The sequence below is a fragment of the Alosa alosa genome, chromosome 9 (assembly GCF_017589495.1).
Source record: "Alosa alosa isolate M-15738 ecotype Scorff River chromosome 9, AALO_Geno_1.1, whole genome shotgun sequence".
NCBI classification, from domain to species: domain Eukaryota; kingdom Metazoa; phylum Chordata; class Actinopteri; order Clupeiformes; family Clupeidae; genus Alosa; species Alosa alosa.
In genome coordinates, this window is record NC_063197.1 from 25,327,222 (window position 1) to 25,611,915 (window position 284,694).

The window sequence follows — 284,694 nt, forward strand, 5'->3', positions numbered from 1 at the left end:
TGCTTAATACCACCTAAGCACAAACTGTGTTTTTTTTTTTTTTTTTTTTAAATACCGGTATCTTCAATAAAAAGGTTTAACTTCTGTTCATTTCGGTCTCTGCAACGTAGTGCTAGGCATGGTACATATTCTGTTAAATCTCGAGAATAATCATAGAAATAGCCCACAATTCTTCTAGTGCCAACATTAGGCTAATTGCTCCTGATACCATTTTCTTTAATATTGAAGTCTGGTTCCCGTTCAGCTTATATTGTAGGCGACAGTATATCGTCCTTGAACATTTTCAACGAAAAGTCCTGCACCGAGTCTTGCTTCATTATGGAATTCCAAGTCCATCCGTGAAAATTACCGTCATGTCACACACTTTACCTTGATTAACAGCACTACAGACCTCCATCTGGATATATCACTACCATCTCTTGCTCCTTCACATATCTGATTAGCAACTCTGTCACACAAGGTTACCTCAGTAGACAGTGAAAAACCATCACAAACCATGCCGAGCTGGAAGTCAAAGAGTACCCATGGACAGCTGAATAAAGGGAGCAGTGTGTGTGTGTGTGTGTGTGTGGAAGGGAGTAAAGAGACCGAATTTTCTGGGGTTTATCGGCACGAGTTATTGGGCACCTAAGAGTGTGGGAAAGCCAACAGAGAAATATTATTCCTGGTAAATCTCAAAACTGTGAATAACACAAGCCAAGCAATTTACGCCAGAAGGTCATAGCAAAGTAAAGCGCAGGAAATTGGCAGGAAAAACGGGCTTTCTGGGAGAGTGAAATAGATGAGAGATGAAGGGTGATGAAAAGTTGACGGGCTACCCAGGCGGGTCTACAAAAAGTAATGAATATCCCTTGGTGTGCAGCGATTTTGAAAAACTGTCATTCTGAATGAAGTGAGATAAAAATTATATTTCACCCCGATAAAAAACCCACGAATACAGGAGCAGAAAGGACACATGTCTGCCAGATGCAGTCCTTAATCCCAGACAAGGCCTGACAATTTCCACCGACACTCAAAGCATACAAACAACGCTATCGCAGCATTTGCCAGCCTACGCACTGGTTAAATAACATAACTCACAGTAGCAGCCAATGCTCAATAACTCCCATATTATCAAAAGAAGATTGGACAGTTGCTTTAGTTCATCCACTGTATGAAAAATATTCTCCTCTTCAAAACTTTTCATTTTTCTTTCCAATATCTATGTAATTTCTTCGCAACATAAAAGCAGCAGCAGCAGAAGAATAAAACAGGAAAGGACAGAACATATTCAAATGACGACAGAATCTGCTCCTGTTAGGAAACAAAAAAAAAACAAGATTGTGTCCTTCAGAACAGAGTGGCACAGTGCTTCTCATACTAAAGTCTGATGGTTTTCTTCCTAAATAAATCGTCCACATCCATTGAATCCCTTTCATTTGATGACACAGGCCCTCCATTCAAGATTGAGAAAAGAGTCTAAATTACTTTGAGTTGGAGACTTTCTGTAAACAGAAAGGAATTACGGACCAGTAGCCAACACTGTGGATCAACTATATACTTGGAATAAAAGCGGCATTCTTGGTTTACCTGGCGAGGGAACAAAGACCACAATGGACTTCAAACAAGAAGTGATGCACAATTTGCGGATTGATTTTTTACTTCAGGGAGTCTCGACTTTTTTCACAACAGACAATATCCCGAGAAGACACACATAAAGCCCTGAATGCTGTGAATAGGCATTGTGAATACTCTTGTGCCCTTTGTCAAGGTAATATAGGTGCTGTAGAGAAGACCTCAATGAGTGACCTCAATCTCATGCGTCTCCTATTGTTGCATGTGAAAGCAAAAAGCTTCTTTTCAGCTCTGTTGTTGCACATTGCTAGGCTTGTTTCTTCATGTAGATGGCTACTTTTGAAAGTTTTCTGTCAATATTCATGTAGTTTTTGAAATTTTTCTTGACCAACACACTTCAATCATAAAGATATGATGGTCACACTTCCATCATAAAGATATGATGGTCAACATAATTTTGTATGAAAATATATCTATAGGCAAAGTCTGTACAGGCATTATACCGATATAGTTAATGGTGTGTTGCATTTCTTCCCTAAAACCGTTTTTGCTCTTTTACACCCCACCCCCACTCTCCCTCTGGATCTGCAGAGCTCCATCTCCCAATCCCTGCGATAGCATTTCTAGGCATCATGTAGACTAAATAGATGCAAAAGGTATTGACTTACATTACCAACTCGGAACAGCATTCAAATTCAAGTTCACAGTTATCACTAAATAATAAATCTAAATATAGTCAAGTCAAGTCAGATTTATTTGTATAGCGCATTTAACATGCACAGAGTGCAACCCAAAGCGCTCCACATATAAGACATTGTCATTGACACAGACTAACAAATACAATAGATGCCGGACGGAGCGACGTAGTCGCCAGCGTACCCGTGACACCAAGACATACATTTAAGAAATAACAAACACAAAAGATGCCGGACGGAGCGGCGTAGTCGCCAGCGTACCCGTGACACCAAGACATACAAGACATACAACAAACAAATTAATAAATAAAATAAATAAAAATGATTTTTAGTCCAATTTCCAACCGGCTGAAAATGTCCAAGGGCAAAGATGACCCACGTGAAAACTGCGCACAGCTGTGTCTTCACGATGCAACACCAACAAAGTTCTTTATAACTGACCAACCCGGAGAATTCACTGGCAGTCTGGAGGGCACTGGAAGGACTAGACAGTCCGAATTTGTGATGGGCGACCCTGCTGATTATCAGCTCGGTGGTCCTAGACAGTGACCGTTTGTTGTTTGTTGTTTGTTGTTCATGGTTGACGCGGTCATCAGAGTTTCTTAGCACTCAATCCAGACTCCAGGCACCGGTAGATGCTAGTATGGCAGCTCGCATGTCAGCCGCAGCTCGGTGGTCGTGGCAGCTGCAGATCTCTTGCAGATTGAAGTTAGCACTAGGCACCCTTGCTGAGCAATCTCTCCGTCCAGACATTGGATGAGGGACCTCAGAGACATAAGGCAGGCTAGCCAAGGCGCTCATCAGCCCAATGGAAGCTGGTTAACGTTAACTTGACGTTGATGGTGTCAGCCGAGTTTGTTAATCAGAAAAAAGGACTAAGAATAACACAAAAACGATCGAAAATAACATAAATAAAGAGTGATTACATTTAACTAGAAAAATAAATACAAAAAATTAACAGAACATTACATAAAATTACGAACATTACATAAATATAAACAAAAAAATTATGCCAGACGGAGCGGCGTGTCTCGCCAGCGTCCCCGTAACCTAAAATATAGCTGCAAGCAGCAATGTGGGGGCCAAGCGGAAGGTTCAGCAGGCCAGATTTGCCATGTAACTCAATGCCGTTGCATCAGACATATAGCATTAAGCAGTCACAGCAAGTTCCATGCCAAACAACCCAAGATTGTCTGAGTTACAAGGTCAAGTTTCACATCAAAACATAACTGATTTTGTGTGGCTGAACCAGGGCTGAGTGTCACTGCCCCCTCACCCAGCCAGCCCACCGCCGCAATCGCCCCTGCCCGTCCCACCCCGCCCCATCCTTGCAGGCACACTTTAGAATGAACTGGATGGAACCTGCTGTCATCAGTTTCACATCAAAAATAAAAGATCTACTGAGATATGATCACACTTGCTGTGATTTAAACATAGAGGTCAAAAATTGATGTCATAGGGTGTGTTGAACTCGGCTTGGCCCAAGGATTCCAATGATACCTCATTTTGACAATCGGGTCAACCAGGCAAAAGTTACGTCCGTGAACACACGTCCAACTTTGGCCTGTTGGTGGCGCTAGAGCGCTTGAGGTGCCGGCATGAAACTTGGTGAAATTAGTTATTGGACTGTCCCCAAACAGTGTGCAAAATTGTATAACTTTTTACCAGACGGTTCTATGGGCTGCCATTGACTTCCATTGCAGAATAATGCAACTACTGTCAAAATGCATGCAATCAGCAACTACTGGCCAAAATGCATCTGTGTCAATTACAGAGCCCCCTAGAGGTCAAAGGTCACCGAATTTCTTGAGCGTCCTCCCGATGGGGTCTGAGGTACATGTTCTAAGTTTGGTTTTGATACATGAAAGCGTTACTAAGATATGAGCTCACTTCCTGTTTTGCGGCTTCTCCGCAAATTTCGTTTGGCTGTTACAGGCCAATGCTTCTGTCAATTGTTCCAGAATTCAAAGCACTCATCAGGCATGGTCTGAAGATGGTCTCTACCAATTTTGGTGAGGATCAGCTGAAATTTGTGACCTACGAAAAACTAATGCGATGTTTTTGATTTAATCCAACATGGTGGCGAATCAATTTTGATGACTTCACAAGTTGACCTGGAGTGGAAGCAGGAACTCCAACAGTATTACCAGAAACCACTAGTGCGTTGTAATTCTAAGCACAACAGCAGCTACAGGACAAAAGGCATGTTTCTTAATTGCAGTGCCCTCTAGAGGCCAAAGGTCACACAATTTCTTGAGCATCCCCCTGATTGGGTCCTGAGTCCATACAACAAGTTTGGCTTTGATACATGCAAGGGTTGCTGAGATATGATCTCACTTCCTGTTTGGTGGCTTCGCCGCAAATTTTGATTGGATATTATGGGTGAACGGTTATAGTTCCGAAAACAAAACACCACAACTTTTGTGAGGCTTGGTCTGAAAATCATGTGTGTCAAGTTTGGTGACGATCGGACAAAATTTGTGACCTGTGAAGTTTTAGTTTCACTTTCACTAAAATCCAATATGGCGGAAAATCCATCATGGCGGAAAATGACGCCATAGGGTGCGTTGAACCTGGCTTGGTCCAAGGATTCCAAAGATACCTCGTTTTTTTAAATCGGGCCAACTGGTCAGAAGTTACGTGCGTGAACGCACGTCCAACTTTGGCCTGTTGGTGGCGCTGGAGCGCTCGAGGTGCCGACTTGACACTTGGTGAAATTAATCATGGGACTGTGCCTAATTACTGTGCCAAATGTCATGTCTTTTTACCAGACGGTTCTATGGGCTGCCATTGACTTCAATGACAGAAGCGTAATAATAATAGGGAAGAAAACATAGAAACACAATGGGTGCCTTCGCAGCTTCGCTGCTTGGCCCCCAATTAGCAAACATAAAACACACAAATAACAAATACATCATTTTCTCCCACCAAACCATTTTTTTGTAGATAAAAATCCCATATTAGTAACATACATTATCCAAAATGGTTTCACCCTGCGAAACCCCTCTATTTACCCATAGTTGTACAGTCCCTCGGTTTCCCCACGATACACTAAGAAATTCACAATTTGAACGGTGGTAAAAAGTATACTAAGTTGTACGTTTTAACTAATAAATTAAGTTTTTAACAGCCAGTGTGAACATTTGCATTTCTTGATCAGGAAAAGTATACAGATACGAGATGAAAATGACAATGTGTTTAGTTTGAGTATTTTGTGTTGACCGTCACGCATTAAACATGTTGCCTAAAAATATAACAAAAACGCATTAGATCATATTTAATCAATGCGAAATGGTGGTTAATAAAATAATGAAAAGTAAACCAGAAATATAAAGCCAGGCAGACTGTAAAGACAATGACGTAATGACAAAACACCAGAAGAAATGTCTGTTAGTGGCAAACGGCTGGTTGCGCCTCATGGCTCAGTCTTTGAAGTTGAAGTAAATTCGGATCGGCCCATGGATCTGCTAATTTCTCCGATCCCCAATCCAGCTATTTTGTGAATATCCGATCCTAATATTGGATCGGTGCTCCCATAGTAGACACTGAATATGTACCCCATATAGTTTTTTAATCTGCTTAATGTTAACCCAGACAAACAATGCATGACAGTGCATAACAAACAATGCTGGTGGCAGACCCAAACCCGTCGCATGTTGTACCTAGGATCAGTAAAGGCTCTCCTTCACTGTACCGTATGGGCTGCTGGTAGCCTAAATGCCCAATCAAAGACATCTGTGAATATCTCGAGAACCGTAGGGTTTAGGAGGACCATTTTTTTTTTGTATGTTGATCTCAAAGGGCCAGGTCAACCCATTCCATAACCACTCATTTCATGTATAGCGCCACCTAGTTAAACACAAAAAAGTAAAAATGAGGTGTTGTAATCGCAGGTATCTGTGACCTAACAGTCAAAACTGCACAACATTGGAAGTGTAGGATCATTATGACACCCTCTGAATGCACGCCAAGTTTCGTGGAATTCCGTTCATGGGGGGCCACACAATAAATTAATTTATGTTACTATACACCAACTGGCCTGTAGGTGGCCGGAGACAGTTTTCTGTGAATATCTCGAGAACCGTAGGGCCTAGGACAGGGATGTCAAAGTCAAATACATTAGAGGGCCAAAAAAACTAATTTGCTACAAGCCGAGGGCCGGACTGGTTCAATGTTTATTAAAACATATTAAAATGACTGCACGTAACCCATTGAACCAAGACGTGTACTGTATTTTATTTAATGATTAAATGAATAATGACTGTGACTTAAGTGCGGGCAAAGTTTGCACAAATGTACGATTTTTTCCATCCTCACCGACCTCGTCATAAAACTTGTTTAAATGATCATATGATGCCTCCTTGCTGCTTTGTCGTCTACGTGAGCCTTTCTCAAACTTCTTTGACCTGAGGCCCAGTCAAGGCATACTTTGGGGTCATAGGGCCCACCTACATGAACCCACACCCTCCTCCCACCCCCCATTAAATTATCATAATGATATCACAATTATTATTATTTTTATACTATATTGCTATACATGCACTTCAAAACAGTCAATGTATAAAGTGCTAAGATTGTTCACAAAAGTTTGTGAAAACATGCACATCAGAGTACTGTTTTACTAATGTAAAATATAATTAGGCCTACAATAGTTTCATTGTTTTTGCATTGTTGCATGATGCTTGCATGAGAAATACTTCTCAAAACAACTGCAGTTATATGCCGTTGTTTTGGGATGTTTCCCTCATGCAAGCATCATACACTGATTGAATATTTATATGTTATTTTATTACATTTAATTTGAATGCCTGAATGTAAGGATTCAGGAGACACAATACCAGCATGTGTGAATGGTAAATGGCGGGTCAATACATAAATCACTGATCTTGAGATCTTTAACTATCTTTAACTAAGACTAATTAATAGTTTTTGGCTGACTTTAATACTTAATGCCAAACAGTGTTTTATATAGTCTGTGCTCTGTTTTTTATGGAAGTTGCATAAATCCATGTCGCTCTATTAAATGTCGTTTCATAATTAGCCTTCCAATAGGTTGAAGCTTAGCTTTGCTACTAACGTGCACACGCATGCATTGAATAAACGCTCATACCACGACTTAATTCTATGCCTCTATGTTTGATGACACCGAATTAACAAGTATTTCCTACTAAATGCAGAAATGTTTGTTTTCTTTTTCTGTCCGAGGCTCCTTGACCAATTGTGCAGCAAATTATCAGACGATGGCCCGGGAATAATTTCACTCTGCAGACCATTGTCCACATTGTGGACCGCGGCCCATAGTTTGACAAATGGTGACCTGCATGCTGCCATATTAAGGCCTTTTTACGGTGTGTTTTAGCCGGGTTTTCGCGTGGAAGGCTCTGTAGAAATCAGGTACACGAAACTTGGTGGGCATGTAACCCCACATGGATAGCATGGAACCATCGCTTTTCGTTTCGATCTGTAGCCCCCCCGCTGGACTGGACCCCCCGAAAGGAGGGTAGGGCAGACACAGTTTTCTGTGAATATCTTGAGAACTGTAGGGCCTAGTATGACCAATTTTTTGCGTATGTTTGCCTCCAGGGGTCATGTAAACCCATTCCATATGCACACATGTGCATAAACAGATACACACGCACACACATACATTCACACTAATCCTACGTATGACACATACTCACACAGTAGACATATATACGCATGCATGCACATGCACACACACAGGCACATAAACAGGCAAACACACAAGCACATGCACATGCACGCACACACACCCACCCACCCACACACATAAACATGTACATGCACACAATTCAAGAATTTCTCAGAATTATGAACAGGCAAGATGGGGGTGGGGTTGTATAAAATGTATATTACATGTGAAATCTATGAACTAATCATGTTTTGGTACTTGTTGTCTAGCAGATACCAGTGAGAATTGAGTGTGCAAAATACAATTCAGTGAGACAGTTAGAATCATATATGCCTTTCAGCGTGACTTATTTTTGTGGAAAACATGTGCTGGACTGGGCGGCGGTCATATTTTGTACCGCTCTGCGGTACATCTAGTTCTCTCTCACTCTTCTATGCACACTACACCTATTAGGCTCAGGTCTCTGAGCTACTCCACACTGGGGGGAGGGGCATGTACACAGACACTAGGCCCACCTGAGTGACACTTGCTGGGGCTCTGCACTTCCTGGCTCTCCCCTCCGACGCTCAGATAAGACCAGGGTCTTATCACCTCTATGAGAAGGGGGGAAGATTTGGCCTCTGTCCAAGGAAGCCAACGGAGCAAGAAAACCACTGTCTAGACACTTAAGGTGAAGTAAAGGGGGAAAAATGCTCCGTTTGACAGGAAATACTAAGAGGGCTTTCACCAGAGCCAAGGAGAGTTGAGGAGATGTAGCGCAGACAATGTCATTGTGCAGGGCTGGCTCACCAAATCCCTCTTTCTCCTGCCATTTCTGAACCTTTTACCATGGATCTTAGAGCAGCGCAACAGAACAGCACACCTCACAGTACGCTATCAGGGAGAAAGAGCACAATCATTGGACAACATTGCAACACCCAACCACAGCCTCTCGCTGGAACATGAAGGACATGACATTGGGACAAAAATTGAGTATTGATTTCCCCCCTCCCTCAGCTTTTTTTTTTGTTACTTGAAGGTCTTGAGTTAACTGGCTGTCATTGCAGTGGCACTTCAGAAGCCATCAGATGTGTTAATAAATAGCAGAAATACTGCACGATGTGAAAACAATCGTATCACAAAAATTGAATCATAACAAATATAAAAAACATGTCTTTGTGTGGTTGTTTCCTCATTCCCCACACATACTTCACTGCATTTCATAAGTCTGTGCAATGTTGTTTAAAGTTTTTTCTTCAGACTGTGACTCTTCAGCGTGTAAGACAGCACAATCACAAAAGGAAGCACTGTGTTTACATTCCCATACGATGCTTTGGAGCATGCTTTGCATGTTAAAGCTCACTGTAACCCAAACATGAAGTGGAAAACAAGAGGGCCAAAAAAATTTAAAACTCAAACAAAAACAAAGACACATAAAAGTCACAGAGATTTATAGACACGTGCCTGCTATGGAAGTGGCCACTCCTCTAAACCCAATCATTTCCTATGATTCATCTTATGGAAAAAAAGATTATTTGTATGACATCCAAAAGTATAGCCTGCACTCAACACTGTGACTGACAACTTAGATATCACACTAACCATATCAGTTACCATTCCATAAACATTGACTTTACCAATTTTACCAAGCCGTAGTTCTATACCCACTCAAAAGGTATTTGGGCAGCTATAACAAACAAAATCAATGTTGTAACTGTTAGCTTTATAGGAAAGTGGAAGACAAAGAGATGTCAAAACATAAAATGATGAGCAAAAGTATGTGGTACAAATGAGTGGTGCTTACATACTATATATGGATGTTCCCGCCATGGGCACATCAAGCATGCCATCTGAAAACACCTGCTTTTAAAATGTGGAAAGATGTGCACTGCCCAGAGCCTTTTCACACAGAATACATAATTAAAGTGCCGTTTTAGCCATGTGTGGTCTATTTGTAGAGACCACACTATATTTTTTAGCAATTATGAAATAAAATGTTAGTATATCCACCCCTGAGTATCATGAACCACCATAGACTGATCTTACCCATGGCATGCCCAATTTGCCTCATGAACTACTGAAAAAAGCTGTAGTCAGCAGAGATGCTGGCCAAGTCTGGCATATCAGTCACCCCATGTGAGGTCTCTTACCACATTAGTCATTAATCCTTTTCTTAGAGACTCGAGCTGATTGCGTTCAGATCTCAGATCTCTCTGTTGTGGCCCCGTCTCTTCATCTTGTCTCTTAGGACAAAGAACATATTTCCATCAAGTAAACAAACAAAAATGTTCACATGGCTTTGCACTAACATACATTCAATGATGGATTGCTAATACAAAAAAAGCACATAGCAAATTCTATGTTTGACCGCCATAGCACATATACACACATAAAAATAAACTACACACAAGCTAATAAATAAATACACCTATTTGGGTACCATGACTAATAGAGTAAATGAAGTATCACATGCCAAGCTGTACTGTCAACCAAGGTTAGTTGGAGATGCGTGGTATTCATTTCCTGTGTATGTCTGTTCCTTGTTTTTGTGTTCGACTAAAACTTAATATTCCACAGAGCCCATCACAAGGCCTAAATGCTCTGGGCATCACTGTAAAGGAATCTCGGGTTGGATTGGCAGAGTTAGGGCACACATCAAAAGTCTGCTCCCCTCTCAAAAGGTAAGATATAAATAATTAAATAGGACTAGCACTGGAGGCTTCAGGTTGAGACATGCCAAAACGTGTTGGTCTACCTCTCTCACACCTCTGTAGATATCAAAGGGAACCAGGCCGATTACAGCTAAAGAGATAGAGGCCAATGGCCAATTACCATACACCTGACACGTGACTTGTTTCTTCAGACTAGAGGCCAACAATGGGAAAACTGAGGGAGGAAAATTACAGGTTAACAGGCAGTGCCTTCAATTGAAATGTCACTGTCAAGTTTTGCTTTTAGAAAGGTTACACCCACAGGACCTCTCTAAAAGGTAGTCAGAATATCAATTAAAGAAATGAGTTGAAACATGGATATAAGAGAGACGGACAGGAAATTGTGTGTGTATACACACATACACACACACACACACGTCCTATCAAACTGAGGTGAAGTCACAGATTGAGTAGGTGAACCACAGAAACCAGAGTAATTATTGTTAGGGGCCTTTTAATTTCAGTGGCATTTGAAATAATTAATTTTTCAATGTGGTCAACCCAAAGTATTCTGTATTCTGTACCCAACACCCTACAAACCATCCTCAGGAAGGGAGAAACTAACATGGCATTTCAAGAGAGAAAGAGCCGTACTGGTATATGACAGCAGTACATTATTGTGTACAGTACTGCTCATAAGTGATATAATCAAACAACACTCTGATACCCATGCAGAAAAATGATAATGACCATGACAATAACGGCCCCCCACTAGGTCTCATTCCAACAAATCTGGCCCATTACCTAATATGAGTTTGACACCCCTGGTCTAGAGTCAACAAGGCTATAACAATACACTATATTGCCAAGTGCATAGGTTAGAAAATAATATAACTACTTTTTGTTAATGTCAACTATGTTATTGTAGGTGATGATAAAGCAAGTCCTATGTTACTGATTTTAGTCAAATGAATTAATACCTTGCCCTGCATACTATCATAAAAGGCAAAAACATGATAGGTCTACAAAAGAAAGTTTCACAGAACACAGCATAAAAAAATATTAGGAAAATATGAATTTACACCGTCACACTCTGTCCGTTAAAAGGAGAATCACTACTATAATTCAGACATACATAGATAGACAAGCAATGTGTCTATGGCCATTTTGTGTTTTGCAAAAAACAATAACACAACAATGTCAACTAAATAACCATGTAGGTTATTCATATAACTTAATGCTAACTAAAAATGCTTGACTGAAAGATGTATATGTTTCCATATGCCATTTATTGCTAATTTTCAACTTTAACATGATAGTTCTATGTGCTAGAGGAAAAAAAATCCTTGAACACCCAACTCTGTAGGGACTCCAGATACTGCCATCTATAGTGCTATAAAGAGAGATGAAGAATTTGAGAAGTTCAAGTTCAAGTAGTTTATAGTCATGTACTCATAAAATTAATTATAAGTAATGACATTATTGTGCTCAAGAGCCAGCTCAACTTTAAAGAATAAATGTAAACTAGTAATTGAAAAGGTATATTTGTGTGTGTGTGTGTGGGAGGCTATGGTGCGTGCGTGTGTGTGTGTGTGTGTGTGTGTGTGGGGGTAATGGAGTGTGTGGGAAGGCAAATCAGTGATGCTGATGGTGTTCAAAATCAATGGGAATGTGCCTGAACAACAATGACAAACATTGCCCTAAAAAAATTCTCAAAAATCTGCTAGTCATTAGCTTGATGCTAAATTGGTTATGAAGACTGGAGACTATGATGCCAACATGATCTGGGAAGTATCTATTTAAATGGAAACATTTACATTTTTTTTTTATTAGGTATATATTCATCATGAAATGAAAATTCAGAAATAATAAACACAGGAATCATTTCATAAGGGAAAAAATTAAATCAACAACAGCAAAACTGCCTTTTAATGGAGGGTAAAGCTGTCTGACAAACAAATCATGTAAACAAATATGTGAGACAGAAATAGGATAAACCTGTCAAGTAGGCCTACAATGGTAAACCTCAAATGCTAGTGTTTGGGCGCCCTCCTGTGGTCATGTAAGATCTTGCTCATCAGTACATTCGTGTTTATTGTGTACAAAATCTGTACAAGATCAGTATCTGTTCAAAAGGTTAATTTCTTGCTCCATTTTTAACTTGTGATGTAGGCCAATTCTACTATAGTTTACTTGCAATATCAAAATATCCAGAGAAGAGACCTTTGAACAGTGAAACAGCCCCTTCAGATGAGCAATACTGAGAAAGAAGAGAAATCAAACTCTTAACAGTGGTCAGGAGCAAAAGTGGCATAAGCAAAAGAAACCTGTTAGCCATAAATTGATTAAAAAATTCATGACCCTCACACACACACACACACACACACACACAAGTTAATGTTGCTGATGTCTGAGCTCTCCAGTCATCTCTATGGTGTGGCAAATCAGAACCAAATTTCCCCCTGGGTTGCGGCACACACACAGGCAAAGGAGATACCTGGGGCCACCTGGGACTCACTCCAAAGAGTAGGCCAAGACAATTTCCCCTCAAATCACCTCTCTATCTTAATCTGACAGCCTGGCTCGATTAGGAAGCATGGAAATTACTTCTCTCCCCACCAGCTGTCATCCTGGAATTATCTTAATTGTAGCATGATTATGCCTCTGAGCTGCTGAGAGAGGCCTTCACTGCTTCTTGCATTTTATAGGGAGGAAGTAAATAAATAATTGAAATGATATGATGCTTGGGGTATAGCGGTTGGCTTAGGATTTGTTTAAACACTGTAAACACGAACAGGCATACATGGTCTCTTCCACTTACTTACCCATTAATTCACTCAATCTCTCTCTCTCCCTCACACACACACACAGCTTTATTGCTAAGCATGAATCATCAAGACATGTCTTTTCTGACATATGGACTGGCATAGCCCAAACCAACATATCTGATTACCACTGGATAAACACAATAGGCAGTCAGAGGATTTTTGGACTTACAAGGCCTGGGTGTGGTGTGCTAGTGGAAGCGTGTGTGTTATGAGGCAGAGAGAGTGAACAGGAAAACTGGTGGAATAAGCAACTTTCCGTGCTCATTCTAATAGTTGCAGAGACTATATAGGGAGACCTTTGTTAGTAGCTCATTCTTAATTAAATCTAGGCCTATAAGAAGTAGTTAGGACGGTATTACTTCGGAAAAAGAAGATTGCGTTGGCCGGGAATCGAACCCGGGTCAACTGCTTGGAAGGCAGCTATGCTAACCACTATACCACCAACGCATGCACATCAGGGTAAAATGTGTCGTTAAAGAACGTGATTATCACTGTTTGTCTATCCTTGTACTTTATTCTTCTCTGTAGGCTAATTCATTTCAGCACCACAAGGAGGGTAAAGATGTGTTATCAGATACGTAATCAAAATAATTTCAAAAGATGTTCAGGCTTCACAGCTTTATCGCCGCTTCTCGTTGGTTCGAAATTCTTTTTCAACACAAGCCGATCCAACACTGGTGACAACAGTTGGAACACCTTCCTAAAAGCTCTAGCCTACATTGTGTATGTACATGAGATGTAATACAATGGGCTCGTGGCAAAAATCTGGGCTCGTCCGGGATTTGAACCCGGGACCTCTCGCACCCAAAGCGAGAATCATACCCCTAGACCAACGAGCCACACTTTCAAATTTCTTTTATAAGGTTTAAAACATACTGAAATATTATAGTTATGTGTTAAACGCGTAGTTCGTGGTAGCCTGTGTAGCGCACATAATTAGCATACGCTCTGCAACAAATTGCAACGTCATCACCCTCTTTCACATCACCATGCTACATTTCGCTACATGTTATTTTTTACGATTTTGAAAATAATGTATACGTCGCACGATCGTGGCCGGTTAGCTCAGTTGGTTAGAGCGTGGTGCTAATAACGCCAAGGTCGCGGGTTCGATCCCCGTACGGGCCAAACAATATTTATGACAATCATAATTGCAAGAACATAGTCCCACGGAAGCATACCTGCCAACACTCCTCACTTGCATGACCATCAAACTTAATTTTAAAATCCTTGATCTATTCGTTTTTTTAGTCTAACATGTTCCAGGTTACCAGATTGTGTATGAAATACACCATACACATGTATACACAATCACTTACTTTCAATTTAAATCTTTTTGTCATAAAACCTGGCAACCCAAAACCCAAATAAGGAAGCGGGTGCATACCGAGTCTCGCAAGCAAGCGGGCTAGCTAGTTGCCTGACTAGTTGAATAGCCTACTCCACAACTAGCTGTTGTCAAATTGTTAAGGGAAGTAACACATCACATAAACGGTTAGAGTGTTGTTGATACACAAAAGAAAGTGTCCTCAGAACATAATTTGACAGCAGCTCTGGAGTTTTTTGTAGAGGTAGGATGCATACATAACTGACATGCGTATCTGTTTCAGTAAGGTAAAAGCAACGGCCGAAATGCAGTGTTGCAATGAGTGTATGAAACATGTCAATGTCAAATATGTCAACATGTCATGTCAAACATGTCAAACACCGATTCTGTGCAAACGCGCAGGTATGATCGGAAGAGCAATGAAACATGCGCATTTAAAAGCTGTGTGTGCAGATTCCTCTATTTAAAATTACTACTATAACAACAATTTTATGCATGTGAATATAAAGCCCTTAAAAAGAATCATTAGCCTACTCTTTTTCGATGCTTCCACAAGGTGGCGCGCCAAACCCCATCGTCACAGAGCCATACATACATGTGCATTACATAGCTAGCCTTCATTTCCAAAACCAAGCTAAATTCATCTTAAACATATGCCATGTTACATGGGATGCATTCACTGTCATAACACACACGGACGTTTGCTCTAATTAAACACAATTTAACCAAATTTACATAACTAGCCTACAGGAACCTGCTTTTTCAGCGATGGAAGGTTAACATTAGACGGTTAGCGACATAGAGGTTAGCGATCTCGCTAGATTCAAACATTTTTGCTAACTTCTGAAATAAACAAAATGTCGTTGAAAACAACCCTTTCAATAGATAACATAATGATGCAATTTACTTACTTTAAACGAACTGTAAGGTGTATTCGGTAAGATTCCATAGAGCTGTTTAATTAATTATTATTTTCCACAGAAGAACTTGAAGCTTATGTCCTGTCCACCATGCGCCAGAGAATTTTCCACGAGGCACCTTGGTTTGGACATGCGCATTTTGCCGTTGTGCCAGAAGACAGCGAGTAACAGTGGAGTAACCAAAGAGCAGGGTATACAAAGTAGCATATTTAAGCAGACCTGATACATTGAATGCCAATACCGTTCAACATGTAAGGGTTAAATGTTCAAGGTTTCAGAGAATAAAATCAGCAACCAGCATATTTAATGGAATAATGTAAACCAGGTAACCTTTGTATTGTTTTAGGGTACAGTAAGTGCAGCATTACAGCATAATTGTAACCTACAAATGACATCACATTTACATTCATTAATTTGGCAGACGTGTTTATACAAATAAAGACAATCCTTCATGATACATAGAATAATTACTAATATAAACACAAAAAAGAATATCTAAAAAAAACAATTATTTATTAATTTCAATGAAGTAGTAGGCCTACCGGAGTTATTTGGGCTATGTTTCGTAAGGCCTACTCAATTAGGCCTAATCAATTCACTGCGTGTTTACCCACTAACATGGGTGTGTGTGTAGGCATGGGTATTGGCATCTATTCTCTCTGTCTCCAGGCCCACTGCCACAGAGCAGTAGAGCAGCCACAAGTCCTTTAGGGTAAATTAAATACATACATAAAAAATACATGTAAATAGGGTAGTACAAAACATATCAAACACAACAAATAATGCTGAAGAATCTAACTGTACTCACTGCTCCTCTTCATCATGGCCAGCCTCCTGCTTTGTGTCTACTTCATCCTTCTGTTCTGTGTTCAGCTCGTCTTCCTCCCTTCCTATTGATTCCTCCTCCAGGATAACATCTCCTAGCCTGTGGTTTCTGTTCCTCTCCTGCATTGCCTGCTCGCCCTCCTTTCTCTGCTCCAGTGTGCAGTGATGGCTTTCTAGAGAGACCTGAAACTGGTTCGGAATAATGAGATCCAAGCTCATGATACCTCTGGACCAAAGATAAATCTTGCTGTATAATAACTCCTTACTGGAATACCATCAACCCCTGGACCGTCTTGTGTTACTTTCTCTCAAAACCATCAACCAAATTACCCGCATCCCCTCGAGAGCAATTTTCAGTTGTTCCTTCAGTTCATCAGTCTGAGAAATTACCTGTCAGAAGTATGTATTTATCAGCGAACTACCAGTCATTTATGCCTATGTGTGACTGTGTACACAAGATAAATACTCACATTGGTTAACAGGCAAGTAGTTTCACCCAGTTCTTTCTCCTTCAGAAGAATAATATTCTAGTAAGAGGACAACACAAATGTTATGCCATTACCAATTCTACTTAAACATGCAATGGCAGAGTAATATCGGTATGAGTTAATGATAGCATACTTCTAGTTGGGGAAGCCGAGCTTCATTCGCCGCTACCCAGAGTTGAGCTGCTCTAACTGCTCTCTCCTCCAGAAACAACTGACACACACACAAACACACACATTTCTACAACAGATCTGAAAAAGTGATGACACTCAGTTGTAATCATTTGAGTGCCATTTCCACCTCTTTATCCAGTTGGGAACTCCTTTTATACAACCTGGCATTTTCTTCCTCCTGAAGGACACAAAACATAACATTGCACAAATAATTAACCAATCAGTATGGCTTTTAGTAGCTCTAATCTGATATCGTTTACTCTTCGGTCATTCGTATCAAATCAGACAGAATCCGAGAAAGGTTACTGCACCCCATCTGACGTGACACGGAATAAGTGTCCTCTTCTTACCAGAGCGCAGATCTCCATGTGCATGTTGTGAATCGTCTGGAAAAAGGCCTGGGCAGCTGCGCACTGATTTGGCTTTCTTGAGCGGAGTGGCATTACTGCCGATCAAGGTAGGACAATTAGACTGTATGATGGTTAAAGTAAACAACCTACAACCACATGATAGGCATGTCAAAAGGTGAGGTCCACTCTGAAGTCTTAGGTGCTGTCTATGGATTCTTGCCGCCCGGGAATATAAATCCCACCTGGCCTCCGCATCATTGTAGCCTACTTTAACTAAATCACTAGGCTACTTACGTAGTTGGATACGAGAAGTTCAAGATTCCAGTCTTTTAATTATGTGGCAGCATCAGCGAACTTGCACTGCGGACCGTTTTGGTTGCTAAGTTTTAAAAAATCCTCTAAGATGCAACGCTGGAATGTTTGTTTTGAAATATTCAGTGCTGCCAAAGTAAAAAGGTAAATAATTCTATTCTGAGCAATTTTCCATGCTATCACGTAGACGTATGCCTAGAGTCCACTCCTTTGTTGAAACAGTGGGCCAGAAGAAAGCGAAGTGAATGCTGTGGGGCCTATGGCTATGCCTTTTTGCACAGTTTCTGGTAGGCTAGGCTACAAGGCAAATGTTTCAGGCAAGTGTGCCTAATGTCTGAGTGGAAGCAGTGGTTTGGAGATATCACGGAGTGCAGTCAGCGAAATAGTGACTGTTATTTTCTTTTAGTAGGTTACAAGGTAGATATATTCAGCCTGACTTTTCAGTCGTAAGTAGACTATGAATGTACAAGTCTAGTAACTCGCCGTGTGGCCGGTTAGCTCAGTTGGTTAGAGCGTGGTGCTAATAACGCCAAGGTCGCGGGTTCGATCCCCGTACGGGCCATCTGTTTTGTATCGCCTAGGTCGGAGTACGGCACATTTGGCTAGAATTACGTCGGAACGTGGAAATATAAATCTCTCCATTTAGGTGCGCAGATCTAACTGAAGGAGTTTACACATTGCACGTGACATGCACCGCGCTCGCCGCTAGTTTGCGCTTGATATCCCTTGAGCGTGATGCATCCTAGACTCATCCTGCGTTCATGAGGTGTGGGAGTAATGGGAAGGTTCTCAGTGATGGGATGATGTCGTTTCTTCCACTGCAAGTGTTCATGTGCTTAGGCTAACTGGTCTAACCCATTTACACTGAATTATGCTAAGATGGGTGAACTGTGTCAGAGAGGGCAATTGCACGCACAGAGAAGAGACTGGTTTAATCTTATCTAACTCTGGGGGAAGCCGGCAAATAAGTTTATTTCTCGAAATTGTCCTTTTTACACCATATCACAGTCTCTGCTCATTGACGACGTTTAAACGGCAGACTTTTACAAAATGTGGTTGTGCCTAAAGGCATCAAGAAAGAGACCCCTGCAATGCATTCTACAGGGCAGTCACGCGCACACACCCATTCATTAGCCTACTCCCTCTCACGCCCCCCACACTCACGCAATCCCAGTTACTTGCTCACCCACACTCATATTTTCCTGATTTTTGGTCGAACTTTTCAGCTGTTTTGGAATTTCTGATGTGTGGTATTCTCTATCTAGCCTTTTTTAGTTTTAATAGACGGAATGTTTTGAGTTTCGTGAGTGTTTTTTTTTTTTGAAGCTGATACAAGGGTTTGTAAAGTGATTCCATGTTCCCTTGAAAAAAGTATTCAAAGTATTTTCAAATTACTAAAAAACATATATTTTTATATTGATACTAGTAGGCCTAAGTTTAGTTCTATAAACAGGAAGAAAATGAAATTTAATTAATACATATAGCCTTCACATTAAACAAGGAACAGCAGGACACAGAAAGCAAGCATAGTGGGCAGATGTTAGAGGGCAGAGAAGGCCAGAGAGTACAGGTGGATTTTGAGCCTGGATTTAAAACCCATATATGTTGCGTGTGTTGTACATTGTGCGTTGTGTTTTAATTTTGTAGGTGATGTGTTTTGTATGTCTTTTTTTTTTTTTTTTTAGCTAAGTGCCAAGTGCTTTTTGCCTTAGCTGAAAGCAGGGGATGTGGAGGTCTTTGTTCCCAGGTCTAAGAGACCTGGGGCCTGTACTACGAAGACTGGCTTATCTGGGTAACTTCGAGAGTAACTTGATCACGTGGCAAACTTCCCGATTAACTCGTACTACGAAAGGTGGATATGTTTTAACCTAGGAATGCTGCCATGGCAATTTACCCTGCATCTCAAACCTGCTCCGACCAGGTTATGTTCTTGGTTAACCCGAGGTTTCCGTTAACCACACCCTTTATAAGTACCACCCCTCTACTACAATTCGAGACAATGTCGGAGTACCTGGATGGTCCATACGACATTGGAGCGCAAACATGAGGGGCTCTCTTCGCAGGGCGGGGGGTTTTAGAGACCGCCATATAGACTATAGCATATATATATATATATATGCTATAGTGTATGTGTATATATATATATATATATATATATATATATATATATATATATATATATGAACATATAATTCGTTATCTTTGTCAGATGATAGGCAGAAGTCTCTAATGTCACCCATCATACCCTTACGTGGACATTCATGTATTCCATCTAATCGGTGATGCTGAACATCTGAGCAAGTATGTCCGAAAATAAATCGGACATAGGCCTAGCCAACAGTATGCTGAACATTTGAGCAAGAATACTGTATGTCCGAAAATAAGTCGGACATAGGCCTAACCTGCTGAACATCTGAGCAAGAATAGCCTAAAATAAATCGGACATAGCCTAGCCTACAGTAGGCCTAATAAATGAAAATCACAATTTTAACAGAGGCCAAGTGAAGGCTATAAGTATACTAGGCCTACCTGTTTTCATAATTAAGAAATATTAATGCAAGCTATAACTATATAAACCTACTATTCTGAATAATGTGTTTGTTACAAATTCTCACCTGCTGCCATGTGCGTTTGGCAATGGTGTTGCATCTGAAATGTTCACAGGATTAGGCATACACTAAATCAGTCAATGGGGGCTACTTAAACATTCAATTATCCTATTACTGTAATCTATATGCCCACTTCTAAATTGTGTTGCATCTGTAGGCATTTCTATGAACTCAAAATAGGCAATTTAATTATTTCAACTCATTTCAGACATTCCGCAAGCGAATCCTCCGTAACACATATTTGAAGAACATGTGGAAATAAAACTTTACTTTTAGGCATTAAGGCTACCCGATCTGCAATACGTTGCCAACAACCTTGCTTTGTTCACTGCCGACGTATTTGATTTTTGTCGTAGAATGGGTTTTAATTCCTCATAACTTGGCATAATAATTGTGCGTTCCTCATCCGTAAAAGGTGATCGCGTCATCATTGAAAGTGGTGACTTGCGCTGCAACACGCCCCTTTTATGCGAACGCGCACAAACTCCAATAGGTTAACCCCGGCTCAACAAATCAACTTCATAAGTGGTGTTAATTGGTACTACGACGCTGATTAAGATAAACCGGGGTTGACAAAACCTGGTTAACAAAGTAACCCTGGGTTACATCTGGGTAGGTTAAGCTCCCTTCGTAGTACAGGCCCCCTGGGGGCTGAACAGTAGTGTATGAGGTCAGATTGTATTTGTATTGTAGTTTGATACATTTAAAATGATTAGGTATTTTACTTTAAAAATACATTTTGGTGTTTTTTTGCCCATGCCTGCTGCTGACCCCTAACAACAATTTAACACCGCAAGATGTACTGTAGTCTGTGCAGAATACTGTCTGTGATGGAGAAACTAACCTGTAGATCAAGTAGCAAGCATTTTGAAAGGCTAAAGGTTCAAACAGCAAGATAAGAGATTGTTGTTGACCAATGAGTAAATCTTTGTGACCAATAATAACAAATTACCATCTAAGGTTTGCACACAGAGCTCAGGCTACAAAAAAGGTTTTGATATAATGTTACTGTCTGACAACCATATAGATTGAGTTTGGTTTTAAACCAAGCTATTTCTGACCAGTCCATTGTGTTCCAGCTTGCTAATCTTCCCCATCTATAGACCTCTGAAGTTTGCCTACAAAAAGGACCCAAAGCTGCCATCTTTACCCATATAAGGAGATCCAGATCCTCTTTTATGGCCAAAGATTGTACCCGGATCTCCTTATATTAGGAATCACCTTTTATGCCTTAGCGGGTGTGCAAACCAATGGAAGACCTTGAAAGTCAAACACTTCTTATTCTCCAGTGAAGACTGGTGTTGATGTGTGCAGGAACATTTTCAAAACCAATGAAAGAAAAACAGCACGACAGTGAAAGGCTTTTCAGTTTTCCTTTTTTATTGACTTTTTTTTTGGACAATTTCATTTCCAGTGTTATCCATGATAGTCTCACTTTTTCTGGTATGGTTTTTGCATAATTCTTATTATAAGGCTATTAAAGAGGGCCGTTGCTATGGTTCCAGAACGATCTGCATAGCAACTGGAAGACAAAAAAGGGACTGGACACTGACCCAGTAGCGAGGATGAGAACACGACAATACTTAACAATTCATTGGCACTAAATGGTTTATTTCTTTTTAGCTTCTTTACCAGAAGTTTTCATTTTCTTTCCATCAACATGATTCAGCAATGTAAATACAAAAGTAAATGGATATAGGAAAAACTTCCAACAGTTTAGTGTGGGACAGGGAAAACTTTGGGGTCACAGGGTCTAGTGTCTAGCGGCAGGGTCTACAGATCCCAATGGCCTTCCAAAGTATGTGGCAGTTTCAACATGTAGCACTCTGTAGTGAACGACCGTTCTTGTAAAAAGTTTGAGTTAGATTCTCCCCTACCCCTCCCCCCCCCTAAGGCTGCATGAATACGGCCAACGATCATATTGACAAAAGCACCGGGACACGTAAAATGGGAGCACAAGAGGGGAAGGAAGACCACAGAAACGTGTGTAACATCAGAGCACGATCACACACACACACACACGACTACAACTGGGAAGGGGTGGAGGGAAGCGGCGCGCAGGGGTAAGAGTCGATCAAAGGAAGGATGGCCATTCTACCGAAGGCTACCCAACTTCTGATCAGAGGTGTCTTCCACTAGAGGTAATTAAGTTTGTCTCCTCCCCAAACACCCACTACAAAGGCAACTAAGAACAGAGCAGCTTAGTCAGCCCAACAACCCTTTCATAATCTTTTCACAGGCTAACTGGCCAACAGTTTTATATATAAAAGGCCCAAAATAGTATGCAAGTGTCATCAATGTCTTATTTAGGGTCTTTTTCAGTTTGTTTGCTTTTTGTCCATTTCCCACCAATTTATGTTTCCTTCCTAAAATGTGCTCAGCCGAGGTAAAGAAAATGTTCAGAGCAGCTTCAAGCAATGTGGGGAGTTAACTGCAGACCAAGTTGAGAGGACCAAATAAAAAGTATGAACCATTTATCAAGTTTCAAAGAGACATTCTGTTCACACTAGTTTTGGGCCATTCCCCTCCACTTCTCACGCTACTGCATCACACAATGTTAAAACCACTGAAAGTTTGTTGGGTTGTAAAGGCGATGATGGACAAAAAAGCCCATCAAACTGTAGTTTGTTTACAGCATAAACCAAAGGGAGGATGAGGGGTATCTGGGTGGGTTGGTTGGTTGGTTGGTTGGTTGGGGTGGGGAGTCAGTGTCAAGGATCAGTCTTCATCAGAGCAAGGGGTAGGGAGGAAAGGGGGGGAGGGGCCATCAAGAGGAGTTTGAAAAGCCAGTCCGCAGTCATTGTGTTCAGAATCGTTTGGGTCCCCATGGAGAGGGCTTGGGAGGTCCTGTAGGAGCCCCGAAACTTGGGAAGTCCTCAGAACTGCTCATGTCTGGGGCCTGAGAGGAGATAAAAAGGGGGGGGGGGTGAAGGGGTTTACATTTATATCAGGAAACTAAGCTAGCTGAGGAGTCAAGAACAGTGAGTAACATCCGTCATTTTGAAATTAAGGCTCGGCTTTAAGAAGCCCTTCATGAAGATGATGGAAAAGCTTTACCTTATCGCTGGAGCTTGTCCAAGGAGCCTCCCTCACCACGAAGCCCTTAGAAGAGCCACCTCCTCCTCTGGGCTCCTCTGAAGAGGAGGCTCCGCCAGGAGGCTTCATGTACGCCATCCTGGACTCGTTCTCCACCACATCAGCCAACTATAAGGAGAAATATACGGTCAGACCAGCTACAGCCAGAAATTACTTCCTTCATGCTGAAGATACAGGATCAAAAAAAGGTCTAGCATAACCTTTTGGTCAGGCCCGAAAGAAACATCCATTCTGCATTTTGGCATACAGCACCAAGATTAAATTTGCCCAATGACTACATGTGCTGGTGAAAACATCAAGTGTCAATACAGATTCTGGCATTGGTGTGGTTTTAATCCTTGAGGGCCTGTATCCACATTTTTGCGCCGACAGCGGCTATTTTCTATACAAATCCTATGAAGTTCAGTTTTTTTTCTGCAGCACTCAGAGCGCTGAAAGATTAAATCTGTTCAACTTTTAGAACAGCGCTGGTCTCGTCAATGTCACTTCTCTCTTGCTAGCCAGTTGAAATCAATCAAGGAAGGGGCGGGACCTACACTGTCAACAATGTTGGTAGTGGCAGAGGAAAAATCAGCCAAGTCTTATGTGACTAAATATTAAACTGCTGCTGCAAACTGAACACAAATTACAAAGCCTAGAGGGATGACCTATTCTATTGTAATGCCAAATTAACTCCTTTTGTCAGTCAGTCACATTTAGTGAGCTGAGTCTTGAACGATTGCTGCCATTTCAGTTAGCTAGCATTAGGCAAGGTTCCAAAAAGACGTGCTGGCAGACTGTTTTGGTAACATAGCAACAATAAACACTTGACCGAAGCACTCTGAAAATTAGGTTGAGGGCGCCGTCACCACAGAAAACGTGAATGGTGGATACAGGCCCTAAAGATGTGGGTTTTTGAACATTCTAACATAAGATTCCATTCTGCAACAATTCAAAGTTCTAAAATTCTATGTTGAATTCAATGAACCCAGATATTCTTTAGAACGTTAATTTTCTAACATTCCGTACACCTATAGTCGCAATGAGATGTGCTTACGTATTCTTCTTCCAGGTTCAGAAGGTGGTCAATTGCTTCATCCACCATCTCAGGGCGACCGGTTACAGTCACAAGGTTCGGGTCTGCAGCTCCACTCTGGGGGAACCTCAGATCAACCTGAAACAGGGACAAGTCAAGGGTAAAAATGTCAGGTTAAAAGACCAGTATGTAGGAAATAATGGAAAATAAACTGTAACCATTCCAAAAATGATCACCATATGTTGTCAGAGAGTAAGGAAACACGACAAATTGAAGTAATGGCTTATTTGACAACATTACTCTAACCCGTAAAACCAATGAAAAAAAATGAGTTACGGGGCGGAATCTTCGTTTGTTTTGAACGATTAATTCTAGAATAGCGTATTAATAATGGGCTAGCGAGTCCTCCTATTTGGGTTGCCAAATTAGCAAAGGCCAACTGTCAACAGCTGTCAGCTGTAGGCTAGTCATGAACGCCTACGAGAGGCAGGCAAATTTCCAAAATTAAAACGAGAAACAAATGAAGTGGACATCGGAGGAGCTTCCATCCTGAGATGGTGACGTCTTCATATCAAGTCTGACGCTGAGCTGGCCATATTTCTCCACAACAGGTAGGCTAGCCTATGCTGAACTTCATATGCATCGCTAACTTCAGCTAAATATGTTACGTTGGTTAGAGAGGTATTTTTTTTGTTTTCACTGTTTCCGTAATGTGTAGCTGGGTCATGGTTGGAGAAACGTTAAAGCAGCTGCAGGTCAACTAACGTTAGCCAAGTCTTCATTACATCTGGCAACATAGAAGAGGCTCGCGTCTGGTAGTCTTGAGAACGTTCACCAGTGTTTTGATTTTGGCCTACAGAACGTTCAGTAACAATCCTACAAATCGCACCTTCGCATTTCTAAAGAATGCCTTTTGCATTCAATTTACATGTGTGGATACCTGTGTTTGATATGTATCGTCTTAGCTGGCCATGGCCAAAGATTCCCAACACCCGCTCATGCATAAAGTGACCATTTGCTCCCTGTTCTGGCCCCATCTTGGCTCTTCTTTTCCATCTTCACTCTCCTCTTGAGCTAGGCCCTTGTCGCTCTCTCTCTCTCATTCATAACTTGTTAACTGGTTAAAGGAACCGTATGTAGGATTTTGGCCAAAACTGGTACTACAATCACTTTCAAAATACTGTAGAGCGGTGTACACCGCAGATGTGGTAACTAGAGCAGAGCTGGCAACCCAGATGCCGAAACACTACTGACTTTGTGATTACTAGATAGGTGGAGGGTGACAGACTACTGTTGTCAGTGATATAAATATTTGAAATTAGCATGATTTCCAAATGTCTAGTGACAAATCAGGGCCATTTTATGATTAATTGAATTACATTTTTTACATATGGTTCCTTTAAGTTTATCTCTGTTTTGATAAGCTTCCTTTGTTTCTTTGGTTGTTACTTTGTTACTCTATTTTATTACAGTAGAACATACAAGTTTACTTTTACCTTCAACTGAAGTGATATTGGTTACATTTACCTTTAAGGCTTAATGTCTAATAAATTTTTAATTTGCCTACCAATCTATATCTTCAGTTCTCGTAGTGTGCCATGCCATTCTCCTCCATAGCTGATAAACTAGTTACTTGGTAATTAATTGGTGATACAAATTATTAATCAAATGGAGTCAGATTAACGAGTGTGTAATATCATTGCCATTTAAGTCTTCACCCTATTTGTCCACACAAGCTCTTTCAAGCGAGGATAGCCTATAGCTCGACCTCTCTATGTTTCCGAGGCTATATATAATTTCTCGCGTCTTACACAGTCACCATCTGGTCTCAGATGGTTACTGTGAATATCATTGTTTGTACCACTACCCTTTCATGAACCATGGGCCCCCACCTATAAGCTTTTCTAGCTTCTTTGGGGGACCCATTCACTCTACCCGTCTGTCTTTGTACCCATACTGGTTTACTGTAATGTTTGAAATGGTAAAAAAAAAAAAAAAAAAAAACCCTCACTCAAACTCTGCTGCCATGTTCGGTCAGAAAAACGTCTTGCCGACAAAGAAAAACATGATTTACCCATATGATGCACTTAAATCAAGTATGGCAACCTAAACACTTGGGGGAGATTGGGGGAAGCCTTTGTTTTACCCATCCTCTTCATGCACAGCAGATATGGATCAACTGATATATGGCTTCTCTAGCTTAGTCTGTACCTTGAATTCATCCATGATCTTGCGAATGCCTTTGCCACGGGCCCCAATGATGCGGGCATGGACTCTGCTGTCAAGAGTTATGTCCTCAGAGATCATCTCCTCTAGCTCATCCACAATGCCTTGGATGGCATCACGTGCGGCAATGGCATTCTGCTCATACCCAGTGATGGTGATTTGATCCTGAAGACAAAACAGCAGAGGATGTGTTGCCACCAAGTTATGCACAGAAATGAAAAGCACCATCCAATGTCAAAATTAAAAGTTAAATTCAAATCAGAGTAGTTAGCTGTCCTTTGGAAGACAGCATGTCACTTCATACCTGGTTCTCATCATTCTTCTCAGGGAATTGGATGTTGACATCATGCTCGGTGCGGATCTGGGTAATGATGGCACCCTTGCGTCCAATAATCTTGGGGTGATACTTGGGTTCCACAGTGATGGTCAACTTAAAGCTCCTTAGAGCCTGTACAGAAAAATATTATTGATCAACTGGAAGATAGTGGTAAAACACATGCAGTGTATCAGCCATAGACACAGTGATATCCCTTTCTATCATTTCATAGGAGACTTAGAAACGAGAGCTGTGCTGCACAACAGACTGTGGAAGACAGAGTTTTGTGAGACTTGCGTTTAACTATCCATTAGGCAAGAAGTCTGTTAAGCTTTAAATCAGCTTCTTGCACTGGAAACATGTAAAAAAATAAACTATGATAAAGACTACAAAATAAACTATACTGTAAATAGATATAGAAACCCTGTCTATTGGAAGCTTCAGGCCTAAACCTTCTAACAAATGACATTCTTAATTTACCTGAACTGAAAGCCATGTTAAATATTTAAAACAGGTTCAACATGCTGGACAGACTCACCCGGTCCTCCTGCTCGGCCTGCAATTCCTTGACACGCTCCAGCAGGCCTTCTTTGGCGCGGTCAAGGTGATTGGCCAGACCAGTGATGGAGATAATGTCAGACTGCAGCTCAGGAGCAGGCACTTGGATATTGACCTTCAGAAGGGGAAGTGCAATTTATTTATTTATTATTGTACATTATGTATGTATAGTACACACAAATGGACTGTTTTTGAATGATTTTGAAAGAAAAATTGTATAAAGAGGTCAAGTCATTTTTATTTATAAAGCGCATTTAACATGTACTTAGTACAATCCAAAGCGCTCCACACACAAGATATTTACACATAAAGACAAACGATGCTGGACAGAGCGGCATAATCGCCAGCGTACCTGTGGCATCACACAAACACAGACAAATAGACAGTGACGGTAAAGCAAGCCTGTCTTTACAAAGACAGTAGGCTTACAGACCAGACCAGACATAAAACAAACGGACTCTGCGCTCACGCAGACAAAGACAAACAAAAAAAGGTGCCAACCTCAAATTCATCCATCATCTTGCGAATTCCACTTCCTTTCTGCCCAATGATGTAACGGTGAAGCTCAAAAGGCACTTCCACCTCAATGGTCACAGGAACCAAAGCCTGAGAGAAAAATAGAAGAAATCACATCACAAGTTTATTAACAGAAACTAAACGGCAACCTCACATCCTCCATCGAGAAAATGGATCTTTTGCAGAACTGGTCAAACACGATTTGTTTTCATTACCTTCAGAGCCTCCACGGCAGCTTCACACCTTTCCTTACGGCCAGAGAGGACAATGACATCGCACTTCTTAGGGGCTGCGGGGTCGACGGGTTCCTTCACCTCCTCATTGGCCTCTCCGTTCTCTTGCACAGGAGCCTCAGCAGGAGGGGCAGCTGAGAGGAGCAGAATATCAGAGAATATTAACCAATGCTATGTTGGATATGCTACCTATGCGTAGTTACACAATGCTAACTATGCTTAGTTTGAGGAACGACTGCTTTGTAACATCTCAAAAGGATTTGTGACTAAACAGATTAAAGACAGTATTACAGTTAAATGTATAGTATATTAGGAGATATTTCTTTACCAACACAATAAGAAATCATTACATCTTTACATCCATCTACTATATTCAGTAGACATTTCACCATAGCAGGACACTACAGTGATGACCATGTCTACATCTTAAAGCAAATGGAGAAAGCCTTTACCTTGTTGCTGCTGCTGCTGTTGTTGTTGGTCCTCTCTCTCAGGGAACTTGATCTGCACATTGTGCTCTCTGGTGATTGCCTGGATCCGAGAGCCCTTTGGACCCATGATGGAGCGGTGGAACTTCTGGGCAATCACACACTCCATTGTCACCTGAGCATCCTGGAAAGGGGAGCAGAAAGACGGGCCTTTAGTTCCTTCATACAAGACTACATCACCCCCCAGACAGCCAAAAAGCAACCACAAGCCCTTGATGTCTTACCAGGTCCTCAACAATCTCCAGCATGCGTTTCTTTGCAGCCTCCACGCAGTCTTTGGCTCCCTTCAAGGTGACCTTGTCGCTTTGCGTAGCGGTGCGAGGGAAGCTCACCATCACACCGCCGTACTCCTCAGCGATGTCCCTCAGGACCTGACCACGCCGGGTCACGAAGTAGCGGTGGTGCTTGGGGTCAACAAGCATGTGGTCCTCCACCACGTTATCCTAAGAGAGAAAACCAGCATACACATTCATGTCAGTATCAAATTAGGTGCCAAAATAACTAGGCATGTAAAACAAGCATTTAAAAATGTTACTTTGTGGGCTGCACCTGAATGGGAACAAGTAATGAAAAACAGCCCAAATGGTAACTATGTTTACTGCTGTATCCTGTTTACTTCATGGAGTGACTACTTCTACATCCTCCGGTTTTTTTTTTTTGTAAGTCATCTTGAACTGATAAAAGCCTGGAACAGCAGGAATGCAGAGATGGAGAACACTCCACGAGAAAGCCCATTTTCGATTAGGCTCTTTACCATTTGTATCTATCAGTACTTACCATCTTTACTTTGGCTCTTTACACATAGCCCCAAACACATTAAAATTAAAATTCTAAAATAATGAGACAGTACTGTTAAAACATATATCCTACAATAAGATGTGTGTTAAAACACACATGACAGAGAAGGCATTAGATATATTTTCAGAGTTCCCACTCTAAGTGAAATGTAAAATCCCATGACTTCCCTGACTTTCCCTGACAAAAAACCTGAATTTCCATGACTTACTATTTAATGAATAGTACAATATACTGACCAATGAGCACCCACGTAGTGTTCAAGAATTGAATAAACACAGTTGGCACACTCAAGCATGCAGTAAAGCTAATAAACAGATATACACCAATTCTGCAGGAAAATATATTTGTATTAATAAAATTCTGCATAAAGATTATTAAGCCAGTTATTAAGAAGCTCACCAGGCTCTTGATGAGGGCCTCCAACTCCTTCTGGGCCTCGCGCACGGCCTCCTCAGTGCCCACCACAGTGATCAGCTCTTGGTCTTTATCATCGGCGGTGGGGAAGATGATCCTGGCCCCAGTGCTGTCACGCACCTTCCTGATGTTTGCGCCGCCCTTTCCAATGAGGAACTTGTGGTACTCAGGCTTGGCCCGCAGCTCAGCGGTGTGGCTTTTTATTTGCTGGGTAGTTGAGAAAGAAATGTATGTTACTCTCCGAAACCTCATACTTTTTTTCGAAGAAGTCAAGATATTGGAGCAGACTAATTTACCAAGTTTATTACACTCTTATAGATATAACTTCATCGCTCTTGGACTTGCATACACATCCTAGCTGTATGGACAGACAGTCTGCAAAACATGTTAACACATTTGACCTTCCATTTGATGCTTTCTGGAGTGTTATGTTACAAGCACCCAGGACAGGCTTTGCACCATCAATACCCTATAGAATTTTAGAATCAACTTTTAAGCATACAAGGGAGGCTCTGGAACCAACCTTCTCCTCAGCCAGGGAGAGCAGCTGGCGTTTGGCCTTGTCCACCTCCTCTGCAGGGCCCCTGATTGTCACCGCGTCGATGCCAGAGCCCTCGGTGGGGAAGTGGATGTGCACGCCACCGCACTCCTCCATGATGGAACGCACAAAGCGTCCCTTGGAGCCAATCAGGGAGTTGTGCAGCTTGGATGGGATGGACACCTCCACCTCTGTGATGTTTGCCTGAGTGGAACAAGGTTGAGATTCAGAACTAATGTGAACAACCAAGGTAAGGTTGTCATCTCCCAGCAAGAGGGAAGTTAACCTATTGTTTCCACCTTATTTAGTTTCTACTGTTCATTTTTAAGCCATATGCATGTTGTGCCCCTGCCCATCAAGACCAAGAAAACACATCTCACCAGTTCCTTCTGAATAGCCAAAATTCTAGTCCTTGCTGCCTCGCAGTTCGCCTTCTTGCCTGTAATGATGATCATTTCAGAGTTGCTGTTCTCTGCAGGCAGGTCGATTTTCGTGTTAGTTTCCTCACGAATCTGTGGATTAAGAAAACACAAATAAGTAGCCACTCTAAACGATTGCTTTGGCAGTGTGTACACAGGGATTATTCAGTTTGTTCAAACACTACACCCCAAACTCACCTTCTTGATATTTGCTCCTCCTTTTCCAATAATGTTCTTGTGGAATTGCTTGAAGATTGGGACTGAGACAGAGAAGCTGTTCTCCACCTGATGAACAAGAGTTTCAGAGAGGTTTAATATAAAAAAAAAAAAAAAAAAAAAAAAAAAACTGGTGTTTGGCCTCATTAAAAATTTTACACACACACACACACACACACACACACACACACACACACACACACACACACACACACACATACATACACACACACACACACACATACACATATATATATATATATACATATATACACACACACACACACACACACACACACACACATATATATATATACACACACATACATATATACACACACATACACATATATATATATATATATATATATATATATATATATATATATATATATATATATATATATATATATATATATACACACACACACACACACACACACACATATATATATATATATATATATATATATATACATATACACACACACACACACACACACACACACACATATATATTCAGAAACATAACTTAGCTAATATTTTCAGTAACAGTGTATTACATGATGGACACAACATGCCAGTCATCAAAATGACTGTCCAACCCTATCTGCGTCAAAAGGTTTTGATTAACAATTCATCAAAGTACAGAATACACCAACAAAGATTTACCATTAACAGTGGCCATAAATGCTTCACTGAAATCACTTGCTGGGTAAAAATTATACAGCACAAGCGAAGAACTTAGAACTTCAAATGTGTCATTTGCTGCCCGTACCATTTCAGCCACCATCTTCTGCATGAATTTGGTGCATTTCTCCACTTCAGTGCGAGGGCCGCGCAGCTGTACGATGTCACTTTTCTGCGCTGGGTCAGGGAAGTTGATGATGACCTGGAAAAGGACCAAGGGACAGTCAAAGGGTTACCAACTTCTCATTTTGCAAGCATCAGGAAGTTGACGTCCCATGACGTCCTGAAGATGATTGCACTTTTCAATTAGCTCATTCCCTAATAATCAACTTGTTTTGTACCAATTTGTTTATAACCCTTCCAAGTTCTCATGTCACACATCAGTTCTCACCTCGGGGAACTTGTCCCTCACTTCCTTGATATTCTCCCCTTTCTGCCCAATGATGGCTCGGTGAAAACGCTGTTCGATGATCATGTCCTTTGTACGCTCGTTCTCCTGTGAAAATCAAGTGCACCAAGACTGTAGATGAAGCAACATGTCTAGTACACACAAACCTAAGTAAGCAAGGATGGCTGCAGTATGTTAATGCTGGCATTATGATAAGTTGGAAGACATGACTAATGATATCGGTTCATGGCGGTTTATGCCGGTCAAATGCACTCGCGTGCTGCAATTGTAACAACACCCAGCTGAGTTTGCAAAGTTTGAAGAAGCTAGCAACCAAGCCAACACTCAGGGCTGGAATTAGGGCTACACAGAAAGCGCTAATAGGCTATTTTTCTATGCAGCGATTGCTGTGCTTTGCCATATTGCGTGGAATTTACTAAGCGGTCACTTCATAGGCTACGTAAACATCGCTTATCACCACCGCCCATCCCTGCCGCTAATTGCGTGCCCACAGCTGAACCACAAGCACAGAGGAACGGAGATAACCGATTGCGTTTAGTGATCATAGGCTACATGATCGTAAGATGTCAACAAGCAGCGACATACAGTAGCCCTAGTAGTTCTACTCCACTAAAAAAAAAAAAAAAAAAAAAAAAAAAACAAATTCGAACTATTTACTGCACGTAGACTAGGACTATGCCTAGCAGATTGAGAAGTGGATGTCGTGAAAGTGAACAAACAATAGCCTATTAGAAAGGCAAACAAAAGTTAAGGTTGCTTTTGACATTGTAGCCTACAATGAAGAAAACTGATGCTCTGAATGAATCAGCCGTCTCTGAAAGTTTCTATAGCCTAATTGATGTATTTAACCGGAATTTGGATTTAAGTTTTTCACCGCAAAACAGACGTGCGCTATTTTCATATATGGTGGAGCACCTAATCGCTATTAGCACTTCTCCTCCCCTGTGTTTGTGTGATGGCCTACTCCCACTTTTCCCTCATCCTCCCATAAATTCATCAATGCATATGAAAATATGTTCCATGGTAGCATGTTCAAATGAATCATGAAAATTGTTCTTATATCTTTAGTTGGATATTGGATGTGAGAAGAAAAAAAATGGATGTTCCATAACAGTGCATTTATATTAGTAGTCTGTGAAATGAATGTCCCACACTGTAGTTGGCATTATAGCATTATAATTACACTGGCATTATAGATTGATACGGTAGCTGAAGTTAGACTTGAAGAAGAATTTGTCTAATCACCGATTCCATTTTTTTAACAGACATTTCATTATTGATAAGTTGATTACATTTCTATATTAACATGTTCTATTAAAGAAAAGATAGAAAATAATTATTTGTGTGTATTGTAAAATGGTTAGAAATTAAATCGGAATCGGCTAAAATCGGTATCGGCAGGTGAAACTCTGCAATTTTTTGGGCCGGTTCCGATTTTTCAATCGGTGCATCTCTAATCAAAATGTTAAAAAGACAAGACCAAGGCAACACTGATGGCCCTTGTTTATTCTTCATGATTACGATATTTGCTAGAACATCATACTGTGGGGCATTCTGGGGCGCCTGGCTGCTTACCATGCGCGACGCAAGCTCAAGCAACTCCTTCTTGGCTTCCTGCACACCCTGAGGATCGCCTTCAATGCGGATCAGGTTGCTCTTCTCATTATCCGGGGGAATGCGGACAGACACCTTGTGCAGTTCCTTAATGCGGTTGACTGGGTGGGGAAGGCCATACAGAAAAAGGGAACAGATGGAGAAGAGGAGGGAGGGAGGGAGGGGGTGGGGGGTTGGGGCAAAGGATTAGCAGGCGCTAGCAATATTTTAGCAAGGTATCAACTTGATATCAACATGACGACCATGCAAAAAAAAAAAGGAGATCTTTGCTCCTCAGAGACTGGACACCACTACTTACTGTTTGCACCTCCCTTCCCGATAAGGTGTCTGTGGAACTTGGGGTCCACACTGATCTCGGTGTAATCCATTCTGCTAACCTGATGGGGCAAACAGGGTAAGTTCTCAGGCAAGGCCATAATTCATCATAGTGACTAGAGACAACACAACACAAATGTGGCCTCGGGTAAAGAGAATTCTTTGAACATGTGTTCATTAATCTGGCCACTGTTGTGACAGCCGCCTCCCTCCTCACCAGATCTGAAACAATGGCCTCAATCTGGCTGTGCACCATCTGCATGTCTTTGGTGGGGCCCTCCAGGGTGATCTTGTCCTCCCCCTCGGTGAACTCGATGTGCACCTACACCCAAAAACAAAACCAACAAGAGTCAGTGGGAGGAGGGAATCCAGACCAGCTTGTTTAATGGACTTTGAAACAAAATAATAGTAGAGACGTTAAAATACCAAAGTAGGTATGTGTGCAAGTTAAACAGGATTTTTGCTTTCTGAAAAACCAACCTTGGGCCATTGCTGAGTGATCTTGGCCAGATTCTGCCCCTTCTTGCCAATGATGAAGCGATGAAGCCAAGAGGGAGCTGAGACTGAGGACACAGTGTAGCTGTTGGCCTGAGAAGAGAGGTGCCACACAAATCAGCGTTAAATCCAGCTAAACATTACTGTATTTTCAAGTCATCATTTCCTTTAATTTCAATCCAGCTTTACATAAGCCATAGAATACACAATTTATTTGATTGTTATGCACCACAGATAGGTATCCTATTTATCCTCTTCATCGAGAGTTAGTCCTGTGCTTGAAGTCCAAATATGGCTATTCTTAATAACCTCGGCATGGGGGCTTGCCAAAAAGCGGTATTCAAACTCCAGGACTCAAATCCTGTTTCCATACCACACTCTAGTGAAAGAGTCCAAGAGCGGCAGATCAACCTTTAATCTTATTTACCTTAATGCAAAGCCAAGACTTAAAACTTAAGTCATTAGTCATGGTGTTTGTTCTGGGTAATGCTTACACTATTAACTCGGATACAATGCTGGCTTTTGTACAAGCTTGAACATACATTTACAGATACACAAACATTGTTGAGTTGTGAAGCTGCTGAATCAACAGAAATTTGGTACCGAGACTAAGGACGCAAATCTCAACAGCCCTAAGACCCCAAACAACAGTTATTGGGCGCGTCTGCACATCATGGAACAATGGAAGTCTATATGTTGGGACAGACGTGGATTTAATGAGCATACGCCTCTGGTGTGGTGTGTGTGTGTGTGTGTGTGTGTGTTACCTTGGCGTAAACCTCAGTGAGGGCCTGGCCCAGGCGGTCCGGCTCCCCGCGCAGGATCACAGTCTCTGAGCTGCTGTCGGTGGGTGGGATCTCGACCGAGACGCCAGTCTTCTCCAGGATCTCCTGCAGGGTGTTGCCTTTGGGCCCGATCACATACTTGTGCTGAGATTTCTTCACCTCCACCGCGATAGTGGTGGCATTCTTCTTCTACAGACGCATTCAGAGGAAAGAAGGAAAAATGGTTTATTTTACATTCAACTGTGAGGCAAGCATGCCACTCGATACAACTGGTAAGTAAGAGTTTGTGTGTGTGGAAGGGTGAATGTGGGTGGAAGGGTGTGTGTGTGGGCGGGTGTGTGTGTGTGGGGGTGTGTGTGTGTGTGGGGGTGTGACTGAGTGAGTGTAGGTGCACACGCCTGCATTTGTGGTAAAAATAGCAGTAATGAGAACATGAGAACTGTTCCAAGACCTCACTGAAAAGATGAAAACATTCAGTTTGAAATCAATGTCACCCAAAATAGCTTGTTACGTCATTTCAAACGCACAAGAAATCCAATGAACAGAACTGAGATGCCCTCACAGCAAATTCTGCTAAATATAGCTCTTACAAAATATTGCAAATTTCAGATTGGCATCACATGGACTCTCAATCAGCTAGTCTACGACAGAAGGCATGGAACACCACACACACACCCTCTCTCTCTCTCTCTCTCTCAACGTACCTTCTCCTCATAAACCTTCTTGATCATGGCCACAGCAAGGGCCACCTGCTCCTTCTCCCCGGTGATGACAATCTCTGTTTTGTTGACACTAGGAGGTGGGACATTGATGCGGGCTCCTGTCTCTTGCATCATGTCACCCACCAACTTGTTGTAGGCCCCTGTGATGAAGGGGTGGTACACCTTGTCGATGTTCACCCTTTCAACAGCACGCTTATCCTACACACAGACACACAATTTGGACAGAAATAACAGTTAATCAGAGGGAAACTGAGGAATGCATTCAACAACTCAGTGAATCGCATTAAAGAACAAATTCAGCACGTGTGTTCAATGTCTATGTAGCCATAACAATGATGGCTGCCATTGCCAAATTCTATGATTGCCACTGATGTGAATGATCTCACAAAACCAAATCAAATGTTAAAAAAATCCCAAAAGTATAAAAATTGAGATTCTTCACTTACTATTGGTAGCCTACTGAAACAATAATGTTGGTATCGTGTCAACAGGAGTTGGGGATGTGTCCCCACCAAAGCTGAGACCAAACCTACGCCCTTGCCTAAATCACTGAAACATTGTGTGAAATAGGCTTCCAGAGACACTAGGAAAATATCTAGGACTAGTGCTATGCAGTTGGTAGCACCACGCATAGGTTAGGCTATTACAGGGCTTAAAGCAAGGACATTTTCTGTGCCTGAAGTTAGACATTCAGACATTTTTGATGATCTAATATTATATAGGCTAATTGCCTACTTTCAAATATCGCCCTGTATTCAGGCACAGTGTTATAGCCTTGATATCTAATGTGCTTTGATACAAGCTTTAAGGTCATTGGGCAGAAAAGAGCAATAGTATTGTGCCACCGGCCATCAATTTGTAAAGGCAACGTCATTTTTAAAGGAATGTTATTAACCTGTTCTTCTATAACGTTCTAAACGGTTACCATTTAGAGGAGAGGCCTTGGAACACTGGAACGGGAACGAAAAAAATATATATTTTGCTCAGAACAAACCGAAATCATTCTATTTTCAGTCCCTGATCATTTGTAGCATTTGCGGTTATATAATTGCGTTGGTCCATATTGCAATTGGGGATGCGATAATTGTGCAGTCATAATTGGAACTAATTTTTACTGACAACCATTTTATACTTCACTGTTTACATCACAACAGGTACAGCTGCAATCAGAACACATGTATGAGTGGCTAACCTGCTCAGCAGAGATGAGCAGGATCTCATGCTTGGCCTTCTCCAGGCCTTCCTTGGTTCCGGAGATCTTGATGTGGTTGCTGGGGTCGTCGGGTCTTGGGATCTGGATCTTAGTGGCAGTCTTCAGCTCAAGCTCCTGCAGCTTCTCCCCGTTCTTGCCGATGACAAAGCGATGATGTTCCTTGGGGATGGCCACAGTAGCTGAAGCCTTTGAGAAACAAAATGGAAGAGATGCCGACAGTAAGCCAACTGAAGATGTGTAACTTTTTACTTGGTCTTGAAAGCTTTGGCATTATGTATGACTGTAGCAGCAACTGAAACAGATGATGGTAACACAAGAAAACAGGGAACTCACCTGAGTCTGCAGTCGGGACACAATCTCCTTGCGGGCCTTCATGACGGCGTCTGGCTTCCCAGACACCATGATGGAGAGACCCTGGTCCTTAGCCATGGAGAGTTCCAGGTGGGCTCCGGTCTTGTGCATGATGTCAACGCACACCTTGGCCTGGTCCCCTTCACCAAACTGATTGATGTCCTTGTACTTTCGCTCTTCCAAAGGCACATGGAAAACCTTCCCAACAAAAGGATAATAAAAGAATGAGTCAACTGAATGAATAGTTGAATGAATCAACAATTTCACACAATGACTTAACAACAAACTATCCTACCATACAAAAGTGGGTTTTGACCCACAAATATTTCCATTATCTCCCCAATACATCTCAGCAAATCAGACAGATGCCGTCGGAGTTTCTTCTGCTCAACAAAAAATAAAACGGTCTTCATGGATCTGGCATGGCCAAATCGCAGAAGTACTAAACATGCAACATTGTCCCGTACCTGGGTGATGACTGAGGACTTGAGAGGCCGGATCTTAGATGTCCAGGCATTGCCAGCCTCCTGGGTCCCCTCGGGAGATGAGGCCTTCTCAGGCAGAGGGGGAAAGGCATCCTTGTAGGTGGGGAGGTCCTCATCTCCAGCACCGCTTGGCCCTGCAAGAACAGCTATTAAAATAGGGACGACGGGGCGCTCAACAGAGAAACAGCAGCCTATGATATGAATATGGGAACTGGGCCAACAGTTATCAGGGTTTCCATTTTTTCAGCCAACAGCCGGCATGGTGAACCATGTGAGGCTTCGTCACCCCACAGTCCAAGCACCTCACCCTTGAGCGTACCCATACTAAGCTAGCCCCTACTTGTCTATACATGGTAGTTTTCCCCAACTAAGCATGATTGTATTTTACATTCTACAATATGTTCAGGACCTGATATAATCTTTTATTTTAAATGCAACTTCTTTTAATTTGCCTGTACTCTAGGAGCAATTGTGATGACCTATGATGGCATGAATTCAAGTCACTTTGGAAAAAAAACTTGCCGGTAAATAACCAAATTATAAGTTTCAGTTCCCTTTCAAAGTGTTATCCTAAATGTTATAATGCCTTTTACAGCTGACAATTCTACTTCAAACTGAGTGGCTTGAGAACTAACATCCAGCTCAGTTTACTGAGCCAAAGACTGCAAGTGAGACAGCTTGGAAGTGTGGAGCCAATTAAAAAGTTCAGAAATTGCCCTTGGGTGCTAGCACTCACTGCAGTCCCCTGAATGCTTAGAATTATCCAAACATTTTTCTAACGTCTATTATTCTGAACAGGACACAAGAATGTATCCATTTTAGGTGGACAACGAAGGAGAATGAGTAAATACTCCCTCAGGTCCAAATGGCAGACTACAGTTCTCCAGTTCCATAACCATAGCAACTGCTGGCTGAAGGCCCAACCCATGCCTTTCTTATTAAAATGTTTCAGCGTCCATTTTGTCCGAACTTCTAGTCTGGTACTGGTGAACTACTTGGGGAGGGGGGCTGGGCGTGACCGGGGAGTACAACTGGCAATAACGTGTACTTTGTGCTTACCTGCAACCTGCTCTGGCAGGAGACCACTGCGGTGCTCATTAAAGCTTTCCTGCGTAAGTACAGCGACTGAGCTCATGGTCGAAATCCCACGTTTACACGGAGTCCGAGTGTGCCACTGTGGAAGGGGAGGGAGAAAACCGAAGGAAGCAGAAGAGGGAAGGAAAAACAGAGTGGGTGGGGTTGAAAAAAAAAGAGCAAAAGTTCCATTGAATCATAAAGCTCAACCCACATGCACATTGTCTGTCCCTTCCAAACAAAAACAAACACAGATTATTGCGAAATGGTTATTATCAGTCGTTTCAGACCTTGACTTTTCGCCAGCAATTATCTAATCTGGGTTTAGCACTATATGCTACACCTATTCATGAAAAGTTGCTGAGCCAACACTTCCTTCATCAGAGGAGTCAGTTGCAGTTAACAAGGACATATCTTCTTGCATTTAAGTTGACTAGATTTGGTTACACCCCAGCTCCACTACTAGAGTATGAGAAGATTTCTGAAGCCTTTTAATCAAGAACACCCCTTTAAGTTTACAGTCCCAGCCCTGGTCTAATTATAAACCTGGAAGCTCCACGGATGAGATTCTAGGTTAAGAGGATTTCCCCCACTAACCCCTATTCGGTGAAACCGCAGTGTGGGTGGAATGGAAGTGTACAGGGAATCTTTTCCAGGACTCCAACGAGTCGTACTAAAATCTCAAAACATGAAATCAAACTCAAACACTGATGCTGTATCATTTTCAGTACATTGCGTCCTCTTCAGCCTCACATTATAGTCGACAACCATTCACATATAAAAATATAATCCAAAATCCAAAAGCAAAGCATAAACATATCATCATAGTAAAGACAATCTATGTACAGCCCACGTGCTGATACACCAAAAACCCCAACGTCAACAAATGATGGGGGAGTAACAGCGCCATAAAGAAATCTCCACGCAGTTAATGACACCCATGACTATCATGATTGCAGTCTTCCATGTCAACGGCACATGCAGGAGGTGTTCAGCACGTGACTTTCCCATTGGTTAGTTGTAGTGTGTGTGTGTGTGTGTGTGTGTGTGTGTGTGTGTGTGTGTGTGTGTGTGTGTGTGTGTGTGTGTGTGTGTGTGCATGTTCACAGCCAAATAGGCAGTGGGATCCTGTAACAGGGAGAAAGGAGCCAGTCTGCATTAGCATGCTTGTTCTACGCTCCCTTACTGGGGCCTCTTCCTCTGTAGGTCTCCTGAAGTCTCGAGGCACAGCGGCATAGCACACACACACACCCCCTCACACATACAGCACTCTCCACCTCACACACACCAGCACACATACAGCACTCTCCGTCTCAAACACACCAGCAAACATACAGCTCTCTCTCTCTCACACACACACGCGCTCTCTCTAGAAAGGCCTCCTGAGCCAGATTGAGCACTCAACAGGCTTTTCATAAAAACGTAACATGGGAGGAGGTGGGCTGGACTTGAGACACAAAATGGCCAGGTCTGCACTCCCTACATGCCATTTACAAGATTTTGTACATTATACAAATAAATAAATATATATTATATATATATATATATATATTTTAAATCACCACCAGTATAACATTTTTCATTTCAATCACTTGGTCAGTCATTGAAACACAAATTTTTAGGGATTGGCAAACACTCAAATTTCAGTAAACAAGTGTTCTGCGTACACAAACTACACAGAGGGTGCAGCTATGGGATATGTGACTCCTTGCAGCCCTGCAACTTCCAAATGGAGCAGATTAGGAGACTGGCTGTGGAAAGGGTGGGGAGATTAAAACGTTGCCGGGTTGGGGCGTAGGACCTTACCAGCTAAATGGTCAGTTACCAGATAATCCGTCCTGTAAAGCTGTCCGATCGTGTCAGCCTGCCAGCTTTTGCCTGAAAAGCAAAAACGAGCCAATTAGCACCAAAACATTCCTCAAGGGAAACCAATCCTTTTGAAATGTGGCATCATCTACTGATAGAATGAGATGGATGATTTTGTTTGTTTAGAGGACTAAAGCTGTATAAAAAGCTGATCACACCGCCACTGTGCAAACAGCTAAATGTCACGCACTACACACCACCCAAGCAGAAATAATAGAGGGCCAGAATATCCGATAGTCACTCAAACTGCCGTCAGACTGATACATTTTGGCAACTCTGATATTGTCCATTTATTATGAAATTAAGAAAACACTACAAAACATGAACCCATCTGATTGTGGCTGCAACCTATGGAATTGAATCTGAGCAACTCCTTACTCCAAATGACCACCAAACTGCATTGTTTTGATTGAATATCTTGATTTAAATACATATCAGTTTAATTGATTAGTTTTGATGAAACCAACGTTATCATATTATTGCAAGAAAGGTTCTTGCATAATTACCATTATAACAAAACGTAGAAGGTCAAATAGTGACACAATGTATTGTTCCACCACGTATTTCGACTTAAATATGCATTAATGTTAGAGTAATTTAGTCAATACACTAACCAATACATTATGTAATGTCCCACATGAAACCTTGACCTATTAATCATTAGGAAATATGCGCCTAAATATGTAGAATACGAGCTCAAGGGCTGTCAATCACGCTCAGAAAATGTACATTTTTTTGTTGTTTCTACGACGATGGAACTGATACAATTGAAGGAGCGGCGACTTAGCTGACTTGGCTAAGTCGAGACCAACTGGCCTAGCAGCACCTCTCCCCTTTTAACGTGGCCATATGAAATACTGCGTAGAATTGTGGGAATGAATAGGGACCGTCAATGACATCTGTCGATGTTATACTGGTTTGCATAATAGGGGTCTCAGTGTTGGGCAAGTTTGGCAATCAACCCGTGTTAAAACACGGACGGATGATCATGCTAATAAGCCAATACACTTCACTCCTACCACTGGAAGTATGCTACGTCAACTATTTGGCTAGAAGGTTAGCCAAGTTTGCTAACCAGCTAACAGGCTAGGGCGAAATGTGACGATGGCCATTTCGCAAGAGAATCGACAAAACGGGCAAAAGTAGTCTCGCTCTCTGAAGTTAACCTTAGTTAAACAGCAAAGAATTATCAAAGCGACCCACGAAGCCTCGATCCACAGTATCTGCGAAACTTTAGGCAGTTCTGCCATATGTAGCTAGTAAGCTAATAAAACTCGTATAAACTTTAACTTGCGCGTGCGCGGTGGTGACACGTCGCTGGCTGCTAGCTGGCTAGTTAGGCGGCTAGCAATGTACTCAGATTGACTCCATTTGTAAACTTATGCTAGCTAGATTAGCTATCCATACTGAGAGAAAGAAAAGGTCTATCGAATAAAATCAAAACAGAGCAGTGTCAACGTCTACACTTGTGATCTCTATATAACGCAGCCACGTAACGTTAATGACAGCGGTGCCGTATTTCACTGTGGTAATGTACCCAACTGTCTTACTTAAAAGTCCACGTAGGCATTAAGACAGGGCGAAACAGTAACGTTACACTGTGAAGAGATTAACATGGAGTCAAAACCGGAGTAATTCAGTGAAGAAAGTGTAACCGTACTTGGTTATCATTCAAACAGAACATAATGTTCCTCTCTTGTGAATAAGACGCTAAATGGGTCTTCTCATATACAACCTACGTGGCTAGATTGCGAAATATTTAGACTAGCTACTTACTTGTGTTTGTATTCCCGTCTGCCCTGTGTGGTGCAGAAGCTGGTAATGAAACTCAACTGGCGAAAGGGTGGAACTGAAGTCTGTCAGCTATATAGGAGAACCAACCTCCAATCGTATCCAGTCACGTCAGTCTCTGATTACTAACATAGTGTTCTACCTAAAGCAGACTGGTAACTGAAGGGCTGCTGATCAGTTAAAACTTAGCCAATTTGATAACATATTGGAAATAAAACCTATTGTAAAAATTAGATTAGATTTGGGGGTTAATCTCATCTCTTGCTTTGGGGGGCGATAATCGCGATACAATAGTCAAATTGGCTGGTAGGCTATTGATTTTTGTTCAAAAGAAATTATGATGACAGGCTTTTTTTCGGAAAGTGACATAAATTGGGCTTCATTTAAACTACTTTATGGTAGGCACTATTGCTACAATTTTACTTAGGACTAGGCCCACATGCTCTTCTTGAGACACATTACATTTGGATAAGGACCAGCATGGACTTGGTCATCCTCGGACTTATCACATATTCAATTCAATTTAACTGTATTAACCAGATGAAACTGTAAACATTTGTTATGCCTTAAATCTCAAATAAAAATGTTCTCTATCTGAAAGTTAAATGGCACATCAGAGTCAGAGTCTAATGGCCCTTGGTTTACTAACACTTCTTTCTGTAGGCCTAGGCTACTCTGGGATTTAAGCATGAAAGATTAGACAAGGAAAGCAATGTCCTTGAAACATGTGCAAACCTGTGTCACCAGACCAAAGACCAAAGCGCAGCACAGATAGGCCTATGCTCATTCAGTTCAAAGACAGAGTGAATCTCATTCAGCTAGGCCAGTGGTTTTCAAAGTGGGGGCCGGGGCCGTGAGGGGGTGCCAGGGGGGCCTCAGCAAGTTGGAAGGAAAAATAAAAGGAACAAATAAACACATTTGAAAATAATAAAAAATAATTAAAAAACCTATTACTATGAGGGTTGTTATACAATGTCATTATAATATTGTGTCGCATATCTGGACATTATATTTTCCATGATAATGACTGTGAATAATAGTAGAGTGATAGCTCTCATATAGCAGAAAGCCCCAAATACAATTTTTACACACTGTATGCTCTATCGCATAGTGCTTGTGGCTAAAATAACTATTAAGATTAGCTTAATGTATTTTTACATTTGCCGTAGTATTGTCGATGGGTTTAATAACACATCAAGGGGGTCCTTGGCCAGAACTTAGTGGTATTTGGGGGGCCTTGTCGTGGAAAAGTTTGGGAACCCCTGAGCTAAGCTACCCTACTTGATGTAGGCTACTCCAAATAGCTTGTGTCATTCAATGATGACACATTGATCAGGTCCCAAATAGTTTTTGTGGAGAGATTTTTGGACATAGGCCTACCTAGTGTAAATGGTTTTTGAGCGACACATTTTTAAGAAGACAAAAAATGTGAAGCATGTGTGAATGCCACAGCACTGGCTCCAGTAGCCTACATTTTGTGTTGCCTTATTAGTGGTTAATGACGTTTTTCCACTTCTATCTCCTCTCAAAGCCTAAACAAATCAGTTACAGACGAGTGAGTAGTTGAGGTGTCACTGACAGCCAACAGTTTATTTAATCTTCTGGCTTTCCAGAGTTGAAGGTACATTGGTTTTGGCCCACGGTTTCTGTTTAATCATAGGGTTAAAATCACTTTTGCAGCAGATTTTCAAAGTGAAGTAAAGGGAGTGGTGTTTGGAGATTAGAAGTCCTAGTCACTGAAGTCCTAGTGATTGAATCTAACAATATAATTTAGTGTGATCGGTAATGCCATCAGTGGCTAAATGACTGACTGTATTTGATTAGAGGAGATTAGGCCTACTGTTCCTCACACATGACTATCCTTTTTGTGATTGGTCTGCAGTTTAACCCTAGCGAATGTATTTCACTCCATAGCACTCCATCATTAAGATATTATGGTGCTGAAACAGTGTTTAAATATTTTACAATACCCTTTAAGCCAGACTATTCCTGTTTTTGATGGATGAATGGATGGATAATCTTAAATATAAAGATATTATTACATATCATCTATGTCATTGCGAACACTTTTATGTACATTTGTAGTTGATAGTTATGCCCCGCAGAGCAGCTATGTCAGCCTCAGAAGCCAGGTGGCTCTATGAGAGCCTTTTTCCTCATTTCTGAAACCATCAGTGGTGCATGACTCATTGCCTTTCAGTTTTACATCTATATCTGTGGTCACACATGCATACCCACACACATGAAAGGGGCTCAAGACTCTCCAACATCCTTCAGCTCTTTGTCTGACCACATAAACCTCTCTCAGATGCAGCTGTCACAGAATTCCACAAACGAAAGGGAGATTTGCCCAAAGCCAACAGATGATTAAAATGGTTTAGTGTTGTGCAACTTAGTTTGGTTTACACTCACATTAAAGTATGTGTTGGTGATCACACAGGCACGAAGAATATTGATGCAAATCATGAAAAATGCATTAACTGATCTGCTATTTGTATGGCCAGATGGAGTCATTAGTGTCATTAGTTTTTACTTTTGACCTAAGCTCCTACTGTGGACCTTCACCACAGAATGATGAGGTTGCAGTCTTTCCTGATACTTGAAGAAACTGTTTGCTTACAGCTGCCCAATCCCACCAAAACTTTCATGCTAAATTCTATCCTCATTATACGTCTACTTACTCGTGGGGGCTGAACTGGAGTGCATCACTTCAATATCAGATAAAAGAACCCTGAGCAAACTGATCAACATCTTGGACAATGAATGTCATCCACTCCACAGCACTATTATAAAGCAAAAGAGCTTGATCAGCTGGAGACTTTGCTTACTGCCATGCAGAATTGAAAGGCTAAGGAAGTCATTTGTCCCCAGGGCCATTGAACATGTTCAATGCTTCACTTAAGGGAAGAGGAGAGATAGACTTCTCTGCATAGTCTGTCTGCCTCTCCACCCTCTCCATGTTTGAGTACCAACTGCCCACTACTGTTTTACTACTGTCCACAGCCTAATGTCTTACTACTGTTCTACTGCTACACTGTTTTCATGCTATATTAGCACACATGACCAAGGGCTTCTGCTTCAATACTGAATGGCTGTAACCCTATTACCTCAACCTATTCTTGCACTGACATAGTTCTTATATTACCTTGTCTACACTATACATTACTCTCTTATCTGTCCATATTATTTATGCTGGTCTCTAGACCTTACTCTTGCACTGTTGCACTGTTGGACTACTGTTGGACTGCTTTTTGCACCTACACCATGACACTCACTCTCTTGAGCACCTTACCGTGCACACAGAACTACAGGCCAGTCCCGGCCCTGTCACTGCAAGCGTCTCGTGCTTGATCATCCTCAAGCACACTGTGGATTTATATAGTATATTTAGTATTTAGTTTTGTTAGTTTTTCTTATCTTCTACTGTCTCTATTGTACAGTGGAGTTTTGTTATATACTTATTTTTACCCTTTCTGCTGTAAGTGCATGTTGTGTGAGATGTCTGTAGGCTACTGAGACCTTGAATTTCCCCTTGGGGATCAATAAAGTATCTATCTATCTATCTATCTATCTATCTATCTATCTACTGTGTGCAGCCTATTTATAGCCTAGACGCACCCTAGCGGCTAGTCTAGCAACTCTCCGTTTGCTTGTGAGCTCGAAAAATTAAACTTCTATCAGGCCAATCAAATCGTGTATAGAGTCGTTAGGCGGGCTGAACATAATGATTGATGGCAGAGTTGGCTTGAATTCCCTGCTACTTGAAAACAAATAAGATAATGTTGCTGTTGGCGAACAGTGTGACACGAGTTAAGCTTTTATTAAGTTGGCAAAAGTTTGAACTAGCCAACTAGCTCCGCTGGTGGGAAACGCATGGGACTCACAGCGCTGTCCTATTGCGTGCAGAGGGAATTTGAAAGACAACCGATTATCCCGCCCCTCGGACTGAGCACTGCAAACAGTGAGTGCCCAGACCCTACATTTTAATGTGGGTCTGGCTCGTCAGGCTAGCCTATTTACCCATTATAAACAAATGCCATCACTTATACTTATACTGATTCTCCCCATTTAATCCACTATATACTTTGTATCATGTATAATGTACAATACATACCACCATGTCGGCTTATACCATTTTTTATGCACGTACAGTATGTCTCCTTAATGCTAATGCTTATTAGGGTTGCAAAATTCCAGGAATTTTCAAAGTTGGAAACTTGCCATGGGAATTAACGGGAATATACAGGAATTAACAGGAATAAAGGGCAATTAATGGGAATAAACTGGGATTTTTTTTATATGGCAAGTTAGTCTATAACAGGGAACTGTAGTGGACAAAACCCCATCTTGCAGCATAATATTAGTTAAAACAACCTAAATTTAATGCAATTTCAGTCAAATTTCTACCCTGCACATATGTCACTCACATGCACACAGCAATCAGCATAGCTAGACATAAAGGAAACCTATGGTGCGTCCATGTAAGTATAAAGTATAAGTATAAGTATACTCTTTTGATCCCGTGAGGGAAATTTGGTCTCTGCTTTTATCCCAATCCGTGAATTAGTGAAACACACACAGCACACAGTGTACACACAGTGAGGTGAAGCACACACTAATCCGGCGCGGTGAGCTGCCTGCATCAACAGCATTTTCGGGGGGAGCAGTGAGGGGTTAGGTGCCTTGCTCAAGGGCACTTCAGCCGTGCCTACTGGTCGGGGTTCGAACCGGCAACCCTCCGGTTACAGGTTACAGGTCCAAAGTGCTAACCAGTAGGCCATGGCTGCCCTCAAACAAACCAATGGTGGGCCCAGGTGCGAGAGCGCTACGCGGGCCCCAATGTGTATGGGAGAAAACAAAATCCCAGTGAAAACTTCATCTTATGTGGGAATAACTGGTGTGAAACTGGGGGAAGTTTGCGAGAAGAGTTGCCCATGGGCTTGTTGTCACTTTTGTCCTCATTTAAATGGGTGTAGGCTATAGACCTCTCCGGAATAAGTCCCGCCTCCGAAACATCCGGATCCACCCAACTTCCGGTTGTCGAATGTCTATGGGAAATAACATGGCGTTTCGAAAAATCGTACCTGTCAAACTCTGTAGGTGGCAAAGTAGAAAAAGCTGGTGGGCCGATTGGCCTACATGCTTCTGCCATCTGGTTTCCACTGGATTTTTTGATTGTCGGTGCCGTTAAAGTAAACGATTATTAATGCTAACCGGGAGCTAGTTCCGATGTACGCGGGTGGAGGAGGGCGTTAGATCTCGCTCACAACCAGTAATAACCTAACGTGATGGTCATTTTCACATGTGATTCACACGTGATTTCAGTGGTCTAAAAGTAAATCCAAAGATTCTATAGTTAACTTTATCAACCGTCTCTGGTAAATCGTTTGCAAGGTTCAGCCTCTTTTCAACACGACTTAACTTTGGTTTGACTGTGCTGAGAGTTTGTTGGCTGTTATTGAGATATTTGAAAAAGAAAGAAATCGCCGACAAAGACACTAAAGACATGACGAGATGAGATTTTTTTTTTCACCAAAAACAGATAATAATAAGCAGACTAGGAATCAGAGGCAGTCGTATTAAGTCGATAGCTTTATTTTGCATGACCTTGATCAGAACAGTAACATTTTTAGAATGTATTAACAACCTATCAAACATGACGATTTCACGCAGGGTTAGTGCCACCTCTGTAGACAGGCTCTGGTGCCACAAACTCCATTTCGGTGAAGACAAACTATGAAACATTGCCGCGGGAGTCGCGGCGTCCGAAGCGTGCGTTAGCTTAGTGCTATACTGATATATTTCTACTTTAACGGCACCGACAATCAAAAAATCCAGTGGAAACTAGATGGCAGAAGTGTGTAGGCCAATCGGCTCACCATTTTTTTCTACTTCGCCACCTACAGATGTTTGACAGGTATGATATTTCCAAACGCCATGTTATTTCCCATAGACATTCGACGCCCGGAAGTTGGGTGGATCCGGATGTTTCGGAGACGGGACTTATGTCTATGTCACAAACTTAGGTCTATGTCACAAAGCGATAGTCAGTCAATGTTCCAACCAATAGGATTTTGTTGAGTGGCGGTGGTGTATCTTGGGCAGTGGTTTCAGTGTTGCTAGCTTAGCACGTTAGTAAACCATTAGCAGAGAATGGGATTCCCGCTAGTATGCTAGCTAGCTTTGTATGCTAAGCTTAGCGAAAATACGAACAAACAAATCGTATTGCTTATTATGAAACAAAATGTTAATGTTTGTATATGAAACAGTTTGTATGAATTACCCCAAATTCCCAGTTAATTCCCTTAAATTCCCATTAATTCCCATAATTTCCTTTAATTCCATTAAAGTTTCCAATTTGGAATATTTCCAGTTGCCCTGCTTAAAGCTGCAGTTAGCAAGATTTTTTTTATCATATAAACTGAAACCGACGCTATGCTCCGACAGAACAACATAAATCAACCAGTTTTAGAGAAAAAACGCACTTCTACCTCCACCTAGAGCCTGTTATTTGTTTTGCAAAAATCCACAGCTCCCGGTTCGTCTGGTCCAATCAGAGCAGGGCCTTGTGAGATCTGACTGTCAATCACAGTCTGGTGCAGTCTGGTGCGCACTGACTAGCACAAACTCGATGAGAGGGTGCTCGGTGGTAGTGGGGGAGGGGCATGAGAGTTGTAAACATTAAAGATTTTGGCTAAGTAACTGCAGCTTTAACTTCCCATGGAAAGTTTCCGGAAATTTACTGTATATTTTCTGCCCCTTTGCAACCCTAATGCTTATTCTGATAAATGTATTAACTAATGTTCCTTATTCAGATAAAATTGAGTTGATTTGACATGTAATAATAAAATACACTTAGTTAGCCTACATTATTACATGCAAATAATACCAGTATTGCATTAAAAACATGTAATAACATTCCTTACAGGACTTTATATGTCATCCAGTATTACTGTAATTGATGACAACTGTGTGGTGGAATGACTTAAAGGAAAATTATGGCCCATTTTTCACATCGATCTCTGTTTCTTGAGGTCAACGGTGACCTCGAGAAACAGACATCTATGTGAAAAATGGCCGTAATTCTCCTTTAAAGAGGTGGTTCATGATTTTGGACATAGGACCTCATTTCCAAGTTAGCAAGTGTGATATTTATCAGTGGAGACCGTTTTCAAAATGTTTCATCAAGTCCTTAGTTGCAAAGTTCACAGTTGCTAGGCTAGCGCAAGTAATCAGTATGTTACCCCGCTACTAAAAACAGTCTTACCCACTCCAAAGTACACCCGAGGCAAATAAATTATAACGCCATAATCAATGTAAATGTCTGAGACTTAAAACATGTTGTGACATTTCTCTGTTGCATGGCCTCTTGTGGTATTTCATATGCCTGTGGGACGATTTAGGAAAGACAGACAATATCTGATCTTACAGTTTTTCTCAGTCGCTTTGGTGCTTTTCTCACATCACTATTAACATTTGCACAGCAGTTAGTGCAATTCTCAAAACAATTAGTGCAAACTGCAAAACATAGTGGATGACCTGCAAAAGCACGTCACTTGCTCAAAATGGATAGTCCATTCCTCAAAAGCAGGTATTCATGTCAATGAAACTGTCAGTGTCATCAAAATTAGAAGTCTTGACACCATCGTTTATGAACAAGATAGTCAAATGGCTTTGTCATGTTTTCATTATGACAGTTCTCTCAGTGTTTTCCAATGCAAAAAAGGTCAGAACTTCGGTGACACTACCTGAACATGCTCAAGACAGCACTATACAGCACTTGCACAGCCATTTAAAAACTACAGTAAAGTTACACATTGCTGTAGTTAGGTGAGTAAGTGAGTACAAGACACTGAATACGTACATTTTTACTGTATGCTCTTTGCAATTCTACAGCATTGTGACAGAATTTGATAACTAGTTCAACAATTTTGTATGTAATGACTCAAGCAATGAAATGAAGACTATTAATTTTATTGGGAACGACTATTCAGCATTCATAAGTATAGTTCATTTTGACTGACATGACATAAGCAAATGATAATGTTAAAAAACAGCAGAGAATTGTATGAAAGCAACTGATACATGTCCAAAAGTATTTGCAATTTGTTCAGAGGAAGGAGAAATTGTTACTATGATGTGCACAAATGACTAAATGTTGTGGAGGTTGAACTAATAGTTATGAGAATTTTCATTCTGATCTGAAAAAAGCACCAAAGCGACTGAGAAAAACTGTAATCATGAGTGTTAGAATTACATATTTCTGCACTCTTCTAAAAACATCCTCATTAACTGTCAGTGTTCACTGAAGAAAGTGTCTTCTAAAAACATCCTCCTTAACTGCCATGTGTTCACTGAAGAAAGTGTCTGTGCTTGTTTCCATGTTAAACCACTAGATAGAGCCAAAGTGAAGGAAATAGACAGAGTTTAGATAGATGAAAGGGTTGGAAACTGAAACGGTTCAGAACGGTTTTGAAAAACTGTCGAACTCGTAGATAGATATCTAGAGATAGATAGATAGATAGATAGATAAATAGATATAGTCAAGTCAAGTCAAATTTATTTATATAGCACATTTCAAAGCAATAGCATTGCACCAAAGTGCTTTACATAAAATAATAATAATAATAATAATAACAATAATACATATACATACATATAAACATATAAAAAAAGGGAGAGGTGAGGGAGTCAGGGAGTGTTAAAAGCTAGGGAGAAGAGGTAGGTCAGGTTGGATTTAAAACTAGTGGGGCAGGATTTCACATCAGGAAGGCTATTCCAAAGCTGGGGAGCATATAGAGAAAGCTCTGCCACCTTTGGATTTAAGAGAGGCAGAAGAAACACAAAGAAGACACGGGGAAGATAATCGAAGAGGTCTAATGAGGTCTAACCATGTAAAGAATTTTAAAATTAATTCTTTGTTCCACAGGAAGCCAGTGCAGTTTAGCCAACACAGATGAAATGTGGTCACGTTTCTTAGATCCAGTCAGTAATCTGGCTGCAGCATTTTGGACCAGCTGGAGTCTGTTTAGAGTAGATTTAGTTACACCTACATACAGTGAGTTGCAATAATCAAGCCTAGAGGAAATAAAGGCATGTATAAGGATTTCTAAAAGACTTGAGCTTTGCTATTGTCCTAAGTTGGTAAAAACTTCCCTTGACAACACTGTTGACTTGCTTATTAAAAGTCAGAGAAGAATCTAGGAAAACACCTAGGTTCTATATAGATATAGATTATATTTGGTCAGTGATCAAAAGATGTTCGAGTGTGAAACACTGAGGTTATTGAGTAAGATCAGATATTGTCTGTCTTTCCTAAATTTTCCCACAGGCCATGACATACCACAACAGGCCATGCAACAGAGAAATGTCACAATATGTTTTAAGTCTCAGTTTCACACCCCCGCTCCTTGGTCGTTAATTTTCCGGAACACCGGTGGCACACCCCCACTCCAGCTGTATCAATCCAACAACACCGTTCCTGGAAATCAGAGGAACCTCTGAAGGTAAACCTGTGATGCCCCCATGAAACGCCCCAGTTGTCTGCACCCAACAGGTCTGATCATCTCTTCAGAGAAGTGTCCCTGCCCCATACACATTTGAAATCTTATTTTGTAGCTGGTGCTTTTTCAATGCATTATGTCCTTTGTTGTTTTGAAACAGCCCTGAACAATCCCAAGTGTTTATAATAACAGGAGGAATACATGAAGAAATTTTTATATGTTATCACAATTTCCAATTAAGTAAAACGGAAGCTGCACATTTGTGTGACGTTTTCAAGAGTGTCTGTACAATTGCATTTTATAGAGATAGTGAACATGATATCACACCCAGAGCCTATTCTTAATTATGAAAGCATTGATGGTTTCCTGTAAAAGGATGGAATGAACTGCTGAGCCAACATTCACCTCGACGGTGGCTGCCATGACAAGTTTCGTTTTTTGTTGTGCCCTAGTTTGGCCTCTTGCCATCAGTGCAAGTAGAGACCAGTCCCCACCAACCCCCCCTCCCACCTTGTAAATTTCCTCACATTAAAAAAAAGAAAACAGAGAGGAAAACCCATGATCTTCGCTCTCTGGTTTAGTGTCACAGGCAAGGACAGATGAGAGGAGAAAGCAGGAGATGAATCTTCTGGATTTGTGAAAGCTGGGAGTTAAAGTCAACAAGCACCTTTACCATCTGGAGCAGTTGTGGTGGCGCCACTGAAACTTTGATACGGTGAGTAGATAATAGCTTTGAGACGAAAAGAAGTTATATTGCATGTTTGGTGTGTAGTGAAATGGAATTTGATAGAATGAAACTAGGCATTCACTCCTTAAGCCTAGCACAAAACATTGATGGAAGATCACAAAAGGTAAGTCTAGTGTAAACCAAAAACAGATTGGAATTTTAAACATCTATAATTCATGTTTTCTACTTTCCATGGCCATTTCACTTATACCTTCTGCAAGATGACATTTGCTGTCTATTACATACATTATTTATAGGACAATGTCAAAATCAGTAAAGGTCCAATTCACCTGCCATATTTAGTATGATCCGAGAGTACGTCCTCTCTTAGCACTACTAACAGCTGGACATAATCTAGCACTGACCACTACCGTCTTCCCTCTCCTGACTATCCCTCTTCTCCCGCCCTTGACTTCACTTGAACAGTTATTCTATTATGTGAGCACTTATTGCTGCAGCAATATCCTAGTGGCACTGTACTTGTATTCTACCTTTATTGCTGTAAGTCGCTTTAAACTAGATGTACCGCATAGCGGTACAAAATATGACCGCCGCTCAGTCCTGTACATCCGTTCCGCGAAAATAAATCACACTTCAATTTGTCTCCATCTTTTACTCCATCCCCCACTCTTGAAACTTTTGTGTATGCTTGTTTGGCATGCCTGAGTGTGTGTGTGCGGCTGCACAGAAAGTAGCCTACTGGTGCTGAAAAGGTGAATAGATTGTAGAAAAGAAGATGTAGCATTGTTATAAAACCTTTAAAATCTCTAAACAATCACAAGTAGGGCAGTTCATCACTGTTCATCCATTGCAACTGGATTGATGAAAGGTCACTTACACCTGTAGGCTACATTGTATTTGGGAAAAGCAAAAGGTATCAGCATAATGTTATTTATTTATTTATAAACAAAAACATCTCTGTCAGTTCCATGCCGTTTTCAACAGCTATCAAAACAAAGGTAATTTTTTTTTGGATGGATGGATTTTTGTGAATGTTTCTTCTTCTACATAAGATTTTAGTCATCTTTAGTTCATGTGATACTTTGTGTCAATGCACAAATTAAGTAACAGTAGTCTGAAACGAAATGCTGTTTTACATCTAACCAGTGGTGCAAATAACTGACATGTCCAAATGGGCCTTGATGAAATGCGTCGCTGGACTGTTCATACACATTTTAACGAGCCAAAGTTGAAGAGCTGTTGTCCGTTATTGTTACCGTTGCAAATATAGGCTGATTCATGTTCCCTTGCATTGTGTAACTGAGGTCCATGGCTAGTCTGGCTTTCACCAGACCAAGCTCAATCTTTTAAGAAAGCAAAAAATAAATAGCGGGCAGATAGTCCATAGGCACCCGATATTGTTTAATTTTCCAATTGAGATATCCACGCTCTGGCTATTCTAAATGCAAAAATGCATCAGGGAGTTATGACAAAACTGTAACTAACAAACTAGATCCTAATAGAAAGCTGTTAGCGTCCCTAAGCTACAGGTAGGCTTATAAGGTAGGCATTTACAACATAAATTGTCAATAGGCTATGCTGGCGACACAAATAAAATCTCCTTTGGAAACCAATGGCTTACGCCTTACAGTATCAAGCGGACTTAAACTGCCATATCGTGGCGAGAAGTTGTAATAAAATTCACGCAGCTCCATGAGTCAAGGAAAGTAGCCACTTCTAAATGGGACCCACTACACAGTAGCTTAAGGTGTGTTGCTAAAGCAGCCATAATGAAATGAAGGTGTAATTGTTTGGATACTTCACACACACGTGCTTTTTAATTTCACAGACTACAACTACCAAGCTGGAATCAAAGCACATCGATTCCCCTCTCACACCCTGCACGCAAGCAAAACTGTATCAGACCGGTGGTTGGTAAATCTTCCATTGCACAGAATGATTTTTGTAGCACGTGCAACAAATGACAGTCGAAAGATACAATTACAGTGCTGCTATCAATTTGCTTGGTATATATAACCGCATTTATAGTTTTCTACAAATGCAATCAATCAAATTGGCCTCCATCACTCAACCAACGCTAACGGTAACATTAGCCTACCTAGGTCCTTATTGATATTATAAGATTAAGGTACCTGCAGTAAAAACCAAGCATGTCCGATAAACATCCTCAGATTTATTTCGGCATCAAGAACAAATGGGAATTACATTTCATGTTAACATCGTCCTATCCTTATTAGACGTTCTCTGCGGTCCTGTAGGAAGCGTCCGTTGTTTTTCCAACCCACTTTTAACTTCCAACAAAATTGCGTCTCACTGCAACGATGCGCCATCAAGTGGACAAACGACTACTTATCGCCAATACTGGAAATGCAGCCATGATGATGATGATGAATATTTGGCTTTCTTTTAATCCTACTGAATGTGTAATTATGTATCGGCCGTTCAAATACCGATAGTATGTGGGTGCCTGTGTGTGTGTGCATGTGTATATGTGTGCACCGCCATCTACAGGCCAATGAGTGTACAGTCACTAAATGTACACATAACCTAATTTTTTTTAGACCCCCCCATGGATGAAATTCTACGAAACTTGGCATACCCCCAGAGAATGCCAGGTCAATCATACACATAAAATTTGGTGCAGTTCTGAACATTTTAACTGAAGATAGGGGCGATTAAAGCAGAATAATATTGCAATTCTATTTTTTACTGGGGGGGTGCAAATCACAAATGAGTGATTATGGGCCAGGTTGATGTGGGTCCTTGAGACCAACATACCATAAAAGATTCTTCATCCTCAGTGCCACGGTTCAGGTAGTTATTTAGGAAAAACTGCTTTTTTTGCGGTTCGGGGAGTGGCCCCCGGGGACGAAACGAAATTTTTCCGTAAAAGTCTAGTGGGGCTACATACCCACCAAATGTCATGTGCCCCGGTGGTTCGGTGTCCCGGGTACCGTTGACCAAAAATTCAGGAAGTAGATGACGAAAAAAAAAAAAAAAAAAACCTTTGACAATCCCTATATGACCGCTTCGCTAGCTTCGCTAGTGACGGTCATAATAAACAGTCAGTTAAATGACCAAATGTAAATGATAGCGGTAAGATCTGTTGGATCTTTACTGCTTTCAAATCTTGAGGAAGTGTGAGGAAGAGTTTATGACTGTTTTCAACTCTATGACATTTCAGACCTCCTGGTTGCTGCAGTTTTATGACATAACAATTTAGTTGGTATTCATTATAAAGAGCAAAAGGTTTGATTTTAGAAAGGTAATGTCATATGTCGCCACTTCTGAAGATATGGGTACAGGCATTGCTTCTCATGTTCAATGTTAATTTGAAATGTTGGATTATGCATTATTATGGATTGTATTATATTTGTTATCAGGGAGTCTTGCTTTTATGCTGGATTTGGTTTAGATCACACCTCCCTCCTCTGGTGAATGTTGAACAAGTGGCAGAATATGCTGGAGACCAACGTCTGAGTTCAGACTCAACTGAAATGCAGACACTGTCGCATTTTTCTTCTCCCTTGATTCTTATCAAACCCACCAAAGAAAGATGTTTTCTTTGCCTGGCTGATCATGGGCAGAGAGATGCATATCCCAGGGCTGCACTGAGTCTGTTTAGTCTAGTCTCAGAGACAGGTGGTGGTTTGAAGTCCTGCAGTGGAAAGCTGCTACTGTGTTTGATTTCTGGGAAGCCATTTCACAGTTTTCTGATTGTGAGTGAGATAGGGCGATCAGATTTGTGGGAACTGTCTGAGACCCCAGGTGCACAGTATGACATAACCCTTGTTATCTTATAGGGTAGTCACAAGGTGGAAAAGACAGATTTTTATCTTGGCATTGATTGTTTTTGAAGCGTTAAATGGACTTGCATCTGTAAATGTTGTGGATATGTTGTGTACACTCCCTCAAGATCTTTCAGGTCTGTGTCCCTTTCAATGTTGACTGCTCCATGGTCCCCTGTCTTGTTTGCAATTGCCAAAGGACTTCCATGTGACCTCAGACATGCAATATCTGTGATTGAATTCAAATTTAAACTTGGTTGTGTGAGTGGAGAATAGATGTGGTGAAATGCTTTTTTCTGTCTGTATTGTAATTCAGTAGTGGTACATACATTATGTACATGGCATTGTTTGTTTCAGAGAATACCTTCTGTCCTCAGTTTTAGCATCAGGAACTCAGCTAGTAAAAATATCTTAACCATTGATAAAGACTCTCCTTGCTTAATGGATTCAACAGAGAAACCTCAGGTAATTGTTTCTGTGGGAACCAAAAAATCCATTACTTCACAGACTATCCAGCTGTTCTGTCCTCCTGCCTTCCTAGGTATAGCATTCCTCTTTGTGAAAGATTTCCTGTAAAGGGGAATTTAAGGCCTTGGGCAAAACACCTAGACCTTCCACCAAAGGAATGTCTTCATTGTTGCTTGGTTACAACACAAGCAAGTAGGGACAAGACATTGCACCCTGCAACCAAATTCACATGAAAGGGTTCACTTCACTGTGGGGGTTGGAAATCCTGCAACAGCTGTGTTGACTTGGCGACCACCACTGCCCCTGCCAGTTGTGGTGGAGAGCCAGTGGGGGCAGGGTAATCTCAGCGAGTCCCCCAACTTCTTCCCAGTCCACCTCCACCTACCACCTCTTGTTCCAGCCCTGCTGTAGACCAGCCCAACCCACCTTAAAACCAAAAAGGGTCTCTCAACTAGGAACAGCTGGACCAAGAGCAACAGAACCCCACTTTCATGACACAAAAAACATTGTCCGACGGGGTCATGCTTGGTGTAAAACACTTAAAGGGGAATTTCTCACCCTGTCCCATGTCAATGTCCCATTGGCAGAAAATTTATATGAAGAATTCTGAAGGTCTTTTGTATTCATATGGCTATCTGACTCATTACAGTTGCAGATAATAAGGATATTAGCCATTCCTATTATTGATACATATAACCCTCTAATCCATAGAGACAAGATATCTTGTTCAAAACTCTTTATCTAATTGCTATTTTCTCTCAGTGACCAGTGATGGAATTTTGTTTTCCTCTTCTGTAGGTGCCAAGAGCAAGCTGTAGGATATCTGGATGTCCACAAACTCTAACATTAACAAGCCCACAGTACCCCCCAGACCACAGGTCCCTCCTAAACCTGATCTCTGGGGTGCACAATGGCGGCGGTCCACCGACGTCATCCTCAGGACAGAGGCGGGAGAGGAGGGAGCGCAAGACCGAAAACGACAGTTGGCCAAGCACAAGTCCTTACCAGCTGTGGTCAATGGGAGTCCTACACTGAACCAGTCAGCTGATTTAAACCCTGGTCAAGCCAACGCACAGGAAACACCAGCTTCTCCAGTCAGAGTTAGACCAGTACCCAAACCACGTAGACGGAGGACAGCACAAAACAGTTTATCACTGTCTGGATCCAGTGTTGACCGAGAGATGTCTATCCTTGAATCTCAGTCAACAGGAAGCAGTACATGTAACGTGATATTAATATCTTTTTTAAATTAACATAGGCCTACTATTTGTATTTTGGTAGAGTGGTTATGTGCACATCCCAGGCCAGACCAAGACAAAGTGAGCATATAACAAAAAAGATAAATTGTCCGCACACCAAAGTTTAGCTCCCAAATAATTGATCCCAAATAAAAACAGCAACATTTCGACCCATATGGGTCTTTCAATGAAACATTTGGGAGCTAAACTCCGGTGTGCGGACAATTATACTATTTGTATTAACATAACAGATGTGGCCACAGCCTATAATGACTCAATATATATTTATCCTATTCATTGGATCTTCTGTTTCTGTGATTCTTCTTCTAGACAATCCCAGTGAGACTACCGCGACCCAGTTCACTTGTCACTCATCCTGTCCCTGTGCCTGTCACCGCACCCCTGAATCTATACCCAAGCCCGATGCTCACAAGCTGCCCTACATGCCCCCTGCACCTGAGGACTACACCACCCACCTGGAGTACTGGCACATCGTCCAGCCTGAAAAGAGGCGACCTAGCCGTACCCCTCCCTCCATTCCACTTCCATGTCTCCCGCTACTAGAAGTGCCAGAACCGTTGCTACCAACGACAGGTTAGACTTTTAGACTTTACCGAGGGGAAAAAAGCTTATTTGTAATAATCTGTCTTAACTGTCTTCATAACATCATAACTTCTTAACCGTCTTCAATAATCTTTTTGCCCTATGATCATATGTTGCTATACCAAGTACTAGGCCTTACATGTAGAAGGCCCATTAGGTTGCTCTTCCCTCTCTTCCCTCACCTACCTCCCTCCTCTCCACCTCCCTCTCTTCTCTCCTCTACCTCCTCCTTCTACCACTTTCTCCTCCTACCACACATTGACTAGTTATAATGTAGGCACTCCTATCCTCTAGTACTATTGACAGATGCAGTGGTAATTCCTAGCTAAGGTCTCATCTGCACTGTAGCTTAAATATTATTTTATTGCTGTAAGTCGCTTAGGATAAAAAGTGCCTGGCAAATTGTATGTAAATGTAAACATGACACTGGAGAACAGCAGTCTAATCTCATACAGAGTTACAAGGTACAAACCCACTGTCCTCCAAACAACCTGTTGCTGGGCCCTGAAGGAAGGCTCTCAACTCTAAAATTGTTCCTGTGGCTTTCTCTCTAGTTTAACTCACTGGTGTTTTGACCATGGCATCAAAATGACCAGATAACTTAGTATGTATGTCCCATACCACACCCCACATGGCCCAAACTAAGTTCACTTACAGTAGTAAAACTGTGAAAAATAATATCACATCATGTGAAAGGTGATGTTAAACTGTTGCCTGAAATGATTGAAGCTGTTCTGAATTTTAGGAAGGAACTTAGTGCAACATTTGGATGCGGTTGGCACATCTATAAAATGTGTTATGCCTTTCACTTTGATTCAGTTTGGGGGAATGACAAGGAGGACTACAGACAGCAGAAGAGAACAGAAAAAGTGGCACATATTTAAGAGAGACAGTTTCAGTTGGCTTGGAAAGGGGAGGGGAAACCCATCTGGGGAATGTAGGAAGCTCAGTGAGAGTGCGGAATCATGAAGTACGAAAAACATGGTCTTAATTACACACAAGCATCCGTTCTCTTCCAGTTGCGGCCGCCAAGCCAGGTTCATGTCACTGCTTGCCATCAAAATCATTCCCAGCTCTTTTCCCTAACCTGTACACACAACTTTTGGATTTAGCGGCTGTTTTTGTCAGTGACACATTAAATCATATCCTGATCGTAATTGTCATGTCATCATCATGTTGCACATGTAATATTTTAGATTGCCTTATATTGATTCTAATATGTGGTTAATGTTTATTGACTCATATTTTTATATTTTCATTTTCCTCCTTTGTCTCTTTTGTTTTACTCAAAAAATCCAAAACTATCTCTATATCTGTTTATATCTGGTTGCCTTGCGTTTGTTTATGTCTAGTGATGCCTGGTTTAGTCTTGTTTCTGGTACTCCATGAATGTTTTTTGTATGACTTCACAGGTGAATCTGAGGAGCCTGAGATACTGGAGGCTGTATATATGGAGGTGGCCTCAGATGGTGAGGAGCACAGCAGTCCAATAACAAGCAATCCCACAGGTGACTTCAAAGAGAAGCAAGTTTCAGATGTATTAGGATGTGCATTTTATCAGTAAATATGTAATTACAAATAGGTTCTTTACGCTACTTTGTAATTTACTGTTTCATATTTTAATGTTTTTATTGGGCTAAAACCATAATGAGAATTACAATCAACCTGATGATTTATTGAAACTTTTTTCATTGTATTATTCATCTGTGTAGAATCAACCATTCAGCCTGTCGAGATACCAACATTTCAGAATGGAAACACCAGATCTTCTCCTTGTCCTGGGAGAAAGTCTTTGCCATCAATGATGAATATGAATTGCAAAATCACTGACAAAATTCATCCTGATCATCAAGACATGGGACTCATCTGTGATGTGCTCCTGGGTGAAATTCCCCAAAAGGTCTACCAACACTGTCAGGAGAAACAGGACACTGACCCAGAAAAGCCCAAAGGGAAAAGAAAGAAGCTCTCCCCTTTGGAATTACTACTGTCCCCATTTCAGAGTAAGCATCAAGCAAAGCGGGCAGCAGACCAGAAGGACTCCACAACCACCTGCGACATCCAAACATCTTCAAAGCAGGACAGTCTACAGGAACACTCTCCCAAAGAAATATCTGTGTCAAACCCAGACAAGAAACCTGGTGCGAAGGAGAACACGTGGTTGTCTTCCTCAGAGGAGGAGACTGAGGGGTGCAAACTGGATGACTCAAAAATAGTGCCCAGTAGGGGGCGACTTCCGACCCTGGAGGGGCTGTGGCAGGAACGTAGCATAGTGAAGAAGAAAGGGATACTCAGCCAGCTCAGCAAAGAGCAGCTCCTCCTTCAAGAGGTATATATCTGAGAATGATGCTGTTGTCAGATTTTCTGGGTTTGACCAGAGAATGTCTAATAAGGGGCTCTGGTTTGACAGACAGTTCACTATCTCCAATAAGGAGGAAGCAATTAGCAGAATCTCAAAGGCAAATAACCTTTGTTCACATATTGATTAGTCATGTTTGATAAGCAAAGTATATACACAGCCCAGTTTCAAGGTCGGTTTTGATTGCTTTTATTTTGTTTGAGTGATAAGTGTAGTGATAATTGCACATGACCTTGATCTCTCTCTCTCTTTCATTTCTCTCTCTCTCTCTCTCTCTCTCTCTCTCTCTCTCTCTCAGAGCTTATTTGAAGTGGTGACCACAGAGCACACATACTTGAAGAGTTTAGATGTAGTTGTTGAGCATTTCCTGGAGTCACCAGAGCTCAACCAGGTCCTAGAGCCCAGAGACCGCAAGTCTCTCTTCTCGGGCATCTCCAGGATCCGACAGATGAGTCAGAAGTGAGTTGATTCAGCAGCCACGGCTATACAGTATTCATTAGCCTATGATATTGAATGCTGTGTTTCTCTCTCATTACCTGAAACACAACAAATCACACAATTGTCAGGACAAAATCCTTAGTCTCCATGTCATTTTTGCAATCTTCAATTTCATGTACATTTTTAACATCGGTCTCAAGCATTATTCCACCAAAGGACAATATAGACAACATAACATTAATATGGTTTTGTGTGCAGCTTTCTTCAAGACATGAAGGAGGAGCTGAACTCCAACCTTTTTTGTGACACCTGTAAGGTCATCCAGAGGTATGCCACGGGGCCGTTCGGTGCATATGTTGACTACATCCGCAACATGCCCTACCAGGAGCAGACTCTACACCATCTGGAGTAAGAAGAGAGAAGGCATATTCGGATTACATGCATGCAGACATTTTTTCTGTAAATTAAACTTTAGAACAATGCATTTGTTAATATCAATCCGATCAATCCAATGTCTGATTTTTCACAGCTGTGAACATGTTTGAAATGTCCACTAATACTAACCAGGTATTTATTGATAATATTCCTCTCTATTGTTAGACAAAGGAGTCCCCAAATAATAGGAATTCTGCGAAAGCTTCAAGAGGACCCTCGCTGTAACCGCCTGTCACTCAAATCCTACCTGGTTCTACCCTTCCAGCGGATCACACGTCTCAAGATCCTAGTAGAGGTGAGAGACAAGGCGGCTATGTCTGAAAGACAGGATAAGACGAAACAATATGGTTATGGTATTATGCTTTTATCCAAAGTGATTTAAACATGGAAACAGTCCTGGCTATAAGGCCATTAAGTTGCTCCACAATTCAAACTTATAAGACAGGGCCACCTACAGGCCTGTTGTAGAAATAGCACAGTTGCATAGATCCCTGAAGTGCAGTCTCACAGGTTTTGGCTTTAACTGCTCTCTGTCTCTTGACCTTTTAGGCCATTCTGAAGAAAACTGAGCCAGGGTCGCAAGGTCAAGCATCGGCTGAAAGAGCCCTAAAGGGTGTTTCCAAGGTAACGCCATGCATGAACTAGGTTTATCAGACTTGCTCTGTCACTGTCTCTCAATTCCTGTACCTAGAGTCTAGAATATCAAAACAATTAGCCTCGATCTACGCCATACTGAATCATCTTTTTTTTTTTCGAAGTGGTTGTAGTTTTGGTTGATTTTTGGTTGATTTTGTTGACTATTTGGGTTAACTTAAATCAGAATTCAGTTAATCATGTAAGCATGCAACATTTCCATAGCTACATCACCTTTTACTTAATTTTCCTGTATGTACATGTCTTCTGTAGATAGTTGAGGCATGCAATCGTGAGGTTGGCAAAATGAAACAAATGGAAGAGATGGTGCGCATTGCAAACAAAACAGAATTTGAGTGCAAGGTAAGTAAGGACTTTCATCCTCATACTTAACTTCTGCACTCTCACCTTCTGGTTGTTCTACACTCTTGCGGTGTTTGCAAGGAAGTTTTTTATTGTTATACTAGGGTCTCCTTTTGCAACGTAGCTCGAATGTCAGTCCTCACTTTGGATAAAAGGGTCAGTTAAATTAATAGATGTCATATAATGTATTGGTGACTTTTCAGGAAGTATGAAAACAAATAAATGCTGTGCTATTTGCTTTGAAATGTGTGTAATATCTTTAGCGGTCACTTGCAAATCTCAGTGCCAAAGTGAATTTCCCTCACGGGATTAAAAGAGTATATATACTTAGAGTGAATTATTAACACAATTGCGTAAGATTACAGTTGTATTCCCGTCTCCCACCCTCCTCCTTCAGGCTTTGCCGCTGGTGTCTTCCTCTCGCTGGCTGCTGAAACAGGGGGAGCTGGCTCAGCTTTCCGCAAAGGAGAACATCTTTGGCCAGAGAAAGCTCTTTCCCATTTACCTTTTCCTCTTTAATGACCTTCTGCTGCTGACCACAAGGAAAGGGTGGGTGACTGTGACTCAGTTAATGTTGAAGACACTTTGGTACACTTTGGTTGTTGAGAGGAACGTCAACTGACATTGAATTACAGTAGACATCCTCTGAAGCCATACAATTGGAGAAAGAGTGACAAAATGAGATACAACTAAAATGTATATCCTAAAGGCTAGATTTAGATTCAGTTGTAGTTTTACTGGACCACATGTATTTTAGGACTTCTGCTCATCCTATGTATGTCTGTGTTGTGTGCCCTGATATTGAAGGTTTCCTTTTATTTATGTTTTATGTTATGACTATTGGTTCAATGTGTTTTTCTGTATTATTTGTCTTAGTCTTTATCTTAGTTGTCTGCTGTACAGCACTTTGATCAGTTTATGCTGTGTTTAAATGTGCTTTATAAATTAAACTTACTTACTTACTTACATTTCGTGAGCACTATTAAGTTGTGCTGGGTTTGCTGCCCGCAGGCCAGACCGTTTTGTGGTGCGCGACCATGCCCATCGCTCCCTTGTAGAGATCAACAGTGTGGAGGATGACGAAAACCCGGAAGGGTGCGAACGCGACAGAACATTCCAGCTCGCCCTCCTAAAGAACCAAAGAGGAAGCACCTCGCATCTCCTGTTGCAAGCCCCCTCTCAGTGAGTACTCACTCCTGAAGACTAGTAGATGAGGAAGAGGAAGATGTCTGTGACTATAACAAAAAAGATCTTCTGTTTTAAAAAGTTCTGTCTAAATGAACAGAATACATATTTAAATGCCTACAGTCAATAAAAGTAATTGTAAGTAGCTGGATTGATGCCATGTTAGCTGTATATATCAGTTACCTTAATTGGAGCTGATAGATTTAACATCTGGATAGTAAACAAGTAGACAAAGAGGATTATCAGATGATGTACTCGCGCCATATAGTTTTGTCTTGTGCCGTTCTAATGAGATTAGGAGAGAACATGAAGAGCGGATGTTATGTAAGAGTATTTAGATGTGTCCCTAGAGAGAACCCAGTACAGGTACTGAATGAGTCACAATAGAACCCCACACCCACAAGCTGACCCCATTCCCTATGAATGTATATATATATAATATAGTATAATTTAACTTTTGTAATGCCAGGAATTGTGTTTTTCTTTTTTCTTTGCTTTGCATCAAAGCGTTCAATAAAATTATTTTTTTAGTACCTGTTGTACCTCAACTGGTTCAAGAACAGTCTTGTAATGGAAAGGTATTTGGTTCACTCGCAGCTGTCACTGAAGGCTAACATGCTTTAGAAGTTAAACTGAGGAGAACAGATGGTCGATTGTAGTGTTTGTCTCATTCTGAGGTGGAGCTGCTGACTCAATCATGCACATGATCTGATTGTTGAAATAATGAAATACATCATTTCAGAACTGAGAAAGCCAGCTGGATGGGAATGCTGACCAAGAGAAAAGAAGAGAGGAGCGAAAGAGATTTATGAGGAATGGGGTGAGTGTCAATTCAGGTGTGTGTGTGTGTGTGTGTGGGGGGTGTTGGTGTGTGCAAGAGAAAAGAAGGAGACGAAGAGATTTATGAGGAATGGGGTGAGTGTCAATTCAGGTGTGTGTGTGTGTGTGTGTGTGTGTGTGTGTGTGTGTGTGTGTGTGTGTGTGTGTGTGTGTGTGTGTGTGTGTGTGTGTGTGTGTGTGTGTGTGTGTATATATATATATATAATATAGTATAATTTAACTTTTGTAATGCCAGGAATTGTGTTTTTCTTTTTTCTTTGCTTTGCATCAAGCGTTCAATAAAATTATTTTTAGTACCTGTTGTACCTCAACTGGTTCAAGAACAGTCTTGTAATGGAAAGGTATTTGGTTCACTCGCAGCTGTCACTGAAGGCTAACATGCTTTAGAAGTTAAACTGAGGAGAACAGATGGTCGATTGTAGTGTTTGTCTCATTCTGAGGTGGAGCTGCTGACTCAATCATGCACATGATCTGATTGTTGAAATGGCGAAATACATCATTTCAGAACTGAGAAAGCCAGCTGGATGGGAATGCTGACCAAGAGAAAAGAAGGAGACGAAGAGATTTATGAGGAATGGGGTGAGTGTCAATTCAGGTGTGTGTGTGTGTGTGTGTGTGTGTGTGTGTGTGTGTGTGTGTGTGTGTGTGTGTGTGTGTGTGTGTGTGTGTGTGTGTGTGTGTGTGTGTGTGTGTGTGTGTGTGTGTGTGTGTGTGTGTGTGTGTGTGTATATATATATATATATATATATATATATATATATAATATAGTATAATTTAACTTTTGTAATGCCAGGAATTGTGTTTTTCTTTTTCTTTGCTTTGCATCAAGCGTTCAATAAAATTATTTTTAGTACCTGTTGTACCTCAACTGGTTCAAGAACAGTCTTGTAATGGAAAGGTATTTGGTTCACCGCAGCTGTCACTGAAGGCTAACATGCTTTAGAAGTTAAACTGAGGAGAACAGATGGTCGATTGTAGTGTTTGTCTCATTCTGAGGTGGAGCTGCTGACTCAATCATGCACATGATCTGATTGTGTGTTTAAACCACAGAGATTTTCTAAAGTTCACCCCCCTGCCTCTATGGGCGTTGTGTAGGTTTCACACAGTTGTAATCAAAGATTCTAGAGCGGAGCTCTATTCTAGAGCTCTGTTCTAGAATCTTTGGTTGTAATGAGGCTACTCTCAGATCTCAGATGCTACAAATACTCTCATTATTTTTGTGTAAATCTGCAGTTTGCTGGAGACAAAAAACATTATCCACCATCACTCAGTCCTAGAATCAAGCTAAGCTTGTCTAATCTTTACTAGTACCCAAAGGAACTATGTTCTAGTGCCCCATTAACAGATACCCTTTTCCCCTATCTTAGGCTTTCTGGAGGGCTGGAGGGTGGATGGAGAACGTGGATGGTTCCCAGCAGCGTGCACTGTGGAGATCACCAATGAGCATGTGCAGAGGCGCCATCTTCGTCAGCGCTACCATGTTATGCAAGCTGCCAATCGAGTGTTGTGTCGGCGTCTGGGAAATGACAAGACAGGGACCGCCTGTTTCCGATAGGCCCTTAATAAACTGATCCCTGAATATAGGAAATTAGGGCTGAGTTTTACTACTGATGACTGTGGACTGTGGTCAACATCTGGTGTCTGTCTCTAATGCCCTTGCCATATCTTCAAAATAATATCACCTGTGCTATCCGTTACTATGTGAATATCCAGTAGACAATTCCAGCATCAACTATGAAATAGTTATGCTTGACTTTGGCGTTACTGATTAAACTCATTGTGTGAAACCTGTATATCCACAAAGCATCTCACACTACTGACAATCAGACTGTGGTATAGGCTAAATATGTCGACATGTCCTAAGACCGGAAGATGTGATTATATGGAGACACCATCTTAAATGCACTTTGACGAACAGACATACCAGCAATCACACAGTGAAAATGTTTTTTTTATATATATATATTTTTTAATATATTTTGCATATATCTGCATGTCTAAGGTGCTGGAAATCTTTGCAGTATTTTGTGTGTATTATTTTGTGTGTGTTATGTATTATATGGATATGAAATATATATGAAAATATTAGGCAGCCGGGGCCTACTGGTTAACACTTTAGACCTGTAACCGGAGGGTTGCCGGTTCAAACCCTGACCAGTAGGCAAGGCTGAAGTGCCCTTGAGCAAGGCACCTAACCCTCACTGTTCCCCGAGCGCCGCTGTTGATGCAGGCAGCTCACTGTGCCGGGATTAGTGTGTGTTCACTGTGTGCTGAGTGTGTTTCACTAATTTACGGATTGGGATAAATGCAGAGACCAAATTTCCCTCATGGGATCAAAAGAGTATATATACTATACTTATACATACTTATATGGATATGAAATTGCAATGTTTAGTGACTCATAATCATAAAAGCCTTTACATCAGATAATCAAGGAATTCTCAATGTTCAAACTCATGTGTGTCTCACTTACATATGCTGGGAGAAAAAGGAACTTCTCAGTTAGACCTCTGTTGAACTGTGGAATTTGGTTGCTCCCATCAAGGATGACATTTTAACATGAATGGTTCCTTTTAGTGGCCCGGCTGCAGTCAAGCCAAACTCCCTCATCTTACCCTGCAAATCCCCTGCAAGTGTCTCAACCTGCTAACCTTAAGTCCTCACACTGTTGTTTTGTGTTAATTCATCCCTGCCTTGAGTGGCATCCAGGGTCTGCAGAGGGTCTATATTTGGTGCTCTGTTGTGTGGGTCTTTACCGGAACACTGCTTCTTTGTTACTGTGGCTTGAGATGTTAGACTCCCCATGGGAGAGCTGCCCAAGGCTGTAGGGGATACACATGGACACACATCCACCCTCACACACACACACACACACTCACAGAGAGAGATAGAGAAGCTACTGCAACTAAACGTGTATGCAAATTTGCATTGTATTTATTTAGGATTTAAAAATATCAGAGGAAACATTTTATGGTTTAGCAATTATGTATGAATTACTTTTTACACTCACTTGCGTAGCCTATGATTGTACCCAGGCTAGGCTACTTAATAGATTATGTAGGCTAAGCTTGCAAGAAGCGAATGAGAATCATTTAGGCCTACAACTTCAACTTAAAATTTTATAAAATACAAAAGGGTTTTTTTGTGGTTGTTGACTTGAATTTCCCCTAGGGATCAATAAAGTATCTATCTATCTATCTACCCCAACGCTTGGTAGCTTAATGTAGCCTACTAATGAAACCTAACGTAATTCTCAGGTAATTCTGTCACCCAATGGTGAGTAAATGTTTCAATGAACTATTAGCCAATAGGAGCATGAAGTCTGGCATGTGTGTCCAATGGGATAGCAGATTTTCCTGCGGTTCGTATTTGCGACGGCCGTCGGATATACTGCCGAAAGAGTTCCAGACAGTGTGCAAGACGAAAACCATAAGGTACGACCTACTTTTAATAAGTTAATTACAAATAGTTGTGTTTTAATACTCTGCCTGTTGCTAATACAAAATGTCGATAATTGATGTAAATGCTAGTGAGCACAGAGGGGCTCTTTGTTATTTAGGATGTAGAGATGCATGTTTGTTGGAACTGTTTTGTTGGCGACTCGGCTCCGTTGGCTACAGTAACTTTTAAGTAGCGCCTGTGTTTTAAATCTCTAGTTCTCAATCGTAAATAGGCATAGCCTACATCTTGGTTGCTTTGTTAAGTTTTTCCCAACCTTTCGCTCACTCTTACGACATGTATTGACAAGGAATGAAAAAAAAAGCTTAAGTGACTAAAGAGAAGGACCTAGCCTAAACAATACGAAGTGGTAGTTTGAATTTTCCATATTATGTTGACATTTAAAAATATATATATATTTGTAGGTCGTGGGCTAGGCTACTAGGCTACTACAGTGCGAAATTAAATCGGGTTCCTTCTGCATTTGGTTTTCGTCGCAGACTGAAACGGGTTGGCTTGAGATTTTCCAGCCTTCGTTGGCATAAAACTCTTTCCTGCTCATACACAAGTTGGTTAATCGGTTTTCAGATCATATCAACCGAATACATTATTGGGAATTAAAAATGTGCTGACTCAGGTTCTTGCAATGCATGAGTTTAGGAAACGAGTGCTGTTCTGAGAAGATTAGGATGGGCAAATTAATTGAGCCTGATCCTCGCGATTGTTTAAAACTTGAGTGGACAAACTGAATGGTGTCATTAACCGAATCAGTAAAACAAGTCCACACAGTCTTACATAAATCAGATCTTGTTCTGGCATTCTGCATTTGAAAGCGACCAAATTAGTCTACCTGTTGCATCATAGCCTACTGTAGTCTACTGGATTTAAACTATTGTAGCACACACGTCATATGAGTGTGGCAACAAAAACAAAAATGGTTGCAACTTTCTATCTGAGGGGGATGTGTAAAGTATGCTCTCTATTTACGTTCATAAATCTTGCTGTGAAATTGTGCCGTTTGCTCGTGTTAGTTATGCTATGTGCAGTAGCCTACCAAATAGCCTACTTTCTCTTTTGGCTTTGCTTGCACAGCAGTGGCACGACCCCTTTGCTCTTAGCATGGTGTGGTAGTATTACTTGTTGACGTGTTCAGAGTGGCTTTCTGGGATGGGCTCATGTGTGCCAGCTGTGTGCCACAAAAATGCACCAACGGAAATCATTAAATCTGGAATAGAACACGACCAAGAGCCTCAAAGCAAGCGGTGACTGTTGCATAAATTGGTGTTTTAAATGCCCATATTTGTACAGGTTGTGAGGATAAATAAAAAATAAAAAGTCCTCAAGCAGTGTAGGCTACTGTAGTTTTCACAGACCCCAAGTCTGATGTGAAAAACGAGGTTTGGAAAGGGAAAGTGTTATGATGAGGTTGTCCTTTTCTAATCCTAACCTTAACAATGATTACAGGGAAGTCAGCCTGGATGTGCACCAGTGTTACCCTATTACAGTCACAAAGGACACCCTATTACCAGTGTCGAGACATGACCTGGCATGTTACCTGCCGGTTAATTATTGCTGTCACAGGTTGTAGTGTTGTAGGGTACATTCTGAGTTCTAGCTCAAAAATGTAAATGCAGACCTTACAAGCTGTCTTCTCCATTCCTATTGTTGGAATCTCATACAGGAATTTTGTACAGACATACTGTTTTTTTATGCTTTATCAGAATGGCATTGACTCATTCAGTGTGGGACTGCAGGGAGGACAGAGGACATGCCCGCTGATGTTGTGCAACTCTTTGTGTAGTTAGCTGTGATCTCTGCATGAAAAGATAGGTGTGATGGGGTAATTAGAGTTTGTGTTGAGGGCGGATGACCGCCTTCCCTCTTCACAGTGCATCATTGCTGTCCGTGCTTACATTGGCTTTTCAGTGGGTACTATTCAGTTCCTTGGTACTGTGCTTTGATAAGTCTCTTAAAAAAGTGCACAAGAGGATGTGCTTGCCAAAGTAAACAGCTGAAAGATTCACAGTGGTTGTTTGTTGGCCATAGATGTCTCTGTGCACTCACCATTTTAAGTTTCATTCTTTGGTTTTTGTTATATTGTCTGTCTCAGAGCTGTGTTGGAGAAGCATACACAGAGGCAGTGTCTGAATTTACTATATTGTGTATGTACCACATTCAAAATCAACACTCAAACTCTCCTTGCATTCCAAATAATTTTCTCTCTCCGTCTGTCCCTTTCAGCTATATGTGCATGCGTTTGCGCGAGGGTGCGCTGCTTCAGGCGTGAGCGGCGATGGGCGAGATCGAGGGCACCTACCGCACCCTGCAGACTCCTGGTACCAGGTTGGGGGCCCAGTTCAACGCCGGCATCAGCACCCTGGAGCCCGGCCAGAGCCTGAGCACCGCCATGGGAAGTGGGGGCAAAGCTCACAGCCGCGGGCTGCAGCTGCGCGTGCTCGGCCTGGACGACGCCCAGGAGTTCTACGACCTGGAGGTGAGTCAGTGCACCTTTACCCTGTCTGGTCTGTGTGTGCTGCAGTCTGCTAGGTATAAGTATATATACTCTTTTAGGGTAGGGTATTGCTTGATGGCACATGTGTATGTACATGCAGAAGAGGAAGGAATCACACCGTTTAATCCTACCGTTTAGTCAGGTGTGAATAAAAGCAGCATGCAATAGTTCACTATAAACTGAACAAAGGGACTACGTTGTTTTGAGGCACTCCTTGAGGAGCCAGGTGTATCTGTGTGCTTTACTCCTGTCTAAATCCCTGCAAAATCTCGTATCCACCGCCAGTTTCCATCTGTAGCGTAGATTGTAGATCACAAATCTATGTCTCCAGAGAACTAGCCTCCTTCTGCTCCTCTTCCTCCTTCTCCTCCTCCTCCTCCTCCTCCTCTGCTGCTGCCTCTCCTCCTGCTGTGCTGTCCTCAGGGGCCACTATCCGTTTGCGTGCTGCTCGGACCGGTGACAGCTGCAACATGGCTTTGGCCTTCAAATCCATCCCTCTTTAAGACTGCTTACTCGCATGGCCTTGAGTTACTCTGGAGGCATGAGGCACTGGACACGAGCGTGCAGTGTCCAGTGGGCTGCGTTGGAGAGGAGGCTGTTATGGTGCCTATGTCGTGCCAGGGTTGAGTAGGGCTTGGAATCACAGAGTAACTCACAAATTGATACCGTTACGATACTTTGGCCACGATAATGATATCACGATTCAGCAATAATCGATACATTAAATTAATCTACGATACATCACCGTATCTGTGTGAATGAAGCAGAAGAAAAAGGCAAAACATTGAAATGTATATTTTAGTGTGTCTAGACAAATTTCAGTGTTTTAATTGAATATTTCAGTAAAAATATTGATATTTGGTCACAGTATATCGATGACTTATCGCAAAAAGATATTGGCTATTTATCAATATTTTGTCCCACGCCTGAGGATGAGTAGGAGACCTGACCTCTCTGGTCCCCTGGTGGTTGTGTCCAGCTACTGAGCTGGGCTGGTTTCATTGGGGAATTGATGACTTGCTGTTGAGGAGTCAAAAATGAGAATGAGGGAGGAAGATAGACTGCTGGGTTCTAACATCTGTGGTGTATTCGGCTTGTACTAGTGTTTGCAGAGTATTGTGAAAACTTTGCAGTGATCCGTAAGGACCAATTTACTACCCTACACTTTTATCAAAGCATGTGCTGCTGAAAATGTTCTAAGCAGTCATTTGGGATATTGCTAAATGGTGCTGTGTTTTGCTAAGAGTTTTCTTTGTTTGACTTGAGTTTGCCTCACCAAAGAATACAACAGTTTGCTTCTGACCATTCTGTTTTAGATCAGAAAGGCAAAATATTTAGAGAACCTCTGTCCTCTATCTGCGGGTTTTGTACTGCGGTGCTTGGTATCTGGGTAACCACAGATGAACAGCATTCTATTCTTTTAGTGGCAAACAGGAGGGTCAAGGTTGTTGACAGAGGGAGAGGGGGGTGGTGGTGGTGGGGGGTGCCTAACAGTTTCCCGTGACCAGCAGCAAATCGGGCTGTAGTGGGCATGAAAGGCATCCATTCTCTCCTCTCAATGCAGGGGGAGTGAGGAGTGATCATCTTTGAGCTCATTTTTATTACAGTGCAGCGTTTAGTTCGTTTTCATGTAGGGAGCCATGCTAAATAGGTAGTGCAGTACAGTGCTAAGGTGCAGGCTATTAGTCAACAATGAGTTTCATGTCAGTGATGGAGATGGGTTTGCTTCAGTCACAGACAATGCAATGGTATTTATATGCCAGGCCATGCATGAAATTGTGCGTCATGAATGAAGTTCTGTTGTAAGAGGCCAGTAAGCCCATTGCTGAGAGTCTTATATGGCTTTGTAAAATAACAGGAAGACTTAGGAGACTTAAGGCGTGGTTGAACTGCAGCAAGGATGGCACGAGTACACTGCCTGTAGTGTGTGTGTGTGTGTATGCGTGTGAGAGTGTTTGCTTGTATTCTGCCATGTTGGTGTAGTGCTGTGTTGGCAACATCTGTTTGCAAGGCACACAAGAATTCTTTACAAGCATGCACAGGTTAGGAGGGCAACCGATGTGTGGAATATCCCCAATTGACCTAAAAAAAAAGGACCGCAGAAAAAGAACAAAATTCTCAATACATTTTTGATTTTATTCTATCCTTGAAGGCATGTCCTTTTTTACTGGTATTTTTATGCAATCAAAATAGCAATTTCTCCTTCCTATGAAATAACATTGTAATTTTCTCTCCCTAACCCGGGTTGTCAATTTCCCACTGCAAGTGATTTGAGCATCCACTGGCCCAGTTGGATAAGAGTTGTTTTGTAATCCTTGTGGTTGTGTAAAGCAGAATTAACTCTCAGATAACACTATTCTCTGACGGGACATCTTTTAGCTGTGGAAAAATGTGTTTCCCAGAATTCTTGTCAGACTTTGGGTTTTTTGAGGCATGTGCTATCTACTCAGTCCTATCTGAGAAAAAGGTAAAGACATGAAGATGTAGGCATGCTTCATACACACTAACACACCCACACGCTGTGTGTGTTGGTGTGTGTGTGTGTGTGTGTGTGGGGGGGATTGTTGGTCAGCTGTGTTGAACGGTCCAGCACCGTCTCTCCAGGAATGTGCATACCAGTGTTGGCCACTGATATTTATAACACAGGTCCCTTTTCATTTAGTTAAGAAGGAGTGCTCTCCCTCTGTCCCTACCATGTAATCAGGCCTTTGGAGTTCACTCTGGTTTGCTGATATCCTGAATATGGGCTACTGTTGCTGTTGACAGTGTGTGATTTGCAAGGGTGGTTCTTGGGGGGGGTTAAATTGGAAGTGGTGGTGGGAATGGTAGTGGCCAATATATAGACTTGCTCAATTCTCTCTTTACTTGCTCAATGACTTGCTCACACAAACAGAGCTTTGTTTTCTATGTGTGTTTGGATGAACTCTCTTTGTACTGATTTTCTCTCCTCAGTACATGGTAGGGGATCATGTTAGATACTTTATTAGATCAAGATGCTGTCAATATCACAGTTCTTAAATTTTTGTCATTTGAAATGTATTCTGGTAGATTTGGTCTATTATTGCAATTCCTTCTTGGTTTCCTACAGTATTGCTCCCCTCTCTCTGCAAGATGGGGCATCTCTGACACAGTCTGTCCTAGTAAAATATCTGGAGATGCCTATTTATGGGGCAGTGTGTGTTGTAAGGTATCAGGTTCACCGTGGGATGGTAAAGTGTTTTGGAGCATAGCTGAGGCTGGTTTTGTGTCCAGACTGTGGTCAGTGGGACGTGACCCCAACCCCCCGTCCCACTCCACCCCACACACACGCACCTCCCATGGGCCAGTCTTAAACAGAGGCCTGTGCAGGTATCTAATCTCCTGCATGAGTGAAATCATGCATATTATGGTGGCCCGCACGATGTCTTGAATCTCAGCTGAGCAAATCAAAGCGATTTCGTCCCTTAACAACAACCCAAGATTTCCTCCAGACCATTGTAGAAGTGCCACTAATAGACGCCACATCTGTGCCGGCAACAGCCGCAGCGTGTGACCCAGTATAAATGAGATCAAACCACAGCGCCCCGCCAAGCCTATGCCAGGGTCCTCCAGTAGTAGATGAGTGCTAAAGACATCAGGAGGCCTAGTGGACCTGGGCTGGTTGAGCTGGGTTCCCTATCTGATCTGTGAGCTCTGGCGCTGGGGAGTCTTTGGCGCTGCCCCCTCTCTTGGCTCTCGCGCTGGCTCTCCTCTCTGCTCAGCTGGCTGCGTTTCTGCTGGATCCAGCGCGCACCAGGCTAATAGGAAGCGATGAGGCGGCCACTACGACAGGCCCCCGCTTCCTCCCCACATCCGCCGCCAGGGAGCCGGCCCAAGTGTGGCCGCCTCGGTCGCAACTAATCACGCCCCCCCCCAGCCCCCCACCTCTACTACCCTCCGCGGCTCTTGGAGCAGCTAATTCACATGCCCGGGCCCCATTGTTCTCCACTGTAGTAGACGGAATTGGATTTGTTGATTACACCTCTGTTGGATTTGTGTGCTGTTGGGGAGGGTGGGAGGGCAGTGTGTATTTGGGGATGGGGAGGGGGGGGGGGTGACTATGCTGTGACCTAAATCCTCCCTTAGCAGCCATAACAATATTGGAGAAGGCGGTTATACTGCAGGAGAAGGAGGAGGCAGGACAGTGCTGAGGCGGTCGTTTATTCATAATCTTATGGGTCCATATGTTGTCTCTGAGGGCCGACACAAAGGCCCCACTGGCTGGTGAGCTGTCTTGCATTTGCATGGAATGCAGTGAATGCGGCTTTCCAACGGCTGGATTGCGGAATCTTGGAATGCTTTGGAGTGGAAGGCTTGTCAGAGTTTCCTCAGCGGAGAATAAAAAGCTGCCCCCAATGAAGATGAAGTGCTTGGGCCTACAAAAGGGCAAGAGATGGTAGACAAGATAAGGGAGAGGGGGAGAAGGAGTGGGGAGGGGAGGATTCTAGAAAAAGACAGGGAGGAAAAGAAGGTGAAAAAAGAGAAACATACGTGTGTGTGTGTGTGTGTGTGTGTGTGTGTGTGTGTGAGATGGGGAGTCTGTGAACCAGATTGTGAATGGCTCTCTGTAGTGGAAGTTATTTTGAAAGGGGACATCCATCCTTTAATCAAGCTGAACACCTCTCAGCCAAGTTTGGGCCGAATGCCAACACCCCCACCCCCCCTGAAAGAGAGAGGAGCTGTTTACTGCCATGATCACCAGTGTGAATTTACTCTGAAGGAAATGGAGGCCCACTGAGCAATTGAATCTCTCGATCTCTCCATCTTTTCTTCCTCTTTTTTCTCCTCCTCTTTCTCACCCTTTCTCTCCCATTCCTTGTCCTCTCCTATCCTCCTCTTTCTTTCTTTCTTTCTTTCTTTCTTTCTTTCTTTCTTTCTTTCTTTCTTTCTTTCTTTCTTTCTTTCTTTCTTTCTTTCTTTCTTTCTTTCTTTCTTTCTTTCTTTCTTTCTTTCTTTCTTTCTTTCTTTCTTTCTTTCTTTCTTTCTCTCTCTCTCTCTCTCTCTCTCTCTCTCTCTCTCTCTCTCTCTCTCTCTCTCTCTCTCTCTCTCTCTCTCTCTCTCTCTCTCTCTCTCTCTCTCTCTCTCTCTCTCTCTCTCTCTCTCTCTCTCTCTCTCTCTCTCTCTCTCTCTCTCTCTCTCTCTCGGTGCTGTGAGAAATTGTCCTCCTTGGCCATGTACAGAAAGCCTCCTTTGTTTTGACACTTACGCTCTGTAAAGTGTGTTGGTGTGCTTTATGCTGTGTGCAGACTGGACGTGTCAAAACAGGATGACATTTTCAAATTCCCCATTATCGGCAGGATGTCCCTGGCTAGTTCTAGCTGTATTAGTAAACATATTGAAAGCAGTTCACAGGAAATGCTGATGGACAGAGTTTGGAACCAAATCCACGAGGAAGATGACGATCCCGTACACCACGATGATAAATCTGGTCCCTCTGTCATTTACCGACTTGTAATTTAACCTCGGTCTTGTTCTCTCTTAAATATGGAAGCAGAAAATAGATAGAAATTGCAGTGTTGGTTGTTTTTCGGCTTGTTCTGGCTCGAACACGACTGACCAACTGACTGCCTGATTGCCACCCTCCCTCCTCATGCGACGTGCGCCATCCAGATCTGGGCAGTGAGTGATTGCAGTCCCCGGCCCATTACCTGTGTTTTGTTTGAACCGGCCAGGACTAATTGACTCGCTGCCCTGGCGACTGTCACATGCGGACCAGACGCGGCGTGTTCTTTTGATGAGTGACGTGAGCGGCAGTTCCGTGCCCCCAGGTGATGCTTGACACTGGGGAGAAGGTGGCTGCAGTAAAGATGATGGAAGACCACCTAGTTTTTGGCCGCTTATGTCCATGCAGCGCCTTTCCCACCACACGGCTCCATGTTGCAGCGGAGGTGGAGGTTTGTTTAACATGTGATGTGCAGAAAGCCTGAAGGCCTGCCTAGATGAGTCAGCCTGGAAGGCTGTCACAGTTGAACTCCTGTAGAGCACTGGTGTAAACATAGACTCTCTCGCCCTATTTCTCTCTCTGTCTTTCTTTCTTTCTTTCTTTCTTTCTTTCTTTCTTTCTTTCTCTGTCTCTGTCTCCCTTTTCACCATCTTCCTTCCTCCCTTCTTTTTGCTTTTCTTCTCTATTCTTTTCTTTTGCGCTCTCTCTGTGGACAGGTCTGACCAGACCCTGCTCTGCTCTGCTCTGTGCTGTGAGCTGCCTGCCTGTGGAGGCTTTCGCTGGCTCCAGGTAGGGCCTGCCCCGGTACTGGCAGCGCGGGCTGCCCCGTGGCACGGCTCCATGGGCCCCAGGCCCCTCCTACACCGTCCTGCAGCAGAAAGCCAGGCCTTGTGGTGTCTGGCCAGGGTGTGGGGCAAGGAACACAGGCCCTCTTTTATCCAGCACTCCCCTGCCCCTGCATTGGCCTTCACCACTACTCTCAGAGTGAGAAGGGGGGAGAGAGGGGGAGAGAGAGTGAGAGAGCGAGCAAGTGAGAAAAAGAGAGAGAGAGAGCGAGAGCAAGTGAGAAAGAGAGAAGAGGGTGATGTATAGAGAGAGAGAGAGCAAGTGAGAAAGAGAGAAGAGGGTGATGAATATATATATATATAGAGAGAGAGAGAGAGAGAGAGAGAGAGAGAGAGACTGAAGCACAGGGGATGATTAAAGATACAGTGAAGAGAAAGGGTAGAGCGGGGGTGGGGGGGCGTGTAAAAGTGTGGGGGCGGTATGTGGGGGAAAGGGGAGAAAGACACAGAGCAACAGACAGAGAGAGGGGGAATACTCCTGAGAGAGAGAGAGAGAGAGAGAGAGAGAGAGAGAGAGGGGGAATACTCCTGAGTGGTGGCCACGGAGAGAGAGAGAGAGAATGTGCAGCAGGGCCTCCGTGGGTGGGAGGCCGGTCGGAGCCTCGTCCAGCCAGCATTCGCAAACAAACACATAAATAAAGTTAGGTTGACAAGTGAGGGGCGGAGGTTATAGGAAGAGCGACATCGTTGGGGTGTGAAAGGAGCACTTGTGTCTGATGTGGACTTCAGGAGCAGGAGGGGGGAAGTGTGTGTGGAAACCTAGCGCTCCAGTAGGTGAACGTAGAGACGCTAGCGGAGGAATGTTAGCTTTTGGCCCTTTAACTTTTAACCCCTTCTGGTGGCTGGCGGCACACATGGCCAGAGAGTGACCCGAGGGTCAGCAGGCCAGAGTGTCATGTTCGATGGAGCCTTCGGTTGGGGTCGTATTTATAGCACCTCACCTGTCTAGTCTGCTCCGGATCCTCACAATGTTGACCGTGCAAGAGGATAATTTGTTGTGCAATGTTTCTTTGGGGTAGCTTCTTTGTTATTATGGGATATGAAGGCAGAATTGTTTGAACTTGTGCATGTTTGAAAGTTTCACTAAAGGTTGAGAGAGAAAATCATCTAAGTCAACGCGGACCTTAAGTCAAGTGAAATGGTCTCTTTCAACATGGGTTTTATTACTTGTCAACACTTTAATTCATCTAGAGATTAACTCGCAATGAATTGGGAGTTCCAGAGATGGTAGGTTTTTTGACCATGTCTTGGTGCACTTAATTTGAAAAAATGAATGCGGTGTTGTCCGCCTCTCTGGTGTCTTGGGAGTTGTGCTCTTGGCAGGGCCAATAGCGTCCCGGAAGCCACTTCATTGACTTCTAGTACATGATTTGTGAAGCATTGTTGCAGGTTGAGAAATGCTGGAAAGAGTGAGGTTGTTCCCCCAACCCCCTCTTACTGAAGGCCAGGGCACATTCCATGGATTGCCGAGTGCTGCACTCACACATGGCTCAATAGAGTTTCTACTGTAAATACTGCTAAAAGTTGTCCTCAAAGAAGTCAGGTAAACAAAGGCAGCGGGGTTGATAAGTCTTTGTGGATTTTCCACAGTGGAGAACTGACACCAGAATAGTCTCATGTTAGATCAAATTGCTATCTTGGAAAGTTGTTAAAAGCTCAGACCGAGCCATTATCTGGTGGGTAGTGGAGGCAGTAGAACCTACAGCAGCCATTCTTATTTGATCACTAAACTTTCATTAACTCTTGGTGGTATTTGGTCATGTGAGCCCTTGTTCTAACTGGTGTTTAAGAGCTGTGATTAGAATGGTCTTGCGCTGGAGTCGGTGAAATCTGACATGTTAAGTACCATGTTGCATGTTGTTGGATATTACGTTGCATGCAGGCTAGTGGGGAACTGGCTTGTGTTCAGTTCTGCTTACTCTAATCCTCCTGATATGCAGCGGGAAAGGGGTCAAGGGAGAATCTGTGTGTGTTTATCTGTGTGCTGTAGAGGTGTATACAGGTGACGGTGTGAGAGAGAGAGAGAGAGAGAGAGACTGTCAGATGTTCGCTGCAGCCCGTGCCATGCAAATAACTTTCCAGAGCTATTCCATCACCGTTCAATCCACTAACATTCTTTTCATCTACTACCAGTGCACTCAACACACAGACAGAGAGCCTCACTCGCATGGCTTAAAAGCACTCTCCATACGTTGCAATTAGTGAAACAAATTAGTGAGTTGACACTAGAAAGAGTTGCCCTAAGCTGATGGGAAAATCTCAGAGGCAGTGCCCTGATTGCTTTAGGGTTTGCACTCTGTTTGTTTTTGCCCTTGCTGGATCAAGTCAGAAGCGGCTATCCTACTTTCTCCGATTGACTCTGGGCCCATTGCATGTAGAAGGCATGAGTCAGTGACACACAAGCCATGTTGATAGATGTGTGGTCATTTTATCCTTAATGGACCATGTGAGGAAGTCAAATGAAAATTTAAGTTGTAGTTAGTGTGACATTTGTTTTTGCACAAGTGAGATTTTAGGAGGGTTTTTTTTTTCTTGATTTTACAATACGTCAACCAAAAGCATCCTCTAGTCACTTAACTCTATGTATGTGGCAGTGCTCTGGTGACCTGTTTTTTTGGACACTGCTGAAAAATGTGTGTGTGTTTGCACACCGTCGTGTTTGTGTGTCCCCCTCCTGTGCAGTGACGCAGCAGAGTGGATCAGTTGGTCAGTAATGTCAGCCTGCATTAAAGCCAAGGCCAGGTAGTCTTCCTAAGCCCCCTCCTCTCTGATTCCTATTAGCACCCAATTCATCTGGCCACAGACGCGACCTCACCCTCACCAGCTGTCCAGCCGGCAGCCAGGAACAAGCTGCCACGTGTGGCCAGGGCCATGGGGCTAAACACCCCTGTGTTTTGTGTGTGTGTATGAAAGAGAGATGTTGACTCTGTAACAGCGACAGGTGTGTCTCTGTGTGTGTGTGTGTCGGGTAAATGTGTGTGGCATTTACGGAGATAGAAACAAGAGCATGTGAACGCATCCTCGGGTTCATTCGAGCTCTCTCGTCCGAGCGATCCGTCTGCCTCCAGGTAGCCCTGTTCTCTTTGGACACAGGCGCTAACACATGGTGCAGATCTTACCGTGTGCGTGCAAATGACGCAGGCATCGCGGATTGGATTCTTCTGCAATACATGAGCTGTCAGAGAGAATGCAGCTCAAACTGGTTTGATGTGACTATGATTAATACGATTGCAGCATTGCCTAACCAGATTGCCATTTGAGTGGTTTGTTTTCCTCTTGTTTGGTAGGGTTCTATCACGGCTGGCTGGCAGGTTAATGATTGCCAAAGCTGCAGTGCGTCTCTCTGTCTTTATCGTGAGGAGTGGCTCCTGTGCGGGGGCTCAGAGTGAACTCATTGCCTAAGGTGTGTGTGTGTGTGTGTGGTGGGAAAGTGATGTGGGGAAACTCGAAAGACAAAAAGCCACCTACAGCCGAGACTGGGGCAAGTCTGAACACGGCAGGAGACGGAGCGTTGAGCACACTGCCAGTCTCTCCTCGCCCGTCTCACTCTCCTGTCGCTCCCCCGCACTCTCTCGTTCTCTCTCTCTCTCTCTCGTTCTCTCTCTCTCTCTCTCTCTCTCTCTCTCTCTCTCTCTCTCTCTCTCTCTCTCTCTCTCTCTCTCTCACAGACTGGTTTAGTGTGCAAGTCAGGTCTGTTTGCTTGTCCGGCATCAGATGTTTCTCTTTCTTCTCTTTCTGTTTCTTTTTTATTTAATTTTAATGACAACATAGTGTTTCTCATTAACAACATATTTTCTTCTCTCTCTTTCTCGGTCTTTCTTTCTCTCTCTCTCTCTCTCTGTTCTGTCACAGTGTCTTGGCTGACTTCCCCCCTTGTTCTCTCTTGCCGCGATTGTCCTCTTTTTTCCCTCTTTTCCCCCTCTTTTCTTTCTCTTTTCTATCCTCCTATTTCCCCCCTTCCCGGCCATTCCTCGCTCCCCTCTGCCGTATCCCTCTCAAAGCCTATAGCCTGGCGGAGCCCTCTCCACTGTAAACACTGGCAAGACTTGCCTGCCAGAGGAACATCTGTTCCTGTGTAATCCAGCTCCGCTGGGTGGACCTTGATTGGTTGACCCACTAACCTGCACGCATGCACGGGCCAGGCATCTTCGGGTGTGACGGACTGGAATGGAAGGACCGGGGAGGTGCGAGGGGCGGGGGCTGAGAAAGTCTTGTGTGTGCCCGATGGGCCTCGCGGTAAGCGTTGTGGTGGTTTGAGGTCAGCGGAGTCGAGCCTCCAGTGACATGTTTATAGAAAATGACCGGCGGCCCTTATTTCCAGCTGTCTCTGTTGTGACTACGTCTCCCAACCGCTGTCTCTGCTTATGGAAACAAGAGAAATGGCAGTGTGCTAACTGAGCCAACGTCCGATCTAAGTTCGAGTCACGCCGACCCATCAGGCTGTCTCTTATGATGATGCTCCGTCGGAGTGTTTTTAGAATGAAGTCATAGAATAGAAATGGAGGTTATCAGGTAACCAGCTGTAGGGTCTTTATCGTAATTAACTTTCTTAAGTAGGTGGAGACTTCTGAAAAGTACATGTGTTTTAAGGAAAACGTGTCGTGAGTCGCCGCTGGCGTGGGAATGATTCGGACTCGACGCCACACCCAGTTTTGTCTGTGAAGCAGAGCGGAGCGAACGCTGCCACCGATATCACGGCGTGGCTGAGGCCACAGCGAAGCCACGCAGAGGGGAATTACCTGCCGACTCTTGGCAGCGGGGAGGAAATTCCTCACTGGAATAGCACACGGCTAGCGGGTGAGAATGAAGTGGAGACTGGAATCTTGTGGGAGAGAACGGGCACGGAAAGGGGAGAGGGAGAACCTGTCTCACCCTCACGCTGTCTCACCCTCACGCTGTCTCACCCTCACGCTGTCTCACCCTCACGCTGTCTCACCCTCACTCTGTCTCACCCTCACTCTCTATCTCTGTCTTACTCTCACCCTCACGCTGTCTCACCCTCACGCTGTCTCACCCTCACGCTGTCTCACCCTCACGCTGTCTCACCCTCACTCTCTATCTCTGTCTTACTCTCACCCTCACTCTGTCTCACCCTCACTCTGTCTCACCCTCTCTCACGCTGTCTCACCCTCTCTCACGCTGTCTCACCCTCACGCTGTCTCACCCTCACGCTGTCTCACCCTCACTCTCTCTCACCCTCACTCTCTCTCACCCTCACTCTCTCTCACCCTCACTCTCTATCTCTGTCTTACTCTCACCAAGTGCTCCACCTTTAGAGAATGGCCCATGAGGAAAGTAAAGTGAGGTAGAGAAGTGTGACTCAATGCAACAACCTGTTCTGTTAATAATTTGACACAGACACACAGACACACACACACACACACACACACACACATTTCCTGGCTCATCAGTCTGGCAGTAATTTGGTGGGCACGAGCCGAGTGGAGTGGCGTAGAGTGTTTGCAGTGCGGGGGATATGGCTGTGGCTCCCCTGAGAGGGATTCTCTGCTGGAGTTTATTTACACCCCCAGCCACTGGAGCATTCCTGCAGCTGGCTAATGATTCACACAACTCAGCCCGGGATGGGCCTCTACTCCCCCAAAAACACTCACCGTCCTAGGTAGCTCTCTCTCACTCCTCCAGGTTTAGTCTTTCTGTTATTGTGTTAATGTCTGTCATTGTCTGTCTTAGTTTTTCTCTCACTGCCCTCTTTACTCTCCCCTCTTCTTTCTTCACACAGACACACTCACAGCCTCTTACGATTTCAAATGCATTCTATTGACAGTCTCTTCTGACTAGTTTTGGCCTTGAGGTTTTGTGTGCAAGCTCAGATCTCAGCCAGAGGTTGTTACATTTGTAACTCTTTCAGTCATTCATCCCATAGTTCTGTCTTCCATTTTCCTGCATAAAAAGGCATCAATGTAATACAAAGTTTGCTGCTGAACAGACTCTCTCGGTTGAATAACGCATTACTTTGGGAACATGGAGCCTGTCCTTGCCAATACAAGCCGGGCTGTTTTTAGTGCAGAAAAAATACATTCCACATTGCAAACAGATGGCCCAGTGTGTAATTTTCTCTGGAAGTCACAGGGTAGAGTTCCAAACCCCAAGAGTAGTGTGCTCTGGCTACATAGTAATTAGTCCTTCGTTTAGTAAAACCAAACCCTGCAGCCCAGTGAAGGTAGAGGGTTTTAAAAGGCAGCCCCTTGTGCCTAAAGACAAACAAAACACACATACTCCCACTCGGACACACACTCTCATACTTACCTAGGCTTGTGTATGGCCCTAGAGTATGGTCACCAACAGGTGGCAAAAAAGTATTGAGTTTTTTTCACATCTTATTGCTTACAAATAAGCAGACAAAAATCAGGGAAAGTACATGGTTGTCCCAGCCAACCCTTTAGGCAGGAAAGTACTTGTGGCCGCTGTGGAAGCCCTTATGGTGCGCGCACGCGTGCGTGCGCACACATCTCTACACACATGGAACGGTAGATGATTCACTGGCCACCACAGATATGTTTCCCCAACACCCATTACCCCCAGCCATCTCTCTCTCCCCTCATAGCTCACAGCAGACGAGGCTGCCCTCTCCACAAATGCTCATTACCTCCAGTAACCCCCAGTGTTTTTCCATTCATGACTGACTGTTTGCTAATGGCTGAGGGGCCTGAACCATGAGTAATGCAAATATCTCTCCAGCCAAAGTATAGATTTTAATGTATACTATGCACTGTTCACAGCCCGAGACCACCGTTAAGGTGGCATACAATATGGTCTGTACATTAAAGTTGGCCCACCAGCCTTGCCGATATTGTTAACAGGTGTGATCACCTGCATGGTATGATGTAATGTTAAGTTCATTGCCAAATTGTGTGTCATCAGGGTCATTAGAGGCTGTGTTATTAACTGTACTCTGTGGGTACTGTATGGTTCAGCATTTGCAAGGTATCAAGGACTAATATCCCCCTCTGCAGATATACAGACTAAGGCTGATGGACAGGCCCTCCTGACTGAAGTCTACCGCCGGTGCAATCTCATTGAGAGTGATTACTTTGGCCTGGAGTTTCAGAACATGCAGATGAATTGGGTAAGACAGACACACCTATCCTCGCCTTCACCGTCTGGTCCTCCTACACTTCTCTCTCTCCTCTCCTTCTTCTGTAAAATCCTCCATAACACATAATGATGTACAGTCATCCCTCTGCAGCTGTTCTGATGGAAATTCATGAGTCATGCATGCCTAGGTTTATAGAACATCAGTTCCTTCATTAACATTTCTCAACAATCTAGCTGACATTGTTTAAAGAGGAGAAACTTCTCAGAGCTCAGTAATGTAAGCCTTTTTAAAACTAGAATGAACATGATGGGAGAAGGTGAAATGGTTGGATGAGATGGATCACTGGCAGAGGTTAGGCTCTCAGATCAAAGAGGGTCTACATTGAAGACTAGAAGAAGTTCTCATTTCCCCCAAAAGGCTTATTTTTGCTGGAAAGATTCAGAAATGCAGCACTTAAAGCTAGTAAACGGTGTGAGGTATAGGCTGCAGGGGAATCCAATGGGGCTTGAAGAGCCTTTGGGCGTTTTAAAGAGACCCTTATGCTGTTATGTTCTGCTAGGCACGCCAACAAGGCCCACGAATTTTGGCTGGCGTGAGCGGGAGTGGGCATGGAAAACTTGGGCGTTGCTGCTCCGCACTGAGCTTAACTGGCGACGTGGAGCAGTTTCACCTTCACATATTTCCCCCATGAAGCAACATCCAGTTTTTTTTTTTTGGGGGGTGCCTCCACCCACTAACTGACAGATGTGGTGCAGTGTGGAGCGCTTCTGGAGAGGGGAATGCCCAGAAGAGAAGGGTGGGGGTCTCGGGTGCAGCTGCTGCCCTCACAGGATGGTGTTTCGAGAAGGCTGCTTTTTCATCAGGCCAACGTGAGAAGTAAAGGCATCTGTCAGGCGTCTCAATTGGAGCGGCAAGTGTCTGCCGAGGGGTCAAAGGTCGTCAGGTGTTCTACGTGGGGGTGGGGGAATGAATGTTGCCTCGTGTCCCGCTTGCAAAAGAAGCGTGGGGGATGAAGGGAAGAGGGGTGGAGGTGTGGTGATGGAAGGGGCATTCCTCCCTCAATTGGGCCCAGATGTTCTATAGGGGGTGGGGGTAGAGTAGAAGCTCCTTTTTCAGCAGTGACATGGACAAATTTCTTATCCGCACGCACGCAGCACGCAGGTTTATGTGGCTGGCACTAGTGTGTGCCCACCATGGAGTTTGCATAAGCACACAAGTATGTTTTGCGTTTCAATCCATAGATGTGTGCACTCTTTATAAACACACTCCAAATAAACTGCATGTAGTTTCTCACTCACACGCAAATACACACATGTGTGTGTGCACATACACACACACACACACACACATTCCATGCATACTGTGCCAGCATTTTTCCATCACGCCAGCATATTTCAATCTCAAACACACTCACACAAGCAGTCAAGCACATCACTCTCACGTCTGTGGCTCTCCCCTGGTTTTATCACCGTTTTCAGTTCAAACATTTGGCATCGATCAGAGAAACCGGAGTGGGGAGGTGTGGAGCTAGCCAACAGTGCAGGGATTTGTCTTTAATTGGAGCAGATTGTTGCAGAACTAATCTGATTATGCATCTGAATTTCAGGTATGGCTGGAGCCGACTAAGCTCGTTGTCAAGCAAGTGAGAAGTGAGTGAAGGCGTTAACATCGCCATATATATATATATATATATATATTTGTCTAAAATAACTGCCCAAACATGGCATGTGAAGAGGATAAAGCTTGCCAGTGGTTCTCTTTGTTCGCATCTGTGTTTATGTGTGTGTGGTTGTTTCCAGGGCCCGTGAACACACTCTTTAGACTCTCAGTGAAGTTCTTTCCCCCAGACCCTGGCCAGCTACAGGAGGAGTACACCAGGCAAGTGACGGGACTTTCTGTCCAGTTGCCCTGCACTTGAGGAATGATGCTCTGTATGGGGCGTGAGCTCCAGCTTTACACACATGCTGTTTACCTGATGTTAACACTGTGTGTGTGTGTGTGTGTGTGTGTTCCTACAGGTACCTGTTCTCTCTGCAGATGAAGAGGGATCTGATAGAAGGGAGGCTCACCTGCACAGAGAACACTGGCGCCCTTCTGGCCTCTCACCTGGTGCAGTGTAAGTATCCACCTCCTGCACACACAGACACAACAGACACACGCACGCACACACACGCACAGGCCCTCTGTTGTTCGAGAAGCGATTTTTGTCCTTTTAAGCCCTCAAAATGAGTACTCTATTCTTTAAGAACACACAATGATTGAGCGACTTAGACTTTCTTAAATCTTCTTTTGGACATGTTGTTAATAAACTTTTGGTATGTTTTCTTAAACAATTACAAACTAAATTAAAAGGAATAGGAGCTGCTGTATATAGCTCTTTCAATTATTTTTAATTCTGTCTGCTGGTGCTGACTCATTCACTTTATCATTTTGCTCTGTCAAATCAATCCACCGACTCCCTTCCCGTCTCTCCTGGCGACCGCAGCGGAGATTGGCGACTATGACGACGTCGCGGACCGAGAGTACCTGAAGATGAACAAGCTGCTGCCCTATCAGGAGCGTGTGCAGGAGAAGATCATGGAGCTGCACCGGCGACACCTGTAAGACTTCTTCAACTTAGGTCTGAGGCCAAAGTACATCGAATGGCAGGCATACAATGTCACCATTAACCAGCTGGTAGCTCCGCGACCCTTCTCTGTTTTGCTCTTCTCTGCTCTGTTGCCTCTCGCTGCGTACAGGAAGTGGACTGAAGGTTGCGAACATCTTGGTCTCTGAAAGTCTGCTTTAGTTCCAGTGGGTTCCTTGCACAAAAGCATGCCAGTGTTCCCCAGTAACCTTCCTCAAGGTCCCTCACACTCAACCCCTCTCCCTCTCTCTCTCTCTCTCTCTCTCTCTCTCTCTCTCTCTCTCTCTCTCTCTCTCTCTCTCTCTCTCTCTCTCTCTCTCTCTCTCTCTCTCTCTCTCTCTCTCAGAGGTATGCATTTTCAGGGTGTGGGGTTTTCAAAGCGTGCCGTGATTTAACGCCACCGTTTGTAGGAATTTTCCACTGCATTCTGGATGGGCCATAAACGCGGTGTTTGTAAAGGCTGCGTGCAGTTGCCTTCTGTGCCGCTCTTTACCACTGTGGCTCGAGAGTGTTTGTGCCGCCCGCCACTGGACTGGGATCACACGCAACACCCAATGCTCCGCTCACTACAGGTTCACATGCGCCCTCGCCAAGGCAAAGTGATGGATTGTTGTTGTGTGCACCTTCTAGAAAAAAAAAAATGTGTGCTCTTCTGGAACGGTGACCACAACAGCACACACTTTAATTGTGACTTATTACCAGTCGCAATTGTTATGCTGGCGAGCATGTATGTGAGTGTGAGTGTCCTCGTGAACTCTGGAGGCCAATCGCGGCTGGAAGACACACAAACACGGATTAGGCATGTATAATGGCAAGCAGCTGTTGTTCGTGGAGGGCTTCGTTTCGGTGGGCGGTTTTGGTGAGCTTTGTAGTGCTCCGGTCCTGAAACCCAAGAATCAAGTAATAGGAGAGGGAGCGTGGAACACGGCTAACGAAAGACATGACTATAAGAATCAACTGCACCCACATTTGACTAATATTACTGCCCCATAGCCCACAGTGTGACAGCATCCAATTCCCCAGCATTTCTCATAAGGCTTAAATCATGTGGTAAATTTAGCGGGTAGTGAATATAAGCGAGTTAACCCAATAACAGCTCTATCGGTCTTGGACATAGCTTTACAACCAAGATTGTTTTACTACTTCCCCCTTTCTTTTTTTCTGACATATCTTCCACCCCCCTCCTCTTCCAATGAGTCAGTCTCTCTCTCTCTCTCTCTCTCTCCACCGCCCCCAACACACACACACACACACAAACACACACTGTTACGTGGGAGGGCAGTGGGTCGGCTGGCCTCTGGCTCTAATCCCCTGGAGCTCCGGGCTGTTGATTAGCCATGCGGCCACCGAGGGCCAACGAGGGCGGGAGGGGTGGACGATGATGAGGAGGAGGAGGAAGAAGAAGAAAGAGGAGAAGGAGGGTGGTGATGGTGGCGGGGTGGCCTAAGGAGATTTCACAGCTTAAAGGATGAGCAAAATTAGAATGCGCTGATGATCTGGAACCCTGCCAGCCTGGCCTCCTAGCCAGCCCATTAGTCTTGGCCTTAGTGACAAACTTAGATGATTGGGTGGCTTGCCACCCTCCTCTCTCTCTCTCTCTCTCTCACACACACACACACACACACACACACACACACACACACACACACACACACACACACACACACACACACACACACACACACAGTGTTTGGTTGTAATTGCCCCACGCTTGCAGACAGTGCCTGAACAGTTCCCATCGTGTAAGGAAGAGGTTTGGGGAATGGGAGGAGGGGGTCGCAGTAGGGGGGTCAAAGAGGGTTAAAATGTAACTTTAATCTGATTGGAAAAAAAGATTTTTTTTCATTTCCGTTTCCAGGAACAGATGAATGAAGTTGAACTACAGTGTACAGTGGTGTTTTTTTCATGTACTAGTGTGCAGCTGCAACTTGTTCATAGTTTTGATGGAGATTTCAAAGCAGTCATTCATCTGCATTTCCCCCCCTCTATAAAGTGATTACACAACCATGTCCACATGTGTTAGAGTGCTGTTGCTTTGCACTACGTTCATGTCAAATAAGCTCTTAACAACTAAGAAGAGGGAAAAAAATCACCGATATCAGACTGTCCATTCTCTCTGTGTCCATTTCTCACACTCTTTATCTCCCTCTTGGTGTCTTTTTTTTTTTTTTTTTTTTTTTTTTTTTTGTCCACTCAAGTGTCTTGTCCCTTCTGTGTCCTGCAGTGGTCAGACTCCAGCGGAGTCGGACTTCCAGGTGCTGGAGATTGCCAGGAAGCTGGAGATGTACGGCGTTCGGTTCCATCCAGCGGCCGACCGCGAGGGCACCAAGATCAACCTGTCCGTAGCCCACATGGGCCTGCAGGTGTTCCAGGTGAGGCCTGATCTCATCTAAGTTTCAGCAATGTAGGCGCGCTCACTCAAACACTTAAAATATTTTGGGTGCAAGTTAAAAATGTCAGTCTTGAAGTGGAGGAAAAACGCACTCTCTTGTGTATTATACTTATAAAGGTTTTATTGCACCATGCCCTTGACTACAAACGCGTTTCGGCGTCAAGCCGCCTTCAGCCTGATCTCATCTCACATGGGCAAACTCATAGCCACCACAGGTAGCCTGTGGTGCCACCCTTTGAACTTATGAAGGGGTGTTCTCCAACATACACACACATAGGCAGAGTATCATCTAGCCATGCACATTCTCTCACATCCTTTCTGTTACTGCTGCTACACTGCACTTATCTGTACATGTTGTTCATACATTGCTACAAACTACATAGCCATATTTATTCTGCTCTTATAAGGTAACTGCTAATATCACTGTACATATTTATATTTAATTTATATTACTGTAAACCACCTTCTGTAAACCAACTGTATACTGTCTACACTGCACTATATATGTTGTCCTGTCTATGCACCACCTGTCTATACTATCGCATCACACTTCTTTGCACTTCTGGTTAGACGCAAACTGCATTTCGTTGTCTTTGTGCTTTGTACTCTGCACAATGACAATAAAGTTGAATCTAATCTAATCTAATCTAATCTAATCTATTCTGACATTCTCTCACATCCTTTGTAACTACTGACCTATTCTTCTCAGGGCATCACGAAAATTAACACCTTCAACTGGTCAAAGATCCGTAAACTGAGCTTCAAGAGGAAGCGGTTCCTCATTAAACTCCATCCCGAAGTACATGTGAGTCCGCCAAGTTGAACATGGAATCTTCTACAGACAACTGATACCTACCCTGATCTGTAGACAACTGATGCGTGTCTGTCTTTCTGCTACAACATTCAAATAGATGCAAATAGATGAGATGGATTAAAATTAATCAAATGAGGTCACAGTTATTTGAACTTGCTGCACTCTGCACCGTGTGCTTTCATTGCACGGGATTGGCTGTTTATGCAGTGGTTCCTGCAGAATGCTCATGTTGGCTTGTTGGTTGTGTCAGGGCCCTCACCAGGACACGCTAGAGTTCCTGATGGCCAGTAGGGACCAGTGTAAGATCTTCTGGAAGAACTGTGTGGAGCACCACTCCTTCTTCCGCCTATACGACCAGCCACAGCCCAAGGCCAAAGCCATCCTCTTCAGCCGAGGATCCTCCTTCAGATACAGGTGTGTGCGTGTGTGTGTATGTGTGTGTGTGGTATGTCAAGGATTGTGTGTGTGTGTGTGTGTGGTATGTCAAGGATTGTGTGTGTGTGTGTGTGTGTGTGTGTGTGTGTGTGTGTGTGTGTGTTGATTTGTATGTCAAGGATTGTGTGTGTGTATGTCAAGGATTGTGTGTGTGTGTGTGTGTGTGTTGATTTGTATGTCAAGGATTGTGTGTGTGTATGTCAAGGATTGTGTGTGTGTGTGTGTGTGTGTGTGTGTATGTGTTGTATTGTATGTCAAGGATTGTGTGTGTGTGTGTGTGTGTTGTATTGTATGTCAAGGATTGTATGTGTGTGTGTGTTGTATTGTATGTCAAGGATTGTATGTGTGTGTGTGTTGTATTGTATGTCAAGGATTGTATGGTTGTGTGTGTGTGTTGTATTGTATGTCAAGGATTGTATGGTTGTGTGTGTGCTTGTTTTGTATGTCAAGGATTGTATGGTTGTGTGTCTGTGAAGAATGTGTGTGGAGTTATGTTTGTGTGTCATTGTGTGTGACATCTGTCTGCAGTGGTCTTTCTGTGTGTTTGTCTCACGATCAGCACAGTAAATATTTGGCCCCCTTTACATCTCATTGTCACTCGTCACTCTGTGGTTAAAAGGCCAGACCCTGCCAGCCCTGATTCTCCACGTTGTGACAGGCCTATTGTTAGGGCCCTAATGCTGTCTTTGTCTCTGAGCAGTGGCCGCACTCAGAAGCAACTGGTGGAGTATGTGAGAGACAGCGGTGCACGAAGGACTCCATACCAGAGGTTTGTGAGCTTTGGGTGGAGTTGGGGATTTCTGATTAGGGAATAACTTTGTTCAGAGGTGTGTTTGTGTGTGTGTGTGTGTGTGTGTGTGTGATTGCGCGTGTGTGTGTGGCTTTGCTTTTGTTTCATGGCCACAGGTAGACATTTGCATTACATTTGTTTAGCCAGTCCTATCAGATAACAGGAACACAGGATACAATGTGGGGGTGGTTGAGAAGAGTCTGGGATTGTGATGGCAGGTGGGTTTATGCGGATTGTAGGGGGGGGTGGTGTGTGTTTGGGTGCAAGCGGGGGTTGTTTTGGGGGGGAACCACAGACTGTCTCCTGTGCCTCTGTGTTTGCATTAATCCCTGATCTCTCCTCTCTCTCTCTCTCTCTCTCTCTCTCTCTCTCTCTCCTCTCTCTCTCTCTCTCTCTCTCCTCTCTCTCCTCTCTCTCTCCTCTCTCTCTCTCTCTCTCTCTCTCTCTCTCCTCTCTCCTCTCTCTCTCTCTCTCTCTCTCCTCTCTCTCTCTCACAGGAGGAATAGCAAGATTCGCATGTCTGCCCGCTCCCTGGCAGCTGATTTCCCTAAACAGGTTAGTAGAGAATTCCCTCTATTCTGACCAGACATTGTTTATCCAGTTAAATTAGTTCAAGGTTTAGGGTTCAGATGAACACTTCAGAGACCTTTTTTAAACCCATATCGTTTTTCTCCTCCCGTCTCTCATTAACACCATCTCATCCATTCCATATGTATACCTGTTCCACTGGACGGCAACATGACTCCTCCATACTCCATATTTACCTCCACCCATCCTGTTCTTTCTCTCTCTCTCTCTCTCTCTCTCTCTCTCTCTCTCTCTCTCTCTCTCTCTCTCTCTCTCTCTCTCTCTCTCTGTCTCTCTCTCTCTCTCTCTCTCTCTCTCTCTCTCTCTCTCTCTCTCTGTGTGTCTCTCTCTCTTTCTCTCTCTCTCTCTCTCTCTCTCTCTCTCTCTCTCTCTCTCTCTCTCTCCTCCTGCAGAGCCTGTCCTTCAACGACAGCCTGCGGCTCCCCGGCTCGCCTGCTTCGGCCACCGTCTCCTTCCACTCCCTGCCGACCAGCGGAGGCTCTCCCCTGCGCGTGGACCACCAGACTCAGCTGCAGCAGACGCACCACAGCCAGTCCGCCTTCGCGCAGGGCCAGCAGCTCCAGTTCCAGCAGCAGCAGCCTGCCCGGCCCCCCAGCCCCCCGAAGGAGGACCCGGTCAAGGCCGCCACCTCGCCCCCGTCCCACTACGCCTTCCAAGGTGCCACTAGTAACCGGGTGACTGCAGGAGACTGCGGCCCCTCGTTTGTGTGTGTAGAGAGTAGCCTCTCCTATCCCCTGCAGCACATCTCCCAAAATGGCAATGAGGATAGCGGGGAGTGGGCTGGTGGGAGGGGGGTGTCCGGTCGGGCTGGTGGGGGAGGAGGTAGAGGCGTCGGGGGCGTGAGCAGCGTCGGGGTGGGTGAGAGGAAGGGCGTTTTAACACCCGAGGCTTTTGAGGCGGAGCTGTTACGCGGCCGGCAACCGTTGCCGGCCGCGTCCAGCCCTGGCCGCTACCCACTGGCCGGCACGCACCTGCAGGTGTCCGAGGAGTACATCGACGACGACCCGGCCGAGATGTCATTCTATGCAGGTGGCGCCGAGGCCTACTCATTCGGCTTTGACGAGAAAGCCGGCCGCTTCGCCTACCTGGAGGAGGAGGAGGAAGGCCTGGGGAGGGAGGTGAACGGCGAGGGCAGCATAGACCAGGCCATGTCTGATGACTACGGCCTGGGCCTGGAGGACCTGAGTGGCAGCGGCCTCCCGTACGGAGTAATGAGCTCGCGCGGCCGCTCGGAGACCAGCTCGCTGGTCAACAACCGCTCCGAGTGCAGCTCACTCGACCCGCTGCCCTTGGGCTCGGCTGGCGACTCGCTCTCTCTCTCCTTCCCACTGGGCCTGGCCGGTGGGCCCGACTCGTCCTCCTCCCTTCGCCTGCCCGGCTCGGAGAACCTGTCGGAGGCCAGCTCCATGGTCAACTTCCCAGCATGCTCGGTGCGCTCGGGCGCTAGCTCGGCCGTCCAGTTCGGCGAGCTGGTGGAGCAGCTGGAGCAGCTCAGCTACCCGCCGACGGCCACCGAGGGCTCGGACAACGCCAGCTCGGCCTCCGACTCCGACTGGGGCTCGGACGCCGGCCTGCCCCCCGAGCAGAACCTCTTCTATGCCAACCCGCTGGTGGGCGGAGGCACCGGAGTGGAGGGCTTCCTGCTCGAGTGCCACAACCTGCGGGCGCTCGGCATGGGCGACCCTCCGGGCACCAGCCATCTGAAAATGTAACTCGTTAAAGAGGGACGACCTCTCCAAACCTCCCCCTCTATGCCCCTAAACCAGCAGAAGCACCATCCCTGGGATGAGTGGCTTTGACCGAATACCGTCTGTACCGCCAAGCATCCCTTCTAAAATGCTGAAAATGACTTGGCACTTTATTGTGACTAATCATAGTTGTAGTATTAGTATTAGTAATAGTAGTAGCCATAGTTGTAACAGTCCAATCCCCTCAACCTTCTTGTTTTTCTTGCTCTTTTACTTTGCCTTACGCACTTGTCTTGTGGTTTTCTGGTTCACAGAGCCTGCGCTTGGTTGTGATTCTTGCTCTTGTTGTCCTTGTTGGTGGGAGGAGGGGGTTGTTTACCCTTGCAGCACTTTCTAAGTCATGACATTTGATGGTAGTTTCGGTGGGCAGTATTCTCGAGTCGAGGGCAGTTGCTCAAGTGTCTGTAGTGAGAATTCTTCAGACGCAATAATGGTCATTGGTACTTTGTGCTTCTTTTAGCACTCCTTTCTGTGTCGGTTTCCATTCACTCCTCTCTGAATCACTCATCACTCCTATATTCTTAACTCAAGATTCAGGCTCAAAGCCTATTGTGGTGTAGCTTTTTAGCACTTGTAGCATTGTGTATGTGTGAATGTGGTTGGTGGTGGTATATGAAGATCATTTTTCAACCTGTGAAGGAATATTAATTTGAGTGAAAGGGTTTTTTCCTTGTATTGACATGAATGTGCTTTTTCTTAATGACAAAAGACAATGTAAGTGTTTTTTTTTTATATATATATATATATATGTATCTCATGTGCCAATTCAATTTGAATCCCAGAAAAAACAGCTATGGTTGGTTGTTGTGTTTGTTTGAAGCACTGACTTCATTGTTGGGCAGTAAAGCTATGGATTTCAAAAGGAACAGTTAGATGTGAAGCTAAGACTAACTGTTGCTATGGATCTTTGAGGACCAGATAAGTATGCTTTTGCTAAGAAGTGTACAGTCCCCAGACATCTTGTTTTTTCCCACCCTTTCCATTTCATGCTGAAACCCTTGAAGGGAACACCAAATACCAAAACGGCTGGAACTTTATCCTTTCACAGGGCTCAGTTTAAGAGCGCTTTTATTGTGCTGTTCTACTCAGGGCTTAATTTAAATTGCAGGAAGCCGGTGTTCATTGTCGAGCAAGGGGTGCGAGTTTAGGCGATTTCCAATGCTGAGCAGCAAACCAGGCCAAAGTTTGGTCAAGCCTTAATCCCTCTCTTCAGTCATTGTGGTGAGGCATACGCTCCATACTGACCCCTGCTGGTGAGGAGCCAATCCTGAGATTTCCCCCGTCCCTAACATATATTTTTTAAGCCTCCTAGCTCAAGCATATTTAGCATGCTGTGGTGCTTCACCATATGTAGTATAGGTACATATATTGAAGAAGGGTGCACACATTTCTGGCTGGAATTAGTCGTGAGCTCCCTGGGAATTGGCTGCAGAACGGCCTGTTTAAAATTCCAGGGCTGGAGCTGGTCTTGCAGCAACTTTTCAGTGGAAGAATGTAAGTAGTATAGTGAGCTGAGCCGGATCAAGTGCATATGCTGTCGGTACCTCTGCTAACCAAGCGAATGTAACATAGAGGCCAGTATGTGAAGCCAATGGTAGTTTTCACTACCTCATGCTTCATATACAACAGTAGATGGAGGTCAGTAGGACCTTATTGGAAGAAAAAATAACATTGTTGGTAGGACAAGTAAATCGTATATTTTGCCTCATGCAGAGATGTTCACAGCATGAGTGTCTGTGAGTAATCTAGAAAACATAGCTCATGGCAATCTAGTGTTTTTAGCTTATGTAAATGTTTGAATGCTTTTGATTCAGGTACTGTAAATACACTTCTAACTTTTCTAGCACATAAATGCTCATAACCACATACCCTATCTTCACTCCTGTATATATATATATATATATATATATATATATATATATATATATATATATATATATATATTTTATAGCATTAAGTCTTTCGTGAGCACTTCAGGATCTTTGCGAAGCCTCCAGCCTTAAATCATTGCACTTTTCGCATCAAGCAGTTTGGTGAAGATCCCCTTTCCACATGTCTCCACTGTGGTTGTATGCATTCACAGTTCATATGGCTCTATTCGACAATGTAAACGTTGCCATAGTGCATCCTCTGGACTCCTATAAGTGGTGGAGTGTGTGTGTGTGCGTTTGATATGAAATGAAGTGGTGCTGGGTGCGCCAGCACCCGCAGCACTGTTGCTTCTGTCCAGCCGCCAGCCCACAGGCATGCCATTTGGTTGGTGAGGTTCTTGGTTCCTCGGGTCGGGAACGCTGATTCCATGCCACGGTACATGGAGTGCTCCTGACCCTTACGGCGGTGACTGAGAGCTAGGGTGGGGGGTCGGGGGGGGGCGGGGTAACTGCTAGCGGTGTTTTTCGTTACACAGACTGATGTCATTTCCTCCGTTGCGTCTGCCCAACAATCCCCTCTTTAATTTCCTGCCATTCTAACCTGCCTGGGACTGCCAAAGGGCGGTTTATACCCCTACTTTTGGTCTCTCTCTCTCTCTTTCTGAGATTTCAAATCATTGTGTGTGTGTATATGTGCATGCTTGCAAGTGGCAGTGGAAGCTTTTATATGCTCTTCTCCTCTCCTCTCCCTCCTCTCCTCTCCTTCCCCTGCCTCTATGTGACTCCATGTCCTCATTCGGTCAGTGTATTCTCCATAGGCCATGGCTGACTTAAGCCACTATTGGAACCTTACTGTCAGGCTTATGATGGACTGGGCAGCTTTTTAAAGCAGTGCTGTGCACAGACTGCAACCAGGTTTAGGAATGGACTTTTGGCAATAATTAATAACTGTGAGGGGTACATGCATGTTCAGTTGATGTCTCAGCGAAAAGTTGCCCAAAAACTTGAATAAGATTACAAAGTTGCTCAGTCCATCCATTCGCTGCACATTTCAGTCACAAAAGAAATTCCTTCTGTGCTGCCCTGCGTTATGTGAAATAATAAACTATTTTGTAGCTTAAGATCAGAAGTCAAATGGACTAATGTGGTGAAACGGAAGTTTCTGAGATGAGAAGATGTTTAAGAACAGGCAGTATGAACCAGATCAGTCTTTTCTCATTGTCATTTTGAGGGACGGCATACTCACTCATTTCTGTGTGGAATGTGTCCCTACCCATGTTGCGGGTCCATGCGGCACCTCTCTACTCTCACAAGCGAGGACGGGGGACGTGACTCGTCTCCCCTGCAGTCTGTCACGCTCCCTGGGGGCATGTGGGGGGGGGGAGGGGGTGGGGTTGGGAGATGGAGAGGTGTCCACCCAGCACGCTCCCTCTAGAGTGTTCTCTGAAACTCTCTGAGGGCTTCTGGTTGGCCACCTGTCTGTCTCCCTGCCTGCCTCTCTCCCTCTCCCCCTCCAATAGCCCATCACCCTAATGCCCAGAATCCACCACAAGCCTTGACCACGATTCACCCCATCCACACTCACCCTTGCTTGGACCCCCCGCTGGAGTTCACCAAAGTCTAGAGTCTGTGGACCCTTTGAACCCCCTCACCCCTCTTTGCATACACACACACACACACACACACACACACACACACACACACACACACACACACACACACACACACACACACACCAGACATGCACTTACACACACCTCACCACACCTCACCTCACCTCCCCTCCCCCAGTTTCCACTCTCCCGCTGGTTTGTCACAATGGCATTAGCGCAGGCTTAGTGGCGGGTAATGCTGCCACACAAATGGTTTGAAGGGATATTGAGGGAAATCCGCTTGTGGATCTGAGGCGCATGTTTGAGCTGCACCTTCACCTTATTACTTGACACAAAATGACAAACTGACAAGATGACCAGTCTGTTGACTATATGTTGCTTTTTGGGTTTCTGTGGCAATATGGTTTAACTGTGCACAGCCACGCACAAAAAAATGATGATTTGCGTCAAATCCTCAAAGCTAGTTTTAAACATTTAAACAGTTTACATGTAAAGGTCACATTACCTGATGGTCTTTTTTTTTTTTTAGCTTTTTATAATTTACAGGAATTGGATTCAGACACTTGCTATTTAATGTGTGAAACTCAAGCTGTTTCCCTCAGTGTCCTGTTTGCTGCAGAGTCAAAGCAAGGTGACCTCTGGACATTTGTCCTCTCCTGCCACTCTTCCTCATATGCACTCCTTACAGTTACATTTATACATTTTGCAGGTGCTTTTATCCAAAGCGACTTGCCGTTAAAGTCCATTTTGATGCTTTATTTGTTTGCAAATTGTCATTGCTGCTTTATGCTGTGGTGTTTTATGCACTCCCTACTACATATTTTAGTTTGATCAAACTGAAAGACTTCAAATGCTAAAATGAAACCTGCCCCCCAAAAAGAGGACACTAATGTGGGTTGCCTCTTTGTCCAAAAAAGAGAAAAAAAGTACCTTTACCTGCCTGTAAATTTCACTTGAACTAGAGTGGAGTCCTCTTGTCAGTGCAGACTCTCAGATGCTGTGTCCTTTACCGAGGAGAGCAGCTTTTGGGTCAGCCTTGCTTTGATTCCAGTCTCAATCTGCACCTACATTGTAATTTTTTGGTCTTCAGGCTTGTCATTATCATTTTTATTATGCTCAGACCACTGGTCATGAGGCTTTCTTTATCATAAAGAATTAATTAACAAAGGTATTTTTAATTAATGTAATGATTACTAATGTGAAACAAAAAGTGTACTTATGCCTGTATGTTTATTATTTCACGCCTTATTCTTTTCCCTTTTTAAAATAAAATAATCACTTTTGGGTAAATTGTTTTGCATTTCAGACATAACTTTATTTCCAGAACAGCTGGAACTAACAAAAACAAAATGTAAGGAAACCAGGAAAGGTATTAATCCAACTTATGCTTCTGGGTCATGCCAGTGACTTACTAACAAAATGTACTTCCTTGCTCAGTCCTAACACGAAAATAATACAAACGAGATGCAAAATGAAAAGGCATGATAAAAGAATAGCACAATGACAGGATTGACTATTACTGATAAGCCATCTTCTCAGGAATTATTTCCGGGTCGAGGAGTCGAAAACCATAACAGAATGTGAGCTCTCGACCTGTGCAATCGCTCTTCCTGACTGCTCGACTCTTAACTCCACGGAGCCGGAGTGTATGGAGTCGTTGACCTATGACTCACGCTTCCTTGCTGAAGTGTTTTTAATTGTTCCCAGATAGAAGGATTTGTTTTATGACAAAACAGAGTCCAGGCCCAGAGAGATACCATATCCGTTATGTCACCCAGTTACCACTGCAGAGCCACAGATGGAATAACCACTCTCAGCATTCACTGTTAGCTTTGACCCACCACTGCTAAGGCACCAGGCCAGTGCTTTAAGCTCTAGGTTTATGTGGGACTCTCGCCTGAGGCAAAAACAGACTGGGAACTGGCCGAGTGGCTGTCTGACGCTGCCGACTTTGTGTCTGTACCGTTTGGCCAGGAAAGGAAGGTGAGATGAGAAAAGTAACAGTATGGTGCCAGAACACTGCAGAGGTGCGCGTGCCTCCGCCCACTGCTTCTGCCAAAAGTCCTCCGTGACTTTAGTTTCGCCGTGTTTTGAGTAGAGGAAATCAGATGACCGCTCATGCATAAACACATCTATCATATCATTCCATACAAAAGGGCATTATATCCAAACGTCCTTCCCGTGCATGTGCTTCTTAGACCATGTCCACCTCAAACTTCACCCATTCGGTTTCTGTCTTTTCCTGGTGCATTTGCCCCACAAACCACGGCTGCAGCACAAGAATCGGTGAGCTAAGAACTGGAACCCCTGCCCAACCCCACCGACAGTTTCACAAACTACTCCGAGACCATTTTATGACCCTGCTTGTTTATAGTCTGCCCTCTTGCTGTGAGGAAAGGAGAATCCTTTGTGTTTGCACATGACGACCACATCACTTAAACAGTCAAGAGGGAGATGAGGGAGAGCTGTGTGTGCACAAACAGTTCAGGGTGACGCTCTTGGCACTAGGATTGTTTTTGTGACATCACAGAGACCTGCAGAAGGAAGGAAAGAAGTTGGAAAAACAACAAAAAAAGCTGAAAACACACACTTTCACCATAGCAGCGAGCCATCTGTGAAAGAGGACCCTGTGAGGACACACACACACACACACACACACAGTCATTTCCTGTCAATTTCAGAGGAAGTGCTCGCTGACCCAAGCGTGGCAGATTCGGACTGGGGATGCACCTCTCTTGCGGAATTCCTGCGCCCCTGCTCCCACCCCCTGTGCTTTCCCTGTGTTTGGATTGGCTGTCGGCCAAGTCAATCCGCCGCAGACAAGAACTCCTCACCCCCCCCCCTCTCATTTTCCCCGGCCTGTGTCATCCCCCCCGGGAGGGCCAAGTTAAACTGTAAACCAGGGCCCGCCCCACTCGCCGGCCAGACCGACCGCATTCCTGATAAGCCGCTTCTTCGGGAATTATTTCCGGGTCGTGGAGTCACCTTTTTTCTTTTTCCTTCTTGCATATTGTGTGCTCTGTGTGTGTGCTCTGTGTGTGTGCTCTGTGTGTGTGTGTGTGTGTGTGTGTGTGTGTGTGTGTGTGTGTGTGTGTGTGTGTGTGTGTGTGTGTGTGTGTTTTTTTTTTTTTTTTTTCCACCATGGTTTAGTTTTTCTTTCCCCTCATTTACTTTTTCCTTCTTCTTCAGTTAAAGAGCACAACAGCTGTGGCATTCCATTTGCGGTGTGTGTGTGTGTGTGTGTGTGTGTATGAAAGAGAGAGAGAGAGAGACAGAGATACCAGGCAGTGCTGTGTGTGTAAGAGGGAGAGAAGGAGCGAGGAAGAAAGAATGAGACCGACAGCTAGTCAACTCTTTAGTTGGTGTGTTTGACTGTGCGTTTGGTGTGATTCAGGCGAAAACGAAAACTCAGAGAAACAAAACCTGTTGACTCTCCTCTCTCTCGCTCTAACCCCACCCCCACCACCACCACCACCACCACCACCCCAGACACAGCCACCCTCAGCACCCAAACCAGCCATAATGTAATCAAACCCCTATGTTTGAACACTGTCAATAAATCACTCCGGGTGACTCTCCCTGCTCTGCAAACAATCGGGCTGAAAATGTGGGAACCATCATCCAGTCCTTGCTGCAACCCAACCCCACCCATCTCACCCCCTCCACCCTCTGCCCCACCCTCCTACCCCCATCCCCTTTCAAGCCTGAGCTCTATGTGAGCGTGAAATATGCTGTGAGAGAGCGTGTCTGTGTGAGCGAGCGCGTTTAGCCCCTCTGAGCTTGCTCCCGTCAAAATATTGAGGACGTTGTCATCCATGCCAATGCTTGGCCTGTGGGATTACTGGTCTGATCCTGAAGGGATTCGGAGATGAGCAACGTGCCGATGTTGCATCTCTCAGATGAGGCCATGGTCAGAAGTGTGCCATTGTTTTTTGTTGCAGTGTTGTGTACCACCAGTTCTCAGTGTTTCAAGAACCATTGCATCAATAATCTATACAATGTGGACTACCAAAAAGAGGCATTTTTACAATGCAACTTATGCTGCATCCATTACTGACTGAAGTAGAACATGTAGACCGTTTACTTCTGTAGTTTTAGACCTACTGTATGGGGGAAGTGAAGACCAGAAGGTCTGGTTTGTAAAATAAAACGTTCTGTGGAAGGTGCTCTCGGGCTTGAGTAATCACCATCCCTTCCTTTGAGCTGATGGGGATTAGCCTGTCTGACGGGTTTGAAGGGGCAGTCTCTCCTCTGCAGATTTCTATACTATATACTCTGTATGGACCACACTGAAAGCTGTGCCCATTCCTTGATTTACCATGGGGATAAACATTTAGCCCCTTGGAGCAGTGAAGCTTACATGCTGCAAACGTAACATGCTAAATCCTTTGAGGAATCGTCAAAGTCTGTTTTTTTATTTTTTTATTTCTAAGATGCCCCCACACACTGCTCTTCAGTTTTTTTTTTTTTTTATGCATGACATCAGCCGTATGTTTCATTTTTAAATAGAGCCTTACTTGGAAGAGAAGTGCTCATTGTTTTGATTGATTAAAAACACCAAAACACTTTGTTTTAATTATTGCCATTTTAGGCTTTGGAACATGGATTTGGTCATGACTAAGGCATGATATGCTGCTTTTTTCCAACCTAATACGTTTCTCTCTCACTCTCCCTCTCTCTCCCCCTCCCTCTCCCTCTCCTTCCCCACAGATTCTTCCACCATGGACAGCCCCCTGCTCTCGCCCTTCAGCCCCAAGGGTCCCCTCTGCATGTCGCCCTCCTTCCAGATGTCCACACTGAGTCTACCCGGCCAGGCGCCCTCGCCCTTGCAGAGCCCCATCCTAAGCGAGGTGGGCAGTGCCAGGCTAGACGAGGAGGATGAGGGCAGGAGGAAGGTACAGCCACTGGCGCTCTCGCATGCCGCCCTCCGTAGCCATTCCTCTTAACGCTGTGCCTCACAACACTACTTTGTCGCTTATGACCTTTGACCTCTCAGAGGTCTTAGCCAATCAGATAATTTTGGGATCTCGGGTGCGCAGGGCTGTGGCGCTTCTGTGGTGATTGGCTGGTTGATGTGTTTGTTTTGGTGTGGGAGACTTCATTCATTCTTTCCGCTCAAACTGTCACGTCATTTTGTTTATCTTTGTTTACCTAGGGAGAGTAAAAGCATATGGCATATGCAGTGACTTTCTTCCAGTAATAGACCTTTATGTGGTTGATTAGGGCAAATAGGTACTCCTTCCAGTGAACGGTCCTCTTGGTTTGTCCTAAAGTGCAATAGTCCATAGGTAATCCAGTCACAAAGCCACACATACCATCATGGGTTGCATGTTATTGCAGCCCTATCTTTTTGGCTTTATGTTTGACTTTGTGTGTGCGTGTGTGTACACATGGTATCAGATTATTCAGATCCTTATGTCTGTCCTCCCCAGAGATATCCCACTGATAAGGCCTACTTCATTGCCAAAGAGATTCTGACCACAGAGAGAACCTACCTGAAAGACCTGGAGGTCATCACCGTGGTGAGCTTGGGTGTCCTATAAGCATCTTCAGCTGTGTGTGGAGTGCATGCAAGACTGTGTCCTTGCATATCTGTGTGTATATGTCTATGTGTACACACTTGTGCGGATGATTGTTTTATCTGTGTGTGTGTGTGTGTGTGTGTGTGTGTGTGTGTGTGTGTGTGTATGTGTGTGTTCACAGTTGCTAGTATGAGAGATGTATGCTCTGTTGTGTCTGTGTGTGTATGCGACCATGTTTATGTCTTGACATATGGTCTTGTGTGCCCCTCCCCGCGCAGTGGTTCCGCAGTGCTGTGATCAAAGAGAACGCCATGCCCGAGGGCCTCATGACTCTGCTCTTCTCCAACATCGACCCCATCTACGAGTTCCACCGGGGCTTCCTCAAGGAGATCGACCAGAGGCTGGCGCTCTGGTTGGTGTCTGTTTCAACCAATATGCCTCTCTATACACACTAGAAGCCATGCACTTCACCAGTTGCAGGAATCCCAGATAGGTCATATATATATATATATATATATATATATCTCTGAACTGGACACTCTCACCATCTATCAAATCAAAGTGTCTGAGTTGAGTGGCGATGTGATTCTGGTCTTGACTCTGTTCTGTGTTCCCAGGGAAGGGCGCTCAAACGCACACGTGAAGGGCGACTACCAGAGAATCGGAGATGTCATGCTGAGGAACATGAGTGCATTGAAGGTGAAGCTAAAAAAGAATTTGGTGTGTGCATGCGTGTCACATTTGTGTCCATGTAATCCATTCCTTTTATTTCCGAATCACTGCCAATAAAACATGTCTTGATTTTGCATGCCTAACATCTGCTTGAAAAGCCTAGAAATGAAGTCCCACTATTTGCAGAACCCTTTAGACCAGGGGTTTTCAACTGGTCTGGCTTTGGGACCCACAATTTCCCATGTTCATAAAGTCGCGACCCATATATATATTTTTAGCGTTCAAGACAATGGATATGGTGAGCTACCTGGTAAGACAAGCGAAGTGCCTGTAGGCCTACTTGTTTGGAACATGCGGATTTTTGGCATTAGCCTAAATTTGTGAAGTCTTCAACTCTTGATGTCACATTTCAAAGTACTCGACAGGTATGACTTTGACAGGGGTGCCTTGTTTCCATGTGGCATTTTAGTTTTGATGGTTTCATGCTCTCATGTGCCAGCCTCTACTGCACACCACACAATGGGGTTTCTGTCCTATTTTGTCCTCAGTTTAAGTGAATACATATCCGAGCCTACTGTAGGCTACTTCAATATTCAGAGTAGCAGCCTACTTGCGTTTACCACTAAAATGATGTCTAACATGACCCGTCACATAAACATTGTCTATGTCTATGGCAATGACTGATATGTAGGCTACGAATAAAGTTTATCAAAATAAAGGTCCAATATTAGATCTGATAAGGTAGCATTTTAAATTGGCGATTTTTTTTTTTCTTTATTTTTAACCACAAGCTGTGCGACCCACCCAGAACGGTTCCGCGACCCACTTTTGGGTCCCGACCCACCAGTTAAGAAACACTGCTTTAGACCATAGCTAGCATACATGTAGCTCTAGACCAGTCGTTAACTTGATGTCCGCTACATTTTATGTCACTTTATCTGAAAATGTTTTTGCCATAAATGTTTCGATTTGATCAGCCACCCTGCTGCACTGTTTTTATTACACATGCCTCACTGTGGCATCATTACATTTGCAAAAGCTACTATGCTACGTCGTCAGTGACACTGACCTGTTGAGCTGATGATATTTGTCCTCTCCCGCCCCACCAGGAGTTCACCAGCTACCTGCAGAAGCACGACGAGGTGCTGACTGAGCTGGAGAAGGCCACCAAGCGTCTGAAGAAGCTGGAGACGGTCTACAAGGAGTTTGAGCTCCAGAAGGTGTGCTACCTGCCGCTCAACACCTTCCTGCTCAAGCCCATCCAGCGTCTCATGCACTACAAGCTCATCCTGGAGCGACTGTGCAAGCACTACACCCCCGAGCACCGCGACCACGACGACTGCAAGGGTAGGAGAGAGGACTGGGCAACGTGCACTTACATATGTAGACCTCTGAAGTCCGCCTGCAAAAAAGGATCCAAAGCTGCCATCTTTGCCCATATAAGGAGATACGGGTGTTAATTGAAGCTAACTGCCTATGGCAAGTTGCATTGCAAGTTAGCTCTGGGGTAGCAAAAAATCCAAGTTTGCGGTCTTGAAGTACCAAAGATCACAGTATCCATTTGAAGGCAGAGGACAAAAGTGTAAAGCAAAACGTCTGTATTTCTGATTTCTTTGTCCACGCGAGAGTTTTAACAGGTGCGATAATTCAAAATCCCCATATTATTTTCCCATAGGAAAAAGACACCGGATCTCCTTATATGGGCAAAGATGGTAGCTATTTGGTAGGTGAACTTTAGAGATCTGTTGGGGTGAGGGGTCTGGCTGAGGGCCGACCCATCAGTCCCCTCTCCTGAGCTAAGTGTTTGGATAGTTTGGCAGGGTTGTGGATAATTGGTGGGAGGGGGGTATTGGGTTGGGGTGGAATGTGAGAAGGTGGCGCATGTGTGTTTATGGGGTTCTGAGAGGTGTTGATCCTGTGGAAAGGTAACAGCTTGTCTTAATATTGCTACAGTAATTAACACCAGACGTGAAAGCAGGCTCTAATTTGGCAAGGTGTGTGTGTGCGTGTGTCTGCATGAGTGTATGTGCAAATGTCAGTTTTTGTCTATGCATGCACTTCTGTATGAAGTATTGAGCCTGTATTTAGTCATATGTATGAAAGTCTGAGCCTGCCTATGTCAGTGTCTGTGCTTAAGTGTGTGTATGTGTGTTTGTCTGTCTGCAGAAGCGTTGAAGGATGTGGCTGAGATTGCAGCCCAGCTTCAGAGCAGTCTCATCCGGCTGGAGAACTTCCAGAAGCTCACAGAGCTGCAGAGAGACCTGATCGGCATCGAGAATCTCACAGCCCCTGGCAGGGTAAATAACACCACATGGCTAAATGACACGCTAATTAATAAGACATTTCAGAAGCATAATTATTATAACAGCCGTCACATGTAATGTCAAATAGAAGTATATTGATTTGTGAAGGATTGCCATAGACTGAGACAGGAAAGGGTGGTGATCCTCTATTGATGTCAGTCATCTCATCACACACCCAACATTTGTTAGATCTCACACATTATGTTTGGGCTCAGCTGCATAGCTATATTGACTAATCAAGGCCCGCTCATTGCTGTCTTTCACAGGAGTTCATTCGTGAGGGGTGTCTGTACAAGCTCACAAAGAAAGGCCTGCAACAGAGGATGTTCTTCCTGGTATGTTCAATCAAGAACCTGAACAATATCAACAATATGTAAAAAAGGCAGACAAAAGAAGACAGCCTTTTTTAAATATCCTTGGTATTGTTGATATTCACAATGCAATGTATACAATGTTTGCAATACATATACTTAGTCTGTAATCTGTATACATGTGTGTATCATGTAATTTTTTTTGAATATTTCACCAGTTGTCAACTAGATTCTAATGTTGATTCAAGTATTATTTCCTGTTTTTCACCGTTGTTTCATTTATCTCTCCTTCTGCAGTTCTCTGACATGCTCCTATACACCAGTAAAGGGGTGACGGCCACCAACCAGTTCAAAGTGCACGGCCAGCTGCCTCTGCATGGCATGATTGTGAGTAAAAAAAAAAGATGATGACTATCTCCAGCCCAATATAAACCACATGCATTATGTCATGTCTGCAGTATGGCTGTGTGTGTATAGTCTGTCTTCCTTGTTCCCAAATATGTCAAGGGCTAAATGTGTGCTAAGCCCCTGCACAGCGGGGGGGAGAAAGGTGTTACTGTGCCCGCGCCAAATATCCCTCCCCATAACCTCAAGTCCCTCCAGCCCCCAAACAGTTTCCCAGTTTTTCTGGTCTTTTATTGTTAATTGTAGTGAAAATATCACACTGCGCACATGTCCCAGTTAGGGGCACCCACAGATGTTAGGGGTGATGTCAAGGCTGATCAGGCTTTGCCCTGGGAAGTAAATGGTAGAGGTGTGGGCGTGTTTGTGTGGGCGTGTGTGTGGGCGTGTATTGTGTAAGCGTATTGGTGTGTGTGTGTGTGTGTGTGTGGAGTGGTGTGGTGTGGTGTGTTGGCACTGAAGTGTGCGAGTGTGTTGGCTGGAGAGGGCGCCCCCTGCTGGCCCCCTGGTCTCCTAATGGTGGTGTCTCTCCTTCAACCCCCAACGCAGCTCATTGTGTTGGATGCGCCGGTGAGTAGCCACAGTTCAACAAACCCAGAACCCACCCCACCCCCCATGAGTGAACACACCACTGTCACTATCCCCACCAGCCTCTCCTGCCCCCAGGGTCTCTCTCAGTCCAATTCTTTTTCTTTCACTTCACCTTCTCAGGCTTAAATATTTCTCTCTCTCTCTCTCTCTCTCTCTCTCTCTCTCTCTCTCTCTCTCTCTCTCTCTCTCTCTCTCTTTCTCTACCCCTATCTTTCTCTCTCAACCTTACTCTTTTTATTTTTGCTATCTGTCCATTATTCTTACACTGTTCTGCAATTCCATTTCAGTCTGTATTCATTCCTTTTTTCTATCACTGTTCCTCTCTTCCTTGCTACTTCTCCTTGCTGCTCTCTCTCTCTCTTCTCTCTCTCCTCCCTCTCTCTCTCCTCTCTCTCCTCCCTGGCTTTAGTAGACGGCTCTAAACTCAGTCAGTTGTTAGGCTGGATGAGAGGGCTGACGTGGAGGCTTTGGACGGGGGCGGGGGGCAGACCACATGTTGGTTTAGCGCGCCAAATATAGATGCCCTATTAGAGCACACTGGCAGGCCTCCCTGTAATCTGCTCCGCCTCACTCACTTTTTCCCCTGTGCTTCTGCTCCCCAACCTTAGAGGCAATGCAACCTGAAGTGTAGTCCTGCACAGTGCACTGTAGGGAGAGATTGTACACCTTTTTACATGTTCCGCTGTCTCTCTCTGACAGAAATATACATTCATTCTGACATGCATATAACCATTTCTCTGTCTGTCTAGCGTGTGTGTCTTGTATGTGCACTACACCTGCAGCACACCTGTGATACACACACACACACACCTCTTCTCTATTTCTTAATACTGGATACTGTTATATTCACATGCATACAGATGCAACAGCTCTCTAATACTCTCTCTGTCTCTCGCACACACACACACACACCCCACCTCCCTCTCTTCCTGTCTTTCTCACACACAGCGTCTTGTTGAAACACACACACACCTTTTGTCCCCCTCTCCTTTTGCTGTCTGACCACTCTGTGTGCTCCGCAGGCTGAAGAGAGTGAGAACGAGTGGTCAGTGCCCCACTGCTTCACCATCTACTCGGCCCAGAGGACCATAGTGGTGGCGGCCAGGTGAGACATCCTCACCCCTCACCTACATCACACACACACACACACACACACGCACAGTAATACTGGCACCCATAGCAAACATGTGGCACACACCTGTGAGTATACATACTTGTACTACTATTTGTATGCGGTAGGCCAGCTTCCATAGCACACACATGATGGTATACACACAGCACCTCCCCACATAGTCTAACTTGCGTCATAGTTACATGCACACAAGGTTGTGCATAACGTTGCTTTTAGCCTTGAAACTCCCCTCACACATAGTTAGTGTATAGAGAGTGAATGCAAGAGTGACCGCAGAAATACCCTACAGGACTTCATCTCAGGGTGGGAACAGTCTGTGTATCCATTGTCGCCACTCCAGTAATCAATTTTTTTTTTTTTTCAATGTCCATTACTTTAGTTCCAAAGTGGAGATGAACAAGTGGATTGAGGACCTGAACATGGCGATCGACATGGCTAAGAAATCTCAGGAGAAATCGGACCTCTTCCTGGAGTCTGGCTTATCGGATCGCTCTAACAGTAAGCGATAATTCAGACACATTATTTTTGTTTTAGCAGGATGCACATTTAAAAGGACATCACATATAAAGAGGCTTATATAAAATATCCTATAGGCATCAGTTGTTAGTTATAAAAAATCATTTGACCAAGTTGAGTTTTGCATTGATGTAACATGAAAAAGTAGCAAAGAAATAGGAAATATGCTGTTACTGCCACGGTCCATTATTAATGGTGTGGGCTTATTTTGTTTTTTGAAACAAAACTCCTAACCCTTTGCTTCATGTATGGATGGGTGGTGTTAGAGATCTGGAATAAATAACACAAGTGTACCACAAAGCTCATTCTTCAGCTCAGCCCCGGAAGTCCGGAACTGGGGAGCGCTGTATGGACTCCCTCTGGTTTTTCCCCGGGAAGCAGCTGTCTCTCTCCGCAGCGTCCTGTCTCCTGATGTCCTCTCCTGACCTTACCCACCCCTCCCCCCTCTTCCGCCCTCCCTCCCCGACAGGGTCATCCGATGAGGTGTCTCTGGAGCAGGAGTCGGAGGATGACATGAACTCCTCCCATAGCTCTCTGGATAAGCAGACCCACCACCGTGCCAACACCACCATGCACGTGTGCTGGCACCGCAACACCAGCGTGTCCATGTCTGACCACAGCTTGGCCGTGGAGGTACCCCTCCCTGCCCTCCCCCGCCTTCTTCTGACCAGTATCACAAACAGACCACCACATCACTACTCCATTGCACACATACACTGACGCAAGAAAAGTCAGTATCATACTACACTATGCAGACATACAAATATGCACAATAAATCTAAAATTCCTTCCACTGCCTTCCGTCAAAATAGGACCAAAGTCAGAATCAGAGCTGGTCGGTGGTCCACATTACCCCTCACTTCCACAGGCTGGTGCGTTTCTGCCCTCATAAGAGTTGAACGGGTCACCCAGCAGTGTGCGGTGTGCATTTGTGTATGTGTGTGGGTGCGTCATGGTGCATGCCGGCGATCAGACGTCCTTGGTGTGGCCGTCACCATCTTCTCTTCCCTCCAGCTCCTCCTGGTCCTCCTCTCTGTTCCTACGGCTCACCTCCGCCCCAATCTCCACTGCAGTTCACACTAACTAACTGTCTTTCGTTTTTCAGCATCACTTCACCTCCTACACTTTGAGTCCTCTGGTTTGGTGTGGGTAGATCAGGCACCTCTGTGTCAGTGTGTAGTCTAGTTCTGTGGAAGGAGATGAAGAGAGAAGGTTGGGTGTGTTTGTTCTGGAGATCGGGGAGCTTCTCTCTTCATCTACCTTCACTGGGGGGATAACTGCCTTTTCTTCTCTTCACTTCATTTCAATCTGCATGTTAATGTGCTAACACATCTTTTCTCTTTTCTTTTCTCTCCTTCTCTGTCTTGTCCTGGCTCAATCCACCCTTGCCACCCCATGTCCTTCTCTTTCATGCGCTCTCTCTCTCTCTCTCTCTCTCTCTCTCTCTCTCTCTCTCTCTCTCTCTCTCTCTCTCTCTCTCTCTCTCTCTCTCTCGGCTTCACTGTGCTGTTTGCCTCCATGTCCGCACCTGCCTGCTGCTGCCTTGGTGTCCTCTGACTCTCTCTTTCCCACACACACACACACTCACTTCACCATCTATCTCTTTGCTCGTCTCGCTTGTGTCCCCTCTCCTTCCTGTCCTTCTCCGCCCCGTCTTCAGTCTTCAGCTCTCCGGCTGTCTCTCCGGAGCTCCCCCCTCGCTACCTCTTGGGGCAGGGCCAGAGACCCAACACCATCACTCACGTGTGCTGGTACCGCAACCAGAACCTCTCGCTCAACGATTACCTGCGCATGACCCAGGTACCGCTGGGATCCGATTCAACCCACCGCCAAACTCTGCTGCCTAGATCAGAGTTTCTCTCTCTTGCTCCTGGAGACCTTCAGGCATTCCATGGTTTAAGGGCATGCTGACACCTGCTTGAGTTCATCAGATCATGTTTGACTACTTGATTTGGTGTGGTTTTGTTTAGCTAATTGACATGCATTGAGACATGTAATTTTTGACGCATAACATTTCCTTACGATAATGAAGAGAACTGTTATATCTGGTGAGCTCAAACAGTAGAGGTGGAACAGATGGGAGAGATGCCCAAACCATTGAACTGCCAGGGAACCTCTGGACCAAGACTGAGAAGTCATGGCCTAGATGAGCTAGTATGACCCCAGTCTTACACCACTGACGCCAGTCATTACTAGTACTGAACTTTCCCTGGTGATACAACACTCTGGAGATTACTTACATACACCAAGAATTTATTTGATGACCGAATATGTGGAACATTTATTCAGAAATGACACCCAATTTAACTGATACATAATGGAACTGGCATCTCCCTTTATACGATTTTATTTTTTATTGTGCAGGAGGGTATGAATTTAGGCCTAATTTGTCCATAAATTGCCCAAAATTCATTTGGATTACTCAGACTAAAAGTTCCTGCACTTGAAGTCCTGGCCAGACGTATTTGAATCCACAATTCCACAAAGTTGAATTACTGTAAATTGTCTCATGTAACACAAATTCCAGCTCTGATTACATTTTCCAGCTCATGAATAATCTAGAAAAAGATGTTATTCAAAATACATACCAGACTGTTTCAAGAAATGTTGACATCCCTCTTCCTACTCTTTTTCTTCCTTCTCAAATGTTCAGAACCAGCTCTCTGGCTACCTCTTGAGGAAATTCAAGAACAGCAATGGATGGCAGAAGCTTTGGGTGGTGTTCACCAACTTCTGCCTCTTCTTTTATAAGACACACCAGGTATTGTCTCTATTTAGCTAGCACTGAATTAAAATATGTTCAGATTTCATTTTCAAGTTCGAGTTATAGAACTTGTACCAGTACATATAATTAATTTTGTCACAGACAGTAAACTGACAGGGTTGTTTTGTTAGGTGTGGACTCAATGCATTGTCTGGAATAGCCTTGTCAAAGCATGCCAATGATTGTTTGCACTACTTTCAGAGAAAAAAACACTAGAATCATTCAGTCCATTTCTATAATGCTGTCATTTATGTAAGGTTCTCTCCACTCTTTCTTTATCTGTCATTTCTCTCTCTCTGAAAATCCAGGATGACTTCCCACTGGCCAGTCTCCCGTTGCTAGGTTACACAGTCAGCACCCCTGGGGAGACTGACAGCATCCACAAAGAGTATGTCTTCAAGCTGCAGTTCAAGTCCCACGTCTACTTTTTCCGGGCAGAGAGCGAATACACTTTTGAAAGGTAAAGGGACCTCTTCTGCACACATCTAGCTGACCATTCACACTAGCTAGTTATGATCAATGGCGGTCACAGTGAGCCCAGGCACTCATCTGTGTCATCCCAGTTTGGGAACAGGGAAGGAGGACACCTAGAGGGGAACAGGCAAAACACTTTGAGACGGTGTGACTGCTCTTCAAATGCCACCATCACAAAATTATGAAAAATAGATGGCACCAATAGTTACACCACCGGTCAAAAGTTTGGGGTCACTTAGACATTTCCATTCCACTCCATTATAGACAGAATGCCAGCTGAGATCAGTTGCATCAGTTGCAAAGGGTTCTTCAATCTTTTCTCAGTTAGCCTTTTGAAATGATATCAGATTAGTAAACAGAATGTGCCTTTGCAACATTGGATGAATGGTTGCTGATAATGGGCAATGTAGATATTGCATTAAAGATCAGCCATTTCTTTCTACAACAGTCGAGAACCCTTTTGCAATTATGTAAGCACATAATGTAATCTGAAAACTGCTGCCCTGATTAAAAAAAACAATACAATCTCAGCTGGTATCAGCTATAATGGAGTGAAATAGAAATTTCCAAGTGACCCCAAACCTTTGACCGGTAGTTTATGAAGGAAACTTAATTATCCTATCTCATTCTTTTAGACTTGACAGCTGCTGGTCTTTGTCGGACTTAACAGTTATAGCCAAGAGGACTTATACAGGCAGTGCAGGCCAATATACCCTTGCATCACATCAGACAATACACCCTTGCATCACTCCCACTGTTTCGTCTTTCTTGTTGAAGGTGGACTAAGCCTGACCCCTATTTCCCCCCATTCTGTCTTGTAAAGGTGGATGGAGGTGATCAAGAGTGCGGCCAGTTCCACGGGCAGGATGAGCCTCCTGATCCCCAAGGGCCCGACGGAGATGAACGGAAACTAAACAGAGCAGACTGGAGCTGAGCTTCTGGAGCTAGGGGCTGGGCCCCGCAGACTCCCAGGAGAACCTGTTGTTGTTGTTTTTGTTGTTGTTGTTTATGATTATTGGTTAAATTCCTGCTCCTACTTATGGCTTTTTTTTTTTTTTTTTTTTTTGGCTCATTTACTGTTGATTGATGTGAGGGGTAGGCTTCAGAGCACAGGAATTGGGAGAAGAGTGGACTGCATGAAACCGGCAGAACGTTCTCTCTTCACACTCTCCATTTGTATTTCTCTCTTTCTCTTGTCTTTGATCTAGTCTTGTCCTTTTTCTGTCCCCATCATAGCCCGTTAGCCACCGCACAGCCAGGTTCCTGGACTGTACCAGAATGGTTGTCACTGTCCTGGTTACCCACTTCCATGAGAAATGCTGCCTCTGTGTTTCTGCTAAAGAGGCTAAATCTATCAGTTGGCCTTTAAAAGCTATTAGGAAGGTTTCAACATATCCAAAGATATAACTTTAAACTGAGATTAATTAATAAATAGGCAGCCAACTGATCCATGTTTTGGTTGTTTGTCAATGTTCGCTAATCTCAAGCAGAGATCCAATTGGGGTATCTCTGTGGCTGTAAAAAGGGTTGTTAAGGAAAGTTGTTTCTTGAACAAGGATTAGAATGTCCTGGGATGTTGAGCCTTTTTTTATTGTCATGCTCAGTGTTAGAGGGGGAATTAGCAGTTGCTTTATGCAGTGGTGGCTGTATTAACTTCTCCTTTTACCTTTTATTACTATCTAGATGTGAGTAACTTGCTCGAGCAGAGCCAGGTATAGTGCGAATACAAAGGCACTTCCTGGGGAGATGAAGGACTTGGCACTAAGGAACACTTGAAGGGGACTGTGAAGTGAATGATGGAAGGGACACCTTAAAGGGTGTTCTGTGGCTGGGTTGATGCACTCAGATAGTACAATGGGTGTCTGATTGTCGGTCAGGGAACAGGGCATAGAAGGTACTAGAAAGACGACTTGGTCCAGAACTAGATGCAAGACTTTGGACAATGAACTCCAGGCTAGTTTGGCATGTTGATAAAGATGCCTAACAGTGTACAGTCTCTCATCTCCTTAGAGCTTGAAAAATAAGTCTACGGTGCTCTTTGTAAGACCTCAGAAAGTTTATGAGCCAGCTCCAGACCAGAAGCCTATAGAGGTTTTTGGATTGTAGCAAGTCACCAATGGTGCTCTGTGTTCCATAACACTCTGAACACCTGACACCTCTGCACACCTTCTGTGAAATATGGTGATCTGTGCAACTTGGGCAATATTTCTGTCATTGCTTTCCAAAGTCAGGATTAGAAAATATTTTAGGGGAAAGGTTTGATATGTTTAACTTTTTAACTGTTACTGTTTGGGCCCACCTCTTGATGTGGAATTAAAGGGATATTGATGGAATGTGTTTTTATATATTATTTAGATATTTAACACATTCATGTATCATATGTCTGACATATTTTAACACAGGGGCATTGTAATACTCTTGTTTGGAGCTGTGTAATCCTAGCGATGATGGGATAATTGTATTATTGGGGTACGAAGTTGAATGGTTTAAGCATTAGGAGGCTGTCTAGCAATATTCCTTAGTGCCTCCAGGGGCACTGTCATAACAGTATTCAGTTGTTTTTCTTCATCCCCGATGCATTTCAGCTATTTCAGTAACTGTTTTGAAGCCAGTCTTTGTTATTTCAGTTCCATTTCTGTCTCGTAATGTCTTGCCTTGGTATATGGACTCGGTACGTTGTAAAAGGACAAAATGTCCTGGGCAAGAGTGAAGCCACAGTTTCTGTTACTTTGAGACGTTACTTTTGGTGTGGTCAGCCTGTCCACGCTGGGATACAAACAGGTTTACGTCTTAATTTTATTTAGCTTTTTTCCCGTAAAGGAAGAAACCGACTGAATCCATTTTAGTCCTGTTAAAAAAAAAAAAGGTTTTATGTAGGTGACGGTCAATCTGTTTCAGTATATTTTGTATATTCAGCTGTATGGCAGTGTTTGAAGGTGAAGCTTAGCCTTCTTCATTGGCTGACATTTCTATATATTTAACCCTGTGCATAATGGTACTGGTCACTGTAGGTCTGACTTTCCTGCATCTACAGCGGGCATTAGAGAGAGAGAGAGAGAGTGTGTGTGTGTGTGTGTGTGTGCGTGCGCAAACGAGGGAATGCTTTACATCCTGGTACCACAGGGCCCCCTGTAGTCCTAAAGTGCACTGAGAGGGGCTCGGGCTCTCTTTGTTTTGTACATTTTGTATTGAGGACTGGAATCTCTTGCCTCTCCCTCACTGGCAGAGGAGGGGCAAAACCCCTGCATTTCATTTGATCCCCTTTTCCCGTTAACCCTTTCTGCTTGCTGCCTCACACCACATGAATAAGGCCTGTGTGGAAAAACAGGGGCGGAGGCGTCTCCAAGCCCATCATCTGATTTTGTTTATTTGGAGAACTTACACAGTTGGTTTCCTACAGGCGAAAGCCACAGTAAAGGTGAAGGTGAAGATGGTTTGGTGATGGGCATCCCCCCCCAATTAGACTTGGCTTGACAGATCATCTCTCTGTCAAAGTCCCATACCCCTGCCTCTCCCCTCATCCTTGTTGTACACTATGTTACTTTCTATTTATTATGTAGCATGTTGCCGGAGTCCTGCTACTCCTGAACACCTTGCATGTAGTCATGACCGTGTTATTGCATTGAAAGGATAACAAAATAAAGTCCAAAACTGGTTACTGCTTTCCTTGTGCCTGTTTCATTGCAAAGTTCACCACAGGAAAAAGTTCTTATATCATAAATAACTCACTGGTTGACATGTCTCAGGAAGGAACAAACAAATAAAAATAAAGTTTCTTGATTTAACACATCCGTGCGGTTTAATGTTTACGACATGGTATATATACATGGATCACTGTTTGCGACAGCTGTTTTCTTCCCTCTTTTTGCAATACAGAGCTTTTTATTTTTACTTTTTAACATTCATTATTCTATAAAGGAAATGATAATAAAAAAAAAAAAAAAAAAATCTGTCATTGTAAGCTCTAATTAAAATCTGATGTGTGGCGTTGGTTGAATGGTTGGTTGGTTTGATGATGGATGGGCAGGGTGGGACAGAGAAAGAGGAGAATAATAGAAGGATGAGAGGAGGAGGAGGGGGGAGAAAAGGGCGTTGTCCATATGGCCTTCTCCCAGGAGAGGAAGATGAGGGGAAGGGAGGGAAAAAACAGAAAGGATGGCAGCTGCAGAGCCTCATCGTGAGGAGGGGGCAGTATTCCCGTTGAGTGAAAACCTGGAAAAGAGACAGAAGGACACCGGTGAAAAACGCATCCTCTCTCTCCATGAGTTCCTCAAGAAGACCGGGACAAGTACATAACTTTCATTACAGCAGCGTGCAGGCCATTATATTGACGACAAAAACTTGTGTCCATATTCAGGAGTTTCTTCCCAATGTCCAAATTATCCTCCAAGTTCAGAACAAAAAAAAAAAAATTCTACGGTTGCAGTCCGCAATTTAATGCACATTTTGTCTTCGGTGGGTCTGTGTGTGCTTTAAAAATACTGTTTCACACTTACAGAGACAGGTCTGTAAGCACACCAAAGTGCCTCAATCGTAGCAAAACAATGCCTTGCTTCAGGAGCATGGAAAGGAGGGTATCATTTGTTTGGCTATTGAGCTCAATTATCAACAACCTTTCAACAAAATTGCAGACCGTGCCTTTAGTTGCTGTTTTGAACTAGTTCAGCATCCTTTACCACCTACACTGGGGTCCTTTGACAAGACTTCACAACAGATCACAAATATTCGCAAATCACCACAGAAAGATGACTAAACCGCATGAGTTCACTTTCCAAGATTACAAACATATGCCTTCACAGCTGTGCAAAACACTTTGGATGAAAGAATCTTCTATTATGCTGCGTCATGTCATCTTTGCTCCAGAGAACAAATAGTATTAGAAATCAAATGAGAAACACAGCTCTTCAAATGCACATTTGAATACTTTTTTCTTCTATAGAGCAGCATAGAACAGATCTCACCTCATCTACGCAGAAAGTAGGGCCGAAAGATTAATCAAATCGAAATCACAATTTAAAGACCCCAATTAATCAAATCAAAATTAACATCTTGTGATTTTTATCGTCTCAAATAGTTAATGTCCTTATGTTTCTTATTATGTACTTATGTTTACAGTCAGATTATGGTTGGAAAGAATAATTCAACTTATGTTATGTGTTCTTCCACGTATGACATGACTGCTTTAATTTCATTGTGTTCCTGTACTGTTCCTGAGTATATCTTTGTGTGACTATATCTTTAGACATGAGGAGGGAATATTATATTTTTGCCCTATGTCTCAGTTCTGCATGAGTCCATCCCCTGCGTCAATAGTTATCTGCTCTGGATTGCTAAATTGGCACTAATCAGGGTCTGATTCCATGTGGTCAATGTAAGATGGGATGACCAACGGCATCTCTCGACAACCTGGAAGGATACTTAAGCCATGGCTATTCACTGGGTTTAGTTTAGTTTATGCTGTGTTTAGTTAGAGCAGCTGGTGGATCTTTATGTGAAGGCATGCGGTCTCTCCCTTGATGAGCATCACTGTAAATAAAACTCTGTTTTTTTCTACTATTGCTTGACTGGGTCTTCATTCATCTGTGGCACCAAAATTTACCATCAATATGTTTAAAAATTCATGTTGTCCTTGTGTGACAGACATTCAGACTAGATACTGCTCTATCTAGATTAGTAGATAGAGCAGTTCATATTTTGATGTTACCCTAACAATGCTTCATTATATGTTTTAAACGTATTATACAGTGAATCTTGAACTGAAGCTTGACTTACGGCAAATCAAATTGCAATCTCAATATACATCCGAAAAATCACAATTAGATATTTCCCCCAAATTATTTAGCCCTACCAGAAATAATAATGCATAATGGCAGTATATTATATACCTATACATCTGAACCATGTAAACAATACGAAAATTAATATTGTTTGACTACATTTATCTAACCTTCCCTCACCTGCGCATTCTGTCCATCATGTGGGTGAGCATGCGGTCCGAGATGCCCGGGCACGACTCCTCGGCCAGGTTGAAGGCGTTCTCCAGCTCCTCCAGGGCACCCACGCTGCCCCCGCCCAACCGGCGCTTCTCCTTCAGCTGTACGCAAACACACACTCCCGTCCGTCAACGCTCGCTCTCGCAGCCAAGACCCTTTCACTCAATGCGCCTTCTGAGGCCCGTCAACGGCACAAACACATTTGGACTGAGCCAACGAGGACTCGGGGCCCTGGGCAAAATGCTTCCCTACATGCCTGAACAGACTGTTGATTGCACAAGCAACACATCCCCAACTGCGTCCATAACATCTGAGCTGAAACATAACCCATCCACACCCAGAATAAAAAATGACTGCAAAACTAACATCTAAAACTTCAATACTACAGCCAAAGATGTTCTCTACTGCCCTATGATAGGAACATCAAATCATTCGACTATTACACTATTTACACTATTAATAGATTAAAAACAGGTAAAAATGCCAACTTCACTTTAGAACATCCTCTCATTAAAAGGAAAGCACAGTAGGTATATGACACACAGGCTATAGGACGGACAACCAAAGCTGTGGGTTGTCCTTTCCAACCTACCGTCTACACACACATCTATAGTTGTCATTTTTCCCTTTCTGTTGTGTTTTCAAATAAATTTCATGTTTAATCCATCTCATGTCTAATGCCATCTCTGGATTACAATGAGCCAAAGCCTGTGGGTAGACGATCTGCCAGGTGCTTTTACCTCTCTGAATATGGGGACGATCAGAGCGGTCAGGGAGGGAGACTTGGGCTGCCTCTTCACTGCGTCTCCCATCTATGGCACAGAAACACATAACACAACACCTCAGTCACTTACATCACAATGCCTTACATTGTTGCATTGTATCCTCTAGCAGGGATTTGCATTGTGACGACATCTATTGAAATGCATTATTTACAAAGTCAATGTCAATATTTTAGCTGTGACAGCTCTTTAACGATGCCATAATCCATCAGGAGCCAGGTATACTCCCAACAATAGCTAGTCAGGGCCACTTATAGTGTGGTCTGCTGGTGCACGTGTGACATTAACTTAAGTATTATTATACCAGGCTTATCCCAACCCACCAGACACTGTGTGGCATGTATGCCTGATGGGTTTACCTTTGCATCAGGGTGATTGAGGCCTCTCTGTAGCTTGTTCATTGAGCTGGGCCGTACCGTGGGGAATGTCCACATGGGACACTGTTCACCGTCATCTCCCTCGCCGTCCCTGAGTCACACACAGGGACAGGGACAAGGTGAGCTCTCAGTAAAGGCACTAATGCACTCTGGACGTGGCCATGAGGGACCTTCTCACTTGCCGTACCTTATAGTATGTGGCAATGTGTGTTACGCCCTGCCTTTACATCACTCGTGAAAGGAATTTACTGGTTTATTGCTGCAGTAAAATCGGGATCCGGATTCCTAACTTCATCATCTCTTTACAGAGGAAACTACGTATGCAGTGTCCTTATCTTGCCACATATCTCATATGGGTCAGTGATACTGGCAACAAAGTTCATATTCAGTTCTGTCCCATTTCAGATGTTATCCTCTCCCCATCTCGATTAGAACATTAGCAGTAATTAGAGCTTGTTGTGTCAAAGATAAATAAAAGATCAGTTTCAAAGTTCAAAGTGCCTTTCCTTACATTTTTCTTTTTGAAAGCACTGTTATGTGGCCCTCCAGCGTTGGTAACCTGTCCATGTGTAGGTTCTTCTGGGTAAATTAACCTTTTTCAATGGCTCATATAATGGCCTATCGAGCAATCTTTGGATTTGAAATGTACAATTCATTTTAATACACAAATAGTCTCCGATATTCCTAGAACATAACGAATGTGGAGACGTACATGTCTGAGTCATCTGAACTGGACTCATCTCCGTGTCCCTCCGACTTCCACCGGCGGTACCTATCAATGAGCTCAGCCAAGAAGGAAGTCTTCTTGGTGTAGCGTGTGATGAACTTGTGCTTCAATAACTCTTTGGCTGTTGGCCTCTGCAGGACAGGAACAAATGAATCACAGGTGAGTCTCTTACATAAGGTGGAAATGTCAATTACACTGGGCTGTGTAAAACTCATAAAAGTGTGTAAAGGCCAACACCTACTGGCGGCGACATTGGATTTGACGCTCAAGAGATAGAACAATTTGCTAAACGTTGCTGTTGACGCACATCAGACACTGCCAGTGGGCTTTGCTCCGTTAAAAGTAATGGAGTTCTAAACTTTGGCATCACTTGACGCACGTCAGACGCCGCCAGTGGGCGTTAGCCTTGAGACTTACAAATCTGGGGTCCTTGTTTAGACAGGCTTCGACAAAGTCTTTGAAGGGCTTGCTGTATGTCCCTTCCAGGGTGGGGGGATTATTTTTAGGGATAAGGAAGAGGACCCTCATTGGGTGTAAGTCTGAATTCGGTGGCTCCCCTTTTGCTAGCTCGATGGCTGTGATTCCAAGAGACCAAATGTCCGCCTAGAAAAGAAGCTTAATATTTAACCATCCATCTGTTTCCATATCAGACTCCAATTAACAGACTAATAAAATCACGTTTCATAACATGGAGTTATCAGAAATCATCTGATAACTTTTGTTATGGCTATGAGTTATGAGCCAGTGGTAGGGCTGGGCAATTATCAAAATCTAATTTCAGTTCATTATGAAATCAACATAATCAAGATACAAATAATGATGATCTCAACACTGACCAAAATAATTGTGATTATGATTTTGGCATGATCAAGCAGTCCTAGTCAATGGCACACAAGAGTGAATGACAGCTGGACCAAGTGATACCTTGAAGTCATAAGCCGACTGTTTGATGACCTCAGGTGCCATCCAGAAAGGCGTGCCCACAAATGTATTCCTTTTGATCTGTGTGTCCGTCAACTGGCCCGCCACCCCAAAATCAGCAAGCTTGACCTCGCCATGTTCCGACAGTAACACGTTGGCAGCTGGTGAGGGCAGAGAGAGAAGCTGGCATCAGCACCAACAAGGACACTGCAGCTCGTAGAAGAAAAAAAAAAAAAAAACATCTTCATCCCTACTCTCATTCATCAGTGTCAGCTGCTGTTAATGCTCTTAATTTATGGAATAGTCGCATGTTGCTGAGGCTTGTTGAGAGAGAATTCAATTGTGGCCATTTGATCTTAATGGATACTATTGACTTGCTCAGTAGCTTGGAAGCTAATATGAGAGGGGGAGCAGAGATTAGTATAAAATATTGATGTGTTTTTGGGGCGACTTGGGGGTTTATTGATCGAGACCTTTAATGTCACGATGGATCTTCCTCTCTGAATGTAAGTAATCCAGTCCTTTGAGGATCTCTCGTATGATGGTAGAAATGTAGGCTTCCTCTAGAGGTCCAGGCTTCAGCTGTTACCAGAAAAGAGAGGGACAAGCTCAGAGCTTTCACATCAAAACAAAACAAGCAAAATCAACAATCATTCAGGTGTGCATGTAATACACATTATTACCCACATCTGGCCCTATAAGCTTTTGCCACTGAGAGAATCAGTGAGCTCTATTTCAGGTACATCCTGAAATCCATGACCAACTTACCAAATCCAAAGCAGAGCCTCCACCTAGGTACTCCATGATAATCCATAACTTTGTACCCTGTGCAATGGAAAACACATAATCTCAATGTTTTTTCTTTTTAAATCCTGTCAGATTCCCATCCCAATTTGAGTAGATGAGAATTGCTTGTTACTAGAAATGAAATGCCTCTGAACAGACACCACACTATTTTTTCCATGACTACCTTTAGATAGGAGCCAAAGTATTTGGTCACAAAGGGGCTGTCACACTGGCTGAGGACAGTGATCTCCTGCTGGATGTCTTCAATCTCGTCCTCTGCCTCCTCCAGGTCAATGATCTTGATCGCTACCACTTCCTTGGTGCGGTTGTTGATGCCTTTGTAGACCTCGCCGAAGGAGCCCTTGCCAATCCGCTCCAGTTTAGTGAAGTACTCCTCTGGATCCAGACGAGAGTTCTGGGGCGGAAAAAAATACAAATACACAAATTTATCTCATATAATACTGAAAGTACTTCATTTACATGGACAATGATGATTATTCATCAGAAAAGACTGCTGCAATTCACTGACAGCTGTACAGTCCTTGCTCAGTCTCAAGTGGCACAGTGAGATGTACCCCCAGTTGTCTCTGCTACCTTTAATGCTTCCTCTAATCAAGGTGTGACTGAGAACTGAATGTCCAAACAGACATGATGCCAAAACATATTGGGCCACAAATATAGTTGCACAATACATTCTCCAACACGTAGGTCTACAAAACTGTCACTATTGTGTTTATCCAGTCAGTTCAGTAAATTTGCTGCCTTAACTTGATCTATGCCCCAAAGGGTTTGACACAAAGGAAGCTGGGTAACATGAGAAGTAAGCACTCCAATACAAGGAGTGGGCAGTCCTACCATACGTGATCTTCCACCTTTCAGAATGGCAACTAGCAGTTACTAGGCAACACATGTACGAGGAACAGTAACGAAAGATTCCACTTCACTTATGCTAATCCAAAGGTGGAGGTCTTCATATTATGGGAAATTGCTTATTTTTATTTTCGATTTCATCTCATGTTCATTTAATCTCATCCCGAAGAGCGTCCACCTGCAGTTTCCTGTTCTCTTGTTTTCCTTACCCGTCTCATTACTTGCCTAGTCAGGCTTACACTGGGCCCTGAATTATCTGATACATTTAATATTGACAATAATGGTTAGGGTTAAAGGGTTAATTTAACTGAATTAATCAAATATCAGTTCAAAGTTAAAATGTTGAGAGAAAGAGAGAGAGAGAGAGAGAGAGAGAGAGAGAGAGAGAGAGAGAGAGAGAGAGAGAGAGAGAGAGAGAGAGAGAGAGAGATGGCTAACAGGTGGATTGGGACACCTGTTATTTCCCTGTTAATTCTTCAGATGTGTGGTAGGCAAACTTTGCCATTTTAAGGTAGCTATAACTGTTTCTTGCCAGAGAGGATCTGCTACAGTTGGGAGCTCCAGGTGTTCTCTTAAAATGGCTTTGCATCTGCCTTACTAGCCATGAGAAGTGCCAAGAGTGTCAAGGGTGAAACAATCAGAGCAGAACGTGGGCATACACAAGAAATCCCTCCAGATTCTCAACTTCAGCTCAACTCAAAAAGTCCAGTAAGGCAGCCTACAGTGAGTGTATGCTGCCTTACCTACAGTGAGTGGCCAAGCACCTACAGTGAGTGTATGCTGCCTTACCTACAGTGAGTGGCCAAGCACCTACAGTGAGTGGCTAAGCACCACTAAGAGTACTGACAAGATACAAATCACATGAATGGGGAGTTAAGCTGCGGGTCACTGTATGAGGTGGTATGACATGTCTTACGTGACTCATGGTCATGTACCTAGTTAAATAAACAGGGAAGCATTTCACTTAAGAGTAAGTGGTTACAACAGCACAATGTTGCAAAATTTCTAATAACCACTTAAGATGTCATTTCTTTCCACTAAGCCTTACCTGATTCAACCTTGCTGATGATAAGATAACATGATACAGATACAGCATCACAGCTTACAGTGCAATTACAGGGAGTATACCTTATGCAATTATGACAGACAAATGACAGTGTCAATGCATGACTCCAAATTATACTAAATTACAGTATACTGTGGTTACAAGCTGTAGCCTACTGTTAGACCATAAACTCCCAAATAACAAAATGAGATGACAAAAAAAACCGACTTAATTATTTCTACCCAGTGCCACACATTGAAATGTAGGTTATGCCAACCAGCAATTATGCCCCTCTGACACCACACAATTAAAAGCAATAATTTTGAAGGTCATATCTATGGTAGGCTATTACTGTCAAATGCATGACGATTATTTGTTTTATTGTGTGGTAGGCTATTACTGCCAAATGTATAAACTTAAATGGTTTCACACATTAATGAATCACTGTCATAACCCACCCAAGATTAACCATGTGGTATTGCAAGACAGTAGATCCTTCTTAACACAGATAACATACTTGTTTGTTTTACTGTTAGTAGATTTGAGACTTTAACAGAATTTCATTATAGTGCCATTGGCAGAGAAGCACATAAGCACAACCTGTTCTGTGACTACATCGGAGTTATAACGGAACGTAGTATGGCTAACGCCATCCTGTCCTAGGAAGCATTATCTCAGAACTGTTAGGTGACAACTCAGCCAGTTTGTCATGACGTTAAGAACTGATCAGCTATGCATACTGAGGGCGAGTATGAAAATGAACAATAATAGTGTTCGCTATTCACACTATCGTTAGCTACTTACACAACAATATGATAACTGACGTTAGGCTTTAGGTTGTTTGCATCATAGACAAATGACAAGACATGCTCCTGATGGAAACGCTCGCGTCCACATCCAACACTAACGTCACCGTATGCAAAATGCGCCCATTTATTCAGATAGCAATTTTCGTAATAACGTTATAGCCGCTACAGTTTTTTCACAATTGACGTTTACATGACCGCGACTGCCCCCATAGCTAGCCACCGTTAGCTAACTGTAATGTTAAGCCTCAGTTCTCTCTCAGACTAGCGTTATTGAACACGGAGGTTGAAGGATAAGCACAGCGGATTACCTGGTTCCGAATGTCGAGATGAGCCATGTCTCTCGGTTGGTCGGAGTTCGGGCAACCGTAGCCCTTTACCGTCTAGAAAGAGAGGCTGTCTCGCTTCCCTTGTCCAAATTTCCTCTTCTCTTCTTTTTCGCAGTCTCGGTCGAAGACCCCCCAAAAAAATAAACAGCTCTCTTCTGTCACTCTCGAGACCTCTTTTCCAAATCTCCTTTACAAACGCACGATAAATATTTCACGATATGAGTTCCTAGGATAATATTCCATCATTAATTTCTTTCGACAAATAAAATGTCAAAGGCATTTCCAACTTTGAGCCCAGATAATTAATTTTCATGTAAAGGGAGACTCCCCCATCTTAGCTTCTTTTCCATTGTGCTAGGGAAGAGGATACATGGTCTGCGCATGTGCAAACAACTCCTCAATACCAAGTCTGACTTGTGGGAGTTGTATTTCGATTAAATTATCTTTATTTTTGTGATGGAGTCGCTTAATTAGTTAAATCTAGTCTGTTCTGAGCAGTGTAAGGCTGCCTATCTTAAATTGGCCTGTAATTTTCTGGTGTCGTTCTAGGTCTTTGTAGAGTCTTTAGTCAGCCGATGACGCTGCCAGAGTGAAGCCAAAAAACCTGACTTCTTTAAATAGCCTGTCATCTTAAGAAGTGGATGTGTATTCATGTGTGAAGGGGAGGAACACAATATGACAAGTGTCATAGTACGAGGTTTAAATGTTGCAATTGTGAAGGGAACGGAACCGCCCCGTAGGCTAGGTTTGATGAGGTGCACAAACATGAGGCTGAGGAGCAGTTTCAAGCACAGATTACTGCCCTATATTTCCGTGTTCCTACCCCTATAGCCCTATAGCCTAGGCCTACGATTGAGTCTTAAGCTAAGTATATACTTGAGGGAAATTTGGTCTCTGCATTTAACCCAATCGGTGAATTAGTGAAACACAAACAGCACACAGTGAACACACAGTGAGGTGAAGCACACAATAATCCCGACGCAGTGAGCTGCCTGCTCGGGGAGCAGTGAGGGGTTAGGTGCCTTGCTCAAGCACTTCAGCCGCGGCCTACTGGTCGGGGCTCAAACCGGCAACCCTCTGGACTTAAAAAAGTCTAAATTAAGTCCAGAGTGCTAACCAGTGGGCCACGGCTGACCCAAATTAAATGCTATGAAAAGAACAGAAAAACATGTAACCACGTCTTGTTTCATCCTTAATATATCCAGGTTAATTTATTGTGAAGATTTCAGTATGGCAACATAGTTGTAGCCAATTGCCGACAAATAGAGTGATTGATAGGCCTATTAAGTGGGAACAAAAAGTTTAAAGCCTCAGTAGGCCCATCACTGATTTGCACTTTTTACCAAATGTAGACCTATGGCTTTATGGAAAATCAGTGGGGATGCAGTACATTAGGTGACTGACTTATATAAGTTCAGTCTACTGAGAACATGTTTTTCTTTGGGAAGGCTATGTTTTGAGTGAAATAGCAAAAAAATGAAAAAAAGGCAAACAAATGAAAATGTTGGAATTTAATATATTTTACAGGCCTATGGAAGCATTAAGCCGATATTTGGGCAGACTGTCACAGTGCAACAACCACTTTCCTGGATTCTGTCTGATTTGAGATATGGAATGACCCAAATGTGAAAATTATAGCCTATCCTATAAGTGCATGCAATTTGTGGAAAAGGTTTATATTATGTGTAGAAATAATTGGAATAGTTGAAATAATGTATCCGTGGATTTTTGAGGGGTAGAACCAGGTAAAGGTTGGAGTAGAACCAGGTAACACTTGGAGTATTTATTATAGTAAATGGAATTTCTCGGAACAGTTTGTGTAGCTGCATTCTTTTAATATCGTTTTAGGTTGATGTCTAGGAAGGTATTTGTAGGCAAGGCAGTTGTAGAGATCACAATGCCACATTTAATGAAAATGGACCGTTGCTCTGTCCAACTCCTCTTTTCACATAAAAGAAGAATTTGCATTTTATTTGGATATCAGGGTCAAATCAGGAGGAAGAGTGGAAATGCACAGAATCCAAGTTGCTTGAGGTCCAGTTTGATGTTTCCACAGTCAGTGATGATTTGGGTGCTGATGGTGTTGGTCCATTGTGTTTTATCAAGTCCAGAGTTAATGCAGCCTTCTACTAGGAGAATTTAGTGCACTTCATGCTTCCATCTGCTGACAAGCTTTATGGAGATCCTGATTTCCTTTTCCAGCAGGACTCGGCACCTGCCCACAGAAAAATGAGAGACACCAGACCCAACAATACAAATGACCTTAAGGTTGCAATCAAAGCAACCTGGGCTTCCACAACACCTTAGCAGTGCCACAGGCTAATTGCCACAGTCATGCAGTAATTAGTGCAAAAGCAGCAAGAACAAGCATTTATAATATAAATGAACTATTTTAGATTAGTCAAATTAGTAAGATTAGTTCATTTATTTTCAAAAGGTCGACATTTCTGTATTATAACCTCCTTATTCTAATATTTTGAGATACTCATTTTTGGTTTTCATGACAAAATGGCTTGACATATTTCACATATCTAATCAATCAATATCAAATTAATCTAGAATATATAAAATATCCACTTTTTGAACTAAATTAGGGCGTAAAAGTGAACTTTTCTCCAATATACTAATTTTTTGAGACCCACCTGTATTTGAAATCATCAGGTATATTTGAAAGGATATAAAGATTATCATTCATCATTTATATTTTTTTATTGGTTTTAATATTTATTTATTTATTTATCTATTAGTTAATTTATTTATGTGTTATAATCCACACAGTAATGCACCAACTGTATAATGAGGTGGCTGGGAATTACATTCTGTAATTCCATTGTCTATGCTATAGTGCCCCTTTCGAAAACATGGGAATTGTGGGCCTACCAGCCTACCTCTGGTTCAGTTGAAATTATCTGGGATTTTTAACTGAAGGGGATACTGACAGTTAAGTGCATTTTAGGGCTGTTTACTGGAAGGCCACCAATCAATGTACTGTTATTGAGATGTTTTCTATTTCATGAAAAGTGTCAGTGCAGTTTGCCCATCGGCAGCTCACTGACAAACCTTATTGCTTGCATTCTACCAGAGTGTTCAGATGAATGGCTTGTAGATGAACGCCTCACTGCCACCTCATTTTTGTCCTATAGGTAGCAGCATTGCACCGTAGGTGTAATCATGAACGGGGGAAACTTCCCTAACTGTAACCTGTCCAATACTGATCCCTGAATCAATGCATCTCTGTCACTTCCTCTCTTCCTCCTCAGTGAATACATAGATATAATTAAAGGTTGTCGTAAAAGTCTAAATTAACTTGTCCATAGCACTGACTAGGTCACTGGTACCAATGGAGTTTTAGCCATACATCATGCCTTATATTGTCATATAGTGAGCACAGCTGTGGTGTCATGGCAAAACCAAAAGTATACACACTAAAAGTGAATTAGACTACCATTGTTTACCTTTTCCTTTTGTAGTAACATGTATTTTTGTTGATATTTTTATATGACTTGTTACTCAAAGTCTTGATAACATTCTAGGTCCAAGAAGAATCCCTACAGCAATGGATAAAAAATGGTAAATGCCAAACATGCACAACTCCATAACTATGCAGGCGGATAGAGAGGGATAGCTCTGTGAGGGCAAGCCTGAACAGAGATCAGTTAGTAGGAAAGGCAACCTTCCCAACAAGGGAAGATTGTAGGTGTGGTGGGTGATCTCTTGCTATGCAGGTAAATCAGAGGAACAAAAGCAGTAGTTCCTCAGGATACCAACTCTCAGCTTCCATAGAAAATTCATAATACCGTAACCGAAATCCAAAAAAACAAGTGGACAGTTTCAGGGGGAACCTGATGTAGACATCTTTAACAGATGTAGATAGTCTTTAACACAAAATCAGCACCTGTCAGTATCAGTATACCCTGAAACAAACCCCAGTAGTTATTGGAAAAACTGAAAGGAAAGTTGCTGTTTTTTGTGGATTCAGAAGGATTGGCTTTTCTATGCTTCTCCCAGCAAAGAGAATGCATTCTGGATCAAAAAATTGTAGGCTATGCTGGCTTTACAAAATAACTCTGGTTTACCCTCTGATAGCATCACATCTGCTATGGATCACATCACTTGCAAGTCTCTTGTATCCATTGGAGATCCCTGTCCTCTCTGTCTAAGCCAGTGGGCTAGCAACAGCAACAAACAAAAGCAACAAATATCTGACCTTAAACCCTCTCTGTTTTATTACTGAAAACATGCAGCGCTCAAGCCCACAGATGGACCGCCCTCTCGGTTTCCAAGGCAACTGTATGGAGGTTCCGGCTCATACTTGTGACAAACAGTACTGTTATTTATTATACACCCTCTGGATTCCAGTGATGATTACTGACTATCTGTCTGAATGTTTTTTTTCCATCAGGCAGAGACAGATTTTATGAAGCAATATATTTACCATGCATGTATACCAGGAATACCATGACAAGATTATTCTGAAAAAAAAAACGTTGACTACAGCAGCTTTTGTCCTTCCCTGTTGTTTCACTATCAATAACACATTGGCCTTCGTTTTTTATGTGTAGGCTGAGTCACAGGAACGGAATATTCACAGGAATAAAGCAGCATCTGTGTGTGTTGGCATATGATAAATCCCCACAGGCTATTTATAATTGTCTACAAAGTGGTTAAGGAAAACAGGCCTCTTCCAAAGATAACAGATTACCAAAGGGGACAGTCAAGAGAGGCAGGCCATAGAGGGGCATCATGTCGTTCTTCCACTTAATGTTGAACACAGTCTAAAATGACTACTTTCTATACTTTGTTTTAATCCGTAGCCTACCCTTTTGGGCCTGCAGAAGATATTGCTTTATCAAAATTCATTGTAGTGTATGCACAGAAATGGTTCATATTCCCATTAATAATTAATTCAGCCAGAGTGTCAGAAACGACAAAGTACTAAATCACTAATCATACTCTGACAAGTTGTTTTAATTGCAGGGCATGTTTCAGCAGGATGGCTTCTCAGAACACAACTGGGAGGAGTTCAGTTTTTCCACCTTTTCAGAACATCAGAAACAATAGCCTTCAAATATTTACTGTGATATGCTATTGCTGAAAAAAAATAAAATAACAGTCACTGTCTTTATATGTGACTGATTGTCCAAGGTGCCATTACAGGGAGCTGGACCTGACCTTTTTTGTGACCTGAAGAGTGTCTGGGTAGATTAGTCAACTTAGCCGTTGCTAAAAGAAGATGTAGGTTTGTGCAACATCTTCAGATATGGGTTACAAAACAGTGTTACCAAACTAGTATAGACTATTACAAATAAAGGTGATGATTAAATAGCATTTGAAGTTAAGTCCTGGGACAGACTAAATGGACAGGCACACCATGAAAGCAGTGGATTTGGATTGGATGTCTCCTCTGAATTTGCACTGAACCACACCAGGTCAAGATCAATAGCCTTCCAGATCAGTCTCACAGTTGACCTTCTAAAATAGAGATAGCCTGCAAGTGGTCAAACATCACTGATGATTATGGGCATCACTGTGCCACTGGATACACTCTTAATATATTATGTGAACTTGAAGAGGATATTTCACTGATCCAACTTCGTGGTGGGTTGATGATTGTTAAGGTCAACGTCATGGTCTGATGTTCACTGTCAGTTGGGGATATCCTCTGAGGGCACTATGTGGTTGAGGGGGCGGGGCACCATTTGACAAAATAGCATCGTTATCTCCGCCTTTCATCCAAACGGAACGATTTCCCTTAGAAGGAAACTTTGCCTGTAATAGCACATGTAACGAAACACATAGTCTAGTAATGGCAGTCATCTCTGATAGTGGTGAACTTTTCTTGAAAGCAGTAAGTCATTAAATTAGCAAGGTGTCATAGCAAGAAACGGAAAGGTAGTCGTACGCACTTGCGCATCGAGTTCTCTGATAGATGAGGAAATATACTACCCGGGCGTGCGTGCGTGTAGCCAGAACGCCAGGACTGCATCTACGAAGTGATTATCTTATTTAATTATAGAGTTGCAGTGTAGCCATAGCATTGTAATGGGCTACATGAATTTCCTTTTTATTGTATTGTTTTATTGTGACTCTAGGCAAACTTAACCAATGAAACTTCTGTCAGATGACAACAATAGTGCCGAGTGGAATTAGGGATTCCGTCTGTTCAAATCGGAAAGGTAAGTAAAAAAGGGTTAATCAAACCATTCCAAAATCATTTATCAACGTTTGTAGACTACATAAGGCGGACTTATGGGTATATAAAATGCATAATTCACAGCTCACGGGATCGATTATCTTCACCATGCTTAACATGGATTTGCCCACCATCCATTCATCCTCTCATTTGTGTCTGCGTTGCTGTTTTTTTTACTGCATAAGTAACCTAATCGTTTGCCTATGTTGTCAGACGGGTAGTTTCTCTGTATTGTGGTGTTTAAGTGTAGGGTATGCGCCTGTGGTGATTTGGAAAATGATTATTTCGCTTGATAATTTCACTTGAGTGGATTAAGTCACGCAACTCATGAATTTCTCAACAGAGGTCCTCCTCCCCGAGGCACCAACAGCAGCAGCAGCAGGAGGAGGGTTGGAGAGTGGCGGCGGCAGACTTCCATACACGGTGTTCAAGGTGGAAGTTTGGTGCGCTGGTGGCGTGTTCGTAATTAACTAATGAAGGGCATGGAGGTGCTCCGCCGCTCCTCTGTATTTGCGGCAGAAGTGATGGAGGTCTTTGATCGCTCACCCACGGACAAGGAGCTGGTGTCTCAAGCCAAAGCATTATGTAGAGACTATATTCATTCAAGACTGAACCGGGCTGGAATCGGTTGGTCTAAGCCCGATCATGGATTTTCAACGCCGGGGTCGGCACTTGGAGAGGTGTCCTCGATCCTCTTGTGGTTAGGTAAGAATTTGGTGGATTTCAGAGACTTTGTATTTTGACCTGGCGTGGTAAACAGAATTGTAGTCTTTTAGTCTCAACACATAGTTCGAAAATATTGAACTAGTGTTTCTGATGGAAAAAACACTTGGTCAAACCTGTTCAGAGCACCTTTTTCAGCATTATCAGACCACAAGTGGTAGACTAAAGTCCTGCCAATCAAATGTGTGTGTAGGCTCTGTCTATTATGAGCGTGTGAGAGAGAGCTAGACTATATGTATCCTGTGTGGTGTATCTGTGTTAAAATGGGTTCAATATGTGCTGAGTCAGAGATATGGGATGCATACTGGACAGCTAGAGCTGTCACCTTACACATAGTCCTGCTCCATATTGCTGTTATTAATTTTGCTCCCCAGAATCGGGAGAATCATAAAGGACTATATCCTTAATCAGGAATTGTGCAACACCCACCCACAGCATTCCTCACCCTCTTCAACCGCCTGTGTTGATTCTGCACAGGCCTTCCATGTTTCACAATGTTTGTCTGACATTTTAGTACCCTCGTAAGCGGGAACTCCTTATGAGAGGTCTTGAGGGTCATGTTCTTCCTTGGATGGACTCACATCCTCCTCTTTCAGAGTGTTCTCTGTCTTTGAAGCCATAAAGCACTTAGAGAGCGGGTGTTATACTGACATGGACTCCCATAATAACGTCCATTGTGCTGGCCTGGCTTTGCAAGCCAGAGCTCCAGCTATTTGCCTTAGGCCCACACACATCACATGAATGTCATCTGTGCTGCCCATCTACGCCAAACGGTCGCTCTAGTATTCACAAAATGTTTCTTATTCCTCAAAAGGAAGGAACGGTTAACTCCACTAATTAGTCTAGGCTCTTGGATATTTGGCACTGTTTCCTGAAAACACCCAGATTGGACACTGGTGCAAGCTAAAAGACCATCCCTACTGTCTTTTTATTTCAGATCTGTCTGTCAGACTAGCCAACCTGAACGACCCTCTCATCCCACTCCCCAAGAGGAGGAGGCCAATGAGCACTGGCATGCTACCAAAGTCTTGCCCTTTTGAAACAGAGGATACTTCTAAGCCTCTTTTTCCTCCCACTTAATCTCGGATAATAATGAAGACATAGTGTACAATGGCCCATTGACTCATTGTTCTCATCTCCTTGGCTTGTTAAAGGCGGACATGAACCTAGGTATTACCACTTGTGCTAAGTGCCATATACATGCTTGGCTACCATGGAGTCTTGTTCACAGTTGTAGTAAACATACAGTTTAGTCCAATTTTTATCCAGCATAACATAGAATCTGTACAGAATGGACATGCATTAGGTCATGTGCTTCCACCATTCTAAACCTTTGATCGCGGAGCCTTTCCCAGCTGAGAATCCGAGGCACTGACTTCACTGATCTTATCTTTATGATCGGGAGAGCCACTCTCAGGTCTCACCTGATCCACTCTCACCTTAGACTCAATGGCTAATGAAGGTTAAAGGGAGGGGGAGACATCAATAGTCTTTGTCTTAACTTTTTTGATTTATATTTCAGGTGATGAGCTTGAGTACCTGCGTCCCAATGTGTACCGGAATGTAGCCCGACAGCTCAACATCCCCGTAGCGTCCGAAAACGTGGTGTCCGATGCCTTCCTCGCTGTAGCAGCAGAAATATTCTCCACTGGTGAGTCCATCACTGCTCCTCCAGTGGGCTGAATTTATTGGAAGAGTGCATTGTGAAGATACTTTTAATATGTAGGGTATTGGTAAAAGCAGTTAATCTCCTAGGTTAAATGTGTTTTTCTTCTTGTGAGGAAAATATTTTTCAAGGATGGTCACGGAGAAGGCTTTGTAGTGTTTACACTGTAAAGTGTACTCTGTTTGCTAGAGAGGCACGGAAAGTACTTAAAAGAAGATCTATATGTAGGAGAATCATAATGCTAATGGCCACAATCCCCACACTAAGTACACATTTTAAATAAATGGAAGGAGACTGATGGATAAGCAAGAAATTAATCATGATCGTCCTTCTCATAGCTTTCTCATCCATGTAGCTTTTATAAGAACACTCCAAACTGATTTATCGGAAGACCTCTCCTCAGGTTCTATTTGGAGAAAGTTAAAAATAGCCCCCTTTTTGACATTTTTATATACACATTCTGGATAGGTTGTATTCGCTGCGTAAAATCTAGGGCGAGCCAGGAGAATTGTTTTTCTTTTACTGATGTGTAAACATACTGCGGACACCTCTGCGTACCTAGGCACTGATATGTCCCTCCAGTCTGCCCAGTAGGCACCAGGCTGTGTTAGCAGAGGTAGGACATGAGGAACCAGTGCTGGGCTCACTGGAATTACCAGCAGTTTATCCCTGTTCATATCTCCTGCCTAAGGGAAGAGAGCAGTAATCCCCTGGTATTCACTGTTTGTGCGTTCATTGTGTTATTTTTGGAATTCACATTTTTGCCCAACTTAATCCTGACCTATTTTCAGCCACCGAGGACATCTCTTTTTCAGTTGCTCGCACTGGTTTTATTCTACATTCTCGTGCCGAGGGGGATTTATGTCGAGGCAAAAGGGAAGAAATCCTGTTTTTAACTGCAGCGATCTTTGTTTTTCTCTGGTATTACTCTTGGCAGCATCGAAAATGTGGAGTGCGTTCAGTGTGTACTCCGGGAACTGATGCTCCACTCCTGACTATGTATGGAAAGGAAGGGAATGTAGCACATTCCTGAACACACCTTTCATTGCTGCATTATTTAATAACCGATCCACTGAGTTGCTCTTGAATGTAGTGCAAGTGATATGTCTCACTTACTAAGGAACTCCCAGTATTGCAATGCAAGTCATGCCATGTTGGGAGTTTACAAGAACTAGTGCCAAGTGCCTCAGCAAACAGTGTGTCCCCTTGGTGTGTGCGTGTGTGTGCGCGCGCGCCCTGCAGCACTGGGCTTCCCTCAGTCAAAACACAAGCATGGAACGTTTTGAAGTGATCTTATCTGGGCACTGGCTTGGCTCACAGGAAGACCCAGCTAAATTGGTTTGGTTAGGCCCCAGTCTTGATAGACATCAGTGAAAGCCATTGTTTGGAACAGAAATACGTTACTGTCCAACACCATACAATCAGTCTACAAGAGGTTGGCTGGCCTTTGTTTTTTGTCAAGGGTTCTCCTTTGAGGAGTTTGTTTGTTAGAGCATACACTGTACTTTGTCTAGCTGTTAACATTTTAAAGCTGAACCTGAGTATTGTGCTTACTTGTGTACCCAGTGCCTCAAAATGAGTATGTTTATTTGAGAAACTCATTTAGATAACTGATGATCTGATGAAGAGGTTGGGGTTGCTTTTAGACCACAGCAAACTTGTTCCCCTCCCCTGTATTTACGTGATTGGATTCACATGCCATGATTGCAGATTAATTTAGAAAATGACTGGAAACATTTGGCACTAAGCAGGTTATTGAATTGTGGGTAACACTTGATTTAACAAACAGTTGGAGGCTATGCAGAGTGCACTAAAACTGATCAATAGCAACTGCAATGAGATAAAATTAGTACACAGCACCATGACGAGGACTGAGTCCGGCCACCCCCTCATTCCATCTAAGAGGAAGGCGTGGGCGGCTTATGATTGCCCTCTGCCACAATCTCCGCCATTATCTCCCAGCTCAGACCTGGAGGGAACTGGTGGCAGATGCCATGTCTGAATGCTATCTCATTCTCCTCTCTTCACATCACACATAATTGCCACAGAGGCAGACAGTATGACTAGGATGTGGTAGCTCATGTCCTCAGCTGTTCTCAGGTCAGGTCGTTTGGTTAAAGTTTTTTTTCCTTTTTCGCAGAGGAAATTTCAATGATGGGCTGTGTTGCTTTAAATGTGAGCTCCTACACGTCAAACAAAGTCACAAGTATGCACCAGCATATGAGAAGTGGCTCTGATCCACTGGCTTTTTTCCCATTTTATTAAAATGGAGGTTTGGCAGTGGCCTTCGTATTTTAGTCTGAAAAGTGCATCTGTTCCCGTTTTTGATGTTTTAAACACAATCCTGTGTGTGTGTGTGTATGTGTGTGTATGTATACAGTATGTGGGCATGTGTGGTTTAAGTGGATTTTTACCACAACGACAAAATAACAAAAGCTCAACCAATCTAACCCAGACATTGCTGTCTGTCTCCTTAAAAGCTGCTTGAGTCTAGACAGGACATATACTCAGTGCACTCAGGACACGTTAAAGTTTGACAAAAGCCTCGCTTCGCACTTTGCTGCAGCCCCGGCCACGAGGGCCTTGTGTCAGCAGCGTGTGGAGGGATGAGTGGGCCTGTGGAGAAGCAGCTGCTGGATGCTGCTGTGGCATGATGAGGCCGTCTGGTAGCCAGGCACGTTGGCGGACCGCCTGCCTGCCCGCCTGCCACTATGGTTATGCAAGCCCCCTCACAAGCCACCACCACCAGACTCCTCCCTCCGCTGTCTTGCCTAATGCTGGAAGAGAGGAGAGTGAGAACAGAGAGGGGGGGGGAGAGAGACAGAAAAAGAGGAACAGTGAATGAGCGAGAGAAACAAAGAAAGGAAGAATTAGGGCATGGGAGAGGAACAGAAAGAAACAGAGAAAGTTCACTGGTCACAGAGCCACAGATCCGTAATCATGCTTCTAACCCCCCAGATACCCCATACCCACACCACCTACCAAAGCTGGCTTGGCCAAAGTTTTGTCAGGCACTAACCACCACACACATATACAAACCACACACACACACACACACACACACATGCAGACAAAATTGGGGAACCAAGTGTCTGACTTCATACTGTTACTATGCAGCCACAGACCATCTCTGCTTGACTAGCCTTGTGTGCACATAGCTGCAGCATTTCCCCCTCTAATGGTTTAGAGGCGGGAGAGAGGAACAGTTGAGTTGAGTCGTTAGACGGCTGACTGGCAGCGACGGAGAGAAGTGACCCTCCTAATGTGTTGCAAGGTCATGTGGCGTCTGCTAGACTGCAGTTAAATGGACATATTTGCATTTTAGGGAATTGGTTCCTTTTCTTGGTTCAAACTAATGTCTTTGTTTGCTTTTCATGTGCTGTTGGACTTGCAGTGAATTTCTAAAAGCCTTCCTTCTTGTTCAAGCTCAATTTGTACAAAACACTTGCAGTGTCATGGTGCAGACACAGGACGCGCTGTGCCTGAGAGCGTGTGGGTGGTTTTGTTTGTGTTATCATTGACTCATAGTATGCTTTTCTTTTCTTTCTCATTTTTGCCTTTGCTTCCTTCTTTTCCTTCCTCCTCTCTTTTCTGTCACCTTCCATCATATCTACATCCTTTTTGTTTTGTCCCTCATGTTCCCCCTCTCCTCCCTCCCTTTGTTCTCTCACTCTCTCTTACTCTATCTGTTTCCCTTCTTCTCTTCCTCTCTTTCTCTCTCTTTCATTGTTCTTTCTCAGGCGTGACATGGGGGAAGGTGGTGTCACTGTACGCAGTAGCGGGGGCTTTGGCGGTGGACTGCGTCCGGCATGGCCACCCTGCCATAGTGCACACCATCGTGGACTGCATGGGCGAGTTCGTCCGCAAGAGCCTGGTCTCCTGGCTGAAGAGAAGAGGAGGCTGGGTAAGACCGGACTCTTCCTCCTAAGTTCCTCCTTTCAGTCCCCATTACCATAGAAACGTAAAGGTGAAGGTGAATCTCAGAATCTCGTAAAGGTGAATCTCAGAAGCGCAACAGCAGGTTCAGGAATCGATACGGGGCCGACCGTTTGTCCGTCATCTGTGTAGAGCTAGATCTCTGTGTTCTCTCACTTCTTCTCCATCTTCTGGGCTCACAGCACAGCATGTTTGAGAGGCATTTCCTCGCTCTCAGCAGGGCACACCTGATTTAGATGGAGTTCACTTACAGCAATATAATTATCTGCTACGGTTCACTCCGGGTGAAGAGCAAGGAGACACCCAAACTGGGTCACATCGAGATCCCCGGAGGGTCAGAGGTACCAAACAGCGGTACAGAGTGTGTCAGAGACGGCAGACATGGAATGCGGTCAGATTGTTCCTGCTCGCAAGGTTCCCCCGACACGGTGGTCCCCTCACGAGAGGCATCGGGAGACGGCGGAGGAATTCGGTCTGCCGGAGCAGAGGCCTCACAATGGGAAGGTCGTTTTGTTTACCTTCCATATATAGACGCTGGCAGTTCCTTGGTATGTGCAGAATGCTTGTGTACTCTGCTGCTGGGGAGTTGGAGAGCGAGGAATCCCAGGAGCACTTTATGTAACAACACACTCGCATGCACTGCATACACTGAGTGCCCTCAAACTAGTTTGGTGAATACGCCTGATGGTTCAATGATTTCTAATTGAGGGAAGTGCCATGCAGATTGTGATGGATGATGTGAACAACGGGTTGTGTCCTTGTGAAAGCAGAGTAGAGGAGGAGTTTGATTGGGTGTCTAACGGCGTGTGTGTGTGTGTGTGTCCATGTTTGCTTTTGTATCGTCTGTCGCTGGGTGGGGAGGTCTTGCCGAGATTCTGTGGTAAAGTTTACTGTCTGTGTGTCAGCAGGAGAGGTAAACAGGTCGCCGCGCAGGGTGCTCATACCTGTGTGTCAGGTCTGTCTGGGCGGCATTCTGGAAATTCAAAGAAAAAGGGCCGTTTGTTGTAAACACACAATCGATAGGACTTTTTGTGTGGGCATAGAGTTTTTTTTAGTGTCACGAGAGAAGTAGATTTGGTGGGTCTCCTCAGAGTTTTTTTTTTTTTTATGTGTTTGTGTCTTTTTCTTTGTAAACTAGGCTTTTAAATAAAGAGCCTTATGCGTACTTACACTTACTAAGCACAGGCTCACGTCTATGTGCAATAGTGCCCACAAGCACACACATACACACATCTAGCGATTGAAAGCGTAAACAAAAGCAGAATGAGACACAAAAACTAATTGGAGATTGCTGTGTTTGCTCATGGTTTCTGACGTCTGTCACGTTGTCCCACAGCTGACTTGCTTTTCCCACCCCAGTTTCTTGGATCATAGTTTAGTAGAGCATGAAATGGTTTACTGTGAAAGCCTTGTTTGTCCAGATAGTGTTATGTAACACACAAAGGGGCTCTCTCTGGGTCAGCAATCAATTCAAATAGGTGTTTAGGGGTCTAAACAAATAACACTGACTATTTATCTTCTACCACAACAATTCAACCTGACTCGGTAATGTTCGATAAAGGTCACAAATTCTTGCTGTGTTGATGTGAAATGTATTTGACAAAGATATGCAAGCCCTACATTGCTGGTGTAGCCATTTCTCTATCTCTAGTTAAGCCCTATAGTGATATGTAACATACCTTTTCCCTTTTAAAATCCTTGACTGCTTTGAAGTGAATGACTGTATCTTGACTTGGCCACTTTACTGCCTCAACCTTTGAACCATCACCATCACCATCGTGTGTGTGTGTGTGTGTGTGTGTGTGTGTGTGTTTGCTGAAATGCAATAATGCATTGCTGACTTTGGCAGTGATTGCACATAGTTACTCCCAACTCTTGAGATGTGCTGATTAAATAGATTGTTTTAGGAAGTAGAGTAATGACACCAGCACTAAACATTGTTTTAGGAAGAGCACTAAATGCAACCATGTTCACGCTCAGTGGCTCCTCAAACAAAATCTATACCTTTTTTTTTTTTTTTTTTTTCTTCTTTCCTTTCTTTCAGGTTGACATCACGAAGTGTGTGGTCAACACCGACCCAAGCTTCCGTTCTCACTGGCTGGTATCAGCTGCCTGCACCTGTGGTCACTATCTGAAAGCTGTGGTCTTCTACCTCCTGAGGGAGAAATGACAGGAGAGAGCTGGTCAGATGAGGTGAAGAACGAGACCAGTACCTTCCCCTTCACTGGCGACGAGGTCGGTCTCTTATCAGCCCCTGACCAATCACCGCTCTCAGTGTTTACATTGTTTACATCTGCAGAAAGTTTGCACTGTGCCTCTGACTAGTATTATGGTATCCACCACATCAGCAGACCCACACAGCGCCTGTACGCCTGTCCTGTGCTTCAGTGTCTCGCTTGCATTTTTGGTCGGTTTGTCAACCTCTTCGAGACCAAGTACATGATGGGCTTGTGGTAGTTCTTATGTAGAATACAGTGCAATGTTAAGAAGAGTAGTTGCTTCTTTAGGTAAGTCTGTCCAGGAAACATATTCTGAGGAGGGATCCAACACTGCCCCTTGTGGCTGACCCCTTGCATGGTCAGCAGCACCTGAGGATTTGAACTGGACATGAAGCAGCTGGTAGATTTACAGCCACTGCAAGGACTTCTTGGTGGATATTTATGTGCTAAACTCCAACTAGATGGAATCTGGATATTGTTATCACCCAGGCTTTTCCCCCCTTTATTTGAAATAAGAGCATTCTGGGACAGTGTGTGTGTGTGTGTGTGTGTGTGTGTGTGTGTAGAGAGAGAGATCGACGAGCACTTTGGGAAGGTCTGCCTGTTGAGGCCATCTTCACAGAGGAATGCATTGTGCCTTTGTTACGGCACAGTGAGTAGACTGCGTTTGAAGTATTCCTGTATAATTCACTCAGGACTGGACGTTGACACCTCCCCCGCCCCCCCTTTTTATTCCTGGCATGATAAGAGATCCAGACCTTCCCATAGTGTTCCTGAGAAAAGCGATGAGGAGTTCTTGAGGAAAGCGCTGGGTCTGTCACTGTGGGAGACGCCCCTATGAACTCTGCTCTGGCTGATAATTTGCGTGTCATGGATCAAGTCAGTGGCTTTTTTTAATATATAATTTCAAATAAATTTTATTCTGTGAATAACGACACCTCTTTACCATTGTATGTGTGTAACTGGCATGCTTCACTGAATGTATGCAAAAATAAACCTTTTAAATTTCTCTAAATGGGTCATATTTTCTTTGTTCTAAGTATATGTGTACATCATCTTCAATTCATTTTCACAGTAAAAGTAAACTCACCAGTTATAATACTTTGTACTTCCCTCAACCATGTACGGACTCTTTGTATATTCTCTCCAGCACTCTTTCCCCCCCCCCAGTTTGGGTGGGGTGTGGTTGTGAGAAATGGAAGAAGTGGGTGGGTATCGATGACTGCTGTAGATTTGACATATTAAAGCATTGTCTACACCCCACACCAAACGGATTGGGTGAACAATACTCTGTCAGTGATTATGAGTGTTTGAGTGGTTTCTTTACAAGTTCTCATGGCACACACAATACTGAATTGTCATGATAAAAGAGGAAGGTAGAGACAAGAGCACACAGAGCCTTAAAAAGGGAATTGGTTCAGATAAGATAGATAGATACTTTATTGATCCTCAAGGGGAAATTCAAGGGTCTCAGTAGCATACAGACATAACACCCAACATGCACTTACAGCAGAAATGGTAAACATAAGTATAAGTATAAACATGTAACTAAACTCCACTGTACAATAAAGACAATAGAAGATAAGACCGATAAGAAAACTAACAAAACTAAATACTAAATACACTATATAAGTTACATTTAAGTTACACAGCTGGAAGGATTATTGGTGCTTCACTCCCCTCCCTGAAGGACATTTACACCACCCACCTCACCCGCAAGGCGACCAAAATTGTGAGTGATGCAAGTCACCCCGCTCACAATCTGTTTGATCTACTGCCCTCTGGGAAGAGGTACAGAAGCCTGCGCCTCAAGACTACCAGACTCACCAACAGCTTCATACACCAAGCCGTGGGATGCTGAACTCTCTCCCTCCTCTCCCCCTCCACCCCCTCAGCTACATAACATCCTGGACATTGGACCCAAAAATGGCCGCCTGCACTACTCCACTTGCACACTTGCACACTTGTACACTTTACAACTGGTGTTGTTGTCCTGAAACACAACACTTCTGCTGCTCTTACATAACTTGCACCACTATGCCACTTTCTTCTTACTTAGGTCAAACAGAACTACCCAAGCCTTTTTATTGGCCTGAATTTGCACTAGTATTTTTATTGACTGTCTATGCACAATTTCAACCACATTTTGCTGCTCTTATTTTTTCATTATTATATGTGCCCTCTTATTTACTTATTTACTTACTTTTTTGTTTACTTGAATGTTATGTTTGTCTGTGGACCTAAATTGGTAAAATATGTCTTGTCTTCACCGTGGGATAGTGAGAAACGTAATTTCGATCTCTTTGTATGTCTGGAACATGTGAAGAAATTGACAATAAAGCTGACTTTGACTTTGATTTAAAAAGTCCAATGTGCTTGAGGGTGTTCAAGCATAAGACGCTTGTAGTGACAGGGCCAGGACTGGTGAGGTGCTAAAGGGAGTGAGTGTCATGGTGAAGGTGCAAACAGTAGTCCAACCATAGTCCTTAGTTATGTTTGCCTGGCAAGGTGCTCAAGAGAGTGAGTGTCATGGTGAAGGTTCAGAAAGTAGTCCAACAGTGCAACAGTGCAAGAGTAAGGTCTAGAGACCAGCATAAATAATATAGACAAATAGGAGAGCAAGTGTAATGTAGACAAGGTAAAATAAAAAACTATTTCAGTGCAAGAACAGGTTGAGGTAATAGGGTTATAGCCATTCATTCATTCAGTATTGTATCAGAAGCCTGACCGCAGCCATTGATCATGTGTGCTAATATACCATGAAAAACAGTGTAGCAGTAAAACAGTAGTGAAAACATTAGGCTGTGTACAATAGTAAAACAGTAGTAAGCAGTAGTGGGCGGTCAGTATTCAAAAAACATGGAGAGGGTGGAGAGGCAGACAGACTAAGCAGAGAAGTCTATCTCTCCTCTTCCCTTTAGTGAGGCATTGAACAGTTCAATTAGCCTGGGTGTTCCCATGCTGCCTTGCGCGCGATTGTGGCGCTATCCAGGCTACAGTTCAATGGCCCTAGGAACAAATGACTTCCTCAGCCTTTCAGTTGTGCATGGCAGTGAGCGAAGTCTCCAGCTGATCAAGCTCTTTTGGTTTTTGATAGTGCTAATGGAGATAATGGTGTCTTGTTGAAATTCTAGTAACAAGCTAAGGCCTTTTAGAAATGTGCTAATTGCAAGTCAGCTTGGTAGTTTTGTTTAGACTTGAATTACCTCAAGTTTTGCTTCACCTGGCTTGTGTCTTCCTTTTCTGATCTGATAATTTGATTTTGGCACCAGATGTCATTAATGTTTGAATCAGAATGTGTATAATGAATAAGGAGTCAAAGATTATTTTTGGTTATAATGCTTTGGTAGCACACATGATCAGGGCAATTTGATCAGTATTGGCACAGACCCCCAGGGATATGACCCAGAAAAAAATGCAGGAGGATGAGAAAGACTGAGGTTAGTAGTGCTGTGTCTAAAGAGTGAGTTTTTCTCTTTTGTCTTTTTAGTTGACTGTATCCGCTGCACTTTGGAACACATCTTTATGGAATATTGATAGGAAGCTCTTGAATTGTTGAATTTCCCCTGGGGATCAATAAAGTATCTATCTATCTATCTATCCAGCTCTGCCTTAACCACCACACCCATCATCTTGGTTTTGCTTTTCTCTTTCTGATGTGTGTAAAGTATCTGCACATTTAATGTGCTTAGGTCCTGCATGACATGAAATGAAGGCACTGCTAATGAGGATAAATAGACAACTCACCAAACCACTAATAAATCCCTTTTCATTTTTCACAATGATTAATGATCAAGGCACTACTTTAAAGTATGAGAAGTATCTCAATTGCAATAGGTCATTGGAATATGCTGCCACCTTGTGTTCAAAATAGGATGGCCACTCTCAAGATGTGAAAGACTGCACTTTCAACCCATATGAAGTTTGTTGTCAAGCACAATGACCGTCATATTAGATCAGTATGACCCACTTAGATTCCCATTACTGCATTTCAGCTTAGAAAATAAATATAATTAAATAATTTAGCTAATAGCTGTAACATGCTGGCAAACATAAGTTGAATGCCATTTCAGTAGGAATAGGTGTAGGAATATATTTTACAGACAGTATTGGCTAACATGACTTAGAATTGAAATGACTTTAGGCTGAGCAGCATATGAGTAGGCACAAACAATGAATGGCCCAAAACTCCTCAGGCTGGGAAGAAATAGTTTGAAATGAAAACTGACAAGAAAAGAATGAAACATATTGTAATTGATATATTACAAATTATACTGTAAGCTAAATGAACAGTCCTCTTTCCTCCTATTTAATATGGATGTAGCCTACATATTAAAGATTTTACAGGCTTTGCTAACCAACTAACTTTGGGCAGTTGACATATGCACACACCACTGTGGGATGTAGGCTATGACATTAGGCTGAGATCTAAAGGATCATCCTCTGTTCCACACTTTCCTTCCCACAACAACATGTGTGGGACTGATATGGATGCGGTGTTTTGTGGTTAATGTTTGGGTTTACTTTACTTTATTTATTTATTTATTTATTAAGATGCTCTCATCAATTACCATAGTTTTAAATCCGTGTGCAATATCTCTGTCACAGCGACTTTAAATATAGGCTAGTGTTTCCCTCTTAAAAAGTATGACAGATTTTTTTTTACAATTGGTTAGGTCATAACAATAATGCAGGCCTAGCCTACATCGAATAACTTTATACAAGTTATGATGAAACGCTAACATGCAGAAGAAATAGGCCCTCCTGCAGACAACTCCTGACTTTTGCGCAATATTTTTCGAGGTAAACAGACTGTCACGCGACACGTTGACCGAATTCCTTGAGACTTCCTGTTTATCTGGGCGTATTCTGTGCTAATCTTGTCTAGTTGTTCTCAATCATAAACATGATGAATGTTTTTTTTTTATTATATGTATTACACTCATATGAATCCATTAAAATTGTATAAAAAAAAAAAAGTACAATCAGATCGTTCATTTCAAAACTGTTGACAACGTTGCGTTTTTGCTTCCTTTTACATCACTGCTGTTCGGCGTTTCGATTGGCCAGCAGTAACAGCCCCACCCAAATGATTGTAGTGATTGGAGACTGACTTGGGTAACTGCAAATACTCGTTTTTATTGGGCAATTGAATATATTGAATCCATCAAGGTAGGGTGAATCGCTGTCGGGATGGATGCAGGTAAGACATCCCAGATAAAACAAATCCTAAACATTTTTACAAGGTCGTCTTACAACATTGTAGCCAGAGTTTGTTCGCATGAACTGCTGTAACGTTACTGTGTAACTGCTAGCTGCATTCCACAACACTGCCAGTTATCTGTTGTGAGCCGTCTGGAATTACCCTGCTGTGCTGGAGCTGACGCTAACATTAGCTTTGTAGCTATAGCTACATTACTCAGCCTCCTCCGGATAGTGAATGCCAAACAGATGGAAGATGTCTGGTGCAAATAGAGTAAAGATTCATTCGAATGGCTAGATTGTTAAGGTCAAAGAATGCCTTTTGTATGAAGTTATCATGGTCGTCTTGTGCCATATTCAGCAACCGAGCTGGCTGCTGTCATCATAACCAAACAACTTGTGTAGGCTATGTCAGACCCAGCCACTTGTCTAACCTCATCGACCCAGTTGGTGTCCTTGTATTGACATTACTCTGCATCTTCTGTAGTGACAGTTTAAGTTACATGCTCGCGTGTGAGAGGGAATTGCAGAAGGCTGAACATTTATGGTATTTTGTTAAAACGGTTCTGCATAATCACACATGTTCAGTCCAAAGGAAGCTATCTGTAGACTAGTTTCAGTCTTTGTATCAGACTTAAAAGCACACCACCCTTAACAGTTGATTACTTATCGATTCGGGTGCGCTCTTTTGTTGTGGTAGTGCCTGTCTTCTGAAAAAAGCAAGTGTCGGCCTAGATTGTTTTCTCTTTTGCTCAATCTAGGATGGCTAACATGGTAGGATACCTGTTTTTTAATGTGTGGCATCTTGATCCTTAATGGTTTCATTTGTGTTCCTTTTGTCTGTTGTCTTTTGACTAGAAACTAGAATTGTTCATTTTATTCAATTATAATTAGTCTACTCAAATCTCAAAGTAAGCTACTCAAATATTTCAGCTACTCTCACATATGACACCCTTCGCTTTGGAGAGTTTGAAGAGTTTCCTGAGACGTCGGAGCCAGTGTGGATTCTAGGAAAGCAGTTCAGTGCACTCACAGGTGACAAAGAACTAGAAACAGTATGATGGAAACATAATTTAAAGACCAGCACGTCTTACAGGTTATCCCCATACCCCCAGGCCACAAGAATGACGTTGAAAGCTTTGTCTTGTTTGTCTCAATTTACAGAGAAGGATGAGCTTCTTTCCGACATTGCTTCACGTTTGTGGCTTACATACAGAAAGAATTTCCCCCCAATTGGTAAGTGCTGTCATCATGTACCATACTGCCTGTCTCAAAGTGAACTGTGAAAAAAAACGGACTAACACGCTCAACACCTTAGTGTAGTTTTAACAGGGTGCTAAATCCACCTGAGCGTCAATATATATTTTATGAATAAAGGATAGCATTAAAAAGTGAACTGTGCCATTTCATTTAAAAATAAGTGTATTGCTTGATATTTGTGCTGACTATATGAAATAAACATATTGACTGTGTAAACCTCAATCCTGACTCAGGAGGAACAGGACCCACATCTGACACAGGCTGGGGGTGCATGCTGCGATGTGGGCAGATGATCCTTGGTGAGGCCCTAGTTCGTCGACATCTAGGCAGAGGTAAGTTTGCCTTGCGGTCAGGTCAAATAGGCCCACCACCTCAGGTCAGTCATGCATGAGATAAAAGTTTATTCTCATTCATATGGTTTCATTAATCCTTAATTTGTCTTGAATCTGTTTGTTCCAAAGTTAGGTTGAGTGCAATGATGTGTATACTGGCTGGCATTGAGGATGGCTACGTAGGCCTCTGCTTCAGTGATGATGTAATGAATGCCCTTTGTCCTGACAGACTGGAGGTGGGTAAGAGGCCAGCGACAGAGAGAAGAGTACAGCAGCATTCTCAACGCCTTTATTGACAAGAAGGACAGCTATTACTCCATCCATCAGATCGGTTTGTACATGCTCTGGAAACTTTTGTTGTCACCACATTAGTTTGCGACAGTCACAATAGAAGGCTGCCTCTATTTTGGTGTGCCCTTTTGTACTGTATATGTTAGTATGTAAGCCTGTGTGACTGACTGTCTGGTCATTTTGAGTATGCACACTCTCTAGGACATTAGAAGTTCAGGGACTTGTTTCCATGTTTTGTGTTGCAGCGCAAATGGGGGTGGGGGAGGGCAAGTCCATTGGCCAGTGGTATGGGCCAAACACAGTGGCACAGGTACTCAAGTAAGTACTTTGCCTAACTTGGGGCTAAATGGTCATCACCTTATACACCTAGGAACATCGTGATTGAGGGCTGTATGAGCATGGACAGTTAATTTTTAAGGGATTCAGGCTTCCATTCTCTTTCCACAGGAAGCTTGCTGTGTTTGACTCATGGAGCCGAATGGCTGTGCACGTTGCCATGGACAACACGGTGGTCATTGAGGAAATAAGTGAGCACAGCCCTGTCATTTCGCAAAATGATTGCAAACTTAAACACAAACTAATTTCATATACTGTCCTCTGAGAATATAGGAATTTGTGTGCATTGACAACTCTGTATTTCAAAAACAGAGCACTGGCATCTGGGCTTTTTAGGGCACCCCAGAGCCTCACTAAACGTCTGCCATGATTCAGCAGTTGGCATGAGGTGATTGTCACATGACCCCCTTCAGAACCCGAGAGACAAAGGAGGGCCTATAAAGATGTGTTTAGTCCCATGGGGACCATTAGGGAAAATTGGTTGGCGTGGCCATTAGCCTTAGGTCTCAACATAGGGGGCATGAATGCCCACAGTATAGTGAATTTTTCTGTGGTGAAAGTGATGGTAATACTTACATGCAGTCTCTTCACACTATTATATTCCATTGCTGAAAGACTCTGATATTATAGCATTATGGCAGCACTAAAACTGCCTTGATGTGTCAGTGGTACCCACGGGGGAAGCAAACAATTCTACTTTTTAGGTGCACTACACAGTTTCATATTGATGGGGAATTAGTTGCCAAAGATAAACCTTTAATGCATTGTCTGTGTTCTAAATGGGATTCTGCATGTATCTTGTCCCTGATGTGTGTCCATGTTCTCTCCTACACATAGAGAAGCTGTGCATGCCGTGGCTGGACTTTGACGGCGCGGGTTGTTCTGAGGGGGCAACGGCGGGTGTGGATGCACGCCAGCTGAACGGCTGCTTAGAAGGGGCCTGCGCCCTGGCGGAGGAGGAGACGGCCCTCTGGAGGCCCCTAGTGCTGCTCATCCCCCTGCGGCTGGGCCTCACAGACATCAACGAGGCCTACATCGAGACACTAAAGGTATGATGACTGCGGGGGGACTGGAGGAACCTAGAAGGTGCAGTCCTGGGTTATAATCCATTTCACTTTTCAGCAAAAATCTCCACATTCCTAGCTCTGTCTCCACTGTATACTCTCAAATAGTTTACCAGTGTTCAGGCGCAGTCTTGGCTCTGTAAATGGGAAAACAAAGCGCCACAGACCAAGTCGTACACTATTCCAGCCAATTAACATGTGTCTTCACGTCAGGAGCTTGGAAGGGTAAAGTGTAATTGGATTTGGGCTGGTGTGCTCAAAGCAAGCAGGGTTGCATCTGTGGTGGTGTGTTTTGTGTGGTCTTACTCATAATTGTATCACAAAAAAACAACCTTAGCTTAGATGCAGAGCAGGAAGTGATGTGGAGGTACAGGTTTGAGAACTTGGGCAGAACAGCTTGGGCACAGCACCCAAAGCCCTTTTGTGGACAGCTAGCTTAGCTCTTGGTGGTGTCTGGTTATGCTAGGCTAAATTAACTTGGCATTTCCAGAGGAATTCACTTTGGTGAATTGATTGGTCTCCACTTTGTGGATTATGTACTTTTTGTTGTATGTATGAATGTTGATATGTCAACCATGCCATTCTTACATAAATTCTAGTTACAAAAGTATCTCAATTCCTGTGCATACCGTTTGTATTCATGTTTCTTGCATGGCCTTTGGTGAGAATTGGACATGATCATAACCAAAAATACATGAAAATGTATTCTCTCCAAAGAAAAAGAAAATGCTTCCAACTTGCAATAATATCGAGACCTTCCATGTAATCACCCCTCTGTTCTGTATTTTGACCACAAAGAGCCCAAAACAGTACCTCAGCTTTGCATGATAGTTCTGGGTGTAGGGTCCAGTTTAAGTCTGCACAGAATACAAGCCTATCTGTCATTATTGCTCTGGATATCTGACCTCGGTATCCTTTACAAAAAGTCTTTTTTTCTGGGTACCAATGCCCACTGTCTTCTTGCACATGACTCAGTTGTTAATGACAATCATACATTATAATACCCCAACTCTTCCCGCTCAGTAAAGTCTGTGAATATAGGCACTGTGCTGAGCTCAGGGGGAGAGGCCCACAGTATGAGAGCATTTAATTCATGCCAGTTTAATGTAATGCCTCTGCAGTTGCTTTAACAGAGCATCTGGCCATGACTAACGTGTTTTGTATAGGATGATGAGTACCGATAATATATGTTGGGAACAGAACAGGTCTGTGTTTGTGTATGTGTGTCAGCTGATGCATCCATATGTTAATGTTTACAGTAAACTGGAAGGTTTTCATGTCTTGGTGCAGTATGAATTGTTCCATGAACTGTTTTAATGCTAGTGAATGAAGTGGGCTTCTAAATCATGGACCTTAATGTACGTAATGCTAACGCATCATATTTCTCCTTCCTTTATTCCATCAGCAATGCTTCATGTCGCCTCAGTCTCTGGGAGTGATTGGAGGCAAGCCAAACAGCGCACACTACTTTATTGGATTTGTGGGTGAGTTTCATTCACTGTCTCTTCCACATATTCGAAGATCCAGTTTGTTAGATTACAGCAATATGCTAGCACTAACTTCAGTAACACATAGCTGTGGTCCTGATTGGGATATATGTGGATTGCTGTAGCTCCATACCCCAGTTATATTCAACAACCACAGTGACGGACAGTGGTTAACCTCTGTTCATCGCATAAATTGCAGAGATTAAAGATGAGAAGTGATGTGAAGCAGAAAGCACAAAATGAATCTGTAGCACGGAAGCTTTCAGATGTTGTTTGCAATCCCCCTCTAGAGCAGCTTCCATGCCCTAGCCTGTGCCCCTTCCCCTACCCTCTGGGTGACCAATCCAGTGGTCATTAAAATGCTTTCATATCCATTAGTATGCTAGAAGCAAATAAAAAAGGTTTGGATTGCCTGATGATTCAGGGTAAAAATATCCATTTAGAGAACATGTGAAACTATCTAAGGTGGTTTCCAGTGTGCAGATAATATAGCACATATTTTTGTCCCAGTTTCAGTAGCAGTTTCTGTGCAGGTGTTTCTGTTCTTTTATACCACATGATTTTGCATTTTATTCTGCACCTGCACGAAGGTGTAGCTGCATCTGCCCCCATTCCCTAAATTTAGACCAAATAAAGATGCAGTCAGCCACCATGTGTGGCGACTTTCTAAACCTGGACAGACTGTGTGTGTTATTATTACAAGCTGCTAATATGGCACACAGAGAGGCTGCCTCTCATACTTAACACTTTACTTTCCATTTGGCATGGATATGAATTCTACAGAATGGACAGGTTTTTATTTTTACTTTCCCATGTGCATATGTCCCTTATAAATATGCACACATATTTTGTTTATGCATATATTATGTGCTCTTTTGTCTAATTTCTGTTTATTTTGCTTTTTCTTCTTAATTTGCGTGTCCTCAATATTTTCAGCAGATTAGTTCAGCATTAACATTACAAACATTAGTGTCACTACTGGGTTGTCATGACCATGATATCGAGCTCATGAGCTCAGTGTCCAGGAACACTACTGAAAGTTGCGTTGGATACATTCATCCAGTAAATAACTTCATTAGTCTTAATGTATGGCAGTGTTTCCCATACATTAACTTATTTGTGGAGGCTCAGCACAATATCAACATTGACCACCACACAATGATTTTCCAGGTTGTACTAAATTGTGCTTAAATCTGGTTAGCGTCATAACCATGCTGCGCTAATTTGCAAAAAACTGTTGCATTCAAGTTAATTCTGCAAACCTACCACCACAAATAGAATTCAATTCTGTGGGAAACACTGTACGGTAAATTCTAAGAGAAACTCACTGTTTACCTGGTGTCTGCGGTGTCCTTCCCTGCAGGTGAGGAGCTGATCTACCTGGACCCCCACACCACCCAGCCTGCAGTGGATCCCAGCGAGGACAGCCAGGTGCCCGACGACTCCTACCACTGCCAGCACCCACCCTGCCGCATGCACATCTGTGAACTTGACCCCTCCATCGCCGCGGTAAGGACGATGCTCAACTGCAGGGCCCAAGTTCACGATCTGCGAGTAGTAAAACGCTACCAGTGTGCAGTTCCTGGATGTGCACAGCAGGAGCGGTGTTCTTTGCTGTGTAGTGTAAGGTCAGGGCATGGCTATTTACAGCAAGAAGTGTGACTGCATGCAGCTTGAGGAGAAATGGATGGCTTCAGAAGTGCACAATGCATGGGGGCGCTGTGGCGCAGCAGGCTACAGCGCCCGTACCATATACAGGTCCGAGTGCCCATGGGGACCCAGGTTTGAATCCGACCTGCGGTCATTTCCCGATCCCACCCCATCTCTCTCTCTCCCACTTGCTTCCTGTCACTCTCCACTGTCCTGTCCAACTAAAGGCAAAAAAGCCCCCCCCCCAAAAAAAGAAGTGTACAATGCATGTGTATGCACACTACACCCAGGAGTTAGGACTTGGGGTGGTGTCTACTTCTAGAGTAGTGTGCAATTGCACTTCACCTTTACATCAACAAATTTGGAGGAAGTTAGAGGAATAACTAAGCATCAGGACAGTAGATCATATTTTTTTGTCAGTATGAGTGGCATAAAACTTTTGACACATTATTGCATTGCAGGGTTTCTTCTGCAGAACAGAGGACGAGTTTGATGATTGGTGTGCTCACATTCGGAAGGTGAGAGTTTGTTGTGTTGATTCTCTCCCTCTAGAAGAGTGTTAAACATTCTATTCTTCCAGCACTGTTTGTATATATAACCAGAGACCAACACGCAGTGCCAGCGATGTTTGGGTGCTCTCAGCTGTTGAATGAAATGTCTTAGTAAGGCACTGTTTTCCACTCCATAGCTCTCCTGCTGTAAAGGAGGCCTGCCCATGTTTGAACTTGTGGATAGCCAGCCATCTCATTTCATCAGCGCCGATGTGCTCAATCTCACTCCAGGTTTGTGTTGCACTATAATGACTATCCCATCATTCAGTTTCCGTAAGAATTCAGTTTCCGTTGTGCCTTGCCACATAGTCTATGGGCTATTTTAGTATTTTTGCACTAAAAGATTGTTTTGCTATATATATATATATATATATATATATATATATATATATATATATATATATATATGAGAATACCCTCCAAAATACTTTTGAGTTAATTTCCTGCCAAGTGAAGTTATGCATAATCTGTGAACAAGAGTATTATTCTGCACATACGAAAGCTGTAACATTATAACTGTAGCAAATGCTTATTGCCCTTCATCCACACAGCTGTTTTCATTCCCTGTAGTCTTAAAGGCTCCTTGTAGGTTAATTTAAGCAATCTCCCAAGAGGTAGGTTTTAAAAAGGCTAATTTGTCTGTGTGGCTCCAATCCCTTCAGATTTCTCGGACTCAGATCGGCTTGAGAGGTTTTTTGACTCGGAGGACGAGGAGTTTGAAATCCTGTCTTTGTGAAGAAGGACGAGAGGAACGCTGTCGCACTCTTCACGCTGAACAGAAGGATTCCTCTCTTCTTTGCTGTGATCAAGGGAAGCTGGCCAACCAGCCAGCCAGACCCTCACACCGGATGAGCAGGAGGAAAAATAAACCACTGGTGACGATAGAGGCCAGTCTGCAGTGTCTTGTCCAGCAAAAAGTCCCACGCATCCCCCCCCAAAAAAGAAACACAGCTTCTCGTCTCGACAGCTCGTCCGCCTGCGTTCTCTCTCTCTCTCTGTGGCCCATCTGGACTCTGGTGGCCAGAGTTTGCAGGGAGAGGCACAGCAGGGAGTAATCGTGCATACCAAGCTCGTTTGTCTTCATCTTATTTCTTTTGCATCCATTATTATTATTGTTTTTTAAAGTCTTAACACTTTGAATAATTGTTTTAAAGTGATACAGGTGCCTTTCCCCTCCCTTACCCCTGTGCTCTCATCAGCAGCCAGTGCTTCATTGCCATAACACAACTTGAGGTGTTTTGTCAATAACTTTAGTTAAACAAAATTAAAACACCGTCCGTGGTGAGCTATTGTTTTGATATAAGTTGCTAATATTGCAAATCTGTATCAACACTCTTGAATGATAAAGTTTTTGGTTGAGCTGTTATCAACCAAGTAGGTTATCACTTGTAAATGAAACACTGTCTATTGTCAATTATCTCTGTACACATGTGCATTTTAAAATTATTTATTTACTCTAACTGTGCATATGACAAATACAAGGAATAAAAAAAGATGTGAGCAAGAAAATGAGAAAAAGTAAGTTAAGAAAATTAAATAAAAAGTTAAAAGTTCTTCATTTGTCGGTCATGAGTTGTCAACGGGAATGAAGAAGCACAGTGGACCTGCTGAATAGGTGATTTCTGACTTCCCCTCATTTTGCTGAGCAGCAGTGGGTTATGTACAGTAGATAGTGTCTGCAATCTGGAGGTAATAAATATTCTACATTAAGAGCTTAGCCATAGAGCTTCGCGCGTCCGGCATGCGATAAGCAGTGTGCCTATCATTTCCACAGCTCTCCAAGAGGTTGCTCCTCCACCTTATTGATGGCATTCACTGTGTGTTCCTTGATATCTGTGTGGACATCTTCTATTGTCCTGGCTGCATCAATAACCTGACAATGGTCAGAACAAACAGATTAGGACAACCCATTACTCATTCCTTTGATAATACAAATAGGTAGTAAGTGTTAAATGTTCACATTTCTTTTTTTTTTTTTACATCTTAACATGTCTTTATAGCTCCTAACTGATGTGCCCAGCCAAGAAAGTGCAGGCAAATAACAAAAATGTAGTGGGTATGTACTGCAATCACATCTAGAAGGCATACAGTCAAAACTCGTTAGCCTGGAAGTGACCAGGGCATGTCATTTCGCCGCTACAAAACGCTATTTTTATACCTCTTCTACAGTTCCAAACAACATTACGCTTACGTGGTAGTGAGTAGAGGGTGTCACACTGAAAGTAGCAAGGAGCTTACCTGCCAGTTGACTGAGGGGTCCTTCATCAGCTGCTCAAATCTGCTCTGGACAGTCCGCTGGAAGACGGTGGTCTCGTACCGCTCCGTCCCAAACTCTCCACGGCCCTCTGCCTCAGAGGGGCTGAGCTTCAGGAACATCACCAAGTCTGGCTTCGGCAGCCCCACGTCTGGGGATTTGCACCAGTCCAGACTGAAGCCCTGCAGACAAACAGCATGTACAGAACAGTCACTCATTTGGAATAGTGATTTACAAAAGCGAGCAGTTACATTATGACAAACTACACACTATACTTGGCTCGATTAATGCCGTGTATACAATTCCTTTGCTACTGATGTAAAAACTTCAGTTAACTAATACAGCTGTGTGGTTCAAACTAACTGTCCAGGGATGTTGACTTAAGCCACTGTTAACCACATTGGCAAATATATGCTTGTGCATCCATTGGAGCTGAAGAAATCAGACTTCAGGAGCATCCAGAGAGCACTCACCGGTTTGGCACTGGTAAATGCCACTCCAGAGAATGCGTAGCGGTCCACCACCAGGCTGATTCCCTGTTCCAGCTTCTCTTTAATCTCTGGTCTATTGAGCAGAACCACACCATCACATTATACCAGTGGTTCTCAAACTTTTTCTATCATTCCCCACTTTGGAGGTGGGGAATTTACAAACCCCACATGACCCTATCAACCAGGCAAAATGGTAATCCCCGCCCGCATTTCGGCTCCATGTTATATTTCCGGTCTTGTTACGCTAGTTCAAAATGTTATTTTCATTTATTCCTATGTCTGTCTGTTTATGACTCCTATGTTTGTGTGTGATTATTTTGTTTTGAATGTATGATCTTGTCAAAAAAGAAAGGCATTGTTAACAATGGGCACAAAAACTAAAATTCCTCCACTTCATTGCGCCCCACCTGCCATGTCTCTGCCACTAGTGGGGCCTGCCCCACCTGCCATGTCTCTGCCACTAGTGGGGCCTGCCCCACCTGCCATGTCTCTGCCACTAGTGGGGCCTGCCCCACACTTTGACAACCACTGCATTAGACACAGAGGGGAATGTGCAGAACTAGCTAGCTGTTTTAAACACTTCTGTTCTTTTTCTGGATTTTAGAGGTTATCAGAGGTTTCAAGGTCCAATTGTGATGCTAATCCACATATCACAATTGATATGAATTGAATTACAATTGTCAAATTGTCAAAAGTCTGGAGACTTCGCTCACTGCCTTGCACAACAGACTGAGGAAGTCATTTGTCCCAAGGGCCATTGAACTGTTCAATGCTTCACTTAAGGGAAGAGGAGAGATGGACTTCTCCGCATAGTCTGTCTGCCTCTCCACCCTCTCCATGTTTGTGCACTGTCTATCCACTAGCCACTTTTTACCACCGTCTTACTGCTTCACTGTTTGCGTGCTATATTAGCACATATGCATAACCCCTCCCTCCATCCCACAGCCGGATTGTGGCCACACTTATACCTTTACTTAATGCTTTATAATCAATACTTGTTTATTGGCTAAAACCCTATTATGTCAACCCATTCTTGCACGGATATAGTTTTTCTTATATTACCTTGCCTACTCTCTGATATGTCCATATTAATTTTATGCTGGTCTCTAGACTTTATTCTTGCACTGTTGGACTTACTTATTTGCACCATCGCCATGACACTCACGCTCACAGAGCACCTTACCTTACTATGCACAGAGAATCACAGACTCAGTCCCTGCCTCAGTCATTGCAAGCGCCTCATGCTTAAATCACCCCTAAGCACACTATGTGGATACTGTTTTAGACTTGATTTAGATTTAGTGTTAATTAGTATAATTTGTATTTTAGTATATTCTTTATCACTACTGTCCTTATTGCTTAGTTGTGTTTTTTATATTATATACTTTTATTACTTTTCCTGCTGTTAGTGAATGTTGTGTGTGATGTCTGTATGCTACTGAGACCTTGAATTTCCCCTTGGGGATCAATAAAGTATCTATCTATCTTGATCTATCTAATATACAATAATGATGAGTTCAGCATGCACCTGTTGAGTGTACCCCTCTGGCTATATACCGCAGTCATGAAGTAGTCAGTCATCTTCATGACCAGCTGCATTGAATCTGCATATTATATACATATATATTATGTTTGGTTCAGGATACATGCAATTTTCGTTTGTGATTGAGATTGACTAGATGGGGTCAAGCAGATTGTTAGTGCACTTGCCACGTATGGTTTGGACAGTATGCTTAAGTGTCCAATAGTTTAAAATGGCTGGGATTAGCTGAAGTAGTTGGAAGTTTTAATCAGCTTCTTATTATGAATGCCGAAATGTAGAAAGATGTCAACATGATATAGTTTCTACTCTAAATCACACCTTCACACAACATTGAACAGTGTGTTCATCAAGTTTAAACCAACTGAGGTCATCAGCCATAAAGCCACCTTCCAACAACTCCAAGAAAACAGTGGAATATGAAGTCTTACACGAGCTCCCAGCGGTTGGCAGAGAACAGCAGGTGAACAGTGTGGTCCTCCAAGTTGCTCTTTCTCTCCAGGTAGGAGCTGATCAGCTGACCAATCTTTGTAGTTCTGTCTGTATCGTGTTGCAACAATGAAACGGCATTGCACATTAGTATGTCATCTAGTCAGAGAAAGTATTGTGTAGTTGTATTGACACTATAGCAAGGCTATTCTGGAAAGCAGATAACTTATCTATAAACTTTTGTTCTCAGCCATAACATCATGGCCAAAGCACAGTGAACTAGGAGAAGTGAAGTGTTAAAGATAAATGGACTTAGCAACAGGGATATCGGCACTAAGCCACAACCTAAAACAGTAATCTGTGTATAATGTAAGATTATACTGTATTAACATAGCTCAGGGACCTTCCTAACTGTTAAAACAATGATATGGAGCCAAAAACGTTTTTTTACCGGGAAATCTCATCATCTCTGCTGGTCTTCCGCTTTGCTGCAATGCTTGAACCAATTTCTTGCATTGCGTAGTTTTTCCAGCCTTGTCAACTCCTTCGAGCACAATTAAAGCACCTCTTCTGTAAGTCATTTTCGTATAGAAAGTCGGTTTAGGCCGTTTTAAAAAACGTTTCGTGAAGGCCCACTTGCATGTAGGACAAATACCTGCTGCGCGCGCTCTTTGCTACAAATCAAACAAACAGTTCCTATGTCATATCCTGTTTCACAGATATTTTTCACTGTGTCAAAGTAGCGGTCTCTAAAGAGGTCTCTGCTATGGATCCACTTTTGGGAAAACACGCCATCTAGGGTTTCCTTACTGTGCATGTCTTGCTGTTTCATCACCACAAATATTCAAATTCCATAAACCACATGAAATCAAACCATATTACATTTTAATTTGTTGATGCCAATGTACATTCCTTTATTTCCTCTAATCAGAACATTGACAGAAAATTGAGGGAACATTTCCAAGACCATGTTTCAAAGCAAACTCATCAATGATAACTCAGGACAGTAAATAGATGTTAGACTCTGCTTTTGTGGCAATGTTTCAGAGCATCTGCAAGAGCTGCTAATATCATGTCCACATTGGACTTGGTGGAGTTGCAGCCCATCAGGCCAACCCGCAGAACCTGTTTCAACAGAACACAAGGAATCAGGATTTGATCTCAGGATACTCAGTTTGAAACAGACATACTGTATATTCTGTGCTCACTGAAACAAAATAAAAGCATGTATATCTCACCATGCCAGCAGATGGTCCGAGCCCCCCTGAGATCTCAATCTGGTGGGTTTTCATGATGTAGGCTGTGATCTCCTTCCAGTCATAACCCGGTGGGGCAACAATCGTGGTCACCGTGGGCAACCTCGCCATCTGAAAGCAGGAAACAGTTAATGGATTTTCAGTACTGGGTAAACTATTCTATAGAGGAGAACAGACTTGGATGCAATAACCCTGGTTGTTATGCTTTAATAACTGTTGTTGTTTACCTTGTCCTCTACAAACAATTTGAGACCCATGGCCTCCAGGCCTTGATGGAAATATTCAGCCACTTCTTTGTGTTGCTTCCAAGAGTTCTCCAGACCCTGAAGCACATGATTATTTCTTCTTAATTGTGGCAACACAAAAGTTATAAAGTTAAATAATAATTGAATAATAAAGTTATAAAGTTAAACAATTATTAACACAATAAATAAATAGTACAGAAAATGAGTTTGTCATCTATACAATAATACAAGTACTGATCTCTTCATGATAACATTCTTTGACTTACTGTTTCAGCAAGAATGGCAAAGGCTTCCCGTAAACTGAAGAAACCAGACACAGGCCCAGTGTGGTGGTACCTTCAATATAATCAGCTCAGTTAGTTTACTGTTTAATCATCATACGTCTGACTGTATTCTGCTTAATTATCTGTGGCCTCCTTGTCATAAATATGAATCTTCTTTATAACAAGATGATTGTTAAATCTTTGTGTACATGTTGTGTAATATCTCTGGAAATATCTTATTTTTTTCAGTTAATGAATATGACATGCTCACATTCTTGGTTTGTCATCACAGCCCCAGTAGTTGGCCAGCCAGCTCATGTCTAGGAAGTAGGACACAGGCTTTGTCTTCCTGTTGAAGATTTTCTGACTGTGTAGTTTGAAACCAAATAAAGAAATGGTCAGATTTAGTTTGTCTTAATGAATCAGGTTTTGCAGAATTCCCATGGTATATTGTGGCTTCTCACCATGCTCTCTCACTAAAGGAGATAGGAGCAGTCCCTGGTGGTGCATTCAAGACCTTCTGCGAACCAGTATACAAAATGTCTATGCCTGTGGGAAAAGCACAACATTCAAATAAGAAGAATACTGTACATTTATATGTGGTATGTTTTGATGTTTGGGATTAAAATAATTGTATTTATTACATCCAAGTGGTGTAAATGTAATGTAAATTTGTCTTACATTCATACTTGCAGTTGCTCAGACAGTTTACCTTGTTTGTCCATGTGGAGAGGTGCACCAGCCAGTGATGCCACTGAATCAACCAGGAACAAACAGTTGTGCCTGGTAGAATAATGCCAAGTAAACCATTGATCTTAACCATTGAAATATTAGGAATAAATATGATTGTTCCACTGAAAGTCCCACCATAATAATAACAAATGAGATGCAAGTTTACTTGCCATTGCCTTGGCATTATGTATTTGCCATCTTACCTGTGGCATAGATCACCAATGCCATTAACAGGATGTACCACCCCAGTGGAAGATTCTCCATGACAAAGGAATAACACCACAGGCTTATATTTCACTAAGGCCTGAAAGGGATGTTGGTTAATTTACAATGTCCTGGATACCTCACATTCAGTGTTTCACAATAAAGCTGAAAAGCAAGTAAATATGTCATAGAGACAAGTTCTGATGCCAATAAATCATTAAACCATTACCTGCTCTATTTCTTTATTAGTAACGTACCCACCAGGAGATGCTACCACTGTGTTAACTCTGGCACCTGTATGGCATAAAGATGTGCACAAAGGTGAAATGCATAGCATTTAACTGTGACCCTTTAATGACTGAAACAGCAATATAAACATACTATATAGCAAACCTCACAATAAACCATTAAACCATTGTTTGATGACAGAGCAGACTTAAAAGTCAAAGGGCACCTATCCTCTCTGCCATTTCGGAAGCTCGCTCTCCCCAGATTCCATTCACTACTATGAGGATGCTCTCCCCTGGCTCCACTGAGTTAAAGATGGCACACTCCATAGCTGCATGCCCAGGGCCGCTCACTGCTAGGGTCATTCTGTTGTTGGTCTGGAAAGCATACTGGATCCCACTCTTGATGTGGTTCATGATCTACACACAAACTGATTTCAGTTCAGGGATTTATATTATGAACTCCAAAACAGAAACAAACTATGATTTTAGGCCTTGTAGATAAGTATTGCCATTTCATACTAGGCCTCAATTAAAAGCTATGTGACAATTAAAGATGTGGTTGCTCAAAGGAGAGACGATACATTGAAATCAAATTACCTCTACTGTCTCAGCATGCAAGTGTCCCAAAATCGGCTGAGACCCAGCCGCCAGAATGCGAGGAGGGACATTGGACGGTCCCGGTCCGAACATATACCGGTGAGGTACCACATACGGTTTCAGCAAGCATGTTGGAGGGGGAATAGTCTCGGATAGCATATTTTCCTGTCCGGCTAGAGGGACGTTTTGACAGTAGTCTACAGATGAACTCGCAGACGTTGCCCCCACCTGCGCAAGGCAGACTGACCACCTCATTGGCCTCGCCTCCTTTACGCTGTTGCGATTTTGACGAGAGTAATCTACTCTACGTCTCTAACTCTTTGTTTTTGCGTATTCTCCTTGGCATTCGAAAGCTACACCAAGGCAGAAGCATGTGCGTACAATTCACATCCATTACCCATATTTCCATAAACAATATCTGCCGAACTGACTGCGAGCTGAACTTTACATAAGAGTGCCAAGTTAACCATATCCCACAGCTAAGGTTAATCAGTCTCTGAGGCGCCAAACTATTAATCATTAACAAAAAGAACCTATTTTCAAACAGTCTGAAGCCATGAAAGTGAAAATATGTTTATTCACAGAAAAGAAATCAAAACAGGGAGATGGTAAATTTTCATGAATAGACCCTTCCTCTCAGTAGCCTATTGATTTACTCTTGTCATTGCGAAACGCAATTTTCCTGTTAGCAGTGATCCATACTTGCACTGATAGGCTACTCTGCACTGTTTACTGAAAGCACTCTGTTGGTCAGCGCAATGCAGAAGGATGAATGGCTGTGTGCTGCACACGCCCACTCCGTGATCAAGGGTTCATTCATTTTGGGACTGATTCAATTATAAATTAGAATTTCCTGGGATTCCTAACGAAACAATTATAATCTATTACCTTTGTCAAACACGTTGTAAAGTAGACTAGGACTCACCTTAAAATGAAACTGATTAAAAATATATAGAGAATAATTAAGGACCTATTATAGGGTACAATGAAATATTATTTAACACATTTCATCAGTTGACATTTAGATTAGGATCTTTGGTTGTGTAACTGTTAACACCATAAACTTTTCTTGTGAACTCCATTGCCAGACTAGAGTTCATAACACATCCCATCGGTGATGATCACAACAATACAGGACCCTCACAACACATTCATCATGTTTCTGTTTGATGTGTAAATGATGTGTAAAATCTGCAAACACTAACGGCTGCATACACTGGGGTGAAGTTTGCATTTGTGGAGATATAGGCCTGATGTGTAAGTTGATAATGGCCCTGCTTATTTTGCTCTGGTTCTTCACAGGGAGGCCTGAGTGCGGCCGTGGCTGAGGAGCAGGTGCCTCCCCAGGGGCTGCTGAGAGAACAAGCCCTGCTTATACACCAGTCTCCCCCGAACTATGGTGCAGTACACCTCTCCTTTCAGAGTTCTGCCAAGGTATGGAGTCAGCTGGAGACAGAGAGAGATTGAGAGGAAAAATAATCATGATAATGAATTATAATTATTATTATTACAGCATTATGTAGTTTGAACTACATAGCCTACTCTCAGAATTGGATGGTAAATTAAAACAGGTGCAACTATGTAATATCATAATATCAATAATTTATTGATGATGGTCAGCTCACAGAGCAACATGGAAATTACTGACCTTATTTTTGTGATGGATGTTTCCCTCTGTCACCTGTAAAATCCAAAATCCATATGTGAACATTAGTAATGCTCTGCAGGAATCAATTAACCAAAGTATTAATTCAAATTATATTTGAAAACTAGCTTTGAGACGACCAAACCATCTGCACAAACCCATCCACCCTCACATGCACATTGCACACACACACACACACACACACACACACACACACACACACACACACAGGTGTTCTTGCACAGTCGCAATCACATTCTCTTATTGTGGAGTGGCTGACCTCAAACTCTTTCTCAGGGTCCCAGATGACTAGGTCTGCGTCATGACCAGGATGCAAGCTCCCCTTCTGGTTGTCTAGGCGACAGAGCTGAGCTGTTCTCTGGCAGAGGAGTCTCACTGTGTCAGCGAGTGAAAATCCCCTCTTGCATGCAGATGTCCAGAACAGTGGCAGTCCTACAAACAGACAAATATCTTTTGAAAGACATATGCATCACAGGATACAATGTGGCAGTTTAATAAAAAACAAATGTCACCGATGCAAACAGTCAACAAGCAATATGTCCAGAATCAGCCTACAGAGTCATCCTTGTTGGGACAGTGAATATGTGCTTCCTACATTAAATGTGACAGATGAAAAACAACATTGCTGGAGTCTGTAGGAGGCCCATTGTCTCTTTTCTCATTTTCATCCTCATGCTCTATTTTTGTGTATCAGAAATATCAGGGGCATGTGGATTAAGCACATATGAATCTGAGTAACCTTTGTTGTCTGCTTGTGTCTGGTCTTGGCACAGGGACTTTGACCAAATCCCATAGCTCAGGCTCTCTCAGCAGTAAATTATTACACCATGGTAAACAGGAGCTGCTATGTTGTTTAGTCCCCTGAGGACTTTGTCCTCAAGTAAAAAGGACACGTGGTGAGAAAAGAAGATCTAGAAAGTATTAATATATGTTTATATTATCTCTATATATGTGTTTGTTAGACATAGACTGTGTTTGTATCTGGGATTGTATGTCTATGTGGCTGCATTTGTTGGTGCAAGTTTATCTGTGTGGGGTAGGTGGGTAGAAAAGAAAGTTGACTACAGATTAACCAGGTGTGTTACAGCAATCACAGCCTACCAAACTGCAGGGATGAGATCCCACCCCAGGCCTGAGTGAAGTCTCCACTGTCCAATTGTTTCAGGTCAGGTGTGCAGGGGGAGTGGTCAGACACAACCATGTCAATGTCTCCAGCTGTGAGTGCTGCCCACAGCTGTTCCTGTAAGGCAGCAAAACCGCCGTCATCTCTAGTTTGACACAATAGTAATTAAGCCCTATCAGATAATGTTGTATTAGGCTTTATCTCATCAGTGTGCATGCTCAGTTATGCTTCAGTGTAGGCCCTCATCCCCTTTCCAGAACCCTGTGCTGCTGTGAGGAGACTTTTGCCTTGTTCTTTTCATTTGGTAGAGGGATGACATTTATCCTCTCACACAGTGTAACGTGCCAAGGGCAAATATAATAGAAATGACACAAAATGGCACAGCAAGTTTGAGTAGGAGAATGAGATGAAACAAGCCTATTTCCGGACAAATAATAAAGCCTATTCCTCACACTCTCCTCTCAATTTCCCTTTCCTCTTGTTCACCAGCAGAGAGGGTTAGCGTGGGTAGGGTCCTTACCTGGTTGGCCGTGTCCCTGATGGGAGGGCAGCATTTAAACTGTGTGGCCCCGGCGGGGATGTGCTCGGCTGACAGGCTGAGGTAGTGGTGGGTCGTCTCCACCGTCAGGGGAGCCCCAGCCTGCCGAGCTGCCCGGATTAGCTCCAGGGGCTGAGCAGACGAGAGGTGCACTATGTGGCATCGCACCCTAGGATGAGGGGTAGCATGAGTAGGTATCTCAGGTCTTCACAACCTGGTGGTACACTCTTAGAAATACCTCAAATAATACTTCTGTAAATACCTCAGTTTGTACTAAAGAGAGTGTGGTCTTTTTATGACTTCTTTGCTGCTGAATGTGAGTTTCATTCTGCTGGCAAACAATCTCTGAATGCATCTCTAATGTGTGGAAAAGTGCGTTGCTAAAACCATACACACTCTGTACTGCTGAACACAAAATATGAGGAATTGGGGGTTGGGGGGGGGGGGTAAGAGCATAATACTATTTAACAGGATTACATTTAAACCATCCTATATACTTAAACATTGTATTTTACGGTAAAGATAGTTGGATTCTTTAGATTATTACAAAGATAATGATCATACTGAGGATTTGGATTGTGAACAAAACTGATCACTGATCAGGTCTTCACAACCTGGTGGTAGAAATACCTCAGTTTGTACTAAAGAGAGAAGCATGTCAGCAGACCAAAGAACCCATAAAATGCATAAAATGTTTTTCTCTGAAGTGCGGCCCCCTTGCTAATTACTATTGATTATGCTACCCTATTGATTTCCCCTCCTTCATCTCTTGACCTTTTAGTGTCAGACCTTATTTGTAACTTTGAAACAGATCCATATTTCTTCGCAATGTTTTAGCAATTTCAGCGATTGTGTCTGTCTGATAATAGCAGAAAAGAAGTTGAGGGACCTTTTAGGAAACACTTTTAGTAGGTTTAATCCTTTGTTGTAGACAAGTTGAGAAGACAGTGAACCTGAACCGAATGAAAGAAAATATAACCGAGACGAGCACAGTCAAACTCACTGGTACTGCAAGCATAACTGGGTGACTGTGCGTATAGCCTCCATCTCCATGATGTCAGGTCTGGAGTTGAGGAAGGTGGAGTATTCACATGGGTCTATGTGTAAAAGCAACAACGTTTGTAGACAGCACATTGTTTTCTCAGAGCAAAATCCAGGTATTTTGAATGAACAGGTGTTTTGTTACAACAACAGATCATTAACGTCAGTATACCTGACGTGAATTTCCGTCTTTTATAGGCTATTAAGATATCCCTCATAGAAGGATGATTAACAATTTACAACATCAAGGAAATTAAATTGATATTGCCTTACAAACAAATGTTGATTTGCAGTGCCAGTAATGTTTTACAACAAATATTGATTCAATTTACTACCAGAGGAACTGGTTCACAGATGGGCCCAGGAATAGGTCTCACCTCCACTCTCTCCCAGAGGCTGCTGGATCTCCCTCTCAGCATGAAACTTAGGGGGAAGAACAGAGACCTTTCCTTTTAACAAACCATACCGTATAAAGTGCAGTGCAGTGCAGAAGTATGTTTAGAACGCAGGGTTCAGTACAATTCAGGTTCTAATTACTCTATATGGTACTTCATATCAATGCACTCTATGGTATTGTTCTAAAGGATCTCCAATAGACTCCAATATACAGCTGCTACTACAGACTTGATGAGCTATCAGATTTATTGTAACAGTTATGTAAGCACTGTTGCAGGGTAGATTAAGATAGGGGAGAGACTGAGTTAAAAAGGCACACTTCCAGAAAAGCCTTTCCATGGCTGTGTTGATGTTTAGCGGTGTCGTTACCAGCAGGACGCTGTCTGTGCCCTGGAGCTGCTGCAGGGCAGTGTGCAGGTCACTGTCGCTGACGTGAGGAAACTCATCCACACCACTGTGGATCAGGAAGCACTTGAACCCTGCCACCCCAGCCTGAATCATGGGCCGCAGTTCCAGCTGAAACACAGAAACATACAGGAGGTATGTACACACGTATACCCACATGAGCACACAGTCAAACTTATACACAATTGTATGGCCTGCAATGGTTTCATAAAAGCATGCTTGATACTGAAAAACACACACACAATTTACAGACCACAAAACCACCCCCCCCCCAAAAAAAAAACCCCCCGCATAGAACCAATCATCTTGACTCTGTTATCATTTCCAGTAATCTGAAGTAATCAGATAAAGTTGCCCTCAGTACTTGGTTGCCAGGAATAACCCCTCCCCAGAAGGCGGTGTCCACGAAACACTGGCCTGTTGCTGCCTGCATCTTCTCACGAAAGTTGCCAAGAGTCGTGGTTGGCGGGATGCTGTTGCTATGGGAACAGAACACAGAGTGTGGTGTGTGGTCTTTTTATGACTCCTTTGCTGCTGAATGCGAGTTTCATTCTGCTGGCAAACAATCTCTGAATGCATCTCTAATGTGTGGAAAAGTGCGTTGCTAAAACCATGTACACTCTGTACTGCTGAACACAAAACATGAGGAATTGGGGGGATCATACTGAGGATTTGGATTGTGAATAAAACTGATCACTTGGACTATGGACACTTATAGTCATTATATGTCTTTGTTGACACTGATTGTTTACACAGTTTCCCCACACAGGTCTCTCTTCCCTAAACTTTAGCCTGGCATTCCCCCTTTTAAAGTTTGTACTCACAGAGGCATATCCACAATGGTGGTCACTCCCCCAGCTGCAGCAGCACGTGTGGCTGTCCAGTAGCCCTCCCAGGTAGTACGACCTGGTTCGTTAACGTGCACATGGCAGTCCACAATCCCTGGCATCACCAGTCTGTCTCCTACATCCAATACCTACAACACCCAGGTCAAGAAATATGTTTGTTAAACATGAGTGTCACACTATACATTTACATCGGTAACATTAAGTGGAAACCTTATAGACTTATTCTATCAAATATGTTTAATGTGTAACTCTAGAGACAAGACCATCTATCGTTTCTATACCATATTTGTATACAGTAGCACTGCTACCACCAATACACAATGTTGGTATACAAAATACAAAAAGGACAGTCACAATGAAATGCCTCCTCCACCCACTAGGGGGCATAAGTGGTGCACATTCTCTTGGAGCTTCAACACACCATACCTCAGCAGAAGCACTCGGGCCCACTTCAATACCAGGGAGGATGTTCTGAATCTTCCCGTCTTTGATGTGGATGACGGCAGGCCTAATCTCATCTCCGCACAGGACTCTCCGGCTCCTCACGGCACACACGGTTGCTCCAGGCTCCATTTTCTCACGCTTTTCTTTTCTTTTCTCTGCTATAATATTCTCTATCCAGCTGCAGATCTGGCTGCTCAGGAGTACGCTAGAGTACCTCTGGGTTGACACACCTCTGCGTCTTGCATAAGCATGTGTGTGTATGTGTAAGGATAAGGGTTTGTTGACCTCTCCTTTGCTCTCCTGCGGCTGCACTTGCAGACTTTGATCACATGATGAGGCTAAAATGGAATTTGGGAGGCATGCAATCTCTCTCTTGTGTTGGAACTTGGCAGCATAGTGGGACAAGGATGAAACTGTCCTCAGCCATTTTGATTAACTTTCCATTTTTACTGAGCATTTCATTTTTGCTGCTGTATTCATACCTGCAAACTAGTCACCTTTCGGCGAAATTCGCAAGTGATTGGCCTCTCTTTGTGCTATTTTTGAAGACCTACCTATCAGTTGTTTCTGAGGGCGGGCTTTATCTCTCTCACTTTCTGTTACGCATAGCCTGCCTGCTATGGCCTGCTGCAGCGATATGACCAAGGAAAAAAGAAAATGTTAGCTAACAAACACGGGCCACATGCTACACTCTCTGGCGTCTTTCAGGAATATGTCACCTTTTTCAGCCCTTCTGAGTTTGCAGGTATGTGTATTATTGCATGTTATGTCCTTCCCTGGAGCATGCCTATGGAGTGAACAATACATACAGCCCATAACCAACTAAGACTACAAAAAGTAATCCAAAGACAACAGAAGTACAATCCCTGGCTTTAAAGGCACTGGAACAAGCAGCCTCCCAAACCAGAAGCCTCTGTTTCTGCTGCTGGCATGGCAGCTTTTAACTACTGCATTCCTTAGAGGTACACCTCACTGATCACCAATCGGATAAAGAACACCTGGGCCATAGGTAAAAGAAATGTGGACAAATAAAGCACAGCATATAAATTGTGTAATAATTATAATAATAATATGAATATAAATTGTGTAATAAATTCCCAAGTGACCCTGAAAAGCTGCAGTCAATGATGAGGCCAGACAAGACAAGGAAGATCCTACATTTTCTGGGCAGTAAAGGCCACAAGCTCAGATTATTTAATAGATGCCATAAAATACTGTGACAACATTACAGTCCATACTGTGCTGTGTTTGCACAACAGATTATCCAGCTGTATAGATGACAAATAGAGACATATGCAGCATTCAACTAGACACTCAATATACTAACTGATCATTAACTTCTAATGCCTCAGTCTGTATCTGATTGACAGTGAGAACAAATAGAGAGGAGAATATAAGAGGATGTATTTGGTAATGCTTTGCTCTCTGTGGTGCGTACGTCCCTTTAAAAAAGTGCCTCAGACACTAGGCTCTCAGCAATAACTCTATGGGCAAATTAATTATTCAGAGCTCTGCTTCACTAAGCTGAGACAGGGTGGGAGAGAGAGAGACACACAGACAGGGTGAGTTCAACCACGCGCCTGAGAGAGAGAAAGAGAGAGAGATGAATAGAGAGAGAGAGAGAGGGCTGATCAGGTCAATGCCGACATGTCAAGGCGAGCACCCAAGCGCTCCATCCATCCCCCGGAGAGCCCTCAACGTCGTCCTGAACCCTCATGTCCACTGCGCTCTCCTCTGGGTCATTAAAGCAGCCTGCTATCCCATCGTGCCACTCAGAGGAATTAGGAAGTGTGATTCATGCCAGTCCACAGACCACTATTGCGACGGCGCAACGTCATCCTCACAAGTGTGATGGAGTGGCCGCAGTGGGTCTGAAGTTCCAGACTGAGAGCGAGAGAGAACGTGAGAGAGAGACACTTGCTCCTGTTCTATCCTTTAAGCTGAAAGGAGAACAGCAGCCCTTACAGGGGGTGGTGGGTGTGCCTCTTGATCCACGACAGGGTGGACGAGAGAGAGAGAGAGAGAGGGGGGAAGAGGAAGAGAGCTTTGGTATCTGTCCATGCATGTGCAGCAGCGGTGTTCAGCAAATTATGTCCTCCGCTGATTGTTACAAGTGATAGGGCGCTGGCTCTGGCTTTAAGCTCTGCAGATACATCATTATTGTGTTATAAGTGATTACATCAGAGAAGCAGATACAGACAGGGCAAAAGTGGGAGAGGAAATAATGAGATAAGCAGAAGACTAGGCAAGGTTAAAAAGAAGTAAGAGAATGACAGAGATAACAGAAGCAGTTAGGGATAGAAATGGCGTATAGCATACAATATAAGAGGGAATTATGTAAGAAAGGAAAGAGTCACTATGACCATCCAGTACAGTAGCAAATGCTAGCTGTGATGCTAACAAGGTCAGAAAACACGATTGCATTGTGTTTCAAAAGGGATGTAACCTGACCAGGCACCCCCCTCCTCCCCCCTCTGCCTGCCCTGCCATGGTACCTTCCAGAGTGTCCACAGAGACGATCCTCATCCACTCCCCTGCATTGTGCAAAAGCCAAACGAACAATGGACTCAACCCAGACTCCACACAAACAGTGCGTCATCATTTTGCAATTCACTCTGCTGTTGTGGCAACGTTTTATTTTCAAATGTTGTACGTAGCATTGCATATAAGAACCCCAGTCATTTGACCCTGGCTGTTGTTCCCCAGGGGTAATTAATATACTCAGACCAACATGCCCCTCAGTGATGAAAATGAGCAAAATAATGGTGTGACTTTACAATGATGACATTATGGCATAAAAATCCTATTCAATATAATGATCATATTTATATCATCTTTATTTCCTTTGCTAACGTAAACACTTCATTCACTCCATTGACTTAGAGGAAAAGACACAATACAGTAGACTAAAGCAGGCCAGTGGAGAGAATGATAATGAATTAATTTGCCCTCCGGAAGTGCTAAGTCACCCAACACATGTTGATAACCTCATTGGTTTTACATTAAAAATCGGCAACAATGCATTTTCACCAATGTCTGATTTAATGTTTGCAGTGAGGGCATATTAGCCTCTGATTTTCTATATCACAGTTCACAGTGTGATTAGATGAAATAATTAAAGATAGGCCTACTGTACATCTCTTCCTCCTTTATGCAAATGTCACTGTATTAGTGTCACCGAAGAATGCGCTGATACAGTCACATTTTGTTTTTGAGTGCATTCCAGGTTACGGCAAGAAAATGCAAGTAACTGCTGAGTCACAGAGGAGGAGGAGGAGGGCAGTGTTAATGTCACACTGGAATCCCACCATTGTGAGAGAATTACAAGGGATGACTTTCCCTAGGATTTACAGAGCAGAATAGAGGAAGAGAGAGGGAGAGAAAGGGGGAGAGAGAGTACAGTCAGATGGGAGAAGAGAGAAAAGTGAGTGAGAGAGATATAGAGGCGTGAAGGAGAGAGGTTTACTCATGTATCTATAGCCACACCAGTGAGATACTAACCCTGACAGATAACTCACAGCAAAGGGTAAAAAGAAGGCATATTTTAGTTTTACTGTAGTAGGCTATCCAAAAGAAAAACAAGGGTGATGACCAATTGTGTTATATATTGAGGACATGGTTGTGAAAACTATCTGCAATGTAAAGTCACACATATAAACATTTGTAAATAGTCATCATGACAGATGCCATAGGATGGCCTATGAACTGGTTTGTAATTTTTTTCCACAGTGTTATCTCAGCTTGACCTGCAAATGCCTAATTCACTCCTGTGCATTATTTATTTCATTTTTCACCTCATTTAAATCATTATTCATGTCACCAGTAAGATTCTGAGATATCAATGGCCTTTTGCAATCCCATATTGCCTCTGTGTTGGGTTATTTCAGTTTATATTTGCCCTCTAAAGCTCATGTTAAACATAGGCAGTGTCTTCTTTGTGTGTGAAACGAATTCCCTTGGGATACTAATCTCTCTGTCTCTCTTTCCCCTTCTCTCCCCAACCCTTGTGTCTGCTAGTGCTCAAGGCCCTCCCCCTCCTTGCTCTCTCTCGCTCTCTCTCTCTCTCTCGCTCGCTCACTGCCTAGACGCCCTCTGCTGCATTGATGCTAGCCTACTGCCTCGCTCAGTGATGATGTCACAACCCAGCTCAGCATCCCTGCTGTAGGAGGACATCAGAGCCATTTTGGCTTTTGGACCCCGGAGCATTCAAGCCCCCTGTTATCCCTGAACAACCCCGTACCTCCTCCATCATCACCAAGCCTCTTCGGGTACGTTTACGCACCCCAGGACTGTTTGTGGCTGGTGTTCAGCTACGCAGGAGAGGGGAGAAGGGGGGATCTTCCTGGAGGAAAGTGAAACGGAGAGGAGGCAGAGCTGGACCACAACACACCGTAGAAACCAGAGGAGTCACGGGCATAAACTGTAAAAACCCAAAGTAACCGGAGGGTCTTTCGCGCTAAAGGTAAAGTGTTATTTTCTTCCGTCCTTTATCTCCTCTCTTTACCACTGTGTGCTAAGGTTAATGAAGATTTAATGAGCCTTGGTCTGTTTGTTTGGTGTTGGATCGCCTGGGTGGGATCACGTTGGGGTGCGGCTATTGAGGTGCTGTCAGTATTCCAGAGTATGTCTGGGGCAGGGTGGATAACAATGATTTTTTTCTGGGCATTGCAACATCTGCAGGGGTCACAAATCTCGCTTTCGCCATTAAGTGGACAATTATGGTGGGGCATTTAAACAGATGCATCGTCATGCACAGCGTCGACATCCTTTCGTTTACTACCTTGAAATTCACAGCTATATTATTTACACAGATGTTACATGATCCGTTCGTATAGTTTCCTTTTAGGGTACTTTGTCATTCCATTTTTATTTAAGGTATCAGAGGTTACCTATACCAATTTTACCAACTAGGTGTAATATGTGGTGCTTGTGTCGGCGTCGACGAGGAGGTCATCGTTGAGCTAGAAACATTCTTGCCTGACAGGTCTAATGATTCATTTACGATATTATCCACTTGTCAGACTATGCTTAGCCTAAGCTTACGGTCACTTTTTCAAAATGGTGGATGATATATTTGCACCCCAACACTTTCCCATCAGCCTTTAGAGATAATTCCAGGTAGGCCAGCCGTGTACACATACAGAGGGGAAAAAACCCATCCACCTGGTGGTCGGAGATCTAGATCGTGAGGGGAACACCTAATATCCTTATGTCCGATATAGTGACGTAGTCAGTTGCACGATTGGGCAGGGATACTGGGCGGAAGATGAAGATAATGCGCTTTCACTTGCGTGTAGTCCACTTCTTACTGCGATAGCAGCTGTGATATCATTCAGTAGTGAGTCAGAGAGGAAATATGGTAGGCCTACGCCACACTATAGGTCTATGTAGGATACGTAGGAGACTCTCTCTCTCTCTCTTTCTCTCTCTCTCTCTCTCTCTCTCACTCACACACACACACACACACACACATGATGCATGTATTTGCCTTTTCATACAGGATCTAGTGAGGCGTTAACAAAATACATTATTTTTGAATTATAACAGTATCAATTTCCTTTGATTTAGCATTAGACATAGGCCTTGTGTGATATACAATTTAAAGAAGTCTATATATCCTATACTGAGAGTTGAGTAATTATTTCAGTCAGATCCGCTAGATGAGGGCAGGGCAGAATCTGATCAGATGAGTAAGATTACAATTTAAGTTACATTTTAAGGTGCTGGTTTTAAGAGGTCCTTTAAATCTACTGTCTTAATACCTCATTCATTTTTGCAATACAAATGTGAAACATTTTTTTTTTTTCAGTATTATGCGATGCATCCTACAATAGGGAACCCATACAGCTACCTCCAGACAGTACTCAGAAACACATTTTTGTCACTGCCCTGTGATGAAGGTCTTTTGCATTACACAGCAGAACACTGGTGAATTAGTTTTATGAGTGCTGTCTAAGGTGTTGCACGCATTAAGAAAGCAGACAGATCTCAGGACAACTGATTTACTGTCTGGCAAAATAAATGTGCTTGAAGTCTGAGTGGTGCCCGCAAAATGGAGCCTATTTGCTTTTGCCAGAAACAAAGTGCTATAAGAGAGCGGATGGCTAGTTCAGCCAGAGAATGACACAGCATCATATCCATCCAGCAGTGTGACTGCACCACAGACGGAGGCCTGTCCTGTCCGCTGGTGACTCATTAGGCCTAGCGTTTGTCAAAAGCCCTTCTCTTGTAGGAGCAAATGAACACCAATGCAAGAACAACATTGTTTGGCCAGTGTGAGGTTAATTAAGAGGAGAGTCATTTTTTGGGTGGTGAAGATGAAGAAGCGAGTTCTACCTCTCTCTCTCTCTCTCTCTCTCTTTATCTTTTGCTTTCTCTTTCTTGCAACAGAATCACCGTCCTGTAGTTTATGGATAGCTGAAATGTATTGCCAGGGGGTTGGGCTGAGATAGGCGTTGTCTGTACGGTGTGCTCTGTGGCCAGTGTAATCCTAGCAAGCGGCCTGAGATTTAGCCGAGCCTGCACTTCTTTTGTTGCTGGTGGACTCCGTATCTCTGTCCACCATAACTGCAGCTGACCATGCATGCTCTTTTCATGTTATGTAGAAAACCTCCAACACACTCACCTTCAACAAGATGTGCCAGCCATGGAGTGAGAGAGGTGAAATCTAATACTCAGTGGTTTCTTTCGGGCTCAATTTGTCTGCTGAAATTCTGTCCCCCAAGTACTTATACAAGGTTAGATAAACCATATTCTTGGGCACATCATTTCTTTATGCCTCCAAGTGTGAGACCACCCTTAATGTTATGCATCGCCCAACCCTTGAGATGCTTTGAAAGCCTCTGTGAGAATTCAATTGAAAAACCAGCAGTCTGTAGGAAGCTTAATAATCTTGTAGCCATGGAGACAGTCTTGTTGACCTTTGACCTGTTCAGACATGGTTCACATAGTCATACTAGGGCAGTGACAGTGTAATAGGATATTGGGACATAGGGACTTGAATGGTGATCACAGAAATAGGTTGCCATGGAAATGGGAACAATTGAATCTGCAGGCTCTTTGTCCCTTACATGTCAGTAATTTAATTTTCACCGAAGTGGAAACAGGTTCTCAGAATCAATATCCCCTAGTGTAATGGATCTGAAGACGAATGCAATCAGATATTTTTGTCCTAACTTATCATGGACAAACGCAGTTGTTACTGTATAATTTTACATCGGAAAATAACTAAAATAGCACATCATATTAAAGACAGCATTAATAATCAAGGAAAGTGCCGGAATATTGATTGTTATCATAATTATGAGAATGCCCGTTAACTGTGTTTTCTTCTGTGGCAGGTGCTGGTAACCCTGTTTGCTGCTGAGAGACGGGCAGTGACAGATAGCGAAGGAGAGAACGCGGGCACAGAGGCTGCTGGGCAGGAGGCGCCATGGCAGGGGCCTCAGTGAAGGTGGCGGTGCGGGTCCGCCCCTTCAACTCGCGGGAGATGAGCAAGGACAGCAAGTGCATCATCCAGATGTCTGGCAACACCACCAGTGAGTAGTTACCATCTCTCTCTCTCTCTCTCTCTCTCTCTCTCTCTCTTACTCTCACTCTCTGCTCTCACTTCTTTCAGCCTTTTGATGTTCATGTTCGTGATTTGGTTCTTTTACATTGAAGTGCGGATGTGTCTAAAGTCAGAAAGAAATTGAAATGCTGTCTCATTGATTAACTTTCATTTTGTCTAAGAAAGACATAAGAAAATGAAGCCTGTCAAAACGTTATTTGTTTATTTAAAAAAAAAGAGTTCTTAAAAAGCCACAGGGTTAAAAATGTCACAATTTCCCTTTTCAACCAGTAGTATAAATTGTGACATATGCTGGGCATTCCACAATTTATCTGTGTTTTAGTATTTTAAGATTAGGTCCATGAGGAACCAATATGAATGTTGGGGAGATGGACCATGCGAATGCATCCACCCATGTTAAAAAGTGGATTTCATGATGGCAGCCATTTTGTTATAATTTTATGAGACTCTGGTGCACTGACCCGCAGTGTGATCTACAGACGGGCCAGTCTGAGCTGCTTTTCCTCTTGCCTATTTAGCTTTCATGTTAGCAAAGCAGATGTAATGAGGGGAGCTGGCAGCAAGGATGGAAATACATGTCAATTCTATCTCTCTTTTGTAGTTGCCACACCGTCATTGAGTCATGAAGTGTCTAGAGTGAAAAGAGTTAGTGTTCAATTCTGCTTCGTTGTAGTATTCATTTACTGTGCATAATGAAATGTATTGAAAGGGAAATAACTTACAAGTAGGGAGCTCATTTGTCCCAAGCAGTCATAATGTGTATATGCATCCAAAATGTTATCGTAAGCATTATTGAACAAACTTAGCAAATTCAGAATAAATTGACTCATTTTGTTGCTACTTACACATTCATTATTAATTATTATGAGTGATTATTATAAACATACAAAATGGGCTGGCCAAGGCAGAATGGGCTGAGCCTGCAAACATTATAGTCCATATGTTTCATGATTTCACAAGACACGAAATAGTGTTTTATTATGATAACCTTTTTGTGACAGTGGAACAAGTGGAATTTTCCATTTCGACTTGAAGATTTTCCATTTTGACTTGACACCTGAGCTGCTGAATATACTGTACATGTCAAGTTTTTTATGTTAACTCTTGAGGTGGTCTGTTCTTTTGGGAGACCTCGACAGTAGTACTGTGGGGTTGTCAGAAGAACTTGTCAAGGAGGAGACTCAGAGAGATTTGATTTCCAGTCTGCTCGGCAAGGCAGTGCCATTGGTCAATAATGGATGAAAGCTCGTAAAATATTTACCGTTTGGCCTAATTTAGTCTCCTCCTCCTTTTCCTCCTTTTCCTCCCCCACCCTCCTTTTGTGGATGTCCAGAAACAACAACATGGCAGCCATGTTGGTACCTCTCCCTACAGACATAGTAGGCACTATCACCCTTACAAAAATTAATGCAGTTAAGGGAGGAAAAAGTACAATGCAGTACAGTTCACTTTCATGTCCAAAATACCGCATTCCTGCATAAAACTGCAATGAAAATGCTGTCGTTTTGACACTTGAAAAACTGCAATTTTTATGAAGTGAGATTTGTTTGTCTTCCTACTGGGTCACTATCATTATATGATTAATAAAGATGCCAACAGATAATGGTTGCTTTTACCTCGTTATCATTAGCCTTTTTTCTTGGCCTGTTTGTCAGTGCTTTGTCACTGAAGCCTTTTGAAACACAATGGTGCTCTTAATTATGGTGCTAGTAATCCAACCCTTAAGGAAAATGGTGTGTGGCTCGTGCAGATCATTGGAGCCCTGAATGTCCGTCGGCTCCACTGGAAGGGAAGCGCTGCTGACTGCATGATCTTTCATTGGATCTCTGTGGATATGAGTGGTCACTGACACGCTGTTGTTTCTCCCAGGTGTACAGTATGTCTGTCTGCTTCCTGCTGTCTGCACTCTCACCTGCTAGAAAGCAGACACGTGTGCTTTATTGACCCTTTCAAGAGAGTTCCATTATCAGCATCATAATTGGCCCCACAAGGCTTCCGTTTTAACATTCCATACGTTATCTTAATGCAGAGGAAGTAGATTGGGAACCAAATAGAATGTTCAAGCATTGTTTTTGTTTTTATTGTTGAAAGGGTCTATAATGGATTTGAACCTTCCTCCCATGTACTCGCAGTTTGACTACAGCACAGGAAGTTCTCTGAGTTGCTCATATCCGGGGGGATTTGTTTTTGATAAGTTTTATGATTTGTGAATGAGGAGTCCCTGTGCAGTGGTGCCTCTGGATGTAGTATAGTGACTCTCTACTCCTACAGATGTCAGGTCATGTAAATGTCAAGGTTTTTTTTTTTTTTTTAGTGAGGACCGAGGAAGCTAATGCGTTATTGAGACACACGGCTCTCGGTGGCTGAAAAGTGCTCCCTGGGTGGGCATCAGGGTGCTCCACAGTTCCATTAACGCAATCCGTAATGGCGAAAGAGCAACAAAGCTTGAACAATAAAAAACTACTCTGAAGGCTGGCTGAGATAATTAGGTGCCGGGTGTGGACGGATGAGATGTGCCCGTCATCTGTTACCCATTATGGTGCCAGCAGAGCTCGTCGTTGTCACTGTGACCGAACACGTGGCAGTCTTCACTCTCACGGGCCGTGCGAGCGAGCGTCAGGAAGACGTGTGCCAGTGCCAGTGAATCAGTGTCGTCGTCATGCAGTGACGTTAGAGCTGCGTTGGTGCTTTTGGCTCTCAAGTGAGCTGGAAGGCTGCAGCTAACTTTGAAACGTCCTTGGTGGCTTTTGTCTCTGAATTAACCCCCCAATCTCAGAGAGAAGCCCCCACACCTACCCACCCTAGTCAGCAAAATGTGCTCGAGTTGCAAGCTCGAACAAACTGAACATGCTTTTTCGGCAACTTACTGCTAATGAGCTGATTTTTCAAACCAGGTGTTATCTACATGTCCACGTGTAGTCGGGTCATGCAAACACTTTCAAGAGAAAAAAACCCCATTAAAACATGGAAAGGCAAGCCTTGATACATTTTCCCTTACGACACAGGTGTGGCCACAGACAAATAAATATATATATATTTTGCTGTAACACACAAAAGGCCAAGGCTCTCTGGGTATTGATTTAGCTGCGGTGGAAGCAAAGGGGATGGGAGCACAGGAGATGGCAAACAGGGAAGCTAAATTGAGCCCATAAATAAATTTGCCCATCTTAAGACAGGGCCAGAGCTCTTTTGCTGCACTGATAGATCAGTCAAAAGCCAAGGAGACCTAGTGATGCACAAAATCAATTTACAACGCAAGATTACCTACGAGGACAGCGAGCCTGGCCGTACCCGAAGCCATTCCAAGTCTCCTTTTCTTTAAAGGGAACAAAAAGCTGCACAAAGGAGTAGATGTACTGAAGGTTAAGGCAATTCCACAGGAAACAGACCAGACATTTACATGATTTTGGTGATAGTGGAGTGGGTAGTTTCGCTGAACAGCGATTTACATTTGCATGCATCTTGCTCTGGAGAGAAATGTGTAGACATGCTTTGGGGCGCTCAGATTGTGTGCTTTGCCAAAACACACACAAACATATGGGAGACACAAATGTCTACTCAGTTCCCCCCTCCAGACATGCACAAATCCCTTTGAACTTTTGTTTTCTCCGACTCTCTCTCTTCTTCTGTCTGTGTCTTCCACTCGTATACATCTACAGTGTCTCTCAGGGATTCCTTCCTTGTCTCACTGCCTCAGCAACTCTTTTGGGGCGCATACTAACTCACAGACAGGCAGGGGGGAAACAAAGTCTCTTGAGAAAGAAAGACAGGATGATGTCATGGTAGAAAGTTCTGGAAGCGTTGGTGTGGAACAGGGTCTGGGGGGGCCTGAGTGAGTTAGTGAGAGTGGCGGAGAGAGAGAGAGAGAGAGAGAGAGAGTGGAGGACTGTGAGTGTAAATGGCTGGCCACGCTGGGTTTAGCAGTCTGGACCAGGGGGCTGTGGAAGTGCGCCGGACAGGAGCTTTTGTGCGGCCGCCCCCGCCACATTGTGCCGTGGGGCGGCCAGAGAGGGGGCTCAATGGCCGCTCCCACAAAGCCCAGAAGAATGGCAGTGAGCTAAGTGAGTGACACGCCGGGCAGAATAATCCACCCTGCTGACACTGCCAGCGCTTGATTAGAGGAGAGCAGGGTGCAAGACTGGGAAAGAAACAGACCCTTCTTTAGGCAGAAAGGGACATTGGTGGATGTGTGTGTGTGTGTGTGTGTGTTTAAGTATTTTGAGCGAACTGAATTTAGTTAGGATGACACTGTCTTACATCATCACCGTCCTCCAGCAGAACAATAATAGCTAATTTCAGACAGGAAGTGTGTGTGCCTGTCGCTGTATGTGTGTGTGTGTGTGTGTGTGTGTGTGTGTGTGTGTGTGTGTGTTCCCAAGACTGTGTTGTGAGTGTGTGTGTGTGGTGGTCCCCGTAGGCTGTCAGACTGAGAGATAGCCGTGAGAGTGGGCCGAGCCCCAACAGAGGCTCTCTGTCACAGATGCGGGCACACCTCCAGTGGCTCTTTGTTCCATGGGCTGCACCCATGCTGGCCCCCCCCTCCCATGGGCTGCACCCATGCTGCGAGCACTGACCATGCCCCCCCCCCAAATTCCACTGCCCTATTTCCAAGAGACAGCTTGCTTGACCGTGAAAGCCCCCTCTCTCAGCCTTGCATCTCAGCTCCCAACTAAGGGAAAAGAGAGAGAGAGACAGAGAAAAACAGAGAGAGAGAGAGAGGGGGGAGGAAGAATTTGGGTGGCACAACAAATAATAAAAACATTAATTTTCAGTAAACAGATTTTAGTTTGAATTTGTAAGTAAAGCATCACACATCTAGCTAGACTGAGGAAGACCAATCAATGGACAGTGTTCAGACAGAGCAGAGGACATTATACAAGCATGAGATTGAACACACTTTATGAAATATATTACATGATCTTATAATCTGCATAGGCAGAGGTGTAGAACTTTAATTTGGATACACTTCACAATCCAAAAGGTTAACATTTTGCTCTGTGAATATAATGAACGTGGATTGATGGGATGTGGCCTGTGAGTGAATAAAAGGCTTTCAACAGGCCTGGAGTCAGATGTTCCGTCATTAAAACAGGGATTAATTGACTTTTCCCAGGCGGTAGCGGAACTGGCGTCAGTGGTGGCTCTCAGCACCTCAGCATTAAAGCTGACTGGGGAACAAAAGAGCGCTGACCTTTTGTGTTAACGGGGCTTGCTGAGAGATTAGACACATGGGTCTGCTCACAAACACACACACACACACACACACACACACACACACACACACACACACACACACACACACACACCTACATATACGTAAACTTATATAAATACTAAACACTCAATATGCACACACACACACACACACACACACACACACACACACACACACACACACACACACACACACACACACACCTACACCTACATATACGTAAACTTATATAAATACTAAACACTCAATATGCACACACACACACACACACACACACACACACACACACACACACACACACACACACACACACACACACACATCTACATATACGTAAACTTATATAAATACTAAACACTCAATATGCACACACACACACACACACACACCTACATATACGTAAACTTATATAAATACTAAACACTCAAAATGCACACACACACACACACACACATGCTACTTAGCACTAAAGGTGATTAAAAATCATAGTTCTCCTGATTAACTCGGCCAGCTCAGGGGTTGGCAGCGTCAGTCAGCACTGCTGATGCAACGACTCTGTTTTACGAGGGCAGGTATGAATCATGGTTCAGTGAGAGACAGAGAAAGAGAGAGACAGAAAGAGAGAAAGGGAGAGAGAGAGAGAGAGAGAGAGAGAGAGACATCCTGGGATGTAGAGGGAAACTGGACAGTGAAGGACACTGAAGTGACGTGGAGCGAACCAGGAACAGTGAAGTGGGTCGGATGAAATTGGATTGTTTTTTGGCCCAGTTTTTTCCGAGACATCCTCCCCCACCTCCCCCGCATCCTGCGGGCAGGCAGGTGTGTTGGCTGCACGATAAAGCCAAATCAGGATACCAGTGGGCCGAGGCTGGGAACCAAACACCACGGCCGGTCGCCATTAAAGATTCAGACGGAGTCACCGCGGCGGACAGCGTGCCACCGCCGACGCTGTCCCAGGCCCTGCGTGATTGGCCAGCGGGCGCACCCAACACATCACAGTTTCCACGCACCATGAGAAGGCCACGTGACCTGCGCAGCTTCCTAGCAACAGGCCTGTGCTAGAGTAGGTGCAGAGTGCACCCCGTGGTGCTGTTAAAGAAGCAATACGGAATCTGGGCCTCTCACGTTTCAGGCAGTAGCTGCAGCAACAGCAGCAGCCTGATTCTGGTCCTGAGAACGTCTTTTAAATAAAACTGGGAAATAGTGCAGCTTACTTAAAAATTACAAGAATTGCAGCTGGATAAATCACTAAATACACTTTCTTTGTGGTTAACTGAATGTTCATGAGATTTGCACTTTAAAAGAAACTGACGGTTGACAGTCCTGTCAAAAAACAGAAAATGTTGTTCTTTTAGGCCTCGTAGTGAGACGTACACAGAATATGAGAAATATGTTCATGTGTACCTTATTTACACATTTCTAAACATTGTATTGTGACACAATGATATCCACTGTAAGCATACAGCTTGGAAATCGTAGGAAATATGACACTATTCAAATTCCCAAAAATGCCCAATTTATTTTGTGATTGACATTATGAATTTATAAGAATTTATTTATAATTTCATTTCCTCTGGGAACAGGAAGTCTGTCTGATTGTTAGGAGCTGACAAACATTATGCAGCAACACAAACAGCTGTCATGTATTAAATGAACCCATGAATGCATTGTTTTATTATCAATCAAGATCTGTAATGGAGCAAAACACCATTTTGGATTGTTTGACCAGCTTGGAATGAATTGCTCTTTCCCATCTCGACTGTTCTGTTTGCATTAATATTTGTATGGATACATCCATAACTAGCTCTTTTTTCATGACAGCATATGTGAGAAAAAGAGTGTAAAGAATTGTGGCGCAGAACACACATACACACAAATACACACACATGCACACATATGCATGCCTGCCAATATACCATACCACATAGACAGCGGTTATGAAACATTTGGCAAGCACCAAACATGACACACCTATTCACACACCAGCTAGCTCACACATGCACACACACACACTCACACATGCACAAGCACATGCACACGCACAAGCACAAGCACACACACACGCACACGCACAAACACACACTCACACTCACACTTACACACACACACACACACACACACACACACACACACACACACACTCAAAACACACACACACACACACACACACACACACACACACACACACACACACACACACAGTCACACCGGTTTTGCTGCAGGCTGCTGACAGTGCTTACGAAACATAGTGGGGCATGCAGGAGGCTGAGTCTGGGACTCCCTAGGGCAGCTCAGGTCTCTCTTTCTCTCTATCTATCTGTGAGAAACCAGACAACCGCACTGCCTAAACACTGTCTGCTGATGTTAATGGTGTGGCCATAGGCAATAATGGTGGCCGGTGTTTAGAGATGTTCCCATTCATACATAGAGAGGCATTGTAGGCAGCGGAGATGTAGACTTATGTAATACAGCTCTCTGAATGATGTATGTTTTATGCACAGATGGCTTAAGGGTCTGCCTCTGTCCATATATGAATAGAGGAGGTAAGCACTGAAACTAATTGACTTAGACTGCAGAGGTCCTTGACATAGCTGCATCAAATCTGCTTCTTTACAGATTATGTGCTTTTTGCACAAGACGCTATGCATTTTTTTTCTAAAGCACATTTTAGTTGAAAGTACATTTTCATCATATGTGACAGAGATATAGGAACGCCACCTATTACCGCCCATCCCCTATTTCCGCTCTCTTACGTGTATGTGTCACTTAATATTAATTTCTATACAAACCAAGATGGCGGATTCCTAAAGAAACGCAAGCACCCACACCATAAGTGTATGTATGTACCAAAAATGACATTTTACCGTGACTCAAAGAGCTGTAAACTGTGTTATAAGGCTACGTGTACAAATCCGCTTGGAGCTCCAGGTCTAATTCTCGGTCTAACCGTTCATGTGCCGTGTGAAAGGGCGGAAATATGCACCCACCAGCTCCGAGCGTGGTAAACAAAATTGGATATTTCAGGCAGTAAAAGCCCCGGTAAGAACCAAACCAGATTTGGTTCAAATCTACATACCTATGGCTACTGAAAAATGTAAGGTTCATTTATCAAATGTTATTTTGAGGTATTAAAAAACATACAAACAAAAGGGGCGGTAGTTGGTGCTTTTACAATAGCATTGTTTTTCGGTTGATTTGTTTTCATGCTGGTCTGGACAACGTGACGTGTGTTCTGTGTTGCCCAGTGTTCCCGGCCTGGGCTGTTCTGTTATTGTTTGGTGCACTGAGAGGCGGGTGATTTGACTGACCGGCCAGTAGTGTCATACTCTCTTTATCTCTGGGATGTCGTGTGAGCCTCACAGCCTGTGAATGTGATGGACGGTGAAGAGGCTCCGATGAGTCAGTGAGCAAGCGAGCGCAGGGAGAGATCAGGGTGGGGTGGGGTTGGGTGGGGTTGGGTGGGGTGGGAGGTTGTCCCTGGTGATGTTGGAGCACACAGGAGTCTCAGAGGAGTGAGGTGTTAGAGGGGGGAGGGAGGAGGAATCATGACGATTCTGCCCACTCTACATATGATGTGTGTGTGTGTGTGTGTGTGTGTGTGTGTGTGTGTGTGTGTGTGTGTGTGTGTGTGTGTGTGTGTGTGTGTGTGCGCATGTGTGTGTGTCTGTGTGTATCTGTTTGTATCTGTTTTACTGTGTAGTACTCAATTTGAGTGTGTATGTCTGACTGAAATTGCTCCTTAAGATTTCAATGTGGTAGTTGTTGAACATTGTGTTGCATGTTTGGGGAGAAACGGGGGTGAAACCTGACTCAGATGGCCTACATTGCTTGGTCTAAAAACAGTTTGTGTTTTACAGAAGGCCTGTCAGCGTTCTCTAGGGACTCTCCTTAGTACCATGCCCTTTGTCATTAATCAATAAACAAGGGGAACATACTGCACTCACACACAAAATGGCAGCCAAAGACCAAAAATGGCATTGACAAAAGGGACAATTTAATCGATGACAATAAGCTAAATATACCTTATAAGCTGAATACACTGAATTGACAGATGGTCAACAGCTCACTTTGATCCCCACAAAAAAAGGATAATTTTACATTAATATGGTGAATATTAAACTTGTAGGGTTTTATTTTGCTGTTTTGGACAGATGATTTAGCCATCTCTTACCAGAAATCTGTTGTTTGCCTGGCTTCCCCCGTTAGAAAAGCTGCACAGGAAATGCTCATTTGTTCTGTGTCCCCAAGGAAACCAAAGGCACCTTTGGCTGGGCAGGGATCTAATTTCACACTATTGATCAGTGTAAGATTGCTCCCTTGAACACTCCTCTTAAGGACATTAAAATGTGTCTCACAGTAGTGAGAGGATAACCGCCTGAAACCTCCGTCTGTGGACAGCTATTTTATGTTTGTGTTTTCTGTTCCTGTGAAATCTCACTCGGGAATTTTTGATGGTTGGGATTCTATTTCTGTGTTAGTGGGATTCAGTCTGGAGCTGTTGCTATCGTACTGTGATCAGTGTTACACAACATTCAAGATGTTTCTCCCGTTTTTTTAATTCCCACACCCCTCTTCCCATTACTGATTCTCTTTACCTCTCTGACTTCCTTCCTCTGTGGCTGCCTCCTTCACAGTTAGTCGTCTTGCCTCACCTGTCTCTATTTCATCTCATTTCCCTCTCTTCTTGGCTGTGTAGCATTACACGGCTTCACTGGATTAAAGCTGAGCTTAACAGCTAATGTAATGCAGAAAGGAGGAAGAGAGAGAGAGAGTAAGAGAGAGAGAGAGAGAGGGAGAAGAGAGAAGGGGTTTGTGCTTCAGCTCTCGTCATCTTGGTCCCATTAGCCTCTGCTTCCTCGGGCGGACATTCCCTCAGGGTATGATGACCAATCCCGCCATGGAACGCTGCGCTCTTTCCAAATGAGCTTACTCCTTTATCATGTGCTGCCAGCACAGGGCATTTCAGTGGCTGTTTCTTCCTCATTGCTCCAGCTGCACCCTCAAATTGCGTTGAGAACTGAGTTTTGGTCTCATTCTCTTCTAATAGACTTAATTGAAAATCTAATCTCTGTTTACACCATTTTGCAAGGAGTCATTTCAGGCCACCACGGGCAACACACTAGCAGTGTACACACAGCTTGCGTTTTGAAGTCAATTGTCGTTGAGAGTGTTAATTAACAATTAGTCACGTATTCAGTGCATCATTTACTCTCAGAAGGATTTGTTATTATGGGGACCTGCAACGCTACAAGGACGCACCACTAAAAGTCCTTAGCTCTAGATGTGTTCATTAATAGATGCAGGTACTTGATTTCTGTTTACCAGAAATTTAATCACTTATCTATGTAAGTGATGCAATAAACAATTCCAAGGTAATGAACTGCAGTCACAAAGTATAAAAATACACAGCATGATGTAACAACAACCAGGTAGTGGCTCGTGCTTACAGTTTGAACAGTTCTAGCTGACACTCTGTTTTTGAATTAACTTACCTGTTGAAATGTATTAGGCCTAGGCTATGGCCGACGGTGGGTTCCCCAAGCAATTTACCTCACGTAGCATTTTCATCATTCGCCTTTGATTTCGACTGACTTCACTTCGTTCAAACTACGGGGTAGAGTGGATGCCCAGCATGGCTAGAGACATTACATGACTCGCGATATTAATAAGACTTCCCATAACCGTATGAATATAAATGAGAAGTCCCGTAGCACCCCGCAAGACGAAAATCATTCATTCAAGCCATTTACTCTGTTTTCTTGATCGCTCTGCCCTGGTCAAATGACATGGAAGAGTTTGTTTACTAGTAGTGCCAATGGAGAATGCTTCAGCTTTTGCCACCCGGAAGAATGTATATTGTTATTGTGACGTCATGGTAAATTCTCTTATTGATTTTCAGAATAAGCAGTTGCATGTCATTTGTGGTAGATACAGTATGTCTGCAGTGCAACCCAATCACTAATGGGATACACACTGGCAGGTCATCACCATTAGCAGGGTGTAGTGTGAGTACATGAAACCGTGTGCCTCTCCTGACGGTACCATCATCCAGAAGTAGGACTTGTCTGCTTGTTCCCTCTCTGCCACCTTCCCGGGCAGGCGGGCAGGCAGGCAGGCGGGCAGGCGGGCGGGCAGGCAGGCGGGCATCTGTAGTGACTGTGTAGGAGTGCCGGAGAGAGAGGGTGCCATGGGATGAGTGTCGGCCTGCTGTCACAGCAGAGGCGCTTGGGCGTGCTGGAGGTGGGGGAACGAGAGCCAACAGACAGGAGAGGGCAGGGGAGGAGAGGAGAGGAGAGGGGAGGAGAGGGGAGGAGAGGAGAGGAGAGGGGAGGGGGGGGGGAGGAGAGGAGAGGAGAGGAGAGGAGAGGAGAGGAGAGGAGAGGAGAGGAAGGTCCCTTTTAAAGCTACATTTGTTTCTAGGTTGTTGAATCATGTATCTGTACCCCTGCTCTATCTTTCAAAGAGAGCCAATTAGCACAAGTGAATGGAAGCAACTCATCCTCTTTGGCTGTACTCGTGTTAACAAAAGTGGTTATGAAATATTAAATAAATAAGTGGATGAGACTGCTGAGGAAGGAAGTGCTAATACTGTTCTAGATCTCCTTTCTATGTCAAAGAAGGTGAGTAATGACTCCTTTGGCCTATTGTCTACCACAGGCATTTTTGGCTCACTTGATTTGCTGGCTGGCATTGTGATGTGGCTGTGGCTGTCCTTGAGCACCTTGTGATGATTGGAGACTGAGGCTTACTCAGCCTCAGCGCTCAGTGTTCCTCAGGAGTGGTCACACTGTCAAGTCACAGTCAAATAAAGTTGTCTTTGAGATCTTTTTGTGATGCTAATGAGATGCTAATGTTAAATGGAGGAGCTGAGGAATGTCTGTCGCAGTGTGTATATCAGGCCATGCAAGGTTTACACTCTGTGTCTCTCTCACTGCTTTGGATAATTTATACTCTACTCTCTGCAGTGCTCTCTGGCCAAAGGGGAGGTGACTTTGGATCCTTCCAAACAAACCCGAGGAACAAAATGCGGGGGATGAAAATACACATGCCTAATTTAGCTCAGATTAATTTAGATGTCTTTACTAAATGGGGCCAGGAAGCATTTCTGCGTCTTATTCAAACCATTATGAATACAGTGTTATTTTGTTGCATTTTGTTGAGATGTTTAGTGGACTGTGAGCTCCTCTAATTGAAGAAGGGACAGACATTTCCCGTAATGCCCATTACAGTTCCTTCCTATAAATTGTGAAGCATGCAGAGTGCCTGTAATTTAGTTTATGTAGATTATGATGTGATTACAATGTAAATCTGTGGGGAAGGCCAGTAATGAAGACTGTTCTGTCAGCACTTTAATTTAAACACTGAAGCCTGAGGATACTGTCTGCACTGCGTGGATGCGTCATCAATACCACTTAGCTCAGTGCGATGATAATGAGCTCACCCCCCTGACCTGTCTCTCCTGCGTTTCATTTTAATTCAGGTGACGTGGCTCTCGCCGTGCCTCTTCAGCGTCCCCCCATCATAAATCTAATCAGTGCCCGCTCTAATTCTCACTCTCCCGAGACAGGCTCCCCTCGCCGGGCAATGCAGGCCGCTCGTCCAGAGCTGCGGCAGTGCGCCGGCTGCTGCCCGGCCGTCTGTAATTTGTCTAAAGTGTTTCTGGGAGGGGAGGTGGGTGACTCAGCGCTTCCTGGTTGTGTGTATGTGTGAGTGTGTGTATGTGCGCGCGCGCGCGTGTGTGTGTGTGTGTGTGTGTGTGCGCGTGTGCGCGCGTGTGGCTGACCGCCACGGACCTGGAGTCCAGCGTGGCACTTGTTGATGTGCGCATACGTATGTTGTCTAACCCCAGCCCTTTTTCCTGTCGTCTTATCTCTGTGTTTCAGCGATCCTCAATCCCAAAGCACCAAAAGAGAATAAGAGTTTCAACTTTGATTACTCTTACTGGTCCCACACAACGGTGAGTGAGAGAAATGAAACACCCCTGACATGGATCCAGTGTATTACTAACATCATGTAATATGTACAACGTGTTCATCATGGACAACACATCTGGTTTATAATCTGTATGGAATAAATGAGCGATGTCGAGCCAGAGTATACAAATTTTGCATTCATCTACAATTCCTGTCAATGATGTCTGTCAGCTGTTGGCAACACATTTCGTCAATAGTCCATGCTGCTTTTGTTATGTAATTGTGGAAAATATGTGTGAATTAAACACCACTTTAGTTAAAAGAGCCATTTTAAGATCAGACGTGAAACCTCTCAGGGCATGACGGCAATTGCTGTATTGTCTTAGCAGTAGGTTATAAAGTATGCAAATATTTGATTCACATAAGTAGCTCGTTAGCTTTGAATTGATTAATTTGATGCTGTAGTGATGTCAAGTGAGCAGCTCAGCTCATGATTAACACATGTGTAACTGTGCATAGCCATAACCCACTGAGTCATATTCCTATTAAGAACTGCCATTTTTGGTATGAAAATTTCAAAATTTTCACAGCTCATTAGCATACAATATGAGACACAGAGCTTCATATGTCACCCACTTACACCATCAGTATAGCAAAGGAGCCATCTTGCAGTAAGACAGGAATCCTAGGATGAGTACGCATCTGAACACCAGAGAGAATCAAATCCTTTGGTGGTGGCCTAATTCTTTGCGTGAAAATGAACTCAGATCTGGAGTCAGACATGAATGATTCACTGGCACGGTGCATTGTGGGTAGTGATATGCGCCTCGCTGTTGTATTGTCTGCAGCCAGAGGACATCAACTATGCGTCCCAGAAGCAGGTGTACCGAGACATCGGGGAGGAGATGCTGCTCCACGCCTTCGAGGGCTACAACGTCTGCATCTTCGCCTACGGGCAGACGGGAGCCGGCAAATCCTACACCATGATGGGGAGACAAGAGACGGACCAGCAAGGCATCATCCCTCTGGTACAGACACACAAAGACTGCACATACTATGTCAATAGTATTCTCCTTAATGTAGTCTTATTCTCCTTAATGTAGTCTTACCATGTTATTGTTTTTATATTATTGATTGAATGGGCATTATTGTTTATTATTGCTTTTTTTCCTCATTTTCATTGCTTATTTTATTAGGCTATTGATTGAATTGACATTGTTGTTTATTATTGCTATTCTCCTTATTATAGTTTGACCAACATTCTAATCTGTTCCCTGTTAAATTTTAAATATTATATTGTTTTTGTGTGTGTCGCTTTGGACAAAGGCGTCTGCCAAATCCCATAAAAACATAACCATAACCATAACCATAACCATAACATACAATCCTATCTATGGGTACAACACACAGACACACAAGGCACATCCGATTCACTTTCACTAGGGGAGAGGTACCATAAAGGCATAGCACCATGGTCCAGTGAATCTGAGTAAGGCGGGGATCACATCAGCCAGCAGCAAGCGGCAAACGTAACGCAACGCTTAGACATAATACGTTTTATCTCGTTCCTAAGCAACACAAACAGTTTGTCAATTGAATACGCTTGTGTTGCGCTTTGAAAGTTTAACCAAGTTCAACGCTCAGCTTGTTCAACACAAGCGTTACGCCAGCGTTGCCACCGTTCCGCTGCCGAACCATAGAGAACAATAGAAAACCTGCCGCTTGCCGCTGGCTAATGTGATCCCCGCTTAAGCACACATATATTTACCAAGCAAAACATCCTATCCAGATGCACACCCAGCACTAGATCATATTTTGTACTATTATAAATAGGATTATCACCATGTATACACATCTTGGTCTGCAATCTACACTCTAATTTGGACCTTACATCTGGGTCTGGTCATAACATCAATTACTTGATTTGATTGGATCCTTCCACTGAAACTAGAAAGCAAAACTTCTTGCCCTTGCCCTTTAGCACACACACACACACACACACACACACACACACACACACACACACACACACACTCACACACACACACACACTCACACATACACAAAGTCAGCACCAGGATGATGGGGCAGGAGTGTGACGAGAGATCACCTGTAGTGTGAGATTATGCCTGTGACCCATCTGAGCAATGTGATGTTGATGAGTCTGTTCCCAGACAACATGGCTGCCGTGGCACCATGCTCTGTCTGTAGTATGTACACAACCAATCAGCCATGTGTTTGCCCTCCTTATCTGTGTCCTGTCTTGTTTGTGACCATGCAAGCAGGAGTATCTGAAAGCCATTAGAATTATTTCCTTGTGAGTAGAGAGGGAGTGCAAGCATGGGTCTGAAAGGGGAATGTAAGCAGCATTCAATCAATGAAGATTACAGAGATGTGAGCAAACAGTAGGCCATGTATGTAGTATCGGCAAAACTGGTCAACTTCAATTACCAGTGATGTTACAATACTATACTGAGTGCTCTCTATCTCTCTCTCTCTCTCGCTCTCTCCCATTATCTGTCTGTATTTTTACTTTTACCTCATCCCATTTTCTCTTTTCTCTCTCTCTGTCACCCTCTCTCTTTCTCTCTCTCTCTCTCTCTCTCTATCTCTCTCTCTCACTCTTTCTCACTGCTCCTCTGTCTGTGTCTCCCACCAGCTGTGTGAAGACTTGTTCACCAAGATTAATGTCAACAATGACAACAGCATGTCCTACTCTGTGGAGGTAAGTGTCCCAGTCTCATTTTTGCTGTCGCGGTCTGTCAGAATATATCAAGCCGTTATGTATGAGCAGCGTGGCTTCACTAAGACCCTCTGTACGCAGATGTTCAGATTAAATGAAACACTAATCACTGTGGTTCACTGTGGTTGACACACTGTGACTTATTTCCTGTTTAGGTGAGCTACATGGAGATCTACTGTGAACGTGTGCGGGACCTGCTGAACCCCAAAAACAAGGGCAACCTGCGGGTGCGAGAGCACCCCCTTCTCGGCCCGTACGTGGAGGACCTGTCCAAGCTGGCCGTCACCTCCTACAACGACATTCAAGACCTGATGGACTCGGGAAACAAAGCTAGGTATGAGTAACGCAGACAGCTTTAAAATGGCCCCCCAATTTCACGAGAGGATATGTACAGTACTTGGATGTGAGGGTACGAGAGGATATGTACTTTGTGTTTCCCTTTCACTGCTATGAAGAGTCTTGCGACCATTAGGAGATGTGATTGACTCTAGAATGGTCTCTGTTAGATTCCCAAGCCTTAATTAAGGGGTTTGGTTGTCAGGGCCCCTTGGGAACAGACACATATTGAGTTGTCTGTTGTCCAGCATCTGATTAGAAACAGAATGGAAAGAGACATTCCCATACAGTGTGTTTGTATGAATGACAACAGTATTCACCCTGTTTGTCTGCCCTCTGTGTCATGTTTAGCATATTTCGACTAGAGTGAATGTATCGACCAATTAAAGACTGCCGAACATTCCCTTTATCCTTTTGACATTGACCGGTCATGGAATTTTGATGACTAAGACATCAAACACGAAGAGAACTGAACATGGTGCCAAGTAGGTCATTGCACAACATTATTGGCATTGTTGTCTGTCCTAATTAAAATTTAGACAGCATTCAATGTGGCCATCAATTTAACCAAACTACTGTATGCAAATACACTTCATGGATGTGTTGAGCCAAAATAAAGTTAAAGTTCCTGTCTCTTGGTGCCCTGGTTTGCTATAGTTTTAGCTATATAAATGCAGTGATTTATATTTGCTTTTCTTGCAAGCAAACAGCAGAGTAACTAATGGTGTGATTATGTTGATAACCCAATGCTGTCTTTGTGTACTGTTGATCCTAGTAGTAGACATTAGCTAAGAGGAACCCCATATTTCCCACTTAGCCCTGCCTAGATTACATATATTAGCGTCTCACTCTCAACCCACCATACAATTATGCTTCAGTAGCCAGTCATTGGCAAAGCAGCCAAGTAGCTCTGAATGGGGTGTTGCAGTGCAAGGAGACAACATCTAATTTATGTCGCACTTCCTCAAGTATTAGGAAAATGGGATTGCCCCCACCCCCACCCCACCCCAACACCCGATGCTGCCCTGCATCCTCCATATAACCCCCCCATCTTATACTTCACGTTAATAGAGCATTAGTTCAGTTGTTTTCACTTGCTGAAAGTGAATCAATTACTTGCTTGTAAATCATCGCTCATTCACAAAGTGCTAATTAGAAAAATGGAAGAAAAATGAGCTCCCATATTTCAGCAGTAAACAAGGTGCAGGTTCACTGGCTCACGGACAAGGTGTTTATGATGGCTTGCGCTCCATGGTACACCTTGAACTGCCTTCAGTGCAGGCTAATGTATGCTAATGAATGAACCGTGTGCTGAGACAACACCTCAGTGCTTCACATGGAGGCTAGAGAGTGCAGGCACACGCGCATTAGCTTGAGACGTGTGTAGGCTGAATGACATGGGACGTAGGGTTCAGTGTGCAGCTGTGGCTGGCATTGCTCTCGGAGTTTGGGGTATTATTTTCTGTCCATCAGCACCTTGTCATCATTTGGCTGCTGTTCCTCACTTCTCTCTTTCCCATCCCTCCCTCCCTCCCTCCCTCCCTCCCTCCCCTCTTCTCTCTCCCTCGCTCTCACTCCTGTTTGCCTGGCAGGACTGTGGCCGCCACCAACATGAACGAGACAAGCAGCCGGTCGCACGCTGTCTTTAACATCATCTTCACCCAAAAGCGCCACGACTCCGAGAGCGAAAACACCTCCGAGAAGGTACTGCCACAGGGGTGACACTCTGGTCTGGGTGGTGTCGGTGGGGGTTACGGTGGAGGCGGTTGTGGTATCCTGTCACCACATATGCCGACCTTATTCAATCACACTGACCTCCTCAGTGGTCCTTCAGGAAGAGACGGCCAGCGGGCCGCTTTGGCATCAGCCACGTGATGCAGACTTGCTCTGCTCCTCGGCGAGGCTAGTTGTGCTTAATGTGGTTTGACATTGGGGAGGTCATCATTTGTAAGCGTAGAGGAAGGCAGGGATGGAGGGAGGGAGAGGTTGCTTAAGCCTGTCAGCCACGGGGGGATTGATTCAGCCTTTTGCACGTCGCTGCTCTGTCTCGCAGGTCAGCAAAATCAGCCTGGTGGATCTGGCCGGCAGCGAGAGGGCCGACTCCACGGGGGCCAAAGGCACCAGACTGAAGGTGAGACACACACACACACACACACACACACACACACACACACATGCACATGCACACACACACACACACACACACACACACACACACACACACACACACACACACACACACATGCACACACACACACCTCCTTCGTCGCAGATTTCTCTACCCTCTATTCCCCTTTCTGTGTCATCTTGTGACAGACTGCACTGTCAAAATCATTACAATATCACACAAATGGAAAATAAAATGATAATGGAATGCAGGGGATCTCTTCAATTTATTGTTAATTATTCTTCAATCTCAAGATTTTGTTCACAATTAAGTTATACAGTATGCTATTAATAATGATATATACATACATACTATTGGTATGACGCTTCATTTTGTCAAATACTGTTTGTACTGTACGTTGAATGATACCAATGTTGAATTTTGCCTGCTTAAAAAGAACACCTTATGACCTATAGACAGAATCAGTAGTCAGAGGTTTTTTTTACTTTGTCCCTTGTTGTCACTAAAAAAAATGCTCATGCTATTTCAGGAAGGAGCAAATATCAACAAATCCCTGACAACTTTGGGAAAGGTCATATCAGCCTTGGCAGAGGTGGTAAGTGACCAAAACATCTCATATAATGTATTTGCTCTCTCATGATATTCATTTTGAACCTGGAACACGTACAGACATGTGCCTTAATTTCCGGTTTCTCCCTCAGGATTCTGGAACAAACAAAGTGAGTGCAAATTCCCCAAAATCGTCAGAACAATCCCTATGGCAGCTTGAAATATGTAAGGCCTATCTATTCCCTTTGATGTGTTGTGTGAGGATAATATGATATCAATGGCATTTGTTATCTAGAACAAGAAGAAGAAGAAGGTGGAGAGCCACATCCCCTACAGAGACTCTGTGCTGACCTGGCTACTGAGGGAGAATCTGGGTACGGACTTCACTCACTCACCTGTCCAGCTGGTCACTCAGCACCTGTTGGGTTGGACCAGCATGTATACGTATACAATATATACGTGACCTAAACTGCCCAGTGCCCACTGAAAATGACCATAAATCTAAATCAGGAGTTGACTTGCTTCTGTTTCCAGATGTCACCACTCTGTGTCCCTCTTCTTATTTGCTTGTGGTTTACTGCTCATGTGACATTAAACTGCACATTTCTGATACTATGGCATTGGATTCGCTGGCTGAATCCTAACTTTATTATTTAGAATGAGTTGTTTCTTCTCACCTCTAGGTGGCAACTCTCGCACTGCCATGGTGGCCGCCCTCAGTCCTGCTGATATCAACTACGACGAGACTCTCAGCACCCTCAGGTACATCGCAGCCTACAGCACAGCATCATTAATTAGTGCCATTCAGTGGAGCACCGTTATGGAGGGTCATCACTGATAGGCCTTTGTTTAGGTGACTTACTGAAATCATGGTCTGATGGACAGAATGAAAGATCTGGGTCAAAGAACAAAATATGACCAGAGGTGGTCATCCCTAGAGGAGCATAGGAGTAGAAAAAATTACTTTTTAAAATTAAAAATTAACTTATTGTGTCCACATTATGGAATACTGATATGTTCTACTTTTGTCAACCATCTGCAAAAAAAACATAGGAACACAGATGGATGTTGAAAAGAAATGATACAGACAGGGGAAGATGGATATATTGCAGAGGTGGTGAATGATTAGGAAGCCACTGCATTGCTGCAGTTTTCTGGCCTCACCTTTAGAGCCGTTAAGCTGCTATGAGCGGATGGAAATTGAGGACGAGGGAAGTGAGTGCGGTGGAGTGTTACCTAACGGCAGATCAGGTTGCTGCCGCTCCGTCTTTGTCCTGCACCTGCAGTGGCATCACTCTTCAAGCACCCCCTCACACACACACACACACACGCACACACACCAGCGCTGCAGAGGGAGCTGCTGAAAAGAAGGCTGATGTGCCAATGAGATGCAGAGTTTGTTTGAACTCCACTCACTGATTAGCAGCCTTGTCGAAGTCCTAAGTGCTGTCTTTGGAGACATGAGGTAGGTGTTAATGTGAGAGCTAGAGTTGGTATCAATGTGTATAGCAGTGAAAGCACATGTGCTAACGCAGCCCGATCACACAGCTCCATTATAGGGCTCCAAAATGTTCTATGTTCCAAACACCTGCGACTGGCAGAGATGCATACTACTGACTCCTCTCCCTCAATGATAGTAACATGAGCAGGGGCAATGGCGGCTCATTTTTAATCCCTTCACATAGAATTATCTGTGAGCTCCACATCCTTCAGAGTTATACTTTACTAATCCATACCCAACTAGAGTATATATTATACATTATGCAACGTTCCCTAGAGGTTCACACACAGTGTTAGATGCAAACGATCTAACATACTATTGTGACACATGCTACTGAACTCATACTGTAGGGTTTCGGTTGCCTTCACACTTGGTCCGTTTAATTGGACTGAACCTGAGTGCGATTACTTCCCCTTAGCCCTGACCCAGCTTGTCTCCGTTCACATTACATTTTTTTTATTGCGCACCAGGGTCCGTTTATGTCATAAATACTAGCTTCTATTTACCAATATCTCTTGGCAATTTCGCCGAAAAAGGCAGTTTATTTCCTGGTTTTAGAATGGATAGCATTCAAACCGTACCGGAGTTCTGGCAAACCATACCCCAGACCTCTGGTCCGGTCTCGGGTCCGCACCCGAGTTTGGTAGACTGTATTCACATTATGAAAATTGACCGAACCAATAGTCCAAACGAACTCGTCCGGACCAAAGGGTCTAGTGTGAATGTGCACTGTGTTCCATAAATGGAAGAAGTAAGTTAACTGGAAGCAAATCAGTGTTTCAGATATGATGTGAAACTTCATTGTTTATGTAAAACTTTAAAAACAAGATAAAAAATAAAATCTGAATCTGACCGGGAGCCTGTAGCTTTTAGGGCGTTTTTCTTACGTTCTGCTGAATAACGTTGCATTTCTCTGGCTAACTCAGGTATGCTGACCGGGCAAAGCAGATCCGTTGCAACGCCGTCATCAATGAGGACCCCAACAACCGCCTGGTGCGGGAGCTGAAGGAGGAGGTGGCGCGCCTCAGGGACCTCCTCTGCTCCCAGGGCCTCGGAGACATCATCGAGAGTAAGGGCTCGACCGCCGCTGCTCCCCCGCCACGCCACTGCGGAGGCTGGTGCTACCTACCTGACCTCCGATCAGTCAATTTTATCCTGACATTTATCAAAATGAGATTTTGAGCTTCGGTCAGCTTTCAGAACAGCTTTTGAGTGTGTGTGTGTGTGTGTGTGTTTGTGTTTGTATTTACAGTACGTGCGTGTTTGTGTGTATGTGTGTGTGTGCGTCTGTGTGTGTGTGTGTGTGTGTGTGTGAATGTGTGTTCACACAAAAGGCTTAATAGGCTTGTAGATTTTCCATAGTGTTTTCCATAATATATTGCAGACTCTCACATGATTACTGTAAATTTGTGAAAAATGAGTGATTTTGCATGTGTGCCCTCACTCGTATACACACAACACAACCCACTGAAGTTTACAAACACAAATGGCCAACCGCCCTCCAGAATGTGGACAGATCTCACGCTATTCAGCTCCTCCCTCTCTCTTCCACCATCTCCACAACATGGTCACAGCCATTTCTCTCTGCTTACTTTCCATGCACACATTCACTCACTCTCTCACACACAGACACACAGACACACACACACACACACACACACACACACACACACACACACACACACACACACACACACACACACACACACACACACACACACACACACACACACACACACACACACACACACATACACTCACACACACACACAACACACACACACAAACACACACACACACACACACACACACACACACACACACACACACACTCACACACACACACACACTCACACACACACATCTAATGTAATGGGTAATCTAATGCTAAATCACACTGTTTTCACCATTCACTCTTCTTCTCTGCATTTGTGTCTATCTCACACTCTCCTTCTCTCTCTCTCCATCTTTTTCTTCTCTCTATCTCTCTCTCTCTCTCTCTCTCTCTCTCTCTTCCTCAGCATATCGGGGGTCAGACACTGAGATGGCTGGTTTGACATGTGTGTTTCTTTGGCTCTCCTCTCCATGCTCTTGCCGTTCTCTCCAGGACTGGCTGACTCTAGCAGTTGCTGGACGCTCTGCAGCACCAGGGTCCCTCTTGGGAAAAGAAATGATGTTTTTTTTTTAATATCGTTTCGTTTTTGTCTGTCTGAGATTCCCAATGCTAGACTTGTCTGGCCAGTGGTTGGTGGAACTCTCATTGGTGGACAGGCCAACACCTAGGCTGTCAACACATTCCTGATCAATATTTAGACCAACTTACAGAATATTTAACCACATAATTGGACTCATAGACTCTCTTAATTTTGCTACACTCTTCTTGATAAAGTATACATTCTGGAGAGGCCAATGATGATTGACAGAACTATGGCCCAGCTTGAGATAGGCTGGTCCGATGTTCTACAGCCTTGGGTCTGGGTGTTGGCCTGGGCTTGGGGTGTGTGGGTTGGGGTGGGCTTGTGGGTTTTTGGGTGTTTTTGTGGGCTGATCGCACTGTGAGGCTGCAGTGTGTGCTTGGTGTACTCTGGTGCTGCAGAACGGCTTGATCTGTGCTACCTGGGAGCTGTGTTTCTTTTGGTTGTCTTCTGCACCGTATATACTAGCCTACTCTTGCTCTGGCCTGGATGAGATTTTTTGAAAGTCGTTAGAAAGACCTCTGCCTCTCAGGACTCTCAGCTCTCTCGCTCTCATGTCCATGCATGTGGCTCTCCTCAAACAGGAAATGAATGCAAATGCACAGGAAAAGGTACTCAGTGATGTGCTGCAAAATACAAATCAATTAAATGTACTGTAGCATCAGACACTGTCAAAGAAAAGATCCTTAGACATTTCTCGTTACATGTCTTAGATATTGTAGATGAAATGATTAATAATCATCACAGATAAAAACCAAAAAGAAACAGTAGCAGAAAATGTACCACGGAACACCCTTTCGTCATGGCAACGCTCCCATATTGTCAGTGCTGCACTCTGAGTGACTCGACAGATTTGTTTGTGCTAGTATGAAAGCGAGAGCACGCTGCAGCTGGGTATCCGAGTGGCAGACGCAGAGCCTGGAGGCAGCTTGATCCTGCTGCCGTATGCGTTGGCGTTAGCATGGCCATCCGCACTGGCTTCAGCATCATGACAACGTTGTATCTGTGTCCTCAGTGAGGACCTGTTTTTATGTCATCTGTTACGATGTAGATTGGAATATGAATTTAAGGCCGTGGAGGTATTCTTACATCACTTGCAAGAGAAAAGGAGGGCAAACATTAATTCCTTGTGTTGTAAATGACACTGAGCTGTGCTACCCCCTGCTGGCTGATCGCTGCACTGCAATGGCTGCTTAAAATGTTTCTTGTTGCCTAGTATGAAGTGATTGGTCTCGGTTCTCATCCAGCTCGGTTAAAGGTAAGAGGATCATGGACTGGAGCTGGATGAGAGAGCTCTGTCAGTGGGAGAAACAGAAGCCCTCGGGGTATGCAGCGTTGCCAGATGAGCCACTCACAGTCACAACACGACTGGCGAGCAGCTGTGGTGCTGTCTGCAGAAAAGCCTCTCATCCATTTGATGCAGGCAGATAAAACTAAATAGAGCGACTGCGAATCAAGGATGTGTTTGTCCGTGGTCATCCAGCCCGGATGGACAGGCACTTCCCATGGCCGTGGGCCCACTGCAGCCCAATCAAAAGGCTCTTTGTCCAGCTTGCGTTGCATCATGACAGGACACATCTGGACGACACGAGCTCAGGAAGCATTACTTGGTGTGTGTACAGACACCACATTGCCATAGAGATAGATAGATTGGCCCATATTAATCTATTACTTTATACTGTTTACCATCCAATTTCATCTCTCAAACTGAATATATCCCTGTTGCTATAGAAGCAGCACTACTTACAGGAAACTAGCTGAATCTACATGGTGGTATTGACACCCACCCATAGCCTGTCTGCATGTGCAAATGCCATAAGGTGCAGGTAGATTTATGAATTCCAGTTTATCAACACCAGGCTGTTAATTGCAAAATAAATAACTGATGCTCAGCTCGAATAAGCAGGCTAACAGCTTTTATGACAGGCCATTATAGGCCAAACAAATCCCCCTGCATGGCAGACTGGATAAGAAATCATCTTTCTGACACACATGCCCAAATGACCATAATTTTTAATGGGGGGTGGGGAATAGTTTCTGCTGGCATAATGGATCTGGCCATGCTAGTTTCACAGTGGCTCAGCAGCACCAGATAATAATGGGAGCCGGGTGCCTTTTAACATGTAATCTGATCCAGTGGCTTACTGCTGGGGCCTTGGCTGTGGAGGGAGGCCTTCAGCCAGCCTGTCTCCCTCCCTGAGAGGCTCCCGCCACTGATGGATGGACAGATCCGCCTCGGAGAAGCGCAGCATCTGCTGAACTGCAAATACAGTAAATGTAATTAAGAGACGCTGCTCACCAGGGTACCAGTGAGAGCTCGTAAAAAAGGGAAATGATGCCATATGGGCCAAGCCGGATGGAGCCAAATCTCACAGACACACAGAGTGCACCCCGAGGACCAGGGTTTGCTGTCCTGTTGGGGTTACGGTGCTTCCGCTTGAGTCACGTGAATCGATTCACACAAATGTCTGTCATCTCCCCAACCTGTTATAATATACATTCCATCAGCTATTTCATTTGGCACTCAAACCCAAACAATAGTTATCATGAGAGATACATATTTCAGAGGGATACGATGTTAAAAGTTGATGAACATTTACAGAATAGAAGACATGACGTGTGTCCTTGAAGACATAAGGCTAGTGTGAGTGGAAGGGTCTCTGTGAGCGTCTCTGTGAGAAGGTGGATGTGCTGTTTGGTAGTGCTTCTGGCTGATTGCTTATGGATGTGCTTTGTGATGCCAGGTCCTTTGCTCTTTGGCCCCTAAGCTGCTCTGTGCTTCAGCTGTCTTTCTTTCTTACTCTTTCCCCCCCTCCTTTTTCAGTCTCACTTTTGTAATGCAGGCGCTATCTGCACTTTCTTGATCCTTGTCTTCTTGAGTCGCACTTTTTAAAAAGCCTCTTGGTTTTTTTTTCTTCTCTTTCTTGTTTTCCTGTTCATTTCCACCTTCTACACGTCTTCACTTATTCTGTCTTTTTTCTTCTGTTTTTGTCTCTCTATTTTTCCTTCACTCTTCTTCCTTTTTTCTGTCTGCCTCCTTTCTCTCTGTCTGTCCTCTTGCCTCCCTGTCTCTGGCAACCCCCCAACCCACCCCCACCCCACCTTTCGTCTGTCCACTCCGCACCCCTTTGACCCCCGCCCTGCCCACCCTCCCTGACAGACTTATCCGATTACAAGAACAATAACAATAGTGGGAAAGCTGTCAATCAAAGAGGTGATCTCTCCACAGTGACCAATGCCATGACTGGGATGAGTCCGTCCCCGTCTCTCTCCGCCCTGTCCAGCCGCGCGGGCTCCGTCAACAGCCTGCACGACCGCATCATGTTCAGCCCTGGGAGCGAGGAGGCCATTGAGAGGCTCAAGGTGAGTCCTCCTCTATCCCACAATTCCCCACAGACTGCTGGCTCAACTGGCTGTGTGCTGTGCTCAGATTCAACATGACAACATCAATCATATTCTTTTATGGACCCTTTCAAGAGAGTTCCATTATCAGCATCATAGTTGGCCCCACAAGGCTTCCGTTTTAACATTCCATATGTTATCTTAATGCAGAGGAAGTAGATTGGGGCCCAAATAGAATGTTCAAGCATTGTTTTTGTTGTTATTGTTGAAAGGGTCCATTTGGGCCTGCTCTGTGCGGACACAACAGTGTCTGTGAAGACGTACATAAATCTCAGGTATTCTTGGAAACCACAAGCAGAAAAAAAAATATCACAGAGCCAAAGAATAGGTTAAAATTTTGTAAAATAAAAAACAACAACAATATGTTCTTTTTAGGAAATGTGGTTGCAACCACGCACACTATAAAAAAATACTTTTTGTTCTGACGGTGTATATAAATAAACAGCATGTTTATGATAACTGGTAGAGATGGATATTGCAGAAGCGTTTGACGTGTGTACTCCTATAATTGCTTCTGAGACAGTGATGGTGTGTGTAGGAGGTTTGACACACTGCCATCTCTATATCCTCTATAACATTAACCTGCGTGTGTGTACAGATTATAATGTACCATTTGTGTCCTTCCATTGGCCTACATTTGAAATAATTCAGAGCCTATATTGATTTGAAGCCTAATGGAATTCTAACCTTTTTGAATGTTTATAAAATTACTGCCCTCAGGTTCTGGCGCTGCGTTGCACAGTGAAATTGTATCCCTCATCAGTGCAGTGCAGTGAGCAGTGAATACTAATGGCTGGTAGTGTTAGTAGTGGTGTGCTGGACTTGCATGTCTTGACTTGATGTGTTCTCCTCTGCGATACCAACCAGGAAACGGAGAAAATCATAGCTGAGCTCAATGAGACCTGGGAGGAGAAGCTTCGCCGCACAGAGGCCATTCGCATGGAACGGTGAGCATGTGTTCTGCATGTGTTCTGCATGTGTTCTGCATGTGTTCTGCATGTCTCTCAGTCAGAGTTCTGCATATACGGCATAAACACAATTTGTTGTCAACATAAACATATAGCCAGCATGTATGCTTTTCACACGGCAACTTCTCTTCACATAGTATACAGTGCAGCAGCAGCAGCAGAGAACTATTTAGTTGCTTCTCAGTTAACTATTGCTAGTCAAGGCCATGGGTTGTTTAGTTTGAGCCCTTCATATACGCATCACATGGAAGTGTGAACACGTGTGTGTACTGTGCATAGGTCAAAAACCCAAAGGACACACGCTACGATATCTGCGCTAGACCTCCATGCAGCAAGCATAAACACACACACACTTTGTTGAAATTGACATAACTAACATGGACTCTGCTTTTGCACAGTGAGGCCCTGCTGGCTGAGATGGGTGTGGCCATGAGGGAAGATGGCGGCACGGTGGGCGTGTTTTCACCCAAAAAGGTAAACAGACTCCTTAAGCAGAAACCCCAGATGGCTCTGGCTAACTCAGACCTATTACTCACTCAGCACCTCAGCATCATCAGTACAGTTACAGTACAGTCCTCAAGCTACCGAGCCCCACTGATGGGATGGGGGATGCGAGATTAATGCAACAAGGTCGATGATTAACAATTACAGCCGGTTGATTTCTGTGCATTTTGTTTGTGCTTCCTTGCGCCCTGCCGAAGTCTCCCCAGAGAAAGCCCCAGCCTGTGTTCATTGACACAGTGGGCCTCTTCTCCCCCAATGAGGTTGGTTGCCATGGAGAGCTTCTGGAGCCTCTCAGTCTGCCTTTTTTTTCTCCTCCTCCTCCTCCTCTGTTGAGTCTCGGCTGTCTGCCGCTGAACGCTCTGTTCTTTCTCCTTCCTCTCTGTCAGTGCCGTGATAAAAGGGCCAGGACGTTCTTCTTTTTTTGGAGAGCCTTCTTACCATTCGTATGGATATGTAGTGTCCTCTTGAAAGAGGCGTAAACGAATATCACAAAGAAAGTGCAGGTGAACTGTACTTAATCAGGCTCTCGTTCGTGGCATTAGCCCATATAGCTGTAAGTGCGGGTAATTACTAGCCACTAAATTGCTCAGAGATCGTTTAGATAAGTAGAGTGTGCCTTTCATGTTTTTAACGGCGCCACAGCTTGTTAGAGAGAGCTGCTTTAAGCAGTCAAGTGTCCAGAATGGCCAGAGCAAACACATTAAATGCTTTGACCAGGTCATTGGAGAGGTTTATTGTCTTCATTTGTGTGTGTGTGTGTGTGTGTGTGTATGTGTCTTCCAGTAAACACTAATGTTGTGTGATTGTACACACACACACACACACACACACACACACATGGTTGCTAGTCCTCTGGTGTGTGTCCATGGACACTGGCAGCTTTGTGTGAGCCTCTTGTGTGTTTCCTTCCACCTCCCGTGGGAGCTCTTCACACTTGCATGCAGAATGCAGTTTGCTCTTTTTGATTACAAATGTTCCTGAGTGATTGAATCTTGTTGACCTTTATCTGTGTGTCTGAGCTGTTATTAGAGGTGGCCTGATTTCTCTGATGTGAAGTGCCCTAGAGCAAACTGAGGAATAACTTCTTTCTCTGTTTGAAGATCTGATACACAAAGATTGTTATTGAAGCGTGGACTTGGTGTGTTTACTATTCTGAGAATAATAGAATGGTGTGAGAGTCAAAATGATGATGTATTGTGTAGAGTTGTGTAATTAAAATCACTCACATTCTGTTGTTTTGGTACCAGACTCCCCATCTGGTGAACCTGAATGAAGATCCTCTGATGTCTGAGTGCCTCCTATACTATATCAAAGAGGGAATCACAAGGTAAGGGAACTAACCACCATCACTAACTCTCCTGCCTGTAGCTATGGAAACACACGTGAGGCTGTTGAATAAAATGAAATGTAGCCTCAAAGGAAAACGTTTTAAACAAATTATATTTATTATTTGATATAGGGTTGGTCGTGATGACGCAAGTAGCCGTCAGGATATAGTTCTCAGTGGCCACTTCATCAAGGATGAGCACTGCATCTTCACCTGCGCTACTGGGCCGAACGGAGAAGGTGAGTGAGCCAGATAGATAGATAGATAGATAGATAGATAGATAGATAGATAGATAGATACTTTATTGATCCCCAAGGGGAAATTCAGGGGGTCTCAGTAGCATACAGACATCACACACAACATGCACTTACAGCAGAAATGGTAAATATAAGTATAAGTATAAACATATAACCAAACTCCACTGTACAATCAGATCAGATAATACAATAAGATCAAAGCATGTTACCTTTGAGTTCACACTGCTTTACTCATTTACTTTGCTTTTGTCAGGCTGGTTTAATGACATAGAATTCCCTCCAATGTTGTTCTACAGCAGTGATCCTGGAGCCTTGTGAGGACGCTGAGACATATGTGAATGGCAAGAGGGTGACGGAGCCCACAGTTCTCAGATCAGGTTGGGTCTTTGGTTCATTGCCATGTTAAGTAAAAATGTTTACAATTACAAAAGTTTATTGATGACACTTTTCTGTTTGAATGGATGGGTATGACATTGCATTTTTCTCAAAGCCATTTAAAGGTACCAGTATGTTTAAAATGGCACTGTTATCTAAATTTGATCTATCCATTTTGGGCTTGGTTTTGTACAGGAAACCGCATCATTCTGGGTAAGAGTCACGTGTTCCGCTTCAACCACCCGGAGCAGGCGCGCCAGGAGCGGGAGCGCACGCCCTGTGCTGAAACCCCCATAGAGCCCGTGGACTGGGCCTTCGCTCAGAGGGAGCTGCTGGAGAAGCAGGGTATCGACATGAAGCAGGAGATGGACCAAAGGTGAGGGAGGGAGGGGAGAGAGAGAGAGAGAGAGAGAGAGAGAGAGAGAGAGAGAAGAGAGAGAGAGAGAGAGAGAGAGTTGGAAAAGGAGGGGGGCAGAGATACAGACACACAGAGTGGGTCAGTATTAGTGAGTGTGTATGTGTGTTTGTTAGAGAGAGAGTATGTGTATGACACGGAGTTGGGTAGGATATGAACTGATGAATGAATGGATCAACAGAAGGAAGGATGGATGTGATATGGTCATGGGTGAGTGAGTGAATGTGATGGATAGATGGCTGTATCGGGTTGGTCCTTTGACCATTTGACAGGCTTGATCATTTATTCCTGAGGGTTGCCTCTCTGTGTCTCCTTCCCTGTCCTTGTGCCGCCCAGGCTGCAGGAGCTGGAGGAACAGTACAGGCGTGAGCGAGAGGAGACCAACAACCTCCTGGAGCAGCAGAGACTGGTGAGAGATGCTGGTTTACAGCACTAGTACACAAGACAACACCTCAGAGTAATGTTAAGTAAACACTCACTCATATTAAGGTGAATGTGGAGGTATAGGACATGTCTTTAGATCCTCATTACAGTCTGTAGCATGTGGAAAGCAACACCAAAGTCATGGAGTCGTATATAAGAGACCGTATGCACTGATAAAATGCTTTGAGTGTGGTTTCCTTTACACTAGCATATACAATATCTGCTTTATAGTATATATAAGTAGTATAATATGAACATGTTTAAAGGCCCTATTCACACCAAGAACGATACTGATAATGATAACTATAAACAAATATCGTTCACGTTATTATGAATGACGACGTTCACACATGAACTATAACGATAACAACATGAAGAACGATATCGTTGGGGATCACTTTCAGAGCGATTTTTAGAACGATAAAAAGCTAATAGCCAATCAGAAGCCATCAAATTTTAACCGTCACATTCATTAACACAAGGAGAGACTTTGTTGTGAGCGCTTTTATCGTTATGGTTATGGTTATGGTTATCGTTATCGTTATCGTTCTTGGTGTGAATTGGCCTTAAAAGTAACTTTGTGTCATATCTGTACTGTATGGACTGGACTGTACTGTGTTTATGATCAATCCTCCAGGACTATGAGAGCAGGCTGGAGGCCCTCCAGAAGCAGGTGGACAGATATTACCCCGAGATGGCCGAGGAAGAGGAGGAGCCTGAAGAGGAAGGTGAGATGATCCTTCCATTTATTTATGACAAAAAACATGTAAACATGACAGTAAAAATGGTTGCTCATGTTTAAATGTCATTACCCACAGTGCAATGGACGGAACGAGAAACAGAGCTGGCCTTGTGGGCCTTCCGCAAGTGGAGATGCTACCAGTTCACCTCCCTCAGGGACCTGCTGTGGGGCAACGCCATCTTCCTCAAGGAGGCCAACGCCATCAGCGTAGAGCTGAAGAAGAAGGTCAGACAGCATGAGTCAATTTGGGCTTATCATTCATAACAAAGGAAACTTAGTCAGACTTAACACGTTCATTTGTTCACATTTTTTATTTTAGAGAAACACATATGAATGCATGTAATGCCAGAGAATAGGGCATCAATAATGAACGGATCAAATAAACAGTTAAAATTGGCCTTTGTATTTTATTTACTAAATTGTTGCGATATAGAAAATATTTATTTTGTTAACATATCACTAGTAGTTTTGCATTTCAAAAGACTATGTGTATTGTATGATAGTTTCTGATGTCAGGGGACTTGGGGGGTTGTATAGTGCTAACGTGTTTTGGTCTCTTTGTTTTGGTCCACAGGTCCAGTTCCAGTTTGTGCTGCTGACAGACACTCTGTACTCCCCTCTGCCTCCGGATCTGCTGCCCCCTGAGGCGGCCAAAGATCGGGAGATACGCCCCTTCCCCCGGACCATAGTGGCTGTAGAGGTGCAGGACCAGAAGAACGGAGCTACTCACTACTGGACCCTGGAGAAACTTAGGTGCCTATGTGATTTGTGCTGCTGGAACACACAGTGCCACATCTTTACAGTGCCATACCACTTTAATGCAAAATGACTAGTCCTTGTTATAAATATACTTTTTAAATACATCACCAGTCTCATCTGCTTTTAATACGCCGGATATTACAACTCCTTTTACAGCATGACGCAACATTATATAAGATTAGAGAGGATAGCAAGTCAAGCACTTATAATGTGACTGTGACTGTGTGACTGACCCAGCTTCAATTATCATTCTCTGCTGCCCCCTGCAGGCAAAGACTGGAACTGATGAGGGAGATGTACGATCGGGCTGCAGAGGTCCCCAGCCCTGCGCTGGAGGACTGTGACAGTGCCATGACCGGTGGTGACCCCTTCTACGACCGCTTCCCATGGTTCCGTCTAGTGGGAAGGTGAGTGCCACAGCTGTTACAACTTTGCGTGGGCATGCATGCTTTGGTAAGATTGTCAAATCAAATGCTTTAGAACTGGGATGCCCTAATTCCCTTTAGACGTACAACCCTTGAGATGTACAGTCCCTGAATGGCCGCATGCCACATTACAATATATTAATAATAATAGCTCATACTGACATATGAGTCTGGGAAGAGCCAAATGGGTTTAGGCAAGGTTGCAACTAAAAACTGTATAAGGGAAAACTCCCTCTGAAAAGAATGGGCTCACCTGCTCTAAACCTGTGAATGCCAAGTATGAAAACTAGGCTTTCAGAACATTCTCTGATACTTGCCGTGTGGTGTATTTGCTACTGTACGATAGGGTGCTTTGACATTGACAAAGGCCGTCTCCTCCCAGCAGCCACTGCAGAAAGGGGCTTACTGATGGCCTGCTTCCTCACAGGGCCCTGAGTGATAAGTGTTACGTTCGGCCGCTGTACGCAGCGCAGAGATCGGAGGCCATTAGGAGTGAGTGCTGGGCGGAGGCGCACTCTGCTGATGCTATTCGGTACCCCCTCGGGAAAGATGGATGAGAGAGAACACACACACACACACACACGCACACACAGACACACTTTAGGACATCGCTGTTGCTTTGGTGCACAAGCTATCAGTGGAGCGTGAAAATGGCTGCTACCTCTCTATACTCAGGTCACCTGTCTGTGATAATCATTACACTCTGTGTCCCTGGAATGTCTGAAGAAATCCCATTATGTCTGTCCAAAGATAAACAGCATGTCTGTAATGTCAGACTCTTTAGTGGACATGTGGCATACTATGCTATTATATAATCGATGGCCACATACTGACCATATTGACATTTCCTAGCTGATTTGTTAATCGAATTATCAATAGCTGTCAGACTCAGACTTGAGCTCGAATCCAAATTGTCTTTTTGAATTTAAAAATATTATAAAAATTATTTAAAAATATATAAAAGTTATTTACGGTCCCACAGCAGACTTCCTCACAAAGGGACTTGTGCTGCAGTGGGTGTGAAGTGGTCGCCCCCTTCCTCTCTTCGTCTAGACTTCAACCAGTGTTTGTCTCTCTATCTTGTTCTTACTAACCCTGGTCCACTTCCTCCTCCTCTCCTTTCCTCTCCCCCCATTTCCTCTTCCCTTTCCTTTCCCCTCTCCTCATCCCTCCATCTCTCTGGTGACACCAGAAACCCCATCTTCCACGCATGCATGAGTGAGCGCATGAGCGAGCCCACCCCCTCCCCCACCCTCTCCAACCCCAGCTCGGACATAACCGAGCTGGCCGACCCCTGGCGCCGGGGTTGGAGGGTGGAGGAGGAGGGGATGGAGGAGTTGGATGACCTGGACGATGATGATGGTGATATCTTTTTGGACGACCTGTGCTCGGAGTCGGGGGGAGAGGAGGAGGATGGTGATGAGGAGGTGGAGGAGGAGGAGGAGGAAGAGAGGGCGCTGTGCCCGCGCTCTGGCGAAGGCCCGGACCCTTTTTACGACCGCTCGCCCATATTCAGTGTAGTGGGAAGGTTGGTGAGGTTACGGGAGCATGCTGGAAGAGGAAACTAGCTCTTTCACACTGAGACGCAGGGCCTCCTTGTATGTCATATTCACACACACACACACACACACACACCTGCAAGCACCTACACGCACATGCTTGCATATTGTGGACACAGGATTTAGGCATTTACACACAACCTTGGTCATGCAAAACACTCATGCACTCATGCACATTAACGTAAAAAAATGACACTCAGAAGACCCATTTGCACCTACTGTAAACACAGTCTTCTACACCTCTTCAATGCATGCATTTCACACATGGCCTCTAAAAGCATACACTCCCCTTCACACAGCATATTCTCTCCATTGTCTTTCCTTTTGATGCAGTAGTGAGTGTACACGTGGGTGGGTGGAGACTGGGAGACTCCTTGATGGAGACCTAGACCATGTTAGTAATGTATGTTTTTTACAAGGCCATGTTTCCACCCGCTTGGAAAGGCTTCCTCCATACGACAGGCGATGGTCCTGCGTGCGAACGCCGGCCCTTTATAGTAGGGAAAGACAGATGACATCACTTGGAATGGCGACGGGATGTAGGAATCCGCCTCGTAGGGGCCAGGGCTACCAGCTCCCTCGCCTCTCATTTGGCTGCGCTCTCTTAAGGCATTTACGGGCCGCTCACACACGCAAGGTTCTCCGCGCTCGGAGAACGCAGCCCAAAGGCCAGCTCCTTTAAACTCCGTGCCCAAGCAGTCACACACCGACCACAGACACGACCGCAGCAGGGACATGCTTGTTCTCATACGCACACATAGAGAGTACGCATAAGGCCATACTCATATGTATGCTTTCTTGCGTGCAAAGACTGGCCCAAGGCTAGCTCCAAGACTGACCCAGGTATTGATCCAGAGCAGATGGAAGATCTCAATGCTGTTCACACCTTCTGCAGTTCTCTCTGAACCTGGTACATGAGAGAGATCGAAAGAGCTGCATAACGTGAGAACGGAACCTAATAAACACCAGTCTTTTTCTGATGCGTAAAACAGAGATTTTAACATATGAGGCAGCACATTTTGGAACGCTATTTGTTAGATTAGTGTACAGTTATGGTAGGCAGTTCCTTCAGAACAGATCAGAATAACAGATACTTAGCATGATGGCTAAGTGGAATGTGATTGCTCAGTCCATAATCATATCAGTCATATCAGTGCAATCACTGTTCCGTTATACTTTTGTCCTGGGATATCCTGCTAGGTAGATGGAAGAAAAAACACATTTAAATTGAATTGTGTGATGCACAGTAAGAATCACACTAACTCTCCTCAAAATCAAGTCTCTTTATCACACATAGTATCCCATCCAAATTGTTTGTGAGCACATACCTTGAGCTTTGTCTGTCACTGATTCACGCAGTTACACTGATTTGTATTTGGATGATTCTTAGTGAAATTAGATTGTTTATTTTTTGAATTGCGCACTTCATTTTTGCCAAGGTTTGTGCTTCACAGATTTCCGGTTGGCTTGTTGAGACTTAACACTATGACATTCGTAAGAAAGGCTACTTCCCTTTAAACTTGTTGAGATGTCTACTATAGTCACCTCTTCTTGCTCATGGCATGAATGGTCTGTGAATCCAAACATACGATTCATCCAATGAATCGGTTCTTTTTCTGTGGTGATTCAGGGAGACTGTTATCTCAAGTTGAAAGAGCTGGTTTTCTATTGCAGCTGACTCTACCAGGCATGCCAGAGCACATTCTCTTTTCTTATCATTTTGTTTTTGTCAAATTTGACATTTTGAGTAATTGGCTTTCACCGTTGCATAAACTTGCACTTGCGCACAGTAGCACAACAGTTGGTCTGGAAGGTGTGTTTATGATTTCTGGTTTCATCATTTTATTCATTTATTTATTTTCTTAAACATACTTGGAACTGTCAGCAGTGATGATTGAATTGTATCTGTGGTCTGTATTTCGCATAATTTCCTTCTAATTTTGTTTTGAGTCGATAAGCCTAATGCTATTTTAGTTTGACTTTTTTGATCCTGAGCATGCCCTCTTTGCACCTCACCAATCTTGTCTTACGCCTCCTCACTCCTTTCCCTTTAAATGTGTACCCTCATTGGCCTCTGGGAAATGCAGTCCTCAATAACAACACATTTACAGTACATCAGGTCAGAAAGTAAAGGGTTTCAACATGATGACAAACTGAAAAGCAAAGCAGAGTCAATGCTCCTAACTTCAAATATTCCATCAAGAATGAAATAACTCACAGAAAGAGTCATAGGAGCTGCTTATTGTGTTGGTCTATTGTCAGGATATGTCATCTATAATTAACAACTAATTATGTAGGCTTGTGACTGTAGGGTAAAGGCCATCATATTTAAACTAATTAACTGTCTCAATTCAATTTATGATTTTGTGTAATCTATAACGGCACTCTTAAATCTACTTTGCCATTTCATGTTTGGTAGGTTTCTTATTTCCCAGACAATACTATTAATGCAGATGGCTAAAAGAGTCAGTCATTCTTTACAAAATTGTCAGCTGGCCCGATATCAGAGTCCTGGACTAATATGTGTGCACAAAACTTGTGTTAGAATTGAGGCATTGTTGTCTCATGGAAGTTACTAAAGTTTAGTCTCAAAAGTAAGCTTTTGGTAAAAACATGTGAACACAACATACACACACAAAACACACAATACACAATAAAAACATACACATACTAATGCATACAAACAGACATTGGACCCCAACATCACATGGCTGCCCATAAGAGTGTAGTCTTCTCTCACCCCCATGCTCCTAAACCTCACCAGAGCCTTAAACGATATGATGACCATGCTCAGAGTAGAGGTCCTCTATGTGTGAGGTCAGAATAAACCCAGCTTGTGTTGCTGCCCAGAGCAGTCATGGCCACCGTGAGAGTCGTCCCAGCTTTTCAGTTCAGTTGCTTTTGCCGGCTTGGTGTCGTGTTTGTTTGTCCAGTGCTATGTTTGTGTGTTTGTCTGGAAAAACCTGCTGATTTTGGTTGTGCTCCATCTTTTGTTCTTCCCTCCCCATTTCTACCACTTTCTTTCCTTTATCTTTCTTCCTTTCTTTCTTTCCCTCTTTCTCTGTCTCTCATCCTTTCTTTCTTTCTCAGGGCCTTTGTGTATCTGAGTAACCTGCTGTACCCGGTGCCTCTGGTGCACCGCGTGGCCATTGTCAGTGAGAAGGGCGAGGTGAAGGGCTTCCTCAGGGTGGCAGTACAAGCCATCTCAGGTAACATCCGACCCCAGAGGTCACCACCTGTCCTCTGGTAGTGAGAGAGCAAGATGTCCTTGGGGCTGTGTGTGTATATGTGTGTATGTGTTACGTAACTGGTCCTTGTAAAACTACTATATGTGTTTTAATAAGCTAATATAAGCTGTGTCTGTGAAATGTCTCTTGAAATAAAGTGAGCATTAAATCTATAATGATCAGACATAATATTTTTCAGGACCCAATAACTTAGGGCAACAAAACAGGGTTGTCCCTTTAAAGCATGATGGTCTTTATAAACCATATACCAGTGTGTGTGTGTGTGTGTGTGTGTGTGTGAGTGTGTGAGTGTGCAGACACATATATATGAATATGTAGGGGTGGGTGGCTGGTTGTGAATGGATGAGTGTGGGTGGTTTTGTTAACTAAAGGAAGGGGAGAGTGGTACTTCTAGAGGAAGTGAAGTGAAGGCGCTCTGTGTTTTCCTCCAGCCGATGAGGAGGCTCCAGACTATGGCTCCGGAGTCAGGCAGTCAGGTACTGCTAAGATCTCCTTTGAGGACCAGCAGTTTGAGAAGGTAGGGTCAGCACCTACATCAGACAAGTGCTGAAACACGCCTACACAAGATTGTATGACCTCATTTGAACATATGAAAAAATGAGACCATATATGATTGCATGTCCTCATGTCCTGAATTTTATAATTATTTTACAGTTAATAATTTAATGTAAATATTGATACGTATTTACCTGATTTATCTTGTTTTTTGGCAGTTCCAGACCGAGTCGTGTCCACTGGTGGGTCTGTCTCGGACAGGCGTATCCCAGGAGGAGTTACGCATTGTAGAGGGGGAGGGGCAGAACTCAGAGATGGGCCCTTCAGCAGATGAGGTCAACAATAACACCTGTGCAGGTGAACACACTGGAGGTAGCTTATGCATGTCCCATACAAAGACAATAGAGTGATGGATGCAAAGCTTAATGTAGGATGTATTAATATTGAAATATTGATTGATTGATTTGTAATGATGGTATTAGCTTGTCATCCATCCATGGTTATTGTCATTCCATTTCATTGTAGCTTTCCATATCCCATCACATAAAGTATTCCCAGTTTCACACTCTGTCTGATGTCCCTACTGCAGCCAATCCAGATGAACTGGAGAACCCTCTAAAGGCAGGCCTTGAGGGGCCTCTGGAAGGGGCCATGGAGCATTTGAGGATTGGGAATGTCTTCACCTTCAGGGTCACTGTGCTTCAGGCCTCCAGTATCTCTGCGGAGTATGCCGACATCTTTTGCCAGTTCAAGTAAGCTACTGCCACTCCTCAGAGAAATGTTGATTTGACTTGAAGTTAGTGGGCAGTTACATCCATATGATGCACAATGTTTCCTTTAAGTTAATCACCAATTATATGAAGACTCTGGTGGAAGACAATTGTAAATCATCTATAATGCATATATTAATAAGATTGATAAATGCATATATTATCATATTATCGTTTGGTTGTTTGACTGTTATTTTGATGCTGACCCTTTGAAAGCTTTATACACCGGCATGATGAGGCATTCAGCACCGAACCTCTGAAGAATACAGGTCGTGGGCCCCCTCTAGGATTTTACCATGTGCAGAATGTAAGTATTACAGAAGAGAGTACAGTAATTTGCTTGGGTATAAGCCGCAGGACTAATAGTTGGGAAATTATGGTAGCTTTTTGACAAGGTTATGATGGCAATTAAGTGTGGATTATATGAATATGTTCAAAGATTTTCACAATGAGCTTGTCTAGCCTTGTGAGAAAACACATAAAAGCATTTTATCAGAGAGGGTTGAAGCTAATCAGTGATCTTTGATTTTATCTCTGTCTACAGATTGCAGTCGAGGTTACCAAGTCATTTGTGGAGTACATTAAGACACAGCCCATTGTGTTTGAGGTGTTTGGCCACTATCAGAAACAGCCCTTCCCACCACTGTGCAAAGACCTTATCAGGTACAATAGATAGCAAATATGTTTTTTTTTTTTATCATATCTGAAGGTGCAATATGAAACGTACAGATGGTAAGTTTTTTTGTTCTTTATCAATGGCAGCCCTCTTCGCCCGAGCAGAAGACAATTTCCACGGGTGATGCCTCTCTCCAAACCAGGTAAACAAACTGTATAAATGAGATGCAGAAAAAATACCAGTGCCTACTGATGTTTTCACTTAACCATAATTTACTTCCAAGGTTTCAGATAGACAATCATTGTACGTTGTATGGAAAAACACAGCCTTTTGTTTTGTGTTGTCTTGTTGTTTGTTTATATGTTGCCCATGTTTTCAAGGTGATGGCTGAGATCATCCAGTAACTCACATTCACATTCTGTTGGGGGTTGACCCATTGTAGTGTTCCGTTGCTTGTCTGCATGTACTGTATGTGTATGAATATTGTGTGTGTGTGTGTGTGTGTGGGTGCGCAGAGGCAGACAAAGACACCCCGTCCGACCAAGAGAAGACGCTGGAGCTCATTCGCTACCTGGTGCCTGAGGTATTCAACGGGGTGCTGGTGGACTCGCTGTCGTGCCACGCCCTGTCTGCGGCCGGGGTGGCCGCCTCATTCATCTGTGAGATGGAGGAGCGGGCAAGCCTGCCGGCTCCGCCACTCTCTATCTGTTCAGTCATTAAGGCACAGAAGCCGGGTCGGTACCACCCCAGTGTGCCAAGCCAGAACCAAAGCCCTGAAACTGGACCTTAGCATTTAGCCATCTTAGCATTCTGCGCCTCAAAATTTGATTAGCATTATCTCAGTGTCCTTTTCATACTCAGATAAGGGACTATTACTTTGTTTTTTTGCTGAATTCTGTCAAAATCAAAAGGGACTAACAGAATTCATAGTTCTCAATTATACTGAGACCAATGCTGAAGCTTTTTGTATTTGTCAGATGATTTTTCATCAAACACATTATCATTTATCTTAATGCACAAAAAGAGTGGTAAACTTTTAAAATAAAATAAAATAATAAAATAAAAATAAAATATTTTTTTGAAGATGAACAGTTCTGTAGTGATAAATGCGCTATAATAGTTGTGCCTTTATGTTGTATGTTCCTTTATGTATGTATGTTGTACAGTAGTTGTGAGAATAGTGGTGCATGTAATGCTAATAATAGCAGCTAATACTAGAGTAAGAAACAAAAGCTGCCATGGAACTCCAGCTCTTTGAGAATGGTTTCAGGGCTTCGGTCAGGCTCAGCTCTTATGTGTCTTGAGTGCTCATCTACGACTTTCCCCCTCAGTTTCTCCTTTGAACGCTTCATCAAATGGACATGTGGCCTTAGAGCATAAAAAGACTTCCAAAGAAAACCCATCAATTTCACTGAGAAATGACTGAAAACAACACGCCAACGAATATATGTCTATAGAGTGAATGTGTTCAAAATCAGACTTTGATCCAATGCATGTGTCTGAATCCTTGACTGCTGTCTCTCAATCACAGTTAAAAATGTTTACTTGCAGTAATCCCTTCACATTGACTTCCTTCAAAGGCTCTAAAAGGGCACTTTACGATTTAAGTTGTTGCAATGTGTCATTAACCATCTGTTTTCACTTTATAAGTTATATGTGGATCAATATTAATATACTCTTAATATAGTCTTAATATAGAATACAAGTCTTAATATAGTTGATAATACTGATCTGTTATCATGATGGCTAATTTAGCGTTAATTATCGGTGGGCCTTTATACAGCAGTGGTCAGAGAGAAGGGATTGCTGCAGTAGCACATGTGTGAGATCCTATGGCAGGTGTCCTGACTAAAGGTTTTCCTTCTCCACTGGACCCTGGTCTTCCTGACTTCCTGTTCCGCTCTAACACTGACGTCCCTCTCTTCCAGCCTCTCGTGGTGTTTCACTCACCGCTGGTCTCCACTCCCCTGTCCTGCCATGCTACGCCACCTCTCTAGTGATTAATGCTCTCTTTTTTTACCTCTCTCCCCTTTTTCTTTTATTTCTTTTTTATTCCTTGATTCTCTCTCTCTGGCTTTCTCTTTTTCTCTCTCTTGTCTATCTTCCTGTCCATCTCTCTCTCTCTCTCTCTCTCTCTCTTTATATCCCTCTCTCCTTCTCTCTCTCTCTTTTTTTCTCTCACAGTCCCTGCCACCAAACTGACGGCGCTGACCCGTCCGACTGCAGGGCCCTGCCACTGTAAATACGACCTCATGGTGTTCTTTGAGATCTGCGAGCTGGAGGCCAACGGAGAGTGAGTGTCCAGTCCACCCAGACAGCATCTTCGCCCACGGGCCTCATGGGGCCTCGTCCCTCCGCCTGTCAGATGGAGATAAAAATGACCGCGCCACTGCGGCTTAAAGGGGAGGAGCAGTGCTACAGCTCCTTCTCGGTGGAAAGGCCCGTGGAAATTGATGCGGTCGTTCCAGTCAAGCAGCAGTCAATACCTCAATCCGAACGTCTGCTATCGATTTTTACATTTAGCTGATGGCAAGATCATGCGACGCGGTCTGCAAAATGCAATTTAAGTAGCGGCTCAAATCGAAAGCCTAACGTATGTCCCTGGGCAGGGTCTGCTTATTGATTGGAGCAGTGAAGGAGTGGGAGATGATTGCGTATTATGCCAGCGATCAGGCCTTGATTACGGGTAAACTCATGAATTAATAGCGAAGGAAGCCAGACCTGTAGAGTGACAGTGTAGAGGTGATATATGCTGATGACCTCGCTCTGTCCTCTAGTGTAGAGAGGAGATATATGCTGATGACCTCTCTCTCTGTCCTCTAGTGTAGAGGAGATATATGCTGATGACCTCTCTCTCTCTTCCAGCTACATCCCAGCGGTGGTGGACCACAGAGGAGGGATGCCCTGCCACGGAAACTTCTTGCTCCACCAGGTACCCAATACTAACAGCCACAGTTCAAATCAAATAAGGTTATCATATGTGCTGTTCATTTTCAAATTCCAAATTCAAATTCCAAATTGGCAAGTTTTCGCGAGTTGCCTCCTGCAGGTACACGTATGTACATATGTTTTTTTCTCTCCCTTATGTCTTTTTTTGATAAAAAGGGTATCCAGAGGAGAATCACAGTGACAATCGTACATGAGACAGGGGGTGATATTGAGTGGAAGGAGGTCCGTGAGCTGGTTGTGGGTGAGTCTGTCTATCAACCCTCCGAGTACTGCTGCATTAACTTACATACAAGCTCTCCATCCCGCTTCACTGTCCATCTCAGAATGTGTGGAATACAAATGGATCGTGGTCGGTCAAGTGAAATTCCACTACATGTCTGTTCATTCAGTGTTCATTCTAATTCTGGCCTCTACCCCTCATTTTTTAGGGCGCATCCGCAACACACCAGAGGCAGACGAGACCATCATCGACCCCAACATCCTGTCACTCAATATCCTGGCTGCAGGATACATCCGACCCACGCAAGATGACAGGTGAGCCTCTCAACAATGTAGGCAGAGCACAAATGGAAGACACAAGTCAACGGTTTGATCTGTTTTCATACAACATGGGAATATCCATGTATTGATTTCTCAAGCACAGGAGGTTTTCTTTTAAAAAGAGAACTGTAGTCAGACAAAACAAACAGCATGAGATATTTCAGAGTCCGATTTCCATGGAGACAGCAGAATAGTTCTGTGTGAATGCCAGTAAGAATCATGTTCACTCCATGGCAAAAATCAATTGAAATGCATCACTTTTCAGAGCACATACTGTACTTCTGATTACTCATCTGGAGAAAAATATTATGCATTTGAGAAAGTACTGAATGTGTTCCTGCCAGATAATGTTGTTTTGTTTATACCAGTGATTTTGTATTGAAGATTGAGAACCATTTCAAAGTCAACTCACATACAGAGGTTCTGTTTGAATTTGACCCTTTCCCCAACACACCACACCCACAGCGAAGTGTATATAAAAGCCACGCAATGCCTCTCACCTCTCACTCCAGCTCTTGGCTCATGCCATTAAAACCGTACCCACCCCTCAAGCAGTTGTTGGCTGAGAGTGCCACTATTTATTGGAAGTGCCACTTCGTAGCAGATTGCCCCATCACTTTGTCCAAGGCTTTTGCCGTGTTAGGGGCCTGGCATTTGATCAGAGCATTGGGGGCTCTGGTCCCCTCTGACAAAAACAGCACGCCATGCCCCCTCTGTTCAAAAGCGCCAGGGTCTCTGCCAGGGTCTTGGTGTGGTGGCAGGGAAGGACATCGCCAGTAACCCATAAAAGGCTGAATTCACAGGCGTGCTGCTGGAGAAGGGGCTGCCGCTGCCAACTTTCCTAAGAAATTAAACGTCTGCTCCTTTTGAACATTTTTATGTACGCACCTAACACAAGCGCCCGCCATAACCTGCTTATATGTAGCTCAGTCCAGGACTGACAGCTAGTGGTTTGCAAGCTCTCTGTTGGCGACGGCAGAGCTTGGGGCAAGACATTCCCACTCAACTGCCTGTGACCTGCAGGTGGCTCATGCTGCTGATGTGGACTTGGCAGCTCTGTCCACAATTTGAACTGTCACCTTCCCTGGGTAGTGTGTTACCCCGATAGTTTCCTTTTGTCACCTCAAAAAGGTTTTTAAGAGCTTATTAGGTGTTGCTAATGCTATTAGTTGGTTCTCTAATTCTCTAATGTGAGCCTCCATCATGGTGTATGATGAGGTTGGGGTTACACACACACACACACAAACACACACACACACACACACTCACACACAGACACACACACTGGGTCTCTTGAAGAGGGATTGGAGTGCTCCTGCATTGAATGACTGCTAAGAGGCTGCTGCATGGCACCCATAGCTGAGGCTATGGATAAGGAACCACTTCAGATGCTTCGGCGATGGCCAGCTTGACTGATAGACAGACTGAACTTGTGCAGATATTTTTTTAAAGTATTTCTTTGATTCATTTTTTTTCTTTTTCCTCACATCAGTTCTCAGCAATCCCCCTCCATGCAACAGAAGCTTTGCAAACACTATGTGGTTCTATCAGTCAAGATGTAGGAGGTCACATGCACAAGATGGTCACCAGTATAAAGTCTAAACATACAATTAGAGAACAGTAACTGTTGAGCACCTCTGCCAAAATATTTTCTTGTTTGTTTCTCTTGTATTTAACATTATTTTCAAGATGAATGTCTTGTTTTATTTTGTTTGCTACGTTTGGACGTTGTCACCTTTATGCTGGCTTTGCGACCCTCCCCTTTGGTGCCTGTTTGCGCTGTGTATGTGTCGTTGATCATTCCACCCCTCATCTCTGTCATTGCCACCACACACACACACACACACCTGCATTAGTATCATCTCCACGTGTGCTTTCCATCAGCACACTCACCACCATCAATCTGCCTTGGCTACACTCTCTACTAATCCAGCTGTCACTCTGGCTCATCACAGTGATATGTCGGCCGGATGCCACATGTCACAAGGACGTCAGAGTGAAACACCCATTGCATGCCCTGGCATCACATTCAAGACAACACGAAACACCCCCGAAAATCAGGTCAAACAGGGCACAGCACCTGTGTTTGATTGGGCATCCGACACCCCGATGAAACCGACACCACTAATGCCCGACACTGTGGCTGAAAAATAAGGCCATCGATGTAAGCCATGATGAGCTCAGCTGTGATCTCACCCCTTTCATCCCCTCACTGACCCAGGAACAGTTTTTCCGATAAAAGCGCATGAGTCACCTCCCAACCACCCCCTACCACTCTACTCCCCCCACACACCTCCAACCTCCCGTCCCAGCTGAATAATGAAGGACCCTCCAAAACGGCCGTAACATTTTTATGTAGATCAGTGCGGAACATTGATTTATGGTCAAGTTTCCCCCATCATGAAGTCATGAATCTCTGGTATGGGGTCTTCCTCTATCATCTGAGTGACTAATGTTAAATGGAGCATAAATGATGGTAATGTGGAATGGAAATGGAAAACAGTTTGCTTTAAATGTTGTGGCCAGTATGGAGGTTCTCAATGCCAAGAATTTCACTGAGGAGACTCCCAGTCACTGGCCCCAGTCAAACATGCACCCTTATAATGTATATGGTGCATCACAAATTCGATAACGGAATTCATAACGAAATACAAAAGGGACTAATGTAGATGCCGTTTTAAGTGCATGGAATGATACCAGCAATATCCAAACGCATTCACCCCACACTGGTACCATGTCATTCCTCCTTTTAGGAGCATGTCCAAAAGCTGACCCACACTCTACCACGTGATCTCTCACCGTCTCTCCTTACTGGAAAGTGCTTCGAACAGCAACATGACTCAGTACAGCCATAGCATGACACACGTTACCATAAAATCACATCACGTCAACATGGCACCAGCGTTACATACCCTAACCTCAGTCAGTATTGGTGATTACTGTCAGTATTATCAGTAGACCAGCTTCTTCTTCAATACCAGCCAACATCCTGGAGAACAGTCCTGGACAATAATCCAGTGTCCAGTCACCAATCTCCCCCATGTTATTTGCCCTGTGACCTCCTCTCTGATGGTGCAACCACTCTTGCTTACCGCCCCGCTGCCCCCATCCACCATGCCTTCAACCTGGGTCCTCTGGCCACCGCAAAGGAACAATGAAGAAGATGGGAGCACAGGCCTGTGCAGAGGTGCATTCGGTCGCCCTTGAGCCAAAATGGCTTCCGTTGTAGGCAGACTGATGTGAGTCTCTGTCTTTGAGGACCTCTGCACAGCCCTGCGTCTCTCCACCACTAAGGACCTGCTGACTCTTGACATTTCTCTCCCTACCAGTCCACTAACGGAATGTTTGTTTTGTGTTTTCGCAGACAGTTTCTTGATTCGGACATGCCTAGGTATATTTATTATGATTTTTTACATCCGCTCCTCTCTCACCCTGTTTACTTAGATACAGTAGCTACACATCTTTTGTTTTCTTTTTTTCCCCATTCATGTGTCTTTTTGGTCTGCAAATCACTGAAATCCTTCTCATCGTCTCCCTCCTGTTGTCTGTTTGGGCTCTGTGGATCATCTGTTAGTCACTTCCTTTGGTCTCCCCCTTCATGTCCTACTCTTCCTACAATGTGATGGAGAATTTCTGTGGCTCCCTTTGTGATAGCATTTGTGTGTCTTTTCTGAGTGTGTGTGTGTGTGTGTGTGTGTGTGTGTGTGTGTGTGTGTGTGTGTGTGTGTGTGAATGCGCGCCCCTATGGATTGTGTGTGTGTGTGTGTGTGTCGGTGTGTGCCTTTATAGATTATGTGTGTTTGTCTCTGTGTTTGTGTATGTTGCCATGGGGTTTAAGTTGAACATTAGCAGAAGCTGCATGGCTCGCTTTGGCTTTGTCTGGCTATTTTGTTTTTTTGTATGTCGCTGGAGGTGTTGCGGACGCCAGCATTAGTTTCATTTCAATAACTTCAAAAAGAACTTGATAACAAACCATAGGATACGTACAGTACTGTATCTCCGTGTATATCCTGCAGAAGAGTTTCCTACAATGTTCTTGAATTGTAGTGTAACCAGATCAGGGCCATAATGCATTGCAGCTACACACCACAACCAGGAAAAAGCCGCCCCCGGCAGCACACAAGTTGAGTCACTCCCTTCAGCTGCCTTGCCACGGTCACTGGTATGCTCAAGTGAACTTTATGGACGCTTTCTCGCAGGCTCCCCAACCTGTGGCTGATGCCTTCATGATTACACACTCCCCTCTTTGTACCTGCCCGCGTGTGTTTCTCCTCCACCAGCTGCGTTTCCACCGCGCGGGGCCAACGTCGGCATCAGCCGCTGGAGCCGGTCGCAGGTGATTGAAAGGCGCCTCGCAAAGCACTGAACTGTGGATTACAGGTTGCAGCTGGGGAGTGGGAGAGACGCACAAAGGGCCCGACGCTCAGTGAGCACACAGGTCTTGACCTTGCTGTTTTATGTTGAAGTCATCCATCATAATCCAGACTGCCTTGTGTCCCTTTTGGTTTTTTTTTTTTAATGATTATTTTGGCCTATAGAGGGCAGTAGTGATTCAGCTTGACACAAAGCAAGGCCAATAGAAGTCCTCGTCAGTCTGGAGGCTGCTGTTTTTGTGTGAACTCTCACTGTGCGCATCAGTATTTCGATTGGCATTTTTATGGGTCTGAGCTACACTTGAATGTGCGTCTCTGTTTCTCTGGAACTGTGCAGGGTTTCAGTGGGACTGTTTCAGGTCGCTGTCTCTGTTTTGTGTGAACTTTTACGGGATGTACATAGAAACAAGCAAATAAAGGGGAGGGGGGTGGACTAGGAGAAACCAAACAGTAGAACCCCTCTGTGGGGATCAGGATCAAAATCTCTCCCACTGGACCCCCTACTTACGCAATCTGAAAGGTTGATTTTGGGGAAACAAAGCTGTGTCCAAGTTCTGGACTCACAAAAAAAGGTCCTCCCTCACTCCTTACGAAGCTTCTTCTACGCAGTGTTCTCATACAGTGACACATAGTGTCACTCTGGCTGGAGGTGTGCCAGAGAGAGAAGAAAAAAAGAGAGGAAAAGAAAAAAAAAGAGAGAGAACTAGAAAAAAAGAAAGAACAGCCCCTCCGCCAGTGTTGCGAACACAAATGGTGTTCGTAAAGGAACACTTCATTTACAGTATCCTCGCTGGCAGGCGAGGCATAGCCCAGAGCGTTAAAGTGTAATCCATGGAACGATTACCTCAGCGGTAGCGTTTTCCTCCTCCGAACACACTCCTGTGCTGCTGCTGCTGCTGCTGCTACAAAGAAGAAGAAAAAAAAAAATAGAAAAAAAGTTTCTTCTCTCATTTATGCTACGGTGTGAGTGAGCCGAACACTCCAAAAACAAATGTTTCCTCGCATGTTTTGCCAAGAGCATGACTTTCGCCTGGATTCTTGGATTTAGAAAAGTGGTGGAAGAAAGGGGGGGAAATGAGAGGAGGGGTAGTGGGGGAAACAACTGATTGAAAATGTGCAAAGGGAGAGAAGCCTTCTCCAAGTGCCTGAGGGGAAGATTGGGAGGCTTCCTTGAACTCCCATAGACCTGTGTTAGTTCCTCTTTTTCCCTCTCCCACTTTCTTCTCTCTCTCTTTTTCTCCATCTCTCCTTCTCTATGACTGGTGCGTGAGTGGTGGGATGGGATGAGAGGAAGGGTGAGGTCTTGTCTTCACTGAAGCGTCCCCTCTCCTCCCACAGATACAGCTGCACCCCCAAATTCTATTAGTCTTCTACTCGCCTTCCTCTCACCTTCTCTGCCTCTCTTTCTCTCTCCCTCTCTTTCTCTCTATTTTTCTCTCTTTCTCCATCTCTCTTTCTCTCTCCCTCTCTTTCTCTATTTTTCTCTCTCTTTTCTCTCTCTTTCTCCATCTCTCTCTCTCTCTGTATCTCTTCCTCATTCCATCAACCCCCTCCATCTCTCTCCATCCTCCTCTCACTCACCCCTCTCCCTGATGTGAGTAACACCTCATCCACCCCCTTTTCTGCTCCCCCGTGGGGGTCTGTCCTAGAACTCCTCTTTCCCAGCAGGTCATCTCAGTCCAGCCCAGCCGGGGGACCCATAATGGGGGCCCTTGCAGGAGCGGCTCCATCCCTGGCTCCTCTTCCTCCTCTTCCTCCTCCTCCTCCTCCCCCCGCGCGCTACTTTATGGCCCACAGAAACATTCGTCTCAACTTGCATATCTGACTGAAGCGCACGCGGAGATTTAAGGCTTCCCTCTGTCGGGCGCCGAGCCAGAGGCATAACTGCGCTCGATGGCTGATTATGTGCCTGGGTTAAAAGGCTCGGAAAGCAGGCGTGTGTGTGTGTGTGTATGTGTGTGAGTTTGAGAATGTGAGAATGCCAGTGCAAGTGTAAGTGTGTGTGTGTGTGTGTGTGTGTGTGCGTTTGAGAGAGAGAGAGAGAGAGAGGGTGCGAGAGAGAGAGAGAGTGTTTGTGTGAGTGTGAGAATGTGAGAGTGTGAGTGCAAGTGTAAGTGTGTGTGGGTGTGTGTGTGTGTGTGTGTGCGTTTGAGAGAGAGAGAGAGGGTGCGAGAGAGAGAGAGTGTTTGTGTGCGTGTGAGAATGTGAGAGTGTGAGTGCAAGTGTGTGTGTGTGTGTGTGTGTGTGTGTGTGTTAAAGCTGATGGATGTGAATGTGTTGGGGCTGGATGGTGAGGTTGAAGGGGGAACTGTGGTTGGGAGAGTGGGGTTTGTTTGGACCGCAGCCCATGTTGCGATGGTTCACAGCACCTCACTGGTCTCTGGTGAAAAGGAGAGGAAAGGGGGAAAGGAGTAGATCATCATGGCAGGCCCCCTCTGCCCCACACTGGGGGGTGCAGCCAGAGCAACACAGGGTTCCAGCGGATTTGTCAATGTTGTAATCAAATCACCCCACTAATGTTTTGCACATTCGGGCCAGTGTTCCTTAACTGAGGTGACTTTATGGCTTGTTTTGACAAAACTGTCAAATATGGTACAGACCACTCACATAGTAGAATAGAATCAGTCACAGGTGCCAGATTGATGAACAAAAGCCTTCTTGCAAAAAAAGCAACATGAACAAAAGCCTCCTTGCAAAATGAACTTTATCTCACCACACAAATGCCACATGGGACCAATGAGGAAAGAGCTTCAGAATGTTTGGGTGAAAGGATGAACACTAGTTTTTAAGGCAGTAGTTTTCTCATGTTGAAGCACATGTGAGCGGAGAAAATCGGGAGTGACTGTTTTTCTTCGATCAGTGTATACACCTGTGTCGATCTTTGAGGCCTTTGCCACAAGCGCCTTCCTCTCTGTGAAGCTCAACTTTGACCCTCTCGCTGGTTCTCTTTCCCTCTTCTCAAAGCATTTCCTTGGGAATTGATCATAGGTATATCCCTTCCCCTACCCCTACCCTTTGATCCCCATTTCCACTCCCTCTCCCTCCTCCTCTCCCCTCCTCCTCTTCCTTGTTCTCCCCTGTTTGTCAGTAAAGTCTCTCCATCACATTTGTTTATACACCGGACTTGCTTTTCTTTTCTGTCTGTGTTCCTCATGCTGATTTATGGTGGTTGCTATGACAGTGGCTGACTGCCATGTTCTATTGCATGCCTGGGCTATGTGTGTGCTTATACAGTATGTGTGCTGTGCTCTATGTGTCTCTCTCTCTTTCTCTCTCTCTGTTGCTGTCAGTCTTTAGTCCCTCAATTCTGTGACTGTTTTTTGGACTGTGTCTCATAGTCTAAAGTGATGTTGTCCTAGTCAAGTTCAAAGCAGTGGGATTTGTTGATTTGGCCATTATGTCTTTTGTATGTCAACTATTACATTGGGGGATATAAGGTTAATTGTGAAAGCTTAGGCAGTTCAAGTTGGTCCAGCCTGTTTTGTGTCAGTACACCCTAGTGTCACTAAAGTGACAACATCACCAAAGCAATTTTGCAAACAATTGAACCAACAAAAAGCCATAAACCCCCTAAATTTGTTTATGATGCAAGTGATTTACAATCTGAAAGTTGATTTGATACATTGTGCTTACCACAAATGTATCCCTCAACTATTAATTACTGTATGTCTTCATTAATAAACTAATGTGCAGTTCATAAAATCAGTTGCCATAATGTCACAACACACATTCAGTGCACATCATCCCAAAACATATAGTATTTGAAGACCATAGACAGGAGAGGGGATGGGGGTTGGGGGCTACTCAGCTTGGCAGCCACCCCATAGCGAACCCAGTAGGATGTGACTTCAAGTTAACCTTTGACCTCTAACCCTTCCACGGCTGCGTGCCGCAGGACCTTCTACCGCTTCGAGGCGGCCTGGGACAGCTCCATGCACAACTCACTGCTGCTTAACCGCGTCACCCCTTACGGGGAGAAGATCTACATGACCCTCTCGGCCTACGTGGAGGTGAGTCGCAGCCAGTGATGGGGACCAGGGATGAGCCTCTTGACTGGAGGTCTGAAGTCTTGCCTCTTACAAAGTTGAATGAAGTAGTACATAGCAGAACAATGGTAGCTTTTTTAAATGGTGAGGTCTGTGTACATACATACAGATCCGTACGTATGTGTCCACACATACAGTACAGGCCAAAAGTTTGGACACATCTTCGCATTCAATGCATTTCCTTTATTTTTATGACTATTTACATTGTAGATTCATCAAAACTATTAATGAACACATGTCACATGTGGAATTATGTACTTAAAGGAACCATATGTAAGATTGTGGCCAAAACTGGTACTGCAATCACTTTCAAAATACTGACTCGAGGTTGCCAAACCTGATTAAACACTACTGACTTTGATTAGTAGATAGGTGGAGGGTGGCGCATCAGGCCAAAACACAACATGACATGACAAAACACAACATCAACATCAGTTGAGGGCTGCAACTTCTCTTTTTAAATGACAATATCCTGGCCGGACTACTGTTGTCAGTGATATAAGTATTTGAAATGAACATAATTTCTTAATGTCTAGTGACATATCAGGGCCATTTTATGATTAATTGAAATATTTTTCTTACATATGGTTCCTTTAACAAAAAAGTGTGAAATAACTAAAAAACATGTCTTATATTCTAGTTTATTGTTAGTTGCTATTTTTTTTAATTTAATACCATATTCAGTGAGCCATAACTTGACAAATATTCATCTGTGTGCCAAATAACTTTGCATTCATTCATAGTTTTGATGCCTTCAGTGAGAATCTACAATGTAAATAGTCATGAAAATATAGAAAACGCATTGAAATGAGAAGGTGTGTCCAAACTTTTGGCCTGTACTGTACATACAGATCCATATGTAACCCATCTGTAGAGGGTTAAAATGCCCTGTCCTCCTGCTCATCTCTGCTGATTTGGCCTCTGGAGAGGAGATGTGACCTCTTTCCAGAAGTAGACATGCTGTGGCTGGGGAAGTGAACATTCGGCTGTGGCTTTTGCCCTGCTGATGCGCTGCATGACTCCTGAAGAGTGCTAATTTGCTAATCCATGTTTCAGAAATAAACACAAACGCACCCTCTGCCACAGTAAGCTTCTGACAGTGCTTGTTTGCCCAGTGGAATTACATTCTGAAGTCCACTTCAGACTGTCCACTGAAGTTATTTAAAACCTTAGAACATGTTGTTGCTGCCTGGATGACCGACATTGCAAGAAGGTGCATCCGTCATCACTGGCATAATATCTGAGCTGCCAAATCTGGCATCAAACTAGTTTTGAGAGGCAGGCTCCATCCTGTCTCTGAAAGACAGCCACAAAAAGCATTTCTGTTTTCTGATCCTGGCTGTCCTTCTCTTCCTCCTCCTCCTCATTTTCCTCCTCCTCCTCTCTCTCTCTTCATATCAGATGGAGAACTGCACTCAGCCAACAGTCATCACCAAAGATTTCTGCATGGTTTTCTATTCGCGAGATGCCAAGCTGCCCGCCTCGCGCTCCATCCGCAACCTCTTCAGCAGTGGGACCTTGAGGGCCTCAGAGGGGTGAGTGTGTCCATCCTGTACGCACACACACATACACACACACAGACACACACACACACACACACCCACACACAGACACACACACACACACACACACACACACACACTCGCACACACACCCACACACACACACACACACTCTCTCTCACACACACACACACACTCACTCACACACACACACACACACACACACACACACACACACACACACACACACATCTCCATCTCTGTGTCCTTAAAATCTCTCGCCACATTGTTTGGTCCAGCCCTGTTACAGAAAAAAGTGCTCTCAAAGTAGGAGGTAGCTGGCAGTACTCTCTGAAGGCGTATGAAAAATTAGTGTTAACACAAAGGCAGGCTTTTCGAGATGGGGATTTGTTGTTAGTATTTAGTAACCTTTTTATGTTGAAATTTCTCAGTTGGGGGACCCCTTGTTCACTTTTGACAGGGTTGGTTTGTGTGTATGTGAGTGTGAGTGTATTGGTGTGTTACTTGTGTTTGACTCTTTGACTCTTTGTGTTTTGTCACAGTAACCGGATCACTGGTGTGTACGAGGTCAGCTTATGTCACTTGGCCGATGCTGGGAGCCCAGGTAAGTGTGAGCCTGTCTCACCTCTCAGCCCTCCCCTGTCTCACCTCTCAGTCTTCTCCTGTCTCACCTCTCAGTCTTCTCTTGTCTCACCTCTCAGTATTCCCCTGTCTCACCTCTCAGCCTTCTCCTGTCTCTACACTCTCTCATACTCCACTTAACCAGTCTCTCCTGTGACCTGCCAAAATCCTGTCTGACTGGGATCTCCTCTCTTTCTCCACAAAACAATGTATATCACCACTGGTGCACTCACATCTCATATATCACCACTGGTGCACTCACATCTCATATTTATTCTAAAACTCTCTCAAATAAAACCTGTGACTGCCTCTTTCCTTGTCTCCTTCCCTGTCCCTCTCACCTGTGACCTGTGTCCGTCTCTTCCTCTGCATCTCTAACCTCTTCAGACTCTTCTCCAAACATTCTGAACTTGTTGACCTCTACAGGCTTCACCTTTGACCCTCTCACATTCTCTCCATCTCGTCTGTGCTCCTCGCGTGTGTTCGGGGAAGGCCACTAACCTGATCTCCCCGCCTCTCTTTTCTCTCTCTCCTCTCCTTTTGTCCTGTGCTGTCCACTCAGGCATGCAACGCAGGCGCAGACGGGTGCTGGACACCTCGGTGGCGTACGTGCGCGGGGAGGAGAACCTGGCAGGCTGGAGGCCCCGCAGTGACAGCCTCATCCTGGACCACCAGTGGGAGCTGGAGAAGCTCAGCCTCCTGCAGGAGGTCAGCTAACATGATGCTATAACATCTTAGCCATTACTCAGCCTCCTGCAGGAGGTCAGCTAACATGATGCTATAATATCACAGCCATTACTCAGCCTCCTGCAGGAGGTCAGCTAACTTGATGCTATAACATCTTAGCCATTACTCAGCCTCCTGCAGGAGGTCAGCTAACATGATGCTATAATATCACAGCCATTACTCAGCCTCCTGCAGGAGGTCAGCTAACTTGATGCTATAACATCTTAGCCATTACTCAGCCTCCTGAAGGAGGTCAGCTAACATGATGCTATAACATCTTAGCCATTACTCAGCCTCCTGCAGGAGGTCAGCTAACATGATGCTATAACATCTTAGCCATTACTCAGCCTCCTGAAGGAGGTCAGCTAACATGATGCTATAACATCATAGCCATTACTCAGAAAAAACATCACTTTAGCGATATGCAGCCTCCTGCAGGAGGTCAGCTAACATGATGCTATAACATCACAGCCATTACTCAAAAAATACATCACTTTAGCGATATCAGTTCATAGTCTGGCCATTGCCAATACAATACAATACACTTACCTAGTCTCATTAGGGTACATTCAGACTAAGTGTCTTTTTCTCAGCTGCCGGTGTCCGTTTTACATTATAATCCTATGGAGTAGACAGTGTTTTCAAAAATGTCGTCGGCTACTTTTAAAATGCGACCGCAACCGTCTTTTTCTGCAGCTCAGGAGTTGAGAAATATTCAACTTCTAGTGGAAGAACGCCATACGTCATGCTGTCTTTTTTACAGATGACCAATCGCAAGCGGATTACCGAGACCTGTGGTTTGGCCATTGCCAATACAATACACTTACCTAGTCTCATTAGACTGCTAAACATGTCATAGAAATGAATTGCCTTAAATAATGCCACTACAAAGATACTGTATAGTGTGACTAAAATCAAATTTGTCTACTTGGGTTGTGACACTAGTTAAGTACAGTATATAGTTCTATTCTATAGAAGCTTAACTGTTGTCATTAGATTGTTTAGATGGGTATTGTATGTCAGTGCAGAAGAATTTCCCATTTCAGCTGAACTCTGCCTCTAAACCCTGGCCGTGCCTTTGTTTGTGCTATGTGTGTGCTCCAGGTGGAGAAGACTCGGCACTACCTCCTCCTGAGGGAGAAGCTGGAGTCCACCCTGCTGCTGGGTCAGGAGTCGCTGCTGTCCTGCGGGAGCGAGGAGTTATGTGACTCGCCCTTCTCCTCCTCTGATGCCGGCCAGGGCCCCAGCCTCGGCCCCGACATTCCCAACGAGAGGCAGAGAGAGCTGGCCGCCAAGGTGAGACCAACCCACCTGAAGAACGTGTCCCTGTCATTCCACACATGGCTAGAAAGCCAAATGTTTAGTGCAAAACATGACCCATAGCAAATCTAGACTTTTGCAAATAAGAGGCCTATCAGTGGTTTCTGAGAATAGAGACTTGTTGTTAGCAACAGTTATGATAACACTATGACAATGATATGATAACAGCTATTCCACTGGAAGCTCCTGTGTGCTCAAATAAAGAGGAATATCATCACGAGATATGATCTCCAGTGACCAAGGCAGGGGGTGACATTGTTATCACTCTGCTCCGGTTAAAAAATATCATAGGGGTCATTCTTCAATGGGACACATTAATCCGATTGTGCTTAAAGTGTCTGTGTTGAGTAGTTGTTTTGACTGCACGCCTGATGTTTTTCCTGTGTGTGTGTGTGTGTTTTGTGTTTTCAGTGTCTCCGGCTGCTCACTCACTCCTTCAACAGAGACTACAGCCATGTGTGTGTGAGCGCCAGCGAGAGCAAGGTGAGAGCACAGTGCACCTCAGCTGAAGTGTTTCATCCTCTTTCAAGGAAATGCTTGGAGAGCCTCTTTGAATTGCTAGTTGTTATTGTGGTTATCACGAAAAACGGGGGAGCCTCGGACAAATGTTTCAGCATGTTGTTTTTGGCCGAATTGAGATGAGATGTTGAAGAATTTCCTGAATTGAAAAACAACTTTTATTTTTGTGTTGATATCATTTTTGGTGTGATACGCCAAGCAAATTCAACAGAAGACTGTATTGGCCCTCTTTTTAACAGAGCATTATATTAATGTTCATATTTCAATAGGTTCATAATAGGGTCATTATGTGAACAATTGGATAGTATTACCGTAACGATTCACATTGTCTTACACATTCACATTGTCTTTGTTACCCTATGACTTAAATTAATGTAGGCTTGTCTGTGTCTTCTCTGTGTGTGGTGTGTGTGTGTGTGTGTGTGTGTGTGTGTGTGTGTGTGTGTGTGTGTGTGTGTGTGTGTTAGCTGTCTGAGATGTCTGTGACACTCCTGAGGGACTCTACTTCGGGCACCGCTCTGAACACCATGATTCCATCATCCACGTGTCCCTCATTATCCGAGGGTCGCTATGGCAACACTGAACTCAGGTTTTATATTTTGTAAACACTCATGCATATACGGTTTCACTTTACATAATATGTAAAACAAATACCTATATAGAAAATCAGTAATGTGCCTGCCACATCTATCATGACATATGGCCAGTACTGGCATCACTTTGTCATATCTCATTGGAAACAGCTTAGAATGACACTTGTCCCTGTCTGCAGACCTCCTACCCCTCGCTCCCGCGCTGCTAGCCCTGACCCCAACGTCCTGCAGGAGGGAGAAGTGAAGAAGTCACCCACTGGACCCCCAGAGCCCAAGCCCAGGACTCGCCTCTTCGTCCCTGACATCCAGGAGATCCGCGTCAGGTAAGTGGACATTGTCAGTGCCCATCAGGCTTGTGCAAAATTCTAGAATTGAATTGAAACTGGCTCTTAAATTCCAATTAAATTATTGAATTTCACTTGCATTTCAATTGAGGTAGCAAACAGGAAGCAGAATTGCAATTCAAATTTTGCACAACCCTGGTGCCCATGAGGACCCAAATGTGGGTACAATGCCCATGAGAATCCAGGTTCAAGTGTGGCCTGAGGTCATTTCTTAGTCCCACTCCCTACGCCACAGACAACTTGACACCAGTAACCACCTGAAATGCACTATGTTGTGACACAACAAAGTAACATGTGTGATTAATACATGCCAGTTTTTTTTTTTAATTACTTGCATAGAACACTCTCATGTGGTCTATACACACTGTGTCTTATAGACAGGAAATGACTGTAGCTAGTTGGTAAAACTCGATATCCTGATGTGTGTCACTTAATGTGGCTCCCTCTTATCCTCCCAGCCCAATCGTGTCAAAGAAGGGCTATTTGCACTTTCTGGAGCCCAACACCAATGGCTGGGTGAAGCGCTACGTGGTGGTGCGCCGGCCGTATGTCTACATCTACAACACCGAGAGGGACACTGTGGAGCGTGCTATCCTCAACCTCTCCTCTGCTCAGGTGGAGTACAGTGAAGACCAGCAGGCCATGCTCAAGGTACCGGAATGGATCGGAGTGACCGGAGTGATTCCTTCAATAGCTGTCTTCTGTTGCGGGCCCACTAACCAGAGTTTTCTGTCTTTGCTTTTGTGTCGTTTTGTTTTCAGACCCCCAACACATTTGCTGTGTGCACAGAGCATCGTGGGATACTCCTGCAAGCCAGCAATGACAAGGAGATGCATGACTGGCTGTATGCATTTAACCCTCTCCTCGCCGGCTCTATCAGGTACGCTGACTGAAAGACAGAACCAGAGAGAATGAGAAAGATTGATCCATCAAGCATGCATTCCTTTCATATGACCAGACCAGGATCTGTTTTTATTCATTTGCTACACACACATGATTATACACACACATGATGATAATGATTGGTCTTTACTGACATGATGATGTATCCCCCTCTCTCTGACAGATCGAAGCTTTCCAGAAGAAGAGCTGGACAGATGAGGATTTAAGCTCTCCCCGACAGGCACACACAGAATCTAAAACCACACACAAAACCATCAACACAAAGAGCAATCGAAAAATGTTCACACACATACTGTCCTACATATTCTGTAAGTCGCTGCGGACAAAAGCGTCTGCTAAATACAATAACCATAACCATAATCATTACAAATAACCATAAAATACAAAATGAGCATACACAGAAAACACACACACACACACGTACACAAGGAAGATAAAGACTAATGTTGTAAATAGACCACTTGACAGAGCCCTGTCCCTTTCTTCTTAACTGTGCCCTGTCTCCCCTGTCCTCTCCCCCAGTGTCTGCACATGCTCAGTTAAGCACTATCTGACCACCAGTGTACTGAGGGACCTCGCTGTGACACACACGTCTATGGGTCCTAGAATGTTACGCCTAAAATCGCCAAGACTCAAGAATAATGTAAACTCTAAAGGTTAAAAAAAAAGAAGGCAAAACAATAGCCAACGGTGTGTGGATGAAGCGTCGGTTTCTTGTTTTTTTGACTGAATAGTAGGTGTTCTTCAGTTCTTAGCCTTTTGATCTCTTCAGTCAAGAAGAAAGCAGTGTGTTGACCAAATTGTCGATTGACAGGGCTTTTTTTGCAATGTACCTAGATTTGTAACATCAGGAAGGTGATATCCCACCCCACCCCACCCTATGATTGTACCTCAGTGTATGAAAGATATGACAAAAAAACTTGCAGATAAATGGCCTTATTTGTGTTGCTTGTCCTCTAACAGGTAAACAATATTACAGCAGGTCAGTATTCAAACCAGAAAACATCCTTATTTTCCAGAATCTTCTTGGCTTCTGCTGATAGGTCAGATCAGTGATAACTGATAAGTCTTTTGCAAAAATGTAATCTCTGAATGCTTTTGCATCTACCCAGTGCTTCTGGAACCCACCATCAATACTTGTGTAAACATCCACTGCTCTCCATAGAAAAGGTCTTGATGTGCTTTAAGATTTCACAATTTATGGAAGAAAAAAAAGAAACAAATACAAAAGAATTTAGCAGTTCCAAAAAAGATTACAAATGATTCTCACGTCTTTAATCATGTCATAATGCATTGCCTTCCCACTCTGCAGGACAGTTCCAATGATGTGCATAAAGTCCTGCTGTACCCCAAATTGTGGCCACAAGGCCAGAGGAGTGCTGTTGAAGTTGCTCATCTTTGTTCAATCGGGAGTGATAGGCTTTCCCCGATGCCCTGTTATAATTTAGAGATGGTAGCTATGTAGGTTTTACTAAGGTTAAATTATTAGCTAATCATTAATCCCACTATCCCACTAATATTCTGGGGAAGAAAATAACTATTTTCGTTCCCGCCTGATGAAATATCTTTTGTTTGATTAAAAAAATATCTTTATTAGAATTTTTTATCAATGTAGGTATTTATTTTCTGTAACATCGTATGTATTTATTTCAGCGTGTATTTATTGACAAAGATCAAAAAGTTTATATTTTTAAAGAAGTACAGTGCAATTTCTGCATATGGCACTTTTTAATCATGAGTTTCCCTAATCCATCTTACTCACCCAAACACTAATGACTTACTTGCCTTGACCCTTCTTCAAATCAGAGGAAATCATGTGGGTAGTGTAGGCAGTTGATTAGGAACTGCATCGATAGATACGGTAGACTGCTTGATTACTTGAAATTCAGTACATGTAGATCAGTTACAGAGCAGAACATTTTAGCACATATGCACACACACACACACACACACACACACATACTCCATTACACATGTACTGTAATACACACACACATATACATCGCATACACAGTGAAATAAAAGATAGACTCTAGAGAAATAGGTCCAGATGTCGATACCCCTGAATAGTAAGAAACAGATAAATACTCAAGAGTAGTTGCTCTGAACTGAGTCTGACTCGTGTCAGACTGGAACCATATCAGACATGTAACACATCAAACAACACATCCTCAGTCAGAAAGACGACCTACTGTACGTACAAGTTGTCCGGCAGTCTTTTGTGTACCCCTGGCGTTTGTAGCATCAGGACAGGGCACTGGAGAAGGATCTGGAAACTGATATAATTTAGTGCCTCTCTTTTCATCCATATCGCTACCCCCTGTTCCTTTCTTCCCGTCATCTCTGTCATCCACACAAGCTGCTTCAGTGTCGCACACCCAACCCTCATCGTCCTCTCATGTGATGACCCCAACCCCCGTCTCAATGCTCATCAGTCTGTACACACTGGCAAACAGTAGTACATAGTTTTATTCAGTTTGTAAATTTGAGTGTACAAGTTATGCACTTAATGTGACTGTGAGTTGTCACATGCAACGTTTTCTAAGCATACTGTATCTAGTGATTAGAATAGATAATACATTTCTACTGATAGCTACTTAAAAGTATATATATATATATATATAAATATATCACTGAAAGGACATATGGACCCATGTGAAGTGCAGTTTCCTCCCCACCCCCACCCAGATTCTGGACGAATGGACCTAACCTCATAGTATCCTCTCTTCAGCTAGTCATGACACAGCTCCTGTACAATTCTCTGATGATGTTTTCTCCTCCCTCACTCTTCAGTGCAGTGCAGAATGCTTTTAACTCTCAGGCTGCATTTCCATATAGCCCTCTCTCTCTCTGTTCGAGATGCCTGCTTCCACTTTTGGAATGCCATGGTTGCAAAACAGCTGTGCTATCTTTGTGTTTTTGTTTGGCTTTGATGAGAGTTTAGATTGTGTTCATGTCGTGCAACAAAACTGGCTTTGATGCTGTTAATGTGGCATCCATCAAATGTGTTTACATTGCAGAGATTGCACGTTGGATACAGCGCTTCAAATGGACTGTCTGTTGTGGTCATTTTGTGATTTCTGTATTATATGCGGCGCACATATCAGTTCATAAGCTCACACTATTTATGCGAATTATTAAGTGAGGAGATAATAAGTCCATATTATTATTATATTTTCATGATTGGACTTGGTAAATGTAGAACACAACAGCCTTGAAGGTATGCAGCTGAGCTGTTCTTGCCCTTGAGTTTGGGAACCAGTGGTGCAAGAACCAAGACTAATCTGTTCCTCTCTGCCTCCTGGCTGTGGGAAATGTCCAGAGTGTTGTCAGTGATTGGCTAGTTCCCCGAAGGAAGCACCCTATCAGGGTGGAGTATAGGCGTCATCAAGCCTGAGGTCAACCAGCCTACAGGGATGACGATTAAAGAAAGCAATCTTATGGCAGGGGGAACTGCAATGGAAAGACGTCTTTTACAACCAAATCACACACTCTGTGTTTGCCCCCACCCCTCCATGGATACCAAAATGGAGGGGTCATGGATGGTATTAGTTAATCATTTATTTGCTGATATTAGTTACAGAGCTTATCAAAATACTGAACTTATCAAATGTCCCCACCAGACAAGTCACCGCCCAACATCATCAGCCTAAGTGTACTGCTTGTGTTGTTCTGCGTTTGTAATCGAGTAGCGCATGCAATCTTTATGGCAAGGCCTGGCTGGGCTAAGAGAGAGTCTCGGCTCATTGCGCATTGTAAACATCTCACTTGCTACAGTGTGAACAGTTCAGTTCTTTTGACCAGTCTAATCACTCCAATCCTGGACATGGGTTGGTCCTCTAGATTGTGCTGTAAGTGCATAATTTAAACACTAAAGAGATGTAAATATCAAACTAAGGGGATTGTTGACTTTTTATTTGCTGTGAATTAATTTAGAGGGAAGTTACCGTTCTGTCAGCTAGGTTATACTGTAGGTAGATTGAAGAGGTGTTGTCAGCACATTTAATGGAATAGGCTCTACGCACTAGTGGGGTCTGAGATGATGAAGAATCTGCACATCTCTTGGCCAGCACAGTTTTTGATAAAGTGTTTACAGAGTGGAGTAATCATCTTCATCATCATTATTATTGTCACCATCACCATTAACACTGTCCACACTCCCAACAGCCTCTGCAAAACAGATTTCCATCTGGCACATTGTTTGTGTGCTAACATTTCCTTTCCATTCAGTGCGCACAAAGCAAAACAGAAAACATAAAGTCATGAGCATTTTTTTCTATTTTCCCTCTTATCTTCTTCTGGATGTTATTTTGCATTGTATATAAACATGATTGCTGTGAATGGTGTTTTATGCTGCGGTAAGCTGTTTATTCCATTTTAAATGGGCAGTAGTTCAATGTCTCTATTTGAGTGTTGGAGTTTAACGAGTCAAATGTTTGTGTACACTTAACACATTGTCAGATATCAAATAAACGTGGAACTTATGCAACACTATGGATGTCTCTGGTGTCATCTATCCTATTTTTGACGTGCGTTTTGTAATCTGATATATCGCCCATGGGATCTTTTCCAGTAGCCCTATACAAAGGACACAATTTTATCAAAGTTTTCAATTATTGATATACAACAGGTTGTGAAAGCACATGCAGTATCACAATATGAAGAAAGATTATGAGAAGAAATGATAACGAGTCGTCAAATACATAGACCTATAGATAAGATAAGAAAGATAAGATAAGGAAACTTTATTGTCCATTAAATTTACATGAATGGAAGTTTTTGTTCTGGCAATCTGGCAACACAGGGACAGAAAATATTGAACATAAATACACAGAAAATATGAATAAGCAGCAATGTTTTTGGCATTATTTTGTGTCTCTGTTCACAGCAGAGGGCACATTATTTTATACCCATTTTCTTGAATATAGGATCTTGAGTCTCCTATCAAATGGTAACAACTGGAATGATCCATCAAGTGGATGTTGGATTGTCTTCTTGGTCATGGACCAACTATATAGGTTCAGGAGTTGCTGGCCTGGTTGAATACCTGAGTCAGCTTGTTCCTGTGTTAAACTGAGGTTCCCATACTAAGACACAGTGTTCAATGAGTGACCTGTAGACCATGGATTTTACATCACTTGATGATGTGGACCGACCCAAAAATGTATTCACATTCATCAGCTAGCTACTGTACCTGTAGGGGCAGCCGTGGCCTACTGGTTAGCACTTCGGACTTGTAACCGGAGGGTTGCCGGTTCGAACCCCGACCAGTAGGCACAGCTGAAGTGCCCTTGAGCAAGGCACCTAACCCCTCACTGCTCCCCGAGCGCCGCTGTTGATGCAGGCAGCTCACTGCGCCAGGATTAGTGTGTGCTTCACCTCACTGTGTGCACACTTTGTGCTGTGTGTGTTTCACTAATTCACGGATTGGGATAAATGCAGAGACCAAATTTCCCTCACAGGATCAAAAGAGCATATATACTTATACCTGGCAAATAAGCCAAGCTAAGCACTAAGAATGTTTCTTAGTGACCTGAATAAAATTATTCAAGTTAAATGTCAGTGTTCATGGAAGCAAATAGACACAATTAGCTTGTTTTATTGGTGAAAAGGGTCGTCAGTATGAGTTTTTAGAATGATAAACCCCAACTTTATCCTTTAAAGCAAATTATTTTATGGACTGCTTGGCTATGGGTCGCGGACCCCCAGGGATCCCCAGACCCCATTTTAAGAACCAATGGCCTAGATTACCATATAGTCTATTTCATCCACTAGAATGAGAGAGTGTCCAATAAATTAGACTAGACTCCAGACCATAGACCAGGCTAAACCTGGATTAAACGTGCCGTGTAAAGTAATGGTAATATTTGATAACACTGATGTAATTATTCAGTTATAATAGGATATTTCAGGATTCTCTTCCAATCTGTTTGATCCAGCTCAAAAATGTAAATACAAAAAAAACATACATTCATACAAATCAACATATTTATGTTTATGTGTTTATATTTATGGATTTAGCAGATGTTTTTGTCCAAAGCAACTTACAAAAATATAACAATACAATAGTTAACATTAACAGTAAACAGCATTGCAAAGTTGGTAAGACTACATTAAGGAAAATAAATAATAATAATAATAATAATAATAACAATAATGTCAAAACAATATCAACAATCAATAATGAAAAGAAACAAATAAAATAAATATACAAACCATAACAACCACAGATTATGTCAGCATGCAAAAAACGTTGGAAATAATTTTCAACACTTTAGGTAGGCTACTGTAGGCCTACAAAATAGGGTAGCCTACAAAATGTTGGGATTTGGATATCATTGTAGCCAATAAAGCCCTATTAAGAATAAGCCCATAGCCTATGTTTTATTATGACCGCCGCACAGCGAAGCGGCGGTCATATAGGTTTAGTCAGATTTTTTTTTTTTTTTTTTTTTTTTTTTTTAGCATGCCCAAATTTCCGTCAATGATTCCCGGGACACTGAAAGACCGGGGTACACGAAACTTGGTGGACATGTAACCCCACATGGATAGCATGGAACCATCGTTTTTCGTTTTGATCTGTAGCCCCTCCGCTGAATTGGACCCCCCGAAAGGAGGGTAGGGCAGACACAGTTTTCTGTGAATATCTCGAAAATTGTAGGGTTTAGGAGGACCATTTTTTTTTTGTATGTTGATCTCAAGGGGCCATGTCAACCCATTCCATAACCACTCATTTCATGTATAGTGCCACCTAGTTAAACACAAAAAAGTAAAAATGAGGTGGTGTAATTGAAGGTATCTGTGACCTAACATAGTCAAAACTGCACAAAATTGGAAGTGTAGGATCATTATGACACCCTATGTATGCACGCCAAGTTTTGTGGAATTCCGTTCATGGGGGGCCACACAATAAATTAATTTATGTTACTATACACCAACTGGCCTGTAGGTGGCCGGAGACAGTTTTCTGTGAATATCTCGAGAACCGTAGGGCCTAGGAGGTCCACCTTTTTTTTGTATGTTGGTCTTAAGGGGCATGTCAACCCATCCCATTACCACTTATTTCATGTATAGCGCCACCTAGTTAAAAATAAAAAAGCAAAAAATGAGGTGTTTTCATCTCAATATCTCTGGCTGACAAGGTCAAAACTGCACGAAATTAAAAGAGTAGGATCATTATGACACCCTCTGAATGCATGCCAAGTTTTGTGTACTTTCGTTCATGGGGGCCTTACAATAAAATAATTTATGTGTACATTTAGTGGCGTACACCAACAAGGATTCGGGACACTGAAAGACCGGGTACACAAAACTTGGTGAGCATGTACCCCACATGGATAGCATGGAACCGTCATTTTTCGTTTTCATCTGCAGCCCCCAGCTGGACTGGACCCCCGAAAGGAGGGTAGGGCAGACACAGTTCTCTGTGAATCTTTTATGGTATGTTGGTCTCAAGGGCCCACATCAACCTGGCTCATAATCACTCATTTGTGATTTGCCCCCTCGGTAAAAAAAAATGAAAATCAGTAGGATTAAAAAGAAAGCCAAAATAAATATTCATCATCATCATCATGGCTGCATTTTTCAGTATTACAGAAGTAGTCGTTTGTCCACTAGATGGCGATCGTTGCAGTGAGGCGTAATTTTGTTGGAAGTTAAAAGTGGGTTGGAAAAAACAATGGGCGCTTTCATACAAGGACTGTAATTTACTTAGTTTAACATCTAATAAGGATAGGACGATGTTCACATGAAGTGTAATTCCCATTTCTTCTTGAAGCGAAATAAATCTAAGGATGTTTCTCGGACATGCTTGGTTTTACTGCAGATGCGTTAATCTTGTAATATCAATAAGGACCTAGGTAATGTTACCGTTAAGCGTTGGTTGAGTGATGGAGGCATTTGATTGATTGCATTTGTAGAAAACTATAAATGCGGTTATACCAAAGCAAATTGATAGCAGCACTGTTTGTATCTTTCGACTGTCATTTATTGCACGTGCTACAAAATCATTCTGTGCAATGGAAGATTTACCAACGTTACACCTGTCTGACACAGTTTTGCCTATACATGCATGAGACTGAGACGCCTGTTTATTTTGTTTTAAGTGCGTGCAGGGTGTGAGAGGGGAATCGATGTGCTTTGATTACAGCTTGGTAGTTGTAGTCTGTGAAATTAAAAAGCACGTGTGTGTGAAGTATCCAAACAATGACACCTTCATTTCATTATGGCTGCTTTAGCAAAACACCTTAAGCTACTGTGTAGTGGGTCCCATTTAGAAGTGGCTACTTCATTCGCTTTCCTTGACTCATGGAGCTGCGTGAATGTTATTACAACTTTTAATGCGATATGACAGTTTAAGTCCGGCTTGATACTGTAAAGGCGTAAGCCATTGGTTTCAAAGGAGATTTTATTTGTGTAAGCCAGCATAGCCTATTGACAATTTATGTTGTCAATAGGCCTACCTTATAATCCTACCTGTAGCTTAGGGAAGCTAACAACTTTCTATTAGGATCTAGTTTGTTAGTTACCGTTTTGTCATAACTCCCTGATGCATTTTTGCATTTAGAATAGCCAGAGCGTGTATATCTCAATCGGAAAATTAAACAATATCGGGTGCCTATGGACTAGGCTGGGTGAACCCAGCCTGATCTGCCCGCTATTTATTTTTTGATTTCTTAAAAGATTGAGCTTGGTCTGATGAAAGCCAGACTAGCCATGGACCTCAGTTAAACAATGCAAGGGAACATGAATCAGCCTATATTTGCACTAACAATAACGGACAAAAGCTTTTCAACTTTGGCCCGTTAAAATGTGTATGAACAGTCTAGCGGCGCGATTTCATCAAGGCCCATTTGGACATGTTAGTTATTTGCACCACTGGATAGATGTAAAACAGCATTTCGTTTCAGACTAGGCTACTGTTACTTAATTTGTGCATTAACAATAACGTTTCAGACTACTGTTACTTAATTTGTGCATTGACAATAAAGTATTACATGAACTAAGATGACTAAAATCTTATGTAGAAGAAGAAACATTCACAAAAATCCATCCATCCAAAAATGACCTTTGTTTTTGATAGCTGTTGAAAAGCGGCATGGAACTGACAGAGATGTTTTTGTTTATAAATACATAAAAATAAATAAATAAATAACATTATGCTGATACCTTTTGCTTTTCCCAAATACAATGTAGCCTACAGGTGTAAGTGACCTTTCATCAATCTAGTTGCAATGGATGAACTGTGATGAACTGCCCTACTTGTGATTGTTTAGAGATTTTAAAGGTTTTATAACAATTCTACATCTTCTTTGGCTATTCTACAATCTATTCACCTTTTCAGCACCAGTAGGGTACTTTCTGTGCAGCCGCACACACACACTCAGGCATGCCAAACAAGCATACACAAAAGTTTCAAGAGTGGGGGATGGAGTAAAATATGGAGACAAATTGAAGTGTGATTTATTTTCGCGGAACGGATGTACAGGACTGAGCGGCGGTCATATTTTGTACCGCTATGCGGTACATCTAGTTTATTCGTGATTTGGCAGTAGGCTAAGTGAAATTGCTTTACATTTTCATAAGGGAATTCTGAAGTGAAGCAAATCACATCACTGCATTAGTAGATTCTTTTTCAAATTTAACGAGAAAAGCACAAATCAACTCATGAACAAGAGGACTTTTATCATCTTAACCCACCTCACTTCCTGGCTGCTGGCGGCTCTTCGTGTCATCAGCAGTAGTGAAGTGAAGTGAGTGACTGTGAATCATTGACCATATCCTATCTTGTGGTAAGTCTGGAGAAGTTTGTAACGGTCAGCAACTGAACTGAGTCTGCAGATCTCATCATCACTTGCTAGTGTAACGTTCCGTGTCTGTTTCATATCTTTGATCATAAAGTATTTTCTAGTCCCTGCTTCCCAGATAGTCGCTAAACTAAGCTAGCTATGTTAGCACCCACAATGACATCTACTGAAATCATAGTAGTTACATTGGTATTAACCCCAAATGCAATTCGTATGGTATTTTACATGAGAAATCATTATTTGTTATTGTGAATCACTCACTAAATGCATAACCTGCCTGTTGGCGAGACCACGGTCATTGAGCGGGGGAAAAGCGACAGCTTGCAATATAAGTGAAGTGACCAAGTGACTAGAACTGGTTTAAAAGTAACATGTAACAGTTGCATCAGTTTCGGTCAGCCCCGAAACGTTCTCTTTATGTATACAATTTGAAACAGTTATTTTTTAACAACAATGTTACTGTTCATATCCACAATGTATCGGATTATTTGTTTGTTTACATGTCAGTTCTACATTTACCTTTATTCTCGCGTCCCTAGAACATGTGCGAGAAGCAAGCGCATTCTTTCGTGACCGACTATTCACACTGGGGTCACTCTTTCAGCCACCTCTCCGAAGTGGACGAGGAGAGGTAAGAACAACTTGCAAGCAACCTAGTAGGTTACTTCAATGAATGTAAACAGTGTCAAAAATGTAATCTCTCATATTTGACTGGTTGCCAGGATATATATGGATTACAATGCCACCACCCCTATGGACTCAGAGGTTGTGGAGACAGTCACAGTTGCAATAAGGGAGGCTTGGGCCAACCCCAGCAGCAGTTACCTTCCAGGTGCAGACATTCCCATGTTCATTCTAAGGATCACAAGTGCATGGGCTCAGTTACGAACCACTGATAGATTAGTCTACTCTAGTGCACAGTGCTTTAATGTTGAATAAATGCTGTTAAAATACACCGTTTACATTTAATACACACTCTGGCTCCTTATCAGCTTTGCATTATCACACTATCTGCATTTGGATGTCAGTGTTGGTTAAAGAAGACAGAATGCTTTTTGATTAGATGGCGAATTGACCAGCTAGAACATTTAGTTAATTGCAATGTATGCAAGTAGTTAATGCTGTCTGTTTTGGAAAATTGACATTGCAAAATTTCAATTTACGTATTGCATGTATTTTGGACATAATATGGGTCAATGCACATGGGCGAGATCACATTGTTTGTTATGTTTACATAGATTTCTGCATATAGATAATATGTTAATGCCAGGTGTGAAATGGGTGTTTGTTTGTCCTGATTGGGATATATTTTATGTCTTTCATTATGTGCTGTATACTGATGCATTTTGTTTCTTTCACAGCCAGTCTAACTCTGAGTTTCGAATGTAGGTGTGAAGGCAAGGGATATAATTAACCAGGCGAGAGAGAGTGTCTCTAGAATGGTTGGAGGAAAACCAGAGGATATCATCTTCACTTCAGGGGGAACTGAGGTATGCAAGAGACATTGAACCAGCCCATCTGTGTGTTTGTGTGTGTGTGTCACAGAGTGTTCTTAAACTTGTACTAGAAGCTGTGCAATAGTGTTTAATTTAGCTTTTGTGTATTCTTGTTTTTTTTAGGCTGCCTCTATTTTTAGGTCTCTGTAAGCTCACATTTTTTTTACATTCCTTCTTTCCTCAGTTTATAATGCATTGAGTCTCTTTTTTCAACTGTACATCTGCCTTTCTGTTTGATTGTCTGTTACACGTGCAGTGTCTCTGTCTTTGTCCTTTATGTCAGTCTGTTCTTTTCTCTGTGTCTAAGATGTGCGCAGATACACACTCTGTCACTATGTCTCTTTCAGGCAAACAACCTCGTGTTACACACTGCGGTGAAGCATTTCTGGCAGAGTCGCGAGGTGGCGGAGAGGGAGGGACTGGACAGTTCCCAGCAGAACGGCAGAACCATTCTACCTCACCTCATTATCTCCAGCATAGAGCACGACTCCATCCGACTGACAGCTGAACATCTAGAGAAGGAGGGCAAGGCAGGTAGGACAGCCACGTCTGCAGACATGCAGACTACTGCCACATGCAACCCGTTTCATACTTTGTGGGTCAGTGCACACGCTTTTACCTGCCTAAACATGTGCATTTGGGCTCTTCAGAAAGGTTGTCTGTGGCACTGTGTCTCACTACAGTTTTAGCATGTCTACTTAAAGTTCTACATTGGCTTGACAATGAGCATAATTATGCTTATGTGAGTAATTTGGCTTGACATATGAGCATAATTATGCATGTAGGCAACATTTTGTATCTCCCAGTGTTGGAATCTCGCCGAAAGATAAATCTTTCCATAGATATATGTGCTTTTTATTTATTAAATTATAGTATTGTATTTGTGCAGTTTAGCTGTAGGCTAGCATCACCGAGTTATAGTCACTTCTTATAACTAGGGTCATGTTTGGATTCTTGCCCCAGAGGTCACGTCTGTATCAGTCTCCAAGGTGACCGGTCAGGTTGAGGTGGAAGATGTGGTTGCCGCGGTGCGCCCCACCACCTGTCTTGTTTCCATCATGACTGCCAACAATGAAACTGGAATTATCATGGTGAGAGGATGCTCTACATTGATAAAATATTAAACTCCATTCTGTAGGTACTGTAGCTGAGCAGGGGATGCTAACAGTATTACTCTGTTTTCTCAGCCAATCAAAGAGATCTGTCAGAAGGTGAGAGCGGTCAATAAACAGAGACCTCTTCCCAGAATTCTCCTCCACACAGACGCAGCCCAGGCCATTGGGAAGATTCGAGTAGATGCTCGCGACATGGGCGTGGATTACCTGACGATAGTGGGACACAAGGTTTGACACCCACGTTAGTAGTTCAATATTGGTTTATCTATGTACCAATCTACTAATGGCAGAAGCTAGTCTGCATAGTAATTGTGTCTTGACGTATTTTGTTGTGAAATATCTGATTGCCTTTGTCATCTTATAATGTTATGGATTTCTTGCTGTTACATGATACTTTCAACACAGTGTAAAACATTATGTAATGTAAACTGCAGTTTATCTTTGCATGTAAGTCTTTGTAAGACTAACTGTTTAGTAAGCATCTACAGGACATAATCCTGTACATTCACTATATTCTTTACCTCACCAATCAAGATGCTAGCGCTAACCTAAGGTGATCCTCTGTCTGCAGTTCTTTGCGCCTCGAGTAGGAGCACTTTATGTGAACGGACCTGGTACCATCTCTCCTCTCTACCCCTTGTTCTTTGGTGGAGGCCAAGAGCGCAATTTCAGGCCAGGGTGTGTTTAGTTTTTTTATATATTGCATGACTTTACTAAATACCATTTGAACAAAAATTAAATGGGATCAAAATGTTTAATATCTGTACATTGTCTGTTTTGTAGCACTGAAAATACTCCAATGATTGCTGGACTAGGAAAGGTAGGGTACCAACTGCTATTTGTTTTCCCAAGCCTCACTAAATACAGTATAAAGTATGAGGTCTGTTTGCGCTATATTAAAGGTGCTATAAGCGATGCAGGGTAACGTCACTTCTGTTGACGTTCAAACAAAACAGAGCTAGCTCGCTACTCTCTCACCCTCCCTCCCGTGCAATTGAAACTCTCCAAAATGACATCTCCTCAGTGATTTGCTGGAACAGTTTATTATGTTGTTATGGGCAAGGTTTGCCCAAGTTGTTTTGTGGCCGTTTTTAGAGCTGAGGCTGTCCACGGAGACCTCGTTTTTTGTATGTATTCGGGGCACAGGCAGCTAGCGGATGGTGAGGTGATGTTTGTTTGCAGTATGTGACAAAACATGTTTTAGCTTAGACACCGCGTTACATCGCTTATAGCACCACAAGTATACTGTAAGCACCGCTATAAGTGTCTTGATCATTTCAAGTATGCAGAGCAATGCACTATATTGTTTTTTGATGACTTCATATCACAGTGCATGCAAAGCAGTGTACTATATTGTTATCCAATCGCTGCTTCTTATTCTTCTTCTTCCAGGATTTTTCTGCATTTAATGAGTTGAACCGCTTAACGTACAATCTTTTTTGTGTGCAATTTATACTTTTTGAGATATTAATTAAAACCTCCTGTCATAGACTTAAAATTAATTAATTCTTGGTCATACTAATTCATAGTCACTCTCATTATCTATCAGTCTTACCAACTTATTTATGTTCCTCACTAATGGACCCTTTCAAGAGAGTTCCATTATCAGCATCATAGTTGGCCCCACAAGACTTCCTTTTTAACATTCCATATGTTATCTTAAAGGTGCGATTTGTAGGATTGTTACCGAACGTTCTGTTGGCCAAAATCAAAACACTGGTGAACATTCTCAAGACTACCAGACGCGAGCCTCTTCTGGGTTGCCAGATGTAATGAAGACTTAGCTAACGTTAGTTGACCTGCAGCTGCTTTAACGTTTCTCCAACCATGACCCAGCTACACATTACGGAAACAGTGAAAACAAAAAATACCTCTCTAACCAACGTAACATATAGCTGAAGTTAGCGATGCAGATGAAGTTTAGCAGGCTACCTGTTGTGGATAGATAGATAGATAGATAGATAGATAGATAGATAGATAGATAGATAGATACTTTATTGATTCCCAGGGGAAATTCAAGATATGGCCAGCTCTGCGTCAGACTTGATATTCTTCGTTTGACGAAGACGTCACCATCTCAGGAAGCTCCTCCGATGTCCACTTAATTTGTTTCTTGTTTTAATTTTGGAAATTTGCCTGCCTCTTGTAGGCGTTCATGACTACAACTGACAGCTGTTGACAGTTGGCCTTTGCTAATTTGGCAGCCCAAATAGGCGGACGCGCTAGCCCATTATTAATACGCTATTCTAGAATTAATCGTTCAAAACATAAACGAAAATTCCAAGAGATTCCGCCCCGTAACTGATTTTTGTCATGGGTTTTACGGGTTTTCACGGGTTAGAGTAATGTTGTCAAATAAGCCATTACTTCAATTCATCGTGTTTCCTCACTCTCTGACAACATATGGTGATCATTTTTGGAATGGTTACAGTTTATTTTCCATTATTTCCTACATACTGGACCTTTAATGCAGAGGAAGTAGATTGGGGCCCAAATAGAATGTTCAAGCATTGTTTTTGTTTTTATTGTTGAAAGGGTCTATACTCACTCACTCTCACACTTTAGTAATTCAATCTCACCCATACTCACGCACTTACTCTCACTCAGATTTAATAACTCATCCTTCATTTTCTAACTATCCTTTGTTGGTCATTCTCTATGTGCACTTAAAGGTTGTATCAGCGATAGCGGGGATACATCACTTCTGTTGATGTTCAAACAAAACAGAGCGCTAGCTCGCTACTTCCGCTCCCTCCCTCCCGTGCAATTAAAACTCTCCTAAACGCGCATCTCGTCGGTTATTGGTTGAAACACTTTATTTTGCCTTTGAGTGGGTTGCCAACCCTTGTTGGTAGCAATTGTTTTTGTGTACAGATCTCGGAGCCTAGGCTGCCTACAGAGACGCGTTTTTTTGATGGCCTGCTTATGGGGCAGACAGCTAGTGGATCGTTAGGAAATATTAGATGAATGTTATCATTTATGTTTGGGCCTTTTTTTGCACATGCAATGGAAAGAAAAAAACTTTGCTCTGCATGCACTAGTATTTCCTTCAGTAAATACATCTCATCTCTATTATTTTTACCTTTTTCGCGTCTGATTCAGCTTGAACCGCATAACATACAAACTCGCAAATGCTGTTGTGTAGGTCTTGTAAATGTAAAAGACCCTTGAGCAATGTATTTTACATTTTTGAGAACATTCTGAGATATTTGGCGTAAACAAGACAAAGTTTCCCATTGAAAATACATTGTGGAATCTATGTGACTTTCAACTACTGAAATCATAATTGGGCAATCAAGCTGGTTGCACTCAAAGGTTTTAGAGCGGAGCCAGACAGGGGTTGAAGTGGAGCAAGAGGTGCAAACGGTTGGCAACTTTCGTGCTCTATTATTGCAAGGGGGAGGGTGGACAAATCCTCATACAGGCCAGAGTAAGCCCTCGCTGCTCTAATGTTAATTGGAGACTTGTGGAAATGCACCAATAAATTGGTGTATCTTATCTTCTCTTCTCTTATCTAAATCTCCCCACATATATCTATCCACTGGCTTGCTGCTGTGTTCTGCTGGCTGCTGCAGCTCTTCAAAGGCCCCCCTTCCCTGTCTTCCTTTCCACTCAAGTAGGAATATTAATACTAGACACCTTTCCTACTCATCCATCTATCCATTCATCCATCTCTCCATCTATCTACATCAATCCATTCATCCATCCATTCCTCTATCTATCTATCTATCTATCTTTATCCATCCTGCATTGGAACCACTTTGATTAATACAGTATGACAGCCACAATAACAACCCCAGCAACATCCTAACAACCTCTTTGCATGCACTAGTATTTCCTTCAGCAAATGCATGTCTAGTTGTTGTTTGGTGGGTGAGTAGCTGAGTAATTGCATTTGTCGACATTTGGCATGGTGTGTAATCCGTGTCATTATGAGTGTGTAATTATCGCAGAATAATTCAAGCAATTAAATCGCATGCTTGGTGGATCACATAATCTGGAAGGCCCCACTTGCACTTGGAACACTGAATGAAGTCTGAGACAATGTATATTTTCCGAAGATGATATGAGTTGGAGTCAATGGGTTTACCCGACCACAGTATGCAGCCTCATTTGAGATTGGGAATATTTCCCTTGTCTCGCTGTCCCATAATAACCTGTCTACTTTATTCTCTTATGTCTTTTCAACCTTGCTCAGCGGTGCAAGAGCCACGTATCCTGTGTCAAATTAAATGTGCTTTGTGTGTGTGTGCATGTGTGTATCTTGTGTCCCACAGGCTGCCGAGCTGGTGAACACGCACCTGTCAGAGTATGAAACACATCTCCGCGACATCAGATGCTACCTGGAGGAGAGACTATTGGTGCGTTCAGCTTCTCTGTGTGTGTGTTCAGTCAAGTTAACTAAACGCTGTTCTATGTTTAATGTCAAAGGGCCAAACCTAAATGCACTTCAGTGGCATTTTAAACGTCTTTTGTTCAACATGGGTTAATGTTGCTTCGCTTTCCTTCTTTGTAATACAAAGGCTTTCTGATTTGAAACCAAATACATTCCTTGCTGCATTTGACAGTACTACAGTACTTTAAACAAATAACTACCTCAAGCTTATATCTTTGTCATCTTTGCTTAGTCTTCTGTAAATCTATGTTCTTGTTCATCAACTTTACCGTCCTTTTGCTGTAGGCTGTGTTTGGGGCAGATAAAATCCGCTTCAACAGTAATTTCCCCGGTTCTGACAACCTTCCAAACACGTGCAATATATCCATCTTGGGTCGAGGATTTGTGGGTAAGTTTGGGGTTCATTGGCTCTGTGGTGACATTAATGAAAGCACAGTTCAGTTGTAAATGTATGCTACCACACAGAATGAATTAATAATAAATGCCCATTTAGGTACAGGACGTTAGGTTCAATACAGATGTGTGAACGAATGTACTGAATGCAGTTTTGAACAGTAATCAACAGTAAGCTTTTTTGTGTGCGGACCATTTTTCAAATTCAAGTTCCCACACCGACATATTAAGTGGTAGACCGTATGTCAGTTTAGTCAATTAACATGAAAAAACATTTGACACCTTTTCAAAATACTGTTACCGTTGCACATCAGCAATATTGCCAGTGAATTTAAGGCTAGCAGTACCTAGAGGCTCACCATACCGAAAATGAACCGAACTGATTTTAGTGTACCATTACACCCCTACTAAAAAATGAAAATTCAAACCATTCAAACCGAGAGTTCAAACCAAGGAGTCATGGAGAGGAAGAAGAGTTAATTGCTGATGATGGTCAGGATAGAGTTTTGGGATCATTGTTTGTGTTTGCATGGCTCTCAAGACTGTAAGCTGATGTGATTTGGGGCCAAGAAGACAGTGGTACTATTTTCGTATCAGCAGTTATAGGTATTCCAATTGCATTTTTGAGACTCTGGAAACTAGTTGGTTTGGGACTTTGGGCTGAATCCGATCGGTTGGAGTGTTTACATGAGGCATTTTTATTCTGATTGAGCCACTACTCCATTGTGTCTACAGTATGTAAACGGGGCTAGTGAAAGTCTTCATGAGAAGTGGGTCAAGCCCTGACCCCCAGGTCTCATGTTTGACATAGGGCAGGTGTGAATTAATGATGTGTCCATCCCCACCCCCTGCCGTAGGTCGCCGGGTGCTGGCCACCTGCAGGAGACTTCTAGCTAGCGTCGGCGCCGCCTGCCACTCGGGCCAAGTTGATCGGTAAGTGGCCTTTTAGTAGTCTCTCATTTTCCTCAGCATGTACCTACAGTTTTGGAGAAGTTTTCTCTGTTGGTTTATTCTTTTTAATGTTGTTTTAATTTTTTTTATTTTTTATTAAGGAATCATATACATCAAGGCGTTCTTAGGCACCACACACCAACATATGCATAAACATCAGTTAATTTTCCTTATTTAAAACATCTAATAAAGAAGTTAGGCTTAGAATAGCTCCGTCGTTCTAATCTATTTGACTGGTTTAATCTTAACATAAAAAACCCAGTATTGGATCTGAATATATTCACCCATATATGAAGTCATTAATGATTTGGGCGGCAGTGCTGAACAGTTCTTTTCATCAATCATTTTAGGTATATAATTGTGATAAAATATTTGATAAATGTTTTCTTCTGTGTGTGTATGTGCGTCTCCACCCTAAGGCCCTCCCGTATCTTGCTGAACTGTGGAGTGCCTTATGACGTAGCAACCAATGCTCTACGTCTGAGCGTGGGGCGGAGCACCTCACGAGAGGATGTGGACATAGTGGTGGAGGACCTTAAGCAGACGATAGATGTGCTGGAAAGAATGAACTAGTACTTTTGCACCACAAGGAAGGGGATTTCTGTGCGATAGCACAAACCATTGATCAGAACTCACTGTAATGATTAACTGAGTTGTATTTAATTTTTTTCCTTTCAAATAATATTTTAATAGATGAAATACTATTTAAATTGTTATTTTGAATTTTAGTTGTATTAATTCTGTATTTACAGTAGTTCAATTCTTCAAACGGTCTTTGGTTCTCTCAATGAAGTACCGACCGTGCTAGAAGTTCAGTCAAGTTCAGTCAACTTAATATCTGAGCATAGTCATGCATTTTTGCTCTTTGACCCAATACCCAGGGGCTTTTAAACACTACATTAGATGTGGCACATGGGATTGCCAAAAGGAAGATAGCCATGTGCAGACATGTAACACAAGATTCAACTTTCCTGTAAAGGAATTAAATTCTGACTGAGCATGCAGATGTGCCTCCACTCTGCTTGCTGCCACACGTGAACACTAGCTTGTGAGTGAAGGCTAGCTCATCAACTTCGTCAGTCCCATCATTAACCCATCATTTTGCATCAGGGCACACCAATGTGATTCCTAGACATTTTCCCCAAATCCTGTGACACCACTGCTGTTACACTTTATAATCAAAATGCACCAGATGATGTGTGCCACTCAGTAAACAGATTGTCTGAAGCTGAGATCAGTTCTTCCTAGAATGGTGAACCTCGACCAAGTTACAGATGCTGCAGTTGGCTTTCATGTCACAACATTCATTCCTCACAGTTGTTGTTTCAAACTCAAACACAAACTTGTTCATGAAACTCTGGTTTTCTTCACCGGCTCCATACTGCCAGACACTAGACTACTTGTTTGATGGGAAATTACCCTGTGCCTGTGGCATCCGTTCTTTGCAAGAGGTCTGTAAGAGTTTGGATGATAACTTAAATACCAATGACATTAGGAAGGATGGTGCAAATGAAGCCATGTCATACAGCCATGAAGGACGTTTATAACTAGCGTCTCCATTCATCTGCTGAAATGGACAGTTTGATCATTACAAAGTACTACCAAAGTCACCGGGTTCCCACGGGTCATGGAATTTCTGGAATATCACGGAAATTTGAGTGTCTATTCCAGATATGGAAAGTCATGGGATTTTATCATTTGTGGGGCAAGGTCATGGAATATTAGGGAATTTTGTAGTAGCAGGTTAAAATTTACTTGCCAAAATACATGAATGCAAATATACACAGAATTGATAAATATATCTGGTAATTAGCTTTACTGCTGGCTTGAGTGGTTGTGGTTAGGTTAACTTTGCTTATTCAATGCCCACTCTAAAAAAAAAGTAAAAGATTCTTGAATGCTATGCGGCTAATCTTAAATCTTCATTCATTGTAAGTACTGTAGGTCATGGAAATTCAGGTTTGTTTTCCGGGAAAGTCAGGGAAAAGTCATGGAATTTTACATCTGACTTAGAGTGGGAACCTTGTATACAGTATATTACATTTGTTTGCTTGAATCAGGGTACAACTTTATCCAGTGTCTTTTTTTCTCTTTATTTCAATATTCTTTTTTATAAATTATCATTTTAAAGATTTCTGGGCTGTTTGCATGAATATGTTGTTATTTGATATGCATCAGAATATTTCAAATTATTGTTTATTTGGGATATGAAAAAAATTGTTTCAAATGTTTTTTAATAATGTAATATTTTGCTAATTTGTGTATAAAAAGATTCTTGCACTTTATCTATTATCTCTTGATAGACCCTTGATCAAAACAAATGTGAACTGTGACCACAAAAGAAAAGTTTAACAATACAGAAATAATGTAGAAACAGTGGAAACTGTTATATAATGATTGGTCCATTAACATTGGTTCCAGTGGAGTAGCATGGCACTGAGCTTAAGGTCATTGGCCAGAGCTAAATGAATTTCAGCTGGTAGTATGCTATCTCCTTTAACCTTACTTTTACTTCCCTCTTTCAGTGTTAATCTGATAATGCTCTGATAGAGCACCATTAAAGTTCCAATGGATCGACCTGACTTTAATCCTCTGTCCTCTTTTGTTGTTTGCACAATTGTGTCCATTCAAATTGGGATGAATTTTTAAAACGGTTGTAGAAATAAGGCTTACTGTAATCCCAGCCCCTCTCCCTCCTCCACAGCCACCTGCGGCTGCCCTGCCGCTCCGCTTGGTGTTGGGAGGATGACTTCTCCTGTTACTTAAGTTTCCGTGGCACTTGCTGAAGCACCTGTTTGTGTGTGTGAGAGAGAGAGAAAGAGAAAGAGTGTGCCTGGGCACACTAAGCCAAGCGCGGGGCCCTAAGCAAGGGAGCCTTTTGTGCTACTGGGAGCTTCTTTCATTACCTTTCCAGCTCACTGGGCCTGACCTTCGGCTCTCTCCACATCTCTCCTCCCTTCTCTCTCTTGCGCGCGCTCCTCACCTTGTGGCCTCGCCGTCCAGCTGGCAGTCAGGCTGGTGTCAGCTTTCTGCGGTGTGTGTTTGTGTATGTGCGTGTGTGTGTGTGTGTGTGTGGGGAGAGGGGACATTGTATGTGGCAGGGGAGCATGTGTATTGCGAGTATGGCAGTGGGATGCACTGCAAAAGGCTCACCAGGGGCTTGAGGGCTGCTCGGTACCACCCGGACTCGGAGGCAGCAGAGTGACATCCGGGCGAGGACTCCCAGAGAGCCAGGAGTGGACGGAGGCAGCAGTAAGCGAGAAAGGAGGCCATGGTGCTACACAGGGCCATCCAGGCAGCGCGGGAGGGGGACTTGGCAGGCCTGAGGGAGTTGAGGGCTGCTGGGTGTCTGTCGGAGACCATCACTGACACCCAGGGGGCCGGACCCGTGCACCACGCCGCGCGGTGCGGTCGCCTGGACTGCCTGAAGTTCTTAGTCGCCGATGCCGGACTACCGGGAAACACGCGGGCCCGAAACGGAGCCACGCCTGCACACGACGCCGCTGCCACAGGACACGTCAGAGAACTGCAGTGGCTCGTGGAGTTTGGGGGATGCCATGTGCAGGTAAGCAGAGCCTTCTGGAAAGGACAGAAAATGGCCAATACATGAATTGTTACAGTGAGCACATGGCTGTGAGTTTGTCTAATAGTTTATATCATTTTCTATGGGTTTTGAATGTGCTTCTTTTTGAGCAGGGCATGATCAGTTCACAATATCATAATGTTCTTTTGTAATAATAGGCCTTTGAATTAAATTCACGATAAGATGACAGGCAGTGTTTTAATGTAATGCAATGTACCACGAAATTAACATCAAACCTGTGGTATAATGACGTTCTTCTAAACATCATCAGATGTTAGGGGCAGGCCTGGTCACCACTAGGCTGCTGCACCTGTTCCAAATATAACCGCTTTACATAATGAAGAGGGGGATAATGTGAAGGCAGCGCCGGTGTGAACGGGAGAATTACATCACCCCATCTCTCCTATTTTTTGTTCGCTGTCCAGTAGGGTTGCATGACCACCGTAATCAGGACCAGATGGTTTCAGGAGGGCGGAATACTTTACTGCTAGCTCTAGCTGTTTACAGTGCCGCTGCGCTCTTTCTCCTCCCCGCGAGACCTCAGTGCAGCTCTTTCTCACACTAATGCAAACCGGCTCGTTTAACCTCGGTAACCCTCCCGGTCTAATTTATGGCCAGCTGTGGCGTATTAACGCACACGTTTTTAAAAAGAGCCTTGTTATCATTGACTCGGAGCGATAACATTATTCCTCGTCGGTGGTCTTCCTGTCACGTTTATCAAAGAGTTTTGCCATTGCTTTGAGGCCACGTTCGCTAGTGCAAGGGGTCATGGTGTGCATCAGGTCTGAATAATGAATGAACATTTCCTCAGTGAATTGCCCGAAGATGGGACTGTGGATAACTAATTCGGTTACACTTTCTGGTTTAGTGTCTAGTATTTGCCCCACAAATCTCAATACAATCTTCACCTTATTTCATATGGACCCATTTAGTTGCTGTGTGAAAATACAGCTATTGTAAGTGTCCCCAAAAGGGTATCAGCCATTGTGTCCCCCTCTCACATGCCTTTCAGGACTGGGATGCAGCAAGAGCCACGGCCCTTCACTTGGCTGCTCGTTTTGGGCAGGTGGCGGTGGTTCAGTGGCTGCTGTCGGTGGGTGCCGGAGCTCAGGACACGACGGTCTGCGGGGCAATGCCTGCCCACTACGCCACAGCGAAGGGAGACCTCACCTGTCTAAAGCTGTTAATTCATCAGGCACCAGGGTACGACCACCACCATATTGGGTTTACACTTCTCTCAACTAGGATAGTAGTGCAATAAATATATTTATTTACACAGCAACAGATAAAACTACAGAGCCCCTACGGACATGAGCAAAACAAAAATCTAAAGTTTTAGTTTCATGTGCGCACGTGAAACTTTCATGTCCGCACATGAAAGTTTCACGTGAGCAAATGAAAGTTTCGTGTGCGCACGCAAAACCTTTTCATATGACACGTGGCAAGGTGCCAGAAATGCACATTTTGACACACCATACAAGGTTGATCACTGTCATTGGCCGAAAGGGCATGTCCTTGCTCTACAATATGCCCATGTTTACCCCCCTTTTTTTCTTTAGTATTCTAGTTAGAATTTATTTATTTAAAGCATTTTTATTATATCATAAACACTCTCGCCTACCTATCAGCAGTGATATTATAGGCCTAATGCTAGTTTTATATACCTGTGGACTTAATGTAATTTTGATGTTCTTGAAAGCCTTTTTATTAATAACTTGTGAACACAATATTAAACAAACCTCTTCCAACCCCACACAGCACACATCTCTTTTTAGCCTTTGTATAAATTCAGGACCTGGCTCATGACACCTGTACACAGCACATTGTAGAGGAGAGTGTGGCCATTGAGAGATATGGTTGGCGCTTTGTTTTGAGTCTATACCACCCGTGACCCAGAGAAGCCTCCGTGTGGTGTCCCGTGACTCTACTGGCAGCGCTCTCTCTCTCTCTCTGCAGGAGGGTGAGTGACTGACAGACCCGCCCGTGGGCACGTGCGGCTCGTAAAGGCTCTGACTCTGCCTCTGGACGTATGCTGTGTCGTAGAAACGCCAGCAACCGGAAGTGTGCCACCAACCTGGCAACCTAGTGTCACTGAGACTGCATAGTGGGAGGGTGCGTGTCTGCGGTCTGACCCTCTTGGGCAGGGGTGGGCAAACTGCGGCCCGCAAAAAACAGGTATGATAAGGGATCTATGATTACGGATCAGATTCCAAAAATAATTCCGTGGAAATGCATGGATTCCAGTGGTGATAAGGGATCAGATTCCAAAAATAATTCAGTGAAAATGCATGGATTCCAGTTTCCACTGAATTATTTTTGGAATCTGATCCCTTATCATACCTGTTAATTATTACTCGTCGCTCGACTTATCGTGACTAAATTCAAGATGGCTGCAAACGCTAAACTTCGTGAAGATACTGTCTGTATAAATCGTCTTGTAAGTAAACTACCAGTGCTTTTTCAAAGTTCTCAATGTCTCGTTTTAAATGTCAGGGCCCTCGGAAGTCTACCAATGAAGTGTGGAGATACATTGAGCCTCGTAAATGGTGTAAAACAGTGATTTATTTGCATGGCTAGCCGATCACGAAGCACCACCATTGAAAAGCTGTTGGTAGCATCGGCTAACTAGCGCCAGATTTTGGAGTGCAGGGGACAAGCCGAGATGGGCTATGAGACATACGTTCACACTCGGTATCATGTTTCAACACACTTTAGGTCAATATCACACCGGAATTCTCCTTTAAGGACCCCCTACTAATTGTCACATATGTGGGAGGGGGAGTTTGGGGGTCCTCCCCCAAAACATTTTTAATTTGTTTGATGTAATTTCCTGTGTTCTGGTGCATTTTGGGGATGGCCAATACTAAATTCAGACAGATTCATAGCCTATATCCTGATTTGTTGATATTGAGGTAATGATTCCATGCAGAGGCTTGGGCTTCAGGGCCCCCTGACCCCTTGGGCCCCTGTAGGCCCGTGCAGTAATTCATCCCTGGCGGTAGGTACAGCACTAGCCATAGCTAGCCATAGCCAGTGCAAAATTTATACATTTGTTAAACAGCATAAAATTAGCAGTATTTGTAAGCAATTCATATTTTAAAAGAAATACTTTTCATACTTAATAACTTAATTTTTTTATGTGTGTGTCGTGGGGGGTGGGGTGGGGGGGTTGTTGTGCGGCCCGCCGGCCAATTTTCAAAACCAAACGTGGCCCTTGAGCCAAAAAGTTTGCCCACCCCTGTTTTACACGCACGTTGCGACACAAATACGCCTGAAGTGGGCGCAAACGCGTTAGTACATCTGGCCCTCAGTGTCATTTCCTGTCTCAAACCCTAACACTGCGTGTGACAGAGCCAAGCAGAGGATTACCATCTGTAATGTTTTCAAGTCTTTTTTCATTTGCAGGACTTTGTTCATGTTTCTTATTGGTGAGGGGGAGGAGGCATTTCTTTGGGACTTCAGTAGATTGAAAATATGTTGAGGCCCTGTGTCAGCTCTTTGACATTGTGTGTGTGTGAATGTGTGTGTGTGTGTGTGTGTGTGTGTGTGACAGTTAGCAGGAAAATCACATGTGGTCGTCTGTGAGGATAAATAATAGATAACAGCGGTCAGTCACATGTCAGCTCAGCAAAAGCCTCCCTCGTCACGCCTGTCAGGGGAAGACATCAGTCCGATACTGTAGCCATCAGGGCTCAAAGGCAAGACTGTCTGCCTCTGGGCGTCCATAGCTTCCCTCCAGACTGAGAACACTTGAGCCACCACCATTAGAAACCATAGGCTACTACTGATGTTTTCACAGGTTTACCGTAAACCTTTTTGTACTCAAGTGGATTAGCTGTTCCAGATCTGGTGAATTGAATAGGTTCTCCATTGTCAGAAGTACATACTTACTTAGGAGCCCGTATGTAATCACCTGTGCTTTGTCACATGTTATGACACCTGACTGGGTTTCCTGGATTGTATAGTCACATGGTCATCTACATATAATGTACACCTACAGTACATCTACATCTACATCTTATGCCAGAGCCATTTGTCCACTATTTCTATTTATTAATTCTGCAATGCATTAAAAAATGGCCTGATGGTGTTAAAAATATAAAATGTTGATTAAAATAAAGTCCTCTGCAATGTCTGCAGCAAGGAATTTGCATATCACTAGAGTTCAATGCAAAGAAATAGTGTTGACATTGAGGGGAGTGTTAATTTATTTTCATTGTGTCCCCTAGGTTATATCTGTGGCCTGAAATGCCTTGTAGTAAAAAAAACTTCTTCCCGAAGCACTTTTGAATTTATTTTCTCAGTATATTAGGTCATATCACAGATTATTATTGCCATTATTTGAACAGTGAAAATAATAATAAAAGAGTTTTTGAACTTTAATGTCACTAATGCTGATTATTCAATGATTCGATTTGAATTTAAATATTTCAAATACTGTCACAGGAAAAATTATATATGCGATTAATTTAGATTAATTAATCACAGAGTGTGTAATTAATTCGATTACATTTTTTAATCGATTGACAGCCCTATATATAACTCGCCAAAATGCAACCTAGGGTCTTTTTGTGAATGTACCCGAGTCAAACTTTCGTTTAAAAGCGACTCATTTATTGATGGCGGCGAGCGGAAAAATCAACTGCTAAAGTGAGTTGTTCAAAACCTTTCTTTGTAGTAAACTCTGTGTACACAAACAATGTTCTCAATGCTCGAGTTCATGTGTAGAGACCCTGATGATACTTTGAGCAAAGTTTCTTGTTGTGTCGAGCCTTCTTAGTGTTTTAAAGCAACACCAAAGAACTTTCCCTCTGTTGCACACACGCTATTTGTTTATCCAGCACCGGCTTTGCACCATAGACATGGTAGAATATGTTGCACGATTTATGAAAGTACAATGTATTGCGACATCAGATGCAAGTCAAATTTGTAGTTTCTTATGTCTCATTCCATCGAACTACAGACCCGCTACCCGATCTGGCAAACTTACATAGTGCGGTTATAGCCGATAGAGGGCCGCAAAGCGAATGCAGAAGTGCCGTTCACCCTGTTACAAGTTGATGAACCACTGAAACGATTTTGGAAACATTATTTTAAGGTACAAAAAACTCTTTGGCGTTGCTTTAAAAATAGTGATTTTAATGCCATAATAGTAATGCCCTAGCACTCCCATTCATTTGGGGCAGCCGTAGCCCACTGGTTAGCACGCTGGACTTGTAACCGGAGGGTTGCCGGTTCGAGCCCCGACCAGTGGGCCACGGCTGAAGTGCCCTTGAGCAAGGCACCTAACCCCTCACTGCTCCCCGAGCGCCGCCGTTGAAGCAGGCAGCTCACTGCGCCGGGATTAGTGTGTGCTTCACCTCACTGTGTGTTCACTGTGTGCTGTTTGTGTTTCACTAATTCACCGATTGGGTTAAATGCAGAGACCAAATTTCCCTCACGGGATCAAAAAAGTATATATACTTATACTTATACTTCAAAAGGCCATTTGACCCGAAAAGGAAAATATGGTCAATCTTAAAAGTGGCGCTTATGTCTTAATTATGCTTTTAAACAAAAAAAAAAGTTTGACTCGGGTACATTCACAAAAAGACCCTAGCTTGCATTTTGGCCAGAGTTTTGTTTTAATGAGGTACTGATTAGGTTAACCAAATGTTATTTAGCAAGGAAAAGTATAAAAACCACTGCTGTGGTCATCACTATCCTCTTGCAATAGGACCAGCTGTATGGCAAAAGTAGTAGTACCTCAAAAGCAATTGGAATCCAAAAATAACTATTGACTATGCCAAAAGAGTTGAAAAAAAAACTTTAAAGTAAAGAAGGGATACAGTGAGCGTTACAGCCGGTTACACCAGGCCAGAACTGAAGCGCCTGTTCGCACGCCAGTAAAATCCATTTTAGATGAATGGTCTATTTTTTTTTAACGGACGCGGCGCTATCACATCTTCCATTGATTATAGTGGAAGCTAATTGTTGCAGCAGACGCAACGCGAACGGAACGCTTCAGTTACGCGCCTGGTGTACTGTAGCTCAGCCCTTAGTTTGCCTTCATCCTTAAAATTTCTAAGATGGTGGCTCATAAGAACAAGGTCAAGCAGCAGACATTGGGGAAAACAAAGCTACAGACCGCCGGGGGGCGAAAACACTCTCCACTGACTGGGATGGCCGTCAATCAACTCTCCACTGGCTGTCAACTCATTTGAATGTCACTCAGCAACCGTAGGATGACATCGAGTGACCTACAAAAAGAATGGCAAATGGCAGCTGGGGTGAAGTGCCATTTGCCATTGAAACAGTAAAACGGGCTCCTAGGGGCTGGGCTCAAGTTGTGTAATACTAGAAAAAAGCCCTTCATCAATGAGAAACAAAGAAAAGCCAGGCTGGGGTTTGCAAAATACCATAAGGATTGGTTAGATGGAGACCTGGAGAGGCCTACAAGCCACGTATCTTACATCCACTGTGAAATTACATCCACTGTGAGGATCATGATGATCTAGGGGTGCTTCAGCAAGGCCGGAATCGGGCAGATTCATCCTTGCGAAGGACGCAATGAATCAAGCCACGTACTGTACAAGGTTATCCTGGAAGAAAACTTGTTTCCTTCTGCTCTGACAATGTTCTCCAACTCTGAGGATTGTTTTTTTCCCAGCAGGACAATGCTCCATGCCACACAGCTAAGTCAATCAAGGTGTGGATGAAGGACCTCCAAATCAAGACCCTGTTATGGCCCGCCCAATCTCCAGACCTGAACCCCTGGAAAGTCACCCAACTGCAATGTGAAAGACTGGTGGAAAGCATGCCAAGACGCATGAAAGCTGTGATTGACAGGGTTACTCCACCAAATATTGATTTCTGAACTCTTCCTAAGTTAAAACATTAGTATTGTGTTGTTTATACATTTATATGAATTTGTTATTTTGACCTTGGACCTAAATTACATTATTTTGTCATTTTCTGCAAATAAATGGTCTAAATGACTATTTTGTATTTGGAATTTGGGAGAAATGTTGTCAGTAGTTCATATAATAAAACAAAACTGTTCATTTTACTGTGTGTGTGTGTGTGTTGTATAACATGTGGCCAGACAGGGCTATTTGGACATGACTGAACATACTGGGTCATCCAGGGTACTGTGGCTTCACCTCAGACTGTTTTTAACCGCATTTTGATCCCTACAAACATGATATTAATGTGTTCTGCAGAGGATATACTTTTCAACTTTAGTCCAAACACAGTCAGGTGAAAGCACAGGTCCTATTTTTTGCAGTAGGAAGAGCACCAGATGGGGTTTATTTAATTAAGCATTCTTGGGTCCTCCAGAACCCACCCTTACTGCCATTGGATCATTAAAGAGAATCTCACATTGCTGGCCACACAGGTTGATTGAGAGAATGTTTAGGACATTGTGGGAAAATATACACGCTCTTTCGAAGGAAATGTCTGGAATGAAATCTGTAAGACTGAGAGCAGCATATACATATGCATATGTATATTTATATGTATGTATGTATGTATGTATGTATGTATGTATGTATGTATGTCCTGGCTTTATTAAGAGCCCTTAGATTATGTATTCCTTGGATCCTCTGACAGGGAAATTCTTTCCAGTTGATTTCTGCTGTTGCACCCTAAACCAGGTCCGACCCTAGCCCACCATGGCCTGTCTTCTGTAACGCTGAAACAACTTTAAATGAAAGTCCATATTATCGTCTTTTTTTTCTAACCGGTCAAAACATATATGTTTACCTGTGATGCAGATGTGTGAACTGTCAGACTGGCATGGGTGCCACCCCTCTTTACCTGGCTAGCCAGGAGGGGCACCTGCACATAGTGGAGTACCTGGTGAAGGATTGCGGGGCGGACGTTAACCTGCGGGCACACGATGGCATGAGTGCTCTGCACGCTGCAGCCCACATGGGCCACCATGCTCTCGTTGTGTGGCTGGTGAGTATCAGTCCCACATGAGCACATGCTAGTCTAACATCTAACACACATCTAACTATGGTAGTCTAACTATCTAACACACACACATAGTCACTCACACTCACGACACCCCCCAACACACACACACTAACACATCTAACTATGGTAGTCTAACTATCTAACACACACACATACTCACTCACACTCACGACACCCCCCAACACACACACACTAACACACATCTAACTATGGTAGTCTAACTATCTAACACACACATACTGTAATGTAATGTAATGTCAATAAGACTGTACTTTATGTCTTTTACAGGCCACCTTTACAGACATCAGCTTGTCATGCCAGGACAAAGAGGGGGCGACAGCCCTGCATTTTGCTGCCAGTGCCGGGCACCACAGGATTCTGGAGCGGCTCCTGCGTCTGGGGGCCCAGGTGCTCCAGGACTACTGGGGAGGGACACCCCTGCATGATGCTGCTGAGAATGGAGAGTTGGAGGTAGGCATGTGGTGCAGAATGGGTGGCTTGGTTCTTCTATCCTTCTGAGTCCTTCTTCTTCTTCTTCTTCTTCTTTTTCATCTTCTTCTCCTTCTCCTTTACTTTTTTTCTATCCCTGCTCCTCCTTCTCCCCCATATTTTATGAATTTGAGACAGGGAAAATACTCTTTGAGTTGCTTTATCCCTATAAATATACTTTGATTGATTGGTTTATTAGTTGAATGGTTGATTGATTGATGGATTGATTATTAAGTGTGATGGCTCCCTCATGCCTTCCGGCATCCTCCCCACAGTGCTGCAGGGTCCTGTTGGCGGGCAGGGTTAGCCCCTCGGAGCGGGATGTGGACGGCTTCACTGCAGCTGACCTGGCCGACTACAACGGCCACTACGACTGTGCCAACTACCTGCGTGCCGCGGAGCGAATTGTAAGACACACGGCACACACACACGCACACCAATAAATCAGCCAACAACATCTCTCACAACACCACACAGCACAACAGTGTCGTGCCAGAGGTTACCATGGACGAGAATCTCTGCAAGCTTTAACAAGCGTGTTTAGCCAGAAGGTTTAAAAGCAAGGGGCTGGACTGACATGCGTAGGCTTAACGGATTTGTTTTCATGCTTTGACAAGTCAACTAAAATTTGGATAAGTATGCATGCTGGGTCTTTTGTGTTCCAGTACGCTCTTGTCTGCACTCAGTGTGTTTATTCTTTGAGTCAACAACAACAACAGAGCCCAACTGAGATCTTTTGAAGTGATCTCAAAAGGGAGAGTTAAATAAATAGCAACATCATAGTGGAATGGGAAACACTCTGAAAAATGAATAACAGTAGGGAATGATAACAACAACACCATGATTTATGTTATGAAATCACGCAATTTCACCATTTTAGTTTAGTAAAATACTACAGTATGTCTTTTAAAATGTGTGTAATACCAACAATACCACATACCTGTTGTCCTTTTGGTAACATACAGAACTGTCCTTGTTAGTATTAGGGATCCACAAAAAATATAACCTGTGATTATCGTGGTCAGTTTGGTGATGCAGTTATGTGTTTATCTTTCTGTCTGTTGTTCTTGATAATTTTCTTAAGGTTTTGTAGTCAAATGGCTGCTTTGTCGCATACGGACTGAAATCTGCCTGGCAGATTACAATTACTCATAAATCACTTACAAATCACTGTTGAAGATCTGCTTTGGAAAAATATGAAGTGTATTTTCCCTCATAGACAGCGAAAATGCATGAAAACAAGATACATATGGAGAGCTATTTTTCTTGTCTCAACCTTTCTAAAGATTTTAAGTCTTTTTCCAGTATCACACACACACACACACACACACACACACACACACACGCACACACACACACACACACACACGCACAGAGAGAGAGAGAGAAAGAGACAGAATTGAGACTGGCACCCACCTCACCCAATCCCTCCTCCTCTTTTCACTCTTAGTCTTCTTTTCTCTAGGATCAATTTCCGATTAACACCCCCCCCCCCCCCCCCACACACACACACATACTTCTTTTGATTGATGCCTCTAATCCCTTTGAGAGGGGCGTACAACGGGGCTCTTATTTTATTTATTTTGGAGGTGAGGTAAGCTGTTTTGCTGCTCTACTCATAAAAACGGTTTTAACTTGTCCTTTTGCAACAACAGCAAGCGGAACCTTTACAGGTTAAGCTACACCAGGGCTGCCAACTCGAAGTTGCCTGTTCATGCACGCCAGAAAATCCATTTTAGATGAATGGTCTATTTTTTTCGAACGTACGCGCCGCTATCACGTCTGGTGTAGCTACCTCCATTGATTATAGTGGAAGCTAATTGTTGCAGCAGACGCAATGCGAACGCAATGCTTCAGTTACGTGCCTGGTGTAGCTCAGCCCTTAGGGGGCAGGGTGCCACTTAGAATCTTGTCCATATGCAGAATGTTTACCTCACAGATTCCTTCCTCATATATCTTAGAGGAGGTGTCTTACTTCTGAACCCAATATGAGAGGGTTTAATGGTTTTTGAATGACCATTACTGAATAACAAATCCACAAAAAGGCTAACTGTCATGTATAACCTGCCACATTTGTGGCATCAGTAAATAGAAAACAAATCAAAACTCGCATTGTGGTGTAATTTACCTAAGTTTCCATGACATATGACCATCTACACTGTAAGCTACCTTACCAGCAGCCAGTTGGGAAGTGATGCAAGTAGTCTTACTTCCAAAATGATGCTACAGTTATGTTACATGTATGTTTTTTATGCTTTTGACAAACAGTAGCAGCATTATTCTCTTTTATGTGCTGACTTTTAACAGGACAGAGGCAAATCTATGCAACATTTTGTGTATGTTATACACAATGTGTGTATACAAGATAGGATGGTGGTGAATGTTTGTGTGTGTTCATTTGTGTGTTTGCATGTTTGTGCGCATGTGTGGGTGCAGACAGACATGTGATGTCAGTGACCTAGAACGACAACTCTTTTGTTTAGTGGGGTAAGCAAGATGCTCCGTAATTATGGCTGATGAATCTTTCAGGAGCAAAACACCGATACCTGCGGGTCTCACGGCCCAGGCTTTCCCTCCAAACTCAGAATAGGGAGAATTCTAGAAGACCTGTTGGTGTGTCCCACGAGTGTCTCTCCACACTCCACAATTACTGTAATTTACAGTTCATCACCCACGGAACTGCGTGACCTAACAGTGCCTCAGAGGTCGCTGGTCTTATTTTGGAGCAGGCGTGTTTGTCACACCTGCCTCAGCTCTCTATAGAAATAGTGGTCCACTGGTCCATTTATTTTGATGTAGTGTAGGAAAGTCTTACTTAAAGGCACCATGTGCGGCAGGGCCATTTAGGCATACAGTAAATCGCCTGCCCTAAGCCACTGGTCATGGACTTCAGTGTCATACAGCACTGTGTGTCAAAGACCTATCAGCAGCAAGCCTGTCCTGTCTAGCGTGGCGTGTCCACAGAGGGCCACCGCCTCCGTCACGACCCAGTGGAGACGCGTCCCTCTTCGCATTCCGTCCGTCTCGGCCCATTACATCACTCAAAAAGTTCACGTCAGTCGCCACGGCCGGAGCCCTCAGACACGCCAGCTGTCGACCCTCTGAGCGCGAGGGGGAGCCCGTAAATAATTGAGCCACCTCGCGCTCATGCTTTGAAGTGAGCCTGGCTGTGGGGAGGGGTTAAGGGGTGGCGTTGATTGTGTGTGTGTGTGGGGGGGATTGGGGCGGTGCAGTGGTGATGATGATGAAGGGCCGGTGAGCTCCGGAGTGGAGTGGAGCCATCTCGGCGCTCGAAATAACTCGAGCTGTCGCAACAATGGAGGAGCTAATTAGCGGCCGGGGCCCCGGTGTAGCATCAGATGCTGGCGAAGGCGTCGTGCTCCCGGGGCCTATCAGTTACCTACAGGCTCCACGGGCTCAGGTGGAGGGCCGCGGGGCCTGAGCCCGTTATGAGATCCCAGGGCTTCAGTTTCAGGGTTTTCACCGTTCCTACGCCTGCCGTTGGTAACCCCATCCTCTGGAGTGGTTCGAGAGCAGGATGTTTGTTGGCATCATCAAGAGTATGCCTGAAATGAGTGGCGACTTTGTCGTGTAGGTGGAGTGTTTTTTTTTTTTTTCTTTCCAGTTGAGTCTTTAGTGGCTTGGCCACGTACGTGTGCAAGCCTGGAGGCATTTAGCAGGTTGTTGACTAAATGTGATAGCATTTACGTGATTGTTTCCACTGGACCCCAGTTGACTTACCGAAGCCTGCGGAAAGCATCCTTATGAGAGACCCAGTGGAGGCTCTCGTGTTTGAAGTTTGAAACAGAGTGAGGAGGGAGGAGGGGAGCTTGATTAATGACATGAAACGATCAGAAACAGATGATAACACTTAACGATTTCCTCTACAGTTTCAGTGTTCCAGGACCCTACGGTAACCTCTCTGTTCCAGATCCTTCCAAGTTCCCACCAGCGACACATAATTCACTACTTGGGTAGCAGCAGCAGCAGCGCGCCACTGGATCTTTGGACTAGTGCAACAGCAGGCCACCGCTGAAAAGAGGAGGGGGAGGAAAAAAACGATGTGTCAGAATTACCCGTGCTAAGTGTCACATATTCACAGACCACTAAGTAGTTCACAGGGCTCCATGGGTGCCTCAGTGCCGGGATGCGTGCAGCCAGCCCTTCTCATTTCCTAAAAGGCACCTTTAATGGATTGCTCGGGCTAGTGGCCAGAGTGTTGCGTGCTAGGCATTTCCTCATGTTTTGGTTGAGTCCCAAAGAGGTCACACTCTTTCTTTCTTGCTTTTTTATTTTTTTAATTTTTTTCAGGGGCGAACCAGGCGCTTCGTGAGGGCCAGTGCCGCTCCACGGAGACAGCTGCGATCAAACAAACAATGTTGGGGTTTATTTTACAACAGGTCTCTATGACTTCCACCCCTCACTCTCTCGGGGAGGGGGGGACTCTGAAGTCCATCTGGTCTTCAAAATGCCGCTGCTACGAGATACCCGCGTCAGGTGGGCGTTCACATCCATTACAGGCCCATTACGAGCACCTGGGCAGGACTACAGAGCGCCGACTTCATGTAAATACAGGCGCGCTGCTGGACTGCTGGGTTTGCCTAATTTAGGGTGGTGTGGCGTCCACCAAGGTCCTTGGGTGGGCATAACCCAAGAAAAATAGTCTAGTTTCAGGACCATGGCTTCTACCTCCAAGAGAGTGGCTTTTTGGGTACAATCAAAGCAGGAGCCTGAAAGCAAAAAAACTGCAATTTGTATAGCCACTAGAGGGTACTAAGGGAGCTTTGTGAGGGCTTAGAGCCTCACTCATCTGTCATAAAAGCTGAGGTACGGTTTCCTTTGGTTAATTCCCCCAGTCAGGTCTTAAAACAAGCTCATGTTACTTCAGATGCCGAGTGCCTTCTCCAAACCCACAGTAATTAGCTATGCGCTTTCAGAAGAAAAGAAAAAATCTAAAATGGAAACATTGTTGCATGCATGCATTACAGGATGATTTTATTTTTTTATGTTTTAGGTTTTTGTGGGAGGGGGTGGAGGTTGGGAGTGAATCCAATATGAGCATCCCTGTGGCCATTAAATGAGCGCAATAAAACTTTAACATCTTACTGGAATTGCTGGTCATCTTTGGGAAACAGCGGAATGAACGCTCCACACACAGCTAAACCAGACCAGTAGTATACTGTGGCCAGAGCTCCATGTTTTCTCCAAGTGTATGGTTGGTCATTCATAGGCCCTCACAAACTCTCTGTTCATTAGCTCCTCTTGCTTGAGGCCTGACATTGGCTAATTTGTGTATGGGGGGGGTCTTATGGGAAGTGTGGGAAGGTTGAGGGCAGAAAACGGAGCGTGTGGAAGTGGTTGAACCCTGTCACAACATCTGCCCTGGCCCTGCCAAAACTGTGGCACGATGGGTCAGCACCGCTAATGAGGCCTGGGATGCAGCTATGTGGGTGGCAGCTGTCACACTCGCGTTTCTCCACTTAGCACGATGAGTTGACCGACTCCTGGGCCCCTATCACTCTGAGTGGACCACTGGCACTTCCTCTGGTTTCTGAGATTTCTCACCCCCTGCCCACACACACACACACCCATCTATTTTCTCAATTGTTTTTGTCTCTGGTTCGCTGGCACCTGGTGCTTGGCGATCGCAGCTGGCCGCGGCGCGGGCCAGAGCGAGCGTGACACAGTAGCTGCACGCCTGTGTTCGATGCCAGCAAGCGGAAAAAAGGAGTGTTGAAATGAACGCGGAGATGGTGTCTCGTCCAGCTCGGGGCTTATTTGACAGCCCTTTTCCGCTGATACCTTTTCTCCTTCGTGCGACAACTTGCTTGTCACTCGCATGTGGGGCCGGTGGATGGCTCTCTTCATTAGTGACATTGCCGGGCCACCCAATCCCCTCGTCTGAATTATTAAGTGGACGCTCCTATCGTCCTGAAGTTTATTGTTTATTGGCTCTTGGCCACAGGCCAGTGGGGTGAGCAGGAGGAGATGCTGGTGTGAAACAGAGTTGCTCACTCTGATCTTCAGATTGTGTGTCAGCTTCACATCACTCAGTCACAACTTGACTGGATTTCAGCGAGCATCGAACTTGGACGAGCTGCGTAAGTAGTAGTTGGTTTGCGTGGGTTTCAGAGATTGGTTGGCTGGTCATTTTTGGATAGAACATTGGGAAGATGTTATGTGACTAATCAGGTGTGTTATGTGTTTTCTCGATGAAAAGTGACCTCTATTGAGCAACAATTTTATTTAGGATTTGTCTTTTTAAGGGTAGGTTTTGTGAATAGTATTATAGAATTGAGTCTGAGAATTCCAGATGTTAAACACCAGTATAGTTTTATTGTTTTTAATGTGTAATTAATGTGTGGTTATCTCAACAACTTTTCATCATAATGCATGTGTGCCTTTGAAGTGTTCCGTGGTAGCACACGATTTCATCACATGATAAACCGATGCAGTTCTGCGCTATGCTTAGGGTCCTCAGGTCAAGGATATTCATCTCATGGTTTTTAACAGGACCCACGCTGGCTTATCAAAGTTTTCAAGGAGACTGCTTTCCTGGGACTCTGCCAGTTCTTGTCGGCCTTTTGAATTCTCATAAAACTGACCTTGAAATAATTTATTGACTGAGATTCAACATTATTGTGTTATTCAAACAGTCGGGGTATTTTTTTGCTCTTTGCGGGGGGAACTGAGTGCATATCAAAGAGTGGGGGCTCGCGACCGAGAGGCTGATGAACTGCGAGAGATTAGACAACTCCTCAAAACACTCTCACCCAGCTCCTCTTAAATTCAGACACTTTCAACATATATCTTCCCCCCCCTCTCTCTGCTGGAGTTCAGAGTGTGCCTTCAAATACCAGGCTCCATTTAACACCGAAGCATATTTCTCTATAACTCAAGGCTGAATGTATAAGGAGTTTATTAGTGAGAGGATTTACATTCATGTTTTATCAAAGTGAAGGTGAAATGCCAGTGTGCATTATAAGAATGCATTTTACACTGAGCTATTGCTTAGCTTCTGATACTTTTAAATCCTCCTCGAGACCAATTAGGTTTGATCAAGCACTTTAAAATGTGCCTTTAATACAGTTAGTGGACTTTTTGATTTGTGTTATTAGGTGTGTATGATTTTATATTAAATATTAATATAAATTTATTAATTAATTATTAATATAATAAATTAATTAATTATAAATAATTAATATATATTTAATATTAAAACAAACATGGTTCAAGGTTTCGCAGTTGCTTGCAGGATTACATTAATTGACTGAATGTGTATACACTGGATGTTCTGTTGGTCAGAATGAACACTGCAAGCTCTTTTAAATGAAGTCATTCTTGAGGAGAGGAGATCTCACTGTTATTAGATGAGGGCAGAACACTGGCACTTGTCATCGCGAGTAGTGGGCCAGCAAATTTAGCGTAACCACACAATAAACCAAAACAACAGCAAACTTTAGCAGTCCCTCCGAATGAAAGATGGAGTGTCAGCTCAGCCCGGGGTGGGGAGCGGCTGGGGGAATCCAGGCAGTATGTGGAGCCCAGGCTGGGGGCTTTGATGTTGGAGGGCTCAAGACGTGGTACGAAAGAGGATCATTGCTCTCACTCTTCCCTCCAATAATTACCCTCAGCTGAAAAACAACAGACTGTCTTTTTCATCTGAGGCCCTAATGTCCCAATGGTTGGGAGACTGTCTTTTTTTGCCACTTCTCTTTCGACTTTGATTTTTGCTTCTCTTGCAATTACTGCTTGCCTCAAAGGTTTTTGGGGTGCGTGTGAATGGTGAGAATCCATCAGGGTGTCCTGGCTCCTCTGTCATTTTTTTTAGGGGGAATGGGATGGGTTGGAGGGTTTGGACCCCCCCCACACACACATACCCACCCAACACACACACATACACACACACTCATAGCACACACACACACACACACACACACACACACACACACACATGGGCTTTGTCCATCAGAGGCTGGGTGGGCCCTGGAGGAGGGGATGTAGGCGTGGAGCATCTTGCTGCGTGATCAGGAGCCAGGGGGATGCTGATGCAAACCAAATGTCACCACAGTGACCACTGCACGTAATTATGCACACTTTCACCAACACATGCTTCCTTGAGGACAGAGTGATAGAAAACTGGAAAGGTCAGGGAGGTATTCTTGGTATTTCTTTTCCCTCTGCAAAGTATTTTCCCTTTCATTCATTCATTATCTTTCTTTCTTTCTTTCTTTCTTTCTTTCTTTCTTTCTTTCTTCCACTCCCTCGCTCCCTCCCTCCTTGTGTCCTTCCACTGTTTATCTATTTATATATTACACAACTTCTGGGAAGTTTATCCCTGCGCCCAAACCATGTCACAGCATATTTCGTGCTGTTCGACATCAAAGTACCATGCCAGAGGAAATAGCAAGGACCACCTCGTGGAGACGAAGCACAATGGCATACTGCTGCATATCACAGCTCCCTTTGATGTTGCCGTGTGTGTGTGTGTGTGTGTGTGTGTGTGTGCCTGCGCACCGTGTGCGTCAATGTGCATACTCATGTCTGTGTGTGCACTTGTATGTGTACCTAGCTTCTGTGCTTTTGACTATGTACCTGTGTGTGTGTGTGTGTGTGTGTGTGTGTGTGTGTGTGTGTGTGTGTGTGTGTATATGCATCACATACGTGTGTGTGTGTGTGTATGTGCGCACTCACATATGTGTGCGTGTGTGTGTGTGTGTGTGTGTGTGTGTGCATGTGTCCATATTTTTTCTTCTCACATGTCCTTGGAGAGCCACATTTGATATATGCTCTGCATGGAGTCCATTAGGACATTACAGGTTCATTAAGGGGAATCTAAATGTTTCCATATATCCTATATCCACCCTCTGGTAGTGTGAAATCTGGCCAATTTCACAGAGGTTTCCCAGTTTTCTCTCTCTCTCTCTCTTTATCTCTCTCTCTTTATCTCTCTCTCTCTATTTCTCTTTTCTCTCCTCTCAATCCTCTGTCCACATGCTAAGGTCATTATCACCATGTACAAACGATAGCATAAATATTAAATTAAAAAAATAAAAAATAAATAAAAAAATATATATTTAAACCAAATATACAAATACACAAATGCAAATATAAATCTGATTTCCAAAAACAAATACAAAGTGTGATAAATGAGATTTTCATTCAGTGTGGCCTTAGCATTGCTCAAGTGTGAGCATGTTAGTGGGAGCACCTCTTTACCTTAGAACATTTGACCCTTGACCTCTGTGCTGTGTTTATGATTGAGATTGGCTTGCAGGATTCAAAGTGAACTTATTTAAGTATAATTAGAAAACGGTTCCTTTCTTTGCTCTCTCATGTACTTAGCACATCGAACATGGATTTGAAGTGGACACTCTGAGTGAAATCGACAGAGATGCACTTTGACCTTTCCAAAGCGTTTGCGTCTGCAAAACTTGAATTAAACGTACATCTGTGCGATGCAGCTTTAAAACTGTATATTCCATGTGTGTTCCAGCCATCCACCACTGATAATCCCATTGAAGAGGCATTTCCAATCGAGGAGGAGGAAGCGAGAGAAAGGCAGAGTGTTTCCTGGAAGCCCAGTGCTGAGGACTATTACCGTCACCTTAGCCACCCTCGCCAAGAAGCCCCCAGCAACGGCCCAAAGATGGACAGCCTGAAGGTGCCTCTTCCCTCTTACTGTCTACTACTGATGACTCAGCACACTGATGTTCAGGCCATATTTGTGTTCATTCAGAAGATTTAAGTATTTGGCACAAAAAAATGATTTAATATGTTTGTTAGCTTTACACTGGCTTTGAAACAAACATATTAGTTAGTAACTCAGTAATTCACTTACACAGTACAATATTCATTTAATCTGTCAATCAATGAGTTGTTTGCTTAGTCTTGAAATCACTTGATGTCTCACACACACCCCTTTCCCCCACATATTTACTAATATTCACTCACTGATCACTTTTGTGATCAAAATCATCTGTTTTGCTCAGAACAGAATAGACATCTTTAAACTCTTGGGCTGACCAAAATGAGTTATGTAAGCCACAGCCCCTTTAGGCTTATGTAAACAAATAACCCTGTGTTGTCATGGCTTAACCAAACTCAACACAACAAAACCACTGAAAGCAAACCACCCCAGACTCCTTCCATGATGACTCGTGTGCCGCTCCCCCCCTCTCTCTCCAGCAGCCAGAGATGGAAGAGTCCCCCCAGGCCCGGCACCCCGCAGCATCCAAAGGACCATCTCCCCCGAGCCTGAGTGGTGGCGTGAGCTCGCTGATGAAGACCGACCTCCAGATAAACAGCTCTGGTGAGGGAGGCCATAGCGGTCCTTGCCGCCTGATTGAAGTTTTTGGGAACTGATGTCACAGGCTTATTCATCATGTTCTTCATCATGTTCTTCTTCTTCTTCTTCTTCTTCTTCTTCTTTTTTTTTTTTTCTGCCGCTCTGTGATTTCTCCTCATGAGTGACCGAAAATGAGTCACTTTAATCACACTGTGTAAATATGATTAGGACATGATCGGAAACACATGAAGAAGGAGTGGTGGCAGTGTGTGTGTGTGTGTGTGTGTGTGTGGGGGGGGGGGGGGCAAATAATAATTATTTTCATCCTGCTTGTCATTAAAACAGTCATGAGGAACTTCCAACTGACCAAGCCAGCGGAAGCAGAGAAGAAGCTTCCTGGCGATACGAAGCACGTTGTTAGCCTCAAACACGCCGGCATGACAGCGGTCTTCACCGGACAAGCTGTAATCAATTATCCTCCCCTCCTCACATCTGCATCCCAATATGTGTTGCATGGTCCTCCCTCAGGACACAATTACCTGTAAATCAATGCAAGGTTCTTTTTTTTTATCTCTTTGGCCATCGCAGAGCAAGATGGTGGTGTTGCCCACAGAGGAGGCCAACCTGTCCGACATCGACTCCCTGGTGCCCACGCACGATGAGAGAGGGAGGCCAATCGCCGAGTGGAAGCGGCAGGTGATGGTCAGGCAGCTGCAGGCCAGACTCCTGGATGACGAGGCCCAGAGAAGAAAGGTGATGTCTAGTGTTCACTCACATTAAAAAACGACTATGAAACTGCAAAAATGAATGTTTTGTGAAGCTGAGTTTGCACAAATGAATGTTTCTCAATTAGCCTTGTGTGTGTGTCTGTGTGTTTTTGTGGTAGTCTAGGACATGTTTGCAGACTCTGCGTCAGAGGCTTGCAAATTGCTGGACTGAGTAAAAAGAACTCTAAGTAAATAAATACTGTTCTGTGTCAGCAATCATAGGCAGTCTTCAAGTTTGGAGAAGGCGATGCCATCTTTATCCTTAACATATATATTTATCTATTAATTTATTCTTGTGGTTGTGACTATTAGGACAATGTTCGTATTGTCAGGTGGAACATAACAGGCTCTTTGTGAATATTTGGATGCTGTGTTGTTTTAATCAGTATTGGTCATTCCAAATGAAATAATCAAAATGTGTCTTTATGTTTGTGTGGTGGTGTGTGTTTTACTTGATCTCTTGCTCTTGTAATTCTAAGCTGATCTCTCAATTTACAAGTTTGGCAGAGATCCATGCACTCCCCATTCAGTAACACATGGCAAGTTGTGCGCTATCAACAAAGGCTTGAGAAAACTAAGCCACAGGTGGTTTATCAGTAAAATCAAACATCTTGTTTTCTCTCTACAGGAGAATGGGAACAGGTACCCAAAGATGGATAGCTGGAGGTACTCCCACTCCCACAATGCCATCCTGGGGCCGTTCGGAGAGATGCTGACCGAAGACGACCTCATCTACCTGGAGAGGCAGATCGAGAGTGTGTCCATGCAGCGGAACTGTGAGGGCTACGAGATGGAGCTGGCTCGCCTGGCCGAGGAGCTGCGGCACATCCTGCCGGCGCCCATTGTCAACATCAGTGTCAACACCCAGTTCCGCAACTTCCAGAGCCAAGTGTCGCTTCCCGTGTGGTGCAACCGGATATCGGGGATCGTAAAGAGCATGTCCCTGCTCATGACCAACCTGACGGACCAGCCCTACTGTAAGATGTTCAACAATGACCTGGTGACGGTCTTCTCCGAGATGCAGACCACCAAGAGGGGACACAGGGAGAAGATTGAGAATGAGATCCACCAGTTTGGCGTCTCTGTGCGCAACCTGAAGTCCAATTTCGAGAACCAGGTCTGTACACCTCAGGGGGTTGAGGAAGACGTGACCACCATCTCCATCCAGGAGGTTCCTGTAGAGAATAGTGTTGAGGTGGAACCACCTAAGTGTAGCTCTCCATCGCCTGAGCCAGACCCGGGCAACGACTCGGGCATAGATTACAACGAGAATGTTGTGGATGTCATGGAAACAACCAGCTTGCGCAAGGAACGGATCGTGGTGCTGTTCCTGGGCCACTGGAAGAAGTCGGCCTACACCGTGACGCTGAAGACCAGGGAAGCAGAGAGGAAGCTGAGCTTACCCGAGGCTTCTGAAAAGAAGACTGTCAGCCGCAAAACAAGCGCTGAGGTGGTACCCCAGAAGAAGAGCATTGATTATGGCTCCCTGGGAACCTTCTTCAAGCAGCGCAGCACCATCAACAAAATGCTGGGGAACTGGCGGAGCATGATATCCAGTGTCCCCTCACGCCAGATCCGGCGCCTCAACCGGCAGCAGGCCCTCTACTCGCCCGAGCAGTTCCTTCCCCGCGTGGATGGTGCGCCAGTGAGCTACGACAGCCTGACCCTTGACCTCTTCATGCTGGGCTACTTCCACATCCTGGAGCTGGACTTGCCCGCGGATGAGCGGAAGATGAGACACCTGCTCTGCTTCGAGGTGTTTGACCATGTGGGCCGCTTCACCTGGGAGACGGTCCGTGACTTCCACAAGGCGGTTGTCCAAGACATTGAGGCCGGGAACCGGGAGTGGAAGGACGGATTTGAGGACATCAAAGTGAGGTTTTTTGGCGCCGGGTCTGGCCAGGCCGAGCTTCCCAGCCCGGAGAAGACTCCGCAGGTGGAGAGGAGGCCAGTACCTAAAGTCATTGTCCAGACCCCAACTCCAGATGAAGGGGCCAAGTCGAAAAAAGGAATGGACATTTCCAGTTTCAGTAATGAAGAGATCTGCAAGTACATTGACCGCAGTTTTGCCTTTTGGAAAGAGAAGGAAGCGGAAATTTTTGACTTTGAGTAGTTTGGCTTTGTTTGTCTATCTTTTGATACTTTTGTACAAATTTACATTGTATACATTGACTTGACAGCTTTAGTATATTTTGAGTAGTGAGATTATGCAGTCATGAGTGTATTTCTTTTCCAACACTTGAAATAAGTTATTACTGCATTTCCTTCATGGACTACCTGAAAATAAGTATGTTTTTTTGACATTATTTTGGTGTCAATTTGTATCTGTTTTGCTATATCTTTCCACAATAACTAATATGTTGATCTCTTAGATTTTGAAGCAAATGTAGGTCAAAGGTCAAATTGACAATAAAAACTGGAATGAAAGGTTTTAGATGATGAATTGTCATGATGAGATGTTTTCTATATGATTTGATTAATATGTTGTTAATATCAAACATTAATATGCTCAACTGACAACTTACAACATTCATTATTAAAATAAAACTTCCTCTATTATTGATTAAATAGCATTGCCATCTATAAGAATGTGATTGGCAATTGACCAGTTGCCCCTTTAAAGTAATCTTCTCTGTAAGTGTGTGTTTGATTTCATGTAATGATTTCATGATGCATCTCTAGTGCTTTCACTACGATTAGTCGTGAATGGGCATGTGCCTTTAAGAGCAGGTGAGAGGTGGGGGTGAGCGAGTGTGTGTGTGAGTGTGTGCATGTGTTTGTGTGTGTGTTAGTGGGGGGTGTTGTATGGAATCTGAGTCTGGTCGCCCATCCAATGTTGGGGCCTAAAAATAGCCAGCTGAAAGACAAGCAGACTACACCAGTGACTCTGCAAATGCCCTCGTTGCTTTCAGTGCTACTGATCTCGCACTGTCTCAACTAGCCATTGTGCTACTGTGTTTCCTCAGGCGAACTATGTGTGACTACTCCCTCTTCTCTCCTCCCAGGTATGTGGCTTAACGATCGAGTGGGATTTTCCAATTGTCTCAGAGTGGAGAGGGTGAACTGCATGCAGAGCGTAGTTCAAAACGGGACTCACTGCTAAGTAAACAGGACTTCACATGGTGGTTAGATCACTTACACAAGACGCTTCCTCACACTACACTCTGTTGGGGTAAGGTCTCAGTTATGTAAACAATGAACGTGACATTATTTATATGTAAAATGTGCTGTGTTTTCCTTTTTCCTTTTGTCATAGGCCTGAAACCTTCCAAGAAAGTTGACCACAGACCACTGTTCCGAGGACATCAGAGAGATTCTGAGGTTTTTCAATCACTGCTGTTCATCAATCATAGTTGTATCAAACGACTGAGGAAGTCGGAACTCTCTCGCCGATACTTTTTCCTCCTGATTTTGATGAGTGTTCTTGTTAGCAATCATTTCTTAATACCGCAAACCAACAGTCTTGAACAGCACCCCTGGGACAGGAAGTCATTGTTAATGCTCTTTCAGTAAATGTTGAGAAACTCAGCCCTGAGTATCATATTCTTCCAGTAAGCCCCAAACAGTCAAACTGCCTTTGGCAAGCACCTGTTTTCAGAAAGCTGGTCTTTAATTTGACCCATATTGGTATGCTACCATGACTTAATTCTCACGGATCTAGCCTATTTTTGAAGTGCTTCCCCTTTATGAATCGCTCATGATCAGAGACACTGGGCTGTGGGGCCTCAAGGCAACAGCAGTCCCCTCGCACAGCTATGCTAATACCCTGGAGCCATGATGATGGATGATAGCCTAGGGATTAGGATGTGTCTGAGAATATTCTGTATGTGTGTGTGTGTGTGTGTCTTCTCTTTCATTCCTGTCTCCTGTAGGTAAATAGAAAACTCAGCTGTTGAGAAGAGGGGGGCAAAGAGGTGGTTGTAGGAGGCGTTTTTGGAAAAGAGAGCGTGAAACGTTGGTGCTTGTCATCATGGTGCGCAACGTGGACGACCTGGACTTCTGCCTCTCCTCACACCCGCAGAGCATCCTGGATGGCCTGCGCTCCCTCTGCTCGCAGCCCAAGCTGGTGGACGTCACGCTGAGCGCGGGCGGCCGCGACTTCCCCTGCCACCGCGGCATTCTGGCCCTCTGCAGCCTTTACTTCCAATCCATGTTCTCGGGCGACTTTGTGGAGAGCATTGCAGCGCGCGTGGAGCTCAGCGACGTCGACCCCGACATCCTAGCCACCCTGCTGGACTTCGCCTACACGGGCAAGCTGACCATCAACCAGGGCAACGTGGAGGGCCTGATCCAGACGTCCAGCCGGCTGCAGTTCCAGACGGTGCGGGCGGTGTGCAGCCGCTACCTGCAGCACCAGATGGACGCCAGCAACTGCCTGGGCATCTTGGAGTTTGGCGACATCCACGGCTGCCCCGAGGTGGTGGCAAAAGCCTGGGCCTTCCTGCTGGAGAACTTTGAGGCCGTGCAGCACGGAGAGGAGTTCCAGCTGCTGGAGAAAAGGAAGCTTGCGGTGTGCCTGAAGGACGAGGGACTGCAGCTCAGAGACGAGCGATCCTGTGTCCAAGCGGTGCTCACTTGGGTCAGGCATGACGTGGCGGGCCGACTCTGTCACCTACCAGAACTGCTGGGTCTAGCTAGACTCTCATTGTTACCGGAGGCCTACTTTACCGAGACCCTGCTGAAAGACAGTCTTATTCAGGACTCACCAGCCTGCAAGGACCTTATAGAGACTGCTTATAAGGAGGTTAGTCAGCATACTATCAGTCAGTGTAGGTTCCCATACCACTTACCTGGGATCAAACTGCTCTCCTTCCTTTCCCATGTATATGATGAAGGCACTATAACACATCATTTATCATACATCGGGTCAAAATACTAGAGTTATTCCCTTACAGTAAATCCACTCTTTTTTACATTTATTAATTTGGCAGACGCTTTTATCCAAAGCAACTTAACATATGTGAATTATATTACAAGGGCCATTCTCCCCAGAGCAAATCGGGGTTAAATGCCCAAGGGCACAGCAGAGGAAGCCGGGAATTAAACCCACAACTTTTCAGGCTACTGCATGCTGGCCTTAGCCACTACTCTGTGCTTGTGTCAAACTCACTCTGCTTCCTCTATGTGCATCCTGGTAGAAACTGGACCTGAAGCCAGGTGGTTCTGAGGAGAGACTCTCGCGAATCAACAAGCACAATCTCCAGGAAGTTCTGTTTGTGGTGGGAGGTCGCTCGCTGGATGACACGGATGATGAGGATGAAGAGGAGGACGACGACAGGAACCCCATTTTGCCTCCCCACAACTGTGCATACTATGACACAAAGGAGGGTATGAGCAGAAATAAATAAATACATGTTAAATGAGAAAAATGGCAGACTGTAACACTCTGTCTAGGCCATTTCTTAAAATGCAACCCTGTGGTGCGGGTAAAAGGTTGTTGATATTGTTGATATTATCCCTTCATGCTCCTGAAGCAATGTGTTGATTGGCGTGGCGTTCTTTATGGCTTTGTCTGAGCCGCTATGTTTGTTTCCCATTTGCAGTGCTAGGAGAGCTTCATGGAGAGCTAGAGTGTATTGCATCAAAGTCGCAAACTGTATCTCTTTCTTTTTTCTATTTGATAAAGATGCATCCAAACAGCATATGCATTATATCATTTTATTCTTGTAGGCAAATGGAACCAGCTTCCTGACTTCCCTAACTACAACAAGTGGGGCTATTCTGTGGTATCCTTAAACAACGACGTTTATGTCACAGGTGGGTCCCGATCTCTGCTGCATCATTTCCTTTTCTCTGCACTTCAAAAACCACCGCACTTCAAAAAAAAAAAAAAAAGTAACCAAATAAAAGAAACAGAGGCTGGAGTGAAGCATAAAGGCAACAGCTTTCACTGATCTCTCATCTCTCCAAGATATGTGTCGAAAGATGAGTGCTATTTTTACTTAAGCAAACAGAGACAAATCCGATGTTGAGCTCAGGCCTTTGGTGGAGCCCATGCTTTTTTGAGAGAGGATCAGAGGGAATCATGAACGCCCCATACACACATTTTAGGGGTGTTTTGGTGAATGGAACAGCCGCTCTAACCAAGGATTTGGAGAGGCTCACAAAGATCCCACTTCTGCCTAAGTAGCACTCCCATTGGGAATTTCAAACGAGACTGAGGTTTTTTTTTTTAGAATGCATAGAAATGCCACATAACAGATAACATGATGAAGATTAACCATGACCTGGAAAAGTGAAAAACCCAGCGACCACCCGCGTTTACTTGAACAATTGAAGGCAGATGTAACCAGAAAAATTGAGTGCGCTACAATTATAGAATGTGAGGTCTGGAGAAAAGAAAAGTTGCTATATTTTTCACGTCTTGGTTGACTGTGACTGTAATTAGATCAATATATATTTACAAATATCTTAGTGTTTGTTATCTTTAAAAACTCTTTCTCGAGATTGATATTCTTCTGTCCCCCCACAGGAGGGTCACGCGGGTCGCAGTCGAACACCTGGTCAACCACGGAGACCTGGAAGTACATCACTCGCGAGGGGAAGTGGGTTACGGTAGCTCCAATGCTCCGGCCCAGGACTAACCACACCTCGGCCGCACTCAACGGAGAAATCTATGTCATCGGAGGTAAGAAAATAAATATGGTCCCTTCCACACAGAGCCGATGGGCCAGTCGAATGGAAAAGCTTTCAGGCCGGTCTGGTTTAATGTGCTCCAAAGCGGTAGCCAGGACAGGCCAAATACCTACTTCTCCTGAGGCCCTGAGCGACTTCTAAAGAGGCAGGTTTTTTTTATTTAAGCCCTGAGGCTTGTCAATCCTGAACCTTGAGTGACTTCTGAGAAGACAGATTTTGATTTAAGCGTGTACCACGGCCAGCTCAGAGCCCTGTATAAGCCCCCTCTAAGAGAGGATTTTGTTTAAACAAAGAAAAATGTCAGGTTTTGTGGTCAGATGCATTCAGATTTTGTTATTGCCTGTGCATTTGTATGGGAGAGGAAAAAAGGCTTCTCCAAGTTCTGCATATTGACCACTGCGAGCAGTTTCTTGAGCAGGAATCTAGCAAAGTTTGGGACTCCACTGTGAGCATTAGTCTGTGTCCCTGCTGCGGCCTCAATCAGCTCTGCTATTAAAAATGTTTCCTTCCTTTGTTTCCAGGCACCACCATGGATGTTGTCGAGGTCGAACATTATGACCCATATAGCAACAGCTGGGCCTCCATAACGCCAGCACTGAGATATGTCACCAATTTCAGTGCCACTGGCTGCCTTGGAAAGCTATACATCATTGGCTCCTGTGCCGTGAAATACAATGCATTGACGCTGCAGTGCTACAACCCTGTCATAGGTAATACTGCATGCCAAAAATAGGGAGGGGGTACCACATGTGTCATCATAGTTTCCCCTACGACTACAACATTTATAGCAACATATTACACAACTTGATGAAATCAATATGTTCCAGGTTATTCTGTCACATGTTATTTATGTGGTGTTGTTGATGTTAGGATGATGGATTATAGACCCTTTCAACCATAAAAACAAAAACAATGCTTGAACATTCTATTTGGTTCCCAATCTACTTCCTCTGCATTAAGATAACATATGGAATGTTAAAACGGAAGCCTTGTGGGGCCAACTATGATGCTGATAATGGAACTCTCTTGAAAGGGATGGATATAGCGACTTCTATCTTCATGTCAAAGGTGCAAGATAACACTGACAGCCATGGACAGCAGAAACACTGTGTTAGGGGTTGCGTTGTAAACACCATAAAATATGAAGCTCAGAGAATCTGAGATACTTTTTTTCCCCTCGCCATTCTACAGATGGCTGGAGCATCATCTGTTCTCCCTTCATCCCCAAGTACCTCTCCTCTCCTCTCTCGGTGTCTGTGGATGGTATGATTTACCTCATCGCAGACAACACCAAGAAAGTCTATCTCTATGACCCAGAGGCCAACATGTGGCAGAAGGTAATGCACCTCTTGTTTTATTACTATCTGCCCTCCTTCTGTTATTATCTAACTAGGTCATCTGACGGAGTTTTCATAGCAGGTTATAATTAGACCCTGTCTTGTGGGTATGATGGATGATGGCCGGCATTGGTAAGCATTCGGTGACGTAGAGTCTGCATGTCTTGTATTGACCTTTAATGACGTTAGGAGGTTGCCCTCAGCTCAGGCAACAAAGATTAATATATTCATGTTCATGCTGCCAGTGCCAGTGGCATTTAAGTGGGTTAATTTTGGCCACTGGCATATGGCACTAGTTCTCAGTGTACTTAATACTACGGTGTCTACCCCCTTAGGTCCAGTTTCTTCACACCCTCCATGAGAATGGGGGGCTGGTGGCGGTAGGAGGGAAGCTCTACGTCACCGGAGGCCACTGGAAGGGCATGGAAGGGGACTACGGGGTGGAGGTGGAGGTGTATAACCGAGGCTCCAACACCTGGAGGGTGGAGACCTTTCTGCCTCGGCTCTGGCACTACAGTAGAAGCTGCTCCATTTTCCTTGACCCTACACTATGGACAGAACCCTTTCCAGAAGAGACTTAGCACAAACACACACACACACACACACATACACACACGCTCTCTCTCTCTCTCCCTCTCTCTCTCACACACACAAACTCACACACAAACACACACTCACACACACACACACAAACACAAACACACACACACACACTGTGGTCAGGATACATTGGATACACCTCAGGATACAGCTTGTACACTGGATTTGTACACCTGCAGGCAGTTTGGGAGATGTGTGTGTGTGTGTGTGGGGGGATACCTCGCAGTTCAGGCGGCAGTATTAGGTGCTATTTTATTATGTTTTTTAATAGTTGTACATTTACCTTTGATGTTTCTTTGTTCATTTAAAGTATTTTAAAGTGCTTTAAAACAAGATGTTTGTATGATGATGGTAGGTGAGAGGTGTTTTGTCATCCTCAGGAATCTAGTAAAACTCAATTGTGTGCCTTTCACAGATGATTAAATCGTGCTTGTGAAATAATGGCTCTGGCAATGTTTTTCATTTTTTTGCTCACTTTTCTTGTAAAATGTTTCAAATGCTTTGCTGTGAGAGGAGAATATTGCGAGACATTGCACAGTTTACCATCAATTGCACAGAGACTTCAAATGTATTTTTATTTTTAACTTGTATGTGTGTGATGCATGTTAATAATATAAATTGCTGCTGTAGCCTAACAGCTTAATTTCCCTTGGATAGCCTAAAGTAGGCCCTTATCTATCTATCCATTTTTTAAGTGAACATGAACATATCTAAATATTTACAGAAGGCCTATATACTTGTATATTAACACAGCCCAAGACATTTGTCTCCCGCTATATTGCCGAGGCTCCCGCCTGGTTAATGTAATTGATCATTAACCAGCACTCAGGGTGTCTACTAAAACAGACCCTGCAAGAAATTTGTAAACTAAGGTGCAGGTGACCACTCAACAGCCAAACAAACCATCAGCCCCCGCGTCAGTGTAGCCATGGAAATAAGCTTGCATTCTATTTCCATGTCAACGGCCCGGGAGCGTCCGGTTTCCACAGCAACTTTTTCTGGGATATGCCTCGCGCCGTGCTGTGATTGGAGTCTCCGAAAAGTCCTTTGGTCAGGGAGTAAACTTTACAAACCATTGCATAAAATCATTTTATTATTGCAATGAAATTCAGGAAGTGTATTTTAAGTGAGAAAGGGATTTTGCATTGCATGTGGAACTGATATCATGAATTTGCATGCCTCAACAAGTTGTAAGAAGTGATTTGTAGTTGTATTTGTGGTATGAACGATAGTTTGTAAGGAAACCACTAGTTCAGCCTACATTAACGAAGATTTGGATCAAGAAATTCTTCGATGAATTCTCAAGGGGAAGAAAGGCCGCAGTCTCCTGGACTTGAGGCCGTGATTCAGGTATTGTAATGGAGAACTTGGCTTGAAAGTGTGTTGTGTCGATTTAAAATGTCATGCAAAACAACGCTACTAATCAGCGCCGTCACCTCCCATCCAGAGGAAAGAGGATAGGTTTTATGTAATATTTAAAAGTGTCGGACGCTTATTAAGTTTAATTGGTAGGCTAGCAGGTCTGTAGTGACCGATATGGCAAATGCTTGTGCTTCTTCATTTGTGAGTGAGGTTGCATTTTAAATGAATGAGTCTGAGTCTCAGACCAAAATGATCTTTATTTCGTGTGTGCAAAGCCCTCTCTGCGAGCGCATTTCTGGAACAAATGGGTCCATATTTCTATATGCTTTTATCTATATGTTAATTTACCTTAGCCTACAGTTGTACCCATTTGTGTGTTCTGGTGGCGATGGTGAATACTGTGATTATAGAAGCTAGAAGACTCCCTCCTGGATGTCAGTGCAGAAGAGAGGGCACTCACCATTTGGGGGGAAGAACTGGGTTCCACCGCTGCACCAGTCCCTGTGCGCATCCGACAGATTGTCACCAGAAACCTGAGCGACTCTCCCGCAGGTAAATCAATGTATATTTTCTCCCTTTTAAACCATTATCACTGTCTGAGAATTCGAGGCCCAGTGTCAATGATGTAATCCTCTTCGTTCGCAAACACTAGAAGAGAAACGTGAGATCTCTGAAATAAAAGCAGAGGTCCTCAATCCAATCTCTCGTCTAAGGAGGATGTAAGAAAGTAATGTTGGAGCCATTTTAGCCATTTTTGCTTATCACTTCGTATATTAAACACAGCCAAGGAAATTCAAGGAATGGTTCTAGTAACTCAAATACAACGGCAGAGTAGGCCCTACTACTCTAACCTATACCAATATAAATCAGTAAATGCCTTCACCTCCGTTTACATTAAATGTAATCATTAGCAGTCTCTCTCCAGTCCCTCCTTAATTGGATGAGGAATGCAAAGTGTGCATTCAGAGGGCAGGGATACCACAGGCTCATCACTCACAGCATGTAACCACTAGGGGTCAGAGGTCCATCTGAGATCTCTTTCCCCACCTTGTATGTCTCATGTGCTGCTGACCTGTGACTAAACTGGATAGGTGCAATCAATATGGCTTTTGTCTAAGCTGTGTCCAACCAGTATCGCATTAGATGTAGTGGAGGTGGAAGAAATGGAGGGCCTTTTGAAATTTGAAAATATTTTGCAACGACAGCTATATTGGGTTAGAGTGCTCTAATTTTTCAGAATTGCGTACAGTAATAGTATACACCATCTGAAATACCTGAATTCAAGCTGCTGCAAGTCCACTGCTCTTGGCATTGTCATATTCCTTCATCCCATAACATTTGTCTCGTCCTTTCATTTCTCTGTCCACAGCAACCAGCATGGGTGGAGCTGAGGTTTCAGTACAGGAGGAGAACCGGGCCCTCAAAGACCTGCTGTCCCAGACTCGAGCTGACCGTGACCAGCTGCTTGTCAAGCAGGCGGCCCTCACAGACAGGGTAGGTTCAAAGCCACGATTAGTGCGTACACCTCAAAGAGCCCAGTTTTGTGCCACACTATTTGTGTCATGCAGTGAAAAGGAACAGGGACAAGGACATGCATCTGCAATAGGGTTGCCAACTTCCCCAACCCCAAATGAGGGACACTTCACTTCAAATGCCCCCAACCCCCAAACTGTCACTTTAAGAGCATTGTCTACACAGTAGGCTATTGCCAGCTCCATTCAAATATAGCCTATGGCTAGTACACAAACTTTAACATTGTTTGTGCCACATACATTTAAGCCTATAGCACAATATTAACAATGATAAGTATATTAAGTTGGTATAAACAACCTTCATTCCTGTGGAAATAGAAGCATGTAATGATGCTAGCTAGATATTTTCTGTTTGCAATTAAAAGTGAATTATGAACTTATAGACTAGCTATCCGACTGGAAAGTGTTTCAATTGGCA

At 43.6% G+C, this 284,694-nt stretch overlaps 15 protein-coding genes, 1 long non-coding RNA gene and 4 other non-coding genes across 63 annotated transcripts in view; 11 read left to right on the forward strand and 9 right to left on the reverse strand.

Moving 5' to 3' along the window:
* Positions 1–13,735: 13,735 nt before the first annotated feature.
* trnag-ucc lies at positions 13,736–13,807 on the reverse strand. The gene has a single exon. It is a non-coding gene; the product is annotated as a tRNA-Gly (tRNA).
* Positions 13,808–14,127: 320 nt separating this feature from the next.
* On the reverse strand, positions 14,128–14,199 carry trnap-ugg. Its single transcript has one exon. It is a non-coding gene; the product is annotated as a tRNA-Pro (tRNA).
* Positions 14,200–14,414: 215 nt separating this feature from the next.
* On the forward strand, positions 14,415–14,488 carry trnai-aau. Its single transcript has one exon. It is a non-coding gene; the product is annotated as a tRNA-Ile (tRNA).
* A 1,617-nt stretch (positions 14,489–16,105) lies between these two features.
* On the reverse strand, positions 16,106–17,850 carry LOC125300959. 7 transcript variants are annotated; one of them, XR_007194645.1, is made up of 8 exons: positions 17,736–17,849; positions 17,442–17,536; positions 17,219–17,269; positions 17,054–17,131; positions 16,903–16,959; positions 16,699–16,822; positions 16,416–16,621; positions 16,106–16,312 (listed from the first exon to the last, which is right to left on the reverse strand). XR_007194645.1 is itself a non-coding variant. In XM_048253162.1 (8 exons), exons 2-8 carry the CDS (start codon positions 17,532–17,534, stop codon positions 16,258–16,260), a joined length of 639 nt encoding a protein of 212 aa, XP_048109119.1. In that variant the 5' UTR covers positions 17,535–17,587; positions 17,736–17,850; the 3' UTR covers positions 16,106–16,257. The 7 variants fall into 7 exon arrangements, 6 of the variants coding, with proteins under 6 accessions (XP_048109119.1, XP_048109117.1, XP_048109120.1 ...); XM_048253162.1 differs by having other exon boundaries at positions 16,763–16,822; positions 17,403–17,587; positions 17,736–17,850; XM_048253160.1 differs by having other exon boundaries at positions 16,763–16,822; positions 17,403–17,536.
* Positions 17,851–18,241: 391 nt separating this feature from the next.
* trnai-aau lies at positions 18,242–18,315 on the forward strand. Its single transcript has one exon. It is a non-coding gene; the product is annotated as a tRNA-Ile (tRNA).
* A 3,406-nt stretch (positions 18,316–21,721) lies between these two features.
* hdlbpa (high density lipoprotein binding protein a) lies at positions 21,722–43,073 on the reverse strand. Its single transcript, XM_048252419.1, has 28 exons — positions 42,991–43,073; positions 41,155–41,226; positions 39,334–39,448; positions 38,257–38,408; positions 37,772–37,987; positions 37,418–37,624; positions 36,208–36,423; positions 35,486–35,692; positions 34,704–34,811; positions 34,441–34,545; positions 34,207–34,285; positions 33,870–34,009; positions 32,277–32,381; positions 31,974–32,087; positions 31,178–31,264; positions 30,941–31,072; positions 30,546–30,764; positions 30,008–30,229; positions 29,035–29,253; positions 28,775–28,934; positions 28,305–28,456; positions 28,075–28,179; positions 27,554–27,688; positions 27,004–27,147; positions 26,685–26,864; positions 24,495–24,611; positions 23,420–23,566; positions 21,722–23,261 (listed from the first exon to the last, which is right to left on the reverse strand). Exons 3-28 carry the CDS (start codon positions 39,407–39,409, stop codon positions 23,169–23,171), a joined length of 3,837 nt encoding a protein of 1,278 aa, XP_048108376.1. The 5' UTR covers positions 39,410–39,448; positions 41,155–41,226; positions 42,991–43,073; the 3' UTR covers positions 21,722–23,168.
* Positions 43,074–53,122: 10,049 nt separating this feature from the next.
* LOC125300765 (ephexin-1) lies at positions 53,123–67,101 on the forward strand. Its single transcript, XM_048252897.1, has 14 exons — positions 53,123–53,223; positions 58,251–58,673; positions 59,021–59,284; positions 60,706–60,801; positions 61,006–61,622; positions 61,951–62,111; positions 62,349–62,498; positions 62,691–62,820; positions 63,075–63,149; positions 63,432–63,521; positions 63,919–64,070; positions 64,533–64,703; positions 66,052–66,131; positions 66,914–67,101. Exons 2-14 carry the CDS (start codon positions 58,280–58,282, stop codon positions 67,099–67,101), a joined length of 2,568 nt encoding a protein of 855 aa, XP_048108854.1. The 5' UTR covers positions 53,123–53,223; positions 58,251–58,279.
* A 1,788-nt stretch (positions 67,102–68,889) lies between these two features.
* Positions 68,890–116,081, forward strand: farp2 (FERM, RhoGEF and pleckstrin domain protein 2). Of its 6 annotated transcripts, XM_048252776.1 has the most exons (29): positions 68,890–68,980; positions 71,226–71,478; positions 84,785–84,889; positions 86,466–86,508; positions 86,659–86,737; positions 86,878–86,975; positions 87,345–87,459; positions 89,710–89,857; positions 90,587–90,682; positions 90,942–91,105; positions 91,827–91,895; positions 92,414–92,471; positions 92,897–93,161; positions 102,447–102,631; positions 103,169–103,258; positions 103,537–103,670; positions 103,876–103,957; positions 105,040–105,277; positions 106,097–106,227; positions 106,500–106,568; positions 106,842–106,931; positions 107,496–107,516; positions 108,560–108,642; positions 109,049–109,167; positions 109,655–109,855; positions 110,846–110,985; positions 111,839–111,946; positions 112,258–112,409; positions 113,247–116,081. In XM_048252776.1, the coding sequence occupies exons 2-29, from the start codon at positions 71,278–71,280 to the stop codon at positions 113,335–113,337; spliced, it is 3,375 nt and encodes a 1,124-aa protein (XP_048108733.1). In that variant the 5' UTR covers positions 68,890–68,980; positions 71,226–71,277; the 3' UTR covers positions 113,338–116,081. The 6 variants fall into 6 exon arrangements, with proteins under 6 accessions (XP_048108733.1, XP_048108727.1, XP_048108730.1 ...); XM_048252770.1 differs by lacking the exon at positions 110,846–110,985 and having other exon boundaries at positions 109,655–109,818; XM_048252773.1 differs by lacking the exon at positions 109,655–109,855.
* A 118-nt stretch (positions 116,082–116,199) lies between these two features.
* Positions 116,200–125,633, reverse strand: stk25a (serine/threonine kinase 25a). Its single transcript, XM_048252777.1, has 11 exons — positions 125,042–125,633; positions 122,194–122,424; positions 121,992–122,048; positions 121,697–121,805; positions 121,227–121,384; positions 120,720–120,905; positions 120,288–120,433; positions 119,558–119,666; positions 119,157–119,228; positions 118,381–118,517; positions 116,200–116,635 (listed from the first exon to the last, which is right to left on the reverse strand). Exons 1-11 carry the CDS (start codon positions 125,066–125,068, stop codon positions 116,596–116,598), a joined length of 1,272 nt encoding a protein of 423 aa, XP_048108734.1. The 5' UTR covers positions 125,069–125,633; the 3' UTR covers positions 116,200–116,595.
* Positions 125,634–130,787: 5,154 nt separating this feature from the next.
* boka (BCL2 family apoptosis regulator BOK a) lies at positions 130,788–140,805 on the forward strand. The gene is made up of 6 exons (XM_048252778.1): positions 130,788–131,052; positions 131,152–131,235; positions 131,596–131,957; positions 133,498–133,626; positions 137,382–137,545; positions 139,622–140,805. Exons 3-6 carry the CDS (start codon positions 131,726–131,728, stop codon positions 139,745–139,747), a joined length of 651 nt encoding a protein of 216 aa, XP_048108735.1. The 5' UTR covers positions 130,788–131,052; positions 131,152–131,235; positions 131,596–131,725; the 3' UTR covers positions 139,748–140,805.
* Positions 140,806–144,893: 4,088 nt separating this feature from the next.
* atg4b (autophagy related 4B, cysteine peptidase) lies at positions 144,894–153,522 on the forward strand. Its single transcript, XM_048253105.1, has 13 exons — positions 144,894–144,999; positions 145,932–146,033; positions 146,163–146,234; positions 146,492–146,590; positions 146,820–146,921; positions 147,127–147,199; positions 147,329–147,408; positions 148,055–148,266; positions 149,687–149,765; positions 151,132–151,277; positions 151,880–151,936; positions 152,107–152,200; positions 152,632–153,522. Exons 1-13 carry the CDS (start codon positions 144,990–144,992, stop codon positions 152,703–152,705), a joined length of 1,200 nt encoding a protein of 399 aa, XP_048109062.1. The 5' UTR covers positions 144,894–144,989; the 3' UTR covers positions 152,706–153,522.
* dtymk (deoxythymidylate kinase (thymidylate kinase)) lies at positions 153,401–157,389 on the reverse strand. Its single transcript, XM_048253106.1, has 5 exons — positions 157,135–157,389; positions 156,686–156,794; positions 154,697–154,787; positions 154,208–154,405; positions 153,401–153,842 (listed from the first exon to the last, which is right to left on the reverse strand). The coding sequence occupies exons 1-5, from the start codon at positions 157,262–157,264 to the stop codon at positions 153,732–153,734; spliced, it is 639 nt and encodes a 212-aa protein (XP_048109063.1). The 5' UTR covers positions 157,265–157,389; the 3' UTR covers positions 153,401–153,731.
* Positions 157,390–157,551: 162 nt separating this feature from the next.
* agxta (alanine--glyoxylate and serine--pyruvate aminotransferase a) lies at positions 157,552–160,664 on the reverse strand. 2 transcript variants are annotated; one of them, XM_048251478.1, is made up of 11 exons: positions 160,211–160,664; positions 159,838–160,030; positions 159,613–159,677; positions 159,383–159,483; positions 159,160–159,230; positions 158,912–158,996; positions 158,719–158,814; positions 158,451–158,520; positions 158,167–158,262; positions 157,922–158,050; positions 157,552–157,808 (listed from the first exon to the last, which is right to left on the reverse strand). In XM_048251478.1, exons 1-11 carry the CDS (start codon positions 160,463–160,465, stop codon positions 157,701–157,703), a joined length of 1,269 nt encoding a protein of 422 aa, XP_048107435.1. In that variant the 5' UTR covers positions 160,466–160,664; the 3' UTR covers positions 157,552–157,700. The 2 variants fall into 2 exon arrangements, with proteins under 2 accessions (XP_048107435.1, XP_048107437.1); XM_048251480.1 differs by having other exon boundaries at positions 159,838–160,041.
* Positions 160,665–160,767: 103 nt separating this feature from the next.
* On the reverse strand, positions 160,768–166,900 carry zgc:103559 (Allantoinase, mitochondrial). The gene is made up of 11 exons (XM_048251477.1): positions 166,654–166,900; positions 166,204–166,355; positions 165,744–165,858; positions 165,344–165,490; positions 164,956–165,001; positions 164,541–164,634; positions 163,520–163,706; positions 162,978–163,116; positions 162,136–162,308; positions 161,859–161,891; positions 160,768–161,656 (listed from the first exon to the last, which is right to left on the reverse strand). The coding sequence occupies exons 1-11, from the start codon at positions 166,798–166,800 to the stop codon at positions 161,507–161,509; spliced, it is 1,383 nt and encodes a 460-aa protein (XP_048107434.1). The 5' UTR covers positions 166,801–166,900; the 3' UTR covers positions 160,768–161,506.
* A 3,877-nt stretch (positions 166,901–170,777) lies between these two features.
* On the forward strand, positions 170,778–236,057 carry kif1aa (kinesin family member 1Aa). 26 transcript variants are annotated; one of them, XM_048253389.1, is made up of 50 exons: positions 170,778–171,133; positions 174,012–174,209; positions 187,340–187,413; positions 188,218–188,397; positions 190,029–190,094; positions 190,268–190,446; positions 192,041–192,152; positions 192,502–192,579; positions 193,106–193,171; positions 193,278–193,295; positions 193,421–193,499; positions 193,809–193,887; positions 195,553–195,695; positions 196,648–196,686; positions 199,982–200,184; positions 201,091–201,170; positions 201,590–201,665; positions 202,943–203,022; positions 203,155–203,261; positions 203,576–203,656; positions 203,850–204,030; positions 204,406–204,478; positions 205,130–205,220; positions 205,311–205,459; positions 205,809–205,987; positions 206,263–206,400; positions 207,611–207,946; positions 211,068–211,186; positions 211,636–211,742; positions 211,939–212,092; positions 212,310–212,472; positions 212,707–212,797; positions 213,035–213,153; positions 213,253–213,308; positions 215,291–215,399; positions 215,972–216,038; positions 216,212–216,296; positions 216,484–216,589; positions 219,960–219,986; positions 224,864–224,978; positions 226,416–226,549; positions 227,080–227,141; positions 227,721–227,866; positions 228,989–229,180; positions 229,616–229,687; positions 230,191–230,312; positions 230,496–230,639; positions 231,119–231,311; positions 231,422–231,540; positions 231,727–236,057. In XM_048253389.1, exons 2-50 carry the CDS (start codon positions 174,104–174,106, stop codon positions 231,767–231,769), a joined length of 5,538 nt encoding a protein of 1,845 aa, XP_048109346.1. In that variant the 5' UTR covers positions 170,778–171,133; positions 174,012–174,103; the 3' UTR covers positions 231,770–236,057. The 26 variants fall into 26 exon arrangements, with proteins under 26 accessions (XP_048109346.1, XP_048109347.1, XP_048109348.1 ...); XM_048253390.1 differs by lacking the exon at positions 219,960–219,986 and adding an exon at positions 223,933–223,956; XM_048253391.1 differs by having other exon boundaries at positions 211,939–212,077.
* LOC125301115 lies at positions 198,990–199,736 on the reverse strand. Of its 2 annotated transcripts, none has more exons than XR_007194676.1 (3): positions 199,652–199,736; positions 199,195–199,305; positions 198,990–199,081 (listed from the first exon to the last, which is right to left on the reverse strand). It is a non-coding gene; the product is annotated as an uncharacterized LOC125301115 (long non-coding RNA). The 2 variants fall into 2 exon arrangements; XR_007194675.1 differs by lacking the exon at positions 199,652–199,736 and adding an exon at positions 199,422–199,473.
* Positions 236,058–241,279: 5,222 nt separating the features above from the next.
* On the forward strand, positions 241,280–252,302 carry scly (selenocysteine lyase). 2 transcript variants are annotated; one of them, XM_048253128.1, is made up of 13 exons: positions 241,280–241,354; positions 241,909–242,000; positions 242,092–242,201; positions 242,759–242,859; positions 243,213–243,399; positions 243,829–243,956; positions 244,053–244,208; positions 244,552–244,658; positions 244,764–244,800; positions 248,258–248,341; positions 248,662–248,764; positions 249,627–249,702; positions 250,140–252,302. In XM_048253128.1, exons 2-13 carry the CDS (start codon positions 241,912–241,914, stop codon positions 250,291–250,293), a joined length of 1,332 nt encoding a protein of 443 aa, XP_048109085.1. In that variant the 5' UTR covers positions 241,280–241,354; positions 241,909–241,911; the 3' UTR covers positions 250,294–252,302. The 2 variants fall into 2 exon arrangements, with proteins under 2 accessions (XP_048109085.1, XP_048109086.1); XM_048253129.1 differs by lacking the exons at positions 241,280–241,354; positions 241,909–242,000 and having other exon boundaries at positions 242,109–242,201; positions 242,731–242,859.
* A 92-nt stretch (positions 252,303–252,394) lies between these two features.
* Positions 252,395–275,292, forward strand: espnla (espin like a). 5 transcript variants are annotated; one of them, XM_048253122.1, is made up of 10 exons: positions 252,395–253,285; positions 254,316–254,506; positions 261,061–261,247; positions 261,554–261,736; positions 262,030–262,161; positions 271,251–271,418; positions 271,943–272,066; positions 272,388–272,506; positions 272,631–272,795; positions 273,438–275,292. In XM_048253122.1, exons 1-10 carry the CDS (start codon positions 252,992–252,994, stop codon positions 274,920–274,922), a joined length of 3,048 nt encoding a protein of 1,015 aa, XP_048109079.1. In that variant the 5' UTR covers positions 252,395–252,991; the 3' UTR covers positions 274,923–275,292. The 5 variants fall into 5 exon arrangements, with proteins under 5 accessions (XP_048109079.1, XP_048109081.1, XP_048109082.1 ...); XM_048253124.1 differs by having other exon boundaries at positions 271,946–272,066; XM_048253125.1 differs by lacking the exon at positions 252,395–253,285 and adding an exon at positions 254,012–254,085 and having other exon boundaries at positions 273,438–275,291.
* Positions 275,293–275,623: 331 nt separating this feature from the next.
* Positions 275,624–281,823, forward strand: klhl30 (kelch-like family member 30). The gene is made up of 9 exons (XM_048253693.1): positions 275,624–275,814; positions 276,066–276,130; positions 276,682–277,553; positions 277,948–278,137; positions 278,480–278,566; positions 279,282–279,437; positions 279,967–280,155; positions 280,637–280,782; positions 281,118–281,823. The coding sequence occupies exons 3-9, from the start codon at positions 276,780–276,782 to the stop codon at positions 281,361–281,363; spliced, it is 1,788 nt and encodes a 595-aa protein (XP_048109650.1). The 5' UTR covers positions 275,624–275,814; positions 276,066–276,130; positions 276,682–276,779; the 3' UTR covers positions 281,364–281,823.
* Positions 281,824–282,448: 625 nt separating this feature from the next.
* The window catches only part of crocc2 (ciliary rootlet coiled-coil, rootletin family member 2), a 67,603-nt gene continuing 65,357 nt past the window's right edge, over positions 282,449–284,694 (forward strand). The window contains exons 1-3 of the mRNA XM_048252784.1: positions 282,449–282,732; positions 283,155–283,296; positions 284,132–284,238. Coding sequence (XP_048108741.1) covers positions 282,676–282,732; positions 283,155–283,296; positions 284,132–284,238 — 306 coding nt within the window. The 5' untranslated portion in view covers positions 282,449–282,675. The remainder of the gene's footprint in view (positions 282,733–283,154; positions 283,297–284,131; positions 284,239–284,694) is intronic.

What these genes read in the sequence shown, in the direction of transcription:
- LOC125300959 (XM_048253162.1), bottom strand. Translation starts at nt 17,534, where the DNA reads ATGCCACTCCGCTCAAGAAAGCCAAATCAGTGCGCAGCTGCCCAGGCC. An exon ending in CTACTTGCCTGTTAACCAAT is followed by an intron (nt 16,823 to 16,902) that starts GTGAGTATTTAT and finishes TACTTCTGACAG; the next exon opens with GTAATTTCTCAGACTGATGA. An exon ending in TTGCTCTCGAGGGGATGCGG is followed by an intron (nt 16,622 to 16,762) that starts GTAATTTGGTTG and finishes ATTCCGAACCAG; the next exon opens with TTTCAGGTCTCTCTAGAAAG.
- hdlbpa (XM_048252419.1), bottom strand. Translation starts at nt 39,409, where the DNA reads ATGAGCTCAGTCGCTGTACTTACGCAGGAAAGCTTTAATGAGCACCGC. An exon ending in AGAAGATGGTGGCTGAAATG is followed by an intron (nt 31,265 to 31,973) that starts GTACGGGCAGCA and finishes CTTGTTCATCAG; the next exon opens with GTGGAGAACAGCTTCTCTGT. An exon ending in GAGGAGCAAATATCAAGAAG is followed by an intron (nt 31,073 to 31,177) that starts GTGAGTTTGGGG and finishes CTTAATCCACAG; the next exon opens with ATTCGTGAGGAAACTAACAC.
- LOC125300765 (XM_048252897.1), top strand. Translation starts at nt 58,280, where the DNA reads ATGTCCACAAACTCTAACATTAACAAGCCCACAGTACCCCCCAGACCA. An exon ending in ACCGTTGCTACCAACGACAG is followed by an intron (nt 59,285 to 60,705) that starts GTTAGACTTTTA and finishes ATGACTTCACAG; the next exon opens with GTGAATCTGAGGAGCCTGAG. An exon ending in GTCTCAAGATCCTAGTAGAG is followed by an intron (nt 62,821 to 63,074) that starts GTGAGAGACAAG and finishes TTGACCTTTTAG; the next exon opens with GCCATTCTGAAGAAAACTGA.
- farp2 (XM_048252776.1), top strand. Translation starts at nt 71,278, where the DNA reads ATGGGCGAGATCGAGGGCACCTACCGCACCCTGCAGACTCCTGGTACC. An exon ending in AGGAGTTCTACGACCTGGAG is followed by an intron (nt 71,479 to 84,784) that starts GTGAGTCAGTGC and finishes GCAGATATACAG; the next exon opens with ACTAAGGCTGATGGACAGGC. An exon ending in GGATCCTCCTTCAGATACAG is followed by an intron (nt 91,106 to 91,826) that starts GTGTGTGCGTGT and finishes GTCTCTGAGCAG; the next exon opens with TGGCCGCACTCAGAAGCAAC.
- stk25a (XM_048252777.1), bottom strand. Translation starts at nt 125,068, where the DNA reads ATGGCTCATCTCGACATTCGGAACCAG. An exon ending in TAAACAAGGACCCCAGATTT is followed by an intron (nt 120,434 to 120,719) that starts GTAAGTCTCAAG and finishes CCTGTCCTGCAG; the next exon opens with AGGCCAACAGCCAAAGAGTT. An exon ending in TCAATCACCCTGATGCAAAG is followed by an intron (nt 119,229 to 119,557) that starts GTAAACCCATCA and finishes TCTGTGCCATAG; the next exon opens with ATGGGAGACGCAGTGAAGAG.
- boka (XM_048252778.1), top strand. Translation starts at nt 131,726, where the DNA reads ATGAAGGGCATGGAGGTGCTCCGCCGCTCCTCTGTATTTGCGGCAGAA. An exon ending in CTCGATCCTCTTGTGGTTAG is followed by an intron (nt 131,958 to 133,497) that starts GTAAGAATTTGG and finishes TTTATATTTCAG; the next exon opens with GTGATGAGCTTGAGTACCTG. An exon ending in AGCAGAAATATTCTCCACTG is followed by an intron (nt 133,627 to 137,381) that starts GTGAGTCCATCA and finishes GTTCTTTCTCAG; the next exon opens with GCGTGACATGGGGGAAGGTG.
- atg4b (XM_048253105.1), top strand. An exon ending in AAAGAATTTCCCCCCAATTG is followed by an intron (nt 146,235 to 146,491) that starts GTAAGTGCTGTC and finishes ATCCTGACTCAG; the next exon opens with GAGGAACAGGACCCACATCT. An exon ending in CCTACATCGAGACACTAAAG is followed by an intron (nt 148,267 to 149,686) that starts GTATGATGACTG and finishes TTATTCCATCAG; the next exon opens with CAATGCTTCATGTCGCCTCA.
- dtymk (XM_048253106.1), bottom strand. Translation starts at nt 157,264, where the DNA reads ATGACTTACAGAAGAGGTGCTTTAATTGTGCTCGAAGGAGTTGACAAG. An exon ending in AGAGATGATGAGATTTCCCG is followed by an intron (nt 156,795 to 157,134) that starts GTAAAAAAACGT and finishes AACACGATACAG; the next exon opens with ACAGAACTACAAAGATTGGT. An exon ending in ACCCCTCAGTCAACTGGCAG is followed by an intron (nt 153,843 to 154,207) that starts GTAAGCTCCTTG and finishes GACCATTGTCAG; the next exon opens with GTTATTGATGCAGCCAGGAC.
- agxta (XM_048251478.1), bottom strand. Translation starts at nt 160,465, where the DNA reads ATGAGGTGGTCAGTCTGCCTTGCGCAGGTGGGGGCAACGTCTGCGAGT. An exon ending in CTAATAAAGAAATAGAGCAG is followed by an intron (nt 159,484 to 159,612) that starts GTAATGGTTTAA and finishes CATCCCTTTCAG; the next exon opens with GCCTTAGTGAAATATAAGCC. An exon ending in TCCTTTAGTGAGAGAGCATG is followed by an intron (nt 158,815 to 158,911) that starts GTGAGAAGCCAC and finishes CAAACTACACAG; the next exon opens with TCAGAAAATCTTCAACAGGA.
- zgc:103559 (XM_048251477.1), bottom strand. Translation starts at nt 166,800, where the DNA reads ATGGAGCCTGGAGCAACCGTGTGTGCCGTGAGGAGCCGGAGAGTCCTG. An exon ending in ACCATTGTGGATATGCCTCT is followed by an intron (nt 165,859 to 166,203) that starts GTGAGTACAAAC and finishes CTGTTCCCATAG; the next exon opens with CAACAGCATCCCGCCAACCA. An exon ending in GCCTCTGGGAGAGAGTGGAG is followed by an intron (nt 164,635 to 164,955) that starts GTGAGACCTATT and finishes TTTTACACATAG; the next exon opens with ACCCATGTGAATACTCCACC.
- kif1aa (XM_048253389.1), top strand. Translation starts at nt 174,104, where the DNA reads ATGGCAGGGGCCTCAGTGAAGGTGGCGGTGCGGGTCCGCCCCTTCAAC. An exon ending in CTTACTGGTCCCACACAACG is followed by an intron (nt 187,414 to 188,217) that starts GTGAGTGAGAGA and finishes TATTGTCTGCAG; the next exon opens with CCAGAGGACATCAACTATGC. An exon ending in AGAGAGAGCTGGCCGCCAAG is followed by an intron (nt 229,181 to 229,615) that starts GTGAGACCAACC and finishes TTGTGTTTTCAG; the next exon opens with TGTCTCCGGCTGCTCACTCA.
- scly (XM_048253128.1), top strand. Translation starts at nt 241,912, where the DNA reads ATGTGCGAGAAGCAAGCGCATTCTTTCGTGACCGACTATTCACACTGG. An exon ending in ATGAAACTGGAATTATCATG is followed by an intron (nt 243,957 to 244,052) that starts GTGAGAGGATGC and finishes CTGTTTTCTCAG; the next exon opens with CCAATCAAAGAGATCTGTCA. An exon ending in ACCTGGAGGAGAGACTATTG is followed by an intron (nt 248,342 to 248,661) that starts GTGCGTTCAGCT and finishes CTTTTGCTGTAG; the next exon opens with GCTGTGTTTGGGGCAGATAA.
- espnla (XM_048253122.1), top strand. Translation starts at nt 252,992, where the DNA reads ATGGTGCTACACAGGGCCATCCAGGCAGCGCGGGAGGGGGACTTGGCA. An exon ending in TTAATTCATCAGGCACCAGG is followed by an intron (nt 254,507 to 261,060) that starts GTACGACCACCA and finishes CCTGTGATGCAG; the next exon opens with ATGTGTGAACTGTCAGACTG. An exon ending in ACGAGGCCCAGAGAAGAAAG is followed by an intron (nt 272,796 to 273,437) that starts GTGATGTCTAGT and finishes TTCTCTCTACAG; the next exon opens with GAGAATGGGAACAGGTACCC.
- klhl30 (XM_048253693.1), top strand. Translation starts at nt 276,780, where the DNA reads ATGGTGCGCAACGTGGACGACCTGGACTTCTGCCTCTCCTCACACCCG. An exon ending in ATACTATGACACAAAGGAGG is followed by an intron (nt 278,138 to 278,479) that starts GTATGAGCAGAA and finishes TTATTCTTGTAG; the next exon opens with GCAAATGGAACCAGCTTCCT. An exon ending in AGGCCAACATGTGGCAGAAG is followed by an intron (nt 280,783 to 281,117) that starts GTAATGCACCTC and finishes CTACCCCCTTAG; the next exon opens with GTCCAGTTTCTTCACACCCT.